The sequence below is a fragment of the Rhinopithecus roxellana genome, chromosome 19, assembly GCF_007565055.1.
Source record: "Rhinopithecus roxellana isolate Shanxi Qingling chromosome 19, ASM756505v1, whole genome shotgun sequence".
NCBI classification, from domain to species: Eukaryota; Metazoa; Chordata; class Mammalia; order Primates; family Cercopithecidae; genus Rhinopithecus; species Rhinopithecus roxellana.
The window spans coordinates 63,478,321-63,758,475 of record NC_044567.1 but is presented as its reverse complement, the minus strand read 5'-3'; the positions used below and the strand labels follow the sequence as shown (position 1 = coordinate 63,758,475).

The 280,155-nt window shown below is 49.0% G+C and overlaps 9 protein-coding genes, 2 long non-coding RNA genes, 4 other non-coding genes and 1 pseudogene across 41 annotated transcripts; 8 read left to right on the top strand and 8 right to left on the bottom strand.

Annotated features, from left to right (window-relative positions):
- Positions 1 to 12,053: 12,053 nt before the first annotated feature.
- MFSD11 (major facilitator superfamily domain containing 11) lies at positions 12,054 to 51,825 on the bottom strand. 3 transcript variants are annotated; one of them, XM_010387509.2, is made up of 14 exons: positions 51,164 to 51,825; positions 50,881 to 51,047; positions 50,313 to 50,368; positions 48,575 to 48,682; positions 47,588 to 47,667; positions 47,363 to 47,459; positions 45,877 to 45,935; positions 44,860 to 45,004; positions 34,901 to 34,941; positions 23,485 to 23,550; positions 21,335 to 21,460; positions 16,065 to 16,239; positions 14,319 to 14,454; positions 12,054 to 12,682 (listed from the first exon to the last, which is right to left on the bottom strand). In XM_010387509.2, exons 2-14 carry the CDS (start codon positions 50,974 to 50,976, stop codon positions 12,518 to 12,520), a joined length of 1,350 nt encoding a protein of 449 aa, XP_010385811.1. In that variant the 5' UTR covers positions 50,977 to 51,047; positions 51,164 to 51,825; the 3' UTR covers positions 12,054 to 12,517. The 3 variants fall into 3 exon arrangements, with proteins under 3 accessions (XP_010385811.1, XP_030779688.1, XP_030779689.1); XM_030923828.1 differs by having other exon boundaries at positions 51,331 to 51,825; XM_030923829.1 differs by having other exon boundaries at positions 51,353 to 51,825.
- On the top strand, positions 51,401 to 55,217 carry SRSF2 (serine and arginine rich splicing factor 2). 9 transcript variants are annotated; one of them, XR_750561.2, is made up of 5 exons: positions 51,401 to 52,527; positions 52,857 to 53,167; positions 53,446 to 53,549; positions 54,171 to 54,272; positions 54,771 to 55,217. XR_750561.2 is itself a non-coding variant. In XM_010387506.2 (3 exons), exons 1-2 carry the CDS (start codon positions 52,166 to 52,168, stop codon positions 53,158 to 53,160), a joined length of 666 nt encoding a protein of 221 aa, XP_010385808.1. In that variant the 5' UTR covers positions 51,401 to 52,165; the 3' UTR covers positions 53,161 to 53,167; positions 54,171 to 55,217. The 9 variants fall into 9 exon arrangements, 3 of the variants coding, with proteins under 3 accessions (XP_010385808.1, XP_010385809.1, XP_030779690.1); XR_750559.2 differs by lacking the exon at positions 53,446 to 53,549; XR_750558.2 differs by having other exon boundaries at positions 54,171 to 55,217.
- Positions 55,218 to 55,452: 235 nt separating this feature from the next.
- Positions 55,453 to 61,624, bottom strand: METTL23 (methyltransferase like 23). 3 transcript variants are annotated; one of them, XM_010387502.2, is made up of 5 exons: positions 61,284 to 61,624; positions 59,266 to 59,370; positions 56,117 to 56,354; positions 55,957 to 56,041; positions 55,453 to 55,817 (listed from the first exon to the last, which is right to left on the bottom strand). In XM_010387502.2, exons 2-5 carry the CDS (start codon positions 59,347 to 59,349, stop codon positions 55,652 to 55,654), a joined length of 573 nt encoding a protein of 190 aa, XP_010385804.1. In that variant the 5' UTR covers positions 59,350 to 59,370; positions 61,284 to 61,624; the 3' UTR covers positions 55,453 to 55,651. The 3 variants fall into 3 exon arrangements, with proteins under 3 accessions (XP_010385804.1, XP_030779692.1, XP_010385805.1); XM_030923832.1 differs by having other exon boundaries at positions 59,283 to 59,370; positions 61,284 to 61,588; XM_010387503.2 differs by lacking the exon at positions 59,266 to 59,370.
- A 26-nt stretch (positions 61,625 to 61,650) lies between these two features.
- JMJD6 (jumonji domain containing 6, arginine demethylase and lysine hydroxylase) lies at positions 61,651 to 70,653 on the top strand. Of its 2 annotated transcripts, XR_004055117.1 has the most exons (7): positions 61,651 to 62,112; positions 62,611 to 62,999; positions 64,706 to 64,992; positions 66,844 to 66,979; positions 67,407 to 67,500; positions 68,264 to 68,402; positions 70,245 to 70,653. XR_004055117.1 is itself a non-coding variant. In XM_030923827.1 (6 exons), exons 1-6 carry the CDS (start codon positions 61,984 to 61,986, stop codon positions 70,374 to 70,376), a joined length of 1,212 nt encoding a protein of 403 aa, XP_030779687.1. In that variant the 5' UTR covers positions 61,651 to 61,983; the 3' UTR covers positions 70,377 to 70,653. The 2 variants fall into 2 exon arrangements, 1 of the variants encoding a protein (XP_030779687.1); XM_030923827.1 differs by lacking the exon at positions 67,407 to 67,500.
- A 7,449-nt stretch (positions 70,654 to 78,102) lies between these two features.
- MXRA7 (matrix remodeling associated 7) lies at positions 78,103 to 111,433 on the top strand. The gene is made up of 4 exons (XM_030923825.1): positions 78,103 to 78,542; positions 100,411 to 100,474; positions 103,721 to 103,814; positions 111,198 to 111,433. The coding sequence occupies exons 1-4, from the start codon at positions 78,174 to 78,176 to the stop codon at positions 111,310 to 111,312; spliced, it is 642 nt and encodes a 213-aa protein (XP_030779685.1). The 5' UTR covers positions 78,103 to 78,173; the 3' UTR covers positions 111,313 to 111,433.
- A 1,478-nt stretch (positions 111,434 to 112,911) lies between these two features.
- On the top strand, positions 112,912 to 116,035 carry LOC115894887. Its single transcript, XR_004055116.1, has 2 exons — positions 112,912 to 113,910; positions 114,968 to 116,035. It is a non-coding gene; the product is annotated as an uncharacterized LOC115894887 (long non-coding RNA).
- A 5,762-nt stretch (positions 116,036 to 121,797) lies between these two features.
- LOC104681266 lies at positions 121,798 to 228,308 on the bottom strand. 6 transcript variants are annotated; one of them, XR_004055113.1, is made up of 7 exons: positions 228,217 to 228,308; positions 227,029 to 227,127; positions 224,744 to 224,858; positions 223,084 to 223,380; positions 132,039 to 132,151; positions 127,402 to 127,483; positions 121,798 to 121,898 (listed from the first exon to the last, which is right to left on the bottom strand). It is a non-coding gene; the product is annotated as an uncharacterized LOC104681266 (long non-coding RNA). The 6 variants fall into 6 exon arrangements; XR_004055112.1 differs by lacking the exon at positions 121,798 to 121,898 and having other exon boundaries at positions 127,383 to 127,483; XR_004055111.1 differs by lacking the exons at positions 121,798 to 121,898; positions 127,402 to 127,483; positions 132,039 to 132,151 and adding an exon at positions 215,421 to 215,906.
- LOC115895101 lies at positions 130,991 to 131,093 on the bottom strand. The gene has a single exon (XR_004055292.1). It is a non-coding gene; the product is annotated as a U6 spliceosomal RNA (small nuclear RNA).
- ST6GALNAC1 (ST6 N-acetylgalactosaminide alpha-2,6-sialyltransferase 1) lies at positions 132,879 to 162,453 on the top strand. Its single transcript, XM_010387512.2, has 11 exons — positions 132,879 to 133,090; positions 133,914 to 133,959; positions 145,970 to 146,390; positions 157,669 to 158,368; positions 159,484 to 159,652; positions 159,837 to 160,008; positions 160,431 to 160,569; positions 160,804 to 160,907; positions 161,101 to 161,190; positions 161,278 to 161,377; positions 161,669 to 162,453. The coding sequence occupies exons 3-11, from the start codon at positions 146,263 to 146,265 to the stop codon at positions 161,864 to 161,866; spliced, it is 1,800 nt and encodes a 599-aa protein (XP_010385814.2). The 5' UTR covers positions 132,879 to 133,090; positions 133,914 to 133,959; positions 145,970 to 146,262; the 3' UTR covers positions 161,867 to 162,453.
- Positions 136,747 to 137,858, top strand: LOC115894886 (annotated as a pseudogene).
- ST6GALNAC2 (ST6 N-acetylgalactosaminide alpha-2,6-sialyltransferase 2) lies at positions 198,452 to 222,114 on the top strand. Of its 4 annotated transcripts, XM_010387514.2 has the most exons (10): positions 198,452 to 199,001; positions 206,689 to 206,749; positions 211,455 to 211,629; positions 212,625 to 212,793; positions 213,214 to 213,352; positions 215,330 to 215,433; positions 217,222 to 217,305; positions 218,452 to 218,551; positions 220,024 to 220,144; positions 220,297 to 222,114. In XM_010387514.2, exons 1-10 carry the CDS (start codon positions 198,877 to 198,879, stop codon positions 220,476 to 220,478), a joined length of 1,260 nt encoding a protein of 419 aa, XP_010385816.1. In that variant the 5' UTR covers positions 198,452 to 198,876; the 3' UTR covers positions 220,479 to 222,114. The 4 variants fall into 4 exon arrangements, with proteins under 4 accessions (XP_010385816.1, XP_030779683.1, XP_010385818.1 ...); XM_030923823.1 differs by lacking the exon at positions 217,222 to 217,305; XM_010387516.2 differs by lacking the exon at positions 220,024 to 220,144 and having other exon boundaries at positions 220,297 to 220,957.
- Positions 224,448 to 224,519, bottom strand: LOC115895025. Its single transcript, XR_004055232.1, has one exon. It is a non-coding gene; the product is annotated as a small nucleolar RNA R38 (small nucleolar RNA).
- On the bottom strand, positions 224,956 to 225,039 carry LOC115895024. Its single transcript, XR_004055231.1, has one exon. It is a non-coding gene; the product is annotated as a small nucleolar RNA R38 (small nucleolar RNA).
- LOC115895023 lies at positions 227,204 to 227,281 on the bottom strand. The gene has a single exon (XR_004055230.1). It is a non-coding gene; the product is annotated as a small nucleolar RNA R38 (small nucleolar RNA).
- Positions 228,309 to 232,761: 4,453 nt separating the features above from the next.
- Positions 232,762 to 259,341, bottom strand: PRCD (photoreceptor disc component). 5 transcript variants are annotated; one of them, XR_004055185.1, is made up of 7 exons: positions 258,879 to 259,341; positions 246,236 to 246,304; positions 244,181 to 244,261; positions 243,692 to 243,784; positions 242,464 to 243,031; positions 239,475 to 241,301; positions 232,762 to 233,232 (listed from the first exon to the last, which is right to left on the bottom strand). XR_004055185.1 is itself a non-coding variant. In XM_030924234.1 (3 exons), exons 1-3 carry the CDS (start codon positions 246,666 to 246,668, stop codon positions 244,240 to 244,242), a joined length of 165 nt encoding a protein of 54 aa, XP_030780094.1. In that variant the 3' UTR covers positions 244,190 to 244,239. The 5 variants fall into 5 exon arrangements, 1 of the variants encoding a protein (XP_030780094.1); XR_004055184.1 differs by lacking the exons at positions 232,762 to 233,232; positions 239,475 to 241,301 and having other exon boundaries at positions 241,455 to 243,031; XR_750565.1 differs by lacking the exons at positions 243,692 to 243,784; positions 244,181 to 244,261; positions 246,236 to 246,304; positions 258,879 to 259,341 and having other exon boundaries at positions 240,704 to 240,937; positions 241,196 to 241,301; positions 242,464 to 242,991.
- Positions 248,914 to 259,339, top strand: CYGB (cytoglobin). Of its 2 annotated transcripts, XM_030924233.1 has the most exons (5): positions 248,914 to 249,404; positions 255,029 to 255,260; positions 255,577 to 255,740; positions 257,845 to 257,900; positions 258,074 to 259,339. In XM_030924233.1, exons 1-4 carry the CDS (start codon positions 249,262 to 249,264, stop codon positions 257,885 to 257,887), a joined length of 582 nt encoding a protein of 193 aa, XP_030780093.1. In that variant the 5' UTR covers positions 248,914 to 249,261; the 3' UTR covers positions 257,888 to 257,900; positions 258,074 to 259,339. The 2 variants fall into 2 exon arrangements, with proteins under 2 accessions (XP_030780093.1, XP_010385819.1); XM_010387517.2 differs by lacking the exon at positions 257,845 to 257,900.
- Positions 259,342 to 280,155: the final 20,814 nt, after the last annotated feature.

Genomic DNA, 280,155 nt, shown 5'->3' with positions numbered 1-280,155 from the left:
CCGCCCGTCTCGGCCTCCCAAAGTGCTGGGATTACAGGCTTGAGCCACCGCGCCCGGCCCACCATGTTCAATCTTATTGATTGATTGATTGATTGACTGAGACGGAGTCTCGCCTGTCACCCAGGCTGGAGAGCAGTGGCACAATCCTCTTCCTGGGTTCAAGTGATTCCCCTGCCTCAGCCTCCCAAGTAGCTGGGACTACAGGTGCGTGCCACCATGCCTGGCTAATTTTTTTTATTGTTTTTAGTAGAGACGGGGTTTCGCCATGTTGGCCAGGCTGGTCTCGAACTACTGACCTCATGATCCACCCACCTCGGCCTCCCAAAGTGCTGAGATTACAGGCATGAGCTACCACGCTCAGCCAGGAGTAAGAGTTTATTTAAAAGTTTGGCCAGGGGCGGTGGCTCATGCCTGTAATCCCAGCACTTTGGGAGGCAGAGGCAGGTGGATCACCTGAGATCAGGAGTTCGAGACCAGGCTGGTCAACATGGTGAAACCCCGTCTCTACTAAAAATACAAAAATTAGCCAGGCATGGTGGTGGGTGCCTGTAATCCCAACTACTCAGGAGGCTGAGGCAGAAGAATCGCTTGAACCCGGGAGGCAGAGGTTGCAGGGAGCCGAGATCATGCCACTGCATTCCAGCCTGGGTGACACAGTGAGACTCTGTCTCAAAACAACAACAACAACAACAAAATATATACATATATATTTTGGGCTGGGCATGGTGTCTCACACCTATAATCCTAGCATTTTGGGAGGCTGAGGTGGTTGGATTGCCTGAGCTCGGCAGTTTGAAACCAGCCTGGACAACATGGCAACACCCCATCTCTACTAAAAATAAAAAAAATTAGCCAGGTGTGGCGGCACGCAACTGTAAACCCAGCTACACAGGAGGCTGAAGCATAAGAACCTCTTGAACCCAGGAGGTGGAGCTTGCAGTGAGCCAAGATCATGCCGCTGCATTCCAGCCTGGTGACAAGCCACTTCACTCCACTCTCTCAAAAAAACAAACACACACGTATTTGGGGGTAAAATATTTGTATTTCCTTCAGGTCTCCTATCTGTCATGTGATGCTATGCCAGAGTCAGGCTGGAACTTGGTATCTTATTGCTACAGAGTCTGTTCTGTCAGTCTTATGATTTCTGTTTTAATGTTAATACTAGTCAGTCGTGCCTAAACTCCGAAAAAGGTGGGTATAATAAGGCGGCTGACCTTCTTTCCCTGTCATGGCTGGGAACTGTTTTTCAGGTTTCTCTAGCATCATCTGGACCCATTAAGGGGTCTGTTCAGTCAGTTTGGGGTTGGGGGGTTAGGGTTTTATTTTTGGTTTTCATATCATTTCACTGCTGATTATATAACAAAACCTCATAGTATTATATTTACCCAATCATATGGCTGAAATTTGATCCAGCTTGACCAAGTCTTTCATTTTCTTAGAGGACCAAAAGTAACAGAACTAGATAGACACTTAGGCCATATTGCAAAGAATATTTTCTTTCAATTACATAACGAATCTCTCAGTTTGAGAAAATAAGGAAGGATGTCCATGTTCTACTGAAATCACTCACATCCATTTGGGCATGGTGACTCACACCTGTAATCCTAGCACTTTGGGAGGCCAAGGTGGGTGGACCACCTGAGGTCAGGAGTTCAAGACAAGCCAGGCCAATATGGTGAAACCCCATCTCTACTAAACATACAAAAAATTAGCTGGGCGTGGTGTCGGGCACCTGTAATCCCAGCTAATCAGAAGGCTGAGGCAGGAAAATCGCTTGAACCCGGGAGGCGGAGGTTGTGGTGAGTCGAGATCACACCACTGCACTTCAGCCTGGGCAACGAGTGAAACTCCATCTCAAAAAAAAAAAAAAAGAAAGAAAGAAATCACTCACATCCTGTTATCCTTTGATACCTGTTATCCTTTGATATCTGTTTCTGGGAGACATGCCTAGAAATAGGGGTTTGAGAGACATGAGAACCCTTGAGAATAATTTTGTTGTATTGATACAAAGCCTTCATGGGAAGATGTAGGATGGGGGAAACTAGAGATTCTCACCTATTAAAGTCATATACATAGCTTTCAAGAACAAGACAGAACAAATTTAAGAATTTGTGGCTCTAAAGGAAATGTCCAACAAAAATAAAACTAGGGCTAATGTCAAGGCTTTTTCCTCTATAGGATTTCATCCATCATTTGTGATAGGAGGAAGTAATCTAACCTTGTTTGTTTGTTTGTTTGAGGCGCAGTCTCCCTCTGTCACCCGGACTGGAGGCCAGTGGCCAGAGCTCAGCTCACTGCAAGCTCCGCCTCCCGGGTTTACGCCATTCTCCTGCCTCAGCCTCCCGAGTAGCTGGGACTACAGGTGCCCGCCACCTCGCCCGGCTAGTTTTTGTATTTTTAGTAGAGACGGGGTTTCACCATGTTAGCCAGGATGGTCTCGATCTCCTGACCTCGTGATCCGCCCATCTCGGCCTCCCAAAGTGCTGGGATTACAGGCTTGAGCCACCGCGCCCGGCCAATCTAACCTTGTTTATAAGCCCATTACGTAACACCAATTTGGCATCGTGCAGAAAAAAAGGTTAATACCACAGAAAAAATGGTTAATACCTATTGTTTGCAAGGTCGGTCCTGGGCTGGCCTCTGGGCTCAGAGTACTCCTCATCAACAGCTCACTGATAAGAGGGCTCAGTTTGTCTAGACTGGATAGTAAACACTGTGGCTAGCGGCCTGCACAGCCTGCACGGTGGTTCACACCTGTAATCCCAGCACTTTGGGAAGCCGAGGAGGGTGGATCATCTGAGGTCAGGAGTTCAGGACCTGCCTGGCCAACATGGTGAAACCCCATCTCTACTAAAAATACAAAAATTAGCCGGGTGTGGTGGTGCGCCTGTAAATCCCAGCTACTCGGGAGGCTGAGGTGGGAGAATTGCTTGAACCGGGAGGCAGGGGCTGCAGTGAGCCATTATCGCGCCACTGTACTCCAGCCTGGGTGACAGAGTGAGACTCCGTGTCAGAAAACAAAAATACAAAAAACACTGTGGCTAATGCTAAATTAACACCTGCTTTCCTTCTGGAGTATGGAATTTTGGTACCAGCCAGGCAGAGGCTGCCTATATGACCAGACTTCAGTAAAAACCTTTGGTGCTGTATCTCTAGTGGGCTTTCCTGGACAGAAACATGGCATACACACACGTTTCTGCATCTTTGTTGCTGGGGGAAGAGTGTGTTCTGTGTGACTCCTCGGGTTGGAGAGGGCATAGGAAGCCTGTGCCTGAATTCCTGCATGCTCTGCTGAGTCCTTTTCCTTAATATCCAGCTGTGCATTCTGACTGCGTCACTGTGAGTTCAACACGTGCTGAGACTTGTGAGTCCTAGTGAATCCCCAAGTTAAGAGGGGGTCCTCAGCCAGGCGCAGTGGCTTATGCCTGTAATCCCAGCACTTTGGGAAGCTGAGGTGGGCAGATCACTTGAGGTCAGTTTGAGACCAGCCTGGCCAACATGGCAAAACCCTGTATCTACTAAAAATACAAAAATTAGCCAGGCACGGTGGTGCATGTCTATAATTCCAGCTACTTGGGAGGCTGAGGCGGGAGAATTGCTTGAACCCAGGAGGCGGAGGTTGTAGTGAGCTCAGATCGTGCCACTGTACTCCAGCCTGGGTGACAGAGCAACACTCTGTCTCAAAACAAACAAACAAAAAAGCCGGGCGTGGTGGCTCACACCTGTAATCCCAGCACTTTGGAAGGTCGAGATGGGTGGATCACGAGGTCAGGAGATGGAGACCATCCTGGCTAACACGGGGAAACCCCGTCTCTACTAAAAATACAAAAATTAGCCGGGCACAGTGGCAGTCGCCTGTAGTCCCAGCTACACGGGAGGCTGAGGCAGGAGAATGGGGTGAACCCGGGAGGCGGAGCTTGCAGTGAGTGGAGATAGTGCCACTGCACTCCAGCCTGGGCGACAGAGCGAGACTCCGTCTCAAAAAAAAAAAAAAAAAAAAAAAAAAAATTGGAAGAGCTCCAGGAGTGCTTGTGTCTCAGATACTCAAGGAACACCTCTTTTTTTTTCTTTTTTTTTGAGACGGAGTCTTGCTCTGTTGCCTATGCTGGAGTGCACTGGCTTAATCTCGGCTTACTGCAACCTCCGCCTTCCTGGTAAAAGTGATACTCATGCCTCAGCCTCCTGAGTAGGATTACAGGTGCCCACCACCACGCCCAGCTAATTTTTGTATTTTTAAGAGACGTTATTTTACCATGTTGGCCAGGCTGGTCTCAAACTCCTGACCTCAGGTGATCCACCTGCCTTGGCCTCCCAAGCGCTGGGATTATAGGCACGAGTCACCACGCCTAGCTGTTAATTGTGATAAAATACTCATAAAATTTACCATCTTAACCATTTTGAAGTGTACAGTTCAGTGGCATTAAACACATTACAATGCTGTGCAACCATCACCACTGCCCATCTCTAGAACTCATCTTGCACAACAGAAACTTTGCACTCATTAAACACTAGGCTGGGCGCAGTGGCTCATGTCTGCAATCCCAGCACTTTGGGAGGCCGAGGTGGGTGGATCGCTTGAGTCTAGGAGTTCAAGACTCCTAGGTCAGTTTGAGACCAGCCTGGCCAACGTGGCGAAATCCTGTCTCTACTAAAAATACAAAAATTATGCCGGGCGCGGTGGCTCAAGGCTGTAATCCCAGCACTTTGGGAGGCCGAGACGGGCAGATCACGAGGTCAGGAGATCGAGACCATCCCGGCTAATACAGTGAAACCCCGTCTCTACTAAAAAATACAAAAAACTAGCCAGGCATGGTGGCGGCGCCTGTAGTCCTAGCTACTGGGGAGGCTGAGGCAGGAGAACGGCGGGAACCCGGGAGGCGGAGCTTGCAGTGAGCTGAGATCGCGCCACTGCACTCCAGCCTGGGCGACAGAGCGAGACTCCGTCTCAAAAAAAAAAAAAAAAGTACAAAAATTAGTCTGGCAACATGGTGAAACCCTGTCTTTACAAAAAATACAAAAAAATTACCCGGGTGTGGTAGGATGTGCCTGTGGTCCCAAGCTACTCCGGAGACTGAGGTGGGAGGACTGCTTGAGGCCAGAAGTTGGAGGTAGAAGTGAGCTATGTTTGTGCCACTGCACTCCAGCCTGGGTGACAGAGCAAGACCCTGCCTCAAAAATAAAAAATGAAGACAATAAACACTACCTCCCCACTTCTCCACCCCCACCAGCCCACCATTCTACATCTAACTCCCTGGATTTGTCTACTCTAGGTACCTCATATAAATGAAATCAAGCAGTATTTGTCTTTGTGTGACTGGCTTATCTCACTCAGCGCAATAATGTCCTCAAGGTCCATCTATGCTGTAACATGTGCCCAAATTTCCTTCCTTTGAAGGCTGAATCATACTTCACTGTATGGACATACATTTGGTTCCATCCACTGACGAACATTTAGTTTCTTCCCACTGTTAGGTAACTGTGAATACTGCTGCAGTGACTGTGGGTGAAAAAATATCTCTGAGACCCTTTCAACTATTTTGTGTATATGCCCAGAGTGAAACTGCTGGATCATATGTAATTCTATTTTTAGTTTGTTGAGAATAACTCTTTTTTTTTTTGAGACGGAGTCTCATTCTGTTGCCCAGGCTGGAGTGCAATGGTATGATCTCTGCTCGATATAACTTCTGTCTCCTGGGTTCCAGCGATTCTCCTGCCTCAGCCTCCTGATTAGGTGGGATTACAGGCACATGACACCACACCTAACTAATTTTTGTATTTTTAGTAGAGACAGGGTTACACCATGTTGGCCAGCCAGGCTGGTCTCGAACTCCTGAACTCAAGTGATCCACCCGCCTCAGCCTCCCAAAGTGCTGGAATTACAGGCGTGAGCCACCATACCCGACTTGAGGATAACTGTCTTCTGCGGCTGAATACTATTCCATCATATGAAGAAACCACATTTTGTTTATCCATTCTTTTTTTTTTGAGATGGAGTCTCACTCTGTCACCAGGTTGGAGGGCAGTGGCATGATCTCAGCTCACTGCAACCTCTGCCTCCCAGGTTCAAGCGATTCTCCTGCCTCAGCCTCCCAAGTAGCTGGGACTACAGGCATGCGCCACCATGTCCAGCTAATTTTTGTATTTTTAGTAGAGATGGGGTTTCACTGTGTTGGCCAGGATGGTCTCGATCTCTTAACCTCATGATCTGCCTGCCTCGGCCTCCCAAAGTGCTGGGATTACAGGCGTGAGCCACCATGCCCGGCCTGTTTATCCATTCTTCTACAGATGAATAACGTGAGTTGTTTTGACATTTTGGCTATTGTGAATAATGCAGCTATGAATATGGGTGTACAAATATCACTTCAAGTCTGCTTTTAACTCTTTTATGTATATACTCAGAAGTGAAATTATTGGATCACATGGTATTTCTAGTTTTTTGAGGAACGGCTATACTGTTTTCCCAGTGGCTTCACCATTGTACATTTCCACACACAGTGCACGAGAGTTTCAGTTTCTCCACATCCTTGCCAACACCTTTCTTTTCCTTTTTTTTTTTTTTTTTTTTTGGATAGCAGCCATCCCAACGGGTGTGAGGATACAAAAAATGTGACTATTAATGGAGACTTATTTGTATTTTTATGAACTTAAAAGCTCCCAAGGGAATCGGGCACGGGAGGTCACGCCTATAATCCCAGCACTTTGGGAGGCCAAGGTGGGCAGATCACGTGAGCTCAGGAGTTCGAGACCAGCCTGGCCAACATGGTGAAATCCCATCTCTACTAAAAATACAAAAAATAAGTTAGCTGGGCATGGTGGCAGGCATCTGTAATCCCAGCTACTCGGGAGGCTGAAGCAGGAGAATCGTTTGTCCCCAGGAGGAAGAGGTTGCAGTGAGCTGAGACTGTGCCATTGCACTCCACCCTGGGCAACAAGAGTGAAACTCCGTCTCAAAAAACAAAAGACTCCCAAGGGACTTACTATAAGTCAACAAACAACAAACCAACCAACCAACAAAAACTCCTAGAGGAAAGAAATCCTCTGTGTGGGCAGCCGAAGCCCAGGTTTAAAGGCCTTCAAGTTGGGATATGGGTAAACTGGGGAGGAGAGGGGGGAATGTTTTCATACTCACAGAGAAAAACACCTGTGTTTCAATAAACGTTGCTCAAGGTCTAAGCCAAATCTAAATATAGACAATATGAAACTTGCAATAAAAGAGCAGGACATCCACACACACAAACAAGCACACAGCCAATATGAAACTTGCAATAAAAGAGCAGGGCACCCACACACACAAACAGCTACGGCATTTACTTAGCTACAAGCATGAAGACAAAAGTTTTGAACAGCATATATAAGACAAGCATAAAAATTAAACTATTTCATTGTCACATTTCATCTTTTTTAAATTTTTTTTGAGCTGGAATGCAGTGGCGTGATCTTGGCTCACTGCAACCTCCACCTCCTGGGTTCAAGCAATTCTCCTGCCTCAGCTTCCCGAGTAGCTGGGATTACAGGCGCCTGCCACCACGTGGCTAATTTTTGTATTCTTAATAGAGATGGGGTTTCACCATGTTGGCCAGGCTGGTCTCGAACTCTTGACCATGTGATCTGCCCGCCTTGGCCTCCCAAAGTGCTATGATTACAGGTGTGAGCCACTGTGCCTGGCCCCACATTTCATCTTTAACTCAAGTAATGCAAAGAATTTAAAAGATGACCTTAATGTTATACAGTCATCTAAAGAGTAAACTAAGATCAAAACTATAGACACAAGAACTGAATAAAAGCAGCCGGGCGCGGTGGCTCACGCCTGTAATCACAGCACTTTGGGAAGCTGAGGTGGGAGAATCATGAGGTCAAGAGTTCAAAACCAGCCTGGCCAACATGGTGAAGCCCCGTCTCTACTAAAAAATACAAAAATTAGCTGGGCATGGTGGTGTGCACTTGTAGTCCCAGCTACTTGGAAGGCTGAGGCAGGAGAATTGCTTGAACCTGGGATGTGGAGGTTGCAGTGAGCTGAGTTCATACCACTGCACTCCAGCCTGGACAACAGAGCGAGACTTTGTCTCAAAAAAAAAAAAAAAAAAAAAAGGCTGGGCGCGGTGGCTCAAGCCTGTAATTCCAGCACTTTGGGAGGCCAAAGTGGGAGGATCACCTGAGGTCAGGAGTTCAAGACCAGCCTGACCAACACGGAGAAACCCCATCTCTACTAATAATACAGAATTAGCTGGGCGTGGTGGCACATGCCTGTCATCCCAGCTACTTGGGAAGTTGAGGCAGGAGAATCGCTTGAACCTGGGAGGCAGAGGTTGCAGTGAGCTAAGCTTGCGCCATTGCATTCCAGTCTGGGCAACAAGAGTGAAACTCCGTCTCAAAAAAAAAAGAACTGAATAAAAGCTAAAAGCAAAACTAACTCCCCACAGGCGGGGGGAAAAAAAAGCATAGTAGCTCATTCCTGTAATCCCAGCACTTTGGAAGGCCGAGGCAGGAGGATCACTGGAGCCCAGGATTTCGAGGCCAGCCTGAGCAAGATAATAAGACACTGTCTTTACAAAAAATAAAAAAAAATTGTTGGCCGGGCGCGGTGGCTCAAGCCTGTAATCCCAGCACTTTGGGAGGCCGAGACGGGCGGATCACGAGGTCAGGAGATCGAGACCATCCTGGCTAACACGGTGAAACCCCGTCTCTACTAAAAATACAAAAAAAAAACTAGCCGGGCGAAGTGGCGGGCGCCTGTAGTCCCAGCTACTCGGGAGGCTGAGGCAGGAGAATGGCGTAAACCCGGGAGGCGGAGCTTGCAGTGAGCTGAGATCCCCGGCGACAGAGTGAGACTCTGCCTCCAAAAAAAAAAAAAAAATTGTCCAGGCGTGGTGGTACATGCCTGTGGTCCTAGCTACTTGGGAGGCTGAGGCAGGAGTATTGCTTGAGCTCAGGAGGTCAAAACTGCAGTGAGCCATGATTCTGCCACTGTGATCCAGCCTGGGCAACAAAGTGAGACACTGTCTCTAACAAAAAAGTGAGTACAAAACTGAAAATGAATACTACAGCACAAAGCAAGTAGGAGGCAACCTAGGAAAAGTTGGGTTCCTGCCATACTGCATACAGCACTTCACTCCATTTCCTTTCCCTGTTGACAATAATCACCAGGAATCCTAGAGGTGACAAGATGCCATGGCTTCCTCAGATTAAAATTCTCAGTGTCATTAACAGAGGTGGCTTCACCTCCTTCTGCCAGCAGAATTATACAGATCCATTATGAGCAAACAGAACAAGGGCCTGGAGAATGCAGGGCTTGGGAATACAGGACCCAGTTGTCACCTTCCATGTAAGTCTCATTGTGACAGGTGGCAAGGTGGGCAGCCTTGTAAGATGCTCCCCACCAATGCCCTCCCCTGAGGATGGGCTGGAACTAGTGACTGGCACCTAACAGACAGAGTGCAGCAGTGATGAAGTTATGAGAAATTGCAGCTTTTGTCTTGCTCCGCTCTCTCCGGCTGTCCTTGCTTGTGTCCTTTGATGGAGACAGCTGCCATGTTGTGGGCTGCCCTGAAGACTACTCCGTAGCAAGACAAAGGGCAGAGGGCAGTCTTTAGCCAATAGCCATAAGCAACCAAGACCCTTGGCCTGACAGCCTGTGAGGAACTGACTCCTGCAACAACTACATGAGTGAGGAGAGAAGCAGGCCCTCCCCCAGCGAAGCCTGGAACACACCTTCACTGCAGCCTGGAGGGACACTGCGCCCAGGACTCAGCTCAGCCATGCCCAGATTCCTGACCCACAGAAACTGTGATGAAATAGATGTGTTATTTTAAGTGGCTACGTTTTGGGGTAATTTGTTATGGCACATTAGAAAACTAATACACCTTGATAAATAATGTGCTTAAAGAGACAATAAATCACTACTTTTAAGTCTAAAAGGGCATTTGTAAATTATTTATATAGGATCGACTAAGCCAATGGAGATTACATCAACTTCAAAAAGGAAAACCAGAATTTCAAAATCTGGAACCACCGGGTGCAGTGGCTCACGCCTGTAATCCCAGCACTTTGGGAGGCTGAGGCAGGTGGATTGTTAGGTCAGGAGTTTGAGACCAGCCTGACCAACATGGTGAAACCCCGTCTCTACTAAAAATACAAAAATTAGCCAGGTGTGGTGGCACATGCCTGTAATCCCAGATACTCAGGAGGCTGAGGCAGGAGAATCGAACCTGGGAGGCGGAGGCTGAAGTGAGCCGAGATTGCACCACTGCACTCTAGCCTAGACGACAGAGACGCTGTCTCAAAAAACACTCACACACACACACACACACACACACACACACACACACACACACGCCCCAACCAAAAAAACAATAAAAAAAAGTGAGCTCTTGCTAGGCACAGTGGCTCTTGCTTATAATCCCCCCAGCCCTCTGGGAGGCCATGGTGAGAGGATTGCTTAAGCTCAGGAGTTCAAGACCAGCCTGAGCAACATAGGGAGACTGTCTCTACTAAGATTTTGAAAAAACAAAAAACAAAAAACTGAGCTCTCTCATTTACATGAAATGTTCAGAATAGGCAAATCTATAGAGACAGAAAGTAGATTCGTGGTTGCCATGCCAGATGAGAAAGAATGACTGCTGACAGGCAGCGACTGCTTTTTGGGGTGATAAAATGTCCTGGAATTAGATCATTGTGGTGGTTATGCAACCTTGTGAATGTACACTTTAAAATGGGACATTTTTATGGTTTCTGGATTTGATTTCAATTAAAAAAAAAATTAAGTGAACTCTTATGGAGGGAAGCTAACACTTCCATTTCAACATCTCCCCAAATAGTTATGCTCCATTCCCGCACACAAGATGATAGACTGGCACTGATCGAGGGGGACACATAAATGATGGCGTGATATTGCCCTGATGACACAGCTCAGATCTCACCCCAGGTTTGTTTGGGGGTTTCTGCATTGCATCTTTCCAGGAAAATTGCTAGTAAAAGTCCTCCCCCAGTAAATAAATTTGTCTTTTTCAATATTTTTGTTGTTACAGATGTTAGATTCCTGTTCTTAAGACTTAAAGGACCGGGCGTGGTGGCTTACCCCTGTAATCCCAGCACTTTGGGAGGCTAAGGCAGGTGGATCGTGAGGTCAGGAGTTCAAGACCAGCCTGGCCAACATGGTGAAATCCCATCTCTACTAAAAATACAAAAATTAGCCAGGTGTGGTGGCACATACCTGTAATCCCAGCTAGCTGGGAGGCTGAAGCGTAATTGCTTGAACCCGGGAGGCAGAGGTTGCAGTGAGCTGAGATTGCGCCACTGCACTCTAGCCTGGGCAAACAGAGTGAGACTCTGTCTCTAAATAAATAAATAAATAAATAAATAAATAAAAATTTTAAAAAAGACTTAAGACAATTTTTACCTTATTTCATAATACTTAATTGGCCACTCCTTGCTATGAGCTACCAGGTAAGAAAACTTATCAAACAAAACATTTACAGAGAGGAAGACATATTTTCAAAATCAAGATTTCATTTCAGCATCTTATTTGTTTTTCATTATTTAAAAAAATTATCATTATTATTCTTTCCTTTTCTTTTCTTTTGAGATGGAGTTTCGCTCTTGTCACCCAGGCTGGAGTGCAATGGCACGATCTCAGCTCACTGCAACTTCTGCCTCCCAGGTTCAAGCAAATTCTCTTGCCTCAGCCTTCCTAGTAGCTAGGATTACAGGCATGCACCACCAAACCCAAAAAAATTTTGTATTTTTAGTAGAGATGAGATTTCACCATGTTGGCCAGGCTGGTCTCAAACTCCTAACCAAAGGCGATCCACCCACCTCAGCCTCCCAAAGTGTTGGGATTACATGCATGAGCTCCTGCACCCGGCCTATTATTATTTTCAAGGCAGGGTCTCACTCTGTTGCCCAGCCTGGAGTGCAGTGGTGTGATCATAGTTCACTGCAGCCTCAAACTGCTGGGCTGAAGTGATCCTTCTGTCTCAGCTTCAAACTCCTGGGCTGAAGTGATCCTTCTGTCTCAGCCTCCCCAGCAGCTGGGAGTATAGGTGTGCACCACCACACCCAGCTTTGCTATTTATTTAAATGTCATTCCCCAACACATATTGGGAGTGACATATGCTTCCCATTATTACATAGCAAAACATACTCCATAGCCAGAAAAAATATTTATATGACATACAGCCTAGTATTCTAAATCAAGGCAGGATCTTCCAACACGAGCAGGAGGGAGAAGAAAACATTTACATTCTATAACATGATATAAGAATTGAGATAGATGAAACGAAAAACAACATCTTTGAACAATTACAGTTGACAGAACAGCTTTCCCTTATTCCACTTGCTTTAAATAACTCATATCTGTAAACTTGAACACCAACTCTGGCTGATTTAACAGTCTTAATCCCTTGATTTTCCATACTGAACATCACCCAATATATAGTGAAGATCAAAGGCGACTTCTTCCACCAAGCTCTGTGTCCTGTTGTGTTTCTGAGGTCACACGTGTCCCCTCATGGACACCAGATCAGATACTTCGGTAGTCAGAGCTGCGGGCTACAAAGGCGGCAGCTTCCCATTCCACAGTGAAGAATGAAATTGTTCCAAAAAACCCAAATATCACCATGACCAGGAGTTGCCAGTGAAGGAGAAGGTAGTTGCTGTAGAAAAATGCCACGGCTGCGCAAATAGACTAAGAACAAACAAAACAAATCACAACAGGCACACCAGGGGCCACACTGAGCCACAATTAGCCCATAGCCCCACTCCTATCCGGCCCCAAGGACACCTGGAACTGGCAGTGCTTTCTATTCTTTCTGCATCTAGGTATGACTTCCTCAGTCACTGACTCACAAACACGCACCATAAATTCCTGCTACAATCCCTGGTATTTAAAATAGCATTTGGCCAGGTGTGGTGGTTCATGCCACCCAACACTTTGGGAGGCCAAGGTGGGAGAAATGCTTGAGCCCGGAAGTTCAAGACCAGCCTGCACAACATGGCAAGACCCCATCTCTATAAAATAAAATAAAATGAAACAAAAACAGCATTTTGTGGAAAATTGGAGTAACAAGAATGTACAGGGTAAGAAATACACTTGTCTGTATTACGAATGAATAGAATTCTGGTATCTAAGGAAGGAAATCTCTGATCAGAGCCATAGAGACCAGAATGTAAAATCTGTTATACAAAAAATCTTACTGCTCATTGCTTCCTAATTCTATTCAAAAATCCTTTTAAAGGATGTCCCCAACTTTTGTTTAAAAAACACAAGACAAAAGCAAAAAAAAGAAAAAAAAAAACAAAAAAATAAAATAAAATAAGAAACACAATCTAGCCGGGGCAGTGGCTCATGTTTATAATCCTAGGACTTTGCAGGGCCCAAGTGGGCAGATCACTTGAGGCCAGTAGTTTACGACCAGCCTGGCCAAAATGGCGAAACTTCATCTCTACTAAAAATATAAAAACTTAGCTGAACGTGGTAGTGCATGCCTGTAATCCTAGCTACTTGGGAGGCAGAGATTGCACTGAGCCAAGATCGTGCCACTGCACTCCAGTCTGGACTACAGAGTGAGACTGTCTTTTTTTTTTTTTTTTTTTTTGAGACGGAGTCTCGCTCTGTTGTCCAGGCTGAAGTGCAGTGGCTCGATCTCAGCTCACTGCAAGCTCCGCCCCCTGGGTTCACACCATTCTCCTGCCTCAGCCATCCGAGTAGCTGGGACTACAGGCATGTGCTACCATGCCCGGCTAATTTTTTTTGTATTTTTAGTAGAGATGGGGTTTCACCATATTAGCCAGGATGGTCTCAATCTTGTGACCTTGTGATCTGCCCGCCTTGGCCTCCCAAAGTGCTGGGATTACAGACATGGGCTGTGGTGCCCGGCCGACTTTGTCTTAAAAAAAAAAAAAAACAGGCCAGGTGCAGTGGCTCACGCATATAATCCCCAGCACTTTGGCAGGCCAAGGCAGGTGGATCACCTGAGGTCAGAAGTTCGAGACCAGCCTGACCAATATGGTGAAACCCTGCCTCTGCTAAAAAGAAAAAAAAAAAAAACACAAAAATTAGCCAGGTGTGGTGGTGTGTGCCTGCAATCTCAGCTACTTGGGAGGCTAAGGCAGGAAAATTGCTTGAACCCGGAAGGCGGAGAATGCAGGGAGTCAAGATTGTGCTACTGCACTCCAGCCTGAGTGACAGAGAGACACTCTATCAAAAAAAAAAAAAAAAGGAAATAAAAATTAAAACCACAATACAAATAACCAAGGAAAACAAGGTAATACACAAAGGAAAGAGCCCTACGTCAAACACAATCGCAATCTGAAGAGGTTACCTGAACAAACTTGAAGATGGCAAATGCTGGGGCGCTGTCTTCAGAATACAGAAAGCCCAAGATACTAAGCAGCTGGGTATTAAAGCAGCTGTCTCCAAGGCCCAACAGAAAACTGCAGAGAATGGCAACTTCTTTGCTGAAGAAAATAAAAACCAATTTAGTATGAGCAATATCTGCTAGAGCCATTTAAAATATACAAGCAACCCACCCACAAAAGCATTCTACCTGCAAGTTTTAAATCCTATGAAACAAAAATACAGACAAAGCTGGCGCGGTGGCTCATGCCTAGAATCCCAGCACTTTGGGAGGCTGAGGTGGGCAGATCACTTGAGGACAGGAGTTTGAGACCAGCCTGACCAACATGGCAAAATCCCACCTCTACTAAAAATACAAAAATTAGCTGGGCATAATGGCACGTGCCTGTAATGCCAACTACTCGGGAGGCTGAGGCAGGAGAATCACTTGAACCTCGGAGACGGAGGTTGCAGTGAGCGGAGATCGCGCCACCTCAGGAGGCTGAGGCACTAGAATTGCTTGAACCCCGGAGGCGGAGGTTGCAGTGAGTGGAGATCACGACACTTGCATTCTAGGCTTGCAGACAGAGTGGGACTCTGTCTCAAAAAAAAAAATAAAGACTAGAATTTACAAGGTAAGAATTTGTGCTCAAATGCACACACCTTTACATTCTAACAAACTCTGGTCTCAACCATTTGTGAAGAAAACGTAGGTTGAGTATCCCTTATCAAGACCAGAAGTGTTTCAAATTTTCTTTTCAGGCCGGGCGCGGTGGCTCAAGCCTGTAATCCCAGCACTTTGGGAGGCTGAGACGGGCGGATCACGAGGTCAGGAGATCGAGACCATCCTGGCTAACACAGTGAAACCCCGTCTCTACTAAAAAACGCAAAAAAACTAGCTGGGCGAGGTGGCGGGCGCCTGTAGTCCCAGCTACTCGGGAGGCTGAGGCAGGAGAATGGCGTGAACCCGGGAGGCAGAGCTTGCAGTGAGCCGAGATCCGGCCACTGCACTCCTGCCTGGGCGACACAGCGAGATTCTGTCTCAAAAAAAAAAAAAAAAAAAAAATGTTCTTTTCAGATTTTGGAACACCTGCATCATACTGACCAGCTGAAAATCTGTAATCTGAAATGTTCTAATAAGCACTTCCCTTTGAGCATCATGTTGGCCCTTGAAAAGTTTCGGATTTTGGAGCATGTTGGATTTCAGATTTTCAGATGCGATATACTCAGTTTGTATAGTTTTATGGGCTGGGCTCCCCTTGGATTTGTGGAGCTGGACATAAATGTCTGCATTTACAATGAACTTGAGAGTTGAGTACGCTAAACCAATATCCTCAAACGTTATATAAACTGCTCTAGAAGGACTGAATGGCCTCCCCAGGTGCCAGGTTTTCCGTCGCTCCTCTTTGTTCTTCCTCCAGGCCCTAATATCTGGATATTTCACTGCTCAAGAAGCAGAGATAAAAAATTCAAATCAGATACTCATGTGCTCCTTCAAGGATCAAGAAAACGATTTAGTGGGGGAAAAGGTTAAAACCAACCATTACAAAAATAACTTAGGATTCTCTAAGGATTCCTATTTAAACTCAGTCTGACTCCATGAACACTTGACAGATGACCTTAGAGAGACACCAGGCTCTCTGAAGAGGATTAACTGCTTCACTTTCAATATCTAGCCATCCCTTACCTCCCACCCATCCTCAAGTGACTAGAGAAATGACAGCCACTATACCTGGATTTGATGTAAGCACTGCTGTCAGTTCCTTTAACAGGAGCAATCGGGGCATCTCCAGGCATGTTGAGAAATATTAGATAAAAAGCTATAAAGTGCACCAGGATGCCCAACAGCACAACTGGATTTCTACCAAAACGATTGTTCTTGCTCAGCAGGCCGAAGAGGCTTCCACCTACAAGTCAAGACGGCAGAAACGTCACTAACGTTGCTGAAACATTACACACCCAGGCCTGAGCTATCCACCAAGGAGCCAAGGAATAAACATTCTCACTTGTTAAATTTCTTCAAAAAATCCAACACCTCAGCACTTGCAGACAATGATAATGATGACCAAGCATCAACGATTAGAACAAAAAAGGAATCAAAATGACTTGCATTTCTATCCAAGAATATTCTTGTATTTCTTCTCTGTGAATTATTGTACCCTGCAAGCTATCCCCTTTGACCTGTAGCTTATAACAGAAATAAAATAAGGACACAACTTGTCATTACGACCATGTTTTTGTTATAATCATACCCAAACAAGCCAACGTATCACACTGAAAGGCAGTCATTATGGATTCTGAGAATTATGTGTGAGCTCTGAAGAGGAGTCGGAGAAGCCTAGGAAGACTCAGCAGCCAGAACAGCTAAGGATGTCTCAAGAGCTGACAGGAGAGTCCTCAACAGTGAGAACGGAAGAACTGTGTAACTGAAAGGAAGAAGACTATGGGGCATGACCTTTACAATTTTTAAGTGATTTCTACCCCAGAAATCTATACCAGCAAACCTATATATCAAAAGTGAAGGATGGGTGGGTGCAGGGTCTCATGCCTGTAATCCCAGCATTTTGGGAGGCCAAGGTAGGAGAACTGCTTGAGGCCAGGAGTTCCAAACCAGCCTCAGCAACACAGCAAGACTCTTTTTTAAAAAAATAAAACATCGTATATATATTTTAAAAAGTGGGCCAGGTGTGGTGGCTCACACCTGTAATTCCAGCACTTTGGGAGGCCAAGGCGGGCAGATCACCTGAGGTCAGGAGTTCGAGACCAGCCTGGCCAACATGGTAAAACCTTGTCTCTACTAAAAATACAAAACTTAGCCAGGTGTGGTGGCTCATGCCTGTAGTCCCAGCTACTTAAGAGGTGGAAGCAGGAGAATCACTTGAACCTGGGGGGCAGAGGTTGCAGTGAACCGAGATCATGCCATTGCACTCCAGCCTGGATGCCACAGTGAGACTGTCTCAAAAAAATAAAAAAATAATTTAAAAAATGAAAAAAGTTGCTGGCGCAGTGGCTCATGCCTGTAATCCCAGCACTTTGTGAGGCCAAGGTGGGCGGATCATGAGGTCAAGAGATCAAGACCAGCCTGACCAACATGGTGAAACCCTGTCTCTACTAAAAATATAAAAATTAGCTGGGCGTGGTGGCATGTGCCTGTAGTCCCAGCTACTGAGGAGGCTGAGGCAGAAGAATCGCTTGAACCCAGGAGGCGGAAGTTGCAGTGAGCCAAGATTGCGCCACTGCACTCCAGCCTGGCGACCGAGTGAGACTCCGTCTGGGGAAAAAAAAAAAAATTTAAAAAGTGAAGGTGAGCAGCAAAAACAAAACAAAACAAAAAAACCCTGCCTAGAAAATGGGCAAAAGATATGCACATACATGTCACCAAAGGAGATATAAAGAGGATAAATAAACACATGAAAAGATGTTCAACATCACTACCCATTAAAGAAAGTAAAACCACAATGAAACATGACTACACATCTATCACAATCGCTAACATCAAAAATAGTGATAACACCAAATGCTGGCAAGGATTCAGAAAAACGGAATCACTCATACATTGCCGGTACAGCCACTCTGGAAAATATTTGGCGGTTCCTCTCAAGAGTAGGCAACAGAGGGAGAAAGAACCCAGGAGGAGCCCAGCAGCCTCCATGGATTGAAGAGACGGGGATGTGAATCTAGAGATATGAGGGTAACTAGAGTTCACAGATAACGGTATCAGAAAGGAGAGCAACACAGAAAAAGAATTCCAGAGAGCTACAGACAGTCCCCCTGAGTCTTCAGCTGAGGACTGATCAGCACATAAAGGGAGCAAATTAGCAGAAGCCTGGGAAAGAACCAGCCAAGAGGATTAGTGGTATTAGGGCCCCGCCCTCAGCTGGGTATAGTGTCTGGCCCACCAGCCACTTAAAAGCTTATGATTCACAGGAACTGGGTGGAGCACACAGAAGGGCCTTCCCTTAGAAGCAGGAAATAATTAGCCCTAGACTGAGTAATGCTGCAGTCTTGCCCAACAAATCTTAAAAGGTATGCTGTTTTCAATAAATGAACTACATCTAAGAACAAAGCTCAAAAATACTGACAGGAGGGCCAGGTGCAGTGGCTCATGCCTGTAATCCCAGCACTTTGGGAGGCCAAGGTGGGTGGATCAAGAGGTCAGGAGATCAAGACCAGCCTGGCCAACATGGTGAAACCCCATCTCTACCACAAATACAAAAATTAGCCAGGTATGGTAGCGGGTGCCTGTAGTCCCAGCTACTTGGGAGGCTAAGGCAGGAGAACTGCTTGAACCCGGGAGGCGAAGGTTGCAGTGAGCCGAGACTTAAAAAAAAAAAAAAAAAAAGTAAATAAGGGAAAGTGTTAACAATAGGTGAATCCTGTTAGAGGATATTCAGATGTTCTTTGTACTATTCTTATTTTTGCAATTTCTTTTTTTGTTTTGGTTTTTTGACTTGAGACAAAGTCTTGCTCTGTCGCCCAGGCTGGAGTGCAGTGGTGTGGTCTAGGCTCACTGCAACCTCCCACTTCAGCCTCCCAAGTAGCTGGGACTACAGGCATACGCCACTACACCTGGCTAATTTTTGTACTTTTTTTGTAGAGAAGGGGTTTTGCCATGTTGACCAGGTTGGTCTCAAACTCCTGAGCTCAAGCAATCTGCCCACCTCAGCTTCCCAAAGCGCTGGGATTACAGGTGTGAGCACTGTGCCTGGCCTATTTTTGCAATTTCTTATCAATTTGAAATTATTTTTTTCAAAAACGCAGGCAGCCTACAGAAAGTGAGTTTCTTCCCAGGTAGTCTACAGGCAGACACTAAACAAGCACTTACCAGACAGACTACCCTGCACCAACTCACCATGGCTAAGCTTCGTCCGCCATTTACATACCCTTAACTCCCAACGTCAATCTCCGGCCCACAAGTCCCTCCTGAGCATCAGCCTGCATTTCCCACTGGACACTTCTCTACTTGGGTGCCTCTCTGGCACTTAGAGGTGTTCAAAATCCCATTCAGCAGATCTCCCCAAACCCCATCTCCTACAGCATTTTCTCTGCCCAGGTTACTCTCATCAACCTGGTCATCATTCTAGACACCTCTCCTCACACCACCATGCAACTGGTTACTAAGTTCTGCTGAAACCATGTTCTCATTATTCATTCAACACATTTAACTCATTTATTGGATGCCCAATAATATAGACCTTGTCCTGCTCCAGGTGTTGGCAGTAAGGCAGGGACCAAAAAACAAAAACAAACAAACCCTCCATAGTCCACTTGACCCACGGTGCTTACCGCTGCCTGACATGCAAAGTCTTGTTTTTATTGTCTGTGTTCTTCCTGAGTAGAATATAAGCTCTACGCGGGCAGGTGTTTTTGTCTGTTTTGTTGACATGACAGATTACAATAAATCTTTGTTGAAGTTCCTCATATCTAACACAATATTCAACATACTGCAAGTGCTGAACAAATCTTTGTTGAATAAGAGTAACTAGTGGAGCATAATAAAAATATATATTTGGTCTTTGCTGCTAGCTCTTGGCACAGAAATCCTAAAAGGTCTGGAATTTCCACAGTGACATGAGGGACATTAGTTATTCAGAAGGAGCCACTTTCAATCATACCGAAGTTTATGCTAAGGGGGCAACTCTTGGGGAGAGAGGGGTTGGCCCAGGATACAGCTTCAGGATAAGGCTGGTTCCCAGAAAGACCAAGCCCTGAGGAATGGAACTTCTAGGCCCCTTTCACTCCTCCTTCAGGGAGGGAAGGCTGGAGATTACATCAATCACCAATGGCCAATGATTATTTTTTGTTGTTGTTGTTAGAGACAGGGTCTCCTTATGTTGTCCAGGCTGGTCTCGAACTCCTGGGCTCAAGCAATCCTCTCACCTTGGCCTCCCAAAGTGAATGAGCCACTGCACCCGGCCATGTGGCCAATGATTTAATCAATCATGCCTATGTAACAGGATCTCCATAAATCCCCCTAAAAAGGGTTAGAGGAGCTTCTGGAGTGGTGAACCCAAAATCCATGGAGACAGAGGCTCCTGCACTTAGGGACCCTTTCAGACCCCACCCTTTGTACCTCCTCATCAGGCTGCTCATCTGTATCCTTTATAATAAATTCTAATAGTCAGGAGAGCATTTTCCTGAGTTCTGTGAGTTGCTCTAGGAAATTATCAAACCTGAAGGGGAAGAAGGCTGTGGGAACCTCCAAATTTGTACCCAAGTCAGAGAGATGTGCCTGAGAGGCCTATGGACCCACGACTGTCTGACTATCTGTCTGTCTGTCTATCTGTCTGTCTGTAGGACTGAACCCTTAAACCTGTGGAATCTGACACTAACTCTGAATAGTTAAGTGTTAGAACAGGACTGAGCTGTTGGACACCCAGTTGGTGTCAGGGAATCAGAGAATCAGAGTCAGGAATTCCAAGACATTCTAAATATTTTAAGAGGAAAAGTGGGGAGACACTGTATGTTTTCTAACACAGGGTTTCCATCTGTGAATTATTTTGCAAATGTTTCACAATTTAGTTATATTAGAATAGCAATAATAGGCCGGGAGCGGTGGCTCACGCCTGTAATCCCAGCACTTTGGGAGGCCGAGGAGGGCGGATCACGAGGTCAGGAGATCGAGACCATCCTGGCTAACACGGTGAAACCCCGTCTCTACTTAAAATACAAAAACAAAATTAGCTGGGCATGGTGGCAGGCGCCTGTAGTCCCAGCTACTTGGGAGGTTGAGGCAGGAGAATGGCGTGAACCTGGGAGGCAGAGCTTGCAGTGAGCTGAGATCGCGCCACTGCAATCCAACTCTAGCCTAGGCGACAGAGTGAGACTCCATCTCAAAAAAATAAGAATAGCAATAATAGAAAAATAAAAACATACATGTTTGGGTAAAAATAAGTAGAAAAAAACAGAAATTCAAGGACAAAGGTGAGGTACACTTAAAATTTCTATTTTACCCATAATAAACCGATATTTTTAAGGCTAATGTTTTTTTTAAAAACCAACCTAAAATTTCTCCAATGCCGATGAAAATGCCAGAAAGTCCAATAAGGCTTTTCTCTTCTGCTCCAAATTTATTTATAGCACCAATACAGGTTCCATATACACCAGAGAAGAAAGTTAATTCCAGACCTTCAGTTAAAAAAAAAAAAAAGATGTAATTTATACATTCACATTTTTGTTTATCTTCCCATCTAGTAGTATCTGACAAAAGAATACTTGAGTAGTAAAACACATAAAACAAAACTCATAAAGACTGAAATATTAATCCCCAAGCAGAGCATAATTTGATGTGATGTAACTGATGAAATGGAATTAGCTTCATGCTATGGACTAAATGTTTGTGTCCTCTGGAACTGTGAGAAATAAATGTCTGTTGTTTAAGCCACACGTCTATGGAAATTTGTTATAGCAGCTAAAATTAAGATACCACAAGACAGCATCTGCCATATATTTCAGATAAAAGTATATAACTCAAATGAACAGATATCCTTATGTTAAAACCTATCACTCTCCATGCAGGCAGAGATGGGCAGAGGTGATAATTAATGTAACTTTGTAATAGTGAAGACTAATGTGCTCATTAACCTTGTTAGTAGCTTTCCAAAGAAACAGGAACATTCCTATTTTTTTTTGAGAGAGGGTCTCACTCTGTTGCCCAGGTTGGAGTGCAGTGGCGCTATCTCAGCTTGCTGCAACCTCTGCCTCCCAGGTTCAAGCAATTCTCCCTGCCTCAGCCTCCCAAGTAGCTGGGATTACAGGCGTGCACCACCACACCAGGGTAATTTTTCTATTTTTAGGCATTTCACCGTGTTGGCCAGGCTGGTCTCGAACTCCTGACCCCAGGTGATCTGCCCACCTCAGCCTCCCAAAGTGCTGGGATTACAGACATGAGCCACTGTGCCCGGCCCCTGTTGGATTATATTCTCACTGTAATGGAAAGCCAATACATACTATACAATGTGTCTTAAAAGCACCATAATGTTTTAATTAAACCCTTTTTTCTAGGAAAAGAAAATTCCTAAGATTAAAAAATTAGAGTAAATCAGTAGGGGACCTTGATTCCCTAATGCTACAAAACCTTAACTGTTAAAGATGTTTAATGTTTATTCTATTTCACCTAAAAACATGTTGCACATAAAGGGAAAAGATTAACTAGCAAATTACAGCATTTTTTAAAAGAAAACAAATTTCCTTATCATTCTTGATTTACAGGTACTCCACCTGTTATCATACCACATTAAGACATGCTTCTATTTCATTAGAAATCATTTTTATTTTATTTATTTTTTTATTTTTTGAGACAGAGGTCTTACTCCCATGGCCCAGGCTGGAGTATAGTGGTGCTATCTCAGATCATGCAACCTTGACTTCCTGAGCTCAGGTGATCCTCTGACCTCGGCCTCCTGAGTGGCTGGGGCTACAGGCATGCACCACCACACTTGGCTAATTTTTTGTATTTTTAGTAGATATGGGGTTTCACCATGTTGCCCAGGCTGGTCTTGAACTCCTGGGCTCAAGCAATCTACCCACCTCAGCCTCCCAAAGTGCTGGGATTACAGGCATGAGCCACTACACCTGTCCAGAAATGATTTTAATCCATATAAAGTTACAGATTTCTTCATGGTTATTTTCTGTAGTGCCCTGTGTTGCCCTAAAACCACTGGTCCCAATGAGCCATGTGTCCTGGTTTTTCTGAACCTTGTGCGGAATCCTTCCACATTGAATTTGGGCCAACCCTGTGATTTGCTGTCACCAACAGAATCCAGTAGAAGTGATATTGGGCTAGACTGTAGCCTGAGCTTTAAGAAAGTCTGGTATTCTTTCCCATTGCCTTTTTTGGAGCCATCAGTCCATTAACTAAGGTGTCTGGCTATCCTGCCGGGTCACAGGGTGATCTTATAGAGGGGGTTGTGTAGATGGAGAGTAGCTCTGAGACTACACAAAAAGAGAGATACTCAGCCTTTCATCTGACCACAGTGAAGGTGACATGTGAAGGAAACCAGCCACAGGAGACCCCAAGTGACACCATGAGAAGAACCATTCACTGAACCCTGTCAATGCACAGAATTGTGAGAAATAATAACGTGGCTATTGTTTTCAACCCCTTATTGTCATTATGAAGCAAGAGAAAACAAGAACAGTAATTCCATTACCTGTATAAGCAGTTGTAATACTAAGAAGGAGCATTTCCTTGGTGACACATAACTTAAAAGACTTTTCTGTAAAGAAAAAAATTTAAGAGTACTTAATTAGATTTTAGTTAATAAAACAAACATTCTACAACAGTCCTTCAACCAAAACACCCCTTGTCAATAATGCCAGTAAACGAACACTTTGGGATAGAAGTTTCAGATTAAAATGCTTAAGGCATGCACTAAATTTGCCCTATAAATAAAATGTTTATTTCAAGTGCTTAAATATATTCTACAGTTGCATTTCCTCAGCACATTTTCCAGCTTGTATAACAAAAACATGAAAAGGAGAAAAAAAAATAGAATCAAACAAAACAACAAAGTACTTCAAAAGGCATGATTAACTGTTAGGCTCTTGAGAGAGTCAACAATCAGCAAAGCACTGACTTCCCTAAAGAATTATCATGGAGGCCGGGCACAGTGGCTCAAGCCTGTAATCCCAGCACTTTGGGAGGCCGAGACGGGCGAATCACGAGGTCAGGAGATCGAGACCATCCTGGCTAACACGGTGAAACCCTGTCTCTACTTAAAAATACAAAAAACTAGCCGGGCGATGAGGCGGGCGCCTGTAGTCCCAGCTACTCGGGAGGCTGAGGCAGGAGAATGGCGTAAACCCGGGAGGCGGAGCTTGCAGTGAGCTGAGATCTGGCCACTGCACTCCAGTCTGGGCGACAAAGCGAGACTCCGCCTCGAAAAAAAAAAAAAAAAAAAAAAAGAGAATTATCATGGAGCAGCTTTAAGACTGAATTCAAGATCAGAATCACAGGGCAGGTTTTTGGCCATACAGAAGCTGGGCACCACTTCCCAAGATTCTGACTCTGTAGCTCTGAGGACTGAAACCTGCGTTGTGCATATTTGTTTCTAGTCACTTTAGTGTTTGTTTTTACACTGTTTATTTAGTTGAAATCTGCAATGGATAATGCATTTCTAAAAACTCTGCATTTACCTGACTTTTTTGGAACCTATTCACATTTCATAATTTAAGGACCACTACTCTAGTACATAAAACTAACCGTGGATCCAGATTTTAATTGTGATTTATCTGCTGGCCACAAAACTTACCTAAGTCACAAACACTGTCCTAAATCTCTGCATGTGTAAGAAAGGATACTTTTTTCTCTAATTTCACTGAACTATACTAAGAATAAATATAAGAAGACATTTTTTACCAATCACTTTCAAGTATTTCCAGGAAAAAAATACACGACCAGTGCAAAGTTTAAAACAATACTTTTAACTTAAAAAACTGCACTAGCAAAGCATGTTCATTTTATTTTATTATTTATTTAGGTTTTTTTTTTTTTTTTTTTTTTTTTTTTGAGAGAGTCTCACTTTGTCACCCAGGCTGGAGTACAGTGGCGCGATCTTGGCTCACTGCAGCCTCTGCCTCTAGGGTTAAAGCGATTCTCCTGCCTCAGCCTCCTGAGCAGCTGGGATTATAGGCGCACACCACCACATCCAGCTAATTTTTTTGTACTTTTAGTAGAGACGGGGTTCTACCATGTCGGCCAGGCTGGTCTAACTTCTGACCTCAGGTGATCCACCCACCTTGGCCTCCCAAAGTGCTAGGATCACAGGCGTGAGCCACCACTCCTGGCCACATGTTCATTTAAGAATAATCAGAAGACTTAGTAAACAAAAAGAAATTCTAAGAGATTATCTAGTATGATCCTATTATGACATATGCATGTCATTATATATTTGTACAAACCCATAAAATGTACCACACCAAGAGTGAATCCTAATGTAAACCATGGTCTTTAGGTGATAATGACATATCAGTATTGGCTCATTATAACAAATGTGCTCTGGTGGGGAACATTAATAACAGAGGGAAGTTATGTATGTGTGGTATAGGGGCTACACGGGAACTCTATACTTTCTGCTCAGTCTTGCTATGAATAGTAAAATGATCTAAACATAAAGTCTATTAAAAAAACCATCAATCTATTTGCAGAAATAGATTGATCCTAAAATTCATGGCCAGACCTGGTGGCTCATGCCTGTAATCCCAACAATTTGGGAGGCTGACTTGGGAGAATCGCTTAGCTTGGGCAACATGGCGAAACCCTGTCTCTACAAAAAACTACAAAAATTTGCCAGGCATGGTGGTGCATGCCTATAGTTCCAGCTACTTAGGAGGCTGAAATGGGAGGATCACTTGAGCCTGGGAGGTTGAGGCAGCAGTGAGCTCTGATCACGCCACTGTACTCCACCCTGGGCGGCAGAGCAAGACTCTGTCTCAAAAAAAAAAAAAAAAGGAAATTCAAGGGACCCACAACAGCCAAAATAATCTTGACAAATAACAAAGTTGGAGGATTCACACTTTCCAATTTCAAAACATAAACAGTAATCAACACAGCATGGTACTGGCATAAGGATCTATCTATCTATCTAGAGATAAACATTTATATTTACAGTCAATTGATTTTTGATAAGAGAGACCAAAAAACAGACTTTTCAGCAAATGGCGCAACTACAACAGGATACTGACATGCAAAAGAATAAAGCTGGAGTCCTATCTCAAACCATATGTAAAAATTAACTGAAAATGAATCACAGACCCAAATGGAAGAGTTAAAACTAAAAAAACTCTTAGAAGAAAATATAGGAGTAAATTTTCAGGACCTGGGGTGAAACAAAATCTTAGGACATCAAAAGCACACACAACAAGAGAAAAACTAAACAAACTGACTACATCAAAATTAAAAACTTTATCAAAGCCACAGTAAGATATCCCCTCACACCTCTTGGGATGGCTATTATCAAAAAGACAAAAGATAACAAGTGTTGGTGAGGATGTGGAGGAAAGAGAACCCTTGTCTGTTATTGGTGAGAATGTAAATTGGTACAGCGAATATGGAAAACAATATGGAAGGTCCTGAAAAAACTAAAAACATGTTATGATCCAGCAATTCCACTTCTGGGCATATATCCAAAGGAAATGAAAGCAGTATCTCAAAGTGATAGCTGCACTCCCATGTTCATTACAGCACTATTACGTGTGTGTGTTTGTGTGTGTGTGTATTAATTATGTAGCAAAGACATGGAAACAACTAAGTGTCCTTAAACAGATGAATAAAGAAAATGTGGTATACACAATGGTATATTATTCAGCCTTATAAAAGGAAATCCTGCCATTTAGGGCAACATGGATGAACCTGGAGAGCATTACACTAAGTGAAATAAACCAGACACAGAAAGACAAATACTACATGATCTTACTTAAATGTGGAATATTAAAAAGTTGAACTCATAGAAGCAGAGAGTAGCATAGTGGTTGCCAGGGCTGGAGGGTGGGGGAAATAGGGAGATGTTGGTTAAAGAGTACAAAGTTTCCTTTAGGCAGGATGAGTGAGTTCTGAGGATCTAATGTACAACTTGGTGTTGACAGTTAATAACACTCTATTGTACACTTGAAATTTGGTTGGAAAGTAGATCTTAAATATTCTCATTTTACACACACACACACACAAAGATAACTATGTGAGGTGATGGATATGTTAACAAACTTGAGTGTGACCATCATGTCACAATGTAGACATATATCCAAACATGTGGCCGGGTGCTAGGGCTCACGCCTATAATCCCAGCACTTCAGAAGGCAGGCGAATTACTTGAGGCCCAGAGTTCAAGACTAGCCCAGCCAGCATGGTGAAACCCCATCTCTATTAAAAATACAAAAAAATTAGCTGGGCATGGTGGTGTACCCCTGTAATTCCAGCTACTCGGGAGGCTGAGGTACCAGAATCGCTTGAACCCAGAAGGTGGAGGTTGCAGTGAGCTAAGATCATGCCACTGCACTCCAGCCTGGGTGACAGAGCAAGATTCTGTCTCAAAAAAACAAAAACAAAAACATGTTGTACATCATAAATATATACAATTTCTGTCAGTTACACCTCGATAAAGTTGGGGGAACTTTTTTTTAAGTTTTGTGCTTCAAAAGATTCCATCAAGAAAATGAAAAGTCAATCTACAGAAAGGCAGAAAACATTTGTCTTCCTAGAGCGCTTGCTGAAACAAAATGGGAGAAAATATTTGTAAATCATATATATATATATATATATATATATATATTTTTTTTTTTTTTTTTTTTTTTTTGAGACAGAGACTCGCTCTGTCGCCCAGGCTGGAGTGCAGTGGCTGGATCTCAGCTCACTGCAAGCTCCGCCTCCCGGGTTTACGCCATTCTCCTGCCTCAGCCACCCGAGTAGCTGGGACTACAGGTGCCCGCCACCTCGCCCGGCTAGTGTTTGTATTTTTTTTAGTAGAGACGGGGTTTCACCGTGTTAGCCAGGATGGTCTTGATCTCCTGACCCCGTGATCCACCCGTCTCGGCCTCCCAAAGTGCTGGGATTACAGGCTTGAGCCACCATGCCTAGCCAGAACTTTTATCTAGAATATATAAAGAACTCTTACAACTCATTAATAAAAACAGAATCCAACTTAAAAATGGGCAAAGGATCTAACTAGGGCCGGGCGCGGCGGCTCACGCCTGTAATCCCAGCACTTTGGGAGGCCGAGGCGGGTGGATCACTTGAGATCAGGAATTGAAGACCAGCCAGGCCAACATGGGGAAACCCCGTCTCTACTAAAAATACAAAAGTTAGCCGGGAGGGGTAGCACGCACCTGTAATCCCAGCTACTTGGGAGGCTGAGGCAGGAGAATCACTTGAACCTGGGAGGTGGAGGTTGCAGTGAGTTGAGATTGTGCCACTGCACTCCAGCCTGGGTGGCAGAGCAATACTCCATCTCAAAAAGAAAAAAAAAAACCACCAGAAAATAACTGCAAGCAGGTGGGAACACTGGCAAACTCATCCTCTGCTAGTAGAAAATGTCAAGTTGTGTAACAATCTGGCAGTTCCCCCACAGGCTAAGCAGTGAAATACCACATGAAGCAGCAATTCCACCATTCCTAGGTGTGCATCAAAGAGATCTGAAAACACATCCAGACAAAAACCTGTACACGAACTTTATGTATTACTCACTGTGGGAGTTCAGTCAGGATGGTGAGGAAAATTATAAGACGCAAACCTTCTTGGAAGGCCTGGGGCATTTGCATAAGCTCCAGTAATAAACTTAGCTGAAGGCAGCCTTGTCCCCTTAGTTAAATAAATTAGAGTAGAAACAAAGGAATGTGGGGAGTTAAAAAAAAAAAAAAAAAAAAAGGACTGTGGGGAGTTTATCTAACTAGCTTGTTTACTCACGTGGTCCTAAGACTAGCCTTTGATTTACCAGGGGTGCTTAATTGTTTTCTACGGGGCAGTCCATTCACGATGTCAGTTATCCTCTAATGGTGTTGACTCAAGCCTTTGTCAATTAATCTTTAAAGGCCACAGTCACAATTGTTTTTCTTTCTTTTTTTTTTTTTGGAGACGGAGTCTGGCTCATTTGCCCAGGCTGGAGTGCAGTGGCGAAACTCTCAGCTCACTGCAAGCTCCGCCTCCTCGGTTCACACCATTCTCCTGCCTCCGCCTCCTGAGTAGCTGGGTCTACAGGTGCCCGCCACTACGCCAGGCTAATTTTTTTGTATTTTTAGTAGAGACGGAGTTTCACTGTGTTAGCCAGGATGGTCTCCATCTCCAACTGTTTACAGCACTCTGCATGGAGTCTTGTAAGCTGCCCAGATGCTCAAACTGGTAAAGCAGAATATCTGTGTGTCAGTGTACTTTATTCATCCGTTGTTGGGTCAGGGTCGGCAGAACAGACCCCTGAAACTCATAATACATAAAATATAGAAATGAGTCAAATTTTATAATATATTGTGACATGAATGAGCCTTGAAACCATTATGTTAAAAGAAATCAGGCACAAAAGACCACATGTTGTACGATTCTGTTTACATAAAATGTCCAGAATAGGCAAATCTATAGACAGAAAGTAGAGGAATGGTTGCAACAGTAGTGAAAGGGGAGAAAGTGGGAGTGCCTTAGGGCGGTTGGATTAGGAGGCTGGAATGAGAAGTGACTCTAACGTGCATAGGGAAAATGCTCTAAAATTGAGTAAAGTGATGGCTTCGCAACTCTGAATATAATAACTCGTACTGAATTTGCAATGGATTCTTTAAATTGATTAAATGGGTGAACCATATGGTATATGAATTATATCTCAATTTAAAAAAGCAGAATCTAACACCTTAATGAATCTCCTTCCAGACTTTTTCTATGCATTTTTTACAGAAACAAATTCTACTATCTATACTCTATTTTATCATTTGTTTTCACATAATATACAGCAGAATTTTTTGAACATTCACAGAGATAATTTTTATGGCTAGGGTAATCTATTATACAGATGTACTAATGTCTAACAGTTGAGTACTTAAATTATTTCCAGTATCTCACTACTATAAATATCTTAGTAGCTAGATCTTACCACAATATTTAATTATTTCCTGGGGATAATCTTATTAGTGAAATTGGTTATTCCACTGGGGCAAAGGTTATAAATATTTTTATCACTTTTGATACCTAATGACAAATCACTTTTTACAAAGTAATACAAGTATATATCAGCAATGTAGTCTTCCATGAGATGGAGTCTTGCTCTTGTCACCCAGGCTGGAGTGCAATGGCATGATCTCAGCTCACTGCAACCTCTGCCTCCCAGGTTCAAGTGATTCTCCTGCCTCAGCCTCCTGAGTAGCTGGGATTACAGGTGTAAGCCACCATGCCTGGCTAACTTTTGTATTTTTAGTAGAGATGGGGTTTTGCCATGTTGGCCAGGCTGGTGTCAAACTCCTGACCTCATGATCCGCCCACCTCAGCCTCTCAAAGTGCTGGGATTACAGGCGTGAGTCACTGTGCCCAGCCAGCAATGTAGTCTTACGCATGTAATTACCTGTTCCCCCACCCATAATATTGAGAATTATGTTTTATCTTTTGAAATCCAATAGAAACTGTTTCTGGCCAGGCACAGTGGCTCACAACTATAATCCCAGCACTTTGGGAGGCAAAGGCAAGCAGATCACCTGAGGTCAGGAGTTCAAGACTAGCCTGGCCAACATGACAAAACCCCATTTCTACTAAAAATACAAAAATTAGCCAGGTGTGGTGGCGTTCACCTGTAATCTCAGCTACTCAGGAGACTGAGACAGGAGAATCCCTTGAACTCAAGAGGCAGAGGTTGCAGTAAGCCGAGATTGCACCACTCGAGAATGTCACCAGGCATTCCAGCCTGGGTGACAAGAGCGAAACTCCCAAGACTCCATTTAAAAAAAAAAAGAAAGAAAACTGTTTCTAATTTGCACTTTACTTACACAGTTGACCCTTGAACAACATGGGTTTGAACTTCAGGGGTCCACTTCTGTGCAGGCTTTCTTCTACCTCTGCCAACCCAGAGAGCAAGACCAACCCCCACCCTCCTCCTCCTCCTCAATGTGATGATGAAGATCCAGATGATCCACTTCCACTCAACAAAGAGTAAATACAGTTTCTCTTCCTTACAATTTTCTTTCTTTCTTTTTTTTTTTTTTTTTTTTTTTTTTGAGACAGAGTTTAGCTCTTTTGCCCAGGCTGGAGGGAAGTGGCATGGCTCACTGCAACCTCTGCCCCATCACCACCCCCACCCCAGGGTTCAAGCAATATTCCTGCCTCAGCCTCCCAAGTAGCTGAGATTACAGGCACCCACCACCACGACCGGTTAATTTTTTTGTATTTTTAGTAGAGATAGGGTTTCACCATCCTGGCCAGGTTGGTCTTGAACGCCTGACCTCATGATCCACCCAGGATTACAGGCATGAGCCACTACGCCTGGCCTGAGAACATTTTTTTGGCTGTTTTCAGACATCCATCCTAGAAGATGAACTTCAGCATTGCTTCCTCAAGATCAAAAAATAAATGTTTAAAAACTTTGTGAACATATTTTAGAAGCACACTAAACGTATAAATTCAGTTCGGGAATTAAGTGCTTTTAGATAGTATGTAGGAACCTTCTCTTTACAACATCCATCATAGCCCCAACCACAGGAATGTCATGATTAATTAATAAATGAAGCACTAGCCACACACAGGTCACCTGAAGCCTTGCCATTCATTCTCCCTCTCTCCCTGTGCCTCTGGCTCCCTTGCCACCTCATAACCTACTGTTGTGCCCCAATTGCCCAGGAACTGGCTCCTGAATCTACTTTCCCTGCAGCACCCTATGTGCCATACCTCATTTGGCTGCTGCCTTCCTTCTGCCTATTAAAACCCGACAGCCCGATATCCTACGACAAATCAATCTTATCAAGTAACTGACCAGCTCCGTAATGCAAAGCATGTGGCCCAAAATGTGTCAGTGCCTCCTTTTACAGACAAAATTGAGGCAAAGTCTGTCCAACTGTCTAGGTGAGATGTCCTGAATCTGGTTAACATTAAAGACAGCCAGAGGTGGAGCTATGATGGAGCAGCCTCACCATGGCTGGGGACACTATCCCATAAGCCAGGTCATCTACCTCTCTTTAATGACTCCGAGCTCACCGAGTAAGCCAATGTGGCTTGCTAGCCTGCTGACAAGAAGGAAATAGCCATGAAAGGGCTCACTAAAAAATGTCAAGTGCCATCAAAAATGGTTAAATTGCCATTTCTATGAGTTTAGCTTGAGTCCTTTTCCCCTCCGGCCTCTGTGATCAATAATGGCTATTCTTTTTTTTTCCTGAGATGGAGTCTCACTCTGTCACCCAGGCTGGAGCGCAGCAGCGCAATCTCGACTCACTGCAACCTCTGCCTCTCAGGCTCAAGCGATTCCCTAGCCTCAGCCTCCTTAGTAGCTGGGATTACAGGCACCCGCCACCATGCCTGGCTATTTTTGTATTTTCAGCAGAGACGGGGTTTCACCATGTTGGCCAGGCTGGTCTCGAATGCTGGACCTCAAGTGATCCTCCCACCTCAGCCTCCCAAAGTGATGGGATTACAGGCATGAGCCACTGCACCCAGCCTAATAATGGGTATTCTAACAGACAAGTTTCTAGGCCTGCAAAGATGAAAGCCAAACTTTTGACAGTGATTGACCTCCTATCTTGCTAAGGGAGTCAGAGTATAGTCCTTTTAATTATAACGTGTGGCTCAATTTATCATTATAAATGTATTCCCGAGCCGGGTGTGGTGGCTCATGCCTATAATCCCAGCACTCTGGGAGGCCGAGGCGGGTGGATCACTTGAGGTCAGGAGTTTGAGACCAGCTGGCCAAAATGGAGAAACACTGTCTCTACTAACAAATACAAAACTTAGCTGGGTGTCGTGGCATGTGCCTATAGTCCCAGCTACTTGGGAGGCTGAGGCAGGAGAATCACTTGAACCCAGGAGGCAGAGGTTGCAGCGAGCCAAGATCATGCCAGTGCACTCCAGCCTGGGCAACTGAGCATGACTCTGTCTCAAAAAAAAAAAAAAAGGCCAGGTGCAGTGGCTCATGCCTGTAATCCCAGCAATTTGGGAGGCTGAGGCAGGTGGATCATCTGAGGTCAGGAGTTCGAGACCACCCTGACCAACATGGAGAAACCCCATCTCTACTAAAAGTACAAAAATTAGCCAGGTGTGGTGGCACATGCCTGTAATCCCACCTACTTGGGAGGCTGAGGCAGGAGAATCGCTTGAAGCCAGGAGGTGGAGGTTGTGGTGAGCCGAGATCACACCACTGCACTCCAGCCTGGGCAATAAGAGCAAAACTTCATCTTAAAAAAAATATATATATATACACACACACACACACACACACACATATACACACACATACATATACACACATATATACGTATATACACATATATACATACATATATATATATAAAACTATGAATATATACTGAAACAATATACTATGTATAGAAGGCTCAGACTGTCATGCCCATAGACCCTTTCTAAAAAAAGAAGCTATAGGCATTCCTGGCCAAGAGTTAACATGCTTTGTGTCATCTGAGCCAGGCCATGGCTGATTAGATCAATAATTTGCACTTCAGCCCAAGGCAACCTAGAAACTAATCATAAGTACTCAAGGGCCAATAAGGGCCACATGTCATTAAGACCCTGTGGCCTACAATAGGCTTAATGAATACACATGGCCCCAAAAGGCTGCTCCCTTCTTGAGAGTAACTGCCCCAGTCAGATTCCCTCTCCTGGGAAGACAAAGAAGCTGAGAGAGCCATAGGCAGAAGCAAAAGGGACTCACTGGAAGTTTCTGAAGGAAATTATGAGAATCTGGCTCAAATCCCAACTCAGCCATCTACTAATTGGTTGACCTTGGGTAAATTATTTAATTTTTTCTTTCTTTTTTTTTGAGACAGTCTCACGGCTGCCCAGGCTGGAGTGCAGTGGCGTGATCTCAGTGCAACCTCCACCTCCTGGGTTCAGGCGATTCTCTTGCCTCAGTCTCCTGAATAGCTGGGACCACAGGCGTACGCCACCACACTTGACTAATTTTGTATTTTTAGTAGAGACAGGGTTTCGCCATGTTGGCCAGGCTGGTCTTGAACTCCTGACCTCAAGTGATCCACCCACCATGGCCTCCCAAAGTGCTGGGATTACAGGTGTGAGCTACTGTGCCTGGCCCCTAAATTACTTAATTTCTCTAAGCCTCAGTTTTCTGTTCTGTTAAACTGAGCCAATGATAGGTGTGTATAATATATAACAGAATTGTGAAAATCACATAGAGTAAAAAACAAAGAATTCAGCAGAGTCTTTGGCCAGGAAGACTTCTCAATGCATGAACATGGTTATTCGTACTACTTTCCGGGTCACTGGAGCTACTGCTTTGCTCCAACTAGGAAGCAATCTGCTTTTTTGTTGTTGTTTGTTTGTTTGTTTTTTGAGATGGAGTCTCCCTCTGTCACCCAGGCTGAAGTGCAGTGGGGCAATCTCGGCTCACTACAACCTCCACCTCCCAGGTTCAAGCAATTCTCCTGCCTCAGCCTCCTGAGTAGCTGGGACTATAGGTGCACCCCACCATGCCCAGCTAATTTTTTATATTTTTAGTAGAGAAGGAGTTTCGCCATGTTGGCCAGACTGGTCTCGAACTCCTGACCTCAAGTGATCCGCCTGCCTTGGACTCCCAAAATGCTGAGATTATAGGCGTGAGTCACTGCACCCAGCCACAGTCTGCTCTTAATTACCCTGCAAAAATCCCAGGAGACGCTTTACTCCAGGGAGAACCTGAGTGCTGTGCAGCCTCTTTCCACTTCCCTCACACACCTGGGCAGGTGGGCAGTCATACCATCATCCATCCCTCACAACCCCCATGTTAGAGAGATGTTGATAAGAAAGATGAATATATTTCAGAGCAGCATACCTGGAAAAATGTAAACCCTGGGGTGTCATCAATCCAAAGTTACCAAGGAAATGGGGAAAGGTAAATGTGGAAGTTGTTCCTGAACAGTTCTTGCATTTCGGATACAGAAAATACTTACTAAAAGCATCTAACGCCTTTGTCAGATTGTTCTGGGCAGACCTGAGAAAATAAAATTTAAAAAAGTTTTTTCTTTTTGAAAATAAAACAACAAAAGTACAATCACATTTCATTTGTTTGTAAAAACCCTGTCCTCTACCACGTCTGAGATGCATTTCCAGTGACCTGAATGCTCCTTGCCCCAGGGTGTCCCTCATGGCCACGTCCTCGCTCCAGGTGTTTAAAGTCCCACCTGGGCACCTTTCTATTAACTATGGAAGATGATTCTTTCAGATTATGCTTACTGTACATGTTTATGCACGTCTTTCTCAGAAATGATACTTCAGGCCGGGCGCAGTGGCTCAAGCCTGTAATCCCGGCACTTTGGGAGGCCAAGACGGGCGGATCACGAGGTCAGGGGATCGAGACCATCCTGGCTAACACAGTGAAACCCCATCTCTACTAAAAATACAAAAACTAGCCAGGCGAGGTGGCGGGCGCCTGTCGTCCCAGCTACTCGGGAGGCTGAGGCAGGAGAATGGCGTAAACCCGGGAGGTGGAGCTTGCAGTGAGCTGAGATCCGGCCACTGCACTCCAGCCCGGGTGACAGAGCGAGACTCCGTCTCAAAAAAAAAAAAAAAAACAAAAAAAACAAAAGGGAAGGTTATTTTAAAACCTATACTAATATTTACCTCAGGAATATTACCAAGGCAAGGATTCATGCCTATCTCCTGCCCTGCTGAGAGAGGTGGGTCTTCATTGCAATCTGCAGTTTCATTTATCCATACAAGGCAGGCCAAATCACAGACTTGGGCAGGGCTGAGTGGCTCACGCTTGGAATCCCGCCATTTTGGGAGGCCAAGGCGGGCTGATTGCTTGAGGTCAGGAGTTTCAGATCAGCCTTGCCAAAATGGCAAAACCCTATCTCTACTAAAAATACAAAAAAATTTTGCAGTGTGTGGTGGTGCACCCCTGTAATCCCAGCTACTCAGGAGGCTGAGACATGAGAATCACTTGAACCCAGGAGGCAGAGGTTGCAGTGAACCGAGATCATGCCACTGCACTCCAGCGTGGGCAACAGAGCAGGACTCCATCTCAAAAAAAAAAAAAAAAATCCCTGACTTTTCCAGTTTACCAAGACTACTGCCAAAACACTACTGAGTGCTTGAAATCACGCTCCAAAGCTTAAAACGCATTTTTCTTATTCATCCACCAAGATTGATAAAGTCAAGGAAGTGCCTAACATTAGATCATTGTACATCCTATGCCTCATTTTCTCTTCAATGGGAAATGCAAGTGGGTTATATAAGGTGATATACAGAGCAACTGCAGCTGTCTGAGGACTGAGCAACAACATGCCTAAGCTATAATACTGAGGATGGCAGAGTTCTTATTGATACCATGTGCTTTCATTAATCTGCAGTGTTCATAAAGCAGACATTTCCTTCTATGAGTCCTTTGGAGAAATAAGTTTTTAATTATACTAGAATCATATTCAATAACACTCTTCAAAACCATGAATGCCCTCCTTGTGTCATGGCTAGGATGCACAATGATCTACTGGTTGAAACAAGGGCTTTGGAGTCAGAGGCCTGGCTTTACCGCTAATTAGTTGTCTGATTTTAGACAAGACAAGTGACTTCGTTTCTCCAAGTATTATTTCCTCGTTCATCAAATAGGGATGCTATGACTTACCTGTGAGAATTAAATAAGATGATGCAAGTTAAACATAATTGTTAATAAGATTACAAGAAAGTTTTAAAAAATATTTTTTCCTTAAAAAAATTTTTTTTTGAGACAGAGTCTTGCTCCGTCGCCCAGGCTGGAGTGCAGTGGCGTGATCTCAGCTCACTGCAAGCTCCGCCTCCTGGGTTCATGCCATTCTCCTGCCTCAGCCTCCCCAGCATCTGGGACTACAGGTGCCCGCCACCACGCCCGGGTAATTTTTTTGTATTTTTAGTAGAGACAGGGTTTCACCGTGTTAGCCAGGATGGTCTCAATCTCCTGACCTCGTGATCCACCCGTCTCGGCCTCCCAAAGTGCTGGGATTACAGGCCTGAGCCACCGTGCCTGGCCTCCTTAAATTTTTATTTTTTCTATTTTTTTTTTTTTTTTTTGAGATCGAGTCTTGCTCTGTCATCCAGGCTGGAATGCTGGAATGCACTGGCACAATCATGGCTCAGTGTAGCCTTGACCTCCTGGGCTCAAGTGATCCTCCTGCCTCAGCCTCCCGAGTAACTGGGACTACAGGCATGCATTACTATGCCTGGCTAATTTTTAAATTTTTGCAGAGATAGGGCTCCACAAGGTTGCCAGGCTGCTCTGGAACTCTGGGCTCAGTGATCCTCTGACTTCAGCCTCCCAAAGTGTTGGGATTACAGGCGTGAACCACCACACCCAGCCTAGAAACTTTTTTTTTTTTTTTTTTTTTTGAGATGGAGTCTCACTCTGTCGCCCAGGTTGGAGTGCAGTGGCATGATTTCAGCTCACTGCAACCTCCACCTCCCGGGTTCATGACATTCTTCTGCCTCAGCCTCCCAAGTAGGTAGGACTACAGGCACCCACCACCACGCCCGGCTAATTTTTTTTTTTGTATTTTTAGTAGAGACGGGGTTTCACCATGTTAGCCAGGATGGTCTCGATCTCCTGACCTCATGATCTGCCTGCCTAAGCCTCCCAAAGTGCTGGGATTACAGGCGTGAGCCAACGTGCCCAGCCAAAAGATTTTTAAAAGATGACATTTCTCGCCTGTAATCCCAGCACTCTGGGAGGCCAAGGCGGATGGATCACTTGAGGTAAGGAGTTTGAGACCAGCCTGGCCAACATGGTGAAACCCCATCACTACTAAAAATACAAAAATTAGCCAGGCGTGGCAGGCATCTGCAATCCCAGCTACTTGGGAGGCTGAGGCAAGAGAATCACTTGAACGTGAGAAGTGGAGGTTGCAGAGAGCCAAGATCGTGCCACTGCACTCCAGCCTATGTGACAGAGCAAGACTCCGTATCAAAAAAAAAAAAAAAAAAGATTACATTTCCTATCCTAACAGCCAAGTCTACTCCTATATCTCTAAATGGCATTTTTACCAAAGAAGTGAATGCAAAGGAGATCTCGTTAACTTAAGAAATAAAAGGAATCTAATGGTGATCCAATTAAGTTAAAAAATTACGAACGCACCGCCAGGCACGGTGGCTCACGCCTGTAATCCCAGCACTTTGGGAGGCCGAGGCAGGTGGATCACGAGGTCAGGAGATCGAGATCATCCTGGCTAACATGGTGAAATCCCATCTCTACTAAAAATACAAAAAATTAGCCAGGCGTGTGGTAGGGACCTGTAGTCCCAGCTACTCGGGAGGCTGAGGCAGGAGAATGGCGTGAATCTGGAAGGCGGAGTTTGCAGTGAGCCGAGTTCGCGCCACTGCACTCCAGCCTGGGTGACAGAGTGAGACTCCATCTCAAAAAAAAAAAAAAAAATTACTAACACACAAAAAAATGGTATGCTCTCATCAGCAAGAAAACTTGTTTCCTCATCATAAAACTCACGCCTTCCCTGGAAGCAAATACTATTTAGATGACATTAATTGGTAGTACCCTCATTTTATACTTGGATAGGATCCCATGTAGGATTCCAATATTTTATCCTTCAGGCCCCAATTAACTGATTTATACTCTACAGACCACTAAAATACAATAATTCAGCTGCAAGTCACTTCCAATTTAATTCAGTGAGTTGTTTACCATTCAAGTTAGATCACTGTCAGTCCTCTCTCAAACACTCCAATGGCTTACCATCCCACTCCAGGTAAAAGCCACACCTGTCTCACCTCTTTCAGGCCCTGACTTAAATGTTACTTTCTCAGCCTTCCCAACTCTATAACTGCAACAACTCCCCCTCCACCCCCCTACTCTCATATTTCTCTATTACTTCTCTGCTTTTGGTTTTTTTTTTTTTTTTTTTTTGAGACAGAGTCTTGCTCTGTCGCCCAGGCTGGAATGCTGTGGCACAATCTTGGCTCACTGCAACCTCTGACTCCCTGGTTCAAGCGATTCTCCTACCTCAGCCTCCTGAGTAGCTAGGATTACAGGCACACGCCACCACACCCAGCTAATTTTTGTATTTTTAGTAGAGACGGAGTTTCACTATGTTGGCCAGAATGGTCTCGATCTCCTGACCTCATGATCTGCTCGCCTCGGCCTCCCAAAGTGCTGGATTTACAGGCGTAAGCCACCGTGCCCAGCCTGCTTTATTTTTTTTATTTAAAGAATCAGATGGAGATTGGCTACAGCATACATTGTTCTTTTTTTTTTTTTTTTTTTTTTTTGAGGCAGGGTCTCCCCCCGTCACCCAGGCTGGAGTGCGGTGGTATGATCATCTCGAATCACTGCAACCTCTGCCTCCTGGGCTTATGTGATTCTCCCACCTCAGTCTCTCAAGTAGCTGGGAGCACAGATATGTGCCACCATGCCTGACTGATTTTTTTTTTTTTTGGTAGAGATGGTGTTTCTCCATGTTGCTCAGGCTTATCTCAAATTCCTGGGCTCAAGCAATCTGTCCGTCTCGGCCTCCCAAAGTGCTATGATTTTTATTACCTGGAACAGGAACCACAGGCCAAGCGTGGGCCATCGCATCCTTCCTGTGGCTCCATTTTGGGGTAATAAAAGTATTCAAAAAATATTCTAAAATTGGTTTCAATGATGGATGCACAACTCTGAATATACTAAAAAGCACTGAAGTGTATACTTTAGATGGGTGAATTATACGGTATATGAGTTATATCTCAATAAAGCTATTTTTAAAAACTGCCTGTTTCTTTTCTGTCACCAACTAGAAAGTAAGCTCCATGAATGCATAAACTTCTGTTTTATTTAGCACAATGCTTAGAATATCAGAGAACCTCAAATATAGCAAAAGGAAGAAAAGAAGGGAGAGAGAGAAGGGAAAGAAAGGATGAATGGAGGAAGGTAAGAAATGAAAGGATGGAGGGAGGAAAGAAGAGAAGAAGAGAGGAAGGAAAGAATAAAGGGAGGGAGGGGTGAAGGAGGATAGAGGTAACTGCCAATGAAGAAACACCTAGAGATCACCCAGCTAACAGGTCCTCAGAGATGTAAATTATGCACTTGAGACAGAGGACAGTTTTTTTTGTTTTTTTTTAAGACAGGGTCTTGCTCTGTTGCCCATGCTGGAGTGCAGCGGCATCATTACAGCTCACTGCAACCCTGAATCCCTTTGCTGAAGCTTCCCCTACTTCGGCCTCTCAAGTAGCTGGGACTATAGGCATGCCCCACCACACCTGGCTCATTTTTTTTTAAAGTAGAGACTAGGTCTTGCTGTGTTGCCCAGGCTGATTTCAACCCCCAGGGCTCAAGTGATTTTCTTGCCTCAGCCTCCCAAGGTGCTGGGATTATAGGCAGGAGCCACTGTGCCCAGCCAGAAGGCAGATAGAGCTGTCTCTTTGGAGCTCTTCAAATCTTTCAAACCTTCAAATCTTTTCCTGTGAGGCCTTTAGTTGGGAACCTTTAAAATAGAATTCTAGTTATACCCTCAACAGTTTCTAATCACACTAAGAAGAAAATGCAAACCTCCTTATCTTGGCTTACATAATCTGACCCTGCCTACTGCTTCCACTTTTTCCTTCTTGGAGCCCAGAGCCCACCACACCCTTCCCACTGCCTGGCTCTGGCAAAGGCCACCCACTGACCTTCATGTCTCACCAGGCAGGTCTCCGGGAGCCACCCCACTCTCTACCCCCCTCCTCTCCACTCTTCACCCCCCTCCTCTCCACTCTTCCCCCCTCCCCTCCACTCTCCCCCACTTTCACAGTCTTCCTATCGCTCACTTGGCTATTTTCTTACACATGTATTGTCTACCACCCCCTCTAAAATTAAGTCCCATAAGAACAAGGACTTATCTGTCTTGTTCACGCCTATATCCCTCAGGCATAGAAGAGGGCTGCCACAAGTCTGTGCTATTTGTAGAACAAAGACATAGAAGTTCCAAATTTAGGAGACGATTCAGGAAGAGAGAATGCTACAAAGGCTCAGCAGTATTTCTAGAAGAGCACCTGCTCACAGTTCCAGAACCCCTCATCCACCTCCCCAACTTGGCAGTTCCTTGAAAACAGGGATGGGCAGCATTTATCCTCTAGGACCAACACCAAACATGTGCTGACTGAATGGGGGGTCAGTTTTTGTTGAATTTGTGATATTCATCTTCACAGACTCCTTCTCTAATAACTACTGGTGTGTGCTTTAAAACAAAATGTTTTGCCAGGCGCGGTGGCTCACTCCTGTAATCCCAGCACTTTGGGAGGCCAAGGCGGGTAGATCACGAGGTCAGGAGTTCGAGACCAGCCTGGCCAGCATAGTGAAGCCCCCTCTCAACTAAAAATACAAAAATTTGCCAGGTGTGGTGGCGGGCGCCTGTAGTCCCAGCTACTCGGGAGGCTGAGGCGGGAGAATCGCTTGAACCTGGGAGGCAGAGGTTGCAGTGAGCCAAGACCACGCCACTGCACTCCAGTCTGGATGACAGAGTGAGACTCCATCTCAGAAAAAAAAAAAAGTTTCACCATGTTGCCCAGTCTGGTCTCAAACTCCTAAGCCCAAACAATCCACCTGCTTCGGCCTCCCAAAGTGCTCGAATTACAGGCGTGAGCAACTGTATCCAGCCCCAGGCACAGATGTTCTTAATGTGACCTACCCAGAACGATGACTCCTTCTCAAAAGGTTTATAATTTACTTTGCTTAGATCTGAAGAATCATTATCTATGGCAGCTATATCCTCATGAAACTTTTTTTTTTTTTTTTTTGAGACATTGTCTCACTCTGTCGCCCAGGCTGGAGTGCAGTGGCCGGATCCCAGCTCACTGCAAGCTCCGCCTCCCACGTTCACGCCATTCTCCTGCCTCAGCCTCCCGAGTAGCTGGGACTACAGGTGCCCGCCACCTCACCCGGCTAGTTTTTTGTATGTTTTTTAGTAGAGACGGGGTGAAATGTATTTCTTAAATAATAAGACTTGGAAGTTGAAATTAGCCAGGCTTGGTGGCACACGCCTGTAATCCCAGTTACTGAGGAAGCTGAGGCAGAAGAATCTCTTGAACCTGGGAGGCAAAGGTTGCAGTGAGCCGAGATCCCGCCACTGCACTCCAGCCTGGGTGACAGAGCAAGACTTTGTCTCAAAAAAACAAAAGCTGAAATTACTCCTTGATCCAGGGGCTGCAGAACAAATGTTGTTAGAAGGCATGAAAACAACATTCATCTCCTTGTACACCTCCAACAAAGCACTTGGCTGATCAGGTACATCGTCAATAAGCAGTAATATTTTGAGAGGAATCTTTTCTTCTGAGCAGTAGGTCTCAACAGTGGGCTTAAAATAGTCAATAAGCCATGCCGTAAACAAATGTGCTATCATCCAGGCTTTGTCATTCCATTTCTAGGGCCCAGGCAGATTTAGCATGATTCTTGAGGGCCATAGGGTTTCTGGAATGGTAAATGAGCACTGGCTTCCACTTCAAGTCATTAGCTGTGTTAGCCAGTAACAAGAGTCGGCCTGTTCTTTGAAGGTTTAAAGCCAGGCATTAACTTCTCTCTAGCTATAAAATTCCTAGATGGCATCTTCTAATGTAAGACTGTTTGGTCTACATCGAAAACCTGTTGTTCAGTGCAGCTACCTTTGTCAATTATAATCATCAGATCTTCTGGACAACTTGCTGCAGCTTCTCCATCAGCACTTGCTGTTTCACCTTGCACTTTGATGTCATGGAGATGTTTTCTTTCCTTGATCCTCCGGAACCAACCTCTGCTAGCTTCACATTTTTCCTCTAAAGATTTCTCACGTCTCTCAGCCTTCACAGAATTGAAGAGAGGGCCTTGCTCTGGATTAGGCTTCAGAGAATGTTGTGGCTGGTTTGATCTTCTATCCAGACCGCTAAAACTTTCTCCGTATCAGCAACAAGGCTGTTTCACTTTCTTATCATTTGTGTGTTCCCTGCAGTAGCTCTTTTGAGTCCCTTCAAAAACTTTTCCTTTGCATTAACAACTTGGCTGTTTGGTACAAGAGGCATAGCTTTCAGCCTATCTCAGCTTTCTACATGTCTTCCTTGCTAAGCTTAGTCATTTCTCGATTAGTCATTAGCCGGGTGTGGTGGTGCATGCCTGTAATCCCAGCTACTTGGGAGGCTGAGGAAGGAGAATTGCGTGAACCCGGGTGGCAGAGGTTGCAGTGAGCCGAGATCACGCCACTGCACTCGAGCCTGGGTGACAGAGGGAGACTCCGTCTCAAAATAAATAAGTAAGTAAATAAAGTGAGAGACAGGCACCTCTTCCTTTCACTTTAACCCACAGAGGCTATTGTAGGGTCATTAACTGGCCTAATTTCAATATTGCTGTGTCTCAGGAGAAGAGGGAGGAAGATGGGGGAAGGGCCTGCCATGGAACAGTCGGAACACACACAACACTTATCAGTTAAGTTCACCACCTTATATGGATCCGGATTGTGGTGCCCCAAAACAATTGCAATAGTCACATCAAAGATTACTGATCACATCTTGTAACAGATGTAATAAGATGATAACAGATGTCATAATGATGAAATGTTTGAAGTATTGTGAGAATCACCAAAATGTGACAGAGAGACACACAGTGACCACACGCTGTTGGAAAAGTGGCACGGAGAGAAAGACTTGCTCGATGCAGGGTTGCCACAGGCCTTCAATTTGTAAAAAAAGCCCGTGTTTGTGAAGCATGGTAAAGAGCAAGAAGGCAGGGCAGGGCAGCACATCCAGACCAAAGCCCTGCCTCGCTTCTTTTTTCTTTTTTTTTTGAGACGGAGTCTCGCTCTGTCGCCCAGGCTGGAGTGCAGTGGCCGGATATCAGCTCACTGCAAGCTCCGCCTCCCGGGTTCCCGCCATTCTCCTGCCTCAGCCTCCCGAGTAGCTGGGACTACAGGCGCCCGCCACCGCGCCCGGCTAGTTTTTTTTTTTTTTGTATTTTTAGTAGAGACGGGGTTTCACCATGTTAGCCAGGATGGTCTTGATCTCCTGACCTCATGATCTGCCCGTCTCGGCCTCCCCAAAGTGCTGGGATTACAGGCTTGAGCCACTGCGCCCGGCCGAACACTGCCTTGCTTCTGCTTTACACAAACTTACTGCAAATCTGCAGCATCTAATGCTCCTATGACTGGACAATTTTAGGCCCTTTCTGGATTACAAAGTCAGCATGGGATGCTCAATGCAAAAGTTTTCACAACAGATAAAATGCTGTAAGGCCATCTTCACAATTTATCAATTCACAAAGCAAAACAAGGGTGGCAGAGATTAATTTCTCATCTCTCCTTCCTCAAATCTAAATGATACTGCAGATCACTAGCCTGTCATGCTTAAATAGTGTCACCTGCAACTGAAATGTGCTTCGGTAATTTACAATTTTTACAAAACACAGGGCTGTACACTCATTCCCACATTTGGACTACTCTAGGGAAAACCACCTATGTAAGTTAGTGCAAGAGCCGGACACTATAAGCAAGAGCCTAGTGATAACCAAAGTTCATCTGTGACAACCATCACTGGCCCTGCCACTCACTCATACCACAAGAACAGGAAAACTTTAAAGCTGGATCACAGAAACAGTAACCAAGGTCAACACTGCCTTCTATTTCCTTGCCCATGAAAACATACTGATTGAGTAAGAAAGCTGAGGCCTGGAGACATGATGGGAATTGCTACCACTGTCCAGGGTCACATACACATCAGTGGCAAGGCCAGGAATAGACTCAAAATTCCCTGTGCACCTTTTCACCACCTCCCTTCCTCTGGTGATCTTTTTTTTCTTCCTCCCTCGCAGCTCCTCCTTTATTTTCTTCCTTTTCTTGCCTGTAGTAACCTACAGAGAGTACTGGATATCGGTTAGGGCTAAACAGGTGGGTAATCTCTAGACTAGAGCTACTCAAAATCTATTTTAAAATAAAATGGAATGTTCCCAACATCTTACTCGTTGACTTCCATGTCCTGGTCATCAGAAGACTCATCTTCTCCTAGGATATTTTCAGAGTCTGGTTTCCGAATGAGAAAGAACAGAACTGTCCCCACAAGGCTAATCACCGTCAGCGCAATAAACACTGTTCTTCGGTCACTCTCTAAGGAGAAAAAAGAAGAAACTAGATAGTATCGACCAAACAATTCCAGAATTAGTATCATGGTACAAGGGTTGCTTATAACTGTCAACACACTTTCTCGTTACATTTTTACTTTAATGCATCAGTAAAAACGTAGCACAAGGAGATAAATAGGATACCTTCACCTTTGTCTTTCAGTTAGAGAAACACAAATAAGCAAAGAAAAACAGCATAAGAGCTTAATCGCCTTCTTTCAATCAAAGAAGGGTCCAGAGAAAACAACTGAGCATTCAGAAGTCTTCTGAGAACCATCTACTCGTGCGCAGTATTCTCGTAAGCTTGTGCACAGCATAACCTCCCCTTAGACCCTGAGATGCCACTTAAAGCATAGTCATAAATATAATCCTAGTTTAATAATAGAAACCAAGCTGGGAGCGGTGGCTCAGGCCTGTAATCCCAGCACTTTGAGAGGGTGAGGAGGGCGGATCACCTGAGGTCAGGAGTTTGAGACCAGCCTGACCAACGTGGAAAAACCGTCTCTACTAAAAATACAAAATTAGCTGGGAGTGGTGGTGCAGGCCTGTATGTAATCCTAGCCACTCGGGAAGCTGAGGCAGGAGAATTGCTTGAACCCAGGAGGCGGAGATTGCGGTGAGCCAAGATAGCGCCATTGCACTCCAGCCTGTGTAACAAGAGTGAAACTCTTGTCTTAAAAATAATAATAGTAAATAATATAAACCAAGGAAAAGGCTTACTAAAAGCTAAAATCTGCGAGAACTTGAGGTGTCAGGGTTCATGAGAACAATGCTTGAATAAAGCAATAATGGGTATTTCTGTATAACTCTTATTATGCTTTGAACATATCTGAATAAAGCAGCGTGGATAAAACAAACCTGATATCTGAGTTTTCCCTTGCCAGGCAAAATATATGTAGAGATTTCCAAAGAACAAGCTGGGGGAAGAAAAGGGAGGATAGGATGTTGGGAAATTATTTTAATATTTATGGTTTTTTAAAAATAATTATTCCCATTATTTGTTGTAAGAGAGGGAGAGAGGACATCATTTTTAAAGTATCTACCTGTCCTGGATCATTTAAAAGTATCAACTTCATCTGGACTCTGATAAACTTAATTGCCCCAGATGGAATTCAGACTCCTTCCATGTGACAGTAACCTGATTCACAGGCACCCTTCAAAGAAGAATTGACTCACTTTGAAACATGTGATTTACTGTAACTCTGGCAATGACTCCCTCGAAATAAGCTTAAGCTAAATTTTAAAGAATCTGTTTCCAAAAATCCATGATTTAGTTATCTGCATCTAATCAGATACTTTCTTTAGCATACTTTCCTGAAGAAAGAATCATTCACTCACACACTAGTTTCTTAATATACAACCCTTTAAAATGTAACGTTTGCATTTCTTAAGCCTTGTCAAGGCCAAAATTTTAGGCATGGTTCATGAGGGCAATTCCTCAGGAGAGATTCCAGAAATCCAACAGTCAAGAGCAGAATAGCCATTTTGCTTTCTTCTTAAGAAAACATTAAGGATAGGCGTGGTGGTTCATGCCTGTAATCCCAACACTTTGGGAGCCCGAGGCGGGCGGATTACGAGGTCAGGAGTTCGAGACCAGCCTGGCCAACATAGTGAAACCCCATCTCTACTAAAAATACAAAAAAAAAAAAATTAGCCAGGTGTGGTGGCGGGCACCTATAATCCCAGCTACTCAGGAGGCTAAGGCAGGAGAATTGCTTGAGCCTGGGAGGCAGAGGTTGCAGTGAGCCAAGATCACGCCATTGCACTCCAGCCCAGGTGACAGTGTGAGACACCATCTCACAAAAAAAAAAAAAAAAGAGGGCCAGGCGCCGTGGCTCAAGCCTATAATCCCAGCACTTTGGGAGGCCGAGACGGGCGGATCACGAGGTCAGGAGATGGAGACCATCCTGGCTAACACGGTGAAACCCCGTCTCTACTAAAAAACACAAAAAACTAGCCAGGCGAGGTGGCAGGCGCCTGTAGTCCCAGCTATTCGGGAGGCAGAGGCAGGAGAATGGCATAAACCCTTGAGGCGGAGCTTGCAGTGAGCTGAGATCCGGCCACTGCATGCCAGCCTGGGCGACAGAGCAAGACTCTGTCCTGAAAAAAAATTTTAGTATGCTATATTCAGTATTGGTATAAATAATCCTGAGTAGCTAGTGAGCCAGCATACCCAGCCATCATTACAAGCAATTCTACAAAGTTGGAATCATGTCACATTTAGCTAGAACTTAAGTCACATAACATGGAAGATCCAAATTGTCAAACAAAGACCTAAAAAATGGTATGACCAAAAAAAAAAAAAAGAAAGAAAAGAAAGACTGAACTTCAAAAGGGGAATTACCTAGACTGCAGAAGTGCCCAAAAAATTCCACTGTTTCTCCCAATGGTGTGCTCATCCGAATTTATCGTCAGGCAGTTTCCTTGCGCTGTCCAAAGCACTAAAATTCAACCCAAAAGTTTATCAAGAGAAAGAAATTCACTTAGAGTTACATACCAAACACATAAATAATACCCTTAGATAGGCCCCAGAGAAGAAAGCAGCTAAGTTAAAAATCAAAATGCTTACCAGCAGCAGCAATTCCAATGAAAACCGAGGCTGTGTAGAAGGACCATGGGAAAGGCTGGATAAAAACGGCAATGTACATGCTAAAATATAACAGGTCAAGGTATTATAGTCAAACGATACCTGAAATAGAGTGCCAATTATGCCTTCTAGGAATCAGTTCTGACATTCTCTTCTTTTAAAACTCAACCTGTAAAGGATCGCTCCAGTTTTGAAAAATGGGACACAATCAAGTTTCTCATTTCTTATGTAATTAATTTTTTTGAGACAGGGTCTCACTCTATTGCCTAGGCTGGAGTGCAGGGGCACCATCACAGCTCACTGCAACCTCTACCTCCTGGGCTCAAGTCATCCTCCCACCTCAGCCTCGAAAGTAGCTGGGACTTCAGGCATGTGCCACCACACCCGGCTAATTTTTTTTATTTTGGTAGAGACAGGGTTTCACCATGTTGCCCAGGCTGGTCTCGAACTCCTGGACTCAAGTGATCCTTGGCTCAGGCAATACCTTGGCCTCCCAAAGTGTTGGGATTTACAGGTGGGAGCCACTGTGCCTGGCCCATAATTTATTAGTTCAAATTTGTAAAATAAGACATTTTACAGGTTTGCAGTGTTCTTTGCCAAGAGCTTAGCACATCATGGAACTATAGTGCCAGAGTTCAGAGAAACATTTAGTTATTTCATTTGAATCCCCACTTATTTTCAGTCCACTGACAGAAAATAAGATTATTTCATAGACTGTTCTTTTCAACCCTCATAGAAAGAGACTTTTGGATACTACTTTTATTAACAGTGAAACAAAAGCAGATATAGATACATCCTATCATATTAGAATATGATATCCCTCAGCAACAAGTACTGAGCCAAAATTCCTAAAACACCACCTATATTTTATTCAGTCCAAGTCTATAAATTACTGTGAAAAGTTTACTATCTACTTGAAAGATCCTGAAAGGTGTTCTAATTAAATAAGTGCAAGATTACACTACTCACCTGTAAAATAAACCACTGGCAAACATAGAGAGTTGAGGTCCTACAATGGCAACCACTGACGGTGTAATCAAATTTGAAGCAGAGAACACTCCGTAGATAATAGCCATGCTGCACACATAATACACAAATGGAAAAAAAAAAAGAACAAAGCCCTTGTACATTGTGTCACTTTTTAAAATCCATCTGAGTTTATAGATTTTACAATAAACACATTCTTTAGTCAGAATTTATGACAGTCATATCATTAAATTCAATACCATATAAAAGTTTTCATTTGTACAAAATATTGAAGCCCACCAACTGTGCTTTGGGATCAGTTTGCCTACAACAATACATTTTTTACATACTGGTAAGTCATAGTAACAGGAACTGTGCCAAGTACCTTATACATATTTTCTCTTTTAATCCTAGCAGCACTACAAAGAAGATATTGTTATTATCCTCATGTTAAAGAACAGAAAAAGGAAATACAGTGGGGTTAAGTAATTTGCCAAAAGTCCAGCTGGGTGGCTGGTGAATGTCCAGCCAGGATTGCATGATTCCAGATGCCCTAGTCCACCAATCTGCCCTACAAACTTAGCCTAGAACTCCTGGCAGCTTCATGACATTTCTCTGTTATAAATAACAGCGCAGAGTTACAACTTGCTTGAGCCAGAATTTATGTAACTCAACCTAATAGTCTCACTTGAACATTACTCAGTTACTATTGACCCAGCCTTAGTACATACGTCTTATATGAAGTGTGACTAAAACCATTTCAAAGGCCCTGAATTCATTTACTAGACACTATTCATAAATCCAAAATAAATTATTCTTTGGCTTTTATGAATCTCTCAAATATCAAATGTGTTTTTGCATTTGTTCTTTAGAACACACATGAAGACAAAGAAGTACAAAAAGCTGTGCTACTAATCACTTAGAAAAACGAACAGTAACATCCCTTCATTCTCAAATATGACATATAAGGCTTAGGATAGGGATAAAGAACCAAGTATAAGTTATGGATTTGTGGGGGGTCGAGGGGGGTGCCATGATCCAATCTCTAACTCTAGAGAAATTAGGAACCTGTTTCTATAGCTCAATGTAGCCATTCCATGGCACATATTTCAAAACATGTTGTACACAACAAGTAACATGCAATTTTCATTTGTCAATTAAAAAATCTAATTTTAAAAAAGAAAAACCTGTTTGTGCATATATATCGGTACATATTACATTCCCAGCTCCAATCACAAGGTTCTAGTGACTTATGAAGATCTTTTCCTTTTACCCATCTGTAAAATTGGGACTAAACACCTTAACGAAAATCTAAAAGCTCCTGACATACGTATATTAATCGTTATGAAATTACAAAACCAGAAGAACCAAATGTTCAAGAATCACAACATCTTCTGTTCAGGACTGGGAATTCTAATCATGACAATACTAAAGTGCTTATTCAATGCCACGCACTGTGCCCAGACACGCATTGTCTGAGCTAGGAAATTGGGCTCGTGGAAACACTTGCCTAAGATAACAGTGCAATAAATACCTTGTAAAGTCAAGATTTCAAACCTAGTGTCTAATTCCACAGGAAACCTAAACTCATCAGCTTTATTCTATTACGTTCTCTCAGTCTAGGTACGGAGAAGAGAAAATGCAATCACTACTAATTCAATCGCAATATTCTATCGCTGGTGATTCTGATAAAAGCAACTACTGTTAAATATAAAACAAAATCAATCATACGGTACAATACCTGGTATATCCACTGCCGTGAAAATCTGTGCTATTTAAACTCCTGATGACAGTTTGCTGTGTGGAAGATAAAACTAATCAACGAAAACGTTTTCCAGTCTCCCGCCCCCACTTCGGAAGTGTGACTCCAAGTACTCAGCAAGAGAATAAAGTAAAAGTTCATAATGTACCTAACACTGAAGTCCATTATGAGAAAAGAAAAAGGACAACGTAACTGGAGAAGGCAAACCAATGACAGGGACGGGGGAGGAAAACCAGCTGTAACTACGCCTTGGGTTTCCTTCTTTAACCATCCAAGTACTAAGGAAGAGCTTAATACAGACAAGAAATAAAATAAGTTAACATCCAAACCCCTAATCAAATCAGATAAACGGTAATGCTTAACTCCCCCATATAAGAGAATGTCTGACACAAGAAATCAAACGTAATCATAACAAATGAGGAAGCCTGGGTGGGAAAAATAAAAGATGCAATTAAAGCGCGCTATTAGATATAATTAACGTTTATTATCATTTCTGTAATGCATTACGATGGGTACTTCAAAGGAGGGAGGACAGATTCCAACTCACCGCCACATTTCCACAAGTTTGAAAGGCAGTGAACATAAACATAAAGGCAACTCCTAAAATAATGATGTTGAAAAGCTTTTTAGATTCCGGGGACATTTTGGCTCAGCTCTGCCGGAGGCAGCAGCCCAGGGCAGTCAGCTCTCCTCGGGGCGAAGCCACTGACAATCCTGGAGAAAGAAATGAGATGGTCAGTGGAGAAGGCAGATGCAGGAGCCAGGCAGCCAAGCTGTCAACTTCCAGTTCCTGGATCAGAATTCCAGGTTTAGGGCGCAGTTCTCCCCACCGGCAGTTAGAATATTCCTAAGAATCGATCCGAGTACAGAAGAGCACAACCCCCGGAGAAGCCCCAAGAACGTGGCCGCTCCAGGTTGAGGGGCCCACGAAGGGGATTAAAGGGCCAAGGGCGAGCCCCAGCAGCCGGCGCAGCCCCGCCCTCCCGGCCTCACTCACTGCTGTCAGGCGACCCGGTCACCTGACCGCAGCAGCGGCGCCGTCCGCTCGGCCCGCTGGGAAACGTAGTCCCGGATGGCCTGGCACGAGCAGGCGCTCCGCGAGGACTCCCCACCGCCAGGACGCAGAGCCCACTGAGCTCGCGGGCTCTGGTGAAAGGGGACTGGGAAGCAGACCCCGGCGAAGAGTAGTCAGAAGCTGTTGGACGGGGCCGAGAGACGACGTAGCGGAGTCTGAAGGGGCCGGGGTCACAGGGATAGGCATATGAGGGCAGAAGGACCCTTCTGACAGACGGGGCTGAAAGCTGAGCAAAAAAGGGGCGTGAACTTTGAGTACTGGCATGAAAAGAAGGTGGAGCTCAGATGGGGAGCACCTCCTCTTCCTCCTGCCCGAGCGCGGTCGTCAGGCCTCCCAGGCGGAAAAAGCGTTTCGCGGGCTTTCCAACTGCCCGCTAATTCCGCTCCCCCTCCCTCCAGCCGTGACTCCGCGCTTTTTGGCCCGCCCGCCGGACTGTGCGCAGGCGCTTCGGGTAGGGATGGGGCGCGCGTCAGGGACGTTACAAGACGGGGCACGGCGGGCCAATCAGAGGATTTCATTTCCGGGTGGCGCGGGCGCCATTTTGTGAGGAGCGATATAAACGGGCGCTGGGGCCGGCCACCCGTTCAGTTGTTGCTCAGGTGCGCTCGCTGGCGGAGCTTGTCTGCCCTGTTTTCCTGCGAGGCCTTTCCCAGCGTCCCCACGCGGAAAGCAACTGCCTAAGAGGCGCGGCGTCGCACCGCCCAGAGCTGAGGAAGTCGGCGCCAGTCCGTGGGGCTCCGGGCCGCCAGTCAGAGCCATGAGCTACGGCCGCCCCCCTCCCGATGTGGAGGGTATGACCTCCCTCAAGGTGGACAACCTGACCTACCGCACCTCGCCCGACACGCTGAGGCGCGTCTTCGAGAAGTACGGGCGCGTTGGCGACGTGTACATTCCGCGGGACCGCTACACCAAGGAGTCCCGCGGCTTCGCCTTCGTCCGCTTCCACGACAAGCGGGACGCCGAGGACGCTATGGATGCCATGGACGGAGCCGTGCTGGACGGCCGCGAGCTGCGGGTGCAAATGGCGCGCTACGGCCGCCCCCCGGACTCACACCACAGCCGCCGGGGACCGCCACCCCGCAGGTATGGGGGCGGTGGCTACGGACGCCGGAGCCGCAGGTAAACGGGGCTGAGGGGACCGCGGGAGGCGGGGCGGGGCGCGCGGGAGGCCCGGGCGGCCTCACAAAGGTCCGCGGCGAAGCACGTGGTGCGGGACGGGGCGGGGGTTGCACGCCGCGTCTCGGACCCTCCGGCAGCCCCGCGAGCTTCCGCCGTCTGCGACCCGGGAGTGGCCGGGATGTGGGCGGCGCGGGGCGGAGGACCCCGCCTCGCGACTGGGGAAATGGCGTCTGGCGGCGAGATAATGGCGGCCTGGGCGGGAGCGCGCGGGCGGGGCCGGCCCCGCTGCCTGGAATTAACCCCGCTGCGCTTGCTCGTCCCGCTTGCAGCCCTAGGCGGCGTCGCCGCAGCCGATCCCGGAGTCGGAGCCGTTCCAGGTCCCGCAGCCGATCTCGCTACAGCCGTTCGAAGTCTCGGTCCCGCACTCGCTCTCGCTCTCGGTCGACCTCCAAGTCCAGATCCGCGCGAAGGTCCAAGTCCAAGTCCTCCTCGGTCTCCAGATCTCGCTCGCGGTCCAGGTCCCGATCTCGGTCCAGGAGTCCTCCGCCGGTGTCCAAGAGGGAATCCAAATCCAGGTCGCGATCGAAGAGTCCTCCTAAGAGTCCTGAAGAGGAAGGAGCGGTGTCCTCTTAAGAAAATGGTAATGTCTGGGAATCTGAGGCACATAACCCTAATTCATAAATGGGATTTGGGGTAGGTCTTTTTGAGCCGTGTTAATGTAAGAATGACTCCTATCGTTAGGAGTGCTGCTCGGAGGTTACTCACCTTTGGGAGTAATACTGAAGAGAGGGGTCTGCAGAAAGGTTGTGTATGAAGCTTAGATAATAATGGCTGTTTCATAAACTGTTTGAGACCTATTAATGAAAATGACTATTTCTTGCTGTTTTTATCCAACGTCTGCATTTTCCCCCTTTAAAGCTGCGGTCTCCTGTTTGATAAAAGAATATTGGCCAGTATTGCAGATTTTAACTGATTTGGCTGATCCTCCAGGGACCAGTTTCTGTGGGCGTGTATTGGAGCAGGTTTGTCTTTAAATGTTAAAGATGCACTATCCTCTTAGAGAAACAATCAGTTCAACTATTGTTGTACTGACTGGGACTTCATATTCTAATGGATGTGGCAAACGAATTGCAGTAAGAAGCAGTGAACATTTGGAATCCCAAAAGAAAGTTACAGGTATTGCACTGGGTGGGGAAAGGATAGTGTGTCTTTAACTCTTAAATTGTTTGGTCCTATTTTTTAAAAAGGAAAGGGCCCTAAGTAGCTCAGATATTAAAGTAGTATTCTCAATTACCAATGTTTCATTTGAAACAATTTATCTTAATGAAATATAGACCAATTATCTGATTTCGAGTTGTTTTTGTTTGGATACAGCCCTTTTTTTTTTTCTTTTTTTTTTTTTTTTTCTTCCCCTTACCTTTCTTCACCTTGGTTATTTGGCCAGAAATATGTAAATTCAAACTTGTACATCCTGATGGTAGCCTTTGTGAAATTTTCCTAATTGGGCCTTTAAAAAACATGGCTGGGTGGAACATTTCTGTACCCTACTGGTTTCACCAGAGCCTTAGTAAGTACATGCCTGAAACTGAAACCATGTGCACTTTAATGGAAGGTGAGCTGAACTTCTTTCTTTTCAAACCTAGATGTATCGGCAAGCAGTGTAAACGGAGGACTTGGGGAAAAAGGACCACATACTCAGTCCATCGAAGAAGAGTCCTTGGAACAAGCAACTGGCTATTGAAAAGGTTATTTTGTAACATTTGTCTAACTTTTTACTTGTTTAAGCTTTGCCTCAGTTGGCAAACTTCATTTTATGTGCCATTTTGTTGCTGTTATTCAAATTTCTTGTAATTTAGTGAGGTGAACGACTTCAGATTTCATTATTGGATTTGGATATTTGAGGTAAAATTTCATTTTGTTATATAGTGCTGACTTTTTTTGTTTGAAATTAAACAGATTGGTAACCTAATTTGTGGCCTCCTGACTTTTAAGGAAAACGTGTGCAGCCATTACACACAGCCTAAAGCTGTCAAGAGATTGACTCAGCATTGCCTTCATTCCTTAAAATTAAAAACCTACAAAAGTTGGTGTAAATTTGTATATGTTATTTACCTTCAGATCTAAATGGTAATCTGAACCCAAATTTGTATAAAGACTTTTCAGGTGAAAAGACTTGATTTTTTGAAAGGATTGTTTATCAAACACAATTCTAATCTCTTCTCTTATGTATTTTTGTGCACTAGGCGCAGTTGTGTAGCAGTTGAGTAATGCTGGTTAGCTGTTAAGGTGGCGTGTTGCAGTGCAGAGTGCTTGGCTGTTTCCTGTTTTCTCCCGATTGCTCCTGTGTAAAGATGCCTTGTCGTGCAGAAACAAATGGCTGTCCAGTTTATTAAAATGCCTGACAACTGCACTTCCAGTCACCCGGGCCTTGCATATAAATAACGGAGCATACAGTGAGCACATCTAGCTGATGATAAATACACCTTTTTTTCCCTCTTACCCTAAAAATGGCAAATCTGATCATATCTACATGTATGAACTTAACATGGAAAATGTTAAGGAAGCAAATGGTTGTAACTTTGTAAGTACTTATAACATGGTGTATCTTTTTGCTGATGAATATTCTGTATTATAACCATTGTTTCTGTAGTTTAATTAAAACATTTTCTTGGTGTTAGCTTTTCTCAGAATATGTCCTGGTCTTTTTTTCCCCCCATTTATTTGAAGGAACTATGCAATTTTGTGATTGTTGCTGACTGCATAGTATGGAAGTGGAATGTTTAGTGCCTATCGTTTCCCAAGTTAAAGTGGAAATGCCAGTTGAACACCTAAAAGCAATGCTTTAATGTGGCACCTTTATTGAGGTTGTGATACCCCCTTCTCAACCTAATTTATATCCTATTTAATGACAAAGGAACAATCCAAGTACTTGTAATATGTATTTTAATTTTTGTTTCATATGAGTTAATGTAAGTGTTGTCTAGGTGACATTAAAATCTGATGCGAACAGACTTGACCATCTTCAGACTCACTGCATTCTGAAACTGAAGTGGTCTGCTCATAGTTTGTGTGCCAGGTTGCTCATCAGTATTGACATTGTCGCAGAACAGGTTGTAGGTATAATTCAGAGACTGTCCTTTGCAAAGGAAATGACCAGCATTTCAACTGTATGTCTTCCTGGAAGGGCAGATTCTGCTATATCTTCTTTGTCTGCATCAAAAGACTCCAGAGGAATATGGACACATTTCATATCCCATTTGTAGAGTAAAGCTTCAAGTGACCAGTCAGCACTTAAAAAAAAATAAATGGTTTTTTTAAAGTCATGCCTTTTCTGTTTTGCTTCAGATATATTTTATTAAATTATACATTGCATGGGTAGAGTAAGGCTTAAGTTACATACAAAAGTAAGCCAGGGTTATCCATACTTGCCTTCTAACTTGATAAGTAGACCACAGTTGGACCTTGGGGTTCTTGTACATCAAAAAATATATTGTAGTTAAAATGTCTTCAAAATCTGAGAAGAAAGAATTTATGAATAGACTTTCATACAACATCACTGGCCAAATGTACTATTGAGCCAAAAGTTTACCTTCTGGTTCAAAGAACACATCAGATGCAAGGATAATATCTTGTGGTGGTAGAGCCAGAAGATCCCAAGATACATGACCCCACGTTAGTCCTACCACCTGCAGCTGTGGCAGGTTATTCATTTGGCAGCTTTGCCGACAGACTTCCAGACAGTGAGGCAGTTCTGAGCTGTCTGACAGTATTACTTCTGCACCACATTTGGCAGCCAAAATTCCTGGAAGGCTCACTCCAGCTCCAATCTAGTAAGTTATAAAAGATGGCATTTCACAATTATAGTTGGAACTGCAAAAAACTGGGAGTCTTAGTACTTTTTCATTCTTGCATTTTTAAGTAAGCATAGTCAATCTTTCTGGGTTTTTTTTTCTGTAAAATGTGTACCATAACTGAACATTACTATAAACATGGCAAAAGTGCATTCCTTATGAATCGACTGTGCTAAAGGGTAAAAGCTTAACCTTTCAATTTCAACATTAAAGGGCCATGTATCCTAACTGGCAGTTAATTGCTATGCACACAGTAGTAGTTTTGGGGCACTTGATTCCTCTGCCATGATTTTCAGTTTTTAGTTTTTTTTGTTTTTTGTTTTTGAGACGGAGTCTTGCTCTGTTCCCCAGGCTGGAGTGCAGTGGTGCAATTTCGGCTCACCGCAACCTCTACTTCCCGGGTTCCAGTGATTCTCCTGCCTCAGCCTGCTGAGTAGCTGTCCACCAAGCCCAGCTAATTTTTATTTTTATTTTTTTATTTTATTTTTATTTTTTTTGAGACAAGTGTTTCATTCTTGTGGCCCAGGCTGGAGTTCAATGGTGCAATCTTGGCTCACTGCAACCTTCGCCTCCTGGGTTTGAGCAATTCTGCCTCAGCCTCCCAAGTAGCTGGGATTACAGGCGTGCACCAAGCCCAGCTAATTTTACATTTCTTTAGTAGAGACGGGGTTTCTCCATGTTGGTCAGGCTGGTCTCGAACTCCAAACCTCAGGTGATCCACCTGTCTTGGCCTCCTAAAGTGCTGGGATTACAGGCGTGAGCCACCATGGCCAGCCACCCAGCTAGTATTTTGTATTTTTTAGTAGAGACAGGGTTTCACCATGTTGGCCAGGCTGGTCTTAAACGCCTGACCTCAAGTGATCTGCCAGCCTCAGTCTCCCAAAGTGCTGGGATTACAGGCATGAGCCACAGCACTCGGCCTAGTTTTCACTTCTGTTAGCATGTTCTATAGTTGATTGCTCTTCTGTAGCTAAAACCTAACAGGTCTGTAACATGGCTTTCTAGTAAAGATTTTCCAGTTGGGCCTTGAAAGTGGCAAGACGCTTTGTAGACACTAAGAAATAATACCAGAGAATGCCTTCATAAGTATTAGCAAAAACAGAAGCTTCCCATTTTCCAGTTCAAGGAAGGACATAGAGATTAATTCTGAGTGCCTAGCAATTACAACTAGGGCCAGAGGTGTGTGCCAAATCCTACCCCTAATTTCATTTACTTGGTGTAGTAAAAGTTAAGAGTGGGATGTTAAGCTTCTGGTTTGTCTATTTAGCCTTTGGTCTTAAGTATGGTGTGAAAGTCTATTTCTGCAAATGTGATAAAATTGGTTTTTCCAAGCCTGCACCAGTCTGAGGCCAGATAGTGAGGCTAGAAAGAGAATGGGATATATTTTTTACACTAATCTCAACATTTCCAAAAACAGAAAGGGCTATACTACGGTCTGAACGTTTGTGTTCACCCAAAATTCGTATGTTCAAATCCTAATTACCCATCTGATGTGAGCCTTGGGGGGCAATTACATAAAGGCAGAGTTGTCATGATTAGTGCCCCTATAAAAGGCCCTGGAGAGTTGCCTTGCTTCTTAAGGCACTTAAGAACACAGAGGGCACTGAACTGGAATTCTGGCCCTCACCAGACACTGAACCTGTAAGGACTTTGATCCTGGGACTTCACTGCCTCCAAAACTGAGACACAAATGTCTTTATTTTTAGATTTTTGAGATGCAGTCTTGCTCTGTCGCCCAGGCTGGAGTGCAGCAGCATGATCTCAGCTCACTCCAATTTCCACCTCCCGGGCTCAAGCGATTCTCCTACCTCAGCTTCCTGAGTAGCTGGGACTACAGGCATGTGCCACCAGGCCTGGCTAATTTTTTCTATTTATAGTAAAGATGGGGTTTCACCATGTCAGCCAGGCTGGTCTTGAACTCCTGACCTCAGCTGATCTGCCCACATTGGCCTCCCAAAGTGCTGGGATTACAGGCGTGAGCCACAGTGCCCGGCCAAAGACATAAATTTCTGTTATTTATAAGCTACCAAGTTTATGGTATTTTGTTACAGCAACCTGAATGTAAAAAGCCTGCATGACACTGCTGGGACACCTAAAACAATGGCCTTAAAGACTGCCACGGCCGTGGAAGGGATTCAGGGGCTTCATCTAGAATAGCGGTCAGCAAACTAAAGGGCTAGAGAGGAAATATTTTAGGCTTTGTGGTCCACCTATAGTCTCTAACACTTCTTTTTTCTTAGAGACAGGGTTTCACTATGTTGACCAGGCTGGTATCAAACTCCTGGGCTCAAGAGATCTTCCCACCTCAACCTTCCAAAGTACCAGGATTACAGGTGTGAGCCATCACACCCAGTGTCTTTTTTAAAAACCACTTTTTTTTTTTTTTTTTTTTTGAGATGGAGTCTCACTCTGTTGCCCAGGCTGGAGGGCAATGGTGCGATCTTTGCTCACTGCAACCTCTGCCTCCAGGGTTCAAGCAATTCTCCTGTTTCAGCCTCCTAAGTAGCTGGGATTACAGGCATGCACCACCATGCCTGGCTAATTTTTGCATTTTTAGTAGAGATGGGGTTTCACCATGTTAGCCAGGCTGGTCTCGAACTCCTGACCTCAAATGATGCCCCCACCTCGGCCTCCCAAAATGCTGGCATTACAGGCGTGAGCCACCGTGCCCAGCCAAAAAAACCACTTTTTAAATGAAAAAAAGTTCCAGGATTATCTCTGTACCTTAGGACAAAAAACAACATTCTTAGCTCACAGACCTTACAAACTAGTAAAATTGCCCGATTTAAAAATACTTAACAAAAGCTAATAACAAGCAATATACACATGTAAACTTAACACATCTGAACATAACCCAGAACTCTGGAAACTTCAGGGGCATTTGTACCTCTAAGATGGCCTTGCCTGGCAGAGATCTTCTGTGAAACCAAAGGTACTGGGCCAGGACCACAGCACAGGGCCAAACATACATTCCATACTGGAGATGCAGGACCTGAAAAGAATGTTTTTGTGTGCCATAAATAATTTAGCTGCTGGAAGTAGGAATCATTTATATAGCAATTTCTGTCAGGCATTGGCATCCATTACAAAAATGGCAACCCTGTTCACCAATCCACGACCTTTGGGAATATAAAACTGCAATGCAATGTGATAGAAACTCTTGATAGCATTCTTCATTCAACAAGTGCTTCTAGTGTCAGAGTATCAGGGACCATTCTTAGACTGGGGATGTAGCTCTCCCCGAGCACATATCCTACTGTAGAGAGACAGGCAACTAGCAAGCAAATAAAATATTTCTAGTCAGAGGCGGGGCGCGGTGGCTCACGCCTGTGATCCCAGCACTTTGGGAGGCGGGGGGGGGGGGGGGGGGTGGATCACCTGAGGTCAGGAGTTTGAGACCAGCTTGGCCAACATGGCGAAACCCCGTCTCTACTAAAAATACAAAATTAGCCAGGTATGGTGGCGGGCGCCTGTAATCCCAGCTACTCGAGAGGTTGAGACAGGAGAATCACTTGAACCCGGGAGGCGGAGGTTGCAGTGAGCCGAGATCGTGCCATTGCACTACAGTCTGGGCGACAGAGCGAGACTCTGTCTCCAAAAAAAAAAAAAAAAAAAAAATCCCTGAAGCCAGATTAGGTGTGGTGGTCGATGCCTGTAGTCTCAGTTACTTGAAAGGCTGAGGTGGGAGGATCACTTGAGCCCGAGGTTGACGTTGCAGTGAGCCCACCACTGCACTCCAGGGCAATAGAGTGAGCGTCCGGGTCAAAAACAAAAAAACGTGAAGCTGTTTGGAGACAATCAGAAATAGCCTCCACTCCAATCTTTTTTTTTCTCTCTCTCTCTTTTTGACAAGGTCTTGCTCTGTTGCTCATGCCTGAGTGCAGTGGCCTGATCATAGCTCACAGCAGCCTTGACCTCTCCGGCTCAAGCAATCCTCCCACCTCAGCCTCCGGAATAGCTGAAACTACAGGCACACGCCACCATGCCTGACTAATTTTTCTATTTTTTGTAGAGACATAGTATCACTATATTGCCCAGGCTGGTCTCAAACTCCTGGTCCAAAGCGATCCTCCCGCCTTTGCCTGCCATTTAACTTCTCTAAAGCTGTTCCTTTAGCATGGGACATGCCTCACAAGCTGCTGTTAAAACCAGATGAAATACAGCAATGTGAAAGTGCTTTGAAAAACCTAAGGCAGGGCATGGTGGCTCACTCCTGTAATCCCAGCACTTAGGCAGGCGTGAGGATCACTTGAACCCGGGAGTTAGAGGTTGCAGTGAGCTGTGATCGCGCCACTGCGCTCCAGCCTGGGCGCCAGAGCGAGAGACAGTGTCTCAAAAAAAAGAAAAGAAAAAGAATTATCATTGAGAGTTTTGTGGCAGCTGTGAGCTTAGAGAAAGAAGCGAGGTCCAATCGAAAAACCTATTAGGGAACCAAATAAAACTGGAAACCCTGGTCCCAAAACTCACACAAAAGTGAGAGATAAGGATGAATCAAGAAACCCTTGAACAAGATCAAAAGAGGCATTAGAGGTCAGTCAAGAATGTCACTTTCCTGGAAGGAAAGATTCGATGTGGAGAAAGCCGGCCTGGCGCGGAAGCTAACGCCTGCAATCCTAGCACTTTGGCAGGGCGAGGCGGGAGGATCATTTAAGCTTACAGTTCGAGACCAGCCTGACCAACATAGTGACCAGGGTCACTTCTTGGCAGGGTCTCCAAAATTCTTACTGAGAGACATTTAATGCACCGAAGGGATTCATATCCGACGTTTTCGCTCCGGGGGCCAACCTAAAGCAGGAAGCTGCGCAGCTGAGCGTCCGCATCCCGCCGTCCCTCAGGACCCCAGCCCAGTCAGCCGAGAACCGCTCCTGCCCTCAGGCGCCTCCCAGCGGGTGCTGCTGCACGCACCTGCGGGACGTGGACCTCCAGGACGGCCCCGTCGGCTCCCGGGCCCGGCTCCTCCGAGAATCGAAAGCGCTGGGCCCGGACCCCCTGTCCTCGGAAATCGTGCTCGCCCAGGGGGGCGTCGTTGGGCCCCGGGTGGGCCGGGGACCGTGGAAGGCTCCGGGCTGCCAGGCTGCGCAAGCGGGAAGCCCCGGGCCACGTGGCTCTACCACCTGACTGCAAGAAGGGGAAAGCACGGCTCTGGTGATAACCCTGCCGCGCTGCAAGCGAAGAAACCCGGCAGCAAGGCGAAGTAGACACAGAAGCGCAGGACTGGCAACGCTGCTGGCGCGACCGGAAGTGATGCGCACAGCGGCGGCACGGGAGGGGCGGGGCGGGGCAGTGACGCAGCCGACGTGACCTTCCCAATATGGCGGAGGCCCGCTGTGTGGGAGGGCGGACCCCATGGGCGCCGAAGCCAATGGCAGACCGCAAGAGGCGTGGGGACGGGGAAGACGGCGGCCGCTTGCCCAACCCGAGGCTCGGGAGGTGGCTGGGGAGTGAATTTTCTGGAAGGCGACTTTAAAGGCGCCGGGACTGAGCGAAGGGCGTTTTGGTGCTGCAGCCGTCGCCGCCGCCGCCGCCCATCCCGGGGAGGGGTGCGTTAGTGGCAGGAAGCGGGCTGTGCCGAGGTCGTAGCGGAACCAGCTGACGACCCCGCAGAATGAACCACAAGAGCAAGAAGCGCATCCGCGAGGCCAAGCGGAGTGCGCGGCCGGAGCTCAAGGACTCGCTGGATTGGACCCGGCACAACTACTACGAGAGCTTCTCGCTGAGTCCGGCGGCCGTGGCGGTGAGCGGGTCAGGCGGGGGTGGCCAGGCCGGGCATCGGCACCTCCAGCCGCTGCGCACTTTTCTCTGGGCCCGGGGCTGCCGTCGCCCCGAGCGCGGCACCCTGGACCTCGTAGAGGCTCAGCCGCACCCCTCGGAGTTTGGGGTCCCCGGGGAGCGGATTCCGGGGCGGGCCTGCTTCCTCCCATGCTGTGGCCGCCCGTCTGCTCCGGCGGACGACGGGAGTCCCATGCCTGTGGCGCTCTCAACTAGAAGGCCAGTCGTCCCTGACTCCTTTGGGCGGCAGGTCCCCTAGGGGACCTGACTGTCAAGGCTCTCGTGGGGGTGGCTCTAGGAACGACGTGGCCTCACGCACGCGCCCTCCCCCCACCCCGGAGGAGCCAGATGAGAGTCAACTTCCTTCGGTTTGCCATTACCAATTAGCCTTGGGGACACCCTTATCTGCCACTGGACTTCTTTTTTTCTTTTTAACTGTACAGGTCTTTTCTAATTCCCTCAGGATAACGTGGAAAGGGCAGATGCTTTACAGCTGTCTGTGGAAGAGTTTGTGGAGCGGTATGAAAGACCTTACAAGCCCGTGGTTTTGTTGAATGCACAAGAGGGCTGGTCTGCGCAGGAGAAATGGACTCTGGAGCGCCTGAAGAGGAAATATCGGAACCAGAAGTTCAAGTGTGGTGAGGATAACGATGGCTACTCAGTGAAGATGAAGATGAAATATTACATCGAGTACATGGAGAGCACTCGAGATGACAGTCCCCTTTACATCTTTGACAGCAGCTATGGTGAACACCCTAAAAGAAGGAAGCTTTTGGAAGACTACAAAGTGCCCAAGTTTTTCACTGATGACCTTTTCCAGTATGCTGGGGAGAAGCGCAGGCCCCCTTACAGGTAAAGTGTTCTGCAGCTAAGTGGTTAAAATCTTTTTTTTGAAACGGAGTTTCACTCTTGTTGCCCAGACTGCAGTGCCGTGGTGCGATCTTGGCTCCCGGCAACCTCCATCTCCTTGGTTCAAGCGATTCTCCTGCCTCAGCCTCCTGAGTAACTGGGATTACAGGCATGGGCCACCACGCCCAGCTAATTTTGTATTTTTGGTAGAGACGGGGTTTCACCATGTTGGTCAGGCTGCTCTCGAACTCCCGACTTCAGGTGATCCGCCCGCCTCGGCCTCCCAAAGTGCTGCGATTGCAGGTGTGAGCTACGCGCCCGGCCTGTGGTTAAAATCTTATCTACAACAGCATTTGCTCACTGAGTTCAGTGTGTAATCTTTTTTCGAAACAGTGAGTACCCCCTCGGCTGTACATTGAACTCACTTAGGGGGCTCCTGAGGCCTGTCTGGGCCCTGCTGGGGAGACTGATTTAATTCAGGTGATGCCTGGGCATCAGAATTTCTGAGAGCTCTTCAGGTGACTTGAATGTGCAGCTCAAGTTGAACCACTGATCTCTTTTTTTTTTTTTTTTTTTTTTTTTTTGAGACGGAGTCTTGCTCTATCGCCCGGGCTGGAGTGCAGTGGCGCCATCTCGGCTCACTGCAAGCTCCGCCTCCCGGGTTCACGCCATTCTCCTGCCTCAGCCTCCGGAGTAGCTGGGACTACAGGCGCCCGCCACCACACCCGGCCAATTTTCTTTTTTTTGTATTTTTAGTAGAGACGGGGTTTCACCGTGGTCTCGATCTCCTGACCTTGTGATCCGCCCACCTCGGCCTCCCAAAGTGCTGGGATTACAGGCGTGAGACACAGCGCCCGGCCTCTAAGGGAAGTTTCAATAAAGTCCAGCAATAAACCACGTTAGTGATTTTTCTTTTCTTTTTTCTTTTTTTTTCTTAATTGAGATGGAGTCTCCCTCTGTTGCCCAGGCTGGAGTGCAGTGGCACGATCTCGGCTCACTGCAGCCTCCACCTCCCGGGTTCAAGCAGTCCTTCTGTCTCAGCCTCCTGAGTAGTTGGGGTTACAGGTGCCCACCACCACACCCAGCTAATTTTTGTATTTTTAGTAGAGATGGGGTTTCACCATATTGGTCAGGCTGGTCTCGAACTCCTGACCTCAGGTGATGCACCCGCCTCGGCCTCCCAAAGTGCTGGGATTATAGGCATGAGCTACCGCCTCAGCTGATTTTTCTTATTTTGTTAGGAATCAGTCCATGAAAAATGCACTTAGTGTTTCTGTATACCAGAATTTATATAATCTCTGAAATAAAGATGATATAATATATCACAAAATTAAAACCTGGCCAGGTGCCGTGGCTCAACCCTGTTACTCTAGCACTTTGGGATCCCAAGGTGGTTGATCACTTGAGACCAGGAGTTCAAGACCAGCCTGACCAACATGGTGAAACGCTGTCTCTACTAAAAATACAAAAATTAGCCGGGCATGGTGGCATGCGCCTGTAATCCCAGCTACTCAGGAGGCAAAGGCAGGAGAATGGCATGAACCTGGGGAAGCAGAGGTTGCTGTCAGCCAAGATCACATCACTGCATTCCAGCCTGGGTGATAGAGCAAGACTCTCTCACAAAAAAAGAAAAACTGAAAACTTACTGTTTTGTGTGGTATGTGTGTAACTAAATTACACTTCACGTCTTGGATATCTCCATTCTGTAGGTGGTTTGTGATGGGGCCACCACGCTCCGGAACTGGGATTCACATTGACCCTCTGGGAACCAGTGCCTGGAATGCCTTAGTTCAGGGCCACAAGCGCTGGTGCCTGTTTCCTACTAGCACTCCCAGGGAACTCATCAAGGTGACCCGAGAGGAAGGAGGGAACCAGCAAGACGAAGCCATTACCTGGTTTAATGTTATTTATCCCCGGACACAGCTTCCAACCTGGCCACCCGAATTCAAACCCCTGGAAATCTTACAAAAACCAGGAGAGACTGTCTTTGTACCAGGTATAGATGAACTGGAAGAAAGTACATTCTTTGATTTCAATATTTTGTCATTTTGGAGCAGAACTGTTAGAGAGTGAGTCCAAAAAAGAGTGAGCTGCCTGGTAAATGAACTGGTACTTACCTCTGACAGTAATGTATCTATAGCATCACATACTTTGGGAGCTCTCGTTCACATTTTACACGGCTGTAAAACTCTTGATAAACTGGCCGGGCACGGTGGCTCAAGCCTGTAATCCCAGCACTTTGGGAGGCCGAGGCGGGTGGATCACGAGGTCAGGAGATCGAGACCCTCCTGGCTAACACGGTGAAACCTCGTCTCTACTAAAAATACAAAAAACTAGCCGGGCGCGGTGGCGGGCACCTGTAGTCCCAGCTACTCGGAGGCTGAGGCGGGAGAATGGCGGGAACCCAGGAGGCGGAGCTTGCAGTGAGCCGAGATCGCGCCACTGCACTCCAGCCTGGGCGACACAGTGAGACTCCGTCTCAAAAAAAAAAAAAAAAAAAACTCTTGATAAACTATGTAGGCCAGTTGCAGTGGCTCACGCCTGTAATATCAGCACTTTGGGAGGCCGAAGTGGGTGGATCACTTGAGGTCAGGAGTTTAAGACCAGCCTGGCCAACATGGTGAAACCTTGTCTCTACTAATAATACAAAAATTAACCAGGCGTGGTGGTGGGCGCCTGGTTAATCCCAGCTACTCAGGAGGCTGAGGCAGAAGAATCACTTGAACCCAGGAAGCAGAAGCTGCAGTGAGCTCAGATTGTGCCACTGCACTCCAGCCTGGGTGACAGAGCAAAACTCTGTCTCAAAAAACAAGTTGTATATGTAAAGATGCAACTTTATCTGCAGTAGTCACCTATTGTCTTTGTATATGGGTAGCGGCTTGTTTGTGTTTCTGTAAATTGGGGTTTAATTCCTTTTTTTTTTTTTTTTTTTTTGAGATGGAGTCTCGCTCTGTCACCCAGGCTAGAGTGCAATGACGCAATCTCAGCTCACTGCAACCTCCGCCTGACAGGTTCAAGTGATTCTCTTGTCTCAGCCTCCCAAGTAGCTGGGAATACAGGTGCATGCCTCCACGCCAAGCTAATTTTTTGTATTTTAGTAGAGATGGGGTTTCATCATGTTGCCCAGGCTGGTCTTGAACTCTTGAGCTCAGGCAGTCCACCCACCTCAGCCTCCCAAAGTGCTAGGATTACAGGTGTGAGCCACCACCCCCAGCCAGGGTTTAATTCTGTAAATTGAGTTGGAGATCTCACTGTTACCCAGGCTGGCCTCCTTGGTGCAAGCAAGCCTCCTGCCTCAGCCTCCCAAAGTGCTGGGATTATACGTGTGAACCACCAAGCCCAGCCTAAATTGGGTTTTTGATGCAGTATAGCACTGTCTGGGTTGAGTCAGGAAATCCCACACCAGACAACTGCACTTTGGTAAGTGAAGGAAAGTGAGCGTATTTAAAGTAGGTGTCCTCTTCCTGGAAGCTGAAGAACTTTATGCTTTTGCACTTTTGGTCACAGCTTTGGATTAACAGGAGTGAACAAACTTTTTGTATAAAGGGCCAGGGAGTCAATATTTTAGGTGAGCCAGACTGTCACAACTACTCACCTCTGCCCTTGTAGCTGGAAAGCAGCCCTAGACAAGCCGTCACCAGATGGGCATGGCTGTGCTCCAATACAACTTGATTTACACAAACAAGTTGTTTGCAATCCCTGGATGAGAAGGAACATTTACTACCCTGTATCGTGTCTCTGTAGGCTCTCCCTTATGGATAGGAGTTCCCAATTTCTGGTGTGTGTGTTACACAATAATTAGATAGGATCAAACCTTGCTTAACTGTTTTTATTTGTTGGATTTCAGGAGGGTGGTGGCATGTTGTCCTCAATCTCGACACTACTATCGCCATCACCCAAAATTTTGCCAGCAGCACCAACTTCCCTGTGGTTTGGCACAAGACGGTAAGAGGGAGACCAAAGTTATCAAGGAAATGGTATAGGTGAGAGTCATTTTGTTGTTATTTCTGCTTGGTTTCAATTTCTACCCCAGAGATAAAATGGCGAGTCCACTGCTGCGCATTGCAGACAGGCCTGGGCAAAGCTGGGGCTGCCGATCCTCTGGGTAAGAGGAGAGAGGGGCCAAGGTCAGGGCGAGTCCTCAGGGTGTTTGCCAGCCTCGAGGTGGCAGGGTGAGACTCTGCATGTTGAATCCAAGCCAGTCAGTCAAAACGTCATAATTGGGATTGTTTCTCATTTTGTTTTGTTTTTTTTGTTTTTCAAAACTAGCGCTAGCTAATTTTATTTGGGTTTTATTTGGGTTATTTATTTTTCTTACCCAGAAGCATTTTTCCCATTTGAACTTAATACCTTCAGTTCTTGTGAGTGAGGTGACTGCCCTGGAGACTTAGCTCCTCTGTTTATCCACAGAACAGATACAGCACGGGCAGCGGCAGTGCAAGCCACCCACAGCCACCCCGTGCCACTGTATCCCAACCCTGACCTGGAGGGACCAGCTCTCGGGGTAAGAGAGGGATTCTGGCTTGTTCTGTGCTCAGCCTCCCTGCTGAGAGGGCCAGTAAGGGTGGTGGCTTCTGTTCTCCCTGGACTCTTGGGCATCTGAGGCCCACTTACCCCGCCCCGTAGGCCACTGCGTGCTGCGATCTGGTCACACCGCAGGCCTTATCATACAACAGGCCTTTTGTCACTGGTTACAGCGGATGCCAGACAAGGTCTCTGAAGGGGAGGGCTGCTGCTCTTCAGTTCAGTTTTACGGTCCCAGTGAGGGGGGACCATCTCTGTTATTTGACACCTCATATTTCTTACAAATCTAATTGTTTCTGATCTTAGAAATAGAATCTAACCAGTGCAACTCTGATCATTATGTGCCGTGCTGTGGAAAGGAAAGATTTTTTAAAAATCAGCGGGGAAAGTTTCAGGAAATAAAACTAGGAAGAGGAACTTTTTCTCCCAAGGGAATAAAACTAAGACTAAAGGAAAATTGTGCCTCGTGTGTTGGTGGCATGGCTGGCTCATTTGTGCAGGTGGTAGGTAGTATATTGTGTGTAGTTAGCATAGTTTTCCTTGCAGAAAAACTTGGGCACCGTATTGGGTTTCTCTTGTTCCCAGCCTGGGGTTTTGTCCTCACCATTATACAGTACCCATTCTGAATGGACACACCTGGCATTCCCAGGTGTTTCTGAGAGACACAGGCCTCAACTCTGAGTGACTCTTTGTGAGTGGGTATGGCTGTCAGTGCACTGAGAACAACACTTCTTGCTTCTCAGGATCTTGAAGCAAGAGCACCCCGAGTTGGCAGTCCTGGCAGACTCGGTTGACCTTCAGGAGTCCACAGGGATAGCCTCCGACAGCTCCAGCGACTCTTCCAGCTCCTCCAGCTCCAGTTCGTCAGACTCCGACTCAGAGGTGAGGCCTTGCTCGCTCGCTGGCTGGCTCCTGGAGCCTCCAAGGCTCATGTCACTTAGTCACAACCAGGTGTGACTCTTCCTCCTCCTATCCAGGAGAAGGATATGGAAGTTTTTCCACCTTGTTCTAAGGGTTACAGTTGTCACCATTCCAGCTGAGTGGTGTATCTTGCCCATTTTACAGCTTCGCACATGTGCATGAATTGTTTGTTTATTTGTTTGTTTGTTTTGAGACTGAGTTTCGCTCTTGTTGCCCAGGCTGGAGTGCAATGGCGCGATCTCGGCTCACTGCAACCTCTGCCTCCCAAGTTCAAGTGATTCTCCTGCCTCAGCCTCCCTGGTAGCTGGGATTATAGGCGCGTGCCACCACACTCACCTTATTTTTTGTATTTTTAGTAGAGACTATAAACTCTATATACTTTAGTAGGGTTTCGCTACGTTGGCCAGTCCGGGCTCAAACTCCCGACCTCAGGTGATCTATCCGCCTCAGCCTCCCAAAGTGCTGGGATTACAGGCGTGAGCCACCATGCCCAGCTAAGAACTTTTTTTTTTGTTTTTTTTTTTTGTTTTGTTTTTGTTTTTGTTTTTTGAGGCGGAGTCTAGCTCTGTCACCCGGACTGGAGTGCAGTGGCCGGATCTCAGCTCACTGCAAGCTCCGCCTCCTGGGTTTACGCTATTCTCTTGGCTCAGCCTCCCAAGTAGCTGGGACTACAGGTGCCCGGCACCTCGCCCGGCTAGTTTTTGTATTTTTAGTAGAGACGGGGTTTCACTGTGTTAGCCAGGATGATCTCGATCTCCTGACCTTGTGATCCGCCTGTCTCGGCCTCCCAAAGTGCTGGGATTACAGGCGTGAGCCACTGCGCCCGGCCGCTAAGAACTGTTAAAACAGCCTCGAGGTATCGGGTGTTTGGGGATTTAGTGAAGTAAATGGCTTAAGATGAATGAAGTAGCAGTGTCAGATTTCAAACTCATCCTTCTGACCTCAAAGCTCATATGAAGAATTTCCTCCATGGATGGTGAATTGTAAGCCTAGAAATTCAGCAAATCCAGTGACCTTCAACTTGAAGCTGACAGTAATACTGGGTGAGAGGGCCCTGCACCTCGAACAGGTGAAATTTCTATCTCAGCCTGGCGCGGTGGCTCACGGCTGTTATCCCAGCATTTTGGGAGGCCAAAGTGGGTAGATTACTTGAGATCAGGAGTTCAAGACCAGCCTGGCCAACATGATGAAATCCCATGTCTACTAAAAATACAAAAATTAGTTGGGCATGGTGGTGCACACCTATAATCCCAGCTACTCAGGAAGCTGAGGCGGGAGAATCGCTTGAACCCAGGAGGTGAAGGCTACAGTGAACCAAGATCACACCACTGCACTCCAGCCTGGGCAACAGAGTAAGACTTTGTCTCAAAAAAAAAAAAAACACAGTCTACTGATTGAGTCTTTTCTCGTCAGGCGGGAAACGGGCTCTGGGAATGTTCAGTGCTGTACCTACTTCCTTTCATGCATCAAGCTCTGTTGGTAGAGTGAAATCTCATAATGCACTTTCAGAATTCTGACTAAAAGATTTTTACAATGGGTATCGTATTCAGACAAATAACTGCACCGTTAAGAGAACAGTGGAGGGATACTTGGCCTCTGAGGGAAGTTTGAAATTCTTAGGGAGCCAGGAACATCCAAGGAGGTGGCTATGAAGGCTGCATTGTGGAGCTCTCATAATGACTGCTTTGCATCTGGGAGAAAGTGACCAATATCTGTGCTGTCTCCCCGAGGTCAGAGGTTTGTTTAATGAAGAAGTGGGTTGCATCCAGGTTGACTCCTTGTTTTCTCTCCTCCTGTGTCCAGTGCGAGTCTGGATCCGAGGGCGATGGGACAGTGCACCGCAGGAAGAAGAGGAGGACGTGCAGCATGGTGGGAAACGGGGACACCACCTCCCAGGACGACTGTGTCAGCAAAGAGCGCAGCTCCTCCAGGTGACCCAGCAAGGCTATTGTCTGTATGGAAGGACACGCTCGCGGCAAGGGCAGGGCCTGGGGAGGGCGGCCTGTCCAGTCCTGCAGACAAGGGGAGGCCTGACAGAGCCCGAGAATGAGGACGCCCTCGGCACGGGAACCCATTCACTTAGCGTTTGCTCCAGTAGCTTTCCCTCTGCTACCGATGCAGATAAACGCGGCTTGTTTTACTCAGAAAGGCAAGAGAATGTGAATGGTGCCAAAAAAACCCTTTATTTAATAAAAATTGAATCCATTTTCTATCTTGGAAATGTTTTCCTTTGAGAATACCAGAGCATTCCCTTATTGCTCTTCTCTTGATGGTCTTGGGGGAAAGCAGTGACTGCTGCTGCGCCTCCTTGACTGTGGAGTCGTCGTCCCAGCAGTGAAGGGAGAGCCATTGGAAAAGTCACCCGGCATCTTCTGCAGAACCTGAGGCATGGCCTCTTGCTTTTTCTCCCAGTTTGCCATTGCTGCTTGAGTGTTCAGCCAAATCAGACAGCAGCAGAGAACTCTGATTTATCAAATCTTTTTTTTGAGACAGGGTCTTGCTCTGTTGCCCATGCTGGAGTGCAGCGGCATGACCATGGCTCACTGCAGCCTCAACCTTCCAGGCTCAAGCGATCCTCTTGCCTCAGCCTCCCAAGTAGCCGACTATAGATTCACCCCACCACACCCAGCTAATTTATGTATTTATTTATTTATTTATTTTGAGACAGAGTCTTGCTCTGTCGTCCAGGCTGGAGTGCAGTGGTGTGATCTCTGCTCACTGCAACTTCCACCTCCCAGGTTCAAGCAATTCTCCTGCCTCAGCCTCCCGAGTAGCTGGGATTACAGGCATGCGCCACCACGCCCAGCTAATTTTTTTTTATTTTTAGTAGAGGCAGAGTTTCACCATATTGGCCAGGCTGGTCTCAAACTTCTGACCTTGTGATCCGCCCACCTCGGCCTCCCAAAGTCCTAGGATTACAGATGTGAGCCACCATGCCCGGCCAGCTAATTTTTATTACTGTTTTTAGTAGTGACGAAGTCTCTCTGTGTTGCCCAGGTTGGTCTTGAATTCCTCGCCTCAAGTGATCCCCCCACCTCAGCCTCCCAAAGCAGTAGGATTATTACAAGCATGAGCCACCTCACACAGCTTTTATAAAAACTTAATCACATCTCCAAGTACAAGATTGGATCTAAATAAGTTAAAACTTAAACATCTATTTGCAAGCACCTGGGCATGTAACTGGCTCATAATGAAATTTGTTCACTCTCTGCATGTGTCTGCGGTCTTTAAATGCTACAGGTCTTTGATGTGCTGGTTGAAGTGTTAAGAGAGATTGTTGGAAGATAGTAAAATACTGAAGTTGAAGCTGGGCATGGTAGCTCAAGCCTGTAATCCCAGCACTTTGGGAGGCCAAGGCAGGAGGATCGCTTGAGCTCAGGAGTTCAAGACCAACTTGGAGAATATAGTGATACCCTGTCTTTAAAAAATATATATATATATATGTATATATACATATATATATATATATATATATGTTTTAATACTGACGTTCACAGGATTTTGAATGTCTGAAGCCCTTGACTGCTGAAGGTGACATTCCTATTACGTTCTCTCTCCCAGCAGCTGAGTCTTTCTTAAATGCATTGGGGAAGTGCAGGACCCACAGTCCGTCCTATCGTGTATTCTCCATTCTCTGTGGGTTAGCCGAAATTCAATGGGGAAATTCAAGTGACTTACTCAAGTGAATTTATCAAACTAGAATGTGCATTTCTCAACCCTTGATGTCCTTTCACAGCCATACTTACTCTTTTTGCCTTTTTAAATTGTTTCTATTATTATAGATTTATATCTGCACTTGATCTGTGACTTTGTAATTTGTAAGAAAACTCTGTAGAAAGCCCTGCCATGACTTTCACGTGGGGTCCCGGGGGTCCTGCTTTTAACATTGCCTTCCAGCTTTGCACCCAGCATGCTGTCTACGTGCTGATTACAGGCAGTTGTACTTTCCTTGGCAGGATTAGGGACACTTGTGGAGGCCGGGCTCACCCCTGAGCAGATAAAGAGACTCTCCCTGAGGTGGCTTCAGCGTAAGCTTTTGGCAGCCACCCAACTCAGTTCTCACGTCTTCTACTCCTACCTTCTCCTCTGTCTTCTTTGAATTTGGATATTCCTTCCCTGGTCCAAGCTCCTATCTTCAGTCAAATGCTGTTTTTACTGCTTCCTAAGGATAGATTATCAAGAAGTTTAACAGCTCGGCCAGCTCAGTGAAACATTGAAGCTAATGGGATGTTGGGTAAGAAGGTTCTGTGCCGTCTCATTGAAAACTGAGTCGGTCAACCACAAGGCTGGCGGGGTGTGATCCTTGTAACGTCTTGTTGTGTCTGTTACTCACGGATGTTGGTAAGGAGCTTCCACAGAGCCAGCTATGTACCACAGAGACACTGAGAGTGGTGAGTGGACTTTGTGTGTGAGCCAATTATGTGTCGGAAGGACTTGGAGTCCACCCTCCTTCCAGTATGTCACCATCAGCCCACAAATGCATTCAGTGGCAGTGACCCAGCACCATCACCCACTGCTCAGTCTGTCTTAGGATTCCTTATCTTTTTCTCCATCATCATAGAGACTAAAATTTCAGGGGTGTTTTTGTGTAGTGTATTTTTTTGGGGGGGTGATGCATTGGGATTTCTGTTTGCATAGAGTGGGAACGGTGTGCAGTGTGCTCTTACCACAGAACTTAAAGTATGAATAGGCTCCATTCTTCCCCACCACGGGATCCCTAAGAAGCGCTCACTTTGCAAGATACTCTGAGATTGGCGTTCCTCATTTGTTTGACCTACAGACGTTAAGTGGGTGACTTGTGTTACACATGGGGAGTAAATTCAGAGATGGCAGCTCTAGTCTTTGCAGTCTGTTGATACTTCCAAGTAACTGGATGACTTTTTGGGGATTGACCAGCAGGTGCCATCTCTTGCCCTCTTGATTCACCTGCTTGCCTTAATTTGTCCCTAAATTCAACTAAACTTAAATAAAAAATAAGAGGGGTTGTCAAGGCCATGGTGCCCACTTGGAAGCACTGCCTGGGCTGGAGCGTTGGAGGCATTGGCAGGCAGGTGGGAAGGAGCTCTCACTGCAGTGTTCACAGGCAGGGAGGCTGTGTGTGGATGCGTTAGAATTGTGTGCTGTTGCCTCTCAAAATAGCCACTAGAAACAGGCGTAACCAGGAAAATACAGGTCTCTGCCCACTGTTATTAACAGACTGTCATTTCCGGACATTGGGTCATGTGGCTTTAGGAGGCTCGTTCTCTATTTTTGTCTTAGTTCAATTTTTTGCATCCTAAAATGCCAAACCCAGTGTGTGGCTGGGTAGGTAGAACTGTGCTGCCTGCCTGCCATGGGGGCTGCTCTCCCGCCTTGCCCTCACTTCCACAGCTCCCTTGGTTCCGTGGTGGGCACAGGATGTGTTTGGGTATAAAGTCAAACTCTGAATGTATAATTTCTTGGTAGTAATATCTGAGTGGTGTTGCTCCTCCTGCTTTTTAAAAAGACTTTTCTTGCCATCTACAAAAAGCTTTTTTCTTTTTCCCAGTATTGCTCCTGTGCTTCCACATTTGCCCTTTTTCCTTACCTTCCTCTCAATTTTCTATCAACCACTCCTCTAAACTTCAGTTTAAAATAAAAAAAAATAAAAATAAAAAAAATGCCCAAAAAGGCTCTTTGCCACCAGGGGGCGTGGTAGGACACGTTGCCAGTGGTCTGGATAGTAGAGCAGAAATTTTGAATTTTAAAAATTAGCCACCCAGGCCAGGTGCAGTGGCTCACGCCTGTAATCCCAACACTTTGGGAAGCTGAGGCAGGGGAATTGCTTGAGTCCAGGAGTTCAAGACCAGTCTGGGCAACATGGTGAGATCCCATCTCTCTAAAAAATAATCTAGAAAATAAAGATTAGCCACCCGGTTTTCCTTCTCCAGATGCTAAAGGTGATTCCTGTTTGGTAACAGTATTCCAGAAATGAGGGGAATAACATACCTGATAGGCCCAAGTCAGCTCTGGATAGTACGGTGTCTGGATAGTACAGATTATGTGCTCCTGGGACATGCTTTGTTTATTCCTGCCAGGCCAGGAATTCAGCAGCCCTACCCCCAACCCTGCTTACTGTCACTGTGGGCTAGCCAGGCTCTCTGTTATGTAAGCACAGCAGGGGCAAGGTGGGGAAACCGTGTGTGAGAAAGGAGTGGCGTGGTGGCAGGTGGCCAGGGTAGAGTAGGAAGAGTGGGTACCCAGAGACCACTTGTTCAGAAGTTAACTCTTCTTCCCATCTGGCATGAGTTACTCCATTGAATGATGCCAACAACAGTAAAGTGAAGGAGATAACGTTAGATTATTTTCAGGGATGATTCTCCAAGGTGACAGCAGATCTTAAAACCAAGGAGCTGGGTCCTAGAAGAAGGGATCTTGGACTATTAACTTCTGATGGAAGGACCAGGGTGGGAGAGACATGAGTTGGGGACTGAGAACATCAGGAGGACCCTGGGTCTTTGGGGATGAGGCTTCACCATCAGCTGGAAGAATCCATGCTGTACACATGTACGTGCCTCTGCAGTTAGTGGTACTGGGATGTTTAGGGTGACATCCTTGAGGGGAGAGCCACTGAAAAGAGGAACATTATTCACATTTTGCTGTCTTCTTGCAGCTGTCCATGTCTTAATAATTCAAGCGTTCAATAGATGTTTGAGGGCCAGGCACTGCTCTTGAGGTGCTGGAGATGTGGTGACAAGCCCAGGTCCCTGACAAGCTTAATGGACAGTGAATGTGCAGCTGTTCACAAGGCCGCTGGTGAGGGCAGGTAGAAGGAAGTGCAGACCTTCTTAAATGCAGGTGTACCGGCTCTACATGAAAGAGCGTAATTAACACCGCTGTATACTTAAGGTAGTAACGGCTTCTTCATAAAGTAGCAAAACTAAGGATCTGTGGAAAAGTTGCTGGTGCAAGTGCTTTACAAACTTACTAGAGACTCAGCCTTGGATTTAGGACTTTAAACGAGTATAGGATGGAACAAAATTTTTGCAGTAAATGTAAAAACTGCTGTGTAGGAGGTAGGCATATAAGGATGCCCCAGCTGTAGGTTCTTTAGATTGTCTTTAGTATTTCCACAAGTAAGTTGTTTTTGATGCGTGTACTGATACTGCTGGTAGATTTGAAGTGGAGTCTGGCGGCTTCTTCCACACTCCCCTCCCACTAGCTTGTGTCAAGATGTGACATCCTATACAGCAAAACTAGATGAACTTGTGCCCCCAGGCGGTGGCTCTCAACTTTCATTGTTAGTTTAGAAATTTTGGTCAGGTGCAGTAGCTCGCCCCTGTAATCCCAGCACTCTGGGAGGCCATGGCAGGTGGATCACTTGAGGTCAGGAGTTCAAGACTAGCCAGGCCAACATGGGGAAACCCCGTCTCTACTAAAAATACAAAATTAGCCAGGCGTGGTGGCATGTGCCTGTAGTCCCAGCTACTCGGTCGGCTGAGGCAGGAGAATCACTTGAACCTGGGAGGCAGAGGTTGCAGTGAGCTGAGATCACACCACTGCACTCCAGCCTAGGCAACAGAGCGAGACTCTGTCTTAAAAAAAAAAAAAAAAATTCATCTAAGCCCCAGTGAACCTCCTGGAAGGAGAGCTAGCCCTGGCCAGCTGTCTCCAAGGTGACCGGATACTACAGAAGAACTGGGACTGTCTTCTGCGCACTCATGCCTCCTGGAGTTGTCAGAACACTGTCCTGTGTCCGTCTAGCCATGGGGTCTGCCATGAAATGCCTGTGGATCTGTCATTGGGTTGGTATTTTTAACTTTCACTTGGGTGAAACTTGTTCATCATTTTAAATAAAGCAACAGGATTTGGAGTTTGTGTTTTTGGCATTGTTTTGTCCTTATTTTCTTTCTTACTCATTTGAAAGTCAATAGAATGTACTTTGTCAGCAGAACAGGACTTTTTAAAAATGTATTTATACTTTAAAACAAAGAATGGGGCACAAAATTAAGACCCTGGGCCAGAAGCATAGATGCACACCTGTAATCCCAGCTGCCCAAGAGGCTGAGGCCGGAGTATCACTTGAGCCCAGGATTTCGAGGCTGCAGAAAGCTATGATCATGCCTGTGGCTAGCCACTGCACTCCAGCCTGAGCAACATAGTGAGACCCTGTCTCTTTAAAAAAAAAGGAAAAAAAAAAAAAAAGACCCTGTTTCTTTAAAAAAAAAAAAAAAAGGAAAGAAAGAAAGAAGGTCAGCTGGGCACGAAAGCTCATGCCTGTAATCCCAGCATTTTGGGAGGCTGAGGTGGGCGGATTGCCTGAGGTCAGGAGTTCGAAACCAGTTGGACCAACATGGTGAAACCCTGTCTACTAAAAATAGAAAAAAAGTAGCCGGGCGTGGTGGTATGCACCTGTAATCCCAGCTACTCAGGCAGGAGGATCGCTCGAACCCGGGAGGCGGAGGTTGCAATGAGCCAAGATGGCGCCACTGCACTCCAGCCTGGGCAACACAGTAAGATTCCATCTCAAAAAAAAAGGAAAGGAAAAAATAGGCCCATACACTGACTGGAAGTTCCACAGTGGTCAAAAGCTGGTTGCCCATAAATAAAGCCTATTTCACATTTTATAGTTTGGGGGCTCTTTTCATCAACCACCACTAAAAGGAAATGCATGGCCCTTTTAATATCATGCAGTGCAGCAGAATTCAGCTCTCCCTGTTGCTGGGGGGTCTTGTTTGTATATCTTCATTTAAAAAGCACTTCATCTCACATCTTGGCTTATATCACAGATCAGCTCAGGCGCTGTAATTTTCCCAAAAAAGTATTAAATGCATCCTCAGCAAAAACTGGAACCGTGTTTTAACATCAGGCCTTATGTTTGGCATGATACCTGACATGCTCGTCTTGTGTTTATTTAAAATAACTAAAGAGTGGGTGGGGCGTGGTAGGAAAATATGTTTTTGGTTACAACGTGTTTATCTCAAAATCCACTGTTGAGCAACAGAGGCCTGGGAGGATCTAGAGAAACAAAAACAATAGCCTTCATTTCCTTCACTGCGCCCTCCCACCCTGCATGCATTCTGGAATTGTTCAAAGAAGAAAGTGCGGTAGGAGGAATAGCGTTGACCAAGGACCTGCAGCTGAATTTCAGGTCTAGGGGCGGGGGAGCCATGTCATGTTACAGGGAGGCCTGTGGTGAAGACTGCTGGCCTCAGCGCCGAAGGGAGCATTCACTGGCCGGGACCTGGAGACGCCCTCTGTGAAAGCGCATTAAGACAACCCTAAGGATTAAAAGCAACTCCTGACATGCCTATAAAAATGGCAGTGGCTAAACGTAATCCGGCTTTTCATTGTTTCACAAGGCAATCCAGGCTGCTGTTTCCGCGAATCTTCCCGGGTTTGCTTGTCTCTCTGCATTCCCCAACTAGCACTGATATTTCCAAAATGCTCTAAGACGAACTGCTGTACCAAGGCCAAAGACGACAACCTCAGGGCACATCATACAGTATTTCAAATTGAACCTGAGTTAAATGTGCCCCAAAGCGTCAAGGCTGCCCAGGCTGGGCAGGGGTTGGCCCTCCTGTGCCTCCCAGGGGGTCAGGGCTCTGCCCCCCTACACCACTGCTTACAGCCTGTGCGTCACCACCGGGGGCCGGAGGATGCCGGGGACGGGGCGCGGGCGACGGGGGCTCCGCCCCGGGGCGGGGCGCGGCGACGGGGCGCGGCGGGCTCCCTCGGGGTCCCAGCGGGCCCGCACTCGGCGGCCGCGGCGCAATGGAGGCGCCGGCCGAGCTGCTGGCCGCGCTGCCTGCGCTGGCCACCGCGCTGGCCCTTCTGCTCGCCTGGCTGCTGGTGCGACGTGGGGCGGCCGCGAGCCCGGAGCCTGCCTGCACGCCCCCGGAACCCGCGCCCCCGGCCGAGGCCACCAGGGCCCCGGCGCCGTCCCGCCCCTGCGCCCCCGAGCCGGCGGCCGCGCCCGCGGGGCCGGAGGAGCCTGGGGAGCCCGCGGGGCCGGGGGAGCCCGAGGAGCCCGCGGGACCGGGGGAGCCCGAGAACCCTGCGGGACCGGGGGAGCCCGAAGGGCCAGGGGATCCCGCGGCGGCGCCAGCGGAGGCAGAGGAGCAGGCGGCGGATGCGAGGCAGGTACGCACCGGGGCCCCCGAGGCCCTCTCCCCATCCCCGGGGCTCCAGCCGCCGCTGCCGTTCCCCGCCGAGCCAGGGAGCGGGACCGCAGCCTCCAGCCCAGGCTGCCCCCGGGAAGCGCAGAACCCTCGGCCCGCAGGAAATGCAGGTCCCGCCATGCTGAGCCGCAGCCCTGCAAAGTCGCCGCCCTCCCCCAGAAAGTGTGGCGAGGGGCGACCCCGAAGGAGTTTGTTTGCAGGTGTTTTGCTCTCCTCTCACCTCGGCCTCTCCCAGCCCAGGGCGTGCTCCGCAGCTGCTGGCTCCCAGGCCTCGCGACCGGGACTTGGAATTTTGCTCCACACCCACCTCTGACCCCTCCCGCCCACCGGTTCCCAAATCCACGTGCCTATGGCTTATTTCAAGGCCTGCCATGGGAGTTACCTTGATGTTTAAAAAGTAGTACTTTCGGGGGGAGAGAGAGGAAAGCTGGCTTTTCTTTTTCAATTTGAAGTCAAGATTTCAGAGTCAGTGCTGTGGTGTTTTGTGAAGCCCGTAGGCTGAGACTGAAAGAAAAGGCACCCGAGCCCAGCAGTTCTTTTTATTGTCGTTTTAAGCTACACATCTCCTAACACCCTCCTACCCCCACGCCCCCGGGTTGTAGGTAAGCTGGGCCTGGAGTGAAGATGCAGGATAAAGCCCTCCTGGAGCATCAGTGAGCACCCCAAAGCGGCCCTCCCTGCCTCTGCCCCAGGCCTCCCACCATGCTGTCCGTCAGCTCGGCCCTGGCCACCCTGTCCTGCCTGTGGATATCAGGAGAGGAATCGGATTTCCCTCATCCAGTCATCCTAGCCCCTACACTCTAGACTGGAAACCTGTGTGCTCATGTTCCCAGGAGTTCACCACGCTTGGCTGGTCCAGGCCACCGCCATGGTCTCCAGTGGGATTGTAATCCCTTGTTCTTACCCCTGAGCTCCTTTTCTTGGAAGGGAGGAGAGCCGGGATGCGCGTTGTCTGCGTGCCTACGTGCCCACGTGCCCACTCTGTCCTGTGCTGGACACAATGGTTTACCCTGGAGAGAAGCCCTTAGGGGGAGGAGGAGGAGGCAGCCAGGCTGTGCTCAGAGGCATTTCTCTTTGCTGAGTAAGTGCGCCAGACCCCATCTGAGCAGGCGCTTTGCTTGACAAGTGGGTGACTAATTGTGTCATTAGAGAGGATTCTAACCAGCCCGTTTAATGGGTTGGGGGGTCGGGGGGCAGGCCCTGCCTTTCTTGCTTGAGGTGGGCTTGCAGACCTCACGGGGTGATGGTGGAGGGGGGCGGTTTGGACATGTGCTGACCTGTTGTGTTTGCTCTCATATTTGGGATTCCTGCCTCCATCGAGGTCTCGCGGGAGCAGGAGAGGCCTTTAGACAGTTCTGGAGCCGTCATGCACCCTCAGTCAGTTAGCCCTGGCCTTACAGGGCTGTCCCTTTATCACCCACACCAGGCTCTGGACTGAAGTGCAAAATGTGCTTTAGCAGCACCCTGTCTTATCTCAATCCTGTGGGGCACGAGGCTTAAAGAACTTTTTACAAGGCTTTCAGCTCTCAGCACATGATACCTACAGGAATAGGTTCATTGGTGTTTAAATAGGGCCCCTCGCATAATTTTCCTCTGTCTGGGCGAATGCACGTCCTCTGAGGCTGAATGGGTGCTCTGAAGGACAAGGCAGTACGGGGGTTCACATGCCAGCCAGCCCCTATGACATAGGTGCCAGTGAGGATGATCTGAGGCTTGTGTTTGTCTTCCCAGTAAAGCACCCTCCAGAGGGAACCCACCCAACAGGAGAATTCAATTGAAGTTAGTGTCCTTCCCCTTTAGGCTCCAGTCCCCAGGCCTTCCTGAGCTGGCCAAAGCTCCCCCAAAACTCCTGCCTGCAAACATTAAGCCAGGTGCTGTGGGGACACAGATACTGTGTCATCCCACCCACTCCCAGTGGTGGCATTACTTAAGAAGCTGCTTAGAAATTGTCTTAATGAGCTTCAAGTCAGTGACAAGTAAAAAAAAAAGAAAGGAAAAGAAATTGTCCTGAAGTGGACTCCAGCATTTCCAAGAGCTTCCAGTGCTTTCTTCTGATGATCACACTGCTGGGGCTTGGAGGACAGATCGGGGAAAAAGGCCCCCTGGGGAAGACAACTCAAATCGGGGTTGGGAAGTGGGGCAATGCCCTCTGCCAGCCTCCTTCCTCCCTCCCTTCCTCCCTAAGCGAACCCCACCAACAGCGAGGGAGGAGGGTAACGCCACCTGCTGTTAGCTCGGAAGTCACTGCCCTGGGGAGCAGCGTGTAACTCACCTCTCCCCTCCCTCTTCATTTTCCATTAACTGCTTCCTTTCTAATCCAGTCCTCTCCCTTCCCAAGGATGCCTGGGCTGGCTGGGGCAGCTGCTGCCACCGACTACAAAGCTGATTATTGAGAGGATCTCTCACCCTGGGAAGCAGCCTTCAGCTGCTGTTGGGGATCACTCAGGAGCGTCCCCTAGGTGCACGGTGCCCTCTTTGGCCAAGGACAAAGTAGTGGGGAGGGGCCACTGTAGGCTGAGACCCTGAAAATGGACCAAAGAAATGGGGATGAGATCACTGCAGCCTCCCCAGGGCAGCACAGGCCAGGGCAGGGAGGCCGAGGAGAAGCGGAAAGATACTGCTAGAACCTCTTTTTTTTTCTCTCCTAAGGATTAGCGCGGGGTGGGCTGTGAGGAAGCATTACAGGCAAGTCCTGTTCACACAAAGAATCATGAGCCAACGAAGTCAAGAACAAGAGCTGGTCTCTTTTCAGCCCAGGATGCAGGGCTTTCTTGGTGCTCCTGTGTAGGTTGGGGTTTTAGGATTGCCAGGCCTCTTACCTAATGGAGTTGTGGATTCGAGCAAGGCTGGATGGTCGGATTCCCAAACAGTGGTCATTGGCAAAGCATCAAGGGTCATTTGAATAGCACTAGAGTTAAATCTCTTGTCTGTGCCAGGACTCAAGTATCTCGGCACTTGGGGCCTAGCTCTGCTCAAAGACAGACTAGAGCCCAGGCGCGACTGGCTGAAGCCCATAATCCCAACATTCTGGGAGGCTGAGGCGGGAGGATCACCTGAGGTCAGGAGTTCAAGACCAGCCTGGCCAACATGGCAAAACCCTGTCTCTACTAAAAATACAGAAATGAGCCAGGCATGGTGGCAGGCGCCTGTAATCCTAGCTACTCAGGAAGCTGAGGCAGGAGAATCACTTGAACCCAGGAGGCTGAGGTTGTGGTTGAGCCAAGATCGTGCCATTGCACTCCAGCCTGGGCGACAGAGCGAGACTCTGTCTCAAAAAAAAAAAGGCCAGAGTAGGGACTTCCTGCAAGGCAGTGGGCCAGTGTCATGCACAGAGAGACTCTTCTAGATTTAATTGGGATTTAGGAGATTAAAGCAATATGACACATAAATACAATCTTGATCCTTGATTGGATTCTCGATCAGGGATGGGAGTAGGGAGCTATAAAAGACATAGTGGAGATAATTGAGACATTTTTTAAATGAATGAGTGTGTTAGGTAAGCTTATTGAATCAACGCTGAATTTTTTGTGTACAATACCGGCAGATGGCTGTGTAGACAGTGTCCTTATCCTTAGGAAGATGCATGCTGAAACATTTTGGGATGACATGTCATGATTCAAATAGTTACAGGCACACTCACACACACAGTGTGGGTGTGTATGGAGAGAGCGAGAATGCAAAGATGGCAAAATGTTAACAATTGGTGAATCTAGGTGAAGGGTGTATGGTGTTCATTGTATTATTCTTTCAACTTTTCTGTAGGTTTGGAATTTTTCAAAAGAGAATGTTGAAACAAAGAAGCCCAGTGGGAAATTTCTTGGGAAAGGGGTTGGTTTTTCAGCCACTCTGGTGGTGGTGGTCTGAGTGGGTAGCACAGCCTCCATCTGTTTGTCTTCACCATGTGACTTGGCCCTGGTCCCCTGAAGTCATCCTGCTGTCAGGTCCGCCTGTGTCCTCTGCCCTCACCAACCTGTTCACCATAGGTGTGGGCTCTGGAAGCTGCAGAGACCCCAGCCTTCCCAGAATGACCCAGGAGCAGGTGAACTTTCCCATCATCTGTCTTGCTTTTGTGATGGCAGTGTGGGCCTTTGTGATGGCAATGTGGTCCTACTTTCTGTTCTCTTAGCAAAATCTCAGAAGCCAAGTAGTGGAGGACCAAGCAGATATTTGCCAGTTGTTTATATCACTTTAGGTCCTTGTCTTTAAGCAGCTTAGGCTGATACATCAAAATACCACAGACTGGGTTGCTTAAACAACAGGCATTATTTCCTACACTTTTGGAGGCTGGGAAGTCCAAGATGAGGTATTGGCAGATTCTGGTTTTGATGAGGGCTCTCTTTTTGACTTGCAGACAGCCACCTTCTTGCTGTACTTTCACATGCCAGAGAGAGGAATGTCTCTTCCTCTTCTTATCAGGACCCTCATAGCATCGTAGGGGCGCCACCATCGTGACCTCATCTAAATCTCACCTCCCAAAGGCCCCCACCTCCAAACACCATCACACGGGGGGTTAAGGCTTCAACAGATGGATTTGCAGGGGACACAAATACTTAGTCCAGAACAGGCCCAGTGACTTACTGAGGAAAAAAACAGAAATAATCCAAAATGTTCATTAATTAGCACATTGGATTCATTAGCAAATTAGTATGAAATAAGTAAAAAGGTAGAACGTAAAATATTGCATTCACAATAATTATAATGATATAGAGCAGCTGAATAGAAGATGCCTTGGAGGGCTGTCAGTGGACTTGTATATTCAGTAGTTCCAGTGGGTATTTTTTTGTAAAGTTGTTTGAGCGCATAACTTAATTTTTTCCCACATACGAAAGAAGTCCAGGGGCTTTCCTAATAGCTAAACTTTGTTCTTTCAGAGAGAAAGAGTCTTGGTTACAGACTCATGTCAGCTAGAATTTTCTGCTTAGCAAGGAGTACGTTTTTAAAGAATATGTCTTGAGAAAAAAGCCACCTAGCTTGGGAGAGCTAGAAATGAAATGGTGAGCGTGCAGTTTCTGTTTTATAGCCCTGCTCTTTCCCAGTCAGTCCAAACCACAGCGTGGGAGGAGGGAGACCAGCCTGGGCCTCTGGTGGACAGTCTTCCGGAGAAATGCCAGATCCCTGATATTTAGGAGTATTTCTGAAACAACCTGCACTTGGCCACACTAGGCTTGCCACTGTTAAGGGCAGATGTATGGAACAGGACGAGGAGATCAGGTTCAGAAGCCCCCTTCTCTAAGGGGGCCTCATGCAAAGCTCTTTCCAGCATTCTTTTTTTGTTTTTGAAATGGAGTTTTGCTCTTGTCACCCGGGAGTGCAGTGGCGCAATCTCAGTTCACTGCAACGTCCGCCTCCCGGGTTCCAGCAATATTCCTGCCTCAGCCTCCCGAGTAGCTGGCATTACAGGCATGCACCACTATGCTTGGCTAATTTTTGTATTTTTAGTAGAGATGAGGTTTTACCATGTTGGCCAGGCTGGTCTTGAACTCCTGGCCTCAAATGATCCTCCTGCTTCGGCCTCCCAAAGTGCTGGAATTACAGGCGTGAGTCATCACGCCCAGCCCTGTTTTCGGCATTCTTATTGCTTGCTGCTTGGTCAAAAGACTGGAAAGGGCCAAGCACAGTAGCACTTTGGGAGGCCAAGGCAGGAGGATCACTTGAGTTATGGAGGTAGAGGCTGCAGTGAGCTCTGAAAGCACCACTGCACTCCAGTCTGGGTAGCAAGACCCTGTCTGAAAAAGAAGAAAAAGCTGAAAAGGAAGCTGGAGGGTGCTGCAGCAGTCATTCTAGTCATTGTATGCCTCGCTGCGAGGCGGTAGAAGCGATGCTGTTTTCGTTTTCTTTTTTTCTTTTTTTTGGAGACAGAGTCTCCCTCTGTTGCCCAGGCTGGAGTGCAGTGGCGCAATCTCAGCTCACTGCAACCTCCGCCTCCTGGGTTCAAGTGATTCTCCTGCTTGCCTCAGCCTCCTGAATAGCTGGGATTACAGGTGGCCACCACCACGCCCGGCTGTGATGCTGTTTTCTGGACACAGGGTTACATTGGCTAAATAATGCTACGTGAGATTTAATGGCTCAGAGAAAACCCATTGCAGGACTTATGGAACTTGTTTATCTTCAAATGTTGCCTCTGAATTTCCATAGGACTTACAGAAGTGATTGTCCACTTTCCAGGCATCAGCTCCAGTTTTTTGTTTGTTTTTTTCAATGTATTCTTTTTTTTTTTTTTTTTTTTTTGACCTAGGGCCTCGGCTGGTCCAATGGTGTTGGGTTATCAGAATTTGTTAACATTAGTGTCACTAAACTTGATATAGAACCCCCTACTGCTAAAATTAACTGGCTTTAAAAAAAAAAAAACAGGTTCTCACTCTGTCGCCCAGGCTAGAGTGCAGTGGCACAGTCTCAGTTCACTGCAACCTCTGCGTGCTAGGCTCAAGCCATCCTCCTACCTCAGCCTCCCGAGTAGCTGGGACCACAGGTATGCACCACTATGCCTGGATAAATTTTGTATTTTTTGTAGAGATGGGGTTTCGCCATGTTGCCCAGGTTGGTCTCAAAGTGCTGAGCTCAAGCAATCTGCCAACCGCTGCCTCCCAAAGTGCTGGGATTACAGGTGCGAGCCACTGCGCTCAACCCTTCAGCTCCAGTTTTGTGGCCTGTGTATGTGTGTATTTAATGTTTTCAAGTGCGAACTCCTTGCACACATTTATAACCCGCTGACCAACCTGACGTCTGGGGGAGACAACCCTGGCAGATTCTCAGCAAGCGCCTTCTTGTGTGATGACCTTGGTATTAATCGTTTTTCTCCTGGCCTGATTCTTATTTGCTGAGGACTCAGAGTCTGAGATAAATCTCACTGTTTTGAAACAAGGTCTGGTTCTGTCCACCCAGGCTGCAGTGCCGTGGTGCAATCTCAGCTCACTGCAACCTCCACCTCCTGGGCTCAAGCCGTCCTCCCACCTTAAGAGGAGAAAATGCCACCAGCCCAGTGGTGTTCTGCTGGAGATCTACTATGGAGTAGCAAACCCTACTCCATAGTCAAGTCAGCCATTAGCCTTTCATGAAGTTCTTCCTATGGTGAGGGCTCCTCAAGATGTGTGTGTGTGTGTGTGTGTGTGTTTTAAGAGGGAGTCTCCCTCTGTCACCCTGGCTGGAGTGCAGTGGCGCAGTCTCAGCTCACTGCAACCTACCCCTCCCAGGTTCCAGTGATTCTCCTGCCTCAGGCTCCCAAGTAGCTGGAATTACAGGCGCCTACCACCACGTCCAGCTAATGTTTGTATTTTTAGTAGAGACAAGGTTTCACGGGTTACAGGCCAGGCTGGCCTCAAACTCTGGCCCTCAAGCGATGCACTTGCCTTGGCCTCCCAAAGTACTGGGATTACAGGCGTGAGCCACTGCACCCTCAAGAGATTTTAAAAACTGACCACCTGCCTTCTTCCTCTTTTATTTGTTTATTTGGAGAACCAGGCTGGGGTGCATTGGCGCAATCATAGCTCACTGCAGCCTTGACCTCTTGGGCTCAAGTGGTCCTCATGCCTCAGCCTCCTGAGTAGCTGGGACTGCAGGTGCACACCACCACACCCAGCTAATTTTTTAACTTTTTGTAGAGATAGTGTCTTGCTATGTTGCCCAGGCCTGGTCTCAAACTTCTGGCCTCAGTCCAGCCTCCTGCCTCAGCCTCCTGAGGCTCTGGGATTACAGATGTGAACTGCTGTGCCCAACCCTTATCTTCTGCTACTATATTTAAAGCTGGTCGTGGTCAAAATTGTTCAACCTGGTTTTCCCCAATAAAATCATGCCATTTTCTCCAACCGTCTTCCATCGGATTTTATTCATCTCTTAGTTTTCTTCTCTGTCATGTATTTTCTCTGTCCCAAAATGTAGCGCCTAGAGTTGGACCTGATATTCCCCCATGGGTTGCGGCGAGTACAGATTGCTGCCCAGGAGTGTGTTGTTGTTGTTGTTTTCCTTTTTTGTTTTTTAAATGAAGCTTTTGATGTCCTCTAAATCCTCTTTGTAGGAACTTGCCAAAAACTGTTAATCTGATAGGATTGAATCTGGCATGCTCCAGTCATCTGAGCAAGAGAGTTTGTTTAGGGCTTGTGAATGTGCCCTTGATTGGGATGTGAGGTTGGAATGCAGGACGACGCTTTTGGTCTGGACATTGGAACACAGCGGTCGGCCCTAGGCGGGGGTGGGGGCCCAGATGGGGTCATGCTCCTTGCAGGAACAGTGATCCGTCTCTCCCCAGACACCCCCACCCACAACATACTCCCTCCTTGTCAGCTGCTTCCCCAGCACACTCCCTCTGCTCTTTGCCCTGCTAGAAGAGCTCACGCCCATAGTATCAACAGCAGGACTCCTGGACCAGGCCCGCCTTGCTGCCTTCCAGAACACACCTGCCGCCCCATCCTCCTGATCAATAGCTGATGGTACCCACATCTATACGCCCAGCTCTCGCCTCCCCTGAACTCCCTGGCCCCTGGCTAGTCTATGTGCACCTCAGCCCAGCACGCTGACCAGTGCCTCATTTCTGCTGCCCCCACCCGGCATTCCTCATCTCATCCCGGATCCACCCCCAACGCTCAGCTGCTCAGACCAAAGGCCCAGGCTCGTCCTTGTCGTCCTGCCTCCCTTTCGCCCTGAAGACCTGCTGTCTGCAATTCTGGTCACCTCTCTCCAGAGTGTGTCCCGAGAGCAGCCCTCCCTCCTCCCATCTTTCTGGCTTCTGCTTCTGTGGCTGTTCGGTGACCTCCTCACTGGTCTCCCTGTTTCCTATCCTCCCCACCCCTGACAGGCTCTCCCAGCAACCAGCATGACCTTCCTAGCACAGACAGCACCCCCAACAGCCCCTGCTCACAGCCCTCCACGTGCAAATCCAAACTTCCCACAGCCCCAGGCCCAGGAGCACCCTGCCTGCTCGGCCTCTACTCCCAGCCCTCTGCGGCCACAGATTCCTTTCTGATGCTTAGACCTGCCAGCCCTGCATCCACGTCAGGACCCTGCCCAGCACACCCCTCCCTGCCTGAGCCTCCACGCAGTCAGTCCTCACCTCTCTCCTCTCCGTGTCCTTGCCCCAGTGAGCAGATGTAAAGTACCCCGCCCCCCACCACTCTCTCTCCAGTGCTTACCCCGCCCCACCCCCCCACCCCCCACCCCCCCGCCCACTCTCTCTCCAGTGCATCGTCCCGTTTGGCTTTCTTCATAGCCCTTCATCCGGTCTGAGGTCATCTTTTATTTCAGTGCGCGTTGTCTGCCGCAGTGGAACGCCTCCTCTGGAGAGCGGGGCCCTTGCCCGCCACTTCCCAGCTCCTGCAACAGGCCCGCACACAGTAGGCACCTGTTGAATAAATACACCGCAATGCCACAAAAAGAAAGAACGGAAATCGCTGTGGGCTCGTGCCTAGAGGCAGGGCCTGTCTCTTTGTCTCCCACCTGGGGCAGCAGGAAGGCATCTTGTTTCTCTCCCTGTGCTCTGCACAGCCGCCTGCAGTTCTTGCCCTCGAGCTGTGTGTTATGCCTCAGAGAGGAAGACTGCTCTGTAAGGTAGTGAGTTCCCTGTGCCGGAAGTATTCAAACAGAGATGGATACCAGCAGTTCATCCCAGGTTCCCTCAGCAAGTGTTTTTCCTTAGGCAGAAGCCACATTAGGTTAGTGGTTTTCTAACATTTTCTAAAACACTGGATCCTGGCTGTGTCCGGTGGCTCATGCCTGTAATCCCAGCACTTTGGGAGGCTGAGGCGAGCAGATCACCTGAAGTCAGGAGTTCGAGACCAGCCTGGCCAACATGGCAAAACCCAGTCTGTACTAAAAATACAAAAAGCCAGGTGTGGTGGCGCATGCCTGTAATCCCTACTTGGGACTAATCAGCTACTTGGGAGGCTGAGGCAGGAAAATCGCTTGAACCCAGGAGGTAGAGGTTGCAGTGAGCCTAGATTGTGCCACTGCACTCCAGCCTGGGTGACGGAGTGAGACTCCGTCTCAAAAGTAAATAAATTTAAAAATAATAAAACACTGGATCCCTTCTTGCCTCTTCAGTGTCACATGGAAGCCCAGGACATAAAGCAAAAACAGAGCTGCTCTGGGTGGCAGTCTAGGCTCCTTTTACTCTGTCCGCTCCTCCTTGCAGCAGTCTCTGCAAACCTAGGGTAGAGTTAAAGGGCCTCCAAATCAGGTCCTATGACCTTGGGGGACCCCTGCCCAGACAGAGGAAGGAGAGGGGTGCAGAGGTGAATGTGGAAGGACAGATCACGTTCCTGAGGCCATGGTGCAGATAGCACCCCAAGTCCCAGCCCACCACCCCCACCTAGTGGCACCCTGGTTCTTAGCCATCGAGGAGAGAGACCTCACCCAATCTGATGGCAGAAGAATCTGGAAGTAGAACTTGGAGAAAGAGAGATTATTATATTGAAATTGAACAAGGTTGGGCAATGTAGGCAGGTGGCATGGGTTTTGGGCAGGAAAAGCATTATGAAGTTAGCATTTGAAGATGTTCTTAAAGCTGGATGAGGGCTGGGTGTGGTGGCTCATGCCTGTAATCCCAGCACTTTGGGAGGTTGAGGCAGGAGAATGGCTTGAGCCCAGGAGTTTGAGACCACCCTGAACATAGTGAGACCCAATCTCTTCAAAAAATAAGAAAACTAGCTGGGAGCTGTGGCACACGCCTGTGATCCCAGCTACTTAGGAGGCTGATGGGGGAGGATTGCTTAAGCCCAGGGAGGTTGAGGCTGCAGTGAGCCATGATTGAAACACTGCACTCCAGCCTGGGATACAGAATGAGACCATCTCCCAAAAAAGGATGAATTGGAGGAGAGCAGATGTAGGTGCCACATGAAGTCATCGAGTAGTTGTAGCAGGAGAACAGAGAATAAAGGGGTGAAGCCAGAAGCCTGTTGGAGTGATGGGGGGACTCTAGAATTCAGAATAGAAGGGAAGTCAGTGCCGGGCGCGGTGACTCACGCCTGTAATCCCAGCACTTTGGGAGGCCGAGGCGGGTGGATCACTTGAGGTCAGGATTTGGAGACCAGCCTGGCCAATATGGCAAAGCCCTGTCTACTAAAAATACAAAAATTAGCTAGGGGTGGTGGCGTGCACCTGTAATTCCAGCTACTTGGGAGGCTAAGGCAGGAGAATCTCTTGAACCTGGAAGGCAGAGGTTGCAGTGAGCAGAGATCACACCACTGCATCCCTGCCTGGGCAACAGAGCAAAACTCTATCTCAAAAAAAAGGAAGGAGATCAGGTTGGAATCAACACTCCCAGGCCATGTTAAGGTGTCAGAGATGCTGTGGCTGCCAAGAAAATGTGGACAAGTGAGGGGGTCAGTTTGAGACTTGGGTTACTAGGTTCTGGACAGAAGTTTCTGGGACATGTCTCATCCAGTTGCAAATATGGATTTAGAGAGTGGAGCCTGCACGTCCCCAGCCTGGAGTTGTAGTTTGGAGGAGGAGATGGCTGAGTTGTTGTGCTAGGTGTGGAGGAACAGTGGTGACCCCTGCCCCAGCCTGTCCTCCCTGCCCACCACCAAGCCCCCGGAGCTGATGCCAGCTGGGCTTTGCTGCTCGCCCTGCAGCTGATGCTCCCCCGGCCCCCATTGCAAAAGATGAGCAGCTGATTGGCTAATGGAGTCCTTCTGGAAGGAGTGAGAGCATTGTCAGGCACTCTGGACGCAGCGCTGGGCCTGGCCCATTCTGGGGTGGGGGAGGCCTTTTGTCGCCTTCCTGTTATTTCCGTCCTTGCCTGCTGCAGGCAGGGGAGGGACAGATGCCCTCTTGGGAGTTAGGAATGGCCTGCCTCCTGGAGCCACTGTCCTCTAAAGTCATTCTGGATTAGCCAGTGGGATTGGTGCAGCACAGCAGGCAGCAACTCTGGTGGCCACAGGGCCACAACAGACCCTCTTTGCACTGCCCCATAGCAGAACCATCTCCTTGGGCAGCTGACACACAGACAAAAATCTGTCTCTATCACTCTCTGTCTCTCTGTAAGTGTTTCTCTCTCTCTCTCTCTCCCCTCCCTTCTCTTATCTAGCCCTCTCTTCTCTCGCCTCCCACCTCCCCTCTCCCCCTCTCCCGACTTCAGCACTTTGCATCACGCTTGAATCAGTTGGAATCAGCCAGGGCAGCCATAAATGGCAGCGTGCAGCCTGCAGGGCATGAGCTTGGTTCACTGTCTCTCCCAGTTACTGCAGCCTGGCCGGGCCCCTCAGCTTGGCCTCCGGGGCACCCTGGTCCTAGGCTCCTGGCACTGAGGAGGCTGTCAGGAGGCACGTCCCCTTTGCCTTCCCCCTCCTGCCTCCACCTCCTCCATGGGAGGGAAAAGCTGAATTAGAAAATTATCCCAGAACATGACATTAAAACGTGGTCTCTATTCAGTCATGAAATGCTGAGGCTCTAGTCAGTGAAGTGATGGAGCTTGGACTCAGCCCAGCCTGCCCTGAGAACCAACCAGGGTGACGCCAGCTGCCTGTCTCAGTTCACTCTTTCCATGAAATTGATTGACTTTCATCAGAAACATGATGTATTCGTTTGCCAGGGCTGCTACAACAAAACGCTACAGACTGGGCACCTCCAGCAACAGACGTTTCTTTTCCCAGAATTCTGCAGACTGGAGGGCCAAGTTCAAGGTGTCCGCAGGTTTGGGTCCTCCTAAGCCCTGTCCCCCTGGCTTGCAGTTGGCCTCCTTCTCTGCATCCTCACATGGTCTTTCCTCTGTGCACTCATAACCCTTGTGTCTCTGTGTGTGTTCAAGTTTCCTCTTATAAGGAAGCAGTCCTTGGGTGAGGCCCACCCTAATGGCCTCATTCTAACCTAATCACCTCTTTAAAGGCCGTGTTTCCCAATAGAGTCAGGCTGAGAGGTAGTTGGGGCTAAGGCTTCAGCATATGAATTGGGGCGTGGAACACAGTTCAGCCCATGAGCCAAGTAGCCTGAACACTCCTGGGACCAAGGGCATGGACAGGAACTCCGCAGTGATGAGGGCCTTGGGTGAGGTTTGAGTCAGCGCTCGAGCAGCTGCTCTGTTCTGTTTCCTTTAAGACCCCAGGAAGGATCAGCTGCATACTCTGTTGGGTTCCTGCCGCCTCCAGGAAATGACCCTGGTTGCGCCCAGCATGGCACAGCTGCCTCATGGTGGGAAGGACTCAGACCATGAGACCCTGGAGAGATTGCCTTTGGCCGGCCGCACCTTTACTGATTCATTCAACGCTGAGCTGAAGACCAGATGCCTTTAGCATCGCAGTTTGGGCCTTTACCATCTCTCCCCGGAGCTCCGTACCCTCTTCTCATAGTTCCTCCTGCCTCTTCTCTTGCCCCTATTGCGATCCTCCCACCTCAGTCTCCCAAGTGTGCTCTCATTCTGTTTGTCCCTATTTATTTTTTTGTTTGTTAAAAAAGTTTGTATTGATACCTGTTTTTTATTTTTATTTATTTTTTTAGAGGCAGGGTCTCCCTCTGTCACTCAGTTGGAGTGCAGTAACACCATCATAGCTCACTGCAGCCTCAAACTCCTGGCCTCAGGCGATCCTCCCACCTCAGCCTCCCAAGTGTCTGGGGCTACAAGCACATGCCACCACCCCGGCTAATTTGTTAACTTTTTGTAGAGATGGGGGGAGGTCTCACTCTATTGCTCAGGTCGGTATCGAACTCCTGGCCTCAAGCGACCCTCCCACCTCGGCCTCCCACAGTACTGGCATTACAGGTGTGAGCCACCACGCCCAGCCTTGTTTGTCCCTGTTCGAAAGCTTCAGGTGGTTTCTCACTTCCTGAAGAATGAAACCAAACGCTTTAGTGTCCTGTATACAATCTCTGTGGTTGCAGACCCTGCATTTCTACGCAGTTTCTTTCTTTCTTTTTGTATTTTTAGTAGAGACGGGGTTTCTTTGTGTTAGCCAGGATGGTCTCAATCTCCTGACCTCATGATCCACCCACCTCGGCCTCCCAAAGTACTGGGATTACAGGCAAGAGCCACCGCACCTGACCTCTTCCTTTTTTTCTTTTTGAGACAGAGTCACGCTCTGTCACCCAGGCTGGAGTGCAGTGGCACAATCTCGGCTTACTGCAACCTCTGCCTCCCGGGTTAAAGAGATTCTCCTGCCTCAGCCTCCCGAGTAGCTGGGATTACAGGCATGCACCACCACGCCCAACTAATTTTTGTATCTTTTTAGTGGAGGTGGGGGGGGTCTCACCATGTTGGCCAAGCTGGTCTTGAACTCCTGGCCTCAAATGATCCACCTGCCTTAGTCTCCCAAAGTGCTGGGATTACAGGCAATGAGACACCACACCTAGCCTCTGCACACTATTTCTGACCACGTCACACCCACCCTGCAATCATACCCAAGTCTGTAGAGTCACTGGAAGAGCTGAGGTGTTCCGTGCCTCCATGGCTTTACATGGGCTATACACTCCGCCCAGATGCCCTTCTCTCTGCATCTGCCTGGCAAGTCTATCTTGGACCCAGCGTGACTTTCTCATCCACTCTAAGGCCTTCCCTGCTTCCCGCAGACACAGCTGAGCTCCTTTCCTCCAGGCCCCCACCATGCACATTCCTGAAAACATAGCTGCAAACTTGAATGTGCCAAAGTGGAAGGAAAGACAGACATGCCATGAGGGAGGCACGAAGGTGAAATCCTTAGTGCCAGCTCTCCGTTGGGCACAGCCTTAGACAATGGAGCTCTGGTATTTCGCATGAGGGTTAGCATTATCCCTTCCCATCCCGTTGCACACACACCTGAGGCTGAAGAGCCACCCCTTGCAGAAGGGTTTGTGTCTTTGTCTCCATTGCACTGTGTCTGAAACCGGCACTTCTTACTACTGGAGTTAGCACTTTCACTTTTCTATTGTGTACATACTTTTATAAAATCAGGGCAAAATGAAATCAACACTGGTGTTTTTTTTGTTTTGTTTTTGAGATGGAGTTTCGCTCTTGTCGCCCAGGCTAGAATGCAATGGCGTGATCTTGGCTCACTGCAACCCCCGCCTCCCAGGTTCAAGTGATTCTCCTGACTCAGCTTCCTAAGTAGCTGGGATTACAGGCACCTGCCACCACACCCAGCTAATTTTTTGTATTTTTTAGTAGACACAGGGTTTCACTATGTTGGCCAGGCTGGTCTCAAACTCCTCACCTCAGGCAATCCACCCACCTCAGCCTCCCAAAGTGCTGGGATTACAGGCATGAGCCACCATGCCCGGCCCCCATTATTTTTTTAAAAAGTAAAACGCCACAGCCGGGAGCAGGGAGGCTGAGGCAGGCGGATCCCTTGGGCCCAGGAGTTCAAGACCAGCCTCGGCAACATGGCAAAACTTCATCTATACCAAAAATAAACAAATGAGCCAAGCCTCGTGGCCTGTGTCTGTAGTCCCGGGTACTAGGAAAGCTGTGATAGGAGGATTGACGGAGCCTGGAAGGTCAAGGATGCAGTGAGCTGAGATTGCATCACTGTAACCCCAGCCTGGGTGACGGTAAGACCCTGTCTCAGTAATAACAATAATAATAATTGGAATTCATTCAGTTATTATTAGTATATTCTCTAAAAGCCTAACAAGTTACCCACATAAAAGAATGTTATTTCCAGTAGAAGCCCAGGTGTAAGGCTCTGGGGTGCCTTCGTGGGGTGCAGTTTGAGAACCACTCTAAAAATAACGTTCCATGGCTATCCAACCCTTGACTTCGGTGGAGCTGAAATTTGATGCAGGCAAATTTGAGATGTTCTTGGCCTGCAAAGGGTGAATATGGTGAGTGGTAGACAGGAGAGGTGTCAGTGGACGGTGGACACGGTGGACCAGGGGCTGTGGGAGTTGGAATGGAGCGGCTCTCAGGCAGGGTGGAACGGCCTCAGGACAAGCACACGGTGGGAAGGGGCCTCTCCAATGAGCCTCTCCACCCGGGCCCACTCTAGGCCGCTCACTGCTCTGGGCCCATGCCCATCCAGATAAGTAGATGGAAGGGGGAGGGTTTGACTGCCCCAGCTGGGGCCACAGGATTCAAGGGACAACTTCCAAAAGAATAGGGGATTTCTGCACAGACAAAAAACAAAATAAATGGCCAATTCAGCAGTGTTTTCAAACTTTTTTTTAATTAGGTGTCACTATAAGAAAGAAATTTTAAATTACCTCCTGTATATAAAGTCACACAACTACACCAGAAGTTTTTTGTTGTGTTGTTATTTTGTTGTCTTTTGTTTGAGACAGGCTTTCACTCTTTCACCTAGGCTGGAGTGCAGTGGTGTGATCCCGGCTCACTGCAGCCTTGACCTCCTGGGCTCAAGTGATCCTCCCACCTCAGCCTCAGCTGGGTCCACAGGCACATCCCACCATGCCCAGCTAATTTTTGTAATTTTTTTGTAGAAATGAGGTTTTGGCCGGGCGCAGTGGCTCACGCCTGTAATCCCAGCACTTTGGGAGGCCGAGGCGAGCGGATCACAAGGTCAGGAGATTGAGACCACCCTGGCTAACACGGTGAAACTCCGTCTCTACTAAAAATACAAAAAAAATAGCCAGGCGTGGCGGTGGGCGCCTGTAGTCCCAGCTACTCAGGAGGCTGAGGTGTGAACCCGGGAGGCGGAGCTTGCAGTGAGCCGAGGTTGCGCCACTACACTCCAGGCTGGGTGACAGAGCAAGACTCCGTCTCAAAAAAAGAGAAAGGAGGTTTTGACATGTTGCCCAGGGCGGTCTCAAACTCCTGTGCTCAAGCAGTCCGCTTACCTCAGCCTCCCAAAGTGCTGGGATTACAGGCGTGAGCCACAGCGCCTGGCCTCGTCTTCTGTTTCATTCTGGGATACAGGGGTGTCCCCAGAGTCTTAGTGCAGTTGTAATAACTTCAGATGTTTAAATGTACAAATCTACAGAACATCAGTTGAATATTTACTTATTTCAATTTCTTTTCCACTTGGTTTCCTGACAGTCAAGTGCTAGATTTTTCATTTTAATTCTCTGCATGTGCCAGTGTCTGGATGGACAGGCAGGCAAAGGAGCCCTTACCTGGGTTCATTGACCTCCCTTGAGGTCAGTGGACTGATTGACCTCCCTTGAGGTCACATGTGCACCAAATCCAGTTCTTTAGAACATGGTGATGCTGGAATCACCAGTGTTATCCTTTCCTGTTGCTGACCAACAGTCGGTAAAAGGTTTTTCGAAGTTTGAAAACCAACTAGAGCCATGTACCGCACTGGGGGGATATTGTAAGAATCTGAGTAAGAGACATCAAGGTATTTAAAATGTAAATAACCTTTCAAGTGTCATTTTTTTGGTACATTTGTAGTATCTATACTTCTGAAGTTATTAAAGCTTCAAAATTCACCAAGACTTTGGTGGCCCATTTTTTTTTTTTTTCTTTTTTCCCACAATACTAGTAAGGCCTTCTCATTTGCTTTCCTGACCCATCAATGGGTCACGACCACAGCTTTTTAAAAAATCAGACTTCCAGGCCAGGCATAGTGGCTCACACCTGTAATCCCAGCACTTTGGGAGGCCAAGACGGGCGGATCACCTGAGGTCGGGAGTTCAAGACAAGCCTTACCAACATGGAGAAACCCCATCTCTACTAAAAATACAAAAATTAACCAGGTGTGGTGGCACATGCCTGTAGTCCCAGCTACTCGGGAGGCTGAAGCTGGAGAATTGCTTGAACCCGGGAGGTGGAGGTTACAGTGAGCCAAGATTGCGCCAGTGCACTCCAGCCCGGGCAGCAAGAGTGAAACTCCATCTCAAAAAAGAAAAAGAAAATCAGAATTCCAAAGTCAAGTATGATTTCGTGTGTGTGTGTGTGTGTGTGTGTGTGTGTGTGTGTGTGTGTGTGAGAGACAGGGTCTCATTCTTGCCCAGGCTGGAGTGCAGTGGCACCCCCATGGCTTACTACAGCCTCAACCTCTTGGGCCCCAGCGACCCTCCTGCCTTGGCCTCTCAAAGTGCTGTGATTACAGGTGTGAGCCCCTGTGCCTGGCCCAAAATCTAAATGTTTACCAGCCTCTCTCTGGTCAGGAGGGCTTGGGCACGTCAGCTGATACCGGGTCCTCTGGGGATACGGATCTGCCCCGGCTCACGGACTCCTCGCGCTGGATTGCAATTATTTGTTTGTCTTTCCTACTGGACCACGAGCTCCATAAGGCAGGGACTGTGCTCATTGTTGCTGTTGTTTATCATTTAATCTTTGTGTCCCTAGCACATAATAGGAGAACTGGCCTCCTGTCTATTCTTGATATTGGGCTTATTTCTGGGGCCCTGCCCTGAATAGGTCAGTGGCTGTTTGTCAGTCATTAAAGAAAGACATCAACCATGAGAAAAACCAACTGTTTTTCTGTCCATGCACATAACACTCCACAGAGCCCTTCACTTCTGATACCGAATATGCAGCCCGCCCCACCCCTACAACCAGTACATTCTCCAGCCACCCAGACGCCAAGTGTGTGTCCTCCACTTCAACCCTGACCCTAACTCCCCGGAATCAGGGCAGACCCCACAGGTCAGGGCCCAGTCCCACAGACTGCCCTCCACTTCGGGGGCCCATCACACGTATCAGGTCCCCTCATTCCTCACACTTTGGTCCTACTTGGCTACAACTCAGGGGTTCCATGAACCCCTCCTCAAGTTCAGTACTTGCTATGGCATCCCACAGAGCTCAGGGAAACACTTCTGTTAACTGGTTTATTAGAAAGGAAATGATAAAGGCTACAGATGAACAGCCAGATGGAGGTACCTAAGTAGAGTGAGGTCCAGTAGGTCCTCAGTGCAGGAGCTTCTGTCCCCATGGAGTTGGGGTACACCACCCTCCGTGCACGGGAGTGCATTCAGCAGCCTAGAGGCTCTCCAAACCCTATGGGGATGTTGACGGAGGCCTCATCACATAGGCGTCATTGATTCTTAACTCAGTCTCCAGCTCCTCTCCAGTCTCTGGAGGAAGCTGGGCAGGGGTGGGGCTGAAAGTTCCAAGCTTCTCATTGCAGCTTAATCTCTCTGGTGATCAGCCCACCCAGGAGCCCACCAGGAGTCACCTCATTAGAACAAAAGACACTCCTATCACCCAGGAAATTCCAACGGATTTAGGAGCTCTGTGCCAGGGACTGAGATCAAAACCAAATGTTAGAACAAAACATGCTCCTAGCACCCCTGTAACTTAGGAAATTCAAGGGATTCAGGAGCTCAGTGTCAGGGCTGGACATGGTGGCATGCACCTGTGATCCCACTCTGGAGGCAGAGGCAGGAGGATCGCTTGAGCCCTGGAGGTTGAGACTGCAGTGAGCTGTGATTGTACCACTGCACTCCAGTCTGGGTGACAGAGCAAGACCCTGTCTCAAAAGACAAACAGACAAAATAAAAACTGTGTCAAGAACTGGGGGCAGAAACCAAATATATATATATATATAGGATGTTACAGTCATTCTTTCTACTTTTTTTTTTCCAAGTGATCCTTCTGCCTCAGCCTCCTGAGTAGGTGGGATCACAGGTGCGTGCCGCCTATGCACGGCTAATTTTTAAATTTTCAGTAGAGGCAAGGTGTGTACTATGTTACCAGGCTGGTCTCGAACTTCTGGGCTCAAGCCGCCCTCCCACCTCGGCCTCCCAAAGTGCTGAGATTGCAGGCATGAGCCCCCACACCTGGCCTCTTACTTTTTCTTTTTTTTCCCTCTTTTTTAGAATATATAAGAAAATAAAGAAAAAATGGGGTCTTTGGATCTCACTGTCCAAAGACACCATTAGCATTTAAATATATTCAGTCATTCATGCATATTAATGGAAAGTCCAAATTATACTGAAATGTATAAGATGGAAAGGAAAAGCTGCCCCCCAGTCTCCTCTCCCGAGAGGTAGTCACTGCTGACGGTTTCTCGTGGGCCCTTCCGGAAAACAAACCTCTTCTCTGCACATGCATCCCCTTCCACTTTGCCACTTACAGCAAGATGACTGTGCTGCTCACACCGGGCTGCTGCTTGCATTTTTCCCTCAATGTATCTTGATGCACTTTTCACATCAGTACCTATCAACGCCTCCTGTTTTTTTTTTTTTTGTTTTTTTTTTTTCTTTTTTTAAGATGGAGTCTTGCTGTGTCACCCAGACTAGAGTGCAGCAGCACGATCGCGGCTCACTGCAACCTCTGCCTCCTGGGTTTAAGCGATTCTCCTGCCTCAGCCTCCCGAGTAGCTGGAATTAAAGGCACCTGCCACAATACCGGGCTAATTTTTGTGTGTTTTCAGCAGAAACAGTGTTTTGCCATGTTGGCCAGGCTGCTCTCGAACTCCCAACCTCAGGTGATCCACCCACCTCGGCCTCCCAAAGTTCTGGGATTACAGGTGTAAGCCACTGTGCCCAGCCCCCAGTTCTGTTTTTTCAACTGCACACTGTCAGAGTCATTATATAAAAATCCTGATGGACATTTCTCCAGTCTGGAGCAGATCCCTAGAAGTGAGTTTGCTGTGTCAAATGGAGTGGCTCCTCTTCCTGCCCTCTGAAGAGGCCTGCCTACCCCAGCCTCAGCCACAAAGATACTTTGCTGTGCAAAATTTGGGAAATGTCAGGACACTCAAGCACCACTTCGCCATAGATAGCACTGAGTCTCTGTGTACAAACTGCTAAACGGGGAAGAGACCCTGTCGCCTGCACAGCTCCCCCCAGGTGGCATTTTGTGCAGTCAAGAAAGTCTCTCAAGCCAGGCACAGTGGCTCACTCCTGTAATCCCAACACTTTGGAAGACCAAGGCAGGCGAATCACCTGAGGTCAGGGGTTCGAGACCAGCCTGGCAAACATGGTGACACGCCATCTCTACTAAAAACACAAAAAAATTAGCGGGGCTTGGGTGGCGGGCGCCCATAATCCCAACTACTCAGGAGGCTGAGGCAGGAGAATCGCTTAAACCCAAGAGGCAGAGGTTGCAGTGAGCTGAGATCGCGCCACTGCACGCCAGCCTGGGCAACAAGAGCCAAAACTCTGTCTCAAAAACTAACTCAGAAAAAAACAAAAAACAAACAAAAAGTCACTCAGAGGAGCTCAAGACCCCTCTGGGTTTGCCACTAACGACCCACCATGGGGCTTGGAAAAACTTCGCCTCCCAGCACAGCTCAGTATTTTGTCAGGAGCCTCCCCGTGAGCGGCCAGCGCTGGCTGGGCTCCGTGGATCAGCCGGGGCTACTCATTCATTCATTTCCACATCTACCCACTGGGCTTCCAAGTTGAAGTTCCTGGGGCCCCGTGTCCCCTCCCCACGACCTTCAATCCCACAGAGCCCATGGGCACGGCACGTCACTCTCATCCTCTGACATTCCTGCAAGCTGAAGTCACTTCTTCCTTCCACCAAGGCCATCCCGGGCCATTCCTCCAATCATCTGTTTATTGTGTCTCTGTGTGGGAGAGAACTGGCTGAAGAGGTGGGGCTCCAGTTTTGGGAACATGGACACTGAGGGAGTTGGGGATGGAAAACAACATAGAAGGAAGCAAAGCCAGAGGCTGTGATGGCCATGCTGCCTGGCCCTGGCCCCAGATACCCCAGCCGGCTTTTCTCTTGCACCCTTTGTCTACTCACCGCAGCGACACAGTGGCAGTCCCGGGCCCACATCTCCAAATGGCATGCAGATGCCTCAACAGGCACCCACCTGGGAAAGACCAAGGCCGAGGGCTCGGGATCACAGTCAGGAACATGCCTCAGCTCAGTATTTGTGAGCCGAGTCACCTTGGTCCATCATTTGTGCACAGCCCCCCCCCGCTGGTTGACCGTGACCACAGGGCAGGCACTGCTGCAGGGCATGGACAGGCTGGCCCTTCGAGGCCCTCCTCTGTCTCCCCTACCTTCTGCCCCCTCCCCCACCATTTCCCGTCACCCAGTCTGTGCCAAGGGCACTGACCCTGTCCTTGTCTTGCAGAAAGAGGAGCAGGACTTGGATGGTGAGACGGGCCCATCATCGGCAGGGCCTGTGGAGGACGACGGTGAGTGGGACCTCTGTGCTCATGAGGGGGCCTGACCGTGTCCGGGGTGATCTGTGCCCTGCTGGGGATCCCAGGAGCTGGGGTTCAAGTGCCAGGGGGAGGGATGGGGTGGGACAGTGGCCTGAGTGGGGCACTGAGAGGTGGAGTCGCACCATGGATGTCCCTGCCCTGGCCTGCCGGTAGCCCTCCCTCACGCCCCCTTGGACTTTGGGGTTTGGCTTTCCCATCCCAGGGGCCCCTCTTGAGAACACACTATGCGCCCTGCCCGGCTCTGTCCCGCGCTGCCTCCTAACTCCCCTCTTGTGACCACACTGTACATTTCACGATTCTCTCCAAACATCTCTGACCTATTTTACTGAGACGAAAACCACTCACACGGCCTCCCCCGTGCCTTCTTCGTAATGAAGGCCCCGGGAGGGGACACGCCTGCTTTCTGAGCAGCTCTGGCTAACTAGCCACAGGCCCCAGCCATGAGACTGAGAGGAGAAAGGGAGTGGCCGAGAACAGGGGAGACACTGCCAGATCTGACCCGGCCAGGACAGACAGAGGCGGAACAAAACTGCGGAGTGGCTTCTGCTGGGTCCGTCCGCTTATTTCTCTAAAAGAGAAAGTGGAGGCAGACATGCAGGATGTCAGCGTTTGTTGCCTCTGTATGGCAAGCACAGGGAGGATTAGTGCTTTCTGCATTTTTGTATGTTTGAAATATTTCATAATTTTAAAAAAGCAAGACTGTTGCTGTGACCTTAACTCGGCTGCTGGCAGGAGCAGTGGAAAGAGTTTCAGGAATGCAGGAACCAGCTCCTGCGGGCAGGCTGGGCTGGAGTGCAGAGCTTCCCCTGAGGCCGTGCCTTGGTTTCCATCAGCACAGCCTGGAGCAGGAGGGGAGACTGAAGCTTGGGTGCAGGCGGTGGACTGCAGGTGGGGACATTAGTCCCTTACCAGGAAGGACCCTTGGTCCCTGCTTTTGGGGACGGGGGACTCACTGCAGCCGTGGCCCTGGCATCTGTCCCTGCCACGTGGCCCGAGGCAGCTGAAGGGATGCAGGGATCCTGTTAGTGACTTGGGGACACGGGAGGGAGGCTCGCAGATCCCTCTCCCTGGCGTAGCTGCCAGAGGGCCCAGCCCCCCAGGGCTGTCACCAGCCTCCCTCCTTATCTGCACCACTGCGCCTGCACATCCCCCACCCCTGGCGCCTCCTGCCACCTTAGCCTCCTGCCATCTCTAGCAAGGCAGGGAAAGGAAAGGTTTATGGCTCCAGCTGTTGGAAGACTGTGTGAGCAGCCCCCAGCCCCTCTGCAGTAGGAGGCAGCCTCAGAGGCTAATTGATTAGTGTCGCTAAAATGACTTCCCTGAGCGACTGGTGGATTCACAGGAGACTGGAGGAAGAAACCTCCCCCGTCCCTCGGAGGCTGTCACATTGAACCCTCCTGGCCTAGGAAAATTGGATGTGCTGCCTGGTGCACTGCATGTGATTGAGTGAAATCCTTTTCAAGCCGTTTGTTCTGTCTGGCTCAGAAAACAAAACTAATCAGACTTGCCCCATAAATTGAAACCTAAGACTGGGGCCAAGCTGGCAGGATTTTGTATGTTTTATTTTTGGGAGGGGTGTTGGAGGGATACTGGAGTCTCACTCTGTTGCCCAAGCTGAAATGCAATGGCATGATCTTGGCTCACTGCAACCTCCGCCTCCCAGGTTCAAGCTGTTCTCCTGCCTCAGCCTCCTGAGTGGCTGGGATTACAGGCATGTGCCACCACGCCCAGCTAATTTTTGTATTTTTAAAAGAGGCAGGGTTTCACCATGTTGCCCAGGCTGGTCTTGAATTCCTGGCCTCAAGTGATCCACCTGCCTCGGCCTCCCAAAGTGTTGGGATTACAGGCGTGAGCCAGTGCACCCAGCCAGATGTTTGGGTTTTTTTTTTTTTTTTTTTTTTTTTGAGACGGAGTCTCGCTCTGTCGCCCGGGCTGGAGTGCAGTGGCCGGATCTCAGCTCACTGCAAGCTCCGCCTCCCAGGTTTACGCCATTCTCCTGCCTCAGCCTCCCAAGTAGCTGGGACTACAGGCGCCCGCCACCTCGCCCGCTAGTTTTTTGTATTTTTTAGTAGAGACGGGGTTTCACTGTGTTAGCCAGGATGGTCTCGAACTCCTGACCTCGTGATCCGCCCGTCTCGGCCTCCCAAAGTGCTGGGATTACAGGCTTGAGCCACCGCGCCCGGCCGATGTTTGGGTTCCGAATTCACATCTAGAATCTTCTTCCTCTCACCCTGAGAGCCCCCCGCCTCCCCGTCGGTCCGCATCAGCCTATCTGGTAGCATGAGGGCTGCAAGCTAGAGGGGAGGGGCCTGGCTTTTCGGGGTATTGGACAGGATGTGGAGGGACAGAGAGGGCAGCACTTCCAGAATAGCAGCTGAGGATCTCTCTACACCTCCCTCACTGGGTCCTTTAGTTAGTGGAGGTCGATAAGAGGCCAGCCAGCTCTGCCTGATACTTGCTGGATTCAGGAACCAAGAGGTTGCTCCCCCACGAGGCTTTTCCCTCTGGGAGGTCAGCTTTTCTCTCCTCACCGTGGCTTATGCGCCCGGAGCCTGTGTCCACTCCAGGCCACAGGTCCCGGCTTCCTCTGTGCCCACCACCTACCCATCCATGTGCCCTCTTCAGGCCTCAAGATCTGTCTCTTTTTTGCAGGCAGCGATGGGGTGTCTGCCCTCGGGGACTGGCAAATCAGGCTCTGCCTCTTCAGCAGTACACAAGTCAGACCCGCCGTGGCAAATCCCGCATCCCTGGCCTGGCCGCTGTGGGCTGCCTGGATGCGTGTTTTCTGATTTCCAGTAGCCACAGGGGTTGGGGGGACGACACAAGCCTCCCCACATGCAGGCAAGCGCGGGGCGTGTTCTGAGATGAGCTGTGCTCTGCTTGCTGGAGCTGTTGCCTGTGAGCTCAGTAGCCGAGAGGACCCGCTGGGCAGGGCCAGGGCAGGCAGCGCACTGCAGATGCCGGGACGGACGCGGCATCTGGAGACAGCCGTGGACTAGGAGCAGGACTGCTTTCTCTCTGGTTGTCTCGTTGTAGGATTTAAGGGAAAGCTATGGAATGAGGAGGGGTATAGGCGCTGGGGTGAGATGTCTCTGACAGCCGGATACGGCCTCTGCTTGAGGTCTTCCTTTTTAAACCTAGGGAAAGGGGGCCAGGGTTTGTGGGGGCCCAGCCTCTACAGCACTCCCTGGCATTGACCGGGTCCCCTCTCCGCAGGAGAAGGCTTCTCCTTCAAATACAGCCCTGGGAAGCTGAGGGGAAACCAGTACAAGAAGATGATGACCAAAGAGGAGCTGGAGGAGGAGCAGAGGTAAGCTGCAGCCCCTTTGCTGGTACCTGGCGGGCTCTGAGGGGAGGGGGGTGCCCCCTGAGCCCTTCATGTTCTGCCTCTTGGCAGAAGGGCGCAGAAAGGAGGTGGGGCTCCTACAAACTCTGCCCAACCACTGCCCCACCTTCCCAGTTTAGTTCTTTCCTGCCCTGGTCAGCCAGGCTCGTGTGCCCCTGGAACCCCTCCCTGGCACTGACCAGGAGAAGGTCACTGGTGATGGGGGACACAGAGCCCATTTACTGAACCCCCCACCCTCTCCACACCCCACTGCTCCTATCTAAAGAAATCAGACACCAGGAAAGCGCCTAGAGCAGACCTGGCTGTCACTCACACACGGAGTCCCCAGCAGAGCTGATTTCTTGATTTCTCCTTCGAGACACAGTGCATTCTTGGTGCCCATCATTCAGCGGCCTCCCAGGCTGGCGCCTGCAGCAGCGCCTTGTAGCTCCGGGCGGTGCAGCTGTGGCTTCTCGTTGTTGGAACTGGCTCCCCCTTCCCATGTGGACACCCCCTGCACACCCACTGGGCTCCCCTCCACATTTTCCCTCCACTCCATCCTGCCGGGTGGGGAAGGGGTGCGTTGGGTGCAGTGGGACAGCTAGGGAGGCCTCGGCAGACGGACAGTCATTTGCAGAGGGACAGTTGTTTGCACCAGGCCCGGCAGGCTCCTGGTGCTCACTCACATTGCTGCCCTTCTGCAGCGCGGCCTGGAGTCCTAGGTGGTAGCTGTGCCACTTTCCAAGCCTGGTGACCCAGAGCAGCTCGTGGGAGTCACCCCCTACTTGTCAGCAGAAGCCAGCAGTCTAGGGTCTGAGCGGAAGGGGAGGTTTATGATTTTGGAATCAGAACTCAACCGCCCTTTCATGACTGCGTGCAAGGCCACCCACCAGGCAGCCTTCTAACCTCAGAGCTGCTCTGCTGGTGACAGGCCCTGTCTCCCCTCCCGGTGCTGGCATCAGCTCTCTCGACCCTCAGCAGGAAGGCTCTTCACCCGGGCTGGGTGGGGGGTGGGCAGTGTAAGCACAGCCAGGAGAAAGAGCCCTGGCAGGAGCCCCAAGTCCTCAGGTGCTGAGGATGCCGCCTCTTGGCATGACCAGGTTTGCTGCATTTATATTTCAGGATTGAGCTGACCTCTGACCTCACTTCCCTGTAGCAAGTTGCTTAGGTCCTGAGCCACAAATATTCTTGCAAATCCTTTTGGTAAGGACACTGATTTCTTAGACAAGTGGCGCTCCCCTCCTACTGCGTGCTAACATGCTCCCAACACCACTGACGCGGCCTCAACCTCTCCTCCTCCATCGCCTTCATAACCGATTAATACATTTCCCACCTGAGCCTTTCTCATTCTTCTCAAGCACGAGGAATCACTGGCAGAAAAGGCCCCGTCTGGGGGCAGAGGTTCCTGGAGGGGAGTTAAGTCCCTGAGTTCCTAGAGGCGGCCTAATGGGCCGGTGGATTGGGGTGCTAGTGCCCCCTTGCAAGGCTGGGAGAACTGTCACCCTAGGACCTCAGGCTTTGGGAATGTGGATGTCGTCACCCTGCAGCCTTGGGTCTCACCCTGAGAAGGTGAGGCAGCTTCTGCACAGTGCACAGCAGATACCCTGACAGCGGTCCATGCTCCCAAGCTGTGAGACAGGCAGGTTCTTATGATCAGGGCAAGGATTAGCAGACGACAGCCGGGCCACATCTGATCCCCCACCTGCCTGTGTCATGTGTCAACCCAGCGTGGCAGGAACAGCAACACCCATTTTCCTGTGGTCTGTACCCCTTTGTGCCACAGTGGCCGAGGTGAGTCACTGCAGCAGAGACCACACACTCCCCCAAATCTAAATAGTATCTGGCTCTTTGCAGAAAAAAGTTGCAGTCCCTGGACAGAGGCTAGAGGGGGCTGGACACAACTGCCAGCCCTTGAAGGTCCCTGGGGACAGAGGCTGCTCGGGCAGATGGATCTGGAGGGCCTCTTAGAACAAGAAAGACCAGGCCTCAGGCTAGGGGTGAAACTGCCACTACCACCCACGTCCAGAGCTGGGACCTTGGCAGTGGGGAGGGAAAATCCCTTCCCCTTATTTTCAGAGAGTAGACCCTTTGCTGCCCATCCCTCCCCACTGGATCTTTGGAGGTCTCTAGACCACCAACCCACACTTGGCTGTTCCGTGGGATCGAGACTGTGCCTGAGGTGCTGCTCCTGGGACGAGGGAAGACTCCTTGACTCCTCTGCGCTCTGCAGTTACCACTTTGCTGCCCTGAATTGAGAAGGAGGGGCCGGAGGACTTCTTGGGGCAGGACTGGAGTTCACGTTCATTCCCATCACTGCCCAGCCCGCATGCTCCCTGTGGCTCCCAGGCATGCTGGTGGCATCTGCTTGCTCCCCACACCTCTGCCCCCTGCATGTGGTCGCCCCTCGCAGCACTGCGTGGGGTCCCCACGGCTCCACACCACGCTGTGCTCACACGGTGATGCTTGGGGTTGCAGAGGCTGGTCAGTCTGGCTTTGGCTTTTCATCTTCAGCATGGTGGTTCTCATGGGGGTGGGGAGCGCTGGCAGCTGTGAGACAGTTCCGGTCCCAGCCGAGTCCAGGGAGCCGCCCTAGAGTCATCAGTATGAAAAATAACATGCCTGTTATTATCAAACCACTAAAACCACAGGCCAGCTAGCAGGGTGCTGTCTCTCCACCTGTCAGGTTCTGCCCTCCCAGAGGCCCTCTGTGCCTCTGATGCCTTTCCCAGCTCTTAGGGTCCACAATCGAGTTGCAGCTAAAAGCTGCATGTCCCCTGACTTTAAATTTACTGACTCAGCCAACAGATCGCATCTAGAACCTGAAGCTTTAGTGGTTGCCGGTTCCAACACTCCCCAGGAGCCTCAGTTCACAGGCTCTCCTGACAATTAGGAAGTGGGACTGGAAGCAGGAGGTCCCAAATTAGTTCCGCGACATGCTGAAGTGGGCAGTCTCATCCTTGAACTACTCACAGATCAAATTCCTTCCACCTGGGGCCAGAAAGCAGTCAGGTCTGTAAATCCAGAGGCGGCTGCTGCTTGAGATCCCTCTTGCCGTGTCTGCCCGCCTCCTTAGCTCTCCCCTCGGGCCAGAGGTTCACACACTTCATGCCTCTGGTGGCGTCCCTGGGTTCTCCTGAAGCTGCTGTCGGAGGTGCCACCTCCAGTTTCACAGTGTGGCTAGGACAGTGGGCTTGCAGGCTGGTGACAGCTCCCCTGAGCAAGAGGCCTCCTCCTCCTCCTCCCCCAGAGCTAGGGAAGCTGGCAGGGCTTGGCTGGCTTCGCAGCTTGGCAGGAGAAAGAAAAGGCACGGCTGTCAGCTCCTCTCCATCACTTCTTCCCACCTTCTGGTCTCAGAGGGAAAAGGAACCCAGGCTGTAGACTAGACTGACTCTGATAGATCAGGACCCACCCCTCCATTTGAGGTCTGCAGGGCTGTTTTGACTCCTCTGGAAATGGACATGACTCTAGAGGAAGGTGATAGTGTGATAAAACAGGGAAGGAGAGGAGGAGGCCAAGGAACCACAGCTGTGGGGTAGTTCTGGTTCTTCTATCTGATGTATGCAAGAAACAACAGAAACAATAGACCGGCCAGTGTGAATTTCCAGTTCAGGCTGGAAATGGCGTGCTGACTGTGACCACCAGGAGAGGGTGCCAGAGGGACAAGATCAGACCTGCTGCTTTCTCAGTGGTCTCAGGGCTGGCGATGTGTCTTGGTTCATAAAAGATGGGCACACTGTTGGCTCCATCTGGAAGCGTGCATCCTAGGGTGCCAATATCTCCCGAGGGGAGAAAACTCAGCCAGCGGGAATGGGAAATTATCTAGGGTGATAGGAATATTGTCAGCACAGCCACACAACCCAAGATCAGAAAGGCCCTTGGCAACTCAACTGCTCCAGTTCCTTCCTTAAGTACCCTGCAGAGGCTGAACAGGGTCTGTGGGCTGCAAGGTTCTGTGCGGGATCAAGGGGAGCTCTGCAAGCTCTGGCCAGCTTTGCGGCACAGACTGTCTTGCCGCAAGCGATGAGAAGCAAATCAGCAGTGGTTTGAGAAACCAGAGTCTAGCGCAGCTTCTGCAATTCCAAACATTCTCCTTCCTCGTCCCCATTTCCCCCTTTCCTCACCCATGGTGCAGGATGGAATGAGTAAAATAAATTATCTTTTTCTCCCCATTTCTCTTTACAGAACTGAAGAATAACGAAGTTATCCTTAGCGTCCTCCTAAAGGCTTTTCCTTTTGGCAACTTAAAAGCTTGAGAGATAAAATGGAAACCCCAGAGAGGAGTCTGGGCAGGCTCCCAGGGTGCATGCTGCCTTCATAAATCTGCTGAGCTCTAGACCCTCAATCAGGACTTGTCCTTGGCTAGCAGGATCCTGGGAACACCTTTGGCCCTGCCCTGTATAGAGATGTTCATGTCCATTTCTGTGGGTCACTTTGTTAAGCTGAAGTGTTTTAAGAGTTTGAGCTCAGACCCTGGGCTGGGGTTTTTCTTACCACTCAAACTTGCTATCCACACACCCTGCACACCTTAGATAAAACAAACATTTAAAAAGCAGAGTTCATTTTCACTCCGGTTGCTCCCATTTTGTCCTCACTGAAGCCAAACCACAAAAGACTTTGAGGAATGAGAGACAAATGAGGTAGAGCTCACCTGTGCTCACCAGCTCTGTCAGAGTGGTCAGTCGACCCCTTCCCCTGGGAACCCCACCTCTCTCTCTGGCTAGCTTGGTTGTTGGAGGTGAGGTGCCATATTGATTAGAGGGCAGCAAAGAACCAGTACCAGGAATTGACTTGACCATTCCCCTTACTTTTCATCTAGAGAAATCTTGGATTCAGCCCATTTATTGCTAAGACACCTTTTCACTGACGTTCTTACCAGCTCAGCCAAATCTCCACTCTGCTATAGCAGAAGCAATAATGTTGCTTTAAAAAGATTTCTTGACTATGCCTTTTCTTAGAAAGGTTGATAGATTAGTTGGAACTTCAGATCATCAGATCAGTCTCAGATTCATTTCTTGGAATTTTATATTTGACAGTATTTATACTATACCAAACTCATTTGCAGTTCTTAGGTTTGTTGGTTAAAACATTTTTTTTAAAGCAGTAAGTTTATAGAAAATGTTTTCATTTAATGGAAGGCTGGGGAGTGTCCAGCATCAGCCCCTATGGCATGCATTCCTGGCGGCTTTCTCCATCTGGGCCTGAAACCTTTGGTTCAGGGCTTAGGGGAGAACAGGCCACATGGCAACAGCCACACAGTCATTGCCTTCAACACAGAGCCACGGGGTGAATGGATGTACTTCTGTGTCCCCAGACAGCAATAGTCATGCCCTTGTCCAGGCTGGGATCTAATTGATACAATAGGTCGTTGACTCCCTCCCAGTAGAGCTATCTAGGTTTGTCTGGAAAATTCCCCACCATGGCTTATAGGCACCACACCTCATGTACTCCTGATGGCTTGGATCTCTGTATTCAGCCTTTGTTCAGTCCAATAAACTTTGAGTAGATGATCTCAATTACTGTGTGTTTTTTGCAGTTTGCTTTGTTTAAAAAAAAAAAAAATCCCTTTTGAACCTATTAAAGTTTGACTTCTCTTTCACTTTGATGCCTCTTACTCTGCAGCAGAGTACAAAGCCATACATCCACCCTGCTAAAAATACGCAGTCACCACAGCTGTCTAAACCACATGACATGATCTGTGTTCACTCAGGGACATGCGGATTGTCCACAGAGCTCAGCACACCCTTTCTGTTCATAGGAACTCCTCTGTCTTCTTTTCTTGAGACAGGGCCTCCGTCTGTCGCCCAAGCTGGAATGCAGTGGTAGCAGTCACAGAGCTCACTGTGGCCTTGACCTCCTGGGCTTAAGTGATCCTCCCGTCTCAGCCTCCTAAGTAGCTGGGACTACAGGTGCTCACCACCATGCCTGGCTAATTGTTTTATAGAGACAGGGTCTGACTATGTTGCCCAGGCTGGTCTCAAACTCCTGGGCTCAAGTGATCTTCCCATCTTGGCCTTGTAAAGCGCTAGGATTACAGGCATGAGCCACTGCACCTGACCCTCTTCCTTCTTACAGGAGGCACAACGCACACATCATAGGCTGCTGCTTCTCAGACAGGGGAACCAACTGTAGACACAACTTTCCCAGAGGACAAGGGAGGCTGAGAAGTGGGGCTTCAGTATTTCAACTGCTAGATGCTGCTCTAGACAGAAAACTTTGCGGGATGGAAGATGCGGGGTGGGGAGAGGAGGGAAGGGTGAAGCAGAAGGAATATGGTAAGAAAAGTGTGGGAGTGAATATGGAGACCACCCCTCCAGGCAGCATTGGGGATGCCAGTGGCCCAGGACTATGCTGAGGTCCTGCAGTGGCAGAGCCTGTAACGTGCTTACAGCTGACCCAGCTGCAGGGTGGAGCTGAGAGGTCCGATGCTGCAATGTGGTTTACGTTCTCTGAAGGCACTGAACCCATGGTGTAGTGTGGTGGGCAGGAACTGCAGAAACCAGAAGAGTGAGATGCAGCCAACACGCAGTGCCCAGCTGGGCTGAGGAGCACAGGGCACCAGAGCAGAACAAACAACAGACATACGGCTCCCTGGGTTCGGCAGCCGCCTCGCCCCACCTGAGCTGTTTGTGCTGCGGGAGTTGTCCTGTGCTGGTCAGATGGTGTAGCTGAGCCTCATAAAGATAACAAGACGTTGCTCCCAGCACAGAACCCGTGTGGAGCAAACATTTAGGCCAGTCTTCCTCCACACCCATCCCTTGGTAAAAGGGGCAGGGCCGCCGCCTGCCATAGGGTGTCCTTGTGCAGATTAGGAAAAGGCACCCCCCTTTCTCTGGGCAGTGAAACCCCACAGGCTGCCCTCCTCACTCCTTTGCCAAGCACCGTCTTGCACACATCTGTATACTCCCCGATTTCCCAGCTGATGTTTTTTCTTTCTCCACTTTCGGCTCATTCCTCTCGAAGAAGGCTGTTTCTAACCTACTTCTTCATAGTACTACCTCAAGCCGCTTCATGGAGCCTATCTTCTTCCTCATTACGTCACTGTGGGATGTGCAGTCAACAATCAAATGAGGCCCAAAAGGAAACTGAGGCACAGAGCACCTCAGTGATACCTGGGGTCCCCACACCTCCCCGGCAAACCTGAGATTTCACATTCCAGCTTTTAGAGCCCTCAAAAGTTGCGTGTGTCAGACCCAGCCAGCTCCTATGTTCTAAGCGGGTTTTATTTATTTTCGTTTTCTTCTTGTTCTGAAAAGCAACCACAGCCACACCGGAGAGAGGAGAATCCCAATTCCGCTGGCTGCACACAGGCTGTCTCTCTCCCCAGTGGGCAGGAGCACCTTCTTCCTCTTTGTCCTTTCTTCTCGACAGAGTTCAGAAGGAACAGCTGGCTGCCATCTTCAAGCTCATGAAAGACAACAAGGAGACGTTTGGCGAGATGTCCGACGGCGACGTGCAGGAGCAGCTCCGGCTCTACGACATGTAGACTGCGCCCATGGGATGCACAGTGGCCATGCCTGACGCTGTCCCCATCCCTGCCCCACACCCGTGTTCTTTCCAGACTTCTCTAGGCCTAATTTGCCCTTATAAACATAGATGCAGGCGTACATTCTATACGTACTTGCCCAGTTCTTGCAATGTGTATATTACTCTACAGGAATCAAAACTGTTTCCTCGGAGGACAAAGTCCCTGACCCCTCTGGCTTCTGCTTGCTGGTGAGGTTCCAGCTGTTATGGGGCTCTGAGACCCTCTCCTGATCCAAATCTTTTTTTGTTTGTTTGAGATGGAGTCTCACTCTGTTGCCAGGGATTACAGGCATGCGCCACCACACCTGGCTAATTTTTGTACTTTTAGTAGAGATGGGGTTTCTCCATGTTGGTCAGGCTGGTCTTGAACTCCCAACCTCAGATGATCCACCTGCCTCAGCCTCCCAAATTGCTGGGATTACAGGCATAAGCCACTGCACCCGGCCTTTTTTTTTTTTTTTTTTTTTGAGCCAAAGTCTCGCTCTTGTCCCCCAGGCTGGAGTGCAATGGTGTGATCTCAGCTCACTGCAATCTCCACCTCCCGGATTCAGGCGATTCTCCTGCCTCAGCCTCCCCAGTAGCTGGGATTACAGGCACGTACCACTATGCCCAGCTAATTTTGTATTTCTAGTACAGACGGGGTTTCGCCATGTTGGCCAGGCTGGTCTCAAACTCCTGACCTCAGGTGATCCACCCGCCTTGGCCTCCCAAAGTGTTGAGATTACAGGCGTGAGTCACCTTGCCCAGCCAATAACTACACTCTTATTCTGCCTTATAAGGATTTCTGGAAGCTTCTGTAATTGTAGGGAAGCAAGCTGTAGGAGAGCATTCTTTTTTTTTTTTTTTTTTTTTTTTTTTAAGAGACAAGGTCTCATTCTGTCACCCAGGCTGGAGTGCAGTGGTGCCATCATGACTCACTGCAGCCTTGACCTCCCAGGCCCACAAAATCCTCCTGCCTCGTCCTGAGTAACTGGGACTACAGGTGTGTACCACCACACTCAGCTAAAGAAAAGCGTTCTTTTCTTTTCTTTTTTGAGACAGAGTCTCGCTCTGGCGCCTGGTCACTGCTTGAACGCTTCACCTTCTGGGTTCAAGCGATTCTCCTGCCTCAGCCTTCCTAGTAGCTGGGATTATAGGCATGCGCCACCACACCCAGCTAATTTTTGTATTTTTAGTAGAGACGGGGTTTCACCATGTTGGCCAGGCTGGTCTCGAACTCCTGACCTCAGGTCATCCACCTGCCTCGGCCTCCCAAAGTGCTAGGATTACAGGTGTGAGCCACTGTGCCCAGCCAGGAGCGCTCTTTTAGCAAAAAGTCTAATTCAGAGACTCACCTTTCATCCTGGCACTAAACAATGGTACTGGCCGGGCACGGTGGCTCAAGCCTGTAATCCCAGCACTTTGGGAGGCCGAGACGGGCGGATCACGAGGTCAGGAGATCAAGACCATCCTGGCTAACCCGGTGAAACCCCGTCTTTACTAAAAAATACAAAAAACTAGCCGGGCGAGGTGACGGGCGCCTGTAGTCCCAGCTACTCGGGAGGCTGAGGCAGGAGAATGGCATAAACCCGGGAGGCGGAGCTTGCAGTGAGCTGAGATCCGGCCACTGCACTCAGCCCGGGAGACAGAGCGAGACTCCGTCTCAAAAAAAAAAAAAAAAAAAAAAAAACAATGGTACTAGAGGTAAGATCTGCCAAGAATTTCTCTCACTTAAGCAGAATACTTACTTTAAATATAATTAGGCAAGACTTAATTTGAGTACTTGCCTAATTATATTTAATTAGAACTACGCTAGACACTGTAGACAGAAGAAATAAAACACCCCACCTGGTCCTTACCTTTCAGCAGGTTGAAGGCCTTTAGGGAAGAAAAGCCCATGTGCAGGGAAAGAGAATGTCACCAGAAAGCATTCAATAAAATGCCAAAGTGATCTTACAGAACAGTGCCTGTGACACCGGAGGGGACTGTTCTGTCTTTGTGAGTGAACATACAATGATGGGGATAACTGGTCCTTCACACCATGCAGGTCCCATTTCTGATCACCCCACTGGCAGAACCATTCACAGTTCTTGAGCAAACTGAGTTAGGGAGGGTATGCTAAAGACAGAACCTATGCAAGTTCTTAGAAATAGTTTTTGTTTGCTGAAATAAAGCTCCGTCAACACACTACATGAAAAAAAGTGGAGCAGTGGCATTTCCATGCCTCACGCTCACCATCACGAGGCTCACTTCCCGCCGTCGCCTCTTGCCTGCCAGGGGTGTTTCGGGAGCCCTCTCTGTTCCACCCTTTGGCTTCTTTGCTGACCGTTCACTCTCTGTCTGTTGTTGGATCCAAATAGGAGTGTTTTTCTTTTGTGGTGAATGCTTTTTTCCTTCTTGAAATTGTTTTAATGTGTTTTGTCAAAAGCATTTAACCATGTTATGATTTAAGAATTCTTTGTTCACTTGAGGTCAGGAGTTCAAGACCAGCCTGGCCAACATGGCGAAACTCTGTCTCTACTAAAAATACAAAAATGAGCCCAGCATCCCCTGAACAAATGACCATCTGGAGGAGAAGGTAACTGCATTTCATTGGGGATCTGTGATAAAAGGGAGCATGGGTGTTGGGGAAACACCTGTTCCACCTGAGTTTCCTATGAGGTCCAGGACAGGGCTTGGTGGGCACTCGGAAGCCAATGTCTGAAGTGGCCAGCATCCTCCTCTTCCTCGGTGGTAGGTGTCTACTGCCCAGGCCCCACCCCTGGCCGTGGACACTTCATGGAAACACTGCTGGTTTGCTATGGTGTTGGGTGGCTCTTATTTATTCCCCATAAGTGCTGGCCTCTGTTGACACCATTTCTGCCACCTCATTTGAGATTGCTCTCATCAGCTCACAGAGATTCAGTTCAGTGAATGAACCAAATCTAAGCTAAAAAGCATAAAGGAGGGCAGAAAGAAACAGCAGGGTGGGAGAAAGAGCGCAAACACCGAGGGAAAGATGTCTACCTGGCAGCCACGTCAGAGAATCACCAGTATGTATGTCACTGCCACCAAGAACCTAGAACCTCAGAGGCCTACAGAAGCCAATCCCAGTGGAACTCTCTCCGGGTGCGGGGACTGAGAGAACCTAAAACATTCAGGTGGCCAGAGCTTCTTTCCAGTGATGGGAACTAGTCTCAAAGCCTTTGCATCTTTCCCCTGCCTTCCCTCCATCACTCTGCTGAGAACTCTGCCCCAGGCTGGCCTGCCTACATGACATGAATAGCAGTGGCCTGTCACTCATCAGTATCTGCAGTTCTGTTTACCAAAGGCTGCTTGCTAGAGACTTTTCAGGGCCTCCTTTCCTCAAAGTGTCCATTGTACCTCCATCTGGATACAATTAGCTGGCTCCCCACTTCCTGGACTGACAGTAACCACCTTTTCCAATGACCCTGAAGAAAACACGCAATCTAAGCTGCTTTACGAGTAAACCTACAACTGAGGACAAATTTTCTATCAACTCCCAGTACCCCTCTCTGCCGTGGCTGATTTGTTACTGGTTTTCCTTTTTTTTTTTTTTTTTTTAATTTGAAAACGTAAATAATTATACTAAGACTAGATCACTCTGAGATTGTTTTATTCTAATTTATCCTAAGGACCTCCCTGTACTTAGAGCCTGATACAAAGCCCAAGTTGACCTACGGGGCAGCTCTCTGGGCCTGGAAGGAAGAGCACATGACAAGGCTTCAACAGTAAAGTCTGGCTAGGTCCAGGCAGACCATGACTTCTGAAGGCAACAGCATGGTCCACATGGAATTAGGCTGCTGAAGAACAGCAGCGAGAGGCTGCCTCTGAATCACATCTGCAGGGTCACCTGGGCCTGGTGGAGGCCCACAGTCACCCATTAGGCCCCAGTATCCTATGTGGGAGTATCCATGTCTAGTCTCTACTTCTCACTGCAGGAGAGGTGGCAAATGAGGAAGTTTCCTACTTTAAAGCAGGTAGAAGTTGTTTCCTTTCTTCCCTCCTCACAGCCTGGAGGGGGAGGTTGTGCCCAGCCTGATAGCAGCTGCCTTGCCCAAGATTACATCCTGTTCTGGGGGCAGCCCACCTCCAAACCAAGTCACTGGTGGGGTACAAAGGCCTGCCTTGCCTGCCAAAAGGACAGTGCTGATGGACCATTCCAGTTCTAGAGTTCCCAAAGAGACATCTTTTTGGAGAGGGGCGGGGTAGCAGAAATCCTTCACGCAGGCTATAGCAGGGCCTCCAGTTATAAGTAACTTGAGTCCCACCCAGCCAAACATGCCTTTCCGGGTCTAGTGCTGGGTTCCAGAACAGGAAACCTGGCAAATCCCTATTGCCACAGGTTTTTTTACTATTATTACTGTTACCTTATTTTTCTATTGGTGGAACCCCCTCTAGGGCTTCCACCAGATTCTCCACCGTTTATGCTATCATTCTTATCAGTTTTGGTTTTACGGTTTCAGTGCTTCTTTTTGCTAACGGTAGCAGCCAATATACATCATCTCTGGCGACAGATCATGCCATAGAAAATATTGTCGTTTTCCTCATTTTTCTTAACGCCACGGTCAGCTGGGCTGTAGTACCAGCCCGGATGTACCAGTTTACTCAGCCATTCCCCCTCTCATGGACATCTGCATGGTTTCCAGTCTTGCAAATTTACATAGTGCCACTACAAATAAAAGCTTGCGCATATGCTGTTTCATATTTGTGTAAGTTTACTTTCAGAGTAGATTCTACAGGTGGATTGCGGATCAAAGGTAAATTTGCACTCCCTCCCAGCAATGCAGGACAGATCAAGTTCCTGTATTGTCCTTAACAGTGTACTTTGTTAAACTTCTGGATTTTTGACAATCTGATGGATCAGAAGCCTTAGCTCAATGAAGTTTTCTTTCTTTCTTTCTTTCTTTTTTTTTCTTTTTTGAGACAGAGTCTTGCTCTGTCACCCAGGCTGCAGTGCAGTGGCGCGATCTCGGCTCACTGCAACCTCCGCCTCCCGGGTTCCCGCCATTCTCCTGCTTCAGCCTCCCGAGTAGCTGGGACTACAGGCGCCCGCCACCACGCCCGGCTAATTTCTTGTATTTTTAGTAGAGACGGGGTTTCACCGTGTTAGCCAGGATGGTCTCGATCTGCTGACCTCGCGATCCGCCCGCCTTGGCCTCCCAAAGTGCTGGGATTACAGGCGTGAGCCACCGCGCCCGGCCTCAGTGAGGTTTTCCTTTGCATTCTTCTGATTATGAAAAAGGCTGAGGGCCCACTTAAATGTTTAGGGGCCCCTTGCATGTTTTTTTTTTCCTGTAAACTGTCCATTCATGTCTTGTCCCATTAAATACCATCCATTTAATCGCCACTTTAGCTCACTGAGTTGCGCACATTTCCGACGATCTTGGCGGTAATCTGGGCTCAGCGCGTTAGTTCTCCAACCCTGACCCTGCACGGGGAGGCAGTGCTTTGACGAAGGTAAGAAAGAGAATCTGAGTCATTCCAGGGAAAGTCTATTAAAATCAGGAGGCTTTGTGAGAGCCAAAATACTAACTTTCAAAAGAGCAAAAACACTCCCAAACCTCACCGGCAGCAGCTTTACTTACGTGTTATTTTAGCTACGGTGCCCATTTTATCTACTGTGGGTACCACCACACGAAGAAAACCACCCACCCGCGAAGTGAACCAATCACAGCCATAGCGCCGGTATCGCTCTGCGGCATTTCAGTGGTTCAAGCACCTGCCAATCTGCCGCGAAGCCAAAGGCCTTGATTTGTGGCCATTGGGTATCGCATCCTTCCATCTTCCCCACCTCAATCCCACCTCACGCCGAGGGTGGAAAGCCCCGGATGTCCGGCCACACCCAAGGCCGCGTTTCCTCAGTGATTGACAAGGGCCATCGTCCAATGAGGAATGCGGCGCCGCCCGGGCAGCCCTGCAGTAGGCACGCGCCTGGCGCCTCAGCCGTAGAAGTGGTCGGTCGCCTGTGACCCAACCTATGCTAAGGCCGGCTTGCTAGGGTTCCTCACGGCCGGGTGAGCGACCCCCGGCCTGCCTGGGAGCCGGAACCGAGCCGAGCCGAGCACAGGTGGACTGGCCCGCAGCTGCCGCTGCTCTGCTCTAGCCGAGAGATTCGCGCCTGCAGCGAATCCTGGGCCGCGTCGAGCTGTGTGGCCTGGCGTGCGGTGCCTGCCTGAGGCTGGCTCCTGAGTGCCACTCGCGGGGCAAGGCCCCGCGTCCCGCATTCGCAAGGTGGGACTGGGGGAGGTTTTTTGTTTTTTTTCTTTCCCTGCCTCAGGTTTATTAGTACAAATAACACAGGAGGACCCTAGCCCCATACAGACGGCAGCCGGGTGGCGGGTGTGGGGGCCGGAGGTCGCCCAAGTCCTTCTGTCCTCACTTTGGCAGACAGAAATACCTACTCTTTAGCCTTTGTAGGGGCCTGGGCACCTTTGGGAGCCTGAGCTGGAACTGAAGCTGGAGCTGCAGCCCGGGCCTTGGTTTGGTCCTTGGCCTCGGCCTTTGGCCGGCACAGCCTGAGCCCCTAGGCAAGGCGGGCACAAGAACGCTTCCCAAGCTTGGAGTGGGCAGTGTTGTGCTTCTTGGCAAAGCGCATGTTCCTCAGGAACTTGGGGTCCACCCCCCTTAAGAGATTCGTATCTTTGTGATCTGGGTTTCTTGATACCATTTCTGTGCCATTTTCGGCACTGGTTGGGTGTGGTGTGGTTCTTAGACTTGGCCATGTTTGCATCTTAAGCGACGGCTCCCAAAGCACCTAGAACTGGGAGCCTTTTTTTTTTTTTTTTTTTTTTTTTAGACGACGTTGTCTCGCTCTGTCGCCCAGGTTGGAGTGCAGTGGTGCGATCTCGGCTCACTGCAACCTCTGCCAGCGGGTTAAAGTGATTCTTCTACCTCAGCCTCCAGAGTGGCTGGGACTACAGGCGTTCACCACCACGCCCTGCTAATTTTTGTATTTTTGGTAGAGACGGTTTCACCATGTTGGCCAGGCCGGTCTCGAACATCTGACCTCAAGTGATCCGCCAGCCTTGGCCTCCCAAAGTGCTGGGATTACAGGCGTGAGCCACCGTGCCCGGCCTGGGGGAGCATTTCATGACGCTCCACAAACGGTCCTTGGGCACCAAGCTGGGCCCCGGAATACAAAGATGAGGATGAAACCAGTCCCTGCCCTCTGAGACACCCGTGTCTCCACCTTCCTCCCCCTGACGCTCCCAGGCTTGCCCTTGAGCAGATTCGGAGGGTGGCCCAGGGTTTCAGGGAGTTTCAGACGGTGGTACTGCAGCTGGACCCAAGACACACCCCCACACACACACACCCCTTGCCTTTCACATTCCCTATTGTCCCAGGCCTAAGGTAAAAGCCAGCAGTTCCGGTGGTACTGCAGCTGGACCGAAGACACACACACACACACACCCCTTGCTTTTCACATTCCCATTGTCCCAGGCCTAAGGTAAAAGCCAGCAGTTCCGTACACACCCAGCTTCATATCTTCAGGTGGGCTGGCAGTCACACCTTCCCTCACCTGTGCTTGCCCTTTCAAGTCCTGCCGCAGGCACCTCAGCTGGGCTTTACCAGAGCAGGCTGAGTGCGTGTGAAATGGGTTGGACTTACCATTCAGCCAAGTGATCACATTGTTTCCTTTTCTCCACCCAGTTGTGGCCCCCTGCAGGTTCCACATCCCAAGGGGAGGCCCCACCAACCTGGAATCTTTGGTCCTGATGGTGGCCTGGGTCCTCTGCAGGTGAAAATTCCTCAGACCAGAGTTGCTGAACTGTGTTAAATAACTCAATCTGCAATCAGGGTTTTTGAAAATCTCCCTTTTCTCATTCCTTTAAGTACTTTAATTACTTTTTGTGGCTCTCGCTAAGATGGGACAGGCTATGCTCACAGACTGTCAGACACTCATTTCCTTCAATGGTTCATCACATTCACCTCGGGACTGCCATAGGTGGTGTCTTTGGTTCTCTTTGTACTCAGCTTCAATGATACTGCAAGTTAAATTTCAGAAGAGGAGGCAGCTGGCAAGGGGAATAAAATTAAGAAAATTGTTCCAGGAAGAAAAGGTTCAATGAAAGAAATGGGAGAAAGAGGGCAAAGCACAGAGGATTCAGATTTGAATATTGAATGGTGTGAATTGGCCCATTTACTCTCAGACATTTATTGAGCCTGTCTTCATGCAAAACACTGGTAAGTGACATAATGCAGAACGAACTCGACTTGGTTTCTACTTGCAAGGCAAGGTGACAGGAAGCTTTGATAACTTCTTGGAGTGCATGCCAAGTGCCCTGCAGAGCGCTGTGCTGTGTGTCTTGCAAATAAATGTTCTCTCATTAATCTTCACTACTCTATGAAGGCTGTAACATTCTTTTACAGATGAAGAAAACAAAACTCAAAACATTGAGTAAGACTCAATAAATGAGCAAAAGATCTAAACAGACATTTTCCCAGAAAAGATATACAAATAGCCTATAAGCACATGAAAAGATGCTCAACATGTCAATCAAATGCAAATCAAAAACTGCAACAATGAGACACCGCTTTACATGGCGAGGATGGCTGTAATAAAAAAGACAGATAATAACAAGTGGTGGGGAAGTGGAGGAATTGGAACCCTCACACATTCTTCATGGAAATGTAAAATGGTGCAGCTGCTTTGGAAAACTGGCAGTTTCTCCCAATATTAAAGTGATACCAAATGACGCAGCAATTCCGTTCTTCGGTGTATACCCAAAAGAATATATATGTACTCTTAGGCGTATACCTATGAAAACATATATCTATGGAAAAACTTCTACATGGGTGCTTGGATCAGCATTATTCGTGATTGCCAAAAAGCGGAAATAATAGCTAAAAGATGGCCGGGTTCAGTGGTTCACGCCTGTCATCCCAGCACTTTGGGAGGCCAAGGTGGGCAGATCACCTGAAGTCAGGAGTTCAAGACCAGCCTGGCCAACGTGATGAAACTCCTCTGCCAAAAAAAATACAAAAAAAAAAAAAAAAAAAAAAACCAAAACAACAACAACAAAAAACTAGCCAGGCGTGATGGTGTGCCTGTAATCCCAGCTACTGCAGAGACTGAAGCAGGAGAATCACTTGAACCCAATAGGCAGAAGTTGCAGTGAGCCAAAATTATGCCACTGCACTCCAACCTGGGTGACAGATGGAGACTCTGTCTCAAAAAATAAAAATAAAAAATAAAAGGTGGAAAGAACATCCATCAACTGGATGCATAGATAAACAAAATGTGATCTATCCACATCATGGAATATTCAACAGTAATAAGGAATGAAGTACTGATACATTCTGCAACATGGATGAACCTTGAAAACATCATGCTGAGTGACAGAAGTCAGACACAAAGACCACATAGTGTATGATTCCATTTACATGAAATGTCCAGAATAGCCAAATCTATAGAGACAGAAAGTAGATGTATGGTTGCCAGAGACTGGGGGTGGGGTGGAGGGAAGAGAAGTGCCTACTAATGGGTACAGGAATAAAAACCCGAAATGTTCTAAAATGATTACAGTGATGGTTGCACAACTCTGAATGGACAAAAAGCCACTGAATTATATGCTTTAAATAGATGAATTGTATGGTATATGAATTATATCTCAATAAAGCATGTATATACCTATGTATATACATACATATAGCATTGAAGATAAAAGATCCCAGTCAGAATGGCACCATGAGCACATATTGTGGTCTCTCCTTGGGACCTTTTCTTTTTGTTTTGAAACAGAGTCTCGCTTTGTCACCCAGGCTGGACTGCAGTGGTGCAATCTCCCCTCACTGCAACCTCCACCTCCTAGGTTCAAGCGATTCTCCTGCCTCAGCCTCCTGGGTAGCTGGGATTACAGGCACGCACCACCACACCCGGCTAATTTTTGTATTTTTTGTAGAGACAGGGTTTCACCATGTTGGCCAGGCTGGTCTCAAACGCCTGACCTCAAATGATCCTTCCACCTTCACATCCCAAAGTGCTAGGATTACAGGCATGAGTCATCGCACCCAGCCCCCTTTGGCCTCTTGAGAGGAATTTTATTTATTTTTTCATCTGTAACCATGAGACAAAAGAAGGTATAATGATAACAACCAATGTTTATTGTTCAATGTGTCTCTGGCTCTGGGATAAAAACTTTATGTTCTTTTTTTTTTTTAGATGAAGTGTGTCTCTGTCGCCCAGGCTGGAGTGCAGTGGTGCAATCTTGGCTCACTGCAACCTCTGCCTTCCAGGATTCAAACAGTTCTCGTGCATCATCCTCCCGAGTAGCTGGGATTACAGGCATGCCTGGCTAATTTTTGTATTTTTAGTAGAAACAGGGTTTCACCATGTTGGCCAGGCTGGTCTTGAACTCCAGACCTCAAGTGATCTGTCTGCCTCGACTTCCCAAAGTGCTGGGATTACAGGCGTAAGCCACAGCGCCTGGCTTAGAACTTTATGTTCTATGTGATTTAGTTCTTGTGAGAAACATGAAATGTGGCAGGTTGAGTCCCCAGGAAGCCAACTGAGGTGGAGGTCGGCATGTAAGAGGTTTGTTGGGAGTGCTCCCAGGTCAAGACCTGCAGAAGGAGGAGGAAAGGGAGAGGACTCAGCACAGGGAGGAGGGAGAGCTGTGATACAGTCTCAGTAGAGGCTGAGCAGACACTGGGGAGTCATTGTGAAACTACTCTCTCCACTGAAGTAGCACCCCCACCCCCCCATAGATGCTGACAGTGGAGACTTTTTGACAGCAGCACTCCCAGAACTAGGGGAAAGATCCTTAAAGATCCTTCATTCCTAATGAGAGTTATGGGTGGCACAGCAAAGTATCCACTATGATTATTAGTGTTAGCATCTTTTTTCTTTTTTTTTGGTAGGCAGGACCTTGCTCTACTGCCCAGGCTGCAGTGCAGTGGCACCATCACAGCTCACTGCAGCCTCAATCTTGGCTCAAGTGATTCTCCCACCTCGGCCTCCCAAAATGCTGCGATTACAGTTATGAACCACCACACCTAACCTCTGCATTTTACAGGTAAGAAAATATAAGCATAGAGAAGCTAAGTAACTAGCCCAAGAAGCAGGAGGCATTCAAATCCACTCTGCCTGGTGCAGAACTGGGGGCTGTTAGCTTTGAGGCTGTGCTGCTTCCACCCTGAGGAGTCCTTGAGAGGCATGAAGAAGGGAACCCCTGTCCAGGCATACTGAAGAGGAATGCCCCCCCTAGGGGGGCTGCACAGCTGGGAGTGAGGGATCTCTGGAGCATAGACCTGTTGGGACAACTGCCCACTTGCTAGAGGTATCAGGCCAGTGGATCCTACACAACCCACAAGGCTTTGGATCTGCCAAAAAGCAAGCAGCCCTCATCTTACCCTCAGCGAGATAAATCAGACACAAGAGGACAGATATCCTATGATTCCACTCATATAAGGTATCTAGATTGGACAAATTCATACAGACAGAAAGTTAAAGGGTGATTGTCAGGGGTTGAGAGGAGGGGAAACTGGAGAGTTATTATCTTTTTTTTTTTTTTTCTGAGACACAGTCTTGCTCTGTTGTCCAGGCTGGAGTGCAGTGGTGTGATCTCAGTTCACTGCAATCCCTGCCTCCCAGGTTCAAGCCATTCTGGTGCCTCAAGCTCCAGAGTAGTTGGGATTCCAGGCACATGCCACCACACTTGGCTAATTTTTGTATTTTTAGTAGAGATGGGGTTTCACCATGTTGGCCAGGCTGGCCTCAAATTCCTGACCTCAAGTGATACATCCACCTTGGCCTCCCAAAGTGCTGGGATTATAGGCGTGAGCCACTGCACCTGGCCTGGAGAGTTATTGTCTAATGGCTAAAGAGTTTCAGTTGGGGAAGATGAAAAAGTTCTGGGGATGGATGGTGGCGATGGTTGCACAACAATGTGAATGTATGTTATCCACTGAAGGAGTTAAGGATGATCAGCCTGAAAATATGCAGAATGGGGCCAGGTGCAATGGCTCATGCCTGTAATCCCAAGAGTTTGGGAGGCTGAAGCGGTAGGATTACTTGAGCCTAGGAATTCAAAACTAGCCTGGGCAATAGAGGGACCTCAACTCTACAAAAAAAAAAAAAAATTTTTTTTTTTTTTTTAATTAACTGAGCATGGTGGCATGTGCTTGTAGTCTCAGCTACCTGGGAAGGCGGAAGTGGAAGGATTGCTTGAGCCCAGGAGGACACAGCTGCAGTGAGCCGTGACCAGCTGCACTCCAGCTTGAGTGGCAGAGCGAGACCCTATCTCAAAAAAGAAAAATGTTGGCCGGGCGCTGTGGCTCACGCCTGTAATCCCAGCACTATGGGAGGCCGAGGCGGGTGGATCACAAGGTCAGGAGATCGAGACCATCCTGGCTAACACAGTGAAACCCCGTCTCTACTAAAAAAAAAAATGCAAAAAATTAGCCGGGCATGGCGGCGGTTGCCTGTAGTCCCAGCTACTTGGGAGGCTGAGGCAGGAGAATGGTGTGAACCCGGGAGGCGGAGCTTACAGTGAGCCGAGATCACACCACTGCACTCCAGCCTGGGCGACTAAGCGAGACTCTGTCTCAAAAAAAAAAAAAAAAAAATGCAGATTTAGTAAACTCATTATTTCAGGTTGAAGGCATTTGAGAAACTGCAGTTGCAGTTCATCACAGCAGAAAAAAAATTATACACACACAAAAATGTCTAGGTTTTGTTTACCCAGGTATTTTATTTTCTATTTTAAATTGCAAAGAAAGAAAAGAACATAACAAAGGGTATGAAAATTCATTGAAGCCAATGGCCAATAAATATGAAAAAAGATTCTCAACCTCAGTAATCAGACAAATGCAAATGAAAGCAATAATCTTTTTTAAAATTTTTAAATCATCAGAGCAGCAAAATATTGAAAGGTTGATAATGTCATATTTTATCAAGGGTATAGGAAAAGCCATATTACAATCTGCTAATGGTAATATAATTATTAAAATTGCATCAAATAACTTTAATAGTCATGTAATTTTATATAATTTATTAAAATTTAAACAAGATACACTATGATGCAATAATCCTACCTATATCTGCCCTAGAGAAATATTTTGGAGTCCATGGAAATATGTCCAAGGATGTTCACAACAGCATCTGTGTGATAAGAAAAATTAGGAACAGCCTAACATACAGGCTATTACACAGCAGTTAGCAGCAGTTAAAAGGGATGAAGCCATGCTACCTACCTACAAGGAAAGATCCTTAAGACACATGGTTGGCCGGGCGCCGTGGCTCACCTCTGTAATTCCAGCACTTTGGGAGGCCGAGGTAGGCAGATGATGAGGTCAGGAGTTTGAGACCAGCCTGGCTAACATGGTGAAACCCCATCTCTACTAAAAATACAAAAATTAGCTGGGTGTGGTGGTGGGTGACTGACTGTAAGTCCAGCTACTCAGGAGACTGAGGCAGGAGAATCTCTTGAACCCAGGAGACGGAGGTTGCAGTGAGCCAAGGTCGTGCCACTGTACACCAGCCTGGGTGACAGAGCAAGACTCTGTCTCAAAAAAAAAAAAGGAAATAAGATAATCTAAATTGCAATCTTGGTGGGGTGCAGTGGCTCATGCCTATGGCAGAAGGATCACTTGAGTGGAGGAGTTCGAGACCAGCCTGGGCAATGAAGTCTACAAAAAATAAACAATTTAGCTGGATGTTGTGGTGCTGCTGTAGTTCCAGCTATTTGGGAGGCTGAGGGGGAAGGATTATTTGAGCCCAAGAGTTTGACGCTACAGTGAGCTATGATTAAGCCATTGCACTCCAACCTGGGTGACAGATGAGATGCTGTTTCTAAAATAAGAGCATTTTAAAAAAACATAATCACCATATAATTGTCACCCTTAATACATGTAATAATTCCTTAATGTCATTTGTTACCTGGTTATTGAAATTGGTTGGTTTAGGGCGCAGTGGCTTGCACCTGTAATCCAGCACTTGAGCTCAGGAGTTCGAGACCAGCCTGGGCAGCATAGTGAAACCCCGCCTCTACTAAAAATACAAAAATTAGCCAGGTATGGTGGTGCGTGCCTATAGTCCCAGCTACTTGGGAGGCTGGGGCATAAGCATCGCTTGAACTTGGGAGGCAGAGGTTGCAGTAAGCCAAGATTGCACCACTACACTCCAGCCTGGGTAACAGAGTGAGACTCTGTCTGAAAAAAAAAATTAAAAAAAGAAATTGGTCAGTTTATTCAAATCAGAATCCAAACAAGAGTCACCCATTGCAATTAGTTGTGCCTCCAAGTCTCTTTTATTCCACAACAGTCTTCTCGTCTTTTTTTTTTTTTTTTTTTTTTTTTTTTTTTTTTGAGGCGGAGTTTCGCTCTTGGTGCCCAGACTGGAGTGCAATGGCACAATCTCAGCTCACTGCAAAGTTCACCTCCTGGGTTCAAGCAATTCTCCTGCCTTGGCCTCCTGAGTAGCTGGGATTACAGGCATGTACCACCACACCCGGCTAATTTTTGTATTTTTAGTAGAGACGGGTTTTCACCATGTTGGCCAGACTGGTCTTGAACTCCTGACCTCAGGTGATCCACCCACCTCAGCCTCCCAAGTGCTGGGATTACAGGCATAAGCCACCACGCCCAGCCTCCTTTGTTAATTTTTTTTTAGTTTGAAATAAGACTTACAGAAAAGTTGCAAGGTTAGTACAACAGACTCCCATATGCCCTTTATCCAGATTCCCCAGTTGTTAGCATTTTACCACATTTGTTTAATTATTTTTCTCTCATATATAGGCATACATAGATATATCATTTTAGCCACGTGAGAATGAATCGCAAACAGTGTCCCTTTCCTCTAAATATTGGAGTAAAGAACAGAACATACTGTTAAATAGTCATGAGCAATGATGAATATTAGGAAACTTATATTCATACAATTCTATTATTTAATCTATGAGTTATTCATACTTTGCCAGTTGACCAACAATGTCCTTAATAAAAAAAAAAAGTCTGTTCTGGAATCTAATCCATGATTAAACACTGGATTCATCTCTGTGTCTTAAGTGTCACTTACTCTGGAACAGCTCCTCAGTCTCTGTCTTTCATGACCTTGACATTTCCTAAGAGTGACATTTCCTAAGAGTGACATTTCCTAAGAGTGACATTTCCTAAGAGGCCAGTTATTTAATAGATTCTGTGAACTTGGAACAAATTTGTCTTTGATAATTACTTGCTCTCTGTTATAACAGGATGCCCCACACCATGTACATTTCCTGGTCCTGACTCTCAATGACCATTTCTTGCATGGGAAAGAAATGGGACCTGAGGCCAGGCAAGGTAACTCACACCTGTAATCCCAGAACTTCGGGAGACTGAGGTGGGCAGATCACCTGAGGTCAGGAGTTTGAGACCAGCTTGGCCAACATGATGAAACCCTGTCTCTACTAAAAATACAAAAACTAGCAGGGCACAGTGGTGAGTACCTGTCGTCCCAGTCACTCAGGAGGCTGAGGCAGGAGAATCGCTTGAACCTGGGAGGTGGAGGCTGCAATGAACCGAGATCACACCACTGCACTCCAGCCTGGGCCATAGTGCAAGACTCTGTCTCAAAAAAAAAAAAAAAAGTGGGGGGGACCTAAATCCTGATGATAGAGCTACTGATTGGTGTGAGACGCAAGTGGGGACTGGGGTTGCAACCAGCTGAGCATCCCGGGACTGCCTCTCCTCCAGCCCTGGAGACTCCTCTTTCCGGGGAATGGCAGCTTCGTGCTGGTCTCTGTGGATGAGTTTCTCGGATGCCTGGGTGACACCAAGGTAGAGCGGGGATCCTGCAGACCTTGTCCCCTGTATAGTTCTGGGTGTAGCTCATCCAGGATAACCCTCAAATTTCCTCATACCCATTTTTTTTATGACAGATTTTATTGCATTTTAGGGCTTGAGAGGTTTACTTGTTTTTCTTATCTAATATTATTATCTTATCTAATATTATTGATTTACTGTAACCACCAGCAGGGCAAACACAAAATTGGGGCATCTGGATGCTGTCAAGGAGGTGTCAAAATATGTGATAAACATAGGGTGACCCAGCAAAACAACTCAGACTATAATTACACAGTGAACACACCCTGCCGCAGAGGACTTGCTCTGTCCCAGGTGGTGCAGGTGGCTGCTCATCCATGGAGGTGATTGTTCTTGGCAGGTCCTTCCTGCAGGGACGGATGCAGGGCAAAGGGTTACTGACTCACAGAGAATGGCTGCACTCACTGGCAAAATCCTCTCTCTGATTTTTGTGAATGTTCTCACAGAAGAAACTCCTAAGTGATCTGCAGTCTCAGGGCTAGATTCCTACCACTACGCAATTCCTGGGCCACAGCTCCCAAGGAAACGGAGTCTGCAGGAAAAGGTCAATAACTTATTGTTGCACCTCTGGTTTCTGAGTGTTCCAAACAGAAGGGTAGCAGAAAGTGCTGCAGGGCTGTTTGGGAAGAGGGCCTCAGGACAGAACTGCCAGTGTCAGACAAGAGGCAGACTGGGGACATCAAAGGAGAGGGACAAATGTATCCAGACAGGAATCTAAGTGCAGTTGTTTTCTTGAGAAGTCTCACCTCACTGAGACCTCACCTGAACATGAAACCATTTTCTTTTTCTTTCTTTTTTTCTTTTTGAGATGGGGTCTGGCTGTTGCCCAGGCTGGAGTGCAGTGGGGTGATCTTGACTCACTGCAACCTCTGCCTCCTGGGCTTAAGTCATCCTCCCATCTCAGCCTCCCGAGTACCTGTAGTAAGGCACACACCATCATGCCCGGCTAATTTTTGTATTTGTAGAGATGGGGTTTTGGCCGGGCATGGGGGCCCAACCCTGTAATCCCAGCACTTTGAGAGGCTGAGGTGGGCAGATCACTTCAGGTCAGGAGTTCAAGGCCAACCTGTCCAATGTGGTAAAATCCCATCTCTACTAAACTTATAAAAATTAGCCAGGCATGATGGTGGGCACCTGTAATCTCAGCTACTCAGGAGACTGAGGCAGGAGAATCGCTGGAACCCAGGAGGTAGAGGTTGCAGTAAGCCAAGATCACGCCACTGCACTCCAGCCGTCGGAGTGAGACGCTGTCTCAAAAAAGAAAACAAAAAACAAGAGATGGAGTTTTGCCATGTTTCCCAAGCTTGTCTTGAACTCCTGTGCTCAAGCGATCTGCCTTCTTTGGCCTCTCAAAGTGCTGGGATTCCAGGCATGAGCCATGGTACCCAGCCCATTTTCTATTTTCTAATCACTGCTTCCAACCACTCTGTGCCAACTCCCTTCAGTCCTTTAGCAATATCTTGGGCAGATTCATCACTTTAGCCTGGTAAAGCTCAGACCAGCCCTGTTTCAAGCCCCACTCATGTATCTGGTTCACAGTGCTTCACCTCCTCTTCCCAGCACAAGCTGGGCACTCACACTGCTTGCTGGGAGAATGAGGAGATTGGGGAGTGGGCCTAGTCTAGTTCTGTGATACCTGCTGCCTCCTCTCTTTACAAGGCCTCGCTTCCTAGCTGCCCTGGTGTAGAGAGCAGGAAATGGAAGTAGTCAGGACACGGAAAAAGGCAGCAGAGGTGTCTTAATGTAGCTGGCTATAGGTCCAAAGTGAGGAGGCCCCAGATCCAGATGGACTTGGTTCCATCTATTGCTGCTGGCCTCTGTGGATAGGGTGGGTTCTGCATAGATGGTGTCCCCTCTTTAACGAAGCCCTGCTCAGAAAACCCAGCCTAGTCTTCCCTGGCTCCACCAGGAAATCTACTTTCCAATCTCCAGAGGGGGGTCCTATTATTTGTTTCAGTGGCCACCTGGACAGCGTGTGAGCTCTGCCCTTCCTCTCAACTTTGTGCTTCCTATGGAGATGCTGAGGCTTTTCTGCACCTTCCAAAGGTCATGGGAGATGGCCTGGGGGTGCCCCCTTCTTGTTCCTCAACTCAGACAAGGTTTTCGAACCCTGCCAGCACGGGCCGTGCTCGTGGATAGGTAGACTGCTTTCAGCAATCATAGCACTGTCAGTGCTTGATTCCATTTCTAAATCTGTTTCCCAGGCTGGTCTGGAACTCCTAAATCTGGGCCACAGGCATAAAAGAAGCTGCATGTAATTAGTTTGCTTCTTTCCATAGACCTGTTTGTTGAAATGGAGTATTCTTCTGGCAAATCATCACATAGAAAAAGCAGTGGGTACAAAGGGCCCAGATGGAAAGCCTGAAGAAAAAAACAAACTGTTTTTTGGTCTGATTTGGGTAGAAATGATATTCCGAAGCAGAGTATCAGTTGCAAAGAGATCATTATCCTCACTCCCTAAGTAAATATCCAGGGGACAGACATTCTTTTCATCTTGGACAATTTTCACAAGCTGTATACCTCTGGGGATATTGACAAAGACATTTTCAACAGAACAGAAATCAATGATAATTATAGTTTGTGGCCTTTGAAGCAAAATAAAATGAGACCTATCAAGACACACCAAATCATTTACACCCCTTTTAAAACCAGTAAGAAGGCTAGTATGTCCAGGACAATAGCAAACTAGGGGCCTCAAAACACGTTTTTGGTCAGGCACAGTGGCTCACGCCTGTAATCCCAGCACTTTGGGAGGCCGAGGTGGGCAGATCACCTGAGGTCAGGAGTTCAAGGCCAGCCTGGGCAACATGGTGAAACCCCGTCTCTACTAAAAATACAAAACTTAGCCAGGCATGGTGGCAGATGCCTATAGTCACAGCTGCTCGTGAGGCTGAGGCAGGAGAATCACTTGAACCCAGGAGGCGGAGGTTGCAGTGAGCCGAGATTGCGCCACTGTACTCCAGCCTGGGCAATAGAGTGAGACTCCATTTGAAAAAAAAAAGGAAAGAAATCTAGTTGTTTAGGAGTCTGGGACCTCCCCCTTCTCTCTCTCTCTTACTCCTGCTTTCTCCTTGTGATGCGCCTGTTTCCCTTTGCCTTATGCCATGACTGTAAGCACCTGAGGGGCTCATCAGAAGCAGATGCTGGCACCAAGCTTCCTGTACAGTATCCAGAACCATGAGCAAATTAAACCTTTTTTCTTTATACATTACCCAGCCTTTATAAATTTCTCATGGCTTACTTCCTCCTTTTACTTGGTCACTTCCTCAGAGAGGCCTTCCCTAACCACAGCTCTTACTCCATGCTTCATTTTTCTTATTTGTTTGTTTATTTATTGAGACAGAGTCCCATTCTCTTGCCCAGGCTGGAGTGCAATGGTTTGATCATAGCTCACTGCAGCCTCCAACTCCAGCTCAAGCAATCCTCCTGCCTCAGCCTCCCCAGCAACTGGCACCACAGGCATGAGCCACCACACCCAACCCATTTTAAAAATTTTATGCACAGATAGGGTCTTACTATGTTGTCCAGGCTAGTCTCAAACTCCTGGACTCAAGCGATCTTTCTGCCTCCGCCTCCCAAAGTGCTGGGATTACAGTCATGAGCCTTGGTGCCCTGCCACACATTTTTCTTCATAGCATGGATTATTATCTGTCTAATTGATTCTCCACTGTCTCTGTTCTAGGAGCTTACCTCAATGAAGGCAGGACTGCTATATTTTGTTCATCACTATGTCCACAGCACCAATAGTGCCTGGTGTTGGAGAAATAATCATTAAAAATAAGTCTCCTGGTACTCTAGAAGACTTCTCCACAAAGGCGCCTTTAGCACAACAGCTAGTATTATTGTTACTACCTTTTAATATGGAGCGCTTCACAAATTTGCATGTCATCCTTGCACAGGGGTCATGCTAATTTTCTCTGTATGGTTCCAATTTTAGTATATCTGCTGCTGAAGCAGGCACAGCACAGGTTATTAATATTGTAGGCCAAGTGCAATGTGGCTATTAATTTTCAACCCTTCCTCTCTGGGGACTGGTGGCCAGGGTAGAGTTTTCCTGCTAGAATCTCATCCTCTGCCTTTGGTGTGCTGATGCCCCTTGTTACTCCGTGAGCCTCACTGGCAAGGTAGGGAACACTGGATAGGGAACCTTCCAGTACCTGAGCTGGCCAAGTGCCCCTCCTCTGTGTCTCTACTGGCCCCGTGTGTTTTCTGTCACTCATTGACACAACAGTTTACAGTACTTACCCCAGGAGTCAGTATATAGTAAACTCTTAGGAAATGTGAACTGAATTAATTCACAAGCAAAACCTTTGAGTTCGTGTCACATTTCTTTTAGATTGCACCCATTACCACAATACTGGGCTGTGGTGTAGGCCTCCCTTGCTATCAAACTCATTCTTCTAAAAGGAGAGTACATGGGAAGGTGGAAGGACTTCCCATGTCCCAGGAAATGGTTGGCTATAATCTTAGAAAATGAACTAGGGCCCGGGCATGGTGGCTCACACCTGTAATCCCAGCACTTTGGGAGGCCAAGGTGGGCAGATCACCTGAAGTCAGGAGGTCGAGACCAGCCTGGCCAACATGGGAAACCACTTCTCTACTAAAAATGCAAAAATTGGCTGGGCGTGGTGGCGCACACCTGTAATCCCAACTGTTTGGGAGGCTGAGGCAGAAGAATCGCTTGAACCCGGGAAGTGGAGGTTGCAGTGAGGCGAAATCGTGCCACCGCACTCCAGCTTGGGCAACAGAGCAAGACTCGGTCTCAAAAAAAAAGAAAATGAACTAGGGTTCTTTGGTCATTATTAGAGCCTTAGGAGAACAAGAAATATGGCAATTGTATTCAGAGACCAAAGAAATGTTGTCAAACAAGTCTATTAGGGCCTGTCTGACTTTTTCAGCTACCTGAAAGATCAGCTGCTGCAACCCAAAGGGACTTCAATCAGCCGCCCAGCCCAGGTTCAGTCTTCCAAGTCAGCCACACCCGACGATCACGACCATCCAGGAAGTAGAACGGTCTGTAAGGAGGAAATACCAGCAAGCTCACTTAATATTGAACCCTTGCCTAGGGCACCTTAATTATCTACTCCTTTATTAAACAACAGAGTCACAAATTAACATCTTTTCTCTTTTTACCAGTTGGCATTATTTTTGCCTTTGTGTTGCTGTGCAAATATTCTAAGAAATAGATATGCCTGTTGAGCCTGTTACAAGGACAAATATTGCAGTTTTAGGAGCCAGGGGCATCGTTAGAATTGTTAGAAACAAGAAAAAAGAAAACACTGGCCGAAGAGGAGTGTAAAACTATCTCACCTTTATACTTGCACAAGAAGAGTGCCATTCCTGGACTTCGCACTTTAGAAAACCCCAAATCACAGATGTACAAATGGAAAATTACTAAAGAACAACAGGCACCTGGCCGGGCGCGGTGGCTCATGCCTGTAATCCCAGCACTTTGGGAGGCCCAGGCGGGCGGATCATGAGGTCAGGAGATCAAGACGATCCTGGCAAACATGGTGAAACCCCGTCTCTACTAAAAATACAAAAAATTAGCCAGGCGTGGTGGCGGGCGCCTGTAGTCTCAGCTACTCGGAAGGCTGAGGCAGGAGAATGGCGTGAACCTGGGAGGCGGAGCTTGCAGTGAGCCGAGATCCGGCCACTGCACTCCAGCCTGGATGAAAGAGCAAGACTGCGTCTCAAAAAAATAAAAAAAGAACAGCAGGCACTTACATTGCTTGGATCTGGTGAACGGTGATAGTGCAGCACAATCTAGAGCCTTCAACACAGGCATTTGTGACTCACACTGTTCAGGCCCCAGAGAAAGGCTTCTCCACATCACTTGCCCTATGTCTTCAGAATCCAAGATGACAGTGTCTGGATGCTATCTAGATTTGTGGGTTCTTCGGAGGCAAGCACTGACCCAAGATGTGGAAGAATGTGAGCAGCACAGGTGCTTGGTAATAAAAAGAACTAATTAATAAGCTTGTCAATTCCTACTTTCAGAGAGCAGAAATACAATTGATTTTTGTATAACAAAACACATTTCCCTACTCTTTGTTTTGAGACAGAATCTTGCTCTATTGTCCAGGCTGAAGTACAATGGCATGATCTCAGCTCACTGCAACCTCTGCCACCCGGGTTCAAGCAGTTCTCCTGCCTCAGCCTCCTAAGTAGCTGGGATTACAGGCGTGTGCCACCACACCCAGCTAATTTCATATTTTTAGTAGAGATGGTGTTTCACCATGTTGGCCAGGCTGGTCTCGAACTCCTGACCTCAGGTGATCTGCCTACCACAGCCTCCCAAAGTGCTGGGATTACAGGCATGAGCCACCGCGACCAGCCACATTTTCCCACTTGTATTGATTGTCCAATTCCTGATTCTGGAGGTACTCCCAAATCAGTGCAATATTTGTCACAGTTCTAAAGAATATTTGTGGCTATGCATGGTAGCTCACATCTGTAATCCCAGCACTTTGGGACACCAAGGCACGAGGACTGCTTGAGCCCAGGAGCTCCAGACGAGCCCTGGAAACATACTGAGACTCTGTCTCTACAAAATTTTAAAAATTAAATTAAACTAAATTTTGCAATAGTAAAAACCTCATATCACTTCTAGGTTTGGATAAACTGCATCTAGATGTAACGTGTGAAATGTGATGCCATTTCTTTATGTTGGCAACTAGATGGACATTGAACACTAAAATTGTGGACAGTTTCTTTTTGCATAAAAATATTTTTACAGGCATACCTTGTTTTATTGCATTTCACTGTATTTTGCAGATAGTGCAGTTTTACAAGCTGAAGGTTTACAGCAACCCTCCATCAAGTAAGTCTATCGGCCTCATGTTTTCAACAGCAAGTGCTCTACTTCATGTCTGTGTCACATTTTGGTAATTCTTGCCATATTTCAAACTTTTTCTTTCTTTTTTCTTTTTTGCTTTTCTTCTTTTTTTTTTTTAGACAGAGTCTCGCTCTGTCGCCCAGGCTGCAATGCAGTGACGTGATCTCGGCTCACTGCAACCTCCACCTCCTGGGTTCAAAGGATTCCTCAGCCTCCGCCTCCCAAGTAAATGGAACTACAGGTGCATGCCACCACGCCTGACTAATTTTTGTATTTTTAGTAAAGACGGAGTTTCACCATGTTGGCCAGGCTGATCTCGAACTCCTGACCTCAAGTGATCTGCCCGCCTCGGCCTCCCAAAGTGTTAGGATTACAGGCATGAACCACTGCACCCGGCCACCAAACTTTTTCTTTTTCTTTTTCTTTTTTTTTTTTTTTGAGATGGAGTCTCACTCTATTACCCAGGCTGGAGTGCAGTGGTGCCATCTTGGCTCACTACAATCTCTGCCTCCCAGGTTCAAGTGATTTTCCTGCCTCAGCCTCCCAAGTAGCTGGGATTACAGGCACGTGCCCCCACGCCTGGCTAATTTTTTGTATTTTTAGTACAGATGGGGTTTCACCATCTTGGCAAGATTGGTTTTGAACACCTGACCTCGTCATCCACCTGCCTTGGCCTCCTAAAGTGTTGGGATTACAGGCATGAACCACCGTGCCCGACCCAAACTTTTTCATTATTATTATATTTGTTATGGTAATCTATGATCAGTAATCTTTGATGTTCCTATTGTAATTTTGGGGGGCACCAGGAACCATGCCCAGTAAGACGGCAAAATAATAAATATTGTAGTCTGACTGCTCAAGTGAAAGGAAGAATCATGCGTCTCTTGCTTTCAGTCAAAAGCTAGAAATGATTAAATTAGAAATGAAGAAGGCATGTAGAAACCTGAAACAGGCTAATAGCTAGGCCTCTTGCACCACAGTAGCCAAGCTGTTAATTCAAAGGAAAAATTTTTGAAGGAAATTAAAAGTGCCACTCCATGGAACACATAAATGATAAGAAAGTGAAACATGGCTGGGCACAGCAGCTTGGCTCATGGGAGGCCAAGGTGGGTGGGCAGGTCACTTGAGGTCAGGAGTTCGAGACTAGCCTGGACAACATGGCAAAACCCCGTCTCTACTAAAAATACAAAAAAAATTTAGCTGGGTATGGTGGTGCACACCTGTAATCCCAGCTACTCTGGAGGCTGATGCACAAGAATCGCCTGAACTGAAGTGGAGGTTTCAGTGAGCCAAGATTGTGCCACTGCACTCCAGCCTGGGCAACAGAGCAAGAATCTGTTTAAAAAAGAAAGAAAGTGAAACAGCCTTATAGCTGTTACAAAGAAAGTTTAGTGGTCTGGATAGAAGATCCAGCCAGCTACAATATTCCCTGAAGCCATAGCCTAATCTGGAGCAAGGCTGGAACTCTCTTCAATTCTATGAAGGCTAAGAGAGGTGAGGAAGCTGCAGAAAGAAGTTAGAAGCTAGCAGAGGTTGGTTCATAAAGATTATGGAAAGAAGCCATCTCCATAAATGAAAATGCAAGGTAAAACAGCAAGTTTGGCTGTAGAACCTGTAGCATGTTATCCAGATCTAGCTAAGATCATTGATGAAGGTGGCTACAGTAAATAACAGATTTTCAATTTAGAAGAAACAGCCTTACATTGGAAGATGCCATCCAGGACTTTTCTAGCTAGAAAGGAGTTAATGCCCGGTTTCAAAGCTTCAAAGGACAGGCTGACTTGTTAGGGGCTAATGCAGTTGGTGACTTTTAAGTTGAAGTCACTGCTCATTTACCATTCCAAAAATCCTATGGCTCATAAGAATCATGCTAAAGCTACTCTGCCTGTGCTCTGGAAGTGGAATGACAAAGCCTGCATGACAGCACATCTCATTTAGAGAATGATTTATATATACATATATATATATATATATATTTTTTTTTTTTTTTTTTTTTGAGACGGAGTCTTGCTCTGTCGCCAGGCATCTCAGCTCACTGCAAGCTCCGCCTCTCAGGTTTACGCCATTCTCCTGCCTCAGCCTCCCGAGTAGCTGGGACTACAGGCACCCGCCACCTCACCCGGCTAGTTTTTTGTATTTTTTAGTAGAGACGGGGTTTCACCATGTTAGCCAGGATGGTCTTGATCTCCTGACCTCGTGATCTGCCCGCCTCGGCCTCCCAAAGTGCTGGGATTACAGGCTTGAGCCACCGCGCCCGGCTATATATATTTTTATATATTTATATATATATAGAGAGAGAGAGAGAGTGTCTCACTCTGTCGCGCAGGCTGGATCTTGGCTCACTGCAACCTCCACTTCCCGAATTCAAATGACTCTCCTGCCTCAGATTCCCAGGTAGCTGGGATTACAGACGCATGCCACCATGCCTGGCTAATTTTTTGTATTTTTAGTAGAGACGGGTTTGACCGTGTTAGCCAGGATTGTCTTGATCACCTGACCTTGTGATCTGCCCACGTCAGCCTCCCAAAGTGCTGGGATTACAGGCATGAGTCACCGCACCCAGCCAGATTTACTGAATATTGAAAGCCCACTGTTGAGACCTACTGCTAAGAAGAAGAGACTCTTTTGAAAATATTACTGCTCATTGACAATGCACCTGGTCACCCAAGAGCTCTGATGTAGATATACAAGAAAATTAATGTTTTCATGCCTGTTAACACAATGTTCATTCTGCAGCCCATGAAATAAGGAGTAATATTAATCTTCAAGTCTTATTATTCAAGCAATATATTTTGTAAGGATATAGCTGCCATAGATAGTGATTTGTCTGATGGATCTAGGCAAAGTAAGTTGAAAACCTTCTGGAAAGGATTCATCATTTTAGAGTCCCTGAAGAACATTCATGATCTGTGGCTAGAGGTCAAAATATCAACAGTAACAGGAGTTTGGAAGAAGTTGGTTCCAATCTTGGTGGATGACTTTGAGGGACTTAAGACTTCAGTAGAAGAAGTCACTGCAGATGTGGTATAAACAGCAAGAGAAGCAGAATTAGAGGTGGAACCTGAAGATGTGGCGAGTTGCTGCAATCTCATGATCAAACTTCTACGGATAAGAAGTTGCTTCTTATGCATGCACCAAGAGGGTTTCTTGAGATGGAATCTACTCCTGGTGAAGATCCTGTGAACACTGTTGAAATGAAAACAGCACCCACTGGCTGCTCTGGAAAGCCATGTTTGCATTGTTCCTCATCTGACTCCTTGGTTCCTCCTCCACCACGGACTCCAGCAGCTTTATTGCCAGAGTCCTGGAATTCTTGCTTTCTTTTTAATCTCCTCCATTGGATCACCAGTGTGCCCCACCATGTCAGATGCAGCCATAGACACCAACTCTGAGATCACCACCAAGGACTTAAAGGAGAAGAAGAAAGTTGTGGAGGAGGTGGAAACGGAAGAGATGCCTCTGCTAACGGGAATGCTAATGAGGAAAATTGGGAGCAGGAGGCTGACAATGAGGTAGATGAAGAGGAAGAAAGTGATGGTAGGAAGAGGGTGGAGATGAAGACGAGGAAGCTGAGTTTGCTACAGGCAAGTGGGCAGCTGAAGATGATGAGGATGATGATGTCAATAGCAAGAAGCAGAAGATTGATGAGGACGACTAGACAGCAAAAAAGGAAACATTAAACTAAAAAAAAAAAATGGCTGCGACCTAGTCACCCTCCACTTCACATCTCAGAATCCAAATGTAGTCACCGTCAAGTAGAGAGACCGCCTGCAGATGACACGCGCTCTCCACGACCCAACCCAAACCATGAGAATTTGCAACAGGGGAGGAAAAAAGAACCAAAACTTCCAAGGCCCTGCTTTTTTTCTTCAAAGTACTTTAAATGCAGCCATAAAAAGAATGAGTTCATGTCCTTTGCAGGGACATGGATGAAGCTGGAAGTCATCATTCTTAGCAAACTAACACAGGAATAGAAAACCAAACACCGCACGTTCTCACTCACAAGTGGGAGTTGAACAGTGAGAACACATGGACACAAGGAGGGGAACATCACACACCAGGGCCTTTCGGGGCGGGCATGGGGGGTGGGGGAGGGGGAGGGAGAGCATTAGGACAAATACCTAATGCATGCAGGGCTTAAAACCTATATGACAGGTTGACACGTGCAGCAAAGCACCATGGCACATGTATACCTATGTAACAAACCTGCACGTTCTGCACATGTATCCCAGAACTTAAAGTAAAATTTAAAAATTTTTTTAAATTTAAAAATCTTGTTATAGGAATATTACTATGATTATTAGTATAAATTCACCTCCATAAAAAAATACTTAAAAAGGAAATTTGTATTTTTTACTTACATTTTGTATTTTTGTATAAATTGTTAGGGTCAGCCTTTTTTTGTGAGACAGAGTTTCTCTCCTTGTCCCCCAGGCTGGAGTGCAGTGGCATGGTCTCAGCTCACTGCAACCTCTGCCTCCCAGGTTCAAGCGATCCTCCTGCCTCAGCCTCCCGAGCAGCTGGGTTTACAGGCGTAAGCCACAGCACCTGGCCTAGGGTCACCCATTTTTTTTTTTTTTTTTTTGAGACGTGATCTCAGATAACCAAACCAACCTTTGGAGCGTTCTCTGTCCTACTTCTGACTTTACTTATGGAGTGAACATGTTCATTATAATCTCAAAGGGACAAAAAAAAAACTTGGAAAAAAAAAGACAATAGAAAAACAATCTTATTTTGAGCATTCCAGTAACTTGTTTGTGTATGTACTTAGTTTGTATGAGACGGTTTAAAAGGCTAAAGATAAAAAAAATTTTTTTTTTTCCTTTCTTGTCTATGGAGTTGCTGCGTTTGTGTGTGTGTGTGTGCGCGCGCGTGTGTGTGTGTTTTGGTCTGTTTGATATACGTGTGAAACAATGTTGTCCAACAATAAACAGGAATTTTATTTTGCTGAGTTGTTCTAAAAAAAAAAAAAAGAAATGAAAACAAAGAATAAGTAATAAACTTAGTCCCTAAAGCGGCAGCAGGGTTTGAGAGGATTTACTTCAATTTTGGAAGAATTTCTACTATGGATGGGCAAAATGGCATCAAATGTCATATGTTACAGAGAAAACTTTCAATCTGTGCAGCAAGTTTTACTGTTGTCTTATTTTATTTTATTTTATTTTATTTTATTTTATTTTATTTTATTTTATTGAGACGGAGTCTCATTCTGTCACCCAGGCTGGAGTGCAGTGGTGCGATCTCAGCTCACTGCCATCTCTGCCTCCCGTGTTCAAGCAATTCCCCTGCCTCAGCCTCCAGAGTAGCTGGGATTACAGGAGCGCGCCACCACGCCTGGCTAATTTTCGTATTTTTAGTAGAGTGGGGTTTCACCATGTTGGCCAGGCTGGTCTCAAACTCCTGACCTCAAGTGATCCGCCTGCCTTGGCTTCCCAAAGTGCTGGGATTACAGGTGTGAGCCACCATACCCGGCTATAAAGTGTTTTTATTTTTTTATTTTTTTATTTTTGAGATGGAGTCTCGTTCTGTCGCCCAGGCTGGAGTGCGGTGGTGTGATCTCGGCTCACGGCAAGCTCCACCTCCTGCGTTCGCACCATTCTCCTGCCTCAGCCTCCCGAGTAGCCGGGACTACAGGCGCCTGCCACCACGCCCGGCTAATTTTTTTGTATTTTTAGTAGAGACGGTTTTCACCGTGTTAGCCAGGATGGTCTCGATCTCCTGACCTAGTGATCCACCCGCCTCGGCCTCCCAAAGTGCTGGGATTACAGGCATGAGCCACTGCGCCTGGCCTGTAAAGTGTTTTTAAATTAACACATGTACATTGGTATTTTAGACATAATGCTATTGCACACAAAAGAAAACATTATAGTGGCTGGGAACGGTGGCTCACGCCTGTTTCCAGCACTTTGGGAGGCCGAAGCGAGTGGATCACCTGAGGTCAGGAGTTCGAGATAAGCCTGGCCAACATGGCAAAACCCTGTCTCTACTAAAAATACAAAAAGTAACCGGGTATGGTGATGGACACCTGTAATCCCAGCTACTCGGGAGGCTTTGGCAGGAGAATCACTTGAACCCAGGAGGCGGAGGTTGTAGTGAGCTGAGACTGTGCCACTGCACTTCAGCCTGGGCAACAGAAGTGAAATTCAGTCAAAAAGAAGGAAGGAAGGAAGGAAGGGAGGGAGGGAGGGAGGGAGGGAGGGAGGGGGGAGGGAGGGAAAGAGAGAGAGGGAGGGAGGAAGGAAGGAAGGAAAAAAGAAAAAAGGAAAGAAGGAAAAGAGAAGGGAGGGAGGAAGGAAGGAAGGAACTAAGGAAGGAAGGAAGGGGAAAAAAAAGGAAAGGAAAGGAAAAGAAAAGAAAGAAGGGAGGGAGGAATGGAGGGAAGGGAGGGAGGAACGGAGGGAAGGAAGGAAGGAAGGAAGGAAGGAAGGAAGGGCGAAAACATTACAGTGTAAACATAGCTTGTATAAAAAAACTTCTGTTACTCACTTTGCTGCAATTGCAGTGGTCTAGAATCAAACCCACAATATCTCCAAGGTATGCTTTTAAAATATTTAATTACATTTTCAAAATCAAATTTAAAATTTCGGTTTTATTTAAGTAACTTTGACTTAAAATTCGATATGTAACTTCTATGCTAAAACATATGTGTGGGGACAAAAGCGACTTTATTTTAAATGCTAATCTGCCTACCGACCCTGAGTCAGAGAATGCCTTCCAAATGTCTAGTTGATGTTTTACTCTTTAGGTGGGAACACCTATTCATCTTAACTTTCACTTTTCCTTCAAGACAATCCGAGATGCTGTTGCAGACATCATAGGTATAGTGATACTCATAGCCACCTACACATTCCTTCCAGAGCACATATACTTTTCCCCAAGACAGAAGCCCTAGATTTCAGGGGTTGCAATGTAGAGATCTACATGTCTGTGGCCCCCCAAGACCATGCTTTTCTGTCTGTAAATTTACCCAGTAAGTCATCCTATGCTGAAAAACTGGATTTGTCTGCCTCCTCCTCTGGTTGATTGACTCCTTCAGCATTTGGAGGTTGCTTTGTAGATATGGCCCTTTCATGGAACGATAGGCCACGTGGCCTTCTTTTATGCTTATATCAGTCCACCACAAGAGTTATGGGTAGACCATCTGAGATGCCTCTGTGAGGAACTTAGCAGTCCTTTCCCTATAAAAGAGCCATTTAATTGGTGAAAATTATTTGTTTGTTTGTTTGAGACAGGGTCTGGCTCTGTCACCCAGGCTGGAGTGCAGTGGTGCCATCTCAGCTCACTGCAGACTTGATCTCCCAGGTTCAAGTGATCCTTCCACCTCAGTCCCCCAAGTAGCTGGGACTACAGGTATGCACCACCACGGCCAGCTAATTTTTGTACTTCTTATAGAGACAGAGTTTCACCACGTTGCCCGGGCTGGTCTCCAACTCCTGGGCTCAAGTGATCCTCCCACATCAGCCTCCCAAAGTGCTAGGATTACAGGTGTGGGCCACTGCACCTGACCTAATTGGTGAAAATTATTTAAATAATTAAAATTATGTTGTCCTAATTATGTTGCGATATATAAGGACATACCGCAAATGAAAAAATATTTATTCAAGAAAATCTACTGAATCCCAGTAAGAATAAAGAGTCTGTGGCACCTGAGTCACATCCCCCTCCTATCTTCTTCCTAAGCAGGTGTGGCTTCCCAAGAAGATGGGGGGCTCCCTCTGCCTCCACTCCAGGCTACAGTTTCACTCTAAGAAGGGCATGCCACTGGTGTCTCTCATCTCTCCCAGCTCTGTGCTGCAAAAACTGTATTCCATGCAGGTGTGGCCAAGAGGGCTGGGGCTCCCTTCCCTGACCCAGAGCCTACTTGTAGGGTGGAAACTGTACCAGACGCAGTGGTTAAGAAACTCAGCAGAAGGCCGGGTGCAGTGACTCACACCTGTAATCCCAGCACTTTGGGAGGCTGAGGTGGGTGGATCATGAAGTCAAGAGACTGAGATCATCCTGGCCAACATGTGAAACCCTGTCTCTACTGAAAATACAAAAATTAGCTGGGTGTGGTGGCACATGCCTGTAGTCCCAGCTACTCAGGAGGCTGAGGCAGGAGAATCATTTGAACGCGGGAGGCAGAGGTTGCAGTGAGCTGAGATCGCGCCACTGCAGTCCAGCTTGGTGACAGAGAGAGACTCCATTTCAAAAAAAAAGAGAAAAGAAAGAAACTCAGCAGAAACATCAGAAATTGTACCCTCTGCACACAAACCAGGAAATAGGCTTCATAGAATTAGTTCGGAATTAAATAAACAAATGCCCAAACAACAGTTCCACCAAGCCCCAATGTAGTGGGGAATTCAGCATCTAGAGTTGCTACAATATATTATCTAAAATGTCTGGTTTTCAACAAAAACTTATGACACGCAAAGAAACTGTGACAAATACACAGGAAAAAAAAAGTCAGGCAATAGAAATTGCTTTTGAAGGGACCTAAATGTTGGACACATTGGAAAAAGACTTCAAAGCAGCTATTATAAATATGTTTTAAAAATCGAAGTAGACCAGGCATAGTGGTTCACGCCCATAATCTCAGTGCTTCAGGAGTTCTAGGCAGGAGGATTGCTTAAGGCCAGGAGTTCAAGACCAGCCTGGGCAACACAGTGAAAACCTGTTCTACAAAATATATATATATATATATTTTAAATAAATTAGCCTGTAGCCCTAACTACTAGGGAGGTTGGGGAGAAAGGATCACGTGAGGCCAGGAGTTCAAGGTTATAGTGACCTACCCTTGCACCACTGCACTTCAGCCTGAGTGACAGAGCAAGACTTATCTCAAAAAAAAAAAAAAAAAAAGTTTTTAATGTAAACCATGTTTAAAGAATTAAAGAAAGGCATGGTAATAATGACTCATGAAGAATGTTAACTAAAAAGATTTTTTAAAATTCTGAAGTAAATGGAAATTCTGAAGTTGAAAAATAATCCAAATGAAAAATTCACTAGCTAGATCAATAGTAGATTTGAGTTGGCAGAAGGAAGAATCAGCCAACATGAAGACAGATTAACAGAGACGACGAACACTAAGAAAAATAATAAGTAAAAATGAACAGAGCCTCGGAGAAATGTAGAATACTGTTAAGCACACCAACATACTCATCCTAGGAAAGAATGCTCAAGAGGCAGAGATAGGGAGAAAAAAATATTCAGACAAATAATACCTGAAAAATTCTGAAATTTGTTGAAAAACACTAATACATAGATCCAAGAAACTCCAAGTGAATAAATGCAAGGAGACCCATACAGACACATCGCAGTCAAAATACTGAAAGCCAGAGATAGAGAAAAATCTTGAAAACAGCAAAAGAAAAACAATCTAAATTACTTTGTGCTCATGCACTTCTCTTTTGAATTGGTTATTATATCTGCCTGGTTCTCTCATGAGTAGAATCAAATCTTTAGCACATTTTTATGTCCTATGTCTATTTGAGTAATGATTTTACCTTTTACAGAAAAATTATCTTTTAATAAGTCTTATCTGCATGTAAGTTCTCACATGTCCCATCAGCTGATGTATACTAAAGTTCAAAGACTAAAGTTCAAAGCTTTAGTTTAAAAAGGAGAAAAAGTTTTTGCCGTTGAGCTTAAGAGAATAAAATAAAATAATAAAAAGGAGAGAAAAGTAGATCTTACCAAACACAAAATTGTGATGATGTTTAAAAAATAATTGGCGGCGGGGCATAGCGGCTCATACACATGACTCACACGAAGTGCTCCCAGCACTTTGGGAAGCTGAAGTGGGGTCGCTTGAGACCAGGACCAGACTGCACAACATAACAAGACCCCCCCATCTCTACAAAAAAAATTTTGCCAGGTGTGATGGCACGTACCTGTAATCCCAGCTACTTTTGAGGGAGGCTGCCACAGGAGGATCTTGTGAGCTCAGGAGTTCAAGGCCTCAATGAACTATGATTGCACCACTGCACTCCAGCCCGGGTGACAGAAAGAGGCCTTGTCTCGAAAAACAAAAACAAAACAATTGGAAAGTCAATTTATCCTAAAACATACACTTCTCTGGATCCCACATTCTGCCCAGGCACATGCTACAGCAGCAGTGGTCTGGAACCTGAGAACCAGGAAACTAGGACTCTGGATTATCCTGCCACACCAGCTGGCCTCAAAGTCTTCAAGTTCAACCTGCCTCTAATGTGGTGAGAGGGACAGATTGTCCACAGTAGCTCAGCTTGCACCCAGGAGCTCAACTGGATCTCCACGCCCTGTGGAAGGCAGCGAGCACTGACAGCCAGTGCCTTCTTCAGAACATAGGGTGCTATGAAAGAGATACTGTGTTTAGTCACACCAATGCTGTGGGTAAGAAAATACCTTTTCACTGTGCACTTATTTGCATAGCGTTGCAAGCAGGCACCAGGATACAGGAATATAGTTGTACATGTCAAGTGCATAAGGGAACCTAGGATAAGGGGCCAGTTAGGACAAAGAGTTATGACTTGATACAGATCAATGCAGAAAATGTTTATAGAGTTAATGTATGAGCGTCTGTAGGTTAGGCACAGTGAGAGAGAAAGAGAGAGGTTGAGTCAGTACTAACAGAGATGTTTCTCCTTGCTACCAGCCCATGCCTTGGAACAGAGCTGTGAGTTGCAGTGTATGGTAGGGGATAAAGGAAGCCATCAGTCATCTGTATTACTCTCAGCTGCTCAGACGTATGTTCCTGCCGTTTTCGTCCTCCCTGAGGATGGTGGTTTAATCATTTATTGGTGCATGCCATGGGTGAAGGCCAAGAGCCTTGTGTACAGAACTGAAAACTGTACATTAGGAGAAATGCCCACTGCCAGGTGTGAACAACAAGCCCAGGCCCCAAAACCTTTCCCACAGTTCAACACCCTGGACAATATTTTTATAAAATGACTAACCCACAGTACTTTACGGAGGGCTGCTTTTCTGAATTTTTAAAGTTTTCTACACATGGTCTTGATGTTTTTCCTCTGAGGTGTACTTTTTTTTCCCAAGAATTATGTGGGTTTTGTTTTGCATTGCTTTGATCAAGGTAGAGTGAATGATTTCTCATAGGTGCTACTAAGCAGTGGGTAAGAATGCAATCGGCCGGGCACGGTGGCTCACACCTGTAATCCTAGCACTTTGGGAGGCCGAGGTGGGTGGATCACGAGGTCAGGAGATTGAGACCATCCTGGACAGCATGGTGAAACCCCGTCTCTACTAAAAATACAAAAATTAACCAGGCGTGGTGGCAGGTGCCTGTAGTCCCAGCTACTCAGGAGGCTGAGGCAGGAGAATCACTTGAGCCCGGGAGGCAGAGGTTGCAGTGAACCAAGATTGTACCAGTGCACTCCAGCCTGGTGACAGAGTGAGATTCTGTCTCAAAAAAAAAAAAGAAAGAAAGAAAAATGCAATCACGGCCGGGCGTGGTGGCTGATGCCTGTAATCCCAGCATTTTGTGAGGCTGAGGTGGGAGGATCACTTAAGTCCAGGAGTTTGAGACCAGCCTGGGCAACATACTAAGACCCATCTCTATTTCTCAAAAAAAGAATGCAACCTCCAGGTCAGTTGGATCTGGACCCCAAGCCAGTGACTCACCGTGTGATCTTGGGCTGGCAGTTTGTTCTTGGAGGCCATTTCCTCCTCTGTAAAATGGAGATGATGACAGCACCCAGCCCCTAGAGTGGCTGTGAGGGTTCCTGTGAGTGCCTGTGAAGACTGGCCAGTGCCGGGCTCAGAGTGAGCCCTCATACTTGCTGGTCATTGTTGTAATGGTCATGATTTCAGATGAGAAACAGGGAAGGTTGAGCTAAAGTATTGAACATGTGTGTTGGGTGCCTACCACAAACAAAGCACTGTCCATGGCAGCCTCAAGGTGTCTTCATGATAATCCCACAAGGAAGGTAACTGCTTTTTCCATTTATATGGAGGCAGATGGGTTAAGTAACCTGACCAAGATGAGATCGCATATAATGTGGTTATTTTTCTCATAAAGCTTGACTTTCAGATATTGGCTTCAGAGACAAAGAAAAGGAAGGTGAACGTGTTTGAACATAAGGAGTTTCCCTTCCTTCAAGCCACGCCAGCCTATAAGCCTTTATAAAGCAGTGAAGGCGGTTCCTCCCTTCCCTGGCAGAGACTGATAAACTCAGCACTTGCTGAGTGGCTCATTGTTAAGACAAAAGGTGTGCACTTCCTGGCCAGGAAACCTGAGCGGTGAGACTCCCAGCTGCCTACATCAAGGCCCCAGGACATGCAGAACCTTCCTCTAGAACCCGACCCATCGCCATGAGGTCCTGCCTGTGGAGATGCAGGCACCTGAGCCAAGACATCCAGTGGTCCTTGCTCCTGGCTCTCCTGGTCTTTCTCTTCGCTTTGCTCTCCTTTATTAAGGATCCTCAAACAAAGCCTTCCAGGTAAGATTCTCGTCCTTTCCACTCCTCTTATTCCATTCATTTGAGGAAACAGAAAAATGATAGCCCAGGGAGGACAGAGAAAGTCTGAGCCACCTGTGTGTCCACACGGGAGTGTCAGGGGTCAGGAATGTTCTCAAGAACCACTGGGAAGAAAGACTAATGGGAAGACTTGCAGGGAACAGAAGGGGTGGCAGTGGGGAACTAAGACGCCTTGGGATGAACATGTCCAGATACCATGGGACACGTACAGGAGTTTGAGAACTGATGGGTTAGGTCTGCAGAGTGCAGACAGAAGACATGACTGCTTTCCCCTCTGGGACTGTGAGTAATGGCAGCAGCATTGGGTTCGTTCTTACATGCCATTCTCTATGTCCTGAAGTGAAAGAGCCATCCTGCGTGTTCCACTTGTTGCAGACCCGGACTCACCCTTAGTTTGTCGGTAAAATGGAGGGCCTCCCTCTTAGGGAGGCAGTTTCAATTGTGGACACCAAGTTAATCTTTCAAAAAAACCTTCTAGACCATTTTTCTTAGAAAATACACACATCTCCTGCAGTAAGAGGCCCTTTTCTTTTCTTTTCTTCTCTTTTGTTTTTGAGACAGAGTCTCACTGTGTTGCCCAGGCTGGAGTGCAGTGGCGTGATCTTGGCTCACTGCAACCTCCACCTCCCAAGTTCAAGCCTCAGCTTCCTGAGTAGCTGGGACTACAGGCGCATACCACCAGACCTGGCTAAGTTTTTGTATTTTTAGTAGAGACAGAGTTTCACCATGTTGGCCAGGCTGGTCTTGAACTCCTGACCTCAAGTGATCTACCCACCTCGGCCTCTCAAAGCACTGGGATGACAGGCGTGAGCCACTGTGCCCAGCCAATAATTTCATTTCACTGTTCTTAAACATTGAAAGTAATGCAGGTTCTCGTAGAGTTAAAAAAAAAATACAGAAAGGTGAAGCAGGAAGTGAGTCTCCCTATTATACCTCCACCTCTGTCCGCTCTTCAAGGTGAGCACTCTCGACACTTGAAGGTACACGGAATTCTATTATGCAGCTAACACTGCTATAGTATTTACTGCGTGCCAGCCCCTATTCTAAATGCTTGATGTACGTTAACTCACTAATTCTCATTATTAAGAGGACACTGAGACACACAGAACTGAAGTGATTTTTCCAAGATCACCCTGCTAGTATGTGGCAGGGCCAAGATTCAAAACCAGGCATTTTGGTGCCATACCCTGTGCTCATTACCTTTATGCTATACAAGCCAGATAGATAGATAGATACATACATACATACATACACACACACATAGGTAGATAGGCAGATAGATGGACAGATAGATGGATAGATAGATGGAGATATAGATATCTACATATAGCATATAGATATACATACTATATATGCTATATATTGATATACTATATGTCAATATGTAGCATGAGACATATATGTATATATATTGTATATATATAGAGATTGATATATACACACACATATATCATATAGATTTACAGATATATGCACAAGAAAGTTATATATATATCTCTCTCATATATATGTATACATATATATGTATCTCATGCTATATATTGTCCCACAGGTTGACCTTGTAAGTCACACTATATCATGGACATCTTTCCATGTCGGGACATACAGGTCTACTCTCTTCTTTGAACAGTTGCTTAGCATTCCACAGGATAGGTACCATTTACTTAACCAACCCCTATCAAGTTTCTCACATACCTTTGAGCACTTGCATAACTGATTTCTGGGTAGATTTCTCGAAGTGGAATTGCCAAGACAATCTTTACCTCCCAGGACCACACTGGCTTTCATTAAGGTTTTGAAGTTTTAATCATCTGATAGGTGGAAGTGTTTCTCTTTTTAATTTGCATTTCTCAGATCTACTGATATTTCTGTACTTTTGTTCTTTAAGCTTAATAAGAATCCATCAGAAATGTACTTTTGTGTATGATGTGAATATAGGTTTGTGTTTGTTGGAACTCTTGATTGCAACTGACAAAAACCCAAGACCGGCTAGCTTAGATAAGATGACAGGGGAGGAGAGAAGTTCAGAGGGTTAGGAGTCCTTCTGGGGCAACATTTTGGGGTGGGAGTGGGCTGCCCGAGAGTCACTCATAGTGACTGGGCCTGGCCTTCCCAGCAGATACCACATGCCCTGGAGTTGAGGGGCAAATGGAGTGGTATCTGGTTCTGGTCTAGAGATTTCTGAAGGCAGGAAGTTGTTGGAACTGTCCACAATGTAATGTACCTGGGAAGAGACAGAACCACCCTGCCCCTCCCTCCCAGGTCTTCACAGCCCAGAAAGCAGTGGAAGGGAAGTTCAGTGCTTCCTGGTGGGAGGGCAGAGACCAGAGCCCTCAACTGCCCAGTTACCTGCTGGAGCAATAAGGGGATACTCACTCCAGAACAGTGTTTGGGGACACTAAATGCCGCAGGGGGCAGTGGGAGACGTGATCCTAGAAAGGACCCTCCTGCGGGGATTCTCAGTGTAAAGGAGAACCCCTCCCCAGAGAAACCACATTTCCTAATGTGCAGAGACCACCAAGTGCGCAGGGGCCCCCAACATCAGACAGAAGCTGAATGAACCTCAGGGCAGGCAGGGACCGCCAGCCCCACCCTCCAAGACAGGCGCTCACTTAAGTAACCATACAGGAGGAGTTACAACTTGAAAAAAGAAGGGGAGTTTTCTTTTACTGCCTTCCTCTCTCCAGCTCCCCCAATCTCCCCCTCATCTCATCCCCCATGTCTCCTACCCCCACTCCCCACCTCCAGCAGCCAAGGTCTGAGCTCTGGCCTGGCTGGCTTGGTGGAATAAAAGAGCTTAGAGCCAGGTAGAGCACCTAGTGTGTGTGTGTGTTTATCATGTAATTACATGAATTTGTGAGATTACATGAATTATGTAATTTCTTTTATGTATTTATTTTTCAAGATGGAGTCTGACTCTGTGACCCAGGCTGGAGTGCAGTGGTGCGGTCCTGGCTTATTGCGCCCTCACCTCCCAGGTTCAAGCGAGTATCCTGCCTCAGCCTCCAGAGTATCTGGGACTGCAGACGCACACTACCATGCCCGGCTAATTATTGTAGTTTTAGTGGAGATGGGGTTTCGCCATATCGGCCAGGCTGGTCCTGAATACCTGGCTTCAAGCGATCTACCTGCCTCAGCCTCCCAAAGTGGTGGGATCACAGACATGAGTGACTGAGCCCAGCCAGCATTGTCTTATTGTCTGTGTTTCCTCAGTGCTTTGAACAGGGCCTGGACCCAGTGGAGGTGCTTTATAAAATGCTTGTTGATGAAAGAATGAATTTGTCACCTTAAAAAACATGCCAAAACATTTAAACTTTATGGCTCTCAAAAACTTAGAGTAAGGGAGTTAACTTGAGTAAATTCATGCTTTATGCAGAGTACTCTGTCAATAGATTACAGGATGGATGATCGGGGGAACGTGGTTTTAGAGGGGATAGTTTAGAGACCATTGCCATGGTTTAGGATGGCATTAATAAGACCGTGAGCAAGGACAGTGTGAATAGGAAGAAAGGACTGAGAAGAAGTCAGATCAGCTGGACTTGGCAACAAATAGGATGGTGGGAGGAGTGTAGCAGAAGAACTTCAAGACAATTCTATGAGGTCGGGCACAGTGGCTCACGCCTGTAATTCCAGCACTTTGGGAGGCCAAGGCGAGCGGATCACCTGAGGTCAGGAGTTCGAGACCAGCCTGACTAACATGGTGAAACCCTGTCTCTCCTAAAAAATACAAAAATTAGCCGGGCATGGTCTGGTGCCTGTAATTCCAGCTACTTGGGAGACTGAGGCAGGGAGAATTGCCTGAACCCGGGAGACGGAGCTTGCTGTGAGCCAAGAGCGCGCCACGGTACTCCAGCCTGGGCAGCAAGAGCAAAACTCTATCTCAAAAAAAATAATAATAATAATAAATAAATAAATAAAAATACAAAAGTTAGCCAGGCGTGGTGGCAGTTGCCTGTAATCCCAGCTACTCAGGAGGCTATTATCGCTTTTATCACAGGAGAATCGCTTGAACTCGGGAGGCAGAGGTTGCAGTGAGCTAAGATTGCTCCACTGCACTGCAGCCTGGGTGACACAGCAAGACTCTGTCTCAAAAAAATAAAAATAAAAAAGACAATTCTGTGATTTCAAACCCATCGGGCCATCTCTCATACCATCTTAGACACACCCACGTGCATCCTGTGTTCACTGATGTGTAGCTGTCATCTAAGACGATGTCTCTGCTTGGCTTCCATCATCCAGTGTAAATGTTTTGGAAGATCTATGCTTGTTTTAGCTTTGGAGATGGTAATTAAGAGTGAGCTGTAAAAACAGACCTACGGGTTCTGTTTGTCAGTTTCTTGCTGTCACTTTATTTTCTCCAGTCTGGCCAGCATGGCAAAAATTCCATCTCTACTAAAAATATGAAAATTAGCCGGGCACGGTGGCGCGTGCATGAAATCCCAGGTACTCAGGGGATTGAGGCAGGAGAGTCACTTGAACCTGGGAGGTGGCTTCCAGTGAGCCAAGATCATGCCACTGCACTCTAGCCTGGACAACAGAGTGAGGCTCTGTGTCCAAAAAGAAAAGAAAAGAACTTTATTTTCTATCACCTCCTGATTGCTGATTCTGAACTCCCATCCACCAAGCTTCAGGAAAACTTAATCTCCGTGGTTCCTGCTCCTCTGCAGGATGGTATGAGGGCTCTAGGACATCCCATGCAGTGCCAAGGCATGGGAATGGGTCGCTGACTCTTAGCTATTGAGTCGCTGCTGAAACAGTCATTGTTCCTGCCGCTCGGCTCTTTCAGGTCCACCTGGCTTATGTGTGAGAGACTTTGCTTTGCTTTTTCTTTCTTTGAAACAGAGTCTCGCTCTGTTGTCCAGGCTGGAGTGCAGTGGCGCGGTCTCGGCTCAGTGTGAGACTTTTCTGACACTGTCTGTGGTCCTCTCTTCCTAGGTTCAGGATTCATTTTTTTTTCAGGGGTCTTGTTAGACCCTTGGAACATGCCAGGAAGTAGGGTCCTCTGACCTTGGAACCCACAGATCCTTCCTTCTCTCATTCCCGCCACCCAGCAGAGTAAATCTTTCCAGGGAAAGGGCAATGGTAGGAGTAAGTAATAAAGTCCTCCCCTCATAACTTCTCCAAGATTGATCTGTTTCACTACATCTTGAACGTGGAACCAAATCTTAACTGCTGGGGGCATGGCAGTGGGGTGGAGAGGGAAACAATTTCAAAATATTATATAATTATATTCAAAAGCATGACAGGCGTAGAAAAGGGATCCAGCTGTTCATGCCCTGAGGTACTAACGAGATTCTTTGAAGGGACTGGGATAATAGGAGGTTGCCATCCTTTCATGTTTGAAAGCAGCTTCTGCTTTTTCTGTAATAAGCACACATTGTTTTTATAAAAACAAAAATAATTCATAAAGGTTCACTTCTGAAGACTCAGGAGAAAAAGACTCAGCTTAGGTAACCCCTCCGTACCAAAGTGTCCCTCCGAGCAGAACTGCCTCCCTGGGCTGTCACCACAGCCTCGCATACATATGACTAATATCATCATACCGATGACACTTTAAGGCAGCTGATTATACTCATGTCTGTTTCTCTTATAGACTGTGAGCCTCTTAAAACCAGTGACCATTGCTTTTTTATCTTTAATCTCTAGCAGATACCTCTGAATGCCTGACATGTCATGGCTACTCAATGAATATTGCAGAATAAACACTGCATTGTGTTTTCAAACTGTCATAGAACTTTCCATAAGGCGTCTCATTTAGTTGGTTTGTTGTTGTTGTTGTTGTTGCTGTTGTTTTGAGACAGAGTCTCTCTTTGCTGCCCAGACTGGAGTGCAGTGGTGTGATCTCTGCTCACTGCAACCTCCACCTCCCAGGCTCAAGCAATTCTCCTGCCTCAGCCTCCTGAGTAGCTGGGATGACAGGCTTGCACCACCACACCCAGCTAATTTTTGTATTTTTAGCAGAGATGGGGTTTCACCATGTTGGCCAGGCCTGGTCTCCAACTCCTGACCTCAGGTGATCCGCCTCCCACCCTTGGCCTCCCAAAGTGCTGGGATTACAGGTGTGAGTCTCCACACCTGGCCAACTTTGGAGTTTGAAAAGAAAAGCAGAATATGGCTGGTTTCTATTTCACATGAGACAGGAGACCCTGAGCACTGATCAAACACCAAAAGGGGGCTTGAATAGCCTCCGTGGATACCAAGGGGGTCTTGGAAACTCCAGGCCTGGCTAACAACATGGGGCACAGGAGGCAGGAGCAGTTGAAGGTAGAGAGCTCCGCAGCAGGGAGTGGAGAGGGACACAGGGCAGAGCGAAGGGATGGTTTGTCCTCCTTTCAAGGAGGAGCAGCAACAAAGCTGTGGGAACCAAATATGAAACCTGGAAGAGGAAAGCTTGCCCAGCCTGGGGGCCTGAGATAAAATGAGGACAAAGTTGATGGTGGGGACTGAGAGAGAGAGCCCAGGACTTAGGGACGTGAATAGAGGCGAATCTGTGTGACCAGCCATTCGCCACATACCAGGCGCAACTCACCTGCAGCCGGTCTCCGTGCCATAGAAGGCGGGAGCCCAGGTGCAAAATTATTTACAGAATCAAAGGAATCTTTTCAGCTCTTTTCTTTTTTTTTTTTTTTTTTGAGACGGAGTCTTGCTCTGCCACCCAGGCTGGAGTGCAGTGGCCGGCTCTCAGCTCACTGCAAGCTCCGCCTCCCGGGTTCACGCCATTCTCCTGTCTCAGCCTCCCGAGTAGCTGGGACTACAGGCGCCCGCCTCGTCGCCCGGCTAGTTTTTTGTATTTTTTAGTAGAGACGGGGTTTCACCGTATTAGCCAGGATGGTCTCGATCTCCTGACCTCATGATCCGCCCGTCTCGGCCTCCCAAAGTGCTGGGATTACAGACTTGAGCCACCGCGCCCGGCCTCAGCTCTTTTCTTATCCTCCATAAAATAATCTTCTACTCCTACTGGCTTTATTAGTGAGTGACCTTTGATTGGGGTATTTTTTTCAAATTTCAGTTTCAGCCTCTTCAATATCCTAGTCAACTTCAACATTTCTGTGTTATCTCTTGTACTATATTCTTGGAAAATACTGCTCTCTGGCCAATAGGTGTGTCATGGCTGCAGGCATAAATGAACTTTGAACCTTTTGCCATATCTTCACTTCCAGGTATTTCCAGGTAAGGAAATGCCTATCTCAACACCCACACCCCTTGGTGATGTGCACTTAAGAATATAGAAGGTAGCTGGGCCTGGTGGCGCATGGACCTGTAGTCCCAGCTACTCAGGAGGCCAAGGCAGGAGTCTCATTTGAGCCCGGGAGGTTGAGGCTGCAATGAGCTATGAACACGCCACTGCCCTCCAGCCTAGGAAACAGAGACTCAGTCTCAAAAAAAAAAAAAAAGAATATATATACAGAGAGGGAGAAGGTTGCCAGATAATTATTTTCCTGTTTCTTTGTGCAATTCTTGTTCATGATAAATTGATTGATTATTATTACTATTTGAGATGGAGTTTCACTCTTGTTGCCCAGGCTGGAATGCAATGGCACGATCTCAGCTTACGGCAACCTCCGCCTCCCAGGTTCAAGCAATTCTCCGGCCTCAGCCTCCCAAGTAGCTGGGATTATAGGCATGTGCCACCATGCCCAGCTAATTTTGTATTTTTAGTAGAGACGGTGTTTCTCCATGCTGGTCAGGCTGGTCTCAAACTCCCCACCTACGGTGATCCACCCACCTCGGCCTCCCAAAGTGCTGGGATTACAGGCGTGAGCCACCATGCCTGGCCATTATTATTATTTTTTAATTGAGACAGAGTCTTGCTCTGTCGCCCAGGCTGGAGTGCAATAGCACAATCTCGACTCACTGCAACCTCTGCCGCCCAGTGTGCCTCAGCCTCCCAAGTAGCTGGGACTACAGGTGCGTGCCACCACGCCCGACTAATTTTTTTGTATTTTTAGTAGAGACAGGGCTTCACCATGTTGGCCAGGCTGGTCTTGAACTCCTGACCTCAGGTGATCTGCCCACCTTGGCCTCCCAAAATGCTGGCACTACAGGCATGAGCCACCTCACCCAGCCAATAAATTCATTTATTAAAGTACATTTTATATTTTTACTTCCCCAGTAGATTACGATTATACAGGTAAATTGCTTTTTGCTTGAGTATGATCCATGATTAATTTTCCTGTGCCTCCAGACTAGAAGTCATTAATGGAAAAAAGCCATCCCACACCCCAGCCCAGCTCACAGGGTCAGGACCACACAGGGCCGAACACGTTGAACACAGGGCACTCAGCATATAGACATAATTTGAGCGTTTAGTAAATACCATGCATGAGAATAAGGAAATGCCTATCTCAACACCCACAGCCCTAGCAATCATAGGTGTATTTAATTATAGGGAATTAAATGAAACTTAATTACATAATTTTGTCACTACCTGGGTTACTGCTGTGACTTCCGGCAAAACCTGAACGAGTCATCAATCAATTGTGGATTTGTGGTGGAAGAGGGCTTCCAGGAGTCACTGTGCCATTCCTGCCACTAGACAGGGTTCCAGAGAGGAGTGCCTTACCTCTTCAGGGTCAGTCTGGCCACTAAGCAGACAGCCAGCTGTCCGTGCTATGTGGCTTGAGATGTGTGAGGTCAAAAACTACCCCTGCCTCATCATGTCTCCCCGCCACGGCCAAGTTAAGGTGCCTGCCAGCCAGGCAGCTACATCCATGAAAATGTTCAAGATAGAGGAAATGTCATTCAGCAGAATCCCTCTCTGCAGAGTGCTGCTGGAGTTCGGAAGGGAAGTTTCCATAGGCTTCTTGAGGTTGGGGATTGGGAAGTGAATCCACCAAGAGGCTTTGCTGGGTAACAAGAGCTGTTTGTTAAACCCAGTGAACAGCTTGGTTTTTGCTGAATGACCCAAGCGAGCTTGGAGCTTACACTGAGTAGTCAGACCAAGAGGAGTGGCGAGCCTCACACCCACCCGCCCACAGCACTCAGACCTTCTACCAGGCAAATGTGGAATGAATTGATGAAGAATGTGTTCTTCACTCCCTCAGGTTTTTCACTCTGTGTTGAGTGGCATTCTTTCAGAATGGATACTTTGGGGGTGTTTTCCCAGTTCATGAACCAATAACCCCCTCTTCCTCTTGAAAGTGTCCTCCTCCCAGGCACAGAGTGAGCCCCAGAATGTCACATAGTATGTGACCAAGACCCCTGGAAAGGGATGGAGATAGGACCCAAGGGGGCCATAGTCTTCTCCTGCAAGAGTGAAAAATTGGGAGCAAAAAGAGTCCACAGTCCCCAGCACAGGTGTTATGTGGTGGCAATCTTCCCCCAGCCCGTGGGCTAGAGAGCAGAGGAGACCTGTCTGCAGAGACAGAACGAAAGAGAAGAAGAAAGCTGATTCAGTGGGAGAGGTGAGATAGAGACAAAGCCTTAGAGAGAGATTCCTGGTTCCAAGCCCTTCCAGAGGCTCAACTACTTCCTGCTCTTGGGTTCCTTAAAACACTTTCTATTCTTATAATAAATTTTTCCTTTTCTTTTTCTTAGTTGAAAATGAAAAATACAGAAAGAATTAGGGTTTGAAGCCCATTAGCCTTTTTGGGATGCTCCATATCTCAGTCCAACCCTGCCCTGAGGCCCATCTCTCCTTTCTGATCAGAAATATCTCTCATCCAAGCTACTTCTCTGAGTCATATAACAAAGGCAGAGGCATTTTCTATGCAAGTCCAGTTAAAAATGTGTGTGTTTAGGCCAGACACGGTGTCTCACGCCTGTAATACCAACACACTGGGAGGCCAAGGCCAGAGGATCACTTGAGGTGAGGAATTTGAGACCAGCCTGGGCAACACAGTGAGACCCAGTCTCTAAAAACATGGATGCGCATGCGCGCACGCACACCGCCCCCGGCCCCCCCACACATACACATAGATTAGCTGGGCATGGTGGTGCATGCCTGTAGTCCTAGCTACTTGAGAGGCTGAGGCCAGAGGATCGCTTGAGCCCGGGAGTTTGAGGCTGCAGTAAGCTATGATGTGCTACTGCACTCCAACCTGGGCAACAGAGAAAGACCCTGTCTCCTAAAGGAAAAAAAAAAAAGGTTGGGGGCGGTGGCTCACACCTGTAAAATCCCAGCACTTTGGGAGGCCGAGGAGGGCAGATCATGAGATCAAGAGATCAAGACCATTCTGGCCAACATGGTGAAACCCCATCTCTACTAAAAATACAAAAAAAAAATTAGCCAAGCATGGTGGCATGCGCCTGTAATCCCAGCTACTCGGAAGGCTGAGGCTGGGGAATTGTTTGAACCAGAGAGGTGGAGGGTGCAGTGAGCTGAGATCGTGTCACTGCACTCCAGCTTGGGCAACAGAGCCAGACTCCATCTAAAAAAAAAAAAAAGGTGTTTCAAGGAGGAAGGATCCTTGGGAGGTAAGGAGGAAGAACTGTCAGCTGTCAGCCCTTTCCTAACACCCTTGGGAAATTTAAGCTTCAGTTTCAAGGTCAGAATAGAGATTGCCCCTGCTGGAAACCCTGAATAAATGTGTTGCTTTGAGGCTGAGAAAGGCTGGAAATACCAGCCAGGGTCAGCTGCAGCTCAGGCGGGGAGGCCCTAATGGAGGAAGGGCTCGCCTAGGTAATCAGCCTGCTTCCAATATTGCCTTGGCCGGCCCTGCCTTTCTCCAGTGATCAAAGACCTTTGTTTCCTGCCTTGAATAACAATAATCGTGTATCACATAGGTCCAAGGTCTGTGCCTTATTCAAATTTGTATTCCCGGTGCCTGCACAGCACACTGCACAGAATAGACATTTAGTAAACGTTTGTTGGATGAGATGCTCTCCCGTATGTCCTACATACGTATCTCAAATTCTATTCTGCTTTTGTCTGAATCTATTTTCTGGCCGGGTGCGGTGGCTCACACCTGTCATCCCAACACTTTGGGAGGCCGAGGCAGGTGGATCACTGGTCAGGTCAGGAGTTTGAGACCAGCCTGGCCAACTTGGTGAAACCCCCATCTGTACTAAAAATGCAAAAATTAGCCAGGCTGGTGGCGGGCACCTGTAATCTCAGCTACTCGGGGCAGTAGAATCACTTGAACCCAGGAGATGGAAGTTGCAGTGAGCTGAGATTGCACCACTGCACTCCAGCCTGGGTGACAGAGCAAGACTCTGTATCAAAAAAAAAAAAACTACTTATGCTTCTGACCTGTTTCCACAATCTTCAGCCTTCATCAAAAGTTATCTCTGTCCCTAGGCATCAACGCACAGAGAACTTTAAAGAAAGGTCTCCACAGTCCCTGGCAAAGCCTAAGTCCCAGGCACCCACAAGAGCAAGGAGGACAACCATCTATGCAGAGCCAGTGCCAGAGAACAATACCCTCAACCCACAAACCCAGCCCAAAGCCCACACCACCGGAGACAGAGGAAAGGAGGCCAACCTGGCACCACCGGAGGAGCAGGACAAGGCGCCCGACACAGCACAGACGGCAGCATGGAATAGCCCAGAAAAAGAGAAGACCACAGTGAACACACTGTCACCCAGAGGGCAAGAAGCAGGGATGGCCTCTGGCAGGACAGAGGCACAGTCACGGAAGAGCCAGGACACAAAGGCGACCCAAGAAAATGGGAGCCAGACCAGGAAGCTGACGGCCACCAGGACGGTGTCGGTGAAGCACCAGGGCAAAGTGGCGACCACGGCCAAGACGCTCATTCCCAAAAGTCGGCCGCTTATGCTGGCCCTCACAGGAGCAGTGTCAACAAGAACAAGACAGAAAGGAGTGACCACAGCAGTCATCCCACCCAAGGAGAAGAAAGCTCAAGTCACCCCACCCCCTGCCCCTTTCCAGAGCCCCACGACGCACAGAAACCAAAGACTGAAGGCTGCCAACTTCAAGTCTGAGCCTCGGTGGGATTTTGAGGAAAAATACAGCTTCGAAATAGGAGGCCTTCGGACAGTGAGTTTTTGCCACCACCCCTTCCCTCTGGCTCCCAGCTCTGAAGCCCCTCCTGAGAGGCAGCCCAGCTCACCCTCTCCTCAGCTCCTGGGCTCTGCTTCTAGACTTGGTCTTGTCCTGCCCTAAGCTCATTATGAGGCAGAGCTCAGCCCTACAAGACTCTGCCCCACCCATCCTTCCAATGATGGCCACAATGGGGGAGGAGGAACAGCAGGCCCCGGACCCCTGGTGTGAACGGCATAAGCGGGGTGAGAGAGATGGGACCTGCCCTGGAGCTCCTGAGGCCTGGAGGTCATCCATCTGGGGTAACAGAGTGTGATCTACTCTGGGGCTTGGCCCCTGAATCCCCATCCTCTCACAGGGGCTGCAGGGGAGGGACTCACAGACAAGGATACCCCAAGCTCACGCCCAGCTCTGGTCTCCAGGAATGCCTTGTCTTCCCTGCAAAGCCAATTCCATAGCCTTCACTCTCTCCCAACCCTAAGGAAACAGTCTGACTTAACCACACCTGCCCACAAGGTCCTTCTCACCTGTCCTTGCACAGAAGGGCAGTATCCAAAATGTGTATATTGCTGCGTATACGCCTGCAGTCCCAGCTACTCAGGAGGCTGAGGCAGGAGGGTCACTTGAGGTTAAAGTGAGCTACGATGGCACCACTGCACTCCAGCCTGGGCAAGAGAGTGAGACCCTGCCAGGAAGAAGGAAGGATCAACAGAAGGGAGGGAGGGAGGGAGGGAGGAAGGAAGGAAGGGAGGAAATAAAGGGAAGGAGGGAGAAGGCCCACAAAACGCACACGTTTACACACATATGACTGCAAACATGGCCCTGACAGCACACTGGACACATGCCACATTCCCAAGATGTGGCCCCTCTCACACTTACAAAGGTGCATTTGCCTTGACGGCCGAGAACACCCATTTTCCGTAATCCTCAGGACCACAATGAGCCCAGACAATGGGGAGGGGAGGGTGAGCAGACCCTCAGAACAGGATGGAAGAAGTAGCAGAGGCTGTGCCTTCCAAACTGCAAGCCCCAGCCCTTCTTGCAGTGGTGCAGCTCCCAGCTGATGGCCTTTCTGGGTCTCTCCCTTCCTAACTTCATCCTCCTACATATAGACTTGCTCTGACTCCGTGAAGATCAAAGCCTCCAGGTCGCTGTGGCTCCAGAAACTCTTTCTGCCCAACCTTACTCTCTTCCTGGACTCCAGACACTTCAACCAGAGTGAGTGGGACCGCCTGGAACACTTTGCACCACCCTTTGGCTTCATGGAGCTCAACTACTCCTGTGAGTCCTTACCCCAGGGGAAGGTGTGCAGTAGGCCGGGGCAGAGGGCAGAGGGCAGAGGGCAGAGGGCAGCTGGCTTTCTGGTCTGCCTCTTCCCTGGGGTTTGCCAGACCTGGAAGGAATGAAGGGTCAGACTCCTGTCCCTCCCAGGGCTCTGAATGCAGCACGCCCACTCTTGTTCCAGTGGTGCAGAAGGTCGTGACACGCTTCCCTCCAGTGCCCCAGCAGCAGCTGCTCCTGGCCAGCCTCCCCGCTGGGAGCCTCCGGTGCATCACCTGTGCCGTGGTGGGCAACGGGGGCATCCTGAACAACTCCCACATGGGCCAGGAGATAGACAGTCATGACTATGTGTTCCGGTAAGCTGTCCCCACCCAAGCTCCCCTCTCCTGCCCCTCTCCAGCCCCTCTCCTGCCCCTCTCCAGCCCCTCTCCTGCCCCTCTCCAGCCCCTCTCCAGCCCCTCTCCTGCCCCTCTCCTGCCCCTCTCCTGCCCCTCTCCAGCCCCTCTCCAGCCCCTCTCCTGCCCCTCTCCAGCCCCTCTCCTGCCCCTCTCCAGCCCCTCTCCTGCTCCTCTCCTGCCCCTCTCCTGCAGACATGGACTCTTCTGAGAGACCCATAGGATGTTCCATGGCTGCATCTGGAAGGTGGAATTCCTGGGCTCTCCAGAGAATTTCAGCATGTAACTGCTACCTCCCCCATTTCTCCTTCCTTTCCCCATCCACCTACACAAATCTTCCCCCTCTGCTCACCTGTTCCATCTGATTGTATCTTTCTGCACAGATTGAGCGGAGCTCTCATTAAAGGCTATGAACAGGATGTGGGGACTCGGACATCCTTCTACGGCTTTACTGCCTTCTCCCTGACCCAGTCACTCCTTATATTGGGCAATCGGGGTTTCAAGAACGTGCCTCTCGGGAAGGTGAGCAAAGAGGAAGGAGCCTGGCCACACCCAGACTCTGGATGAGGGAGCACACCGGTGAGAAGGGAGAGGAGAGGCTTTCTTCTGGATGGAGTCTGGATGAAAGGGCAGGAGTGGGGAGGACAGTGAGACCAGTCCAGAGGACAGCAAGTGGGCAGTTGGAGTCAGAGCTGGGCCCCCGCTGGTTGTCCTGAAGGCAGTACTTTTGGACCACTCCCTGTCCTTGGTCCTCAGGACGTCCGCTACTTGCACTTCCTGGAAGGCACCCGGGACTATGAGTGGCTGGAAGCGCTGCTTACGAATCAGACGGTGACGTCAAAAAACCTTTTCTGGTTCAGGTACCCATTTTCCTCCTGCCCTCCCCTTATCCCAGGCTGAGCCATGTCGTGAGTGGCTCTAAAGGGTTGGACAGGTGGGGACAGCCTTAGCTATCACCTGGAGATGGGACACCAGTCATGCTCATGACCCTGACTTGGCCCACCCCAGGCCAGGTAAGGGAGCTGGGTCTGAATGACCCCTTCCTAACCATAGGCACAGACCCCAGGAAGCTTTTCGGGAAGCCCTGCACATGGACAGGTACCTGTTGCTGCACCCAGACTTTCTCCGATACATGAAGAACAGGTTAGAGCAGAAAGCACATGACACGTAGCCCAGGTCCCTGTTATCCTTGCAGCCTCCTGACAGTTGGGGGCTTGGGGCATTTCACAGGTTTCTGAGGTCTAAGACCCTGGATGGTGCCCACTGGAGGATATACCGCCCCACCACTGGGGCCCTCCTGCTGCTCACTGCCCTTCAGCTCTGTGACCAGGTAAGGCTCCACTGCAGCTACAGAAATACCTGAAGAAACAGCTTGGGAGCTATTCCTGGGCCTGCTCAGCATAGGACAATGGATGGGCTGGGTGCACAGCCCTGGTGGGAAGGAGGGTGGGCATAAGTATGGGTGCATGCAGTTATGCGTGCGTATCCAGGGACCTGCACCCAGACCCCTAGGGATGGAGCCAGGGAAAAGAACCCCCACCCCTCAACATGGAATTAGCCATGAGAAGAAGCCTGGGCGACAGCAGCTACAAGCCCTGTTTCTCCTCCAACCTTGATGCAGGTGAGTGCCTATGGCTTCATCACCGAGGGCCACGAGCGCTTTTCTGATCACTACTATGATACATCATGGAAGCGGCTGATCTTTTACACAAATCATGACTTCAAGCTGGAGAGAGAAGTCTGGAAGCGGCTACACGATGAAGGAATAATCTGGCTATACCAGCGTCCCAGTCCTGGAACTACCAAAGCCAAGAACTGACCGGGGCCTGGGCTGCCGTGGTCTCCTTGCCTGCTCCAAGGCACAGGATACAGTGGGGCTCTTGAGACTCTTTGATCCTTTCCCAGGGCTCAGACCAAGCTCCAAGCCCTTCAGGAGTTCCGAGGGAACACTTGAGCCAAGGACAAGACTCTCTCAAGATGGCAAATGGCTAAGTAAGGTTCTGAAGTTCTTCAGTACACTGCGGTCGGTCCTGGTGGAGATTCCTGAGGCCAGGGATTTTTAACGAAATGGGGTGATAAGTGGTGAATACCACAGTTCCTGGTGAAAAACACTCTTCCAGCCCAAAAGCTTCTTGATACAGAGAAAAGAGCCTGGATTTACAGAAACATATAGATCTGGTTTGAATTCCAGATCGAGTTTGCAGTTGTGAAATCTTGAAGGTATTACTTAACTTCACTACAGATTGTCTAGAAGACCTTTCTAGGGGTTATCTGATTCTAGAAGGGTCTATACCTGTCCTTGTCTTTAAGCTATTTGACAGCTCTATGTGTTGTAGAAAACTGATAATAATACAAATGATATGTTGTCCATGGAAATGCAAATAAATTTTGTACAGTGAAGATGCACCTTAGTTGTTACTCAGTGGATAGGGACCAGTTTTGCACGTGGTCCCTTCATTCTTCTATTCTCCCATCAACCTGCTTTCTTTCTCAAACCTCCACGACGAGAACTGAGCTAAGCCAAAGACATTTCAGTTCACCTTACCCTTTGAGCTCTATCTGCATGATTTGGACTCTGGAGCCTGGAACAACCCTAACAACTCTAAATAAAATAAAGTGGCCAAGCACGGTGGCCTCTAATCCCAGCACTTTGGGAGGCCAAGGCAGGCAGATCACTTGAGGCCAGGAGATCGAGACCAGCCTGGCCAACATGGTGAAACCCCGTCTCTACTAAAAATGCAAAAGTAAGCCGGGCATGGTGGTGGGCGCCTGTCATCCCAGCTACTCGGGAGGCTGAGACAGGAGAATCCCTTGAACCTAGGAGGCGGAGGTTGCAGTGAGCTGAGATTACACCACTGCACTCCAGCCTGGGCGACAGAGAGAGACTCCGTCTCAAAAATAAAATAATAATAATAATAATAATAATAATAATAATAACAATAAATACATAAGTAAATAGAATAAAGGACCCTTGGTAGGAGAGTGGAAGCGAGACAGAGGAGCTACCCTTTAGACTTCATGGTAGAGGGGACCAATGGGACAGGGATTTGCTTTGCACTAAAAGGGTGCAGTGCCAGCTCCGGGCGGCAGGTGGCGGCAGCTCGGCGCCCTGTTGTTCGCGGGGCCCTGTCCTCCGCGGCACCTCAGGCTCCTTAGTTCTGCACACGGGTGGAAGGAAGCGCCACCCACGTGCAGAACTCCGCCACTGTGGCTTCTATACACCGCGAACCTTGGGATGGACAGGGCCGATTTGGCAGGGCGCTGATCGGGGGTGCCCTTGGGTAAGAAGGGCCATTGGCGCCGCTGCCTCCAAAGGAGGAGCTCGTGTGCGTGGGCCGGGCGGCGGTCAGCCTCTGCGCCGCAACCTGAAGGACGGAGCTGCGTGCGGGCCTGAGAGAAGCGCCGGTAACGAGCGGAGAGTGAGGCGAAGACACGCGAGGCTCTAACCATCCCCGGGGCTGCAGGCCCGGGCGCGACAGGCCGGAGGCTGGGACTGGACCGGGTCCGGGAGTTTGCAGGGGGTTGTCGGGCGCGGGGGCGGCGGCTCTGTGCTGGCAGCTGAAGGTCAGATCCGCCTGGGTCGCCCCCTTCCCGGTGCCCTGCACCCTGCAAGAGGCGGGTGGGCCCCGGACCACCCCGGGGAGACCAGGCCGGGGGCGTTTGCAGCCTAACCCCAGCTTCTCTGGTCTGAAGACCAATAAATGCTTTTCCCCCACAAAGCTCTAGTCACAACGACTTTGACAGGGTGGACACCACATCAGGTCAGAGCAGGAGAGAAATTGAGTAGCCACGGGCAGAGAGCCCCTTACCCCCATGTTGGCCTCCTCAAATTTAAACTCAGGCTACCTAAACTTAAGGACTGAGCCTCACTGAGTGCTACTCTGTGTCCAAAGTGGAATACACTGATGGGTTAGCTCACTCTGCTAGTGTAAGCCAATAGAATTAGAAAAGATAGGTCAATTAGAGGCATAAGAATTAGAAAAAGAAGACGAAAACTGTGATAAATAGGCTACATATTATAGTAAGTTAGCAGGATATAAGATTAACATATGGAAATCAATAACTCATAAACATAAATAATCAAGTAGAGGATATAATGTAGAGAAAACCCATTTACAAGAGCAACAATGTCTGTATGAGGAAAACATTAAAACACTCCTGAAAGACACAGAAGTAGATCTGAATAAGCCAAGTCATCTTACGTTCTTGGAAAAGATGACCCAATATCATAAATATGTCAGTTCTCGGCAAGTTAATTAATACATTTAATGTGATTCCAATAAAATGCCAAAACATCTTTTCTAGAGCCTAAACTGATACACATACTCATATGGAGGATAAAAATGTAAGAAGAGCTAGGAATACCTGCGAAAGAAAGGCTATGAGAGGTCTACCTCTACCAAATATTCAGACATACTATCAAGTCTCTATAATTAAAACAGTGTGGTACTGAAGCAGGAATAGACAGACCAGTGGAATGGAATAGAAGGTGCAGAAATAGACCCAAGCCCTGTGATTAACGGTGCTCAGACAGCCAGGTGGTCATTTAGAAAGAAATCAAACTAGGTCTGTAACTCCCATCAACAATTAAATTCCAGATGGTTCAGAGATCTAAATGTAAAAAAATGAAATGACGGAGGCCAAGGCAGGTGGATCACAAGGTCAGGAGTTCGAGACCAGCCTGGCCAATATGGTGAAACGCTATCTCTAATAAAAATACAAAAATTAGCCAGGCCTGGTGGCACGTGCCTATAAACCCAGCTACTCAGGAGGCTGAGACAGCAGAATCACTTGAACCCAGGAGGCGGAGGTTGCAGAGAGCAGAGATTGCAACATTGCACTCCAGCCTGGGTGACAGAGCAAGACTGTCTCAAAAAAAAAAAAAGAAAGAAATGACAAGAGTTCTAAGAATTCATAGGTAAGTAGCTCTTTGACCAGAATGTAAGACAAAGATTTCTAATTAGGACTCACAATCCAAAGGCAATACAAGACTGGTAAATTTTACTACATAAAATTAAAATGGGCCAGGCACAGTGGCTCATGCCTATAATCCCAGCACTTTGGGAGGCCAAGGTGGGCGGATCATGAGGTCAAGAGATCGAGACCATCCTGGCCAACATGGTGAAACCCCATCTCTACTAAAAATACAGAAATTAGCCGTGCATGGTAGTCCCAGCTACTCAGGAGCCTAAGGCAGGAGAATTGCTTGAACCCGGGAAGCCGAGGTTGCAGTGAGCCTAGATGCATTTCAGCCTGGTAACAGAGTGAGACTCCGTCTCAAAAAAAAAAAAAGAACATTAATAAAATGTTGCATGATGAAAAAAATCACCATGAGGTCAAAAGACAAAAAGTGGGAGAAAATATTTGCCACATATATCATGGATAAAGGGTGTGTGTATGTATGTGTGTATATATATAAAAGGACTTTGAGGAAAATAGACCGAAAACCAAATAGAAAAATAGGCAAAAAAATATGAACAGCAACTCCCCAAAAAAGATGTAAAAATGATTCTTAGACATGTGAAAAAAATGTTCAGGTTGACTCATAGTAAGAAATGCAGGTCAGGCACAGTGGCTTACTCCTATAATCCCAGGACTTTGGGAGGTTGAGGCAGGAGGATCACTAGAGGCCAGGATTTCAAGACCAGCCTGGGCAACATAACAAGACCCCCGTCTCTATTAAACAAAAACAAAAACAAGGAAAAAAAAAAAGGGAAAAGAAAAACTTTAAACAAATTAAATTTAGAAGATTTGTTGAGCAAAGAAACAATGAATCAGGCAGCACCCTAAACCAGTGAAGATTCAGAGAGCTCTACCCAGCAACCTGGGTAGGCAGTACTTATAGACAGAAAAGGGAAGTGATGTACAGAAACAGCTGGATCGGGCCAGGTGCAGTGGCTCACGCCTGTAATGCCAACACTTTGGGAGGCCGAGGCAGGCGGATCACCTGAGGTCGAGAGTTCAAGGCCAGCCTGACCAACATGAAGAAACCCCATCTCCACTAAAAATACAAAATTAGCCAGGCATGATGGCACGTGCCTGTAATCCCAGCTACTCAGGAGGCTGAGGCAGGAGAATCGCTTGAACCTGAGGGGCAGAGGTTGCAGTGAGCCGAGATCGAGCCATTGCACTCCAGCCTGGGTGACAGACCAAGACTCTATATAAAAGATTAAAATTAAAAAAAATTTTTTAAGTTAATATTAAAACCTAATTCATAACCCCACAGAAGGGGCAAAACAATATTTCAATCACATATCTTCAAAATAAAGACAAAAAGGATAACAAACAGTGAACTCTAGTTGGTGGGGACGTTTGTTTTTCACACTGCTTTATCATTCTGAAGCCACTTTCAATGAATTGTAGGATTCTACAAAGAAGAAAATATGTTAAGGAAAATGGAACTCCTGTGTCTCATCGTCAAAAATAGTTACAATTATGGAAAGAGGCAAGACGATAATGAACAATGAACCCTCTGGTGTTGGACTAGAATTGAAGGTATCAGTATGCACTTGTGGTTTTAGATCTAAAGAAGAAATCGGCCGGGCGTGGTGGCTCAAGCCTGTAATCCCAGCACTTTGGGAGGCCGAGACGGGCGGATCACGAGGTCAGGAGATCGAGACCATCCTGGCTAACACAGTGAAACCCCGTCTCTACTAAAAATGCAAAAAGTAGCCGGGCGAGGTGGCGGGCGCCTGTAGTCCCAGCTACTCGGGAGGCTGAGGCGGGAGAGTGGCGCAAACCCGGGAGGCGGAGCTTGCAGTGAGCTGAGATCTGGCCACTGCACTCCAGACCGGGCGACAGAGCGAGACTCCGCCTCAAAAAAAAAAAAAAAAAAAAAAAAAAAAAAAAAAAAAGATCTAAAGAAGAAATCTATGGGTGGGGATCTGCCTATAAACATGCACATGCGTATACATATCTTCCCTGGACATGTCAAGGAATAGAGTCCAGATTCAACGAAACTCCGCTAACAGTGAGCACGTGTCATCTTGGGTTCCTAGATAGCATTCTTCACCATAAGCAACCAGGACTTCTTAGAGAGAAATGGCTGATTCCAGGGCTGGGGTAGGGAAGGTACAAAATGAACCTGGAACATTTTATTGTTCTAGAAAGTAAGGAAGTGCTTAAAGAACGGGACACATAAAAACAACACAGAAGTCAGCCTAAAGACGCTCCCGCTGGCTCAATACAAGATTATTTGAGAATGAAAATTGGTAATGATGGTAACGAATTTCAACACATTCAACAAATGGTAATCTAGGAGTCCATACTGATATAAATAAATACATACACACATACATAAGAAAGAAAATCTTTTTCTTTTGAGGCAGGGTCTCACTCTGTCATCGAGACTGGAGTGCAGTGGCGTGATCTCAGCACACTGCAACCTCCACCTCCTAGGTTCAAGCGATCCTCCCACCTCAGCCTCCTGAGTAGCTGGGACTACAGGCGTGCACCACCAGGCCTGGCTAATTTTTTTTTTTTTTTTTTTTTTTTTTTTTTTTTTTTTTGGAGATGGGGTTTTGCTCTGTCGCCCAGGCTGGAATACAGTGGCGTGATTTCAGCTCACTGCAACCTCCGCCTCCTGGGCTCAAGCGATTCGCCTGCCTCAGCTCCTGAGTAGTTGGGACTACAGGAGCCCGCCAGCCCGCCTGGCTAATTTTTTTTGTATCTTTTAGTAGAGATGGAGTTTCACTCTGTTGCCCAGGCTGGTCTTGAACTCCTGGGCTCAAGTGATCCACCCATCTCAGCCTCCCAAAGTGCCGGGATTACACACATGAACCATTGTGCCCAGCCAAAAAATGTGTAGCTTTAAATGCAGTTCAAGATCAACCTAAAATTACATACACATTTTCCACGAATTATCTTCCCTATTGATAAACTGTTTTTTCTGTCCTCCAGATGGTTTGTACAATAAAGGGGAAGATTAAAGAATCTCTCTGAAACTGTCTGAAACATGACAGACAAGTTGGCAAATTCATGTCCTGCCAGCCTGCCCCCACACCCGCATTCTCCTCAACCCTTCTAGTTGTATCTGCTTCTTCCCTACAAACAGAAGAAGAAATAGAAGTCTGGAGGGAATAGTAATAGCCTGATACCCCATACGGATGGCCTGATGAAACCACCTGCTTATTGTCTGACCTGCTTTTCATCCGTGAACACATACAAACGTGGCTCTGTTCATTAGCATTAAGGACATAGAACTGGGAAATCTTGGCTGCTAAAATCAAAGACCATGACAAGCTTTGCTGTTTGAAGTCACATTAGTGAGAATGGAACAAGCCGTTCTTGCCTGGAGGATGGAACACCCCACTCTTGCCTCAGCAGCATGCGGGTCCTTTGACACAGAGAAAAGCCCCAATCCCAATCCAGGTGCAGAGCTTCAGATAACCAGAATGAGCACAACATTCTACATTTTTCTTAATTATGTCAAACAAACAGGACCTTGAGTCAATTTTGAGGGCCAGGCCTTCAACTCCAGTCTGAAGTTATTCATCCAGCAAATTTCTTTTTCTTTTATTCTTTTTTTTTTTTTTTTTTTGAGACAGGGTCTTGCTCTGTTGCCCAGGCTGGAGTGCAGTGGCATGATCACAGCTCACTACAGCCTTGACCTCCTGGGCTCAAGTGACCCTCTCACCCCAGCCTCCTGAGCAGCTGTGATCACAGGTGGATGTCACCACACCTGATAATTTTTTAAAACTTTTTGTAGAGACAGGCTCTCACTATATTTGTTTTAAACCTATTGAATAACTGCTTCATTTACATTTTACCGCCATTCCATCCTTCCCCAAATCCTATAACCACATGTCCCTTATTTTGCATGGGGAGGCGGCCCACAGTGCCTCTAGTGTGAACCAGTAACTCCCCTGCTAGAATAAGCTAATGAATCTAATTTGTGGACATATGGACATGTCCCCCATGGTCTTTATCAGATGAGTTTGACCACATCACTGGAGAGAACTACCACAAGCCAAGACTCCAGGTCTCTCCCATTCTCCTCCCAAACACTGTACGCAGCATGGCCTATGACTGTGGTGAAGGCACCGAGAGACTGAGGTTCCCCAAGAAATAGAGTGTGGGAGGCCAGTGGATGCCACTCCAAAACACGCAGGCAGTTCTGAAGCAGCAGGTCCAGAAAGCTCTGCCCACCCTGTTTGCCTAAAAGCAGGACAAGGCCCAGCGTGGTGGACCACACCTGTAATCCCAGCACTTAGGGAGGCCGAGGTGGGTGGATCACCTGAGGTCAGGAGTCCGAGACCAGCCTGGCCAACATGGCGAAACCTCGTCTCTACTAAAAATACAAAAATTAGCTGGGATTGGTTGCGAGTGCCTGTAATCCCAGCTACTCAGGAGGCTGAAGCAGAATTGCTTGAACCCGGGAGGCAGAGGTTGCAGTGAGCCAATATTGTGCCACTGCACTCCAGCCTGGGTGACAAAGCAAGACTCTGTCTCAATAATAATAATAGTAATAATAAAAGCAGGACATCCATTTACAGAGACAGAAGCTATCCTGCTCCCCTTTCTACCACGGAGAGCAAAGCTGAAACACTGAAGACATCTTTGTGCTCTTGTGGGCCTGGAGCCAGCTCCAGAGGCATCCACAGGAACAGGCTTCCCCAACCAGTCTGCACCTGCCAGCTCTGTGCCTTCCCCAAGGGGCTGCCCCTCGACACCCAAAGTCCTCTTCCCTGGTAACTTCTCTAAAGATGTACTGTTCTCTAGCCGGGCGCAGTGGCTCACACCTGTAATCCCAGTTCTTTGGATTCTGGGATCCAGGCGGGTGGATCACGAGGTCAGGAGTTCGAGACCAGCCTGACCAACATGGTGAAACCCCCATCTCTACTAAAAATGCAAAACTTAACCAGGCATGGTGGCAGGCACTTATAATCCCAGCTACTCAGGAGGCTGAGGCAGGAGAATCGCTTGAACCCGGGAGGTGGAGGTTGCAGTGAGCCGAGATCGCACCATTGCACTCCAGCCTGGCCAACAGAGTGAGACTTGGTCTCAAAAAAAAAAAAAAGATATACTCTTCTCTGTGAAAGATGCCACATGAGCTGGGATTCAAAGCCACTTCTTTGAGAGCCAGGCACTCCCAGGGCATCTCCCGTGCGCACAGGAAATCTGCGTGCTGACGAACCTCTGTCTTTCTCTTGTTTTTTGGGATGTTGTTGTTGTTTGAGACAGGGTCTCGCTCTTTCTCGTTTTTTTGTTTGTGTTTTTCTGAGACAGAGTCTTGCTCTGTTGCCCAGGCTAGAGTGCAATGGTATAATCTTGGCTCACTGCAACCTCCACCTCCTGGGTTCAAGCGATCCACCTGCCTCAGCCTCCCAAGTAGCTGGAATTACAGGTGCGTGCCACCACATCAGGCTGTTTTGTATATTTAGTAGAGACGGGGTTTCACCATGTTGGCCAGGCCAGTCTCGAACTCCTGACCTCAAGTGATCTGCCCACCTTGGCCTCCCAAAATGCTGGGATTACAGGTATGAGCCACCACCTTGTCTTTCTCTTGTTAATCTGTCTTTTTATTCCAGGAGGCCAGCACAGCTAAGAACTTATGAGAGGTAAAGGAAAAAAAAATGTTTTTTCTTCCCCTACAACAGCTATGCTGAATTCCATCATAGTAAACAGAGCCCCTGTTTCTCCAGGAAAACGTCACTTTGGGAAGTCAGGTGTTAAAATCACAGCCAGGCAGCTCCCGGCCCTAGAGCGGAAGCACAAACGCCTCCAGGGTTTTCCATTCATATTCCTTTACCACCTGTTCACGGATCTTGTCTCCGCAGCATATGTCAAGGCTGTTTTTCTGGGAAGGGAAATACAAAAAAGCGAGACAATTTTATCCTTTTTTTTTTTTTTTTTTTTGCAAAGTCTTCATCTCTGCTCACAGAGACCTGATGTGGCAGCCACCACCAGCCTCCTGGGCGGGAAAGCCATGCGCCAGAGGGCCACCCTCTGAGATGCTCAAAGTCCGCGTTCCTACAGAGCTCCTTGGCAGCTGTCTCTCTGTACTTGTACAAATGGAATTCAAATTCTTTGTACATCTGGTTATTCTGCTTCTCATCGGGATTGAGGGAAGGTGAGAGCACCTGGCAGCTGAGGAATTCTAGAAGAATCCTGTCAGGTCCAGAAGTCTTAGTAAAGCCACCCTGGAGGCTATAATCTCAGTTACTCAGAAAGGGAAATTAGGAAAGACACTCGGGTGATTTGTTCTAGGTTGAGGTGTAAAACCCGCCTCCACCTTTGATGGGAAATTCCAAAAACCTCTAAATCCCCCCCAGAGCCACTCTGGGACATCGGAAGTCGTCAGCTCAGGAGCTTCAGTGACTGCCGGTCTCCTTCCAGTCTAGAGGGGGAGATGACTGTCGCTCAAACCTGCAGCCAATCAGGTCCCGCCCCTTTGCTTGACCAGTTAAAGAAAAAGGCCCAGATGTCACAGTGAGAGCCCCATCCCAAGCCTTTCTGTGATTGACAGGAGCCTCGTCCAATGAGAAGCAAACCAGGGTTATCCCTGGCACGTGCAGTCAGCACCCAGGTCAGTCCCCGGGTCTCCGAGGCCCTGCAAAGGCAGTGACTCGCAAGCAGCAGGGTCGTTGAGTTGTTTGGTGCACCTGCCTCTCCTCAGCCCCTGGCCCTTGGAGGCCCTTCTAGAGACTGAGGGCCATGCCTCTCTCCTAGCTCCTGGTGCCCTCGCTATCTCTCCAACCTCTGCCTCCACCAGCTCCCTGGTGTGTGTTCATGCTCCAATTTCCCTTTCTGTAAGGCCTCCGGTCATTGGATTTGGGCCCAAACGAATCCACTGTGCCCTCATTTCAACTTGATTACATCAGCAAAGACCCTGTAAGGTCATATTCACAGGTTCTGAGCAGACATGAATTTTGTGGGGATGCTATTCAACCCAGCACAGCCTGGAAGATCTGCTTTCCATTATTTTCAGTTACTTCTTCACCCAGCAAATTTTTTCCCTCTTTTTTGTTTTGTGTTGAAACAGGATCTCACTCTGTTGCCCAGGCTGGAGTTGAGAGACAGGACTAGTTGGATTTCCTAGGCTGACTAAGAATTCCTAAGCCTAGCTGGGAAAAGTGACTGCACCTACCTTTAAACACAGGGCTTGTAACTCAGCTCACATCCAACCAATCAGGTAGTAAAGAGGGCTCACTAAAATACAAATTAGGCTAAAGCAGGAGGTAAAGAAATAGTCAAATCATATATCGCCTGAGAGCACAGGGGGAGGCACAATGATCGGGATATAAACCCATGCATTTGAGCAGGGAGTGGCAACCCCATTTGGGTCCCCTCCCATTGTACGGGAGCTCTGCTTTCGCTCTGTTAAATCTTGCAACTGCACATTCTTCTGATCCGTGTTCATTACTGCTCGAGCTGAGCTTTTGCTCGCCGTCCACCACTGTTGTTCACCACCGTCCCAGACCCACCGTTGACTTCCACCGTCCCAGACCTGCTGTTGACTTCCACCGCTCTGGATCTGGCAGGGTGTCTGCTGCATTTCTGATATAGCGAGCCACCCGTTGCCGCTCCCAATTGGGCTAAAGGCTGTATCCCAGGTTTGTCCTAATTGAACTGAACACTAGTTGCTGGGTTCCACAGTTCTCTTCCATGACCCATGGCGTGTAATAGAGCTACAACACTCACCGCATGGCCCAAGGTTCCATTCCTTGGAATCCGTGAGGCCAAGGACCCCAGGTCAGAGAACAAAAGGCTTGCTGCCATCTTGGGACCGGCCCCACCACATCTTGGGAGCTCTAAAAACAGAGACTTGCCTGTAACATCTGGTGGCTTGTATGGGATTCTCCAAAGCAGTAAGTAATATTGGACCACTTTCACTTGCTATTCTGTCCTTCTGTCCTGTCCTTCCTTAGAATTGTAAGAAAATATTGGGCACCTGTCGGCCGGTTAAAAACAATTAGCATGGCTGCCGGACTTAAGACTCAGGTGTGAGGCTTCCTGGGAAAAGGTTTTCTAACAACCCCCAACCCTTGTCGATTGGGAGCGTTGGTCTGCCTGGAACCAGCTTCCGCTTTCACAATTTTCCTGGGGAAGCCAAGGGTCGACTAGAGGCAGAAAGCTGTCGTCCCGAACTCCCAGCATTAACCAGTTGAGATCATGGAAGAAGTCTCCACTCAGCGGTCGTCCATGCATGCGCCCCTGCGCCTCTCCTTCTGACCCCTACCTCCTGGGTCCCGACGATGACTTTCTTGAAACTGTAGCCCCCAAATTCTCCTTACCTCTTAATCTACTTCCTCCAATCCCTGCCTCCTAGATACTAATGCTTCAGACTTTCACTTCCTCTCCCACGTATTAGAGCAGGTTGTATCTCCAAAGGGATCTAAGGAAGCTCTATGCTGTGTCCTTAGGCATCTAGGCTGTGAACCCAGGGAGTCTTGTCTCTGGTGCCCCTCCTAATGTAGGTATACAGCTCTCAACATGGGCAGTTATGTGGGACCCATTCACCATCACCCTTGCCAGGGCCTTAGAACTGATAACCCAGTACTTTAACCACTGGAACTGAGTCTACAACAACATAATAGATAATAGGATGAAAAGAAATTGAGTAAATTAAAGGGAGATGCATATTCCTATAGTGGCAAATGGGGGCAATGAGCGAACGTTCTTCCACTGTGTTCCCAAAATCCATCTACAAAGAGAGAGAGGCAGAGAGAGAGAGAAAGAGAAAGATAGAAGTAGTAAGGAAAAAAACAGTGTACCCTATTCCTTTAAAAGCCGGGGTAAATTTAAAACCTATAATTGGTCATTGAAGGTCTCCTTGACCCTACAACACTCCATTACTACCTTGTCGTCAGTGTAAACAAGGGCGTAGCCCAAAAGCACTGAGGCCATTGACAACCAGTAGCCTTCCTATCAAAAATCCTTAACCCAGGAACCCGTGGATGGGCCAAATGCATTCAGTCGGTAGCGGCAACTGCTTTGCTAAACGTAGAAAAACAACCTTTAGAGGAAACCTCATGGTGGGCACACCTCACCAGTTCAGAACTATCCTAAGTCAAAAAGCAAAAATGTAGCTTACTAAGTCAAAAATCTTAAAGTACAGGTCTATTATGTTAGAAAAGGGTGATTTAACATTAACTACTGAAAATTCCCTTAACCCAGCAGGTTTCCTAACAGAGGATTTAAATCTTAATTACCGTACAAAGGTCGGACCAGACCTAAGAGGAACTCCCTTCAGGACACGATGGATAGATGGCTCCTCCCAGGTGATCGAGGAGAAAAAAACACAATGGGTATTCAGTAATTGTTAGGGAAACTCTTTGTAGAAGCAGAGTTAGAAAAATTGCCTAATAACTGGTCTCCTCAAACATGCCAGCTGTTTGCATTCAGCCAAGCCTTAAACTACTTACAGAATCAAAACATTGTATCTCAATCCTGACCCAAAAGGTTACCTACCCCCTCTCTGAAATGAATTTGCCTAAGAACTATTGTTTGTGGGAATGCATCTTGATGGGGCAGCTGGGTGGTTATGAAATACTCAGGAACCCAGCCCAGCTCCAGGACTCACCCCTGAGAACAAAGGCAATGTTGGGCAAGCTGGTAAAGGACCGCTAGAATCCAGCAGCCCCCTTTCTTTGTGGTCAAGAGAGGTGGAAAAATGGGTACAGGACTGCTACATCAGTGAGCGTAACTAATCCGATAAGCAGAGGTCCATGGGTGGTTATGCACCCTGGAAAGGAATAAGCATTCAGACCATAGAGGACGCGCTAGGACTAACGCTCATCGGAAAATGACCAGGGGTGCTGGCATCCCTATGTTCTTTTTTCAGATGGGAACCGTTCCCCCCAGGCAAAATGCCCCTAAGATGTATTCTGGAGAATTCGGCCCAGTCAGAGTGTATATACCTTTTTCCCTGTCAGACTTGAAGCAAATTAAAATAGACCTAGGTAAATTCTCAGATAACCCTGATGGCTATATTGATGTTTTACAAGGGTTAGGACAATCCTTTCATCTGACATGGAGAGATATAATGTTACTGCTAAATCAGACACTAACCCCAAATGAGGGAAGCGCCGCCATAACTGCAGCCTGAGAGTTTGGCGATCTCTGGTATCTCAGTCAGGTCAGTGATAGGATGACAACAGATGAAAGAACGATTCCCCACAGGCCAGCAGGCAGTTCCCAGTGCAGACCCTCATTGGGATACAGAATCAGAACATGGAAATTGACGCCACAAACATTTACTAACTTGCGTGCTAGAAGGACTAAGGAAAACTAGGAAAAAGCCTATAAATTATTCAGTGATGTCCACTATATCACAGGGAAAGGAAGAAACTCCTACTGCCTTTCTGGAGAGACTAAGGGAGGCATTGAGCAAGCATACTTCTCTTTCACCTGACTCTACTGAAGGCCAACTAATCTTAAAGGGTAAGTTTATCAGTCAGCTGGTAACTAATCTTAAAGGATAAGTTTATGCAGACATTAGGAAAAAAAACTTCAAAAATCCGCCTTAGGCCCGGAACAAAACTTAGAAACCCTACTGAACTTGGCAATCTCAGTTTTTCATAATAGAGATCAGGAGGAGCAGGCGAAACAGGACAAACAGGATAAAAAAATAAAGGCCACTGCTTTAGTCATGGCCCTCAGGCAAGTGGACTTTGGAGGCTCTGGAACAGGGAAAGGCTGGAAAAATCAAATGCCTAATAGTGCTTGCTTCCAGTGCGGTCTACAAGGACACTTTAAAAAAGATTGGCGGAATAGAAGTAAGCCGCCCCCTCATCCATGCACCTTATGTCAAGGGAATCACTGGAAGGCCCACTGCTCCTGGGGACAAAAGTTCTCTGAGTCAGAAGCCACTAACCAGATGATCCAGCAGCAGGACTGAGGGTGCCCGGGGCAAGCACCAGCCCATGCCATCACCCTCACAGAGCCCGGGGTAAGCTTGACCATTGAGGGCCAGGGGGTTAACTGCCTCCTGGACACTGGTGCTGCCTTCTCAGTCTTACTTTTCTGTCCCGGACAACTGCCCTCCAGATCTGTCACTATCCAACGGGTCCTAGGATGAGCAGTCACTAGATACTTCTCCCAGCTACTAAGTTGTGACTGGGGAACTTTACTCTCTTCATATGCCTTTCTAATTGTGCCTGAAAGCCCTATTCCTTTGTTAGGGAGAGACATCCTAGCAAAAGCTGGGGCCATTATACACTAGAATTAGGAGAAGGAAAAAGGATAATTATCTATACAGACTCTAAGTATGCTTACCTATACCTCCACGCCCACACAGCAATATGGAGAGAAAGGGAATTCCTAACTTCCGAGGAAACACCCATGAAACATCAGGAAGCCATTAGGAGATTATTATTGGCTGTACAGAAACCTAAAGAGGTGGCAGTCTTACTGCCGGGGTCATCAGAAAGGAAAGGGAAACAGAAGGGAACTGCCAAGCAGATACTGAAGCCAAAAGAGCCGCAAGGCAGGACCCTCCATTAGAAATCCTTATAGAAGGACCCCTAGTATTGGGGTAATCCCCTCCAGGAAACCAAGCCCCAGCACTCAGCAGGAGAAATAGAATGGGGAACCTCATGAGGACATAGTTTCCTCCCCTCAGGATGGCTAGCCACCGAAGAAGGAAAAATACTTTTGCCTGCAGCTAACCAATAGAAATTACTTAACACCCTTCACCAAACCTTTCACTTAGGCATTGATAGCACCCATCAGATGGCCAAATCATTATTTACTGGACCACGCCTTTTCAAAACTGTCAAGCAGATAGTCAGGGCCTGTGAAGTGTGCCACAGAAATAATCGCCTGCACTTCAGACCATACATTTCAACCTCCTTCTATCCGTAACCTCCTTCTTAAGTCTGTCTCTTCCAGAATCGAAGCCGTAAAACAACCAGTCGTTCTTCAAATGCAGCCCCAGATGCAGTCCATGGCTAAGATCTACCGCAGACCCCTGGACCAGCCTGCTAGCCCATGCTCCGATGTTAATGACATCCAAGGCACCCCTCCCAAGGAAATCTCAACTGTACAACCCCTGCTATGCCCCAATTCAGCAGGAAGCAGTTAGAGCGGTCGTCAGCCAACCTCCCCAACAGCACTTGGGTTTTCCTGTTGAGAGTGGGGACTGAGAGACAGGACTAGCTGGATTTCCTAGGCCGACTAAGAATTCCTAAACGTAGCTGGGAAAGGTGACTGCACCTACCTTTAAACACAGGGCTTGTAACTCAGCTCACATCCAACCAATCAGGTAGTAAAGAGGGCTTACTAAAATACAAATTAGGCTAAAGCAGGAGGTAAAGAAATAGTCAAATCATATATCGCCTGAGAGCACAGGGGGAGGGACAATGATCAGGATATAAACCCAGGCATTTGAGCAGAGAGTGGCAACCCCGTTTGGGTCCCCTCCCATTGTTTGGGAGCTCTGTTTTCACTCTGTTAAATCTTGCAACTGCACACTCTTCTGGTCCGTGTTTGTTACTGCTCGAGGTGAGCTTTCGCTCACCATCCACCACTGCTCTTCACCACCGTCTCAGACCCACTGTTGACTCTGGGCAAGGTGTCTGCTGCATTTCTGATCCAGCGAGGCACCCGTTGCTGCTCCCAGTCGGGCTAAAGGCTCGCCATTGTTCCTGCACGGCTCAGTCCCAGGTTCATCCTGATTGAGCTGAACACTAGTCACTGGGTTTCACGGTTCTCTTCCATGACCCATGGCTTCTAATAGAGCTATACCACTCACCACATGGCCCAAGGTTCCATTCCTTGGAATCCGTGAGGCCAAGAACCCCAGGTCAGAGAACAAAAGGCTTGCTGCCATCTTGGGAGCAGCCCGCCCCCGTCTTGGGAGCTCTAAGAACAAAGACCTGCCTGTAACAGAGTGAAGTGGTGTGATCACAGCTCACTGCAGCCTCAATCTCCTGGGCTCAAGCCACCCTCCCACCTCAACCTCCTGAGTAGCTGGGATCACAGGTGCACGCCACCATGCCTGGATAATGTTTTAAAATAAAGCATAACGAGGCTGTCACTATGTTTCCCAGGCTGGTCTCAAACTCCGTGGCTCAAGCAATCCTCCTGCCTCAGCCTCCCAAAGTTCTGGGATTATTGGCATGAGCCACTGCTCAGGGCCTTTATTCAACAAATTTCTGTTCAGTGCCTGTCCTGTGCCAGGCTGGGCAAGGTGCTGAAAATTGATTAGGAAGGCATACAGTTCCTGTCCTCATAGACTCACTCGCGGTCTAAGGGAAGACAGACAGTTAAGCTAAGCATGCAGTGTGATGCAATTGGGGAGGGGCAGGGAGCTGTAAGAATAAATAGCAAGAAGATAGTGGTTACAGTTTCACAACGTGAATATACCAAACAATCACCTGAATTACACAACCTAAAAACGCAGTAAACATCTTATCTTGTGTTCTTGGGAAATAAGGAGAATCTCTTAAAATGCTTTAGTACATAAGACCCACTGTAATAAAGATGCAAAAAATGGAATCCTCCCATCCCGTCACACACCACTACAGACATCTAACAGATTATCTTACATGTCAGGCAGGAAGAAAACAGAACACATTATCATTTAGCATATTCATCAGCTACACTCATTTTATTAACTTGTGCTTCAGAAGCTTACCAAGAAAGAGCTGGTGGCATAACAGGGGTGCAATTAGTGCTACCATCTAGGACACTGTCCAAAGAAACACACGAGGTGGGGGAAGGTGGAATAAGGCACCTGCTTCTGAGAAGGATCATTGTCTTCAGCCTCAAAAAAAGATGACATCTCTTTAGTTTGTGTTTCTAATACCATAGTTCCATAACTTCCTGAATACTATCAAAAGCAGAACTCTGGCTTGTGTGAATAACGATTGCCAGGGACCCACCCAAATGCCCTTTACCAGCCAGCAAAACACTACCCAGCTGACACCTGTGACCTTCTCTGGAGGCTCCTGGAGAGCCTCTCACCCTGACATGCTTGGGACATTCCACCCCATCCCCACTCCTGGGGAGCTGATGTCTCACTTAAGGGGTACAAAAGGTGACTGGACAATTCCGTGTTGGGATCTAGCTTGAGATCCTGGCAGTTCCAGCCAAGCCCTTCACCTGAGACTTCACTTGATTATCCTTTTCTTCTCTCCTTTATAGGTGTGTCCTGACCAGCCCTCCCTCAGTGAACCACATACCCCAAATTCCTGGCTTAGGCTCTACTTCTGGGAGAGGCCACCGAATATGGAGGCCTTTCTGGGTGGTTTTAACTCACACAGTTGCCTCTAATTCTGGGAGTAAGTCCAACCCTGAACCGGACATCCCTTTCTTATATAAGGTCACATGGTATTATCTAGTCTCTCTTCCTTATTATGAAAATTCTACCAGAAATACATTTAGAACTGGCTTTCTCAGAAGCCTAGTTCTCTCATAAATTTGAAATAAAATTTGGACAGGAACATATAATCTGTTCAATAAAAGAAGCTGCCATAAAATAGAGCACCCACTCTGGCCAGATGTGGTGGCTCATGCCTGGAATCCCAACACTTTGGGAGACAGAAGTGGGAGGATCACCTGAGGTCAGGAGTTTGAGACCAGCTTGGCCAATATAACGAAACCTGTCTCTTCTAAAAATACAAAGAATTAGCCTAGCGTGGTGGTAAGCACTTGTAATCCCAGCTACTTGGGAGGCTGAGGCAAGAGAGTCGCCTGAACCTGGGAGGCAGAGGTTGCAGTGAGCTAAGATAGTGCCACTACACTCCAGCCTGGGTGATAGAGCGAGACTCCATCTAAAAAACAAACAAACAAAAAACCATAGCTCCCACTCTGGTCAGCTATGGAGGCTCACACCTGTAATCCCAACATTTTGGGAGGCTGAGGGGGAAGGATCACTTGAGACCAGCCTGGGCAATATGGCAAAACCCCTTCGCTATTATTTAAAAAAAAAATTAGGTGGGGCACAGTGGCTCACACGTGTAATCCCAGCACTTTGGGATGCCAAGGCGAGAGGATCATTTGAGGTCAGGAGTTCGAGACCAGCCTGGCCAACATGGTGAAACCCTGTCTCTACTAAAAACACAAAAATTAGCTGGGCGTGGTGGCAGGCACATGTAATCCCAGCTACTCGGGAGGCTGAGGCGGGAGAATCTCTTGAGCCTGGAAAGCAAAGGTTGTAGTGAGCAGAGACTACGTCTAAAAAAATAAATAAATAAAAAATAAAAAAAAATTAACTTTATTAAAAAAAAATTTTTTTTTTTTTTGAAATAGAGTCTCACTCTTGCCATCCGGGCTGGAGTGCAATGGTGTGATCTTGGCTCACTGCAACCTCTGCCTCCTGTGTTCAAGCAATTCTCCTGCCTCAGCCTCCTGAGTAGCTGGGATCACAGGAGTGCACCATGCCCGGCTAATTTTTGTATTTTTAGTAGAGATGGAGTTTCACCATCTTAGCCAGGCTGGTCTTGAACTCCTGACCTCAAGCGATCTGCCCGCCTCGGCCTCCCAAAGTGCTGGGATTACAGGCGTGAGTCACCATGCCCAGCCCCATCCTTTTCCTTGACTCATTCAAGCTTAGACCAAAAACCCCAAGTGCAAGTTCGGGCTTCCAAACTCTAAGACCTCTGATACAGTTTGGATGTGTGTTCCCTCCAAACCTCATGTTGAAACATGATGCCTAATGTTGGACGTGGGGCCTGATGGGAGGTGACTGGATCATGGGGTAGATCCTTCATGAGTGGCTTAGCAACATCCCCTTGGTGTTAGGTGAGTTTTGCTCAGTTCATGCAAGATCTGGTTGTTTAAGAGTCTGTGACCTCCCCCTTCTCTCTGTTGCTCTCTCTCCAAGTGACATGCCTGCTCCCACTTCACCTTCCGCCATGAATGACAGCTCCCTGAGGCCTTACCAGAAGCCAAGCAGATGTGGGCACCATGCTTCCTGTACAGCCTGCAGAACAATGAGCCAATTAAACCTCTTTTCTTTATAAATTATCCACTGTCAGGTATTTCTTTATAGCAATGCAAAACCAGACTAACAGCCTCCAACTATGTGTTCTTCCCAAAGAGTCCCCCTGTAATGATTCAGAGCCTGGGCCAGGAAGTAAGTGTTTTACCAACGGGTAAACCATGGCTTATCCATTAAAGGTTGCAGCATAATTTCTCTTTCATTAACCCAGCCTCTCTCTTTTCCTTCCTCCTTTCAGAGCCACTGGTGTAAGTGCTCACACACTTACGGATTTAACGTTAATCAACATTTTTCCTCTTTTCTCACATGCCTGGGACTTAGACAACTAATTCAGCTGTTTCAGAGGATTTAAAAGGTTAAAGTACAAATCTAACACGTCTCGCAATTCTCTGCTTCTCGGTCAGCAGTCTTTTGGTTTTGGTTTTTGGTTTTTGACAAAGTCTTGCTCTGTCGCCAAGGCTGGAATGCAATGGCACGATCTGGGCTCACTACAACCTCCGCCTCCCAGGCACAAGCGATTCTCCTGCCTCAGCCTCCCGAGTAGTGGGGATTACAGGCGCCCACCACCACACCTAGCTAATTTTTGTATTTTTAGTAGAGACGGAGTTTCGCCATGTTGGCCAGGCTGGTCTCAAACTCTTGACCTCAGGTGATCCGCCTGCCCCGGCCTCCCAAAGTGCTGGGATTACAGGCGTGAGCCACCACGCCCAGCCTAGGATCAGCAGTTTTTGATCTTGTTCTTTTTTGCAGTGAGGAATCAGGTGGGGCTTTTTGAAGCCTCTAACAGTGAGAGTAGGCAAAGGGTCCAAAAGTTGCTGCTGGGTTGAGGGTGCATTGGAGAGATCAAGAGAGATTCAGAAGCAGGACAGATGTGTGTGTTAGTAATGTTAGGGGCACTTCAACCAGAGTGACTCCATCTTGAATAGGGACTGGGTAAAATGAGGTTGAGACCTGCTGCGCTGCATTCCTAGGGGGTTAGACATTCTTAGTTACAGGTCGAGATAGGAGCTCACTAGATACAGGTCACAAAGACCCTGCTGATAAAACAGGATGCAGTAAAGAAGCCGGCCAAAAACAGGATGCAGTAAAGAAGCCCGCCAAAACCAGGATGGCAACAAAAGTAACCTCTGGTAGTCCTCACTGTTCATTATATGCTAATTATCATGTATTAGTGTGCTAAAAGACATTCCCACCAGCACCACGACCGCTTAGAAATGCCACAGCAATGTCCGGAAGTTACCTTGTATGGTCTAAAAGGGGGAGGAACCCTCATTTCCAAAAAATCCCCACCCCTTTCCTGGAAAACATAATAATCCACCCCTCGTTTAGCATATGATCAAGAGATAACCATAAAAATAGCCACCCATTGGGATGCCGAGGCGGGCAGATCATGAGGTCAGGAGATCAAGACCATCCTGGCTAACGTGGTGAAACCCCGTCTCCACTAAAAATACAAAAAAAAAAAAAAAAAAAAAAAAAAAAGCCACCCAGCAGCTCTTGGGGCTGCTCCGCCTACGGAATAGTTAGTTATTCTTTTGTTTCTTTACTTCTCTAACAAACTTGCTTTCACTTTACTCTGGACTCACCCTAAATTCTTTATTGCATGAGATCCCAGAACCCTCTCTTGGGGTCTGGATCGGGACCCCCTTCCAGTGACAGTAATGGAAAGTCTAAAGTGTACTCAGAGGATAGTGTTGCATTCATGCTGGTCTCCATGGCAGTCCTCACATGTCCTGTTGACTGTATGTATTTATTTTTGAGAGAAGGTCTCACCCTGTCACCCAGGCTGGAGTGCAGTGGCGCTGTCACGGCTCTCTGCAGCCTCGAACTCCTGGGCTCAAACGATCCTCCCACCTTAGCTTCCTGCGCATGTGCCACCACACCCTGTTAATTTTTTTTCTCTCTTTTTGGTAGAGACAGGGTCTCATGATGTTACCTAGGCTGGTCTCGAACTCTTGGGCTCAAGCGATCGGCCTCCCAAAGCACAGGATTAATGGCATAAGCCACTGTTCCCCGCCTTGACTGTATTTAAAAGAAAGCTTAAAGTCAAACATTGTGTTCACAGAAGGAGAAAAGTATACTTTACCAAGCTTGAGCATTTATACTTATCTACAAAATTGTTTGCAAATCAGTTAATACAAAAATGTGGCATTCTCTGGATTATCACATACTGGGTGGACACAAAGAATAGTTCTGTGCTGGCACTGGGGAACTGGGAACCAGAGGCCTGACCCTGACCCCCTTCACATACACACACACACACACACTCACACACACACCAGCTTCCTCAGAATCTCAAGGCAGGTTGGGTGTGGTGGCTCACGCCTGTAATCCTAGCACTTTGGAAGGCCAAGGCAGACGGATTCCTTGAGCTCAGGAGTTCAAGACCAGCCTGGGCAACGTGGCAAAACCCCATCTCTACTAAAAATACAAAAATCAGCCAGGCATGGTGGTGTGCGTCTATAGTCCTAGCTACTCAGGAGGCTGAGGTGGGAGGATAGCCTGAGCCCAGGAGTTCAAGACTGCAGTAAGCCATGATCATAGGCGCCACTGTACTCCAGCCTGGGTGACAGAGTAAGAAGACCCTGTCCCCCCAGCCCCCCTCAAAAAAAAAACAAAAAAAAAAAAACTCAAGGCAAATAGCACACCCAGGGTGATGCACGACATGGTGTCTACCCTTAGCTGAGCACGAGGGCAGGAAGAAACAGGGTCTGCACGCCCTACCATTTCGCGTAAGCACAGCACTCCTGAGCATAGGAGGAGATGAAAGACAAACTCTTGACAGAGCCAACCCCAGGCATGGGTGGAGAATTCCTCTCTTACAGATTCACTGTACTCTTCTAACCTTGCTCGTTGTTTCAGGGGTGTCAGAAAACAGCGATGAGTATCATCGTCTCAGAGTCAGGGACTAGCGAAATCAGGACCATGTCAGGCGATACAATTTGGGTCCGGAAGAGAGGCTTGGCAAGAAAGGGGTTTGGGCCAAGGGAATAGGTATGTTTCTTACTTAGGCAGACACCATTTAGACAACCAGAGCACTATCATTCGTCACAGTGCTTAGCTGGGCGTGGAGACACACATCACTTCTGGCTGGGGGCATTTGTGAATGTATAAACATACCCACACATCTCATAAGAACCTCGTCCTCTTGCCAAATTGTCCTCCAGCCTCTAATGTTAGAAACGAGAGAGTTCAATGTGAGGCTACTTCTCTTTCCCTTTTAAGGAGATGCTCTTGCCCTTGGAAGCTGGCAACACTTCCTCTTTTTTATTTGTTTATTTATTTTTTTGAGATGGAGTTTCCCTCTTGTCGCCCAGCCTAGAGTGCAGTCGCGTGATCTCGGCCCACTGCAACCTCCACCTCCCTGGTTCAAGTGATTCTCCTGCCTCAGCCTCCCAAGTAGCTGGGATTACAGGTGCCCGCCACCATGCCCAGCTAATTTTTGTATTTTTAGTAGAGAAGGGGTTTCGCCATGTTGGTCAGGCTGGTCTTGAACTCCTGACCTCAGGTGATCTGCCCACCTTGGCCTCCCAAAATTATAGGCCTGAGCTACCGCGCCCGGCCACATTTCCTCTTTCTCCTTCAGGAGTTTCACCAGGATAGGCCTAGACATCTGTCTTTTCAGAGGTAATCCTACCTGGGTGTCCGTGAGCCTTTCTCATCTGCAAATTCAATTCTCTTTTTCTCAAAGCGGGAAAATCTTTCCCACTGGCCGGTGAATGTGTCTGTCTTCTCCATCTTCCCTTCTGCTCTTTTTTCCCTTTGGGACCTATCCTCCAAGTCTCTTCTTTGTTTTATAACTTACATCTTCTAATTTTTTTTCCTATGTACCAATTATTTGGATTTCAACAAAGACCATTCTCTTTTCTCAAGTTGGCTAATGAAATTTTAAGCTTGGAAAATCATGAGATTTGGTTTTTCGTTTTTTTTTTTTTTTTTTTTTTTTTGGTCCCAGAACATTATCTTTTAAAATGTTTTAATACAATCTCTTTGATCTGAAAAGGCTCTTATTATTTTGAAAGGATGCTTATTATTATTATTTATTATTATTATTATTATTATTTTGAGATGGAATCTCGCTCTGTCACCCAGGCTGGAGTGCAATGGTGCAATCTTGGCTCACTGCAACCTCCGCCTCCTGGGTTCAAGCGATTCTCCTGCCTCACCCTCCTGAGTAGCTGGGATTACAGGTGTGCGCCACCATGCCCAGCTAATTTTTGCATTTTTAGTACAGACGAGGTTTCACCATGTTGGCCAGGCTGGTCTCAAACTCCTGACCTCAGGTGATTGGCCTGCCTCAGCCTCCCAAAGTGCTGGGATTCCAGGCTAGAGCCACTGCGCCTGGCAAGGACAGTTATTATTATTTGATTAAAGTTCCCATCTGGCCCTTTCCTCATTCTCCTTCAGTAGAGGGCAGTTCTGGGTGTCTCCCTTCCTTTGGTTGTGCAGTCCTCCAAAATTAGTCATTGTCTTTTAACCTGCTTACAGCTTTGTATTTCCCCAGAAATCAGGTCCAGCATCTAGAGTTTCTCAAGAAGTGATGTGATGGCCAGGCACGGTGGCTTATGCCTGTAATCTCTTTGGATGTCTGAGGCAGACAGATCGCTTGAACCCAGGAGTTTGAGACCAGCCTGGGCAACATGGCGAAACCCTATCTCTACAAAAACAAAACAAAAAACTAGCCGAGTGTGGTGGTGCATACCTTAGTCCCAGCTACTCAAGAGGCTGAAGCAGGCTGGGCGCGGTGGCTCACGCCTGTAATCCCAGCACTTTGGGAGGCCGAGACCGGTGGATCACGAGGTCAGGAGATGGAGACCACCCTGGCTAACACGGTGAAACCCCGTCTCCACTAAAAAAAAATAGAAAAAATTAGGCGGGCGAGGTGGCGGGCGCCTGTAGTCCCAGCTCCTCCGGAGGCTGACGCAGGAGAATGGCGGGAACCCGGGAGGCGGAGCTTGCAGTGAGCCGAGATCCGGCCACTGCACTCCAGCCTGGGCGACAGAGCGAGACTCCATCTAAAAAAATAAAAATAAAAATAAAAAGAGGCTGAAGCAGGAGGATGATTGAGCCTAGGAGGTCATGGTTACAGTGAGCTGTGATGGCACCACTGTACTGCAGCCTGGGAGACAGAGTAAGAGCTTGATTCAGGAAAAAAAAAAAAAAAAAAAGAGAGAAGTGATATAAGAAATAATGGCTTCCATCTTTGTGGGTAAGGGATAAACAAACAGCACGTCATGAGATGCCTGCTGGAGCCCAGGAAAAAAATGCCACCACTCCTGGGGCTCCCTGGGTGTAAGCAGCAGCTCTACCCTAAAGACAGGGCCCAAGAACAACCTCACTACCTGTGAAGCTGCCCTCCAAGTCTTCCAAAATCTGAAGGTTTAAAACAATGACCGTGTATCTGCTTATGATTTTATAGATCAGCGATTTGTGCTGGGATCAGCTTCTTTCTGCTCCAGCGTGGCGTTTCCTATGCAGCTGCCAACATTCAGCAGGTGGGTAAACAGACTCAGCCTCTTGTTAGGAGGAGTGATAAAGTCTCATTGCAAAGGGGTGTGCGTTCAATGCCAATGCCATCTTTGTCAGCAGTCCAACAGATCTGGTGACACCAGGTTTGCATGCAGAGTCCAGCTCTTACCCTGTCCGATGCCTGGCAGTGTAGTTCTTCCTCCACAAAGAGTCCAGTCTTTCTCAAGGCCTAGGTCTGTCCCCAACACATCACTTTTCAATCTGCTCAGGACTGTATCAGCCAACGTTTGTATAGCACTTCCTGTTTCCAGAACTGTTGCAAGCACATTTAATGAGCACAGCAATCCTCATGAAGTTGGTACTATCATCATTTCTGTGCTATAGACGAGGAAACCGACGCATAGAGAGTCTAAGTAATTTCCCCTGGGTTCACACGGTTAACAAATAGAGCTGAGATTGTTGGGCTTTGGAGTCCACTCTCTTAAGTGCTCTACTGCCGTTTGGCGTGTTTGAAGCTCAGAGATGTTCCAAGTGCTCTCTTCCTTGGCATTCCTCCCCTCTTCCGTTTTTATTCCAAGGGAACCCAGCTAAGGGATTCTTGGGGAACAGTGGCTGTAGCCGATGTCCCTGACTCTCTCTGTCCCTACAACTGCCTCTCTGAAGTAAGACAGCAGCCAGGGAGGCAATCACACAGGACTTGGCAAGTACATCTGAGATCCAGGGCTCCCTGGGGAAAGGAGCAGGTGAGGACTTGCTTTGTTTTGGTGCTGAGGTGGGAGACTGTCACTAGGGACCAGCAGCAGAAAGGAGAGCTTGCCTGGTCTTGCATTCTGGGGAAACGTGCAGCCTCTGGGAGTTTCCCAAGAGGACTCAGTCAGAGTAGATTGGAGGCTGGGGAGGCATGCACAGTTTCAGAGTACCAGCTGGAGGTCACTGGGTGGCACTGCCCTCACCACACACCCATGCCTACACACACATACGATCTCAGTTATGTCCTCTGTTTCTTAATCCAGTTCTCAGTGCTTTCATAGAGTATAAAGTTGACTTCAAATAAGTGATCATGTGACCAGGCAGTTAGACTTGCATCCAAGATCTTGCCGCTGGAACTGTCCATTTGGGACAACACCATTGTATCGCTGCCACCAGGGATCTGCCACCAGCCCAGTGGACTCTTGATCTCTCCATGCACAGTTGTAAAAAAATGTTTATCTTGGCCAGGCGCAGTGGCTCATGCCTGTAATCCCAGCAGTTTGGGAGGCAGAGGCGAGTGGATCACGAGATCAGGAGATTAAGACCATCCTGGCTAACACGATGAAACCCCATCTCTACTAAAAAGAAAAAAAAAAATTAGCCGGGCGCGGTGGTGGGAACCTGTACTCCCAGCTACTCAGGAGGCTGAGGCAGGAGAATGGCTTGAACCCGGAAGGCGGAAGTTGTAGTGAGCCGACATTGTGCCACTGCACTCCAGCCTGGGTGACAGAGCAAGACTCTATCTCAAAAAAAAAGAAACTCTGTTTATCTCTGCATCTCTATAGCAATCTCTCAAGATTCGAAGTCCCAGGAGCACCCAGGTGGCAGACTCTGCCCTGTGCTTGTGTTCTGGCTGCCATGAATAGGGAGAGGGCCATGAGTCCTTCAGCTTCCCTGGTAGGAGGGGGACCCTTCCCTCTATGTATTCAACAATTGCAAACACTATCATGTTGTGCAACCATCACCACTGTCCATCTCCAGAACTGTTTCATCATGCATAACAGAAACTTTGTACTCATTAAACACTAGGCCAGGCACCGTAGCTCATGCCTGTAATCCCAGTACTTTGGGAAGCCGAGGCAGGTGGATCACTTGAGCACAGGAGTTCAAGACCAGCCTAGCCAACATGGTAAAACCTCGTCTCTACTAAAAATACATAAAAATTAGCCAGGCATGGTGGTGTGCACCTGTGGTCCCAGCTACTCCTTGGGAGACCGAGGTGGGGGGATCACTTGACTCTGGAGGGTTGAGGCTGCAGTGAGTTGTGGTCGTAACCCTGCACTTCAGCCTAGAGAACAACAGAGCAAGACTCCATCACTAATAAATAAATAAATAAATAAATAAATAAATAATTTTTTTTTTTTGAGACGGAGTCTTACTCTGTCACCCAGGCTGGAGTGCGATGGCACGATCTCGGCTCACTGCAACCTCCACCTCCCTGGTTCAAGCGATTCTCCTGCCTCAGCCTCCTGAGTAGCTGGGACTACAGGCACGCGCCATCACACCCGGCTAATTTTTGTATTTTTAGTAGAGATGGGGTTTCACCATGTTGCTCAGGCTGGTCTTGAACTCCTGACCTTGTGATCCGCCCACCTCGGCCTCCCAAAGTGCTGGGATTACAGGCATGAGCCACTGCACCCGGCCTAAAATACATAAATTTAAAAGTGAATTTAGCAAGATCTCAAAACACAGATAATTACACAAACTATTGCATTTTGATATGTCAGCAACGAAAAAATAAAGAAATTAAATTTTAAAAACAAGGTTGTTTACAATAACATCAAAAAGCACCAAACAGAGGCGGGCGCAGGCGCGGAATCTTTCCCATGGCCCCCCGTTGGAGCCCGGCGAGCCGCACGAAGGGGAAGGTAGAATTAGAAGATCATGTGATGTTGGAGTAGGGGGATTTATCTTGGTGACTTTGGGAAGCTGGTTTCATTGGAGATATAATTATGCAAAGCAAAGAATCCAGGAAAGAATCTCCAGAGAAGGAATGAAAAATAAGATCTATGAAAGCACCCACCTTGATCCTGAAAGAAAACCAACAGCAACAGCAGCAGCAATCAAACAATGTTGAGCATAGAAAACCAGACCCCCTGAAGTCAGCGTGAACGAAGCTCAGATCAACCACATAAGACATTTTATGTACAATAAGTTCTTAATAAAGTAAATAAAGTATGTTTAAGTTGAAAAAAAAAGGACCAAACGCCTAGATATACATTTGCGGAAAAATGAGCACAATTGCATACTGAAAACTGAAATATTATTGAGAAATTAACCCAAATACATGGAACTATATATAATGTTTCTAGATATCCCATTTACCCAAATTAATCTATAATGTGATCCCAACCAAATCCCAACAGGATTTTCTGTAGAAATAACAAGCGGCTTCTAAAACATTTGGAAATGCAAAAGGCCAAGAATAGCCAGAGCAATACTGAAGAAATCCCACAAAGCCAGAGGCCTTACATCACCAGATATCCAGATGCTTACACAGCTACAGTAATTAAGGCAACGTGGTATTGCCACAATGATAGACTGACCCAAGGAAAGCAGTAGTGTCCAGACAAGATGAAGAAAACTAAGAGAACTGTCCCCAGAACTACCCTGAAAGAATAACTAAAGGAAGCTCTTCGAACAGGAAGGAAATGATAAAAGAAGAAAACATGGAACATGGGGAATAAAGAAAACAATGGAGCCGGGCATGGCGACTCACGCCTGTAATCCTGGAACTTTAGGAGGCCAAGGTGGGTGGATCACTTGAGGCCAAGAGTTCGAGACCAGCCTGGCCAACATGGTGAAACCCCATCTCTACTAAAAATACAAAAATTATCCTGGTGTGGTGGTGCGCACCTGTAATCCCAGCTACTCGGAAGGTTGAGGCGGGAGAATCGCTTGAACCTGGGAGGCAGAGGTTACAGTAAGCTGAGATCATGCCACTGCACATCAGCCTGGGTGACAGAGTGAGACTCTGTCTCTCAAAAAACAAACAAACAAAAACAGAATGCTAAAAGTAAAATAACCCACAGGAAGGCAGGAGAAAAAGGTGATGGTGGGGCAGGTGGAGGGTGGAAGGAAGAAATAGCAAACCAAGCAAAGAGGAAGCAGAAGCAAGAATGGGGCGGGACAGCAACATGCACATGTGGGGCCTACAAGACAGTAGGTGATGCTGTTGCAGAAAATATAAGGCAGGAATCTTACTAGAGCAGCAGGCGAAGTCCAGCTCATTGGGAGCCTTGAATGACAGGCATCAGAGCTCGGGCTTATTTTCTAGATGCTGGGCCTGAGGACAAAATCCAACTTGTGAATTCCCTGTGAGAATTTTGTTTTTCAAAATCAGTAGTCCCCAGCTACTCTCCTGCTATTTCATCTACACAGAGTCTGCCACTTTCAAATCTTCCAGCTGAGCCTTTGGCATTTACCTCCACACTTTGAAATTGCATGTGTGCATTGACAATTACGTTTTAGATATCTACCGATGTCTCCCAGGGAAGATGAGGATCCGGCTCCCAGCTCTGCCCCACCCTCTCACACGTGCACATTTCCTTTGTGCGCATTTCCTACACGCGTTTTTCCTCTGCTCTCACTCAACAACAATCAACACAGAAGACCTCTGTGACCAGATGTGTGCGGATCTCTCCCTGCTAACAAGCAAGCAATCAGTTCTGCAGCGGACACCAGCTGGGTGTCCTCTAATTCAGTTCACTTCTGAGACCATCTGCCTGGAGACAGCATCAGACCAGGGGTTGAGGGCTCAGTCCCACAAGACTGCTCCCTCCCACTTCCAATTCCCATCGCAACCCCCAGCGGTTGTATTACCTGTGCTACTGACTAACCGGCTATAAACTTGGGTTCCCATGACTCACTCCTCAAGTTCAATTAAATTGCTAGAGCGGCTCACAGAGCAGGAAACACTTAAGTTTACCAGTTTAATTGTAAAGGATATCACAATGGATACAGATGAAGAAACGCATAGGGCAAGGTATGGGGAAGGGACACTGAGCTTCCATGCCCTTCCTGGGCACCCCACCCTCCTGGAACTTCCACATGCTCCGCTATCCAGAAAACTCCCCAAACTCTGTCTTCTTGGGCCTTCTATGAAGGCTTCATTGGATAGGCACGATTGACAACCGTGTACAAATGAGATTAAACAAAAATGGTTTGACCGGGCACAGTGGCTCACACCTGTAATCCCAGCACTTTGGGAGGCCAAGGCAGGTGGATCACCTGAGGTCAGGAGTTTGAGACTAGACTGGCCAACATGGTGAAACCCCATCTCTATTAAAAATACAAAAATAGCTGTGGGTGGTGGCACACACCTGTAATCTCAGCTGCTTGGGAGGCTGGGGCAGTAGAATTGCTTGAACCCAGGAGGCGGAGGTTGCAGTCAGTCAAGATCGTGCCACTGCACTCCAGCCTGGGCAACAGGAGGGAAACTCGGTCTCAAAAAAAAATTAGTTTCTCATTTATGATAAAATAATGTTTTTTTCAAAATGTTGACATTTTCAAGAAGTTAAAAAAAAAAAAAAGTCTTCCCATTAATGAGTATACAGAAAAAAATAAAAAAGAAACTTCTTAAACCCCGAAAAGCAGTAGGTTCTAACTGTGTGAATCACAAGTGCTAACAATCCATTTTCTGACTGACCTAGAATATCTGGTTCATATTCAAATTTAAGCCATCAACTGTATTTTCTTTTTCCAAACTCGGTTTCTACTCAGCTTCAACTCAATGCATAAATTTGTCTTTTTATAAACTCTTGAAATACAACTAAAACAATTTTCATCATTGCTTTTCTTCATAAAATAATTAATCATCTAAAAATGGTTTTGATTGAAATGACAAAAACAGCCTCTGATACATAATTAGAACATCTAATACATTTTGATTCGGAACTTGCTTGACATTCATGCCAATTTCAGATACTGAGATTTTAGTAAAAATGTGTTTTTACAAAATGCTTACACATGGTTGTTTTAGAACATACAGTACTTGCAGTTCTGATATCTTGGTTTTGCAAATCCGTAATCCATAGTTCATCTTGTGAAAAACATGTATATATACTTTTAAAGCCTTTGATTGAAGTTAAGGATAACCTTATAGTTTTAAAATATCTAATGAAGCATATTTCAGCTAAAAAGAAAAATTTACGTTTTTATTAGGGAAAATTTCAAATATATACAAAAGTAGAGAGAATATTGTAATGAACCCTCATATGCCCATTATGCAGCCCCAACAATGATCCACTCACAGCCAATTCATTTCATCTGTGTCCCCAGCCACTCTCCACTTCCGGCCCAGACTTGGTTATTTTTAAAGAATCCCATATATCATATTCTTTTGTTTGTAAATATTCAGTATGTATTACTAACAATAAGAACATTTTAAAAAAATAACCACAATGCTACTATCACACATTTTCTTTCTTTCTTTTCTTTTGAGACGGAGTCTCACTCTGTCTCACAGGTTGGAGTGCCATGGTGTGATCTCGGCTCACTGCAACCTCCGCCTCCTAGGTTCAAGCGATTCTCCTGTCTCAGCCTCCTGAGTAGCTGGGATTACAGGTACCTGCTAACACCCCAGGCTAAATTTTGTATTTTTAGTAGAGACGGGGTTTCGCCATATTGGCCAGGCTGGTCTCAAACTCCTGACTTCAGGTGATCTGCCTGCCTCGGCCTCCCAAAGTGCTGGGATGACAGGTGTGAACCACTGCACCCGGCCTCTTTCTTTTTTAAAATAGAGATGGAGTCTCACTAGGTTGCCCTCGCTGGTCTCAAGCTCCTCGGCTCAAGATATCATCTTGCCTCTGCCTCCCAAAGTGCTGGATTACAGTGTGAGCCACCACACCTAGCCACACATTTTAAAAGTTAACAATTCCTTAGATTTATCAAACATCCAGCTCAATTTTCCTGATTCAAAAAACAGAATTTTAAGATGACAAATCAATGAGGAAGTCAACATTAAATTAAAAACCATTGCAGCCGGGCACGGTGGCTCATACCTGTAATCGCAACACTTTGGGAGGCCAAGGCAGGTGGATCACTTGAGGTCAGGAGTTCTGGACCAGCCTGGCCAACATGGTGAAACCTCATCTCTACTAAAAATACAAAAATTAGCCGGGTGAGGTGGCGGGCACCTGTAATCCCAGCTACTCTGGAGGCTGAGGCAGGAGAATCACTTGAGCCTGGAAGATGGAGGCTGCAGTGAGCCAAGAGTGTGCCACTTCACTCCAGCCTGGGCAACAGAGTGAGACTGTCTCAAAAAAAAAAAAAAAATTGCAAAAGATGGACTTCCAGTATGAGAACGCCGCAGCCCCACTTTCCAGGGAAAGTGGACTCAAACCTGGTCAACATGGCGAAACCCCATCTCTACTAAAAATACAAAAATTAACCAGGTGTGGTGGCACGCACCTAGACACTTCTAAGTAAACAAAAAGAGGATTTATTGCTAGCAGACACACATTACAAGAAATATTAAAGGAATCTTCAGGCTGAAAGAAGATGGTAATTCAAATACACGAGACAAAAAAAAAACCTCTAGTAAAAGAAATTCTGTAATTATAAAAAGCAGTACAATTTTATAAGTATATATTATATAATTATATTTACATAAAGTCATCCTTTTTTTTTTTTTTTTTTTTTTTGAGATGGAGTCTCGCTCTGTCACCCAGGCTGGAGTGCAGTGGAAGTTCCGCCTCCCGGGTTTACACCATTCTCCTGCCTCAGCCTCCCGAGTAGCTGGGACTACAGACGCCCGCCACCTCGCCCGGCTAGTTTTTTGTATTTTTTAGTAGAGACGGAAGGTTTCACCTTGTTAGCCAGGATGGTCTCGATCTCCTGACCTCGAGATCCGCCTGTCTCGGCCTCCCAAAGTGCTGGGATTCCAGGCTTGAGCCACCGCGCCCGGCCAGTCATCCCTTATTATACATGGGGGATTGGTTCCAGGACTGCCTGTATAACCAAACCAAATCCACACATACTCAAGTCCCATAGTTAGCACTGAAAAACCCATGAAAAGTTGGCCCTCTGTGTATGCAAGACCCTGTCTGTGTGAAAATAAAAACAAAAATAAATTAGATGGGTAGAGTGGCACATGCCTATACCCCTGGCTCCATGGGAGGCTAAAGGCAGGAGGATCACTTGAGCCCAGGAGTTTAAGACTGCAGGAGCCAGCCGGGCATGTAATCCCAGCACTTTGCGAGGCCGAGGTAGGCAAATCACGAGGTCAGGAGATTGAGACCATCCTGACTGACATGGTGAAATCCCGTCTCTACTAAAAATACAAAAAATTAGCTGGGCGTGATGGCACACACCTGTGATCCCAGCTACTTGGGAGGCAGAGGCAGAGAATCGCTTGAACCCGGGAGGTGGAGGTTGCAGTGAGCTGAGGTCATGCCACTGCACTCCAGCTTGGGCAACAGAGTGACACTCTGTCTCAAAAAAAAAAAAAAAAAAAAAAAGACTGCAGGAGCCATGATTGCACCACTGCACTACAGCCTGGACAAGAGTGAGACTCTGACTTAAAAAAATAATAATAAGTAAGAAAGAAAAAAGTAATGCAGGGCTCCAGGGATGGTCTGTATACATAGCTGAACAGGTGTGCAGCTGATAGAGATCTGGGCCTCAGATGGAGACCAATTCAGGAGTCACAAACAGAAAGCTAGTTGTTGAAACCATGAGAGCAAAGAGTTGCAAGCTGGAGTTACTGGGAGCTAAGTGTCAAATTCAGAGAGACAGATGCAGCAGAATTAGAACTGGAAAATGTGGACTCCCTTTGGAAGGATGATGGTTGCTAGTGACTTCAGTGGGTACAATTTCAATGGCATGGTAGGTAAGGAAGTCAGATGCAAAAAGAAGTGGAGACAGAATAGACTCTCCACCAAGAACTTGAACAAAAGAAAAAGACAATAGCTATGAAGGGGGCCAGCTCAACCGCATTTTTTGTTTGTTTTGCTTCGCTTTGCTTTTTAGGATGAGCTATTCGGGGCATATTCGAAGGCTGTGATAAGGACCTTGCAGAGGGCGCAGGCAGGGCTGCTGAAGCAAGAGCTGAAGAGTGGGAGGTCACAGTGAAGAGGCTGGCTGTCCCTGGGAGGAGGAGAGTCTGGAGCAATAAGGTGAGGGGGCATGGGCATGATCATGCTGTGAGCAGAGGGACTAACTGCCCTTTTGTTCTGGGCTCTTTTCAAGAATGTTGGTATAGGCCAGGTGTGGTGGCTCAAGCCTGTAATCCCAGCACTTTGGGAGGCCGAGACGGGCGGATCACGAGGTCAGGAGATCGAGACCATCCTGGCTAACACGGTGAAACCTGTCTCTACTAAAAATACAAAAAATTAGCCAGGTGTGGTGGCAGGTGCCTGTAGTCCCAGCTATTCAGGAGGCTGAGGCAGGAGAATGGCGTGAACCCCGGAAGTGGAGCTTGCAGTGTGCCGAGATTGTGCCATTGCACCCTAGCCTGGGTGACAGAGCAAGACTCTGTCAAAACAAAAAAAACAAAAAAAAAAAAAAACGTTTGTATAGCAGACTGCCTTGGAAGATAAAGATAGTGCCTCCCTCTGGAGCAGAGGGCCCATTTCCTCACTGTCCAACATAATAAACATAATGTCTCCCTCTTGGACAAGGGCAGGTTTGCTTGCAGCCCATTATAAAAGATTGTGGTTCCCTTATCTCAGGGATTCTCAGCTGTCCTGCAATGGCATGGTAGGTAGGTTGTGTGTGCAACACCCACCTGCGCCTCTCTGTCTCACTCTCATGGGGCTTGAGGAATAAAGAGAAGTGACACAAACATGATGTCTATGTTGCTTGCTGCACCATGAGTAATAAAGTCCTTCGTCTCTGATCCAGTAGTCTTGTGTCTTCTACCAGCATCCATAGAACTATGGCAGGCTCATTGGTTAGCTTGTAAGTACAGCAAAATCTGCACAGTTCTTAACAAAAGATGACTTTGAACTTAAGGGCATGGGAAGTTGAAGGTCACTCCTGATGGGCTCCATTTTCTCACAGGTATGGCTGGGAAAAGAGGAGGCTTGAGGAAAGAAGTAAGTTCTAGAATCATTGTTGAGCAGGAGAGAAGCTGGAGCTGAGCAAGGATAAGGAAATGGCTGATGTTGAGAGCCAGCTGAGGCCAAACTTGTGCTCCCAATTCACTCTGGCATGAGCTACCCCCTGCCCCCAACCCCCGTGGCACTCAGCCAGGCCAGGGGCAGGCAGCACAGGAGAGGCAGAGGCAAGAGTGAATCCAGGTCAGAGTTTTGCTGGGCAGAAAGCCAGGAACACAAGAGAATCTGGGTTACTGATGTGGGAGTAGCTCAGATTATAACCCAGGGAGTCCTGCCTAGATAGGAAAGAAAGCTGCTGAGAGAGGGTTGGCCCACTGGGAGAAAATGGAAGGATGGAGACCCTGGAGGTCCTATGAGGCTGAAGATGGGAGGAAGGAGAACTCCAGGTGGGTGGATAGGAGACTTTTGTGTGAGGGGAGTACTGCCATTTAAGACATTGGAGGTGGACCCGGATCATTAACACAGATGGGGGGGTTAACTCCCACACAGGAGGAGAGGACCCTCTCCCCAACCCTTAAGACTAGAGTCCTGAAGCCTGATGCAGTGGCTCGCGCATGTAATTCCAGCAATTTGGGAGGCCTAGGTGGGCAGATCACCTGAGGTCAGGAGTTTGAGACCAGCCTGGCCAACATGGTGAAACCCCCGTCCCTACTAAAAATACAAAAAAATTAGCCAGGTGTGGTGGTGCACTCCTGCTGTAATCCCAGCTACTGGGGAGGCTGAGACAGGAGAATCACTTGAACCCGGGAGGTGGAGGTTACAGTGAGCTGAGATCACGCCACTGCACTCCAGCCTGGGTGACAGAGTGAGACTCTGTCTCAAAAAAAAAAAAAAAGACTGGAGTCCTGGCAGGGAGAGGTTGGGCTGTGGTAGGGGCCAAGTTTGTAAGTTTGTAGGTGGAAAGTTAAATAAATTACTAATGAATGATTCTCCTTTTCTCCATGAAGTAGAAGGTAAGGCACTTACTGAGAACAAGGGCTAGGAGGGGGATTTATGGGCACAGAGAGAGGGTCTGAGGAAATGTGAGAAGTCAATGATCAGGGGATAAGTAACATCTACAGGAATTGTGACAAGTAAATCCATAAAGATTGAAATGAAAGTCTTGACACCATCAATTCCAGGTAGTGCCCATCTGCAGGGTAGCAAGGTGAGCCTGGCTCTGCTGAGCAGTCTTGGGGTGAAGGAAAGAACTGGCGGCCCAATGTGAGTGACCTCCAGTGACCCTGACTTGGTAGGAGAACTGAGCCTGGATGGACTGAATGGCCATTCCTGACCACAGGCCCAGGCCCTGGGAGGTTTTCTGGAAGCCTTGCAATCGGACAGGTACCTGTTGCTGCACCCAGACTTCCTCGGATACATGAGGAACAGATTAGAGCAGAAAGCACATGACACGGTAGCCTAGGTCCTTCTCATCCTTGCAGCCTCCTGACAGTTAGGGATCTGGGGCATGTCACAGCTTTCTGAATAGTGCCCACTGGAGCACACCAATCTCACCCACCACTCACTGCCTGGGAGTGCTTCACTTAGCACGGGTGCTGAGCTTCCCAGCCCCTTCTGATGCTGGAGCCTGCTAGACCAGGGGTCCCCAATCCCAAGCCTGCCCCGAGACCTGTTAGGAACCCTGCCTCGCAGCAGGAGGTGAGTGGTGGGCGAAGGAGTATTACCGCCTGAGCTAGTCTCAAAGGAGTGCGAACCCTTTTGTGAACTGCGCATGCCAGGAATCTAGGTTGCGGCCTCCTTATAAGAGAATCTTAACTCATGCCTGATGATCTGAGGTGGAACAGTTTCATCCCCAACCCCCATCCCCACCCCCACCCCTGTCCGTGGAAAAGCTGTCTTCCAGGAAACCAGTCCCTGGTGCCAACAAGTTTGGGAACCAGCTGTGCTGAACCTTTCAGGTGGTCTGACTGGCCTCGTTCTGTGAAAGGAACTCAATGCGATTGAGGGGACTGGCCACCCTGGATGGTCACCAAATAAGCGCTGACAGCCTCAGTTTCCCCACGCAACACATCACGGCAGGCTCCCACCTCACCCCCTTTTGCCCTCTCTACCGCCAGCCCAGAGACTGATCTCTCGGAGTTTGCTCCTTCACCCTGCCCGCCCCCTCCCAGCTGTCCTGGTGTCCGCAGACTGACAGGTCTGAGGGTCCTTTGGAGGGCGCCGGGCAGATCTCCTGGCCGCCGCCCACCCAACACGGAGTCTGGAAGTCGAGTGCCCGGCCCGGAGAGCGCAGAGCGCAGCCAGCGCGGCAGGTGGTGGCGTCTACCCGCACCTAGCCAGCCCCGGACCGCTTGAGGAAAGCGCCCTGCCCAAGCCGAGACTGGCGGCTTCCCGGGGCTGGGAGCTGGAGAGAGCGCAGTTGCAGGAGTGGCCGCTGCCGAAGTCCCCCGGGCAGGGGGCAGGGCCAGAGGATCGCACGCTCCGGGTGCCGGGGCGACACTCCAGCCCCAGGGGACTCGCCGCCCAGCCCCCGAGGGTGCGGTAGCGTCTGGCTGCTCACCCGGGGCCGAGAGGGAGCTGCTCGGCGGGGAGGTGCCGCAGGCACCGGGCAGGCAGGGCGGGGCAGGACAGGACAGCCGCCTCAGCAAGTGCCACCCGGCCCACAAGGGCCTCTCCCTTCTGCCCGGGACGTCGGCGGCCGGGGCGCTCGCGAGCCGGGGCTATATGGGGCTCCCGCGCGGGCCGTTCTTCTGGCTGCTGCTCCTGCTCACGGCTGCCTGCTCGGGGCTTCTCTTTGCTCTGTACTTCTCGGCGGTGCAGCGGTACCCGGGGCCCGCGGCCAGAGCCAGGTAGGGGCTGCCGCGCGCAGAGCGGGAGGGCGTGGGGGCGACCAGGGCGCGGGGAGGGCGCCCAGCCCAGGGCTCCCCGGCGGCCCGCAGCCCTCAGCCCAACCTCCGCGTCGACCCCTCTGGGGCAGCTCTCGGCAAGAACTCGGGTCGCGGCTAGAACCCGTAGCCAGAACCCCCTCCCAGCCTTAACCTCGTGCTGCCCGGACCCCGCGGCCTTTGCCTGGGTCCAAGTAACACCTCGCCCCTGCACCCTTGTTGAAGTCCTCCCCCGCACGATGAGTATACTTTCTATTGTAGAAATCTACTGGGTCCCCGAAGCAGATAAAAACTTTTTTTGTCGGGAACTCTCCCTCGGTAACGTCAGATACTGCTTTCTGGGCAGGGACCCAAGTCTCCGGTTTCCAACTTCGTGGGGACCCTGGGCCGGGCCGCGGCCAGTCGCCTTTCCCGCCCGCTGCAGTCTCTGCCCACCTCGCGCCCGCTCCCTTCTCCCCGGCCTCTGCTCTCGGTATCTAGTTAGCTGAGTGCGGGCGCAATCCGCGAAGAGGTGGGCGCCCGGGGGAACAAGGGGCGACCTCTGGCTCCATCCGTGCTCTCCTCCCTGCGCCGCCTCCTGCGCTCCACTCCCTCCTCTGCACTTTCCTCTCCTGGGTGCCCCACGAGGAGAACCTGGGAGCCGGCCTCTAGCAGGTGGTGGTTCCAGTGACTGAAGAATCCGCAAAATGATTTCGCTTAGCCTAAGAAAAGCGGACCAAGCCGTGGGAAGTCTGGGTTTGGGAGGAGGGAAGGGGCCGGCAGCCTCAGGGAGAGGCCTGCAGCCCCAGCCTTTCCCTTCCTGGCGCTTTTCCATCTGTGCACTTCCCACCAACCTTGCTGGGGGCCTAACGGGATGAAAACAAAATAAGTATCTGGTCTCCACAGATGCAGTCAAAGGACACACCAAAAGTCGCAGAAGAATGTGAAACAGCTTGCCAGGGATCAGGAGTCCAGCGCTCTTAGAACAAAGGGTGTTCTAGCGGCGCCACCTGAAGTTCCTACATCTCCTTGTAGTCAGAATTGCGTAATGAGGGTTATGAAACCTGACAAGGACTGAAGGCATTAAGAAAGAGGATCCTTAGCCCCCCATGGCGACTTACGCCCGTGGTCCCAGCACTCTGGGAGGCGGAGGTGGGAGGATTGCTTGAGGCCAGGAATTCGAGGCTGTGAGCTGTGATTGCATTACTGCCTTCCAGCCTGGGCGACAGAGCGAGACCCTGCCTCAAAAGAAAAGGAATCCTTGTCACTTTTATGTAAAGATGTTTAAAACACAAAGTATCTCAATGCAAAGAAATAATACTTGTTTGATATGAGCCTGGGCAACATGGCGAAACCCCATCTCTACCAAAAATACAAAAATTATCTGGGCATGGTGGTGCATGCCTGTGCCTCCATCTATTTGGGGAACTGACCAAGAGGATCCCTTGAGCCCAGGAGGTCGAGGCTGCAGTGAGCTGTGATCGCACCACTGCACTCCAGCCTGGGCAATACAGGGAGGTCCCGTCTCAAAAAAAAAAAATAAGTTCGAGGTGATGGAAACACTAATTAGCTGGTTTGCTTATTATACATCGCATACACGTATTGAAATACCACACTGTGGCAGGGTGCGGTAGCTCATGCCTGTAATCTCAGCACTTTGGGAGGCCGAGGCAGGCGGATCACAAGGTCAGATGGAGACCATCCTGGCTAACACGGTGAAATCCCGTCTCTACTAAAAAATACAAAAAATTAAAAGCCGTGGTGGTGGGCGCCTGTAATCCCAGCTACTCGGGAGGCTGAGGCAGGAGAATGGCATGAACCCAGGAGGCGGAGCTTGCAGTGAGCCAAGATCGCGCCACTGCACTCCTGCCTGGGCAACAGAGCAAGACTCTGTCTCAAAAAAAAAAAAAAAAAAAAAAAAAAAAAAAAAAAAAAAAAAAAAAAACACTGTACCCTGTACATATGCGCAAGTATGTGCCAAGTAAAAATAATTTTACAAAAAGGAAGAGACCTCATCTAGCAGCACAGCCCCACTCTGCATGTGACATCCTGCCCCACCAACACCAAGGCCCTTGGGCTGCTCTGGACCACTGCCTATGGGGTAGCCCTGCTCCACAAGGAGCAGGAAAAAAAAAAAAAAGGTCTTCACCAAACGTGGTTCCTCGACCTTGGACCTCTCAGCCTCCACAACTGTAAGAAATGAATTCCTTTTCTTATAAAAATAATCTTTTGGGGACAGTCTCACTCTGTCACCCAGGCTGGAGTTCAGTGGGTCTATCTTGGCTCACTGTAACCTCCACCTCCTAAGCTAAAATGATTCTCCCACCTCAGCCTCCCGAGTAATACATTTTTTTTTAAACACAAAATTATTTCAAGGTATCTAATACAACTTTAAGTATGAAGTTTACTATACTTCTATTATAATGCAACAATGCTTTTTTTGTTTTGTTTTTTAAAAAAAAGATCTTTCCTCTTTTCAAAATGTAGTATGACTCAGGCACCTGGCCCTTTCCTGCTGTTTCACTATATTTGCACTGTAGCTTAAACCCCAGTGCGAGGCAGGTCAGGACTCAGCCTTGCTTTGTGAGAGGTGGATATTTAGTCTGGGAGAGAGTGGGAGGTGGATGGCATTCTGGGCAGAGCCAGCAGCAGGCCACATGAGCTTCCCCAGCTAGGGACTGCAAATGGACATCCTGGCTACAGGGGACAGTCCAGGAAGATGGGCAGCTGGGACAGGTTCTACAGAGCCCAAGGAGGGGGCTCTTTAGTGCAGATTAGAATGGAGTCCAGTCTGGGAATTTCCTCATGGCAGAATCTGGATCAGTGGGTCCCATACATGGGCATTTCTATTAAATGTTGTTGTTGTTGTTTAAAAGAGACAGTGAGAATCACACAGGGCTGCCAGTTACTATCCATTGTCAACGTTATGTTTTTAAAAAGAGAACATTCTAGGGCTAAGTATTGAGAATATGAAGGTGGCTCATGGCTGTAATCCTAGCACTTTGGGAGGCCGAGGCAGACAGACTGCTTGAGCCCAGGAGTTTGAGACCAGCCTGAGCAACATGGCAAAACCCTGTTTCTACTAAAAATACCAACAACAACAAAATAGCCAGGCATGGTGACTTATGCCTGTAGCCTCAGCTACTTGGGGGGCTGAGATGGGAGGATTAGCCCAGGAGGTCGAGGCTGCAGTGAGCCAAGATCTTGCCGCTGCACTCCAGCCTGAGTGACAAAGTGAGACCCTGTATAAAAAAAAAAAAAAAAAAAAAAAAAGCCAGGCGCGGTGGCTCAAGCCTGTAATCCCAGCACTTTGGGAGGCCGAGACAGGTGGATCGCGAGGTCAGGAGATTGAGACCATCCTGGCTAACACGGCGAAACCCCGTCTCTACTAAAAAAATACAAAAAACTAGCTGGGCGAGGTGGCGGGCGCCTGTAGTCCCAGCTACTTGGGAGGCTGAGGCAGGAGAATGGCGTAAACCCGGGAGGCGGAGCTTGCAGCGAGCTGAGATCCGGCCACTGCACTCCAGCCCGGGTGACAGAGCAAGACTCCGTCTCAAAAAAAAAAAAAAAAAAAAAAAAAAAAAAAAAAAAAAAGGCCGGGTGCAGCGACTCACGCCTGTAATCCCAATACTTTGGGAGGCTGAGGCGGGTGGATCACCAGGTGAAGAGATCAAGACCATCCTGGCCAACATGGTGAAACCCGTCTCTACTAAAAATACAAAACTTAGCCGGGCGTGGTGGCATGCACCTGTAGTCCCAGCTACTCGGGAGGCTGAGGCAGGAGAATCGCTTGAACCCAGGAGGTGGAGGTTGCAGTGAGCCGAGGTGTACCACTGTACTACTCCAGCCTGGCGACAGAGAGAGACTCCGTCAAAAAAAAAAAAGAAAAAAAAAAGTATATGATCTAAGTTGTGAGTAGAATTAGCGTTCTGAAAAACGCAGCACATGGTCCACATATCTCCTCAGTCTGGTAAAAGCTCCCAGAAGGGCATGTGCAGGCTGGCCCCCTTCCTACACCCTCCCACGTGCCCCAGGCACTTGGATTCCTGAGAGGGAGGGGCTGGAAGGATCAGTGGGAGCGTGTCTGGGAGAAGTTGCTGAGCACTAGGGATGCTCTGAAGTCACGCCAGGCCTCCCTGAGGGTAGGGAGTTCAGGGCAGCAAAACTGAACTTGGACATTCCCCATCACCTCCCTTGCAGCTGTACCTGCCCCCCCACCCCCACAGCTCCACGTCTCAACTCCACCCTGTTCCGCAGCTCCTCTGTCAGGCTCTCCAGCCTGGCTGCACAGCAGAATCACCTGGTTAGGGTGGGAGGGTAGGGATTGGACTCACCAATGCCGGCCCCCAACCCCAGAACAATCAGATCAGAATCTCAGGAGTCGGGGCTGAGCAATGGGGTTTTTCAAACCTCCCTGGGGGGTTCTCATAGGCAACTAGTCTGAGCATCACTGTCCTAGTTCCTTCTCAGAGGGGGTCATATTGTGCTCATGAGCAGGAACTATGGGATTATGTGGGCGGAGAGGTGGACAGTCCAAGGGGGCAAGAGAGGGATGGGGGAAAGAATCAACCCTGCTCTTTCTGGGCCGTCCCTCCAGGGTTTTATAGGAAACCTGGAAACCAAAGGGAGGCCAGATCCCGGGTTCCCTTGTGGCTCAGCCGCCTCAGCACCTAGAAGCAGACAACAAGAGACCTGTGTTTCTCTTGCAAGCTGCCAACTAAGTGTCCCCTGCACCTGCTCCCTGTGGCTGCTGGGGTGAAGGGAGGGGTCTGAGAGAAGCCTGGCCACCCTTTTGCAAGGGTAAGAACCCTTGTTCCTTCCTTCATGTTTTCCTTCTGCCCTGATTCAGGGGCCACCTAGTGCTTGGGAATTGGGCATTGGGAGGGGACAGGAACACTATCTGCTTACTGCCCTCTAGAAGGAACACTAATAATAGAGGCTGACACAGCAAGGTCCTCTCTTCCTCCTTTAGGAGGTAATGATAGCTAACATTTCCAGGACACTTTTTTCCGTTTTTTTCTTTTTGAGATGGAGTTTCGCTCTTTCACCCAGACCGGAGTACAGTGGTGCGATCTCTGCTCACCGCAACCTCCACCTTCCGGTTTCAAGTGATTCTCCTGCCTCAGCCTCCCAAGTAGCTGGGATTACAGGCATGTGCCAACACGCCTGGCTAATTTTTGCATTTTTAGTAGAGATGGGGTTTCACCATGTTGGCCAGGTTGGTCTCAAACTCCTGACCTCATGATCCGCCTGCCTCAGCCTCCCAAAGTACTGGGATTACAGGAGTGAGCCACTGTGCCTGGCCACCTAGAGGACACTTTTTATATGTGCTAACATACACTTCGTTTGAATCCTCCTAACAATCCAAGGAGCGCAATATGATTATCCCTATTGTATAGATGCAGAGACTGAGGTTCTGAGAAGTTCAACAACTGCCCAAGATCGCACAGCAGCCAAGTGGTGGAGTCAGGTTGCAAACCCAGGAAGTGAGGTTTCAGAGCTGTCTTAGTCTGTTTTGTGCTGCTATCACAGAACACCTGAGTTGGATCATTTACAAAAAACAGAGATTTACCTCTTATGGTTCTGGAGGCTGGGAAGTCCCAGGTCATGGGGTCTGTGTCTGGAGAGGGCCTTCTTGCTGCATCCTCATAGATGGAAGGCAGAAAGGCAAGAGAGCACGTATGCTCCAGAGAAGCGAGGCTGGATTCATCCTTGTATCAGGAACCCACTCCCACAATAACTAACCCACTCTTGCAATAACCAAATTAATCCATTCATGAAGGCAGAGCTAAAGTGACCTAATCACCCCTTAAAGTTCTCACCTCTCAACACTGTTGCACACTGGGGATTAAGTTTCCAACACATAAACTTTGAGGGACTCATTCAAACCATAGCAAGAGCCATAACCTTAACCAGGATTGTACTTCAGGTGTGGTGGGCATGACCCACACAAAAGGGAAGGGAGGCCCAGTCACCTCAGACCTAATGCCTACCTCTGGGGCCCTGTCAGGGAGATCCTTCAGATGGTCACAGTTCCAGGTGGCTGGCAATCTTTTCTATTTTCTTATATATATATATATATATATATATATTTTTTTTTTTTTTTTTTTTTTTTTGAGATGGAGTCTGGCTCTGTCTCCCAGGCTGGAGTGCAGTGGCCGGATCTCAGCTCACTGCAAGCTCCGCCTCCCGGGTTTACACCATTCTCCTGCCTCAGCCTCCGGAGTAGCTGGGACTACAGGCACCCACCACCTCGCCCGGCTAGTTTTTTGTATTTTTAGTAGAGATGGGGTTTCACCGTGTTAGCCAGGATGGTCTCGATCTCCTGACCTCGTGATCCGCCCATCTCGGCCTCCCAAAGTGCTGGGATTACAGGCTTGAGCCACCGCGCCCGGCCTATTTTCATATATATATATATATATATATATATATATATTTTTTTTTTTTTTTTTTTTTTTTTTTTTTTTGAGACGGAGTCTCGCTCTGTCACCCAAGCTGGAGTGCAGTGGCCGGATCTCAGCTCACTGCAAGCTCCGCCTCCCGGGTTCACGCCATTCTCCTGCCTCAGCCTCCTGAGTAGCTGGGACTACAGGCGCCCGCCACCTCGCCCGGCTAGTTTTTTTGTATTTTTAGTAGAGACGGGGTTTCACCGTGTTAGCCAGGATGGTCTCGATCTCCTGACCTCGTGATCCGCCCGCCTCGGCCTCCCAAAGTGCTGGGATTACAGGCTTGAGCCACCGCGCCCGGCCATATATTTTAAAACACCATCTCACTGTTCCTATAAACTCCACATTTCTGCCAGTTGCTGAGGGATGTCTTGATCTCTGAGTTTACACAGTGAAGCAAAACATAAGAAAGTGACAGTATCCTGTGTGCCTAAAGAAAAAAGACATGGCAAGAATAAGAGCACAGAGCTGGGCGCAGTGGCTCACGCCTGTAATCTCAGCACTTTGGGAGGCCATGGTGAGCAGATCACCTGAAGTAGGGAGTTCCAGACCAGCCTGACCAATATGGAGAAACCCCATCTCTACAAAAAATACAAAACTAGCTGGGTGTGGTGGCGCATGCCTGTAATCCCAGCTACTCAGGAGGCTGAGGCAGGAGAATCACTTGAACCTGGGAGGTGGAAGTTGCAGTGAGCCAAGATTGTGCCACTGCACTCCAGCCTGGGTGACAAGAGCGAAACTCCATCTCAAAAAAACAAAAAACAACAACAAAAAGAATAAGAGTACAGAAGTGAAAAAATCAAAATAACAAACAGGCTTTTTTTTTGGTTTTTTTTTTTTGAGAGAAGGTCTCACTGTCACCTAGGCTACAGTACAGTGGCACAATTACGTTCACCGCAGCCTTGATCCCTGGTCTCAAACAATCTTCTTGCCTCAACCTCCTGAGTAGCTGGGGCTACAGGTGCCTGCCACCATGCCCAGCTAATTTCTTAAATTTTGTAGACATGAGGTCTCGCTATGTTGCCCAGGTTGGTCTCCAACCCCTGGTCCCAAGTGATCCTCCCGCCTCAGTCTCCCAAAGCACTGAGATTACAGGTGTGAGCCACCACGATGGGCACAGACAAACTTTGTCCGCCCCTAGAGCTAAGGGAGTCAGTCAGTCCAAAAGCTTCCAAGGGGTAGGTCAGAGCTGCTGACCCCTGCTTTTTTTCTGCTTTTTCCCCCAGGGACACCACATCATTTCAAACATTCTTGCAACCCAAGGCATCGAATTCTTGGACAGGAAAGGTACAGTGGTCGACTACCCTGTGGCAGTTTTGAGCACCCTCAAATTAGTGGGGAGGAGGGAAGAAGAGCAAATAAGAACATTCTCATCAGATTGCTGGGCAGGAGCTCTTCGGAACGCCCTAAGTTATGAGCTGAGCATCCATCCCTTCAGGGCCTCTCCGACCTGACCAATAGGGTTTCTTGTGGCCCAACAACAGGGAAAGATGAATCAATATATACTCATGGGGCGTAGCCAGCTGAACAGTTCTTCGGAGTCCTAAGATTGTACCTTAAATAGTCCTGTGAATTTTATATTCTACTCCTCAAAATATCTACTTTGTATAAAAGTCACATTGAAACTGCTCACCCTGGAGCAAACTCTAAGCTCTGGAAAGATGCCCTTGCTTGCCCAGAAGGTTTGAGAGGCTTCAGGGCCCTGCCTCATAACGGTAAGTAACAGCGTTGATCTGGGGACTTGACCTGCGTTCTCTCACTGAAGCCTCAGAGCAACCCTAGAATGTGGCCCTGACAAATGAGCAAAATGAGGCACCAAGAAGTTAAGTGCCCTGCTTAGGTAGTAAGAGGTGGTCCTGGGGTTTCAGCCTCTTGTCTAGAACCTGGCTCAGAACCATTGTGCAATACAGCCTCCCCCACCCCATCCCACTCCTCCCCACCCTGGCTCCATGTGCTGCCGTTAATCAGGATGATGACTGTGTTGTTCTGGATTAATACAGGCTTAAGAGGTGTTTTCCATGCCCAAGAGACTAAACTGGGACATGTTGCCTGGGGCCTCAGGGAGAAAGATTTCACTGCATGCTAGAGCTTAGTGACAGCCAAGTTGTTCAAAGACACAGCAAGTAGCCCTGGGCAGGCGATGGGGGCCCTGTCTTAAGAACAGAGGCCGCTGGATGCAGTGGCTCACACTTGTAATCCCAGCGCTTTGGGAGGCCGAGGCAGGCGGATTGCCTGAGTTCAGGAGTTCGAGACCAGCCTGGGCAACACATTGAAACTCCGTCTCTACTAAAATACAAAAAATTAGCCGGGTATGGCGGCGGGCACCTATAATCCTAGCTACTTGGGAGGCTGAGGCAGGAGAATTGCTTGAACCCGCGAGGTGGAGGTTGCAGTGAGCCGAGATCGTGCCACTGCACTCCACCCTGGGCGACAGAGTGAGACTCTGTCTCCAAAATAAATAAATAAATAAATACAGAGGCCAATGGACACTTGACTGGCAGGTTGGAGAGAGACCTCCAGCACCTTAGGGGTGCTTGGACCAGGTCATCTTCAAGCTTCCTGAAGTCTTTTCCACCTTGAACCTTGAGCTGTTTGATGCTAATTGACATATGTCCCCACCTGGTCTAAAACAAAGGGTTTGAGGTGGCTTTTGGACACATATAAGAAGGCAAAAACGGCCAGGTGTGGTGGCTCACACCTGTAATCTCAGCACTTTGGGAGGCCGAGGTGGGTGGATCACCTGAGGTCAGGTGTTCGAGACCAGCCTGGCCAACAAGGTGAAACCCCATCTCTACTAAAAATACAAAAATTAGCCAGGCATGGTGGTGGACACCTACAATCCTAGCTACTAGGGAGGCTGAAGCAGGAGAATTGCTTGAACCTGGGAGGTGGATGTTGCAGTGAGCCGTGATCGCTCCACTGCACTCCAGCCTGGGCAACAGAGCAACACTCTGTCTTAAAAAAAAAAAAAAAAAAAAAAAAAGCACAAACATAAAATACAATAAAATGAGGAAATGAGGCAAGAAGAAATGAAAATAAGACAATGTGAAATAAGCGCAGGAAAAAATGTGTCACAAAGTAGGAGACATGTCATATATCTATCTAGCTCTGAGCTTCCTGGTGGTCAGAGCTAAGAAGGAAACTTTGACACCACATCCATGGGATAAAAGCAAGCCAGCTGTCAGTTCTGCTATAATGCTTACTTTGAAATTGTTAATTTGGTCCAGGCACAGTGGCTCACGCCTGTAATCCCGGTACTTTGGGAGGCCGAGGTGGGTGGATCACCTGAGATCAGGAGTGGTGGCAGGCGCCTGTAATCCCAGCTACTTGGGAGGCTAAGGCAGGAGAATCGCTTGAACCCAGGAGGAGGAGGTTGCAGTGAGATGAGATCACGCCATTGTATTCTAGCCTGGGCAATAAGAGCGAAACTCTGTCTCAAAAAAAAAAAAAGAAAGAAAAGAAAAAGAAACTGTTAATTTGTTCCAACAAGATTGACATATTAGGGGCCGGGCCTGGTGGCTCACATCTGTAATCCCAGCACTTTGGGAGGCCGAGGAGGGCAGATCACGAGGTCAGGAGATCGAGACCATCCTGGCTAACACGGTGAAACCCCGTCTCTACTAAAAATACAAAAAACTAGCCAGGCGTGTGGCAGGCACCTGTAATCCTGGCTACTCGGGAGGCTGAGGCAGAAGAATGGTGTGAACCCGGGAGGTGGAGCTTGCAGTGAGCCAAGCTAGCGCTACTGCACTCCAGCCTGGGGGACAGAGTGAGACTCTGTCTCAAAAAAAAAAAAAAAAAAATGACAGGAAACAATCTGAACATCACATAAATTTTGCATTTTCTTTTTTTTTTCTTGAGATGGAGCTTCATTCTTGTCGCCCAGGCTAGTGCAGCCATCTTGGCTCACCGCAACCTCCGCCTCCCAGGTTCAAGCGATTCTCGTGCCTCAGCCTCCTGAGTAGCTGGAATTACAGGCATGTGCCACCACGCCAGGCTCATTTTGTATTTTTAGTACAGACAGGGTTTCAACACGTTGCTCAGGCTGGTCTCAAATCCCTGAACATAGGTGAATCCACCCACCTCTGCTTCCCAAAGTGCTGGGATTACAGGCATGAGCCACTGTGCCCGGTCTGGATTTTCTTTTGAGTGATTTTGTCAGTGAAAACTCTAGATTAACATAGAAACCACACCCAACTCAGCAGAGCCACGCAGGAATACACAAAAAGTATTTTTTTATGTATGCACCCCTGAGATCTCCATCAGCTTCACTGAGTGTGTTACGGGTTCACCTGCCCTAGTGAGCCTGGCCAGCAGCACAGTTCCCTCTGATTTCAGACAACCTTCTTTCCACCATTTCACAATATCACACAAACTGCCCCCTTCCGACACCCACTTCCACTCCCACTTCCACATCAATCTCAAGTATTCTTTAACCATGGGACATCCGTAAAACTGTGCTTCTGTCTTTCTTCGATTTGTATCTTTGGTTTTATGCATTCCTGACAGCTTTTCAGTGTTATGTCACTCATCCCACTTTCTCATAAGTCCATGGTTTTTCGTTTTGCCGTTGTTGTGTTGTTTTGTTTTTGAGATGGGGTCTCACTCTTGTCCAGGCTGGAGTGGAGTCTCAGTAGCTCACTGCAGCCTCAATCTCCCAGGCTCAAGCAATCCTTCCACCTCAGCTTCCCAAGTAGCTGGGACCACAGGCCTGGGTCACCATGCCTGGTTAATTAAAAAAATTTTTTTGCCGACATGGGGTCTTGTTATGTTATGGAAACTCCTGGCCTCAAGTTATCCTCCCGCCTTGACCTCCCAAAGTGCTGGCATTACAGGGGTGAGCCCCCATGCCCGGCTGCCCCATGGTCATGGTTGCATAGCTTTGCACAGCATAGTGATATTCAGCCACTCACAAGTTGCATTATAGCAGAAATTACTGTACAGCTATTTCCTGCTTTGCCCTTTGATCAAACCAATGGCTTAACAAAGAGCCCCATTCAGGAGTAATAGAAGGTCTGCCCAGGCCATGACTGTGTGTGATTCTGACCTTGTGAGGTCATGGGCAGACAAGGCTGGGGCCTGTTTCCTGACCTCACCCTCCCTCAAGGCCCACAAGTACAGAGGTGCTGTGTTCCTTCCCCGTAGCTGCTGGAACAAATGATCACAGCCTGGGGGACTTTGATCCACAGAAATTGAATCGTCACAGTTCTGGAGCCCAGAAGCCCAGAATCAAGGTGCTGGCAGGGCCATGCTCCCTCTGAAGGCTGGAAGAAAGCCTCTCCTGCCTTTCCCCAGCTCTGGCAGCTCCACGTCCTCTGGTTTGTGGCGCATCGCACAGATCTCTGCTTCATCATCACTCGGCCTCCTTATAAGGATGCTAGTTAGGGCCCGACCTCACCCTATATGACCTTCTCTTAACTAACTCCATCTCCAAAGACCCTAGATCCAACTAAGGTCACATTCCAAGGCTCTGGGTAATGAATTTTGGGGGGTCACTTCTACGCCCTAAAGACACCACTGGAAAGAAAGACCACGGATCTTCCTGGCAGCCTGTTCACATGCAAATCATACAGCGAGTACCAGCAGGGTTAGGGTTTGCATCCAGGTGATGTCCTCAGCCCAGCCCAGGCTGAAATTCCTCCACCAAAGGGCAGGCAGGTCAGACCCATGCATCAGAAAATGCCCCAGAGTTTGCTCAAGTATGAGGTGAAGGAGTATGAGGCCAGAGCCATCAGGCCAAGGGGACGTGGCCTCTGGGAGAGGAAGAGCTAGGCAGGCTAAATCCAGAAAGTTCCCAGATTCCTTAGCAGCCAGCTCAGTTCAAAAATGCAAGGATGGCCCCGATGTGGAGGGGACAGGACAGGCCTTCCCTCACAACTCCCAACTACCCTGCAGGGTCTGCGGGGAGTCCCATCCACCCCACCGGGGAGTCCCACTCACCCCACCCCAGCCCCCACCTAACAGGGCTCAGCCCTCACCTTCTCACCCACAGGGCCAGGCCTGCCGACACCTGCTTCACCTGGCTGTTCAGCGGCACCCCCACTTCCGTGGCCTGTTCAATTTCTCTGTTCCAGTGCTGCTGTGGGGGGAACTCTTCACCCCAGAGCTCTGGGACCGCCTGAGCCAACACAAAGCCCCATATGGCTGGCGGGGGCTCTCTTACCAAGGTAATCCACGCCCACTGCCTCTCACCTGTCTTCTGTCTCAGCTTCCTGCTCTTGGCCCTGAGGTAGGCCAGGCCTCCCTGCCCTCATAGCACTGGTGATACAGGGCCTCTCTGTCCCCCTCTCTCCTCCCAGAAGCCCCAGCTATGCAACTCCTGCCTCACCTCCCTCCTCCGTCCAAGCACCCAGGGAGAGGCCTGAGGCTGCCCCCGCCAGCGGCCCTCACCGTCCTGGGGCCTCCCTGGCAAGAAAGGCTGCAGCGTCCAATGGTGGCCAAGGACAGAGGCTGTGGGGCCTCAAACCACCTCACTCACGGTTGCCGCTGCAGGAACCCCCACATTGCAGGCCCAGAGCCCCCTCTACATTATACTTGCACCCAAACCCCCACAGGCCTCCGATTCTTTTCTTTTGCAATATACAGTCTTTTTTATTTTTGAGACGAGTCTCGCTCTGTCACTCAGGTTGGAGTGCAATGGCACAATCTCAAGCTCATTGCAACCTCCGCCTCCCGGGTTCAAGTGATTCTTGTGTCTCAGCCTCCCAAGTAGCTGGGATTACAGGCATGCCCACCACATCTGGCTAATTTTTGTATTTTTAGTAGAGCCAGGGTTTCACCATGTTGCCCAGGCTGGTCTCGAACTCCTGGCCTCAAGTGATCTGCCTGCCTCACCCTCCCAAAGTTCTGGGATTACAGGCCTGAGCCACCGTGCCCAGCCCAGTCTTTTTTAAGCTCTGAGCCCACTTCTCTAAGAATAGTCTTAAGAGGATAAGTTATTTGGGTTCTTAAGACAAGTGAAGGCCGTCAAGCCCCCTCTTCCACTGTCAGCTTTTCTGTTCTCCCCCCAACAGACATCTCCTTCCTCTCCTACCCTCTGTGCTTCTTGGGAGGGGCTGGGGTCAGGCCTCAGGGGACATGGGACACGAGAACCAGCCTAGGGAAGGCCCCAGGTGCCCCGATGCCAGCCCTTCTCATGGCTGCTCCCCATCTGCACCCACAGTCATCACCTCCACCCTGAGCCTTCTGAACAGCTCAGAGAGCGCCAAGCTGTTCACCCCGCCCAGGGACTCTCCTCCAAAGTGTATCCGGTGTGCCGTGGTGGGCAACGGAGGCATTCTGAATGGGTCCCGCCAGGGTCCCAACATTGATGCCCATGACTACGTGTTCAGGTATGAGGGGCACGGGCTGGGGAGGGGCGGGAGGGAGAGTTGCCTGGAGGGTGGGGGGGTCTCCCCCAGGGGCAGGGGGCTATGGCAGCAGTGGCCTGGGCAGCTCAGCAGTTGTGACAGGCACACGGGCATGGACAAGGCAAACACAAACAGAAGGCCCTGAGGACAGAGCATGGCTGCCCGTGCAGGGGGCCCGGGAGGAAGGAGCTGCCAGGGCCACCGCTACCTACTCACAGGGGGTCACTCCTGTGAGGTCTGGAGGAGTGGGGTTCTGGCTGACAACTGGGCACTGGTACTCCGTGGGCAGAAGGAGTGGTCGTACAGAGGCAGCGGGGACAGGCCAGGCAGAACCGTGGAGATGGAAGCAGAACAGACGCCCTGGTGTAACCACAGACACTGACAGGCTTCTGTGCCGACCAGACTCAATGGAGCTGTGATCAAAGGCTTCGAGTGCGATGTGGGCACCAAGACTTCCTTCTATGGTTTCACTGTGAACACGATGAAGAACTCCCTTGTCTCCTACTGGAACCTGGGCTTTACCTCCGTGCCACAAGGACAGGTGAGGCCTCTGGCAGGCATGCCATTATAGTTAACAATGGCACCATTGTTCCTGGAGTCCCCTCAGTGGGGGCCACAGGGCTCACACACCCTGGTCAAGTGGATGGAGAGGGGGTGCTAGGACTCTGGATACACAAGATGGCCACTGAAGATGAGGGGGGATCTGGTCCCGGACTCCCCGTGGACTCAGGCGGCACAGGACTCCTCTGCAGCATGGGACATGAATGGCTAGCATTTACCGAATGCTTACCACTTGCCAGGCACTTTACAGAGACCGTGCAACCCATGGTTTTACTGGTGAGGGGATAAAAGCCTGGCACCTTTCATTCAGTGAGTCAGCGGTAGGGTCAGGATTTGAACCCAGAGTACCCCCCACCTTGAGAGTTGGCATTCTTTGGGGAGCTCAGCCTGTCCTAGCGATTCCCAGGGGAAGGGGTTTTATGGAGTTCCTCCTGTTTCTAGCATGTTACAGGGCACACACACGGTCACCACAGCAGCCCTGAGTGGGACCCTTGTACCCATTTCCAGATGACAAAGCAGAGACGCTGAGAGGTTCAGGAACGTGTCCAAGGTCACCCAGCTGGAACCATCTAGATCTAGGCCCCTCTGACCCCAGCCCTGGCGTTGTTTCCATTTCCCCACACTGGCCCCTGGAAGAATGTGGTGTGGCCTCTCGAAATCTCACAATAGCCCTGTATAGGAAACTGAGGGTCAGAGACACTGAGGGACATGCACCAGGTGGCAGCCAGTGCGTGGGAGTCAGCATCTGGCCCTACCTGCTGGCCTCCAGGTTCCTCCACCCGCACCCAGGGGCTGTAACTCAAAGCTTCCCTCCTCAGGTGCTGTGGGTGCCACATGCAGGGTTAGGGGGATCCCAGGAAAAGGGAATCTGCGGTGCTGGAGGAAGCTGAGCTGGGTTTCTAGAAGCTTCCTCCCCGACCAGGGGCTTAAGCAGTGTCCTACCATAGTGTCTACGCCACACTGAGTCCTCACACTAGAACCTCTCTTCTGTGAAGTGGAACAAAATGGAGCAGCTTTAGACTTTTTGTTTTTGCTTTGAGACGGAGTCTCCCTCTGTCACCCAGGCTGGAGTGCAATGATGTGGTCTCAGCTCACTGCAACCTCTGGCTCCTGGGTTCAAGTGATTCTCCTGCCTCAGCCTCTCAACAAACTGGGATTACAGGCACGCACCACCACGCCTGGCTAATTTTTATATTTTTAGTGGAGACGGGGTTTCACCTTGTTGGCCAGGCTGGTCTTGAACTCCTGACCTCACATCATCTGTCCGCCTCAGCCTCCCCAAATTGTTAGGATCATAGGCGTGAGCCACCGCGCCCGGCCTCAGCTTCGGTGTAGCCACAGTACACGTATGAGTTATCTATTACTGTGTAACAAATGACCTCGAAACTTGGTGGCTTTAAACAACACACATTATCTTGTGGTTTCAATGGGTCAGGAATTTGGGGGGAACTTAGAGGAAGGTTTTGGCTCAGATGATGAAGATGATGGGCTGCATCATCTGAGAGACCCAAAAGCTTGACTGGGGCTGACATCAAGGCAGTGTCTCACAGGCCCTTGCCACTTGGGCCTCCCTGTAGGCTGTGTCCTCACGGCATGGCAGCTAACTTCATCCAGAGTGAGTGATCTGAGAACGTAAAGGAAGCCACAGCACTTTTTATGACCTAGTCTCTAAGCCACACACCATCACGTTCCTTTTTATCAGAAAAATCCTGTGCATGAGTCGCTAAGTCCAGCCCATACTCCAGGGGAAGGCAATTGGGTGCCACCTCCTGAAGGAGCGTTAGAGGATTTGCAGGCCTACATTGAAACCAGTACCGTACCTCTGGGTGGGAATGAAAGGTATTTAAGGGAAATTCTCCAGTCGGCTCAGCAGGCAAGGTTGGGTGGAGGGCTGTCCACACGGAGGAGCTAACTATGGCCTGGTTCCCCTCCGGGCTCATTGTCTCTATTCTGACAGGACCTGCAGTATATCTTCATCCCCTCAGACATCCGCGACTATGTGATGCTGAGATCAGCCATTCTGGGTGTGCCTGTCCCTGAGGGCCTAGATAAAGGGGACAGGTGAGCAGCCAGGTCATGGTGGTGTGGGGCGTGGTGGAGGGGCAGGGGCGCTATGGTCGTCTTCCTTTTGCTCCCAGGGCCCATCATGGGGTAAGAGGAGGTGGGTGAAGGGCAGCAAGAAAAGCCCTAAGAATTCAATCATCCCCAATTATTCACATAACTCAGCAACTCACATAACTCAGGGAAATTCTACTTTTTGTCTACCCCTGGAAAGCCCAGGTGACCCTCTGGGTTCCCAGTAGCCTTCTGGGGGTGGTGGGCTCGGGGCGGAAGAGGCAGCTTTTCTGAATGGGATGAGCAGGTCTGGCTCCTCGGCTTCAGGCTGTGTTCTCCCTGCCCAGCCTGGCTGCCCCCAGCGGCTCCAGGTCACAAACTGGGCAGGGTCTGCTGTCCCATTGAGCACACAGTGCTGGAAACGAGTCGGGGCCAGTCTGTGCCACTCCTCCTGGTGGGCATCCGTCCCAGGGTCATGCCTGTGAAACGGGAGAGCAGACTCAAGGCCCAGCATCCTGAGAGGCGGAAACAATGGGCCCTTTGTCTTCTTTCCCACCTTCCTGCACAGCAGGCCTGGGTCCAGCTCTCTTGAGCCACCACCTGACCCTCGTCTGAACCTCCTCCCGGGGGTTCTGAGATAATTTCTTGTCCCTGAGATCAGGTCCCTAAAAATCAACGCCACTGCTGTGGCACAGACAACCAGCCCTCCTATCTCTGGGGTCTCCCTGAGGACATCTCGCCCACCCCCACAGAGTGGCTTTACAGGTGGTCCTTACAGGTTAAGGGCTCTAAAGCCAGGCCCACCCCGCCCCCACCCTGGTGATTACCCAACAATTGCTTCCACTGCTGGTCTGAGCTGGGCTTTGTGACACGCTGGGCTTGGGCTCTTGGGGCTGCCTCAGAGACATCGGGTGGACCTAAGCCTCCCCAACACCAATGAGCTCCCCTTCCCACACCCCTAATCCGTCCCCTACCCAGTCTCCCTCCCAGTCCCGTTCCAATAGCATTGTCACCCCTCCAGACCAGCAGCCTCACGAGAGCTCAGCCCCTTCCCCCACTCGGGGCTCTTCCTCCCGGCCTCCCTCCCACCCTCCCACCCCAAGTGCCTCACAGCCCTCTTCCCGGACTTCCTCCCTGAACCCCAGTCCTCAGGTCCAACACGTGCCCCGCGGGGCCGCCCAATCCCCCACCCCACCCACCTCCAAATCTCCCTCCCAGTCTGGTTTCAAATCCCTCTCTCGAAACCCTTCCCTAACCCCCACTGTGCCCCCCAAGTCCTCCTTCTACAGCCCTGCCCCCTCATCTTCCTATATTGGACCAATTCAGAACATCCCGTCCTATATCACCCCCTATGTGCCCCGCTTTCTGAAGGAGCCCCCCTTTTTCCAGCCCCCCACAGCACCACTTCCCCAAAACCCATGCTTTGCCTGTCCCTCTCCCTGCCCTGCCCGGAAGCCCCCACCCCCTCCTGACTCACTCTACTTACCTCTCCTTCCCCCGCCCCCCCACCACCCCCAGTTTCACTGCCCCTTCCCAACTCCACCCGGTTTGTTCATGCCCCCCTCCTCTCTCTCCTACACCCCACCTGTGGAGGTCCTGGTGAGCGGGAAGCCACATGTGGTCCCCACCGTGCTGCCTGCCACCTTCTACACCCCCTTCTCCCGCTACTACTCCCAGCCCCGCTCCTACCGCTCAGGGTACCGCAGCTACTCTGGCACCCTGACCCTCCCCTCCATCTCCCCCTTGCAATACGACGGCTCTGGGCGCTCTGTCCACTTCTATCATGGGTCCTAGGCCGCACATCTATTTCGGACCAGAAGCTTCTGCCAGTAAATTCAAGCTGCTACATCCGGACTTCATCAGCTACCTGACAGAAAGGTACAGAGTGGGGTGCCTGAAGAACACCGTCCTCTTCCTTCTCCCTTTTACATACCCACCCCACATCCAGGCAGAGCCCTCCCACAAGCCCCACGCACTGACCAATAACCAGAGCTCCACTGTCCCGAGTGCTGTGTGCGAAGCACTGTCACTTCATTTAGTTTTATTTAGCACCTTGATAGAGGGAGTGTGATATATGTCAGTCCCCAGGAAATGGACAGGAAACTCAGGATAACTCAAGGTGTATTTACTAGGGACTGCTCACAAAGGCAGACTGGGAGTTGGGGGCCATAACGTGCATAGCAGCAGTGGGGCTGTCAGCAGCAGGCCATTAGAACCTTCAGGCCCAAAACCCCTCCCCTCCCTTGCCTCCCTCCTGCCAGGAGCTCTCAATATGGATGTGCATATGGCCCTTGTCCGGGGTTGTCGGAAGGGTGGTGGGGGCAGGTGCCATCAGTGGGTAGAGGCCAGGGATGCTACCGAACATCCCCGTTTAGCAACAAAGAAGCACCTGGCCCCAAGTGTCAACAGCACTGAGACCGAGAGACCCTGCTGTGGACCAGAGGCTCGAATCCCAGGGCAGGGAGCTGTTGGAGAGGGGTGAGTGGATCTAGGGAGGTAAATGAAGCCCCTCCAACTAGTCCCATGCTACAGAGGAAGACAGGCTCAGAGAAGTCAGGGGATCGGCCTGGCACAGCTTGGTGTCAACTCAAGCCTGAGGGCAGAGCCAGTGGTCACACCCCGGCCTCACTCTTGGACTGTGTGGGTCCAGTCACAGCGTCTGAGCTCCCTGTCCCTCACACGATTCCTATTTAATCAAGACATGGGGTAGAGAGAAACCGCCGTCTCAGGCTAAATAAACAGGCCACCTATGCCCTTGGCAGTGTGGTTACTTAGTAGCTTGGGGAGAAAACAGGCTGTTGCCGAAAGGGGGAAGGATTTCACCTGTGGTTCCTCTTTCTCACCCCCCCACCTTACCTAAGGTCTCAAAGATCTTTGCATTTAGTCCGCTTGGACCAAATAAAGAACTGATAGGAGTAGAAGGCCCTGAGTTTGTGACGTTTTCCCACCTATCTGAACGTGTAGTTGTGAAGTGTGATGATACAACCATCAAGCTAGTGAGCTGAAACGTCTTTTTGCTTCCAGGTTCTTGAAATCAAAGTTGATTAACACCAATTTTGGAGACCTATATATGCCTAGTACCGGGGCTCTCATGCTGCTGACAGCTTTGCATACTTGTGACCAGGTAAGAGACCTTCTCTTCCAGAAGCCCATGCCGGCAGAACACAGAACAGACCCCTACAGGACCCCCTGCTATCTCTTACCCTCGGGCCTGGGACTCTTGGCCTCTGGTCACGGAATCCCCAGCTCCAAGAGTGTTGCTGGTGCTGCCTACTTCCTTGCCCACAACCCAGGGCCCTTTGAAGGGCAGGCAGGCCCTGGAGGAGCCTTGCCTTGGCTCCTGACATCTTCCCCAGGCTTCCTTCTTTCGCTCTTCTCCAAGGCAGCCCCTCAATATGGTATTTAAGGTTCAAATCATCAAACTGCCCTTGTGAAAGTCAATCTCCTCAACACACTGGGCTGAATAAGGACATTCTTTTACGGGGACATCCCAGAGCGGGGGCGGGGCAGCAGGTTTAGCCTCCCACACACAAATACTTGGAAAGCACCTAAGAGTCATTCCTGATGGGATGTGGCCCATGTGAACCTCGTGGAGGCAGGGGCCAAGCAGCAACTTTCAAGGAGAGGCCATGACCCCTGCTAAAGCCCTACAGAAAGCTGGAGGCCAGGCCGGGCGCGGTGGCTCAAGCCTGTAATCCCAGCACTTTGGGAGGCCGAGACGGGCGGATCACGAGGTCAGGAGATCAAGACCATCCTGGCTAACATGGTGAAACCCCGTCTCTACTAAAAATACAAAAAAAACTAGCCGGGCGACCTGGCGGGCGCCTGTAGTCCCAGCTACTCGGGAGGCTGAGGCAGGAGAATGGCGTGAACCCGGGAGGCGGAGCTTGCAGTGAGCCGAGATCCGGCCACTGCACTCCAGCCTGGGCGACAGAGCGAGACTCCGTCTCAAAAAAAAAAAAAAAAAAAAAAGCTGGAGGCCAAACGCCACTCCATGACTCAAGCCTGTATCTTTTCCCTCTTTTTTCTTTTTTGAGACAGGGTCTCAACTCTGTCGCCCAGGCTGAAGTGCAGTGCTGTGATGATCCCCAAGTAGCTGGGATCACAGGCATGTACTGCCAAGTCCAGCTCATTTTTTTTTTTTTTTTTTGAGACGGAGTCTCGCCGTGTCGCCCAGGCTGGAGTGCAGTGGCGCGATCTCGGCTCACTGCAAGCTCCACCTCCCGGGTTCATGCCATTCTCCCGTCTCAGCCTCCGCCTCCGAGTAGCTGGGACTACAGGCGGCCGCCACCACGCCCAGCTAGTTTTTTGTATTTTTAGTAGAGACGGGGTTTCACCATGTTAGCCAGGATGGTCTTGATCTGCCGACCTCATGATCCACCCGCCTCGGCCTCCCAAAGTGCTGGGATTACAGGCTTGAGCCACCGCGCCCGGCCTAACTCATTTTTTTTTAACTTTTTGTAGAGACAGGGTCTCACCATGTTCCCCAGGCTGGTCTCAAACTTCCAAGCTCAAGTGATCCTCCCACCTCAGCTTCCCAGTGTTGAGATTACAGGCGTGAGCCACCATACCGGGCCTTTTCCTATTTTAATGCAGGAGTGTCTTGACTGCAGTCCCCAATTAGGATGGGGAGAGAGTAGTAATGGGCTTTTTTGCATCCACCCTCGAGTTCCAAACCCAGCTCTGGCAATCACCAGCTATGCGACGTGGGGACACAGTGAGTCACCCCTGAATCCATCTCGCCACTTGCTAAGTGGGAATAAGCCCTAGACCATTATCCTCACCTCAGCAGGGGGACACCTTTCTAAACTTATGTCACTTCACACTAGATGCTCAACAAATACTAATCCAATGACTATCCTTGCCCAGGTCAGTGCCTATGGATTCATCACAAGCAACTACTGGAAATTTTCCGACCACTATTTCGAACGAAAAATGAAGCCATTGATATTCTATGCAAACCACGATCTGTCCCTGGAAGCTGCCCTGTGGAGAGACCTGCACAAGGCTGGCATCCTTCAGCTATACCAGCGCTGACCCCAAGGCACTGAACCCTTTGCTTCTTCAAGACTTGCGGCCCTGATCCTCTCAAGTGGCCAAAAGCTTTTATCTTAACTTTTCAATCTTTACCTTCCTTTCTTTCCAACAGAGGGCACTGGGGTGAATTCACGACTATCATTGAGGTCTGTTCAATGCAGGACACCCCAGCTTGTCCTTGGCTCATCCAAGAAAACTCCTCTATGCATCTAAAACAACATATCTCAATCTTGGCCAAGGGAAAATGGACTGCTTTGCTGGATTTGCACTGAGCAACTTTAGGAAATGTCGGTGGAGTGTTCACCAAGATCAAACAGCAGTCCAGTTGAAAGGCAAACACACAAGCTCCAGCCCAAATCCTCCTGGTGGCGCAACCTACCCCAGAGGCTAAAGTGATTCAAGGACTCCAGGACACCTCTTAAGAGCTTTTCTAAGAACATGATAGGCTTACTTCTGCTCCATAATAAAGTGGGAGAAAAAAGGCAGAATGTAACTTAAGACTAGATAACTGTGTACATGATGGACCATTTTCTTTTTTTGGGCTGGGTAGAGAAATCATATAAAATGCAGGGTGTTCAGCATGGAGATCACTCTCAGAACACTGGGAGGGTCTGGCACTTGATGGGGGTTAGTTGCTTGGCAGCCTGCCTGCCACTGAAGGAAGTCCCATTAGAGACGTATCCCCACCTTGTCACCAACAGGATGATGTTACCAGGTAATAAACCCTCATCCTCGTACCTTGGCTTCAGTAAATTTGAACTTAGCTGACGGTAGTTTCCTAATTTTATTGTAAGTGGCTTTATAAGAAGTCTCATCCAAGTTATCACACAGCACTTAACCCAGCCCTGGGATTTACTGTCTCGATGACTAAATGGCTCTGCACAGTCTGAGATGCTTCAGTGTGCAAGGCAGCAGCAGGGGGAGGTCTTCACAGGGACGCTGGCAAGAGACTTCCCGAGGCACATCAATCATGTTGGTCAATTTAGGGCACGGTCTGGGTCTGTAGCTTTGAAAGGCTGATTCTATTAGCACACTTTACAAGAGGGATGGGGATTAACTCAGTCACCAGAAACGAAATACCACTTCGGAAATTCAGAGACCTCTGATCAACAGAACAGACATTTGGGCTTTAATTGCTAAAGCAGCTACCTACTTGGGGAAACCATGGCATTCCGCTGCCTGGACAGCAGGAATTAAGATTTCAGAGTTGCTGGCACCAGAACAGAGCCTCTCAGCTCGCTTCACCTTGGCAACCTTAAACAGTCTCTCTTTGGTCTCCATGACAGCAGTACGTTCCTTTGGATAGAATACTTAGTTTGGAAAGAATGTAGTCAAATGTGGGATATGTAAGCACCCCTCAACAGTCACAATCCATCCTAGTATCTTATACAGTGATTTTTTTTTTTTAATTTACAAAAGAGGTTTATTGGACTTACAGTTCCTTGTGGCTGGGAAGGCCTCACAATCACGGCAGAAGGTGAAAGCCACATCTCACATGGCAGCAGATAAGAGGAAAAAAAGGTAGTGATCTTTTAGTAAAGAAACCTCAGACTGGTAGTGGGCTTGGAGCCAGAGGATCGCTTGAGTCCAGGAGTTTGAGACCAGCCAGGGTAAAAAATTGAGACCACCCCCAACTTTAAAATTAAAAAACAAAAGAAAAAATAGCTGGGTGTGGTGGCTCACACCTGTAATCCTAGCACTTGGGGAGGCCAAGGCGGGTGGATTGCCTGAGCTCAGAAGTTCGAGACCAACCTGGAAAACATGGTTGAAACTCTGTCTCTACTAAAACATAAAAAATTAGCCAGGTGTGGTGGCATGCGCCTGTAGTCTCAGTTACTCGGGAGGCTGAGGCACAAGAATTGCTTGAACCTGGGAGGTAGAGGTTGCAGAGATCATGCCAATGCACTCCCAGCCTGGGCGACAGAGCAAAACTGTCTCAAAAACAAAAAACAAATAAACAAAAAAATTTGTCTCAAAAATATTTAAATTTAAATTAAAAAAAAAAAAAAAGGTTGGGCGTGGTGGCTCATGCCTGTAATCCCAGCACTTTGGGAGGCTGAGGCAGGCAGATCACGAGGTCAGGAGATAGAGACCATCCTGGCCAACATGGTGAAATCCCGTCTCTACTAAAGAAGGTACGCACCTGTGGTCTCAGCACTCAGAAGGCTGAGCCAAGAGAATTGCTTGAACCCGAGAGGCAGAGGCTGCAGTGAGCTGAGATTACACCACTGCACTCCAGCCTGGCGACAGAGTGGAACTCTGTTTCAAAAAATAAATAAAATAAAAAAGAGCAAAAATATAAAATGTAAAAAAAAAAAAGGAAAAAGGAACCTGATTGCCTTGGTGAGTCAACACTGGATATCTTCTGACCATTATTTGAAACAAAAAAGGAAACCACTGATATTCTATGCAAAGACCTATTCCTGGAAGCCACTCTGTGGAGACACCAGGAGAACTTTTCTCAGTCCTTCATTGATTTGAAGTAAAAGTGCTAAAGCAATGTTTGTGGGTGGCAACCCATTAGCAGATCACAAAATCAATGCAGTGGGTAACTGAAAAAGAGAAAACACAAGATGGTATCTGTGTAACTGGGGTTAAGCGTTACTCTCTGAAACTCACGGCATCAGTTTCCTCTTAGGCTCTTCCAACACAGTATCATCACGTTCATTTCAGTGTACAATCCTTGCAGTCCCATCGATTTGTGAGATTATACCCAGGTCATCCACAGTGGAGGTCTGAAAATGTTCTTAGTTGTACTCTAATTTCACTAACTGCCAAAAGCTTTTCCAGAATAATCTCAGTCACTTCGTTCCTTTAAAGATGAAGGCCGAAGAAGGCATGGCGATTCCTTCAGAGGAACAATTAGCAGCAGAGGCAGGGCTGTGCTGATCCCATCTGGCATCGCTAGTAGCTAACCTATAAAACAGGAGAATAATAGGAAGTAACAGCCAAGGAAGTGACTCAAAACTGAATGCTATATAACAACTAATTTGGGAGAAAAAGGCAGTCAGTCTAAGAGCACTCATTCTCATCACCAGCAGGCATGTGTGCGTTGGGGGAGCGTAACGGGGCACTATCACATCATTTTGGTGCAGGCTGGTAGGGATCCAGGATGACTCATTTTAAGGAGACAGTACCTCTGAGGGAGCAGTTGCTGGTAAGAGGCCAGTAAACAACTATCAGAAAGCATTCCCTCTGGATATAAACATTTCAAGTCAAATCTTATGGTTTACTTGAGTTCTGTAGTCAAGTCCACTCAGCAGACAATAACCACTTGATAAGCTGCCCTTTTCACTGTTTTACTTGCAGGCTGTAAACTACCAGTTTTTAGGCTCATTAAATCTAACCCAGAATACAGCTTCTTTGGTGTCCAGCAAAAACACAACCTTAAATACACAGAGTTTGCACACACCTCCCATTTTAACAGAAAAGAAAGGCGATCTGTGTGCACTTCAAGCCTGGCATTCAAATGGGAACAAAGCCGGGCACCCCACCCTCCAGCACCACTTGGCTTCTTTCTTGCTCACACACCAGTCCTGACATTCAGACAGGATCTAAGCTACAAACTCAGGAGACCTCCCTGGCATCCTTAACAAAGCACATAGAAACCAAACAGCCGTGGTTTCCCCTAAATGTCAGGACCCTGGAGCAGAGGCAAGGTCAGAGTCGTCAAGCATTCTCATTGCCACAAGCTGGCATACATCCTACATTCCAATCTGTTTCTAAGAGCACATTCATTTTCTTGAAATATGTAACAAACACTTTCATTCCACAATAAGGGCATAAATCAAATCCTGGCTACTTGTGCATTTCCGCCGCCTCATACAGCCTGTACCCTCAGAGCCATAATCAAGGGACTAGAGAAAGCAGGGCAACCACACATTTGCTTTTCACGTTTTAGAGGAATGATGCTCTAGACCGGACTCTCAGCAGGATATGCTGAGGGGAAAAAAAGGGGGAAAAAAAAACATGGAGCCAAACCCTTAAGCCTCAGAATAGATGATTTCCCTCAGTCCACATTTTCAGACAGGGATAACTAACCATCATAGGCTTGTGGGACTTCTTAGGGATATGAAAGATGTAAAAACAAAGCTTACAAACAGGAAAGCAATCATTTAACTTGTTTCCGGCAAAGCAGTTCAGTTTTATCTCTTACTGCGGACACCTAGCAACAAAACGCTCCTGAAGTCTCCCTGCCCTTGGCATCCATTGCTTTATGTCCAGAGCAGCGTTTTGATTACCACTCCCCCAAACCAAGCCTGTTTACCAGTCTACTTACATGCATTAAAGACATGGCAATTTGGGTCCAGGTCCAGGTCCCAGTTCAGGGCAGCTGCCACAATGTGGCTACTAGAGGATCCTTTTCCGGCCTCGGAAACTGAGGCTCACTGCACCTGGGAAGAAGAGAAATTAAGAAAAAAACTACTTAAGAAGATACACGCAGAGTAACTCTCAAGCAGCTTAAAATTTCTGTAAGGCAAGCTTGGGAAACTGAGTTTCAGATATTCAAATTCCACACTGAAAGGCCTTTCTTTGCCTTCAGACAGGGATAACTTGACATCATCATGGACTCAGCTCCCCCCAACGTGCTGGCCCATAGCACTAACAGCCACAGCACATGCAAACTATTTTTTTTATCAAATTGTTCACTTCCCTCACGCAAACTCTTTGCGGAGCAAGCATGTGACTTTCAGTTTTGTTTTGTTGTTTTTCTTGAAACAGTTTCACTCTTGTTGCCAGGCTGGAGTGCGATGACCTGATCTCAGTTCACTGCAACCTCCACCTCCTGGGTTCAAGCGATTCTCCGGCTTAGCCTCCCAAGTAAGCTGGGATTACAAACACGTGCCACCACGGCAGGCCAATTTTGTATTTTTAGTAGAGATGGGGTTTCTCCATGTTGGTCAGACTGGTCTTGAACGCCCGACCTCAGGTGATCGACTTGCTTCGGCCTCCCAGAGTGCTGGGATTACAAGTGTCAGCCACCGCACCCTCCAGGCTTTCGGTTTTTTAAGACCGAGGATTAGAGATTTGCCCAAGAGCTACTTAAAAATAGCCAGCACTACAATCTCACTATAATAAAATCCTTGCACTAAAAACAGATCAGATCATCTAATTCAAGCTTGTCTAACCCACAGCCTGCATGTGGCTCAGGACGGCTTTGAATGCAGCCCAACACAAATTTGTAAACTTTCTTACAACATCATGAGATTTTTTTTCAGCCCATCAGCCATCATTAGTCTTAGTATATTTTATGTGTGGCCCAAGACAATTCTTCTTCCAGTGTGGCACAGGGAAGCCAAAAGATGACACCCCGATCTAGTTACTACCCATTTGCTCTTGGACTGGCCACAGGATTCCTGGACTCCACCCCAGAGCCATTCTCACCCATGCCTGGAGGTGAGGCCTAGGAATGTGTATATTTTAGCACTTTGTAGGTGGTTCTGATGTAATAGTCAGGTTTTGAAATCACTAACCCTGTTTCACAAATGAAGAAATAAGACTCTGGTGAGAAAATAGGCTGAGACTAGAGCCCAGATCTAGTTAGCCTAATGTGTGGTATACAGGAGTTTTTCAACCTCAGCTCTACTGACATACTGGGTGGATCAATTATTCCTCATGCAGGCTGTTGTGTGCACTGTAGGTTATTTATTTATTTATTTACAGAGTTTCGCTCTTGTCACCCAGACTGGAGTACAATGGTGCAATCTCAGCTCGCTGTAAATTCTGCCTCCTGGGTTCAAGAGATTCTCCTGCCTTAGTCTCCTGAGTAGCTGGGATTATAGGTGCCCACCGCCACACCCAGCTAATTTTTGTATTTTTAGTAGAGACAAGGTTTCACCATGTTTGCCAGGCTGGTCTCGAACTCCTGACCTCAGGTGATCCACCCACCTCGGCCTCCCAAAATGCTGGAATTACAGGCATGAGATAAATATCCAGGCCCGGCCAGGATATTTATTAATAGCAGCATTCACTGGAGACCAAGAACACCATCCCTCCCCAGTTGAGAACCGCCAGTCTAACTCAGTAACTGCTTGTATAACTTTGGGCAAGAGAACTCTCTAAGCCTCACTTTTACCTACTCAACAGCAGAGTGGGGGAAAAAATTTACCTCACATGGGGTTGATATTAGAAATACTATTTATGGCCAGGCGCGGTGGCTCACGCCTGTAATCCCAGCACTTTGTGAGGCTGAGCCAGGCAGATCACCTGAGATCGGGAGTTCGAGACCAGCCTGACCAACATGGAGAAATCCCCCAGCTACTTGGGAGGCTGAGGCAGGAGACTAGCTTGAACCCGGGAGGCAGAGGTTATGCTGAGTCAGGATCGTACCATCGCACTCCAGCCTGGGCAACAAGAGCAAAGCTCTATCTCAAAACAAACAAACAAAAAATACTCTTTGTGAGAGTGCTTGGCAAGGGCAAGGACCCTAGCAAAAGGAATTCCATACTACTTCCATTATCTGGGCAATCATAACCCTGGAAGACCAATACATCCCCAAAACAAACCAATACTTAAAGGGGACCATAAGCATACTTAAGTCTATCAAAGAATTAAAAATCTCACCATTTAAAGAAACTTCATCATGAAGATCCTCACACTCAACACCTTAAGGTGATGAGTTTTCATATGACTGTTTTCAAGGCCACAGCCAACACCTTTAATCTAAAAGAGAAGGATAACAGGCTTCATTCTAACAGAAACCACCTTAAGGTTTATTCTCCAGATCTGTATTAAACGGCTGAGCCTCAGCGAGTCAGACCTCCTCACAAAAGATACCATTTCAGACAGGGATAACTTTAGATCATCCTCAGCTCAGCCAATAACAAAGATTCCTAAATCCCAGCGATCCAAAATTCATTTGCCATGTCTCTCTTTCCATCCCTGCATGCCCTAACAAGGATCCACATTGGTTACAGTGACATCTAGTGGCCCCAAATTACACAGGCACAGACCCTACTCATTTTTATCATTAAAATAATTAGTATTCTGAATTCTGAGTAACTTCGTACCATAGCTGGCTTGTATGTCAACACGTATTCTCACACTTGAACTTCAGAATAAAGCAGGACGTGAATGTATGTGATAGCACCATCTGTGCTTTCTCATTTTTGGTGACCACTCAGGCCTTGCCTGAACCCATTCTTACTCAAATTAGGGCTCCATCCATTACTCTGCTCCTTCAACCTGGAGCTCTGCTTTTAACTGTCTCTGCAGATGCCAAACAAAGAAAGGCCTCTGGGGAAGGAAAAAAGGCTCGTTGTTAAAACTACAGCTTTCCAGAAGAAGTTTACAATCCTATTGATTCCTATATGTAAAGTTAAATATAAACTACCGATCGGGGCCGTCCTCAAGGCACTCCAAGTGGAATCACGTTTTCACACGTTAACACTCCTGATGCTGAATTAAGAACCACCATCGTCAGAGTTTGCCCGTGCGCGGGCACCGAAGACCCCCGGGCGTGCACGCTTAGCACACGCGCGGCGGAGGAGCACGGGGCTGCCCAGGTTGTCAGGTCCCCTCCCCCGCAGAAGCCGGCCCTATGACGCCTAGGACGGGCTTGAGCTCTCTCCCTTCACATAACACTTTCTCGCCGTTTGGAAAGCATTTTCTCATCCAGTACTTCTAACCCTCCTAATCACCCTACGAGAGAGAAACGAGCTTATCGTCACCACTTCGTCTCTGAGGAAGGGAGGCCAAGTGTGTTAGTGTCGTGTCAAGGAAGACCCCGTTTTCCCACTCAGGCAGCCTTACCATCATCACTAAAGGTCTGAAGCTGCTCGCCGTGTTCCACACCAACGCGAGCGGCCATGTCTTCCAGCCACGCGGCCAACCTAGAAAAGAACGCGAGACCGCGCCTGCGCACAAGTCTTCTCGGCAATCTCTCCCGGAACTCTCGCGATGTTGAGAAAGGGCTGATGGGAAATGTAGTTCAAAACTGCAGTGACTGGGGGCTGGCCGCGTCCTCAGCGCGACCCCGGAGCTGGGGGTAAGATGGTGGCCGCCACCAGGGGCAGTGGAGGATCCGGAGTGGGAAACCAGGCCTATAAAGAACCACGGCTGTCAGAAAACGAAGCTGGAGGTTCACTTCTGCCAGAAAGTCATTGAGCATCAGCACAGGTTGTCATTGAGCATCAGCACAGAGACTGGGGAAACACAGAAAGTTCGAGGGGCCAGGGACGGATGAGGAAACCGGGGCTTGGCCGAATATCTTTTTTAATTGCTCTGCGGATTTTATTTGGGGGAGGATAGGGGCATTTGGGGTGGTTCACTGGGTTAGTGAAGAGGAGAGATTCCAAGGGAATCGTTCAACCTCCCGCTCAGGTGTTTTTAAGATTGGGGCGAGGCCGGTGAGGCCGAGGCGCGGGCGGCAGGGGGCGCTCGAGAGCGACGGGGCTCCGCCTTCGCGGCTGCCCGAGGGTCCGGACCGAGTGTGCTTTTCATTCCGAGAAGAGAAAGAAAGGCAAGCGTCACGAGTTGAATTACGAAAAGAACGGAGAATGATGTAACACCCACTGCTCTTCTGAGTGTTATTTTTCAGGCAACCACCTTGGCTTCATTTTTTTTGTTTGTTTGTTTCTGGGTTTTCTTGGTTTTTGAGACGAGGTTTCACCCTGGCACGCAGGCTGGAGTGCAGTGGTGCAATCATAACTTATTGCAGCCTCGACCTCCCAAGTGGCCGGGACGACAGGCGAGCACCACCACGCCCAGCTGATTATTTTTATTTTGCAGAGATGAGGTCTCACTGTGTTGCCCGGGTTGGTCTCAAACTCCTGGCCTCAAGCAATCCTGTTTTGGCCTCCCAAAGTGCTGGGATTACAAAGGTGAGCCACTGCGCCCGGTCTGGCTTCATTTTTGAAATAAAAATAAAGCAAAAATGACAACAACCAGGGCCAGAATTTGCACCTATTTGAAAGCTAGTTTAAATTTGCAAGACCAAGAGCCTTTTTTCTCCATTCCAGTCTCCCCGTTCTCATCCACCCATTAACAGTGATCTCTGTGGCCTTCAGTGTGGCTTATGTTGTCCTGCAGATGGTAATATGTTGCAGATACTTATTTTCAAATGACCACATTTGTTTATGTTTACCCCCTTTCATTTGATTGTAAACTCTTCAAGGGCTTTTTATTTTAATTTTTTTATTATTATTATTTTTTGAGACGGAATTTCACTCTTGTTGCCCAGGCTGGAATGCAATGGCGCGATCTCAGCTGACCACAACCTCCACCTCCCAAGTTCAAGTGATTCTCCTGCTTCAGCCTCCTGAGTAGCTGGGATTACAGGCATGCGCCACCACGCCCAGCTAATTTTGTATTTTTAGTAGAGACGGGGTTTCTCCATGTTAGGCTGGTCTCAAACTCCCGACCTCAGGTGATCCACCCGCCTTGGCCTCCCAAAGTGCTGGGATTACAGGTGTGAGCCACCACGCCTAGCCTCTTTTTTTTTTTTTCTTTTTAATTTCTTAACAGTGCAGGGTTTGGTGTTTACCTGCTATGCTAACAGTAAGTCTTCGCAAATAATCATTAATTCATTCAGCAGTAATTCTGGCCATTGGGTTTCTCTACTTTACCCTTGAAGACACGTCATTTTGTGTAATACTGAAAGGAAGAATGTGTTCTGTCCCTGCAAACATAGTTCCTTTCCTTTGAGACTTGCAGTGGGAATTCTAAGTGTGGAATTTCCCAAAAGCTGCTAGCGGGCTGGTGACCTGCTGTAGACAAAATAGTAATGAGAGCTAATACTTCATAGCACTTACCAGGTGCCACTCCCTACACTGATTTCTGTATGTATGTATGAACTCGTTTAATCCTCACAATGCAGTGAAGTACTACTGTCAGAGGCGTTGGAAACAGAGAACTCCATCTTGAATAGGAGCTGGGTGAATGAAGCTGAGACTTACTGGGCTGTATTCCCCGACAGGTAGGGCATTCTAAGTCACAGGATGAGATAGGAGGTCGGCACAAGACACAGGTCATAAAGACATTGCTGATAAAACAGGTTGCAGTAAAGAAGCCCGCCAAAGCCAAAACCACAATGGCAGTAAGAGTGACCTCTGGTCGTCCTCACTGCTACACTCCCACCAGCGCCATGACAGTTTACAAATGCCATGGCAACCTTATGAAGTTACCCTATATGGTCTAAAAATGGGAGGCATAAATAATCCACCCCATTTAGGATATAATCAAGAAATAACCATAAAAATGGGAAACCAGTAGCCCTCAGGGCTGCTCTGTGGAGTAGCCTGTTTGTTTGTTTGTTTGAGACAGAGTCTCGCTCTGTCACCCAGGCTGCAGTGGTGCTGTAACCTCCACCTCCCGGATTCAAGCCATTCTCCTGCTTCAGCCTCCCGAGTAGCTGGATTACAGGTGCACGCCACCACGCCTGGCTAATTTTTGTATTTTTAGTAGTGATAGGGTTTCACCATGTTGGCCAGGCTGGTGTTGAACTCCTGACTTCAAGTGATCTGCCTGCCTCAGCCTCCCAAAGTGCTAGGATTACAGGCCTGAGCCACCATGCCCGGCCAAGTAGCCATTCTTTTATTCCTTTACTTTTCTGATAAACTTGCTTTCACTTTATAGACTCACCCCAAATTCTTTCTTGCTGAAGATCCAAGAACCCTCTTTTGGGACCTGGATCAGGACTCCTCTCTGGTAACACTATCACTGTTCCCATTTTACGGATAAGGAAACAGTAGCACTGGGAAATTCGGTAACTTGCCCAAATTCACATAACCAGTAACGGCAGGGTCAGACTTTGCTCCCAGCCTGTAGAATCCATGCTTTTACCACTAATGAATAAGGTGACCTTATGTATAAGGACTTTTGTTTTGGGGGAGGAAGGGAGAAGGAAGAAGATTTTCATGTGTTTGTAGGGGTGGTTGGGGACAAAATCAGAAATGTGGTTGAAAGGAGGAACAGGGCTGGGCGTGGTGGCTCACGCCTGTAATCCCAGCACTTTAGGAGGCCGAGGCGGGCAGATCACGAGGTCAGGAGATCGAGACCATCCTGGCGAACATGGTGAAACCCCTTCTCTACTAAAAATACAAAAAAATTAGCCGGGCGAGGTGGCGGGCACCTGTAGTCCCAGCTTCTCGGGAGGCTGAGGCAGGAGAATGGCATGAACCCGGGAGGCTGAGCTTGCTGTGAGCAGAGATCGTGCCACTGCACTCCAGCCTGGGAGACAGAGCCAGACTCCGTCTCAAAAAAAAAAAAAAGAAAGGAGGAACAGTGGGCACCTGCTCTGCCATTTGAGCCACTTCATGGCAGGAAGAGTGAAGATGGGAGGCTGCAGAGCTGATGTGTGGAAGATGGAGGCTCCGGGCTCTAGCAGGGCTATATTGGGCCTGGATGCCACCCAGTGTATAGTGAGGGCCATTCTTTTATAGTCCTCGCTCCGCCGCAGGCCACCAAGTCGCTTTCACACCTGACTGGACACTGCTTCCCCAACAGCAGGTTCATGGCAGATAGGGATGCCAGGGCAGCTGGGCAGTGGCCGAGAGGCTGGAGTGAAATACAATGAGAGGCCTTGTGCCTAAGCACATGTAAAGTACACTGTGCAGCCAACCCAGAAATAACTGGGGAGACTTCAGAGAATGCATCAGAATTCCTGAATGAGCCGGCAAGGGCTCAGAGCTGTTGAGACTGAAATGTGGATGTTACTGTGATCTCATTTGCACTCGTTGCTGGCGAGAGCTAGGACATTTAAGTTTTACCTACCGTGGAATTATTATGCAGCCATTATACCAGGCTAGTGCAGACCTCTATTTATTGACATGGAAAGAGTCACAGTCTAGTGACCCTTTACAAACAGGAAGGCAGAAGTCCCCAGCGCTTTTCAGGGACCCAGGCTCTGAGTACAAAGGGAGAATTCAGTCAACTGGCCTATTGTGTTGGGGTGGTCACTGACGGGGTTTAAGACATGGTATCTGAAACCCACAGTAATAGAAAACAGTTTGGGCTGGTTGCAGTGGCTCACGCCTATAATCCCAACACTTTGGTTGGCCAAGGCAGGAGGATTGCTCGAGCCCAGGAGTTCAAGACCAGCCTGAGCAACATAGGGAGACCTCCATCTCTATAAATAAAAAATTAAAAATGAAAAACAGCCAGGTGTGGTGGCACATGCCTGTGGCCCCACCTGGATGGGAGGCTGAGGTGGGAGGATTGCTGGGGCCCGTGAGATTGAGGCTGTGCAGTGAGCCATGATTGCATCACTGCCCTCCAGCCTGGGTGACAGAGCAAGATCTTGTCTCAAAAAAATAAATACATAAAAATAAAGAAAACAGTCTTTAGAATATTGAGGTTAATTTCTCTACCCAGAAAGCAATCTTTAATTGTATTAATAAGAACACAAAAGAAGGTAGGTAGTATCCCAAGCAGCTGACTGCTTACATTTGGAGCGGTGGCAGCAGCGGCATCACAGGAAGCACATCTGTATGTCAGGCACTGTTAGCGGCCAGTCTCTTCCTCCATCTGATGAACCTAGGCTCTGTTCAGCTGCTGGGCAAGGGTCTGCTTCAGCGGGGGCAAGCCCCTCCCTAGCCCCCAGGGGCAAATCTTCATTCATCTGTGCCAGACATGGTCAGTCTATTCCCTTCGCTGGAAATTGTTTTGGGAAAGGGTCTGCGATGCAATTCTGGCCAAGTTTGGGAAAGTTTTCCTGCTTTAAAAAACAACAGCCTTTTTTCTTGCTTTGGGACACTGTGAAGAAGTGATGCTGGGCCTGCTGGAGCCATCTTGCATCTGCAAGGCTTCCATTAAGTAGGAGCTGAAGGACTGCGATGGCAGAGTAGAAAGAATAAAGAACGTGAGTCCTCGGTGATGCTGCTGACCTGCAGAAGCCGCCAGTCCCAACACCCCCGAACTTCAGACCTCTTGTTTTGATTCAGAGACACATTTGTACATTTCATATATATATATATATATACACACACACACACACATACACATATACATATATACACATATATATATTTTTTTTCTTTTTTTGAGACAGAGCTTTGCTCTTGTCACCCAGGCTGGAATGCAGTGGCATGATCTCGGCTCACTGCAACCTCCCTCCACCTCCTGGGTTCTTGTGATTCTCCTACCTCAGCCTCCCAAGTAGCTGGAATTACAGGTGTGCACCACCACGCCCAGCTAATTTTCGTATTTTTAGTAGAGACAGCGTTTCACCATCCTGGCCAGGCTAGTCTTGAACTCCTGACCTCAGGTAACTCGCCCACCTCAGCCTCCCAAAGTGCTGGGATCACAAACATGAGCCACCACAGCCGGTTGCATTTTCACGTTCTTTTTTTTTTTTTTTTTTTTTTTTTTTTTTTTTTTTTTTTTTAGACAGAGTCTTGCTCTGCCGCCCAGGCTGGAGTGCAGTGGCCGGATCTCAGCTCACTGCAAGCTCCGCCTCCCGGGTTTACGCCATTCTCCTGCCTCAGCCTCCCGAGTAGCTGGGACTACAGGCGCCCGCTACCTCGCCTGGCTAGTTTTTTGTATTCTTTTTAGTAGAGATGAGGTTTCACCATGTTAGCCAGGATGGTCTCGATCTCCTGACCTCGTGATCCGCCCATCTCGGCCTCCCAAAGTGCTGGGATTACAGGCTTGAGCCACCGCACCCGGCCATTTTCACGTTCTTAAATGCAGGATGTGTCTTGCAAGCAATGGCATCTCAGTTAGAGTGAATTACAAAATGTGAGATTTTAGGCCGGGCACAGTGGCTCACGCCTGTAATCCCAGCACTTTGGGAGGCCGAGGCAGGCGGATCACGAGGTCAGGAGATCGAGACCATCCTGGCTAACACGGTGAAATACAAAAAAATACAAAAATACAAAAAAAAGAAAATTGGCCGGGTGTAGTGGCGGGTGCCTGTAGTCCCAGCTACTCGGGAGGCTGAGGCAGGAGAATGGCTTGAACCCGGGAGGCGGAGCTTGCAATCAGCGGAGATCGTACCACTGCACTCCAGCCTGGGTGACAGAGCAAGACTCCATCTCAAAAAAAAAAAAAAAGTGAGATTTAAAAAAGAAATCTTATTAAGTCATTTTAAGTTGGGTGTTCTATTTCAGTCAAATCATCCTAAATGATATCTTTTAAAAATAATTCTTCCCAGAAGAATGGATCATGACAGAATACGGAAAATGAGCTGATGTGTGCAAGTGTCCTTTCTGAAGTAATAACAGCTATGTGTATATGAAATGTTTACTCTGTGGCAGGTACTCTGGAAGCACCTTTTATTCACTGTCTCATCTGATTCTCACGACAGCCCTGTCATTATCACCCCCCCCCCCCCTCCGCCTTCTCATCCTTCTCATTTCGCAGCTGAGGAAGTCAAGGTGCAGAAAGGTTAAAGGAATTCATAAGTGAAGCACTGAGATCTGAATTCAAACAATCCAGCTAAAAACTCATGGTCTCAGCCACCATGCCGTGTTGCCTTAAGAAATTACACTATGACAGTGGAACATTTTTGCTTAACTCCGGAGACTTTAATTCACCCACCTAGAAAACCTGTCATGAAAACATAGAGGCTTTTTTTCCTGAGAGTTCTTACGACCACGAAACAGTGTTGCAAATCCTGTTCAGAAATCTGGGACCATGCAGATGACCAGGCAGATGGAAGAAAAGTAAAAATATAAAAATAAAAAACAAAACCTGGGATCAATGCTTTAAAGTTTCACCTAGCTTTAATTTTCTGGAGGAGGAGAAATATACACAGACCCTATGCATTGAGAATAGATGGCGTTGGAGTTGTGGATTGTCTGTGCTTGCCAAACAGTGTCCAGGAAGAAAAGCAATGCATTTGACTTCCCTGCTTGGCAGAGCCACTGCCTCTAGAGTATTACTCAAAAATTGATTTTTTAAAAATAAAAATAAATGAATTTGTAGACGATATAATGTTCCATGGATCTCTTCTGTTATTTCCTGGGCATGTCTCTCCATGCCCAGAAACCTTGCCTTCTCACAGCTGTTGCATAACCTTTGCTTGTGGTGCTGTTTGTTCCTGTTGCCTTGAAAGTCCCTTCGCTGCATTCTCTTCTCTGCTCAGCAAATTCCAGCTTCTACTTAAATACCTCCTCTGCGAAGTTTTGACTGAGATGCTGCAACAATTCCCGAGCTGTTTCCTCGTGGCACCTTCCTGGTGGCAGGTGGATTAGCACATTGTCTGCAACCCAGGACGACCTGGAAGAAAGTCCCAGCTCTACTGATTCTAACTGAGTAACCTTGGCAAAAGTCACCTCACTTCTCTCTGAGTCTTATTTTCTCATCTGTAAAATGAGGAGGAGGAGGAGCATCATCCAAACATCACGGGACTTCGTTAGGTCAGTGCTTCGGAGCACTTAGCACAGCGCCTGGCACAAGGTAAGCACTTGATAAATGGGAGTTCGTGTTATTTCAGCATACTTTGAACACTCATCCCACTGTTTGATGATGATTTGTTTGCATGTCTGGCTTTTCTGCTAGATGATGAGTAAAACAAGCATCAATCTTCATTCTTGTTTTGTTTCTAACTCTAAATCATCTTTATTCTGGTGTAACTTACATACAATACAGTATAACCATTCACAATGTATGGTTCAGTAGTCCAGTAAGTGTATAGACCCATGTAACCACAATCCCAGTTAGGATTTAGAACATTTTTGTCACCTCAAAAGCACCTTCTTAGGTGAGGTGCAGCACTTCGGGAGGCCGAGGCCGGTGGATCACCTGAGGTCAGGAGTCCGAGACCAGCCTGGCCAACATGGTGAAACCCCGTCTCTACTAAAAATACAAAAAATTAGCCAGGCATGGTGGCGGGCACCTGTAATCCCAGCTACTTAGGAGGCTGAGGCAGGAGAATTGCTTGAACCCAGGAGGTGAGGTTGCAATGAGCCAAGATTGCACCATTGCACTCCAGCCTAGGTGACAAGAGCAAAACTCCATCTCAAAAACAACAACAACAACAACAACAAACCTAGGCTGGGCACAGTGGTTCACGCCTGTAATCCTAGCACTTTGGGAGGCCGAGTGGCGGGCGGATCACTTGAGGTCAGGAGTTCAAGACCAGCCTGGCCAATATGATGAAACCCTGTCTCAACTAAAAATACAAAAATTAGCTGGGCGTGGTGGTGCATGCCAATAATCCCTGCTACTGAGGAGGCGAAGGTTGCAGTGAGTTGAGATTGCACCACTGTACTCCAGCCTGGTCGACAAAGTGAGACTCCGTCCCAAAAACAAAATAAAACTTCTTACCCTTGCAGTCAACCCCCACGATATCTAACCCCAGCCCCAGTCAACCACTGATGCCTTCTGTCACTAACAGTCGGGTTCTGCCTGTTCTAGAATTCCATGCACATGTCATCATCACACAGTAGCTGCTCTTTTGTGTCTGGCTTCTCTCAGTTTACCCATGTCGTTGGCATCAGCAGTTCATTTCCTTTTCATTGCTAAGTATTATTCTAACTTAATATATCTCAGTGTGTTTATTCCCATGTTGAGGGATATTTGCATTGTTTCCAGTTTGTAGCTATTACTAATAAAGCTGCCATGAACATCTCTGCAGTCTTTTTTGTGGATGTAAGTTTTCATTCCTCTGGGATAACTTTATAAGAAACCGCCCTGCTGGTTTCCTAAGTGCTTGTAACACTTCACCAGTCCCCAGCCGTGTATGACAGGGTCACATCTTGGACAGTACTTACTATGGTCAGCCTTCAGCTTTAGCCACTCTGGTGGGCAGGTAGTGGTATGTCATTGGGCTTTTAATTTGCATGTGGAACATCTTTCTTTCCCAAAGTGCTGGTATTACAGGCGTGAGCCACCGCCCTCAGCCGCATGTTGAACATCTTTCTATGTATTTTAGCTGTATGTATATTTTTTGTTGTAGTGTCTATTAAAACCTTTGCCCGTTTTTTATTAGGCTGTCTTATTATCGAATTGTAAAAGTGCTTTATGGGCCGGGCGCGGTGGCTCAAGCCTGTAATCCCAGCACTTTGGGAGGCCGAGACAGGCGGATCACGAGGTCGGGAGATCGAGACCATCCTGGCTAACATGGTGAAACCCCGTCTCTACTAAAAATACAAAAAATTAGCCGGGCGTGGCGGCGAGCGCCTGTAGTCCCAGCTATTCAGGAGGCTGAGGCAGGAGAATGGTGTAAACTCGGGAGGCGGAGCTTGCAGTGAGCCGAGATCCAGCCACTGCACTCCAGCCTGGGCGACAGAGCAAGACTCCGTCTCAAAAAACAAAAAACAAAAAGTGCTTTATGTATTGCGGATACAAGTCCTTTCTCAGATTTTTGTTTGGCAAATATTTATTCCTGGTGTTTCCAAGAGCAGAGGTTTAATTTTGATAAAGTCCAGTGTATTGATTTTCTTTTCTGGTTAGTGCTTTTTGTATCCTGTTGAAAGGACCTTTCTTTCTCCATTGGATTATCTTTGCTGCATCTGTTTTTGGATTCCATTGATCTGTGTGTATATCCTTACGAATCTCACACTGTCTTGACCTCTGATTCTGTCTCCTCCTCACCTTAGCAAAGCCACTGTGGTCCACTTGGGTTTCCCCTCCCCAAGGCACAGTCAGGGAACTGTCTCCAGGCAGAAGCTGAGGCAGTCATGGGGTCACTGTCCTGTGTGCTGCCTGTTGTCAAGTGTCTGTTTCTTATATCTTGCCCAGTTTTCTAGTTGTTTGTGGCAGGTCTTAATCCGTTTCCGGAGCCACAGTCCCTGGCACACAGCACCTCCAGACACAGTTCATTATAGTTGCTTTTGATTGGGAAAGTCAGTGGGGCTCCCAGAGAGCTTCTGGTCCATCCCCTTCATTTTACTAAACAGCTCTTTTCCTGAGCAGATCATTAGTCTTTTACGTCTTCACTCCAGCCCACCTGGGCTTGACAAATATTTATCAAATGAGGAAACCAAGGTTCAGAGAACGAAAGGTCACAGGGACAGGCAGGGTTGGGCTGGCAGAACTGGGCCACCTAGGCTGGGGCCTTCCTATAGGACCAGCTGGCAGGGCAGGGTCTGTCTCTCCTTGAGTGTCACTCCTGACACCTGACACAGGGTTTGCACATTGCAGGTTCCCAGGACACACTTATTAAATAAATGACCAAATTAACACATTAATTTCTTTTAATGCTTAGTTCAAATGGCTTCTGCCTCTGCATATGATATTGTGTGTGTGTATGTTTGTGTATGTGTATGTTTCTCTGTGTGTCTGTGTGCATATGTATGTGTGTTTATGTGTATCTGTGTATATGTGTGTTTGTGTGTGTATCTGTATGTTGTGTCTATATGTGTATATGTCTGTATGTGTGTGAATGTGTATGTGTGTCTGTGCACATGTGTGTATGTCTGTATGTGAATGTGTGTGTGTGCGTATGCATTTGTATCTGTGATTGTGTGTGTGTGTGTGTATGTCTGTGTGTATGTTGTATGTATGTGAATGTATATGTATATGTCTGTGTATGTATGAATGTGTCTGTGTGTGTGAATGTGTGTGTGTGTGAATGTGTATGTGTATGCATATGTCTATGTGTGAATGTGTGTGTTATGTGTGTCTGTGTATGTCTGTGTGTATATGTATGTGTGTGAATATGTATATGTGTATGTCTGTGTATGTGTGTGTGTGTGAATGTGTGTGTCTCTGTGTGTGTGTCTGTGTGTGTATGTGTATGTTTGTATATGTGTATGTGCACGTGTGTGTGTGAATGTATGTGTCTCTGTGTGTCAGTGTGTTTGTGTGTGTGAATGTATGTGTCTCTGTGTGTGAATGTGTGTGTATGTGTGAATGTGTGTGTGTGTTCACATAGGGATAGGATTGGCCTCTCCTACCCAGGCTCACAGGCTGAGTCTGTCAGTAAATTTTTAAAAATTTTCTCAGCCCCCCACTACAGTCGTAATCCCCACTAGGGGGCACATGTGTCCCACAGAGAGGGTCTGTGCTCCTTAGGCACAAGGACTGGCTGCCAGCTGTCAGCGGATCCCCCTCAGAGCCACCTCCTTGGTCTCCATGCCCTGCACCCTCCCCCTGCAAAAACAAATCAAAACAGCCTTCCTCACCAGGCTCCCGTCTCCAGATGGGCTGCTAGCTACCGTCCTGTCCTCTCCCCAGGGCCCTGCCCCTGGCTGAAGGAGGCAACAGAGTGGCAGTGGCAGTGGCAGTGAGTGTGGGTGATGACCTCGCTGTCTGTCATCCCTGCCAGGGGCCACCACGTCCTCCCTGTGGAAGACTGGGGGATCCTAAAGGGGCAGCTGTCCTCTCCCCCTCACCTGGCAGGCAAGAAGCAGCCTCTCAGGGCCCAGAGTCTGGTGTGCCCTTGAATGTGAGTTCCTGAAGACAGAACAGTGGTGATGACCCTGGCCAACACCAGCCCACCTGCAAAGGCAGCGCAGGCAGGCCCACAGCTCCATTCCTTGTGCCTTGTAGACAGGTCACAACCAGAATTTTCTCACGGCCCCCAACTCGAGACTCGGCTCCCTCTATCCCAAGCTTTGGCATCAAATTTCCCAGGCTTAGGTCCTGGCTTCGCTGCCAGCTATGAGTGACCTTAAGCAAGTTCGGTGAACCTCACTTTCCTTATTGGATAAATGATAACTGTTCCTGTCGCATAAATGAAATAGTGGGTAAAATACAGCAGCTGGCACGGTGCCTAGCACATAGTAAGCGCCTAATGCATGTTAGTGGTTATTAATCATATGGTTAGTATCATCATTATATTAACATAAGCTTCCGTGCGAACCACTTTGATGTTCTTCTGAGGTTCACAAAGAAGCATTATCTTCTAGCTCTAGGTCTTGGGCTTCTTCCTAACAGCAGAGGGGCTACAGGAGCCTGAGGAACCAGCAGGGTTTGCTCTCTCGCCATCGTGCCTGTCTCAGAGCAGGCACCGTGCCCTACCCATCTAGTCTTGGCCCAGCACCTCTGCTGTTTGCCCTTGCCCAGGACTGTCTGCGCACCCCACACACACACAACCACACACACACACAAGCGCACACTTGGAGTGGGTGGGTACTCCCCAGGGTGACATCTACACCCCAGGGTGACAGTGGACAGCCACAGCTGTGGTGGCTACTTCCCTCGCTCCCACCACACCCCCGCCACCTCATTCGTTCCCTGGTCATGCTCCAGTCTCCAGGAGAGACTGGCAGCCACCCTGAGCCTCAGTCGCAGGAGCAGCACCTCCCTGCTCCTGGCTGCTGCCCTCAGCCGCCCTGCAGTTCCAAGCAGCCTTTCCCTGTCACTCAGGCTCCCCCAGCAGAGAGATTAGCATTCACACGGAGGAAGGCACCACGGCAGGGCAGCGCCTCCCATCTTGTCAAGGAGCTAAGGTTCATTCCGGAAGCAGAGCCAGCTGGGAGTGGCAGTGTCCAGGTCGAGGCCCCACTGGAGATTGGGACATGGTTCTGGGCACAGAGAGGTAGAGGTGGTCTTCTCCATACAGGCTTACAGGGGGCTTCCCCACCCCAGCAATGCCACCCTCTGCCATCCTCTAATCTGTTGCAGAACTACTGGTCGCCCAGCTCTGTATATGTGGAAAGACAGCAGGAAGGATCACAGAGTGAAGATGTGAGGAACTCTAGCCATCCTGAATCTACCACTGTTCAGTAATTTACAGTTCAAACCGGATTGTGCCAGCTCACATATATGGGACACTTACCCAATGTGCTAAACATCTTCCACGCGTTATCTAATCAACCCTTACAACAACTCTAAGACACAGATACCAGTAGGATCTGCATCCTACAGCTAAAGAAACTGAGGCACAGAGGTGTTCAGAAACCCAGGCCACAGAGGTAGGATGTCCTGGTGGAACAAGGTTCACACCCAGGAGCTCTGACTCTGGACATCTTGCTCTTGGACTCTGTTATTGCACAGTAGCCAGCACCCTGGACCAGAAGGGACCCCACCCTTTGCCTCAGCTCTCCCTCTGTAGTTGCCCTTTATTTGCCCTCTCCCAAGCCGCTGAGCACGCCTGCTCCCATTCCCAAGCAACGGCTCTTTGCAAGGAAAGGGAGGAAAAAGGACTCAGCCTCTGTAGGGACAGTGTCATAGTCAGGATTTAAGCAATTTCCCCATTTGGAGGTCCACCCTTGCCCTGAGCTTCACACTAACCCCTGTGATGGGAGCCAGTGGACCGAGGAAGGGGCACCCAGGTCCCAGGAGCCTTCTGTGGGGAGCTCAAGGCTGAGAGAGGCAACTTTCTGCAGCAGGAGCTGCAAATGTACAGATTGCGCAGAGAGCCCAGGGGTGGGAGAGGCCCCGGGAATAAGAGGCGAGCGTGGGCTGGGTGTGCGGGGAAGGTGTAAACACAATCTGCTCCCACCAAAGCCAGCCTGCTCCCTGGGGGAGACAGCCCCCCCACCCAGCCCACATGGCACCCCATCTGCCCAGGCAACCTCCAAGCCCAGGCAACTCCAGCCCCTCCGGCCACCAGCAGCCCCTTCCTCCCTCTTTCCCGCCCTTCATCTGGATGGGATCCCTGGAGCTGCCACGGTGCAGGTTCTTGGAACAGGGCTGTGGAGGGGCGCTGCCCTGGGGAAGTGCATCTGGGCCATGAGCCAGCTCCATGACCTTGGCCTGACAATTCCTCACACCAGTGGAAGGAGATGGGCAACTTGGAAATGGCAGCAAGGATGAGGTGACAGGAACATGGCAAATAGAGTAGAGAATAAATGCAGATTGGATCGGGGAACACAGACTGGGTCCCAGGAACAGTACCCTCTGGCCCTCAGCCTGACAGGCCTGTCACCGGGAAGGCCGATGCCTCCAAAGAGAGGGACAGGCTGACAGGAGCTGAGACAGACGGTCACCGGCTCACGGCCTGGGTCAGGCTGGCGCTGTGGCTTTGCCTCTGCAGGCTCCTTCCCTAGTGTGACTTTCCCCCTGCCTCCTGCCTGCCCTACTTTGAGAGGCTCCCACAGAACTGCCTTCGCACACATCCCAGCCAGGCTCCCCGAGGTACCAGCAGCCCCTCCCCAGCGGGGTACACCTCCTCCCCCACCCTGAGCACCTCCCCAGCGGTTCCCTCTCCTCTGTGGCAACCCTCACCCTTTCCCTTCCCTCCCTTCAGAGGCGGAGCGGCGGCTGAGGTGCTGCTGTCTAGAGAACTCCATCTCCTACTGCCTGGAAGTCAAGGGCAAGGGCCAGCCAGGCAGAGACAACGCCACTGGACTGGGAGGGGGGCTGGCTGGGGAGGAGAGACGTGTGTGCACAGAGGCACGGGGGGCTTTTGAAGACTAATAGCTGTGAGACGTCGGGAGCAGCTGCCTGCAGGGTCTGCGCCTGGATCTGGGAGCAGAAGCGGAAATCTGCTTTTATCTCTGCTCAGGATCGCGCAGAATTGGAAAAAGAGAAATGGCAGAGCAGCTGGGGGCAAAGAAGGCAGCCGCCGGGACTGAGCATCAGCAAATTGACAAAAACAAGTGTCAGGCTTTTTCCTTCCCACACGCTACTGCCCGTTTGGAACACATGCGCTCGTGCACATACAGAAAACACATTCGGAGGACAAGCTGTCAGTTGCTCCCATCCAGCTGCAGGCAGACATGTCACAGATCCAACTGGCATTTCTTATTGATAATTTCAGCAGAGCAGCCAGTGACAGGATGAGCTCTGGGAACTGGGGAAAGGCAAATGACACAGAAGCAAGTGCCGCTGTGGCAAACTGACACCAGCACCTCGGACCACAAGCGGAGGCTTAACAGAATAGCTCCTGGGCTGACAGGCAGTCAGCCAGGCCAGCAAACCACTCCCAACCCCTGCAAACTGTGTTGGGTTCCAGGTTGAGGCCGCCTGCCATGGTGGGTAGGAGCGTGGGCCCTGCAGCTCCAGTGTGAGCCTGGGAGCCTTCACTTCCTAGCTAGGTGACGTTGGGCAAATGATTTAACCTCTCTCTGTGTTTTCCCATTTAGAAATTGTGGATAATAACATTACCAGGCTCTGTGGGTGACTGAGGATTAAATTACAGCATGAATGGAAGCCCTTGCTCAGTAAACGTGAGCTATCAGCTGTCCCTTGCTCCTGGGGTCTCCTCACTCCTTATTTATTCCTACCTCTTGCCTGGGCTGCTGGCTGCCCCGGAATCAGCCTGGTGGACCCAGCAAGTCCCTCACCCTAGGTTTTCTCAGGCTTAGCAGTCCCTCAAAGAAGCCTCAGGAACTCAGAGGGAAGGAAGCCCGTCCGAGAACAGTGAGCACATCTGCTCTTTCTGCCAGGCCCGGCCAGGTCCTGCTCAGGAGCCCATACCCAGGGCCTGGGGGAAGGGGAGACTGGTATCTACTTTCTCTAGTGCTGCTTCCCCCCATTCTCCCTCTTGCTGCTACTCCGTCTCCCACAGCATCCTCCTGGGCTAGGAGACGAACCAGGACCTGAGCTGAAACAAAACCAGAACAGATCAGCACTTCTCCCACACCTGGGGATGGGACTTGCATTTCAGAGTGGATGTCCCAGAACACCGCCTCTCCCTTGGACGTCCTCCGACGCTGCCTTCATGCCCCAGCACGACCACCTCGCCATCCCCAAGCCTAGAAAATATGGTCAAACCACACCTGGTTCTCTTCAAACTAACCCTTGCCCCATGGCCTGGAACACAACAGGCTCAAGGTAGCAGCCAAAGGCACAAGTCCATCTGCCTACTTTGAACCTCCATCAGTGACCACAAGAGCTGAACACTGCCTGCTATCCTCCCACATGGCCGGGCCTTGCCTATTTCTTCCTGCCTGTCCCCAGCCTTGCCCTCTGCCCTCCCCAGCTCCCAGCCCTGCCCTACCTGCCTGGGCCAGCTGGTCTCAGTCTCTGGGCCTCAGCCCCACCTGCAGAGGTGAGGGCTTACTTCAGAGGTCCTTTCTCCCTAAACAGAGGAAAGCACTGGGTCAGGATTGAAGGGCACGATCTTCCCATGTTTCTGACTCTCCTCTTCCTCCTCCTCCCATCCCTATCAATTCACCCCAATATTCAGGGGCAGGACGACCTAAGGAATCAGTTGGCATTTAGGACAGTGTGACTGGAGAGTAGAAATGTCACCCCCACCGCCAGCCCTCCACGGCAGCCACCATCGGCAGGTGGTTCCTCGATGTCAGACCAATTTTTCCAGTTAACTGGGTCCCAGGGAGTTAATAGGCAACTGCTTCCTTCTGGCTAAGTCACGCCAGGCCTGGCCTGGCCAGATGGTCCTCAGATTTGGCCTTTTCTCTCCTGCCAGGAGGTCCAGGTCCATTTCATGTAGAAGAGACCTTGCCTGGAAGTCAGGGGCCTGAACGTCCCGCATTAACCAAAAATGAGACAGATGATCGGGAGCAAGCCACCCAAATCTCCCTGTCCCTCCGTTTCCACAACCATTAACCAAAGATTAAAACTACATGTCCTGCCAATCCTCCGGGGTCACTGAGCCTTCCGAGTGACTTAATATATAAGAAACCTCTGGAGAAAACTAAAGCACAGGTCCCGAGCATGAAACAGACAGCTGTTAGCATTTATGGAGCAATCACTCTGCACCCTCACCAAAACCTCGCAACCACTCTGTTATTAATCTTAGTTTACATATAAATAAACAGATTGTTTTTGTAAATTTCCCCCATAGTCTTTCCATTAGTAAGAGGGAAGCCAGGATTTAAATTATCCCTGCCCAACTCGAGACCTGGGTTCAATAGTGTGGTCCACTTAGCATTTGAGGGCCTCCTATCAGGGGAGGCCCAGGGGTGGTCATTTTAGCTGATTTAACTAGTGATATCAATCAGGCTCTATTATGATGATCCCAGCTGGCCTATCGAGTTGAGGTGTCACAGAAATGCCGCCGTTTCCTGTACAGGCCCAGGGCTTCCCATTGGGCCTTCTGATCATCAGAATCTCAGGACTCAGAATCCCAGGACTCAGATGACAGGAGACAGAAAGACTGAAGTTCTCTCAGTTGCCAGTTTCCGCATATCTAAGGGACACATGGCTGGCAGGTCCCCACTCAGACATGGATGGTCACAGTACCCGCCACCTGAGTCCTCCCTGTGTGGAGACACCCTCCTACCAGTGGGCCCTGACCCAAAGATGTCATCGGATCTTTTTTACTCTTTGTTTCACTGGGAGCAAAAAAGTCACTCTTCAGACAGGTCTCCCATGCTAGGTGAGTCCATAGGCACAGAAGGAACCGTTCATGCACTGGAACTTCATAAAGATTTGCTGATTTTTTCCAGTGTTTCGTTGGGATAGGCGCCCCTATCATCAAACGACACTGGGCACCCAGGGAAGGAAAAGTCTGGAAGTTCCCCCAACTTCACCCCCTAAAGACCACATGGCTGTAGCCTAGGGAAGAGTTAACTTTCTGGCCACTGGAGACAGCGTCCTGCCCGCAGGGGCTACCCAGCCAATGGCACTCAATGCTGATGATGTCATGCTCCTCCCGCGCCTTCTATTGGGGACTGGACAGCGAATCCTGCTAGAGGCTCAGGCAGCGGAGCCGAGGCGGGGCGGGGGCAGAGGAGGAGGAGGGGGAAGGGCAAGGAAAGGCGAGCAAAGCCACACAGAGCTACTCCTGCCTCATCCCTCCCTCCACTTCCCTGTGCCTTCCGACAGAAGGTGCCCCGGGGGACCGCCCCTTACTGGAGATAGAAAAACAGCGGCTTTGGTCCAGAGGAGCGGGCTCCCATTCCCAGTCGCAGAAAACAGACATCCAGCCTGCCCACCAGATGGACAGGGAGCAGGGTGCCTAGGGCAAGGGCCAGGATACGGTGCACGCACAGGCGCGCAGACAGGCACACACGTGCACCCCCAGGCATGCACAGCCGCAGCTTCCTTGGCAGCACCCTCCCTCCCCCAGCCCAGACTCCTGCCTTACCTGCCTGAGGACTGAGGGTCCGCGTCCACGCTGCTGCCCCTAGCTGCCCCATCCACGTCGCTGGGCTCTCTGTGGGAGGCAAGAGTAGGCAGGAAGAGCTGTGGCTGTGCCCAGTCCCTCCCTGTCCCTCCACAGGTCCTGGCCGTATTGGGCTATGGGACTGGAGGCTGCAACTAGAGCCTTTGAAGCTGTAAGTTCCCCTGCTCTGAGACTGAGCTCTCAAGGGTTCCTCAAAATGCCCTCCCAGCCCCCCTGAAGGTCCAGGCAGCCTCTGCCCACCTTCAGCTTGGTGGCAGCCCAGCCCCATGGTTCCCCACCACCACCACCAACTGCCAGCCATAGCCCGGTCAGTTTCTCACGGTTGGACTCGGTTGGCAAATCGGCGGCGCCAGAGCATGGCCAGGGTGCTGAGCAGGAAAAGGGTGGTGCACATGGCGCAGCTGCCCCATCCCCTCCCAGACCAAGTCTGCAGAAGGCCACAGGCGAGGGGCCAAAATGGCCCCAGCCAGCTCTCAGGAGCCACTGCTGTCTGTCCTGCGGTTCCTGCTGGGGATGGATTAGGAGGCTCAAGCTGATTAGTGGGTCACCGGCTGTGACCTTGTGAGGACTGATTAAGCTCACTGGGCCCAGGTTCTCCCCTCCAGCGGTAGGGTCAAGGCGTGAAGTGTGGCATTGAGCACGTATTCAGAGTGTCGATCTGATGAGACTGGGCCTTGCTTGCAAGGAGCTGCCAGTCTAGACAAATGTGCTGTCAAGTACAATGCCTGCAGTAGAGTGACCCAGGAGTTATTCAAGGCGCCTACAGGGCACTTTCAGAGTTGCAGGCATCAGGGCAGGGTTTAAAGAGGAGCAAGGGCATCTGAATTTGCAGTGCGCAAGGCAGAGGAGCCCTCAGGCAGAAGATGCTGCCGAAGCTACTGACATGAAAGCATGGAGCATCTGCCAGTAACTGCAAGGTGAGTGGAGGTGAAGCAATGATGTCACCGTGGAAGCATCAGGAGAGGAGGAAGAAAGGGGAGGGATATTCGAGAATGAAGCCAGAGAGATAGGGGAGACTCAACAGTGAAGGGCTGGCAGTTTTACCCTCTGGACAATCCTCTCCAAACTTTGCTGATTACACACCCTCTTCAGTAAAAGGCAGGATTCAAGTGTGCATTCACAAAATAGATAGGGGCAGCCACTTACAAATTATAGGCTAGACTACTATACAGATTCATTCCTACACCATACGACTACATTACATTTGCAAAGGATGAGATATAAAATTTCTATTTTCTTTCCACATCCCAAGGGGACCTGTTGGGCAGCCACTTGGTCACACCAACTTTGGGAAACTGTTGGGTGTGTATGTGGAGCATGGAGCCAGCCATGGCCATGCTGAGACACGGGTCTGGGAGTGATGTGAGAATCTGAACCCACCCACTCCCCTCCACCCGCTCCAAGACCCCCAGGAGGCATTAGATTTTCCTTCCCTCAACAAGGGGGAAGCAGTGTCAGAGGCACTGCCCCAAGGTCCCCCAGGCACCTGAACGCTGAGCTCCCAGGAAGGGCCCAGGCTGCAGCTGAGGCTGGCCAGGGTGAGTTCTCCTTGCCTCCCCCGGACCTTAAAGTCAGATTTTAAGAATAAATACACGAACCATAGCGAAAGCGCAGAGCCAACCCTTAGCAATGCTCGGGCAATGGGACATCAAGTCTTGAGCGAGGACAAGGGTCACCAGGAGCCTGAGTGACATCTCTTCCTGACACTGCCAGGCCCTGTCTGGCCTCAGGCTGTCCCCAGGACTGAGCAGCCGCTGCAGGGCAGGCACCATGGGATTCTCCCCCAGCTCTGGCCCAATCTCACACTGCCCTGGACAGGGCCCACCAGGAGGAAGGATTTGCTTCCCCCAGGCCCAGAATCGGGTCCTTGGTGCTGGCTGAGGTGTCCCCAGCGGCCTGCGCCTTCCTCAAGACTTTTCGACCGCCAGGTCCTCTCTGCCCTATCCGGTGCCTCTCCGGACTTCCTTCGCCACCAGCTGGGCCAGAATTCAGGGCAGCGCCTGGTTCTTGCCTGTCCGTGTCATTCATAAGCCACGGGGGACTTCTGGCGGCCGCCGCCGCGTGCGTGCACCAAGGGCATGGAGGTGCTGGGGAGTAGGAAAGGGGGAGCAGGCCTCTGGCGCCCGAGGTCGGAGGTGCGCTCAAGTTCCGACAGCCGGGGCGGTGGGCGGGTAGGAGGGAAGACCCCCGTGCTAACCGCTCAGAGCCTGGGCGTCCAGAGCTGTGGGAGTGGCGCCGCGGCCCCCAGCGGCTGGCTCGGGGGCTGGGGAAGAGGCCCGGGCGAGGGGAGCCCAGCTCGGTCCGCGGCGGCCGCCGGAGGGGCTCGCATTCGCCCACATGGGCGGGCTGGCGGTCGGCCTCGCTGCGAAAGCTCAGGAGTGTTGGACTTTAAGTCAGTTCCCCGCCGCGGGAAGGGTCAGCACGCGCACACGCGCGACGCCGCAAGCATTGGGACCCGGGATCCAGGGCTCCCAGCCCGCGCCCGCCCCGGCGCACTCCTGTGCGGCCCGCGCAGCCCAGCGCCGCGTGACCGCCCATTCCTCCGGGGACCCCCAGCGCCCCGGCCACACCTACCCGAGCCCCGCCCCGCGGTGCAACTCCGCCGTGGCCTGCGGGTGGGCGGGCGGCAGTCGCGTCGCCCCCACCCCGCGCAGCCTTCACCTTGCCGGCATTGGCTCACCCACACGGGGCTGGGGGTTTGGAGCGGATTTGTTTTTTTAAACATTTTCCAGCAGACCACATCCCCGCCCCCCCGCTGGAGGTCCCCCGCCCCCCGCACATATACCCTGCACACACGCACGCACACACACACACACCCGGCGCGCACAGACACACGCTCCCTCCCTCCGCGCTCTACCCCTCGCCCGCCCGCCGCGCACGCAGCCGGCCCCGGCTCCCGGCGCCCCGCGCCCCGCGCTCCGCGCCCCGCGCCCCGCGCCCCGCCACCGCCGCCGCCGAGCAAAGCCGGGCTGGGCTTGGAGCTGCTCATGGAGAAAGTGCCAGGCGAGATGGAGATCGAGCGCAGGGAGCGGAGCGAGGAGCTGTCCGAGGCGGAGAGGAAGGCGGTGCAGGCTACGTGGGCCCGGCTCTATGCCAACTGCGAGGACGTGGGGGTGGCCATCCTGGTGAGGTAGGTGTCGCCTGGCCCGGCCGGGCCCTGGGCAGGGAGGGCGGCAGCGGCTCCGGGCAGAGGCGGGCTGGGCCCGGGTCCGAGCTCCAGCGCCACCTCCCCAGCCGCGAATGGGGCCGGTCCGAGGTCGGCGGGGCAGGCAGCGTGGGGCGCCTTGGGGTGAACGAAGGCTTGGTTGAGCCTTCCCTGGCTCCGGCGCGGTGCTCACCAGGAACTAGGAACCAGATGCAGGAGAGCACCTCGGTCCTCCTCCTCTCCCCAGCCTCAGAACTCCTTGCTCGGCCAGCGACCCCAGACACCTAGCCAAGCTGTCAGACACATTTTTCTGGCCTTTCAAAGGGAGTAGCAGGGGCACCCCATTTTAGAGATGGGAAAACCGAGGCTCAACTAAGAAGGGGGACAAAGAGGAGCAGACCCCTGTCTCCAGCTCAGCCGCTTGCCGGATTCACAGCCTCTTGGAAGAACAGAGAGCAAAGAGCAGAGGTTGAGAAGGAGGAGAGCACGGGGGTCCAGTGTTCCCAGCTGCCCTCTTCCTGCTGGAGGGCAGGGACCAGCAGGAGCTCCCAGGGCAGGCACAGGTGAGTGGAGAAGCAAACAGTCCCCTAGGATACAATCCCTGCTGAGTTAGGAGGGTGAGGAGAAGAAGAGAGAAGCTTCAGGAGACAGGGCCTAACCCTAAAACCCCCCACCTAGGGAGGAAATGCAGTGGTTTGGGCTTAGGGGTCATTCAGGCACCACATGCCCCCGAGAAACCCACAAACAGAGAGCACCCCGTTCTTCACACACCTGCGCATAGAGCACACACACCATCCTCATAGAGGTGATGTGTCCAAGCCTCGAAAGCTAGTCACTGACTCTAGCTACAAATGCATGCTCTCTTCCCACACGTGCTGGTCCCTGGGGGTGCAGGCGGAGGAGCCCCAGACCATGCTCACCCTCAAGCCCCTGTTCTTGGCAGAGGAAAGTGGTCAAATCTAGGCCAGAGTAGGGCAGCCTTGTCATGTGCAGACGGCGTGAAGCCTCGCTCTGGAAGGGCAGCTTTAGTGCATGCCTGACTCCCAGGCCAGCTCCATCTCCAGCTTCTTCTCCCTGTGGCCTCTCCCAAGCCTGGGACCTATCCAGTTCCACCATGATATGCCCTGATTCCAACTCAGAAGCAGATTTTGGAGGAAAAACAGCAGGAAGCCCTTCTAAGGAGTTACAGGAGTGCTCCCGAGGATAGGGCAGCTATCTCAGCAGCCCCCAGGCCCAACAACACAGCTGGGAGTGGCAGGAAGCTAAGAGGGACATTGGGATACTAGGGCCTCAGACGCTCGGAACCACCGATCCCCACACGTGCTGGCACCCACACAAGGACACAGTGGGTAGCAGAGCCGCAGACGCGCCAGACTGCATCCTCGGAGGGCGCCGTCAGCCGCGTGTCAGCACCTGCAGCCCACCGGCCTCGCATGCATCTGGCACACTCATGTGTCACCATGAAGAAGTAAGGCAGGGTCTTCAGGACTTTGGAGGTTTTCTGTCCCAACCCCTGCCATGTACCTGTGCGGATACGTGGAGGAAGGGCTCACCATCCACATCTCGGGGCACCACTGACCCTCCCCAGGAAGGGGACCAGGGAATGGCAGATGCCAAGGGGGAAATGAAACACCGAGACCAGGGCCATGTCTGGGCAGTCCGAGTTTTCAGCTTGGATTTCTTTCTCTCTCTATACCCCTCTTCCAGTTCCCTGGGCTGGGGGCCTGGGCCTGGGCTGGGGGAGGTCATTACCAATGGGCTCAGTGCCCAGAGTAACCCCTCACTACTCTGACTCCACTTCTGTGTGGACTAGAGCCCAGCCCCAGGACAGCCTGGCCCAGCTTTGTCTTAGCCACTCCCTGCCAACCCAAGCCCCGCAGGGCTTTGCTTTCCTTTTTCTCTCCTCCTGTCTCTGTCCAGGGCCTGGTCAGTGGGGAAAGGGGAGGAAAGGGGGATAAGGGCTCCTGAAGGTCCCTCCTCAGATCCTAGGCCCGTCAGTCTTGACACAGCGCCCTGTCTTCCCACACACAACGTACACATCCTCAAGGTCAAGGCCCCAGCTGCAGCCCTCTGGCCAGCACTCTCACCTCTGCCCTCCCCACTGCGCCAGGCCAGTGCCATCAGCCCTTATTAGCCTGCAAGGCAGGAAGGAGGCAGCTGCACCTCTACATCCCCAACCTGGAGAAGTTGCCACGTTGATGGGGGTGGAGGAGGCGTTGCTTTTGGAGCCTGAGGCAGACCCCACACTTCCATTCCCTGCCAAGGAGGAGCCCAAGAGGGAACACCCACCCTCCCTCCTGGTTGTAACTCTGACACCTTCCTCCTCACACTCAGACAGGCCTATTTCAGGCTCTCTTGGAAGCCCAGATGTCTCTGGGAGCTGAGAAACTCCCCAGGGCTGGCTGTGGAGACTCCTCCCTGGCAGCACAGGCTGAGATCGGGAGGGTCTCAGGTGGAAACATCTCAGAGTCAGGAGGAAGGAGCCAGGCACATGGGCCCCAGGGGCCACAGAACCATGGAGGGTCTGGGTGGGGGCTCCCTGAGACTGTCATTCCTCAGGGCCACAACCCGGTGGTGGGTGCTGAGGCAGGAGACACCTGGTTACCAGGCCACGATCCCCTGGCACAGCTGTCTCCAGGCAGTGTAGGGAAACTGTCAAAGTAGGGCCTGCCTGGGCCCTTTCCTGGCGCTGCCATCTATTTTGTTGGGCAATCTTGGACATCAATTCCTAATTCATAGGATGAGGATTAAAACAGTACCTATCTCAGGAGAGAACTGCAAGGATTCGTGAGATCATACAGTAAGTGCTCAATAAATGTTCCCTGTTCTTTCCTCATCAGTAAAATAGAAGTAATACCTGCTTAGCTGTGGCAATTAAATACAATAACAGGCCGGGCACGGTGGCTCACACCTGTAATCCCAGCACTTTGGGAGGCTGAGGCAGACAGATCACTGGAGGTCAGGAGTTCAACACCAGCCTGGCCAGCATGGTAAAACCCCGTCTCTACTAAAAACACAAAAATTAGCCAGGTGTGGTGGCAGGTACCTGTAATCCCAGCTAACTTGGGAGTCTGAGGCAGGAGAATCCCTTGAACCCGGTAGGCAGAGGTTGCAGTGAGCCAAGATTGCACCACTGCACTCCAGCCTGGACAACAGAGTAAGATTCTGTCTCAAAAAGAAAAAAGAAAAGAAAAGAAAAGAAAAGAAAAGAAAAAGTACAAAAACATTGTAACATCAGGCAAATATATATATATCATTGTTAATATTTTGTGTCAGGATCTTGCTCTGTCACCCAAGCTGGAGTGCAGTGGTGCCATCAAGGCTCACTGCAGCCTCCAATCCTGGGCTCATCATGCGATCGGATCTTCCTGCTGCAGCCTCCCAAGTAGCTAGGAGTACAGATGGGCACCACCACACCCAGCCAATTTTTTTCTTTTTTTCTGGAGACAGGATCTCACTATGTTGCCCAGGCTGGTCTCGAACTGGCCTCAAGTGATCTTCCTGCCTTGGCCTCCCAAAGTTCTGGGATTACAGGCATAAGCCACCACACCTGGCCTTTTATTATTATTATTATCATTATTTCTTTTGATTCAGGGTCTCACTGTCACCCAGGCTGGAGTGCAATGGCACAATCTTGGCTCCCTGCAGCCTTGGCCTCCAAGTGATTCTCTCACTTTAGATTCCTGAGTAGCTGGAATCAAAGGTGTGCGCCACCACACCTGGCTCATTTTTTGTATTTTGTAGAGACAGGGTTTGCCACATTGCCCAGGCTGGTCTCAAACGCCTGAGCTCAAGCAGTCCACCCGCCTTGGCATCGTAAAGTGCTAGAATTACAGGCGTGAGCCACCGTGCCTGGCCATATCATTATTTTTTATTGCAATTGTAAAACCTCCAAAGTTTGAGATGCTTGTTTAAGTCCAAATTGGGTTTTTCACATTTGTCCCCCATTACAGTGCTTCTCCAGAAAATTCAATGTATTTTCAAACCCATCACCTCACGTATCCTCACCCGTGTATCCATGAAGCAGTGAGCACAGCCCTCCTCTCGCCCTTCTACAGACAGGGAGCTTGTGAAGCAGTTTGCCCAAGATCACAGTTGGCCTCTGGGAGGTGCCCTCCTGAGTCTCCACACAGACTGTGCCCTGGTCACTGTGCAAAATTCCCCCGCCAGTAGCAGCTCCACCACCAGCAGGGACGACCCGGCCAGATGCCCTCTCCACATCTGTTCTAGCCCTCACGTCTGAGACTTGATTGCTGGCCAAAGGGCTGCTTCCGCAAATTATCAGCTCTCTCTGATCACAAAGGGGACACATGAAGGGGCAGAACAACCTGGAAGAACAGGTCCAGGACACTCCATAAATTTTCTGGGGATTCACTTAAGTTATGTAAGTTCTGATTGAGTCCATGCCCATGTCTCACATGATATCCAGCTTCGACAGGGAGATGAGGTGCAAAAGTCATTGTCGGCTGGGGGTGGTGGCTCGTACCTGTAATCCCCACACTCTGGAAGGCTGAGGCAGGTGGATCACCTGAGGTCAGGAATTTGAGACCAGCCTCCAACATGGTGGAACCCCGTCTCTATTAAAAATACAAAAAATTAGCTAGCCGGGCGTGGTGACGGATGCCTGTAGTCCCAGCTATTCAGGAAGCTAAGGCAAGAGAATCACTTGAACCCAGGAGGCAGAGATTGCAGTGAGCCAAGATTGCACCACTGCACTCCAGCCTGGATGACAGAGTGAGACTCCATCTCAAAAAAAAAAAAAAAAAAAGCTGTTGTCATTTTCCACACTGCAGCGCCCCAGCTAGGGCAGGGGGTCAGAGGGTGCATGAGAGCCTTGGGATCCCGTCTGACAGGCTGGAAGGAGGGCAGGGAAGGTCACCTGAGTGGTGCCAATGGCCTTGGGGGCAAAGCATTTCGCCTGGGCCAGTCTGCTCCAGGTAAGGCATGTCTGACACAGGAAAAGGGTAGTAGAAAGGAATGTGGCTCACCCGAGGAACATTTTCCCAACGGTAAGTAAAGCCACTGAGCCAGGACTGGGATGATGCGAGTATAGTGGGGAATGTGGACATGAGTTTGAAGAAGTGGGTGGGGGACAGTTCAGAAGTCTGGAATGCCGGGTTAAGGAGTTTCGCTGTGGCAGACAATAGGGAGCCATTGAATGTTTTCAAGCATGAGCATGACTTCATGAAAGCAGTATTTTGGGAGAATCAGAACAGTTTCAGACCAACTGGAGAGGATTTAATTTCACATCAACTCATGATTGCAGAACCTGAGCTCTTACCGTCTCAGCTATGACTAGAGCAGGCCCTGAAGAGGGTGTAGAGTTTGGGAAGGAAGCAAGAAGTGAGGAAGACAGAGGCCTGGGAGAGGAAGCCACCAGCCTGGGCAAGCCTGGCAGATAGACACGGCTAGACTTGGTAGGGGCGAGCCGGCTTGGCCAGAGCAAGGAGGGTCTATGCTGAGGGGTCTACGAATGGTAGTGAAAACAGTGATGGTGCAGGGGTTGGGGGGACTGGGATCCACTTCTTCAGCCCCCACTATCCTGGCAGCTTCAGGGTGGGCCCGAGGCAGCTTCCAGCTTCAGCGACCACCCCTGTTCCTCTTGCCAGGTTCTTTGTGAACTTCCCCTCGGCCAAGCAGTACTTCAGCCAGTTCAAGCACATGGAGGAACCCCTGGAGATGGAGCGGAGCCCCCAGCTGCGGAAGCACGCCTGCCGAGTCATGGGGGCCCTCAACACTGTCGTGGAGAACCTGCACGACCCCGACAAGGTGTCCTCTGTGCTGGCCCTTGTGGGGAAAGCCCATGCCCTCAAGCACAAGGTGGAACCAGTGTACTTCAAGGTATGCGCCCTGACCTGCTGCAGAGCCGCCACCGCCCATGCTTCATGGCCATCTGCAGCTCGCAGGCTCTGGGAGGGCTCCCTGGGGCAGCAGAGGTGATCCCCTGAGTGGCTTCGAGAGGGAGGGGCAGTGCCCGGCAGCAGGATGGAGGGGCTCAGTCCAGGGTAACCCTTGTCCTGAGAGCACTGGGTTCCAGAGCTGCCAGACTGTTGTGTTAGGAATGATCCTCTTGGCCACACATGGGGCGGAGGGGCCTGGGGGTTGCGGGACGCAGGGTGCCCAGGCATTCACTCCCCCTTCCTCCCTTTGCCCCCAGATCCTCTCTGGGGTCATTCTGGAGGTGGTCGCTGAGGAATGTGCCAATGACTTCCCACCTGAGACGCAGAGAGCCTGGGCCAAGCTGCGTGGCCTCATCTACAGCCACGTGACCGCTGCCTACAAGGAAGTGGGCTGGGTGCAGCAGGTCCCCAACGCCACCACGTGAGGAGGCGGGCGAGGGTGGGCTGGGCAGCCTCCCTGCCATGTCTTCTCCTGTCCCCGAGGTCTCCCATCTCTCCTGGGGCCCTGGGGCTGACCACCTGGGCAGGCACACTTGAGGCAGGCCAACTCTGGGGTCTGACATGTAAGAACAGGAATAATAGGAAAAGGCCTTCAAGATGGCTCCCCTGTGACTTCAGGCTATGCAGAGCCATGAGCCCTGAGCAAAAATCCTCCCAAAGAGCCTTCCCCTTCCCTAGAGCCAGAGAGTGCTCAGAGCACCCAAAGCCACAGCTGCCCAGGCAGAGAGGCGCCAGAGGCTCCTGGCGGGAAGGTCCGATCGTCAGGCTTAGAGGCAGCCCAGGCCAGCCCAGCCACTTCCTCCCTGGGTGCCAATCACAAGGGGCTGTTTTTCCATCTCATGCTGACCAGTGCTGCTAAATGCCCTCTGCCTCAACAGGGCTAGAGCCAGGAGGATCACGAGGACACATACACACACACATGCCCCAGCCCACGAGGGAGCTACATGGGTGTCACTCACACGCACACAAGCAAGGGGATGTTTACTTCCAGGCTGACCTGGAGGCTGGGCTTCCAGTTCTGGGCCCAGGAGGTGGCTCAAGGAGGGTGGCCGGCCTCTGTGACTCCTGCTGACTCGGAGCGTGAGGGGAGAGCTAGCCCCCAGACGTGGCAGTTGGGAACACTCAGCCTCCCTGGGCCCCCAAGGGGAGGCTGACTCTGGGAGCTGAATGGAGAGGCGGAGGCAAGGCTGGAGTAGGAAGGAGTGAGAGGAGCGGAGGCGGGAATGGGAAGCAGAGGTCAGCTAGCAGCCCAGGACACGCGTGGTAGAGAAACATTCCCAGCAGTTTCCCATGGAAAAGGCGGTGTCTCCCGCCGGGCTCCGCATGGGCCCCCAAGACTGCCGGCCCTCCTGTTCACAGGCACAGCTCCTGGAGGAGGTCCCCTGAGGGCAGCTGGGGACGCCAGGCCTCCTGCCCTTCCTGCTGCTGACCACACTGGCCTCGGGCTGGCTCCTGCTCCCCTCCCCCTTCTCCCGTCAGCACCACCCCAAGAGAGTGGAGTCCTCGGGAACTGCTGGCTGGAGCCAAGCCAACTCCAGATGTGCACAGCTGGTCCCTGGCCTGCTTGAGACCTAGGAGTCAATGGGAAACAAGCAGATGTTGGCCCAGCAGAGGAGGGCACTGGCAGAGCGTGGAGAGCTGTGGTTGCCTCCTCACTCCCCATCAGCTGTCACCCAGAGGGTCCCAGGAAGAGACAGGGGAAGAGGAGGGGAGGGGGCTTGCTTGCCCTCCCACCCCTTTCCCCAGGCAAGCTCTGCTGCCAAAGATGAGTTTGTTTACAGCCAGGACACAAGACTTCCTGCTTCCAGAGAAAAGGGCTTTTTTACAAGGGCCAAGAGGGACTGGAAAGAGAGCTGGCTGGGCGCGAGCTCCAGTGAATCAGAAACACATGGCCCAAGTTCCCCAGCACGCTGCCCATCCTGCCCTCCCCACCCTGCCCTAGGGACTAAGATCTCTCCAAACCCCAAACATTTGGAAACTGCCGAAGTCTCCTCCTCCGCCCACTTCTGCTCCTTGTGGACTGAATGGAGATGGGCTACCGTGGAAACTGACACCCCATGGGGGTTAGCTCCCAGCCGTCAAGTGGTGGGGTTGCCCCGCATCCCTTTACATCCTCTAGCCCACCCCTAGTGTCCCTGGCCTGAGCCTGCAGAGCCTCTGGCTGCCAGGGTCCCCACGGGCTTGAGGGTAGGACAGAGTTACAGAGCAGAGTCGTAGAAGGCCCTCGCCCAACTTCTCTTATCAGGGAAGCAGGGGTGGGCCAGGCGTCACCGTTTATTGAGCTGTCTCTGCTCCAGGGTGTGCGCCTTTGCGTGGGTGGGGGCGGGGGGGCACGATGATTGCAGTGGGGGCTGTGTGTACCGAGAATACAGATGGGTGGCCCGAGGAGGGACGAGACAGGCCTGACAGAATGCGCCACATTTCAGAATTAATGGAAAAAGAGCTCACATTGGTATGGTGCTATGCAGTTTGTGAAACACTTTTTTACCCAGTTTGTCACAAGACAGACATTATTCACATTTTAGAGAAAAAGATCCGGAGCTCCCATGGGCCAGCAGACTTGCCTGAGATCACACAGCAGGTTCGTAGCAGGACGGAGACTAGAACTTGGGTCTCACGGTTGCTGTCAACTGCACTGTGCCGGCTTTCTTGGCAGGAAGTGAGCCTCACCAGCCCCAGGTCCTCCCCCTTTCCCCCAAGGGTCCTTCCCTGCCTCTGGTAACGTATGTCCTTCCCTTCCTATCTCATCCACAGCCCACCGGCCACACTGCCCTCTTCGGGGCCGTAGGACCCCTCCCTCCACCCCCCCTCCCTGGCAGCACCTTGAGCAGAAGGCCGAGTTCTGAAGACCCTCCTTGACGCTCCATTTCTGGGTGCCAAGGAAGCTGGAGGAATCCCTGACTCAACTTCCCCGAAGGAGGCCTCTGTGGCGGCCACGGTCCCCCACTGGAGCTGCCGGGAGGCGGCGCTGGCTGCCTGGATGCTGACCCCAGCACGGCGGGCAGGGTGGGGGACCCTTCCTGCTCGCAGAGCGGGGCCCACTCTTCTTAGCTTTTCTACTCACTGTTAGAGAGAGACCTAGCTGAGCAGCTGGCAGGAAGCGGGACAGGTCTAGGAGACCCTTAGGGAATAAACCAGCCCCGTTTCTATCAGCCCAGCCGGCATGCAGGCCTCCACATCACCATCTAGAGTATCACGCACACATCTACCATATATACAGATATATTCTATATACGAGCTATATATAAATATATATATACACATATATATACACACGTACATATCTAGAATGTGTATCCACGGGGCCCAGAAGCCTCGGTTTGGCCCCCACCTGTGAGTGGGGCAGGGAGCTGTTCCGGTTGTGCAGAGAACAGAGTGTTCTGGCAAAGAGGAAATCCCACAGCAGCGCAGAGAACCTGGGCCTGGAGGGGTAGGGCTGGGGCGACCTGGCTTGGCGGCAAAGCCCAGCGCTTCTCAGACCAGCTCCCCACACTCCTGAATTCCACTTCCAGGCAGAAAGGAGTGGGCTCCCCCTGCTCCCTCAGAGGAACTGACTCACTGACTGCCCTAGAATGGGCAAGGGCAGAGCGAAGTTCTGGATGGGATGAGCGCACTAGTGGAGGGGCCTCCATCCAGAAACCTCCACCGCCAGCTCCACCTGCCTTGGCCACCAGGGTAGCCCCGGGGAATCCGGGCTGCTGGGCAGCAGGTTGGCGAGACCACATGCCTGGGTCTCCCCCTCAGCCCTGAGGGCTGAGGGCTTTCCCCACCCCCCTCTCCTCCTGGCCGGCAGTCGGCCCCGTCTATTCATGTGCGCCAGCCTTGCTGGGGGGCCCCCATGTGTGCCCCTTGGTCACATGTATCGTCTCCAAGGATGTTTTGCTGCTGTGGCTACTATGCCTGTGTCCCCTCCTGGCCCATCCTCATCTTCATCTGTGTAACTGCCTGTCCTCCTTTTCTAGTTTCTGATGTTTGTAACCAGACCCAGCTGTGTCATTAAACAGACCTGTTGTTGCTGTACCTGTGCACACTCGTGCAGTCTCTTCCTGCCACCTGCCCTCACCTCTGTCCCCCATCCCTGGTTCTGGGCTCAGGCCTTTTTCTTGAAAGTCCTCCCCTGACCTCCCACACCAAGGGCACCCCATCCCCTGTCCCACACCAAGGGCACCCCATCACCTGTGTCTCACCTTTGGCTCCCCCTGGGCTTCTCTCTAAATTGGGGATTAAGATTGCTGTGGGTTCCTCACCCGGTTCATCAAGAACACAGGGCTGGAAACTGGAACTGGGGTTTTGTGGGGGCTGGGGGAGGTCAGCCTTGTTAAAAGGTCAGGAGGCAAGGCTGGGCACGGTGCCTCACGCCTGTAATCCCAGCACTTTGGGAGGCCAAGGCGGGCGGATCATTTGAGGTCAGGAGATCAAGACCATCCTGGCCAACGTGATAAAACCCCATCTCTACTAAAATACGAAAATTAGCCGGGCGTGGTGGCGCGCGCCTGTAGTCCCGCTACTCAAGAGGCTGAGGCAGGAGAATCGCTTGAACCCAGGAGGAGGAGGTTGCAGTGAGTCGAGATAGTGCCTCTGCCTGTGTGACAGAACAAGACTCCGTCTCAACAACAACAACAAAAGTCAGGAGGTTTTTAAGGTTTGGTTCTGGAAATCTCCTCCCAGGAAGGGTACAATAGGGAGGAAGGAATCAGAGGCGAGATATCCACACAAAAGGGCCCTGTTTGTCCCAGTGCTTTAGTTATAGAGCCAAGGATTGAACCTTGACCTTCTTTCTTTTAGACGGAGTTTCGCTGTTGTTGCCCAGGCTGGAGTGCAATGGCGCGATCTCAGCTCACCTCAACCTCTGCCTCATGGGTTCAAGTGATTCTCTTGCCTCAGCCTCCCAAGTAGCTGGGATTACAGGCATGAACCACCATGCCCGGCTAATTTTTGTATTTTTTAGTAGAGACGGGGTTTCAGCATGTTGGCCAGTATGGTCTTGATCTCCTGACTTCAGGTAATCCGCCCACCTCAGCCTCCCAAAGTGCTGGGATTACAGGCGTGAGCCACCGCGCCTGGCCTGAACCTTGACCTTCTAGACCTGAACACGGGAGGCTGTGCACACGCAGAGCTGAGGGCTCGGCCCTGCTGCTCAAGTTACATGTGGTATATCAGCCCTTGGGTGTTTGAGAAAGGAAGCCTGCTTTCATCAGCCTTAAACCCCCAACACCTTCCCTGAGCTCTCAGCTCCCAGATCCCTTCCCCAGCCCTCTATCCCTCACCTCATAGCCTGCTGGGTCAGGCCTGCCCAGCCCCCACCCAATGATGGAGGCGGCAGCAGCAGCAGCTCCCTGAGAAGGGACCAGGAGGTCACCAGCCCCGGGTGGGCTGCAGGAGAAGCAGGAAACAGCCTCTGCCCCTTGGGAGGCCTGCGGGCTGCCTGGGAAGACTCAGCTGACACGCAGGAAGAATCTTGTCTCCCAGACCATGAACTCCTTGAGTGCAGCCTCCGCCTTTGTCTCCTGGGCCTGGCACGGGAGGAACTAAGTAGAAATCCAAAGAATCAATAAATAACCACTCTTAGAAAGCAAGACAAGTACCCGGCACAGGCCAAGAGTGAGCTGTGTGAACTAAAACGGTGCAGGGCAGAGAGGACCGTGTGGGTCCAGCCTTTCCAGGGAGGCAATGCCAAAAGACAGCACGCTGGCTCTGGGCCCAGACTCCATCTCTCACTGCTATGCGACCTTGGGTAAGTCACGCAGCCTTTCTGAGCCACAGTCACCTCTAACTTCATGTTCACTCACTGCAGGAGTGGTGCATGCCTGTAATTCCAGCACTTTGGGAGGCCGAGGCAGACGGATCACTTGAGGTGGATCACTTGAGGTCAGGAGTTTGAGACCAGCCTGGCCAACATGGTGAAACGCTGTCTCTACTAAAACCCTGTCTCTACTAAAAATACAAAAATTAGCCAGGTGTGATGGCGGGCACCTGTAATCCTAGCTACTCAGGAGGCTGAGGGAGGAGAATCACTTGAACTCAGGAGGAGGAGGCTATAGTGAGCCGAGATCGCACCATTGCACTCCAGCCTGGGCGACAGAATGAGACTCCGTCTCAAAAAAAAAAATAAAAAGAAAAGAAAAGAGGCTGGGCACGGTGGCTCACACCTGTAATCCCAGCACGTTGAGAGGCTGAGGCAGGTGCATCACGAGGTCAGGAGTTCGAGACCAGCCTGGCCAACATGGTGACACCCCATCTCTACTAAAAATACAAAAATTAGCCAGGCGTGGTGGCAGGCGAGGCAAGACTCCATCTCAAAAAAAAAAAAAAAAAGAAAAGAAAAGAAATAGAAGGAACCCAGGAGAGCTTCCAAGTCCTGGGCCCAGGGACCCTGGTGGGCCCAGGAAAGCCAGAGCTGGAACCAGAGCCAGTGGGGGCCATAGAGCCATGGGCCGCAGGGACTATCGGAGGAAAAGGGGCATCTGAGGTCGGGGGTAGGGGAAACCATCCAGGAAGAAAGCCCCCCCTCCTCATTTCACATCACTTGGCTTGAGAATGGTGAAGGGGCTTCTGAACTCATCAAAACTGGAATCCTTTGGGAATGTGGCCTTTCTGGAAGGCTCTCCCTGCTCTCCACTCCCAACAGAGAGGACACTGGCAATTAGCGAATCAGCCAGACTCGGGCTGGTGATGCTACTTGGACCTGGGACAAACAAGATACCCAAGAGGCCTTGCTGGGGGAAGGCGTGGTATTCTGGGGGGGGCTATGCCTGGGTACAGGGGACTAGTGGGTAAGGAGCAACGTCTGGTCTTTGGTTTTGTTCTCTACACCCAGAGTTAGCTGTCTCTCCCAGGAGCTGAGCAAGTGGGTCAGCTCCCCGGGCGAGCTGGGGCTGTGAGCGACGTGGGCGTCAGGAACTGGGGTGCACAGCGGCTTCTTCCCTGGCAAAACGGTTTCTGGCGGCGCAGGCCCACAGCGTCCCCTGCTGGCCGCGGAGGGCTCCTCACCCGGGAGCCGCCTCCTGAGCCGCGGACCCCGTTACCTTCCTGGGGTGACCACTTCCTCCTTCGTTTTTGGGAGCTGCAGCCGGGCTGCTGGAGGAATCCCTTCCCAGTTTATTTGCAGGAGAAGGAAGTGGGGGATTCTCTGTGCAGCCTCAGGACACTCAGGAAAATGTCACCTCCATAGTTGGAACCAAGTGGAAAAAGTTAATAAATGGTCAATTTTTTTAAAGAACGCCTGTAATCTCAGCACTTTGGAAGGCCGAGGTGGGAGAACTGCCTGAGCACAGGAGGTCAAGGCTACAGTGAGGTGTGATCGTGCTGTAGTACTCTAGCCTGGGCAATAGAACAAGACCCCATCTCAAAACATAATATAAAGTAAAATGATTTTTTTCTGGGCCGGGCGCAGTGGCTCACCCCTGCAATCCCAGCACTTTGGGAGGCTAAGGCAGGCAAATCATGAGGTCAGGAGATCAAGACCATCCTGGCTAACACCGTGAAGCCCTATCTCTACTAAAACTACAAAAATTAGTCAGGCGTGGTGGCACAAGCCTGTAGTCCCAGCTAGTCGGGAGGATGAGGCAGGAGAATCGCTTGAACCCAGGAGGCAGAGGTTGCAGTGAGCTGAGATCATGACACTGCACTCCAGCCTGGGTGACAGAGCGAGACTCTGTCTCAAAAAAAAAAAAAGTAAGGCCGGGCGCGGTGGCTCAAGCCTGTAATCCCAGCACTTTGGGAGGCCGAGACGGGCGGATCACGAGGTCAGGAGTTCGAGACCATCCTGGCTAACATGGTGAAACCCCGTCTCCACTAAAAAATACAAAAAGCTAGCCGGGCAAGGTGGCTGGTGCCTGTAGTCCCAGCTACTCGGGAGGCTGAGGCAGGAGAATGGCGTAAACCCGGGAGGCGGAGCTTGCCGTGAGCTGAGATCCGGCCACTGCACTCCAGCCTGGGCGACAGAGCGAGACTCCGTCTCAAAAAAAAAAAAAAAAAAAAGTAAAATCAATTTTTCTTCATCATTGATATTTTTGTTTTAACATTGATTTTTTTTAAATATTGTATTTCAATATTATTTCTCTTGATTACCATGTCCCTTAAATTTTGGGCCCCAGGCCAGTGCCTCACTCGCCACACCCTATTCCAGGTTCTGTCTTATTGTAGTGTCTTTTTTTTTTTGAGACGGAGTCTCGCTCTATCACCAGGGCTGGAGTGCAGTGGCCGGATCTCAGCTCACTGCAAGCTCCGCCTCCCGGGTTCCCGCCATTCTCCTGCCTCAGCCTCCCGAGTAGCTGGGACTACAGGCGCCCGCCACCTCACCCGGCTAGATTTTTGTATTTTTTTAGTAGAGACAGGGTTTCACCGTGTTAGCCAGGATGGTCTCGATCTCCTGACCTCGTGATCCACCCGTCTCGGCCTCCCAAAGTGTTGGGATTACAGGCTTGAGCCACCGCGCCCGGCCTGTAGTGTCTTATTATTACTATTTTTTTTTTTTCTTTTTGAGACAGAGTCTTGCTCTGTCGCCCAGGCTGGAGTGCAGTGGCCGGATCTCAGCTCACTGCAAGCTCTGCCTCCCGGGTTCCCGCCATTCTCCTGCCTCAGCCTCCCGAGTAGCTGGGACTACAAGCACCACTACCGCGCCCAGCTAGTTTTTTGTATTTTTTGGTAGAGACGGGGTTTCACCGGGTTAGCCAGGATGGTCTCGATCTCCTGACCTCGTGATCCGCCCGTCTCGGCCTCCCAAAGTGCTGGGATTACAGGCTTGAGCCATCGCATCCAGCCTGTAGTGTCTTATTGTAGTGCGTTCAAGGGACCCCAGCTGAAGAGCACTCATTTTTAAATCTTATTTATTTATTTATTTGAGACACTGTCTGGCTCTGTTGTCCAGGCTGGAGTGCAGTGTTGCGATCACGGCTCACTGTAACCTCAAACTCCTGGACTCAAGCGATCCTCCCTCCTCAGCCTCCCAAAGTGCTGATATTCTAGACATGAGCCACCGTGCCCAGCACACACTCTTCTTGACCTCCAGAAAGTCGCCCCCACTCACCCACAGGGCAGCAGGTTTCATAGTTGCTCATTGGATGGCTTTGGTAAAAGAATTGATTTTAGCAGGGTATGAGTTTGGACTCGACCCTTAGGGCTGAAGACACTGGGGCAGGAGCTCTTGGTGGCAAGGAGCACAAAGGCCTATTTGGGCTCCCAAAATGAGGATGGGAAGGCTGGGCACGGCAGCTCACGCCTGTAATTCCAGCACTTTGGGAGGCTGAGGTGGGAGGATCACCTGAGGTCAGGAGTTTGATACCAGCCTGCCCAATATGATGAAACCGTCTCTACTAAAAATACATAAGTGTTAGCCAGGTGTGGTTGTGGGTGCCTGGAATCCCAGCTACTCAGGAGACTGAGGCAGGGGAATTGCTTGAGCCCAGGAGACAAAGGTTGCAGTGAGCCAAGATAGTGCCAGTGCACTCCAACCTGGACGACAGAGTGAGACTGTCTCAAAAAACAAAAAACAAAACAAACAAACTGAGGGTGGGGAGTGCACAGTAAAGACATGCTTGGAAATAAGGGAGTCCAGTCTCTGGGGATCAGGGAGCCACATGACCCAGCCTTGCTGGAAGGAGAGACCGGTGCAGCTGCCCAGGAGCCTGGGAGCTGAACAGCGGACTAGGGGAAGGCAGCTCCCGGCCCAACCATGTCCTGACCGTCTGATAAATATCAGGACCCCCACTGTCTCTTGTGCACCCCCACTGCAGCCTTAAGTCTCTGGGACCCCACTCATGTTGAGCGGGCTTCTCCACTTTCCCTTCCTTCCATCACGGAGTGACCAGCTCTCAATCTCCTCTGTGAAAAAACGCTGTAGAAACACTGTTGGAACCAGCCTTTCTCAGCGGCTGGGGTGAACAAAGCTCTCGTTGGAGGCCACCCTGTAAGCCTGCCTGGGACCCACCTGGGGTCTGATCAGCCCTGGCCGTATGGTCCAGAAACTGCCCCCTACTACTGCACCAGTACCAAGGTCCCATTTCATCATTTCCTGGGGAAGAACAGAGACATCATCCCCAGGGTCTCACTCTGTCACCCAGGCTGGAGTGCAGTGGCGAAATCTCGGCTCACTGTAACCTCCACTTCCTGGGCTCAAGCAATCCTCCCACCTCAGTCTCCCAAGTAGCTGGGACTATAGGCACGTGCCACCATGCCTGGCTAATTTTTGTATTTTCTGTAGAGATGGGTTTTTGCTGTGTTACCCAGGCTGGTCTTGAACTACTGGGCTCAAGCAATCCACCCTTCTCGGCCTCCCAAAGTGCTGGGATTACAGGTGTGAGCTGCGGAGCCGACAGTTTTAACTTATTCATCATAGGACCCTCTGTCCCCGCCCCACAGCAACCAGCTGCAGTCCTACCGGCCCGTCTGCCTGACTTTGTTCGTTCCTTCCACTGTTCTGGTTGCTTCAGGCCTAAGCCCAGGGTGGCCTCTGTGCCTTCCCCAGTCCGTCCTGCACAGGCCACCAGCTCTGTGGCCACCACTGCTCCTGTTCCAGGATCTCCACTGGCTCCAGGTCACCTCCCAAAGACAGTCCGAGCGCCTCAGCCATCGAGGGCCCCAAGACCTGGCACCAACACACTTCCCTGGTCTTACCTGGCTTGTTCTCCATCACAGATTTGACTTTCTCTAGCTCCCGGTCTCTGCTCACTCGCCCCCAGGGTCTCCACCGCTGACATGGCCTCCCTTCCTCACGGAGCCTCGAGCCGCTCTGTGCCCTCTTTCTCAGAACCTTCCTTGAAGCCCCTTCTGGACAAGCGCCCTCCTCTGTGGTGTCCACGCTCACGTACGCAACCTCCCTTCTCTCTCATGGAGAGGTTTGAGAGGAGAAGCAGGACCTCATTTAGTCTCTATTTTTTTTGGGAGGGGGGGGACAGTGTCTCACTCTGTTTTCCAGCCTGCAGTGCATTGGTGTGATCTCATCTCACTGCAACCTCTGCCCACAGGGTTCAAGTGATTCTTCCACCTCAGCCTCTCACGTAGCTGGAATTGCAGGCGTGTGCCACTGCACCTAGCTAGTTTTTGTAGTTTTAGTAGAAATGGGGTTTTACCATGTTGGCCAGGATGGTCTCAAACTCCTGACTTCATAGGTCAGGATCCTCCCGCTTCGCCCTCCCGAAGTGCTGGGACTACAGGCATGAGCCACCTCACCCAGCCAGTCTCTTTTTAAATAATAGTGATGGGGTCTCACTATGCTGCCCAAGCCAGCCTGGAACTCCTGGACTTAAACAATCCTCCTGCCTCTGCCTCTCAAGTAGCTGGGAATACAGACAGGAGCCACCACGCCCGGTTTAATGTGACTTACTGATGGATGGGATGTGAGGGGTGAAAGAGAGGACAGTTGAGGAGGATTCCACGGCTTCTGGCCTGTTTAACTTGGCAAACAGAGACGCCACTTTCGAGGGGAAATAGCCAGGGGAGAGGAGGCTTTGGCAGAGGTTCCGCTTTGTCCACACGAAGCGTGAGGGGTCCAGGAAGCAACTGGAGGCTCCAGTCTGAATCAGGACAGAGATGTAAGGGCTGGGATTTAAATTTGGGATTGGATGAGCTCACTGAGAAAAGAGTGTGGTAAGAGAAGAGGGGCGAGGACAGAGTCCTGGTGCCATCAACTTTGAGGCCAGAATAAAGGGATCAGGGAGAGGGGGGATCAGGAGAGGGAGGATTAGGAAGGAGGAGGATCAGGGAGATGAGGGGATAGGAAGGATCAGGCAGAGGGGGCACCAGGGAGGGGCGAATGAGAGAGAAAGGGGACTAGGGAGAAGGCAAGGAGAAGGAGGACCAGGGAGAGAGGGAAGCAGGGTGAGGGGACGCCAGGTGGAGGAAGGATGTGGGGCAGAAGCCAGGGAGATAGGGGATCAGAAGGAGGAGGTCAGTGGGAGGGAAGCCAGGGGGATAGGGGATCAGAAGGAGGAGGTCAGTGGGAGGGAAGCCAGGGGGATAGGGGATCAGAAGGAGGAGGTCAGTGGGAGGGAGGATGGGGGAGGGGGCATCATGGAGAATAGGGGCCAGGGAGCGTGAGGAAAACCAGGAGGCTGCAAGGAGAGCATTTTGGGGCAGTGGGCAGCTGTGTGGGCGCTCTACTTAGGTCCAGAGCGGTGAGGACAGATGGCAGGGTGGTGCTTGGGACTGTGACCTGGCTGGTTCAGAGACTGGAGGGGAGAGGTCTGGGTGGGAAGTATGGGTAAAGGATGATGGTCAGGGAGAGATAGGAGGCTGAGATGCAGGAGGACATGGGGTCAGGAGAGGGAGATGCCAGCCCCTCTGTGTGGCCTGACCCCTGACAGAGAGAGAGAGAGAGAAGAGAGAGATGGCAATGCAGGGGGTCGGGAGGAGGGGCTGGAGGGAAGTCCTCAAGAAAGAAAAGGAGGGTATACTGGCCTGATGTGATGGCTCACACCTGTAATTCCAGCACTTTGGGAGGCCAAGATGAGAAGGTTGAGAGGTCAGGAGTTTGAGACCAGCCTGGCCAATATGGTGAAACCTCGTCTCTACTAAAAATACCAAAATTAGCTGGGTGTGGTGGCACACGTCTGTGATCCCAGCTACTCAGGAGGCTGAGGCAGGAGAATCACTTGAACTGGAGAGGCAGAGCTTGCAGTGAGCTGAGATGGCACCACTGTACTCCAGCCTCTGTGACAGTGCAAGACTCCATCTGAAAAAAAAAAAAAGAGGGGATGTCTTCATCCATCTGAGCTTACCTAACAATGTTCCGTAAACCAGGTGCCTGGACTGCTTATAAACAATAGAAATGTATTTCACACAGTTCTGGAGGCTGGGAAGTCCAAGACCAAGGAGGCTTCTAGTCGGTGTCTGGTGAGGACCCATTGCTTGTCCACAGAGGGCACCTTCTTGCTGTCTTCACCTGGTGGAACGGCAAGGGTCTCTCAGAGAGGGGCTCTTTTATAAGGGCACTAATCCCATTCGTGAGGACACCCTAATGACCTAACTCCCTTCCAGAGATCCCGCCTCCTAACACCATCACCTGGGGGTTAATTACAACGTGAAATTTGGGGGGACACAGACTTCAGACTCTAGCTGGGGGATGGCCTTAAAGGGCCTGCCTGGGAAGGGGGAGGTGGGCTCTGCCATAGCTGGAAGACATGTAACAAGGCACGAGGGATGATGGTGGCCACCCCAGCTGGTGCTTCTCAATGCTGTGAGACAGCTCCTGACCTGAGGGGCCCGGGCTGTGGGTACCTGGGGAGGTCTGAGGAGGGAAGGGTGCACCGGTGGTCCAAGAGCAGGCAGGACTGAGTTTGGTGGACTGGCCAGGGAATGGCATGTGGTTACTGAGCTGTGCACCATGAACTGGAAGCAAGAGCAGCCCCTGCCAGGTGACTTTCTCCTTTAGAGAACAGAAAGTTCCTGCAAGGCCAGGATGTCCTGAATTACTGGGCCTCATAAGGTGGATGAGTGCATAGGTCACATGGGCGGGATGACACACTTACCGCCCAGAGCGCCATCTAGCTACTATGAGCGCATCAGTCTCCTTATCCAACCTCAGCGGCCGTTCCTCTGAGGAAAACAGGCCCAGCCCCAAACAGGGACCTGAAGGACCCATGCCCATCCCTGACTCCCCTGAGCCTTTTCTGTAGCAGGGGTAGGAGGGGTGGGGCTGGGGGAGAGACAAGTGAGTCTTTGACTTTGTCTAAATCCAAAAACAGAAAGTACAATACTGTTCATCGTCCAAAACAATAACAATAATTTTCTGTTTAAAAATTTTTCTTTTACAAAAATTAGCTGGGCATGGTAGCGTGCACCAGTAGTCTCAGCTACTCAGGAGGCTGAGGTGGGAAGATCTCCTGAGCCCAAGAGGTGGAGGCTACAGTGAGTCATGATCATGCCACTGTACTCCAGCCTGGGTGACAGAGCAAGACCCCATCTTCAAAAAAAAAAAAAAAAAAAAAAAAATTAAACACTGCTCTCCAGCCTGAGCAATTCAGAGAGACCCCCATCTTAATTTAAAAAAAAATAAAAAATAGGCCGGGCGCAGTGGCTCAAGCCTGTAATCGCAACACTTTGGGAGGCCGAGACGGGCGGATCACGAGGTCAGGAGATCAAGACCATCCTGGCTAACATGGTGAAACCCCGTCTCTACTAAAAAATACAAAAAACTAGCCGGGCGAGGTGGCGGGCGCCTGTAGTCCCAGCTACTCGGAGGCTGAGGCAGGAGAATGGCATAAACCCGGGAGGCGGAGCTTGCAGTGAGCTGAGAACCGGCCACTGCACTCCAGCCCGGGCGACACAGCGAGACTCCGTCTCAAAAATAAATAAATAAAAAATAAAAAATAAATAAAAATTAAAAAATAAAAAATTGTTTTTCCAAGACAGAGTCTTGCTCTGTGGCCTAGGCTAGAGTGTAGTGGCACAATTTAGGCTCACTGCAACCTCTGCTTGAACCACTGCTCCTGGATTCAAGCAATTCTCCTGCCTCAGCTTCCCGAGTAGCTGTGATTACAGGAACCAGCCACCAGGCCCAACTAATTTTTGTATTTTTAGTAGAGATGGGGTTTTACTATGTTGGCCAGGCTGGTCTCGAACTCCTGACCTCGTGATCTGCCTGACTTAGCCTCACGAAGTGCTGGGATTACAGGCGTGAGCCACTGTGCCTGGCCAAAAAATTCTTTAACACAGTTTTTTGCTTTTCTTTTTGTTTTAGAGACAGGGTCTCACTCTGTCACCCAGGCTGGAGTGCAGTGGTGCAATCACAGCTCACTGCAGCCTCGACCTCCAGGGCTCAGCCATCCTCCCACCTCAGCCTCCTGAGTAGCTGAGAGTACAGGCGTATGTACACCACAGTGCCTGGCCTTATACAGAGTTTTTGAAGTAGCATTCCTGGGGATTCTATATGATTACAAAGGCAATATGTATAAGATGACAGCAAGAGTGAAAAAAATAAAATAAAATAAAATAAAACAAGTTGGGCGCGGTCGCTCATGCCTGTAATCCCAGCACTTTGGGAGGTCGAGATGGGCAGATCACCTGAGGTCGGGCGTTCGAGACCAGCCTGGCCAATATGGTGAAACCCTGTCTCTACCAAAAATACAAAAATTAGCTGGGCATGGTGGCAAGTGGCTATAGTCCCAGCTACTTGGGAGGCTGAGGCAGGAGAATCGCTTGAACCCGGGAGGCGGAGGTTGAAGTAAGCCAAGATCACGCCACTGCACTCCAGTCTGGGTAACAGAGCAAGACTCCATCTCAAACAACAACAACAACAAAACAAAGGCAGCCAGGTGCGGTGGCTCACGCCTGTAATCCCAGCACTTCAGGAGGGCGAGGTGGGCAGATCACAAGGTCAGGAGTTCGAGACCAGCCTGGCCAACATGGTGAAACCCCATCTCTACTAAAAATACAAAAATTAGCTGGGCATGGTGGCAGGCGCCTGTAATTCCAGTTACTCAGGAAGCTGAGGCAGGAGAATTGCTTAAAAACCCGGGGGCGAAGGTTGCAATGAGCCGAGATCACACCACTGTACTCCAGCCTGGGTGACAGAGCAAGACTTTGTCTCAGAAAAAAAAAAACAACTTACAGGAAATTTGAGAGGGAAAGGAAAGCACAAAGGGAGGTGTCCAGGAAGCGGTTGGAGACTGGTCTGAAGCAGGACAGAAGTCAGGGCTGTGACAATAAAAGTCCCCTATGATCCCTCCACCTGAGAGTCACTGTCAGTGTTTTCCTGTAAATACTGGCAGTGGTTTTCCTGTGCACGTGCACATTTTACGCGGCACACACACTACATTTTATGTTACGCCAGGATCTTAGCATGCATATTGGTTTTAGTGAAGAAGCCTCCAGCAGTTTCGCAAGTGAGTGGGTTTCGGTTCAGGTCACACGGGGATGATAGTAGCAGCTGACTCAGTGGCAGCGCATGTGGGTCTGACAAGTTCCCCAGGCTTTCTGGCTGGTCCCCAGTTTAGTGTGAAATGAGCCAGGAAAGAAAGCTATCATCTCTCCCGGCGACTGCAAAGCCTCCTCCCAGTTGTCGGCCTCCACTCTGCCCTCCCACGTTGTGGTCTCCACTCAGGGCCCAGGAAATGCTTTCATCATATGAATCAGATCGCGTGGACTCCTCCCTGTCCCATCAAAACCCTGCCCTAGCTTACTGAAGTCACAGCCAAACAGAAAGCAGAGTCCCGGCCTGGCTCACTAGCCCGCCTGATTTGGCCCCGGCCAACTTTCCAGGCTGATTTCTCCTCCTGGTTCCCCTTCTCGCCTTCTCTCTCTCTCTCTCTCTCTCTCTTTTTTTTTTTTTTTTTTTTTTTTTTTGTGAGACAGAGTCTCACTCTGTAGCCCAGGCTGGAGTGCAGTGGCATGATCTCAGCTCACTGAAACCTCTGCCTCCCAGGTTCAAGTGATTCTCCTGTCTCAGCCTTCTGAGTAGCTGGGACTACAGGGCGAGCCACCACACCTGGCTAATTTTTGTATTTATAGTAGAAATGGGGTTTCACCATGTTGGTCAGGCTAGTCTTGAACTCCTAACCTTCGGTGATCCACCCACCTCAGCCTCCCAAAGTGCTGGGATTACAGGTGTGAGCCACTGTGCCCGGCCTAATGCAGTCTCTCTCTCTCTCTCTTTTTTTTTGGGGGGTGGGGACAGAGTCTTGCTCTGTCACCCAGGCTGGAGTGCAGTGGTGCGATCTCGGCTCACTGCAACTGTCTACCTCCCAGGCTCAAGTAATTCTCCTGCCTCAGCTGCCCGAGTAGCTGGGATTACAGGCGCCTGCCATCATGCCCAGCTAATTTTTGTATTTTTAGTAGAGACAGGGTTTCACTGTGTTGGCCAGGCTGATCTGGAACTCCTGACCTCAAGTGATCCACCTACCTTGGCCTCCCAAAGTGCTGGGATTACAGGTGTGAGCCACCACGCCTGGCAACAGTAGCTCTTAAAATCAAAATTAGTCGGATACAGTGGCTCACACGCATAGCCCCAGCTACTTGGGAGGCCGAAGTGGGAGGATCCCTTGAGCCCAGGAATTTGAGATCAGCCTGGACAACATAGCAAGACTCTCTCTCAAAAAACAAAACAAACAACAACAACAAAATATGCCCCCCCCCCCACCGGCCAAATCCATGATGAAGCAAATGTCAAAATTTTAAATACAGTGAGGATCCCTTTTCCCAGTCCCTCTATCCTCACTGTCTGGCCCTCCTGCCCACAACCCACACTTGGGAAATATGGCTGAATGAATTAGAAGAGCAGGGGAAGAAACTGAACACAAGTCAGGCAGAGGCAAAGAGCAAGAAGCAAGTGGGGTGGCTCACGGGGACCGCTCGATGAGACCTCCCACCTGGGGATCAGGGCTCCTGAGGAGCCCCTTTCCCCTGCCTGGCTAGCGGGTCCTGGAAGAAGTGAAGGAAGAGACTGGCTGGGGGCCCCATGACGGGGCAGGGACTTGGGGGTTCTGCCTCCAGGAGAGCCGGGAGTGCAGGCCAGAAAAGCCCATTATGACTGTAATCCCAGCCTTTGGGAGGCTGAGGCAGGTGGATCACCTGAGGTCAGGTGTTTGAGGTGTTTGAGACCAGCCTGGCCAACATGGCAAAACCTCGTCTCTAATAAAAATACAAAAATTAGCTGTGCGTGGTGATCTCATATTGAGACCCTCAGCTTAGTCACATCTGCAATGACCCTTTTCCAAAAAGGTCACATGCACAGGTTCCTGGGACTCATATCTCTGGGGGCCACCATTTAGCCCACTACCCTTGTGGACTGGGAAGAAGGAGCCAGGGAAGAGGCAGGGATCTGCCACCCAGAGTCCCTTCCTCCTCCTCCTCTTGAGCCCTTTGGGAGCGGGGCCCTTCTGATCTGGGTGCCAGAGCAGACAGGTAGGGCCTGCCCGAGGAAGCATCCATCCCCAAGGACGAAGAACATAGTAAGCAAACATGTGAACAGTGGATTGAGTTCAGACGAGCAAGGACAGAGTCCCCGAGGTAGGGAGGGGCTCTTCTGGATGGGCCTCATCTGTTCTCCTCCATCACCCTCTGAGACGCACCTCATGACCCCATCTTACAGCCAAACAGCTGGGCTCATCAACAAGCCATCCATGGCCATGGAGCAAGGCAGGAGCCACAGGCTGACCCCAAAGTCCCAGCCTCTCCCACAGTCCCCACCATTACAGAGAAGCAGAGAGGAGACAGCAGGGCAGGAAGCCATTGCTCTGGCCCGGGCTCCCCGTGGCCTCCCTGGTGGTCTCCAAGGTCACCCCCTACAGTCCAGGCTCCATCCAGCAAAGCTTTCTTCAGGAAAATCGACCTCCTCAGCCCCTCCTCAAACCTTCCAAAGGCCCCACACCAGCAGCCGCTGACAGTGAAGGATGATGAGGGTGGTGAGGGCAGCTGGGATCTGAGGCTGGAAGAGCACAGGGGTGTGATTGAGGGGGACCAGTGATGAGACACTTCTGTTCCCAGTTTCTTACCCTGGAGTGACATCTGGGCCAAGGGAGAAAGGGAGGGCCCAGACGTCAGTGGCAGCTTGGGAGGTGAGATGGGACCCAGCCTCTGCCTCCCCTACCCTCTGAGGGCCTTGGGAGAGAAGAGCTCCTTGGAAGAGTCTCTTCTATTTCTCCTTGGTGACGGTGGAGCCAGCAAAGCAGTGTCTAAGGCTGCTTGGTTTTAGACTCATCCCGAGAGACCCAGACGGGCTCCAATCTCCTTGGACTTGCTATGCAACCGCAAGCCAGCCTCTTACCATCTCTGTGAAAGCTTGGTTACCTGCTGGCTTTGGGTTACCTGCTGTTCCTTCTGCTGAACCCAGTGCTCCCACGCACGACTCCCTGGGAGTTAGGATGAGGGATCCCAGGGAGCAGAAAGCCCAGGGGGCCAGCATCTCCCACCCAGGCTGTTGCCCAGGCTGGTCTCCAACTCCTGGGTTCAAGTAATCCTCCTGCCTCAGCTTTCCAAGTAGCTGGGATGACAATGTCATTTATTTTAAAATACAAATTTAAATTATTAGCATGAATTTTACTGTTCATCTTTATATTGCGCAATGCCAGTTTTTACACACAAATAGAAGAGCATTGAATTCTTAATGCAGAATCAGCAGAATTACACAATTGGTATTTCATAGCTCGTACATGCGTCTGTGGTGTGTGTTGTTCTTACCACAGCAGTGGAAACACTGCACAAAACTAACTCACCTGTTTTTATCTCACTTTTGTTTTTGTTTTTGAGACGGAGTCTCTCTATTGCCTAGGCTGGAGTGCGGTGGCACAATCTCGGCTCACTGCGACCTCCACCTCCCGGGTTCAAGCGATTCTCCTGCCTCAGCCTCCAGAGTAGCTGGGACTACAGGCGTACACCACCACAGCCGGCTAGTTTTTGTATTTTTAGTGGAGACAGGGTATTGCCATGTTGGCCAGGCTAGTCTCAAACTCCTGACCTCAGGTGATCTGCCCACCTTGGCCTCCCAAAGTGCTGAGATTGCAGGCGTGAGCCACCGCATCCCACCTTTATTTCACTTCTTGATTCTTCCAACACTCCAGGGAAGCCAGTGGCTTCCTTAACTCCCTTACCTTGCATGCACGTTGAATTTTGCTAGACTCCCACCCAACCTAGGTCTGCCAGACCACTGTGCCGTGAGCATGGAGAACACTGTATGAAAGTCCAGTGGATGTCGGCTGTGGAGAGGGTGCATGCCCCACTGTCCAGCTGGACTTCACTATAAGACATAAGTTCAAAGAAAAAATGATTACGAATTCCAATATGGCGATAGCAGAGCATTAAACCAAGCACAGAGGCTTCTGAGCCCGGAGTCCTGTGCTACTGCCCAGCTGACACTCCCGTATAGCATCCCTGTCTCTGGACAGCTGCCAGTAGGGAAAGAAAACCTCAATCCAACAGGCCAGAGAGACATTGAATCCTGTCACTGCGGGAGTGAGCTTGGAAGTGGATCGTCTCCCAGTCAAGTCTCCAGATGACTGTAGGCTCAGCCGACACCTCGTTGACAGACAGCCTATGAGAGACCCTGAGCCCAAGGACCCAGCTAAGCCACGCCCAGTTTCCTGGACCCACAGGAACTGTGTGATAATAAACCTGTGCTGTTTGAAGCAGCTAAGTTTTGGGATACATTGTTTTGCAGCCAGAAATACCTAATACCTCTGGCATTCTTCTGTAAAGCAAGCATTCCTTCCTCAACCCGGACTATTCCGCTGCTTCGAAATACAGTTTCTACTGGAAAGGCAGGATAGATGCTAAATTCTTTTGCCTCTCTGGGCCTGATAATTTTCTTTCTTTTTTTTTTTTTTTAAGAGGTAGGATCTTGCTGTCTGGCGTGGGCTAGAATGCAGTGTCACAATCATGGCTCGTTGCAGCCTCAAGCTCCTGGGCTCAAGTGATCCTCCTGCCTCAGCCTCCTGAGTAGCTAAGACAACGGATGCACGTCACCATCTTCGACTAATTTCTCTTTCTTTCTTTCTTTCTCTCTCTCTCTCTCTCTCTCTCTCCTTCCTTCCTTCCTTCCTTCCTTCCTTCCTTCCTTCCTTCCTTCCTTCCTTCCTTCCTTCCTTCAGAAACTGAGTCTTGCTCTGCTGCCCAGGCTGGTCTCAAACTCCTGAGTACAAGTGATCCTCCCACCTCAGCATCCCTAAGTGCTGGAATTACCTGCCACTGTGTCTGGCCAAGACTTTGGTTGAATAAATGCTTTGGTGGGGTCCCAAGAGTTTCTCTGGATTTCTCCAGTTTGAGTGTCTCAGGAACAAATGAATTTTATTTTTATTTTATTTTACTATTTATTATTATTATTTTTTTGAGATAGAGTCTCACTCTGTCGCCCAGGCTGGAGTGCAGTGGGGCAATCTTGGCTCACTGCAAGCTCCGCCTTCCAGGTTCACGCCATTCTCCTGCCTCAGCATCCTGAGTAGCTGAGACTACAGGTGCCCGCCACCACGCCCGGCTAATTTTTTTGTATTTTTAGTAGAGACGGGATTTCACCGTGTTAGCCAGGATGGTCTTAATCTCCTGACCTTGTGACTCGCCTGCCTCGGAATCCCAAAGTGCTGGGATTACAGGCATGAGCCACCGCGCCCAGTCAGTCATTTTTCTTTTTGATGTTCAAATTGTTACAACTTGGTCAGTGGGAGTCCCTTCCAGCTGGCTCCTGTGTCTTTTTGACATGGCCCCATTAATCTTTTAAAGCTTCCTTCTTTCTACTGCAAACAGTATATGCCAGGCTCCCCATGCACTTGCCTGGCCCTGGCCCTGACCCTGGAGCCAGCCACTTCCCCAGGGAGCCAATTCCCCAGGGTTCCTTGAGTGGCACCTGCCATTCAGACATGGAGATCTGGTTCCTAGGGATCATCACAGATTTAATTTACATCTCCCTAATTACTAATGAGGTTGGATATCTTCTATATTCATTGACCATTTTTACTTATTCTTCTGTGAATGGTCTGTTCTTATCCTTTCTACCAAATTTCTTTCTTTTTTTTTTTTTTATTATTATACTTTAAGTTCTAGGGTACATGTGCATAACGTGCAGGTTTGTTACATATGTATACTTGTGCCATGTTGGTGTGCTGCACCCATCAACTCGTCAGCACCCATCAATTCGTCATTTATATCAGATATAGCTCCCAATGCAATCCCTCCCCCCTCCCCACTCCTTTTTTTTTTTTTTTTTTTTTTGAGACGGAGTCTCGCTCTGTCGCCCAGGCTGGAGTGCAGTGGCCGGATCTCAGCTCACTGCAAGCTCCGCCTCCCGGGTTTACGCCATTCTCCTGCCTCAGCCTCCCGAGTAGCTGGGACTACAGGCGCCCGCCACCTCGCCCGGCTAGTTTTTTGTATTTTTTTAGTAGAGACGGGGTTTCACCATGTTAGCCAGGATGGTCTCGATCTCCTGACCTCGTGATCCGCCCGCCTTGGCCTCCCAAAGTGCTGGGATTACAGGCTTGAGCCAGCGCGCCTGGCCTCTACCAAATTTCTATTAGATTTTATTTATTTATTTATTTTTTGAGATAGTGTTTCACTCTTGTTGCCCAGGCTGAAATGCAATGGTGTGATCTCGGCTCACTGCAACCTCCGCCTCCTGGGTTCAAGCGATTCTTCTGCCTCAGCCTCCCGAGTAGCTGGGATTATAGGCACCCACCACCACACTTGGCTAATTTTTTTTGTATTTTTAGTAGAGATAGGATTTCACCATGTTGGCCAGGCTGGTCTTGAACTCTGGACCTCAGGTGATCCACTTGCCTCAGACTCCCAAAGTGCTGGGATTATAGGCGTGAACCACCACACCAGGCCTTATTTTGTAATTTTAATTTTATTTTATTTTTTGAGACAGGGTCTTGCTTAGTAGCCCAGGCTGGAATGCAGTAGCTCGATCTCAGCTCAATGCCACCTCCCGCTTCCTAATCCTCCCTCCCCGCATCCTCCCTCTCCCTGCTCCCTTTATTCCGGCCTCAAAGCTGATGGCTCCAGGGCTCTGTCCTCTCCCCTCTTCTCTTCCCACACTCTCTTCTCAGTGAGCTCATCCAATCCCAAATTTAAATCCCAGCCCTTACATCTCTGTCCTGATTCAGACTATAGCCTCCATTTGCTTCCCGGACTCCTCAAACTTCGTGTGGACAAAGTGGAACCTCTGCCAAAGCTTCCTCTCCCCTGGCTATTTCCCCTCAAAAGTGGTGACTCTGTTTGCCAATTTAAACAAGTCAGCAGCCCTGAAGTCCTCCTCAACTATCCTCTCTTTCACCCCTCACATCCCATCCATCAGTAAATCATGTTAAGCAAGGCACGGTGGCTCGCCCTTGTATTCCTAGCTACTTGAGAGATGGAGGCAGGAGGATTGTTTAAGCCCAGGAGTTTGAGGCCAGCCTGGGCAACAGAGCGAGACCCCATCACTATTTTTTTTAAAGAGACTAGGGCCGGGTGCGATGGCTCACGCCTGTAATCCCAGCACTTTGGGAGGCCGAGGCAAGTGGATCACGAGGTCAGGAGATCGAGACCATCCTGGCTAACATGGTGAAATCCCATCTCTACTAAAAATACAAAAAATTAGCTGGGTGTGGTGGCGGGCGCCTGTAGCCCAGCTACTCGGGAGGCCGAGGCAGGAGAATGGTGTGAACCCGGGAGGCAGACCTTGCAGTGAGCCAAGATTGCACCAATGCATGCCAGCCTGGGAGACAAAGCCAGACTCCGTCTCAAAAAAAAAAAAAAAAAAAAAATAGAGACTAAATGAGGTCCTGCTTCTCTTCTCAAACCTCTCCATGAGAGAGGAGGGAGGTTGCGTACATGAGCGTGGACACCACAGAGGAGGGCGCTTGTCCAGAAGGGGCTTCAAGGAAGGTTCTGAGAAAGAGGGCACAGAGCGGCTCGAGGCTCCGTGAGGAAGGGAGGCCATGTCAGCGGTGGAGACCCTGGGGGCGAGTGAGCAGAGACCGGGAGCTAGAGAAAGTCAAATCTGTGATGGAGAACAAGCCAGGTAAGACCAGGGAAGTGTGTTGGCGCCAGGTCGTGGGGGCCCTCGATGGCTGAGGCGCTCGGACTGTCTTTGGGAGGTGACCTGGAGCCAGTAGAGATCCTGGAACAGGAGCAGTGGTGGCCACAGAGCTGGCGGCCTGTGCAGGATGGACTGGGGAAGGCACAGAGGCCACCCCGGGCTTACACCTGAAGCAACCAGAGCAACTGAAGAAACGGAAGGAGTCGGGCGGACGGGCCGGTAGGACTGCAGCTGGTTGCTGTGAGGCGGAGGCAGAGGGTCCTATGATGAATAAGTTAAAACTGTCGGCGCCGCGGCTCACACCTGTAATCCCAGCACTTTGGGAGGCCGAGAAGGGTGGATCACTTGAGCCTAATAGTTCAAGACCAGCCTGGGTAACATAGTAAGACCCCATCTCTACAAAAATATGAGAAGTAGACGGCTTTTTTTTTTTTTTTTTTTTGGTAGAGATGGCGTCTGCCCACATTGCCCAGCCTGATCTCGAACTCCTGGCCTCAAGTGATCCTCCCGCCTCAGCCTCCCAAAGTACTGGGATTATAGGCGTGGGCCACCTCGCCCAGCTGTTTGGCTTTTAACGTTGTCTACGGTGCTTTTTGTGGCACGGAAGTTGGTGGCATTTATGTTAATCTGTCGATCTTCTGGTTTATGGCTTCCGGGTGGCATGTTTGTAGGACAGCCTCAGTATTCCAAAGTTAAGTAACCTTCTTAACCTCACGAGCTAATTATTGATGAGTTGGGTGTACCTGAGCATTTGTGTGCCCCCGAGGCCAGCACCCTTCTCCCGGGCCTCGCTCCCTCCCAGGGTGACTGAGACCTCCAAGGTTGGGGAGGGAAGATACAGCAGTGATGGGCGCCTGAAAGAGGAGCACAGCTGGGCTGAGCAGGTGACAGGGGCTCTGAAATAGCTTTCAAAGTCCATTCCCAAGGGCTGGTGGGAATGACCGAGCCCTGGCTGAGACTAGGATGACCCAGTGGAGGGCTGATGGTGGGGTGAGAATACTGGTGAGGAGCAATCTGCTGGCAGGCAAGTGGAGATGGATTTCAAGGGCACCATGAGGGAAGGAATAGCACCAGGAGGAAACAGCTGAAAAGTATCTCTGGGCCTAAGGACTCTGACCACATCCGCCTCCTCCCCAGCACCTGGGAATGACAGGCACCCTGGCTTCTCCCCTGGTGGCGGGCAGCTCCCAGGGTGCCTAAGGGTCTGGTGGCCCATGGACCCCTGGAGAGATAAGGTCACTCACTGGTCCCCTCCCGGGCATGATGTCGTAAAGGCAAGCAGGGTAGCAAGGAGAGGCGTTACAGAGGCTTTGGCCTCTTGCTAACCACTGATGAGTCCTGTTAAGAGTGAGCCTGTGCCCCTGTGCCCTTAACCTTCAGGCTGGACTGCCAGGAT

What these genes read in the sequence shown, in the direction of transcription:
- ST6GALNAC1 (XM_010387512.2), top strand. Translation starts at nt 146,263, where the DNA reads ATGAGGTCCTGCCTGTGGAGATGCAGGCACCTGAGCCAAGACATCCAG. An exon ending in CATGGAGCTCAACTACTCCT is followed by an intron (nt 159,653 to 159,836) that starts GTGAGTCCTTAC and finishes CTCTTGTTCCAG; the next exon opens with TGGTGCAGAAGGTCGTGACA. An exon ending in AGAACGTGCCTCTCGGGAAG is followed by an intron (nt 160,570 to 160,803) that starts GTGAGCAAAGAG and finishes CTTGGTCCTCAG; the next exon opens with GACGTCCGCTACTTGCACTT.
- CYGB (XM_030924233.1), top strand. Translation starts at nt 249,262, where the DNA reads ATGGAGAAAGTGCCAGGCGAGATGGAGATCGAGCGCAGGGAGCGGAGC. An exon ending in TGGAACCAGTGTACTTCAAG is followed by an intron (nt 255,261 to 255,576) that starts GTATGCGCCCTG and finishes CTTTGCCCCCAG; the next exon opens with ATCCTCTCTGGGGTCATTCT. An exon ending in CAGGTCCCCAACGCCACCAC is followed by an intron (nt 255,741 to 257,844) that starts GTGAGGAGGCGG and finishes TTCACATTTTAG; the next exon opens with AGAAAAAGATCCGGAGCTCC.
- SRSF2 (XM_010387506.2), top strand. Translation starts at nt 52,166, where the DNA reads ATGAGCTACGGCCGCCCCCCTCCCGATGTGGAGGGTATGACCTCCCTC. An exon ending in TACGGACGCCGGAGCCGCAG is followed by an intron (nt 52,528 to 52,856) that starts GTAAACGGGGCT and finishes TCCCGCTTGCAG; the next exon opens with CCCTAGGCGGCGTCGCCGCA.
- JMJD6 (XM_030923827.1), top strand. Translation starts at nt 61,984, where the DNA reads ATGAACCACAAGAGCAAGAAGCGCATCCGCGAGGCCAAGCGGAGTGCG. An exon ending in AGAGACTGTCTTTGTACCAG is followed by an intron (nt 64,993 to 66,843) that starts GTATAGATGAAC and finishes GTTGGATTTCAG; the next exon opens with GAGGGTGGTGGCATGTTGTC. An exon ending in TTATCAAGGAAATGGTATAG is followed by an intron (nt 66,980 to 68,263) that starts GTGAGAGTCATT and finishes CTTGCTTCTCAG; the next exon opens with GATCTTGAAGCAAGAGCACC.
- MFSD11 (XM_010387509.2), bottom strand. Translation starts at nt 50,976, where the DNA reads ATGTCCCCGGAATCTAAAAAGCTTTTCAACATCATTATTTTAGGAGTT. An exon ending in CACGGCAGTGGATATACCAG is followed by an intron (nt 48,683 to 50,312) that starts GTATTGTACCGT and finishes TTATGTGTGCAG; the next exon opens with CATGGCTATTATCTACGGAG. An exon ending in TATTACAACTGCTTATACAG is followed by an intron (nt 21,461 to 23,484) that starts GTAATGGAATTA and finishes TTTTAACTGAAG; the next exon opens with GTCTGGAATTAACTTTCTTC.
- METTL23 (XM_010387502.2), bottom strand. Translation starts at nt 59,349, where the DNA reads ATGTATGTTTGGCCCTGTGCTGTGGTCCTGGCCCAGTACCTTTGGTTT. An exon ending in CAGGCAAGGCCATCTTAGAG is followed by an intron (nt 56,355 to 59,265) that starts GTACAAATGCCC and finishes ATAACTTACTAG; the next exon opens with ATTGGAGCTGGAGTGAGCCT. An exon ending in TCTACTTATCAAGTTAGAAG is followed by an intron (nt 55,818 to 55,956) that starts GCAAGTATGGAT and finishes TTTTTTTTTAAG; the next exon opens with TGCTGACTGGTCACTTGAAG.
- MXRA7 (XM_030923825.1), top strand. Translation starts at nt 78,174, where the DNA reads ATGGAGGCGCCGGCCGAGCTGCTGGCCGCGCTGCCTGCGCTGGCCACC. An exon ending in AGGCGGCGGATGCGAGGCAG is followed by an intron (nt 78,543 to 100,410) that starts GTACGCACCGGG and finishes CTTGTCTTGCAG; the next exon opens with AAAGAGGAGCAGGACTTGGA. An exon ending in AGGGCCTGTGGAGGACGACG is followed by an intron (nt 100,475 to 103,720) that starts GTGAGTGGGACC and finishes CCCTCTCCGCAG; the next exon opens with GAGAAGGCTTCTCCTTCAAA.
- ST6GALNAC2 (XM_010387514.2), top strand. Translation starts at nt 198,877, where the DNA reads ATGGGGCTCCCGCGCGGGCCGTTCTTCTGGCTGCTGCTCCTGCTCACG. An exon ending in ATCAGCTACCTGACAGAAAG is followed by an intron (nt 217,306 to 218,451) that starts GTACAGAGTGGG and finishes TTTTGCTTCCAG; the next exon opens with GTTCTTGAAATCAAAGTTGA. An exon ending in CTTTGCATACTTGTGACCAG is followed by an intron (nt 218,552 to 220,023) that starts GTAAGAGACCTT and finishes ATTTTAATGCAG; the next exon opens with GAGTGTCTTGACTGCAGTCC.
- PRCD (XM_030924234.1), bottom strand. Translation starts at nt 246,668, where the DNA reads ATGTGCACCACCCTTTTCCTGCTCAGCACCCTGGCCATGCTCTGGCGC. An exon ending in TTTGCCAACCGAGTCCAACC is followed by an intron (nt 246,305 to 246,594) that starts GTGAGAAACTGA and finishes TGCCTCCCACAG; the next exon opens with AGAGCCCAGCGACGTGGATG. An exon ending in GACCCTCAGTCCTCAGGCAG is followed by an intron (nt 244,262 to 246,235) that starts GTAAGGCAGGAG and finishes TCCTCTGTTTAG; the next exon opens with GGAGAAAGGACCTCTGAAGT.